At 44.9% G+C, this 218,642-nt stretch overlaps 8 protein-coding genes across 28 annotated transcripts; 3 read left to right on the forward strand and 5 right to left on the reverse strand.

The window, feature by feature from the left end:
* Positions 1-39,916: 39,916 nt before the first annotated feature.
* tfb1m (transcription factor B1, mitochondrial) lies at positions 39,917-64,585 on the forward strand. Of its 2 annotated transcripts, none has more exons than XM_076978940.1 (8): positions 39,917-40,048; positions 40,838-40,973; positions 41,100-41,251; positions 42,046-42,154; positions 42,543-42,694; positions 45,963-46,082; positions 63,113-63,240; positions 63,465-64,585. In XM_076978940.1, exons 2-8 carry the CDS (start codon positions 40,841-40,843, stop codon positions 63,724-63,726), a joined length of 1,056 nt encoding a protein of 351 aa, XP_076835055.1. In that variant the 5' UTR covers positions 39,917-40,048; positions 40,838-40,840; the 3' UTR covers positions 63,727-64,585. The 2 variants fall into 2 exon arrangements, with proteins under 2 accessions (XP_076835055.1, XP_076835054.1); XM_076978939.1 differs by having other exon boundaries at positions 40,023-40,113.
* Positions 54,457-62,625, reverse strand: LOC143481017 (claudin-20). 3 transcript variants are annotated; one of them, XM_076978941.1, is made up of 2 exons: positions 62,088-62,625; positions 54,457-57,177 (listed from the first exon to the last, which is right to left on the reverse strand). In XM_076978941.1, exon 2 carries the CDS (start codon positions 57,065-57,067, stop codon positions 56,336-56,338), a length of 732 nt encoding a protein of 243 aa, XP_076835056.1. In that variant the 5' UTR covers positions 57,068-57,177; positions 62,088-62,625; the 3' UTR covers positions 54,457-56,335. The 3 variants fall into 3 exon arrangements, with proteins under 3 accessions (XP_076835056.1, XP_076835058.1, XP_076835057.1); XM_076978943.1 differs by lacking the exon at positions 62,088-62,625 and adding an exon at positions 58,642-59,928; XM_076978942.1 differs by lacking the exon at positions 62,088-62,625 and adding an exon at positions 57,706-58,107.
* Positions 64,586-64,619: 34 nt separating the features above from the next.
* tiam2a (TIAM Rac1 associated GEF 2a) lies at positions 64,620-132,049 on the reverse strand. 7 transcript variants are annotated; one of them, XM_076978920.1, is made up of 28 exons: positions 132,030-132,049; positions 100,532-100,624; positions 99,100-100,208; positions 96,426-96,906; positions 96,056-96,228; positions 95,035-95,259; positions 92,695-92,880; positions 92,451-92,597; positions 91,725-91,769; positions 90,562-90,615; positions 88,287-88,448; positions 87,278-87,382; positions 87,086-87,164; positions 86,757-86,846; positions 86,323-86,550; positions 83,862-83,950; positions 71,229-71,414; positions 70,784-70,852; positions 70,129-70,254; positions 69,608-69,716; positions 68,048-68,227; positions 67,647-67,765; positions 67,382-67,490; positions 66,974-67,032; positions 66,748-66,850; positions 66,562-66,643; positions 66,312-66,469; positions 64,620-66,204 (listed from the first exon to the last, which is right to left on the reverse strand). In XM_076978920.1, the coding sequence occupies exons 3-28, from the start codon at positions 100,204-100,206 to the stop codon at positions 65,564-65,566; spliced, it is 5,112 nt and encodes a 1,703-aa protein (XP_076835035.1). In that variant the 5' UTR covers positions 100,207-100,208; positions 100,532-100,624; positions 132,030-132,049; the 3' UTR covers positions 64,620-65,563. The 7 variants fall into 7 exon arrangements, with proteins under 7 accessions (XP_076835035.1, XP_076835036.1, XP_076835034.1 ...); XM_076978921.1 differs by lacking the exon at positions 132,030-132,049 and adding an exon at positions 118,620-118,830 and having other exon boundaries at positions 96,426-96,903; XM_076978919.1 differs by lacking the exon at positions 132,030-132,049 and adding an exon at positions 118,620-118,830.
* Positions 131,281-161,046, reverse strand: scaf8 (SR-related CTD-associated factor 8). 5 transcript variants are annotated; one of them, XM_076978927.1, is made up of 22 exons: positions 160,815-161,045; positions 159,233-159,316; positions 142,439-142,483; positions 142,176-142,337; positions 141,693-141,849; positions 141,129-141,256; positions 139,811-139,990; positions 139,592-139,671; positions 139,070-139,190; positions 137,561-137,692; positions 136,989-137,098; positions 136,691-136,884; positions 136,375-136,475; positions 136,022-136,135; positions 135,698-135,854; positions 135,259-135,389; positions 134,454-134,592; positions 134,298-134,363; positions 133,928-134,152; positions 132,026-133,605; positions 131,867-131,892; positions 131,281-131,391 (listed from the first exon to the last, which is right to left on the reverse strand). In XM_076978927.1, exons 1-20 carry the CDS (start codon positions 160,842-160,844, stop codon positions 132,041-132,043), a joined length of 3,921 nt encoding a protein of 1,306 aa, XP_076835042.1. In that variant the 5' UTR covers positions 160,845-161,045; the 3' UTR covers positions 131,281-131,391; positions 131,867-131,892; positions 132,026-132,040. The 5 variants fall into 5 exon arrangements, with proteins under 5 accessions (XP_076835042.1, XP_076835044.1, XP_076835045.1 ...); XM_076978929.1 differs by lacking the exon at positions 131,281-131,391 and adding an exon at positions 155,435-155,626 and having other exon boundaries at positions 131,426-133,605; positions 160,815-161,046; XM_076978930.1 differs by lacking the exon at positions 131,281-131,391 and adding an exon at positions 155,435-155,629 and having other exon boundaries at positions 131,426-133,605; positions 160,815-161,046.
* Positions 161,047-161,889: 843 nt separating this feature from the next.
* On the reverse strand, positions 161,890-188,021 carry map7a (microtubule-associated protein 7a). 5 transcript variants are annotated; one of them, XM_076978931.1, is made up of 15 exons: positions 187,913-188,021; positions 168,369-168,604; positions 166,819-166,929; positions 166,527-166,601; positions 166,230-166,393; positions 165,948-166,059; positions 164,892-165,841; positions 164,616-164,752; positions 164,275-164,507; positions 163,861-164,011; positions 163,529-163,703; positions 163,302-163,406; positions 163,124-163,174; positions 162,784-163,030; positions 161,890-162,687 (listed from the first exon to the last, which is right to left on the reverse strand). In XM_076978931.1, exons 2-15 carry the CDS (start codon positions 168,493-168,495, stop codon positions 162,677-162,679), a joined length of 2,649 nt encoding a protein of 882 aa, XP_076835046.1. In that variant the 5' UTR covers positions 168,496-168,604; positions 187,913-188,021; the 3' UTR covers positions 161,890-162,676. The 5 variants fall into 5 exon arrangements, with proteins under 5 accessions (XP_076835046.1, XP_076835047.1, XP_076835049.1 ...); XM_076978932.1 differs by lacking the exon at positions 187,913-188,021 and adding an exon at positions 168,826-168,847; XM_076978934.1 differs by lacking the exon at positions 187,913-188,021 and having other exon boundaries at positions 164,892-165,511; positions 165,728-165,841.
* LOC143481019 (uncharacterized) lies at positions 180,647-187,170 on the forward strand. 2 transcript variants are annotated; one of them, XM_076978946.1, is made up of 6 exons: positions 180,647-180,695; positions 181,538-181,704; positions 183,160-183,288; positions 184,372-184,432; positions 184,605-184,671; positions 185,326-187,170. In XM_076978946.1, the coding sequence occupies exons 3-6, from the start codon at positions 183,170-183,172 to the stop codon at positions 185,766-185,768; spliced, it is 690 nt and encodes a 229-aa protein (XP_076835061.1). In that variant the 5' UTR covers positions 180,647-180,695; positions 181,538-181,704; positions 183,160-183,169; the 3' UTR covers positions 185,769-187,170. The 2 variants fall into 2 exon arrangements, with proteins under 2 accessions (XP_076835061.1, XP_076835060.1); XM_076978945.1 differs by lacking the exon at positions 180,647-180,695 and having other exon boundaries at positions 181,364-181,704.
* A 179-nt stretch (positions 188,022-188,200) lies between the features above and the next one.
* On the forward strand, positions 188,201-195,222 carry znf395a (zinc finger protein 395a). 3 transcript variants are annotated; one of them, XM_076978936.1, is made up of 10 exons: positions 188,201-188,352; positions 190,250-190,491; positions 190,608-190,810; positions 190,909-191,012; positions 191,098-191,294; positions 191,431-191,531; positions 191,772-192,018; positions 192,219-192,314; positions 193,208-193,326; positions 193,431-195,222. In XM_076978936.1, the coding sequence occupies exons 2-10, from the start codon at positions 190,330-190,332 to the stop codon at positions 193,540-193,542; spliced, it is 1,341 nt and encodes a 446-aa protein (XP_076835051.1). In that variant the 5' UTR covers positions 188,201-188,352; positions 190,250-190,329; the 3' UTR covers positions 193,543-195,222. The 3 variants fall into 3 exon arrangements, with proteins under 3 accessions (XP_076835051.1, XP_076835053.1, XP_076835052.1); XM_076978938.1 differs by having other exon boundaries at positions 191,775-192,018; XM_076978937.1 differs by lacking the exon at positions 188,201-188,352 and adding an exon at positions 188,359-188,708.
* A 700-nt stretch (positions 195,223-195,922) lies between these two features.
* pnoca (prepronociceptin a) lies at positions 195,923-202,358 on the reverse strand. The gene is made up of 3 exons (XM_076978944.1): positions 202,253-202,358; positions 197,755-197,894; positions 195,923-196,980 (listed from the first exon to the last, which is right to left on the reverse strand). The coding sequence occupies exons 2-3, from the start codon at positions 197,875-197,877 to the stop codon at positions 196,381-196,383; spliced, it is 723 nt and encodes a 240-aa protein (XP_076835059.1). The 5' UTR covers positions 197,878-197,894; positions 202,253-202,358; the 3' UTR covers positions 195,923-196,380.
* Between the last annotated feature and the right edge of the window lie 16,284 nt (positions 202,359-218,642).

Genomic DNA, 218,642 nt, shown 5'->3' on the forward strand with positions numbered 1-218,642 from the left:
TTCACATCTGAAATATGAATGTTATTTGATTCAGATTATAATTCTGTCAAGTTGCCTGGTTTTATCATAAGTGAGAAAGTGGTTATTACACAATGCTCAAATGGAAGTGAAACAGGGCTCATCATCTGTCCCTGTGTCTATTCTGTCAACATGTCTAGTAAAAAAACATTATGCACTACAATGTTTCCATTAAAGTGTTACAGGGAATACTTTAAGGTTTCAGGAATTCTTATTTCTAGGTTTCTCACTTCAGGTTTTAAGAGTCATAAGCAAACAGCACCAGCACTGGTGCACTAGTTTGTGTTCAACAGAAAATATAGTTTATTACAATGCACTTTATGTCCAAAGATATACAAACCAGACACATGTCTATAGAGACATACATGTTACATTAAGACTAAGTGCATTCTGGGTTTTAGTGGACATTAGGAAATACTTTCATAGACAAAACATGTATGCCCGAAACACTGGGACCATCTTCTGACCTTGGCCACTACCCATAATGCAGCTTTGAGCTCAAGCCTGATGTGTTAGACTCTGAGCCACTCAAACTGTCTTTCAGTCCACATATTTTAAAATGGACCTTCACTGAACACCCCCCCCCCATCAAATAGCAAATGAACAGGCAAAATGTTAGCCTGTCATTTTTCCCAACAAAGACTTCTTGGCATGATAAATGTTCTTTCTCTACTAATAAGCTTGAATAGTCTCAGAAATAATGGGAGAGAAGTCTATGGTTTTAATGACATTTGCTAGCTATAATCCAAAGAAAGAAATTCCTAATCTTTTTTTATTAAGTAAAAATTATATAAAGTAAATATAATTTTATATATTTTATATTTTCATTTTGCTGGTGTGTGTAGCTTACCATCTCACAAAATGGCAGAAATTATGAAGTGATATTAGTATTACTCCTTTAAACCATGCAAAACAAAAGTGTAGTTTTATTTTTCAAACATTTCTCAAATAAGAACAATAACATTATGCAAAATCACTCAATCCTACAGGCATAATATACATGTAGGGCTGAATGGTCCTGCTCAGCTTCACTGGAGTTGTTTTACATTTACATGAGTTGGCAGATTACATATCCACAACAACTTGTATATTTATCATATGGGTTTGCTGAGAACCGGTCACATGACCTTGGTGTTACAGAACCATTACTCTCTCTGCATTACAGTAGTTTCATTGGTGTTACAGAACCCTCACTTTACATTACAGTAGTTTCATTGGTGTTACAGAACCATTACTCTCTCTGCATTACAGTAGTTTCATTGGTGTTACAGAACCATTACTCTCTCTGCATTACAGTAGTTTCATTGGTGTTACAGAACCCTTACTCTACATTACAGTAGTTTCATTGGTGTTACAGAACCATTACTCTCTCTGCATTACAGTAGTTTCATTGGTGTTACAGAACCCTTACTCTACATTACAGTAGTTTCATTGGTGTTACAGAACCCTTACTCTACATTACAGTAGTTTCATTGGTGTTACTGAACCCTTACTCTGCATTACTGTAATTTCATTCAGCTCACTTCAACTCATTTTGGTGTAGAAGCACTGGTGCACAATAGTAATTATTTTTATACTGTATTATCATATCTGCCTAAAAGTGACTCAAACCTGAGGAGCAACATCTTTTTTCATACATTTCCTGGTATCCCACATTAATACCACCATAAATATTTATTCAGGAGTTTTGAATGTGGAGCAGTGTTTTCATTAATATTTACACTGGCCATTTTGCTGCCTGCCACTTCACACGTTTTGAGGTGATTTATTTTGAGATGACATGCTTTGACTCACTGTATTGAAATGAGCTGCATGTGATGAAGGAAGGTAACAATGCAGCATAACAGGCAGTGTGAAAAGATGGAGGTGGAGAAAGTGATGTGGAGGTGGAGGTGGTGAAGGCTGTATGGAGGTGAGGTGGAGGAGGCTGTATGGAGGTGGAGGTGGAGAAGGCTGTATGGAGGTGGAGGTGGGGGTGGAGGAGGCTGTATGGAGGTGAGGTGGAGGAGGCTGTAAGGAGGTGGAGGTGGGGGTGGAGGAGGCTGTATGGAGGTGGAGGTGGAGAAGGCTGTATGGAGGTGGAGGTGGAGAAGGCTGTATGGAGGTGGAGGTGGAGGAGGCTGTATGGAGGTGGAGGTGGAGAAGGCTGTATGGAGGTGGAGGTGGGGGTGGAGGAGGCTGTATGGAGGTGGAGGTGGAGAAGGCTGTATGGAGGTGGAGGTGGAGAAGGCTGTATGGAGGTGGAGGTGGAGGAGGCTGTATGGAGGTGGAGGTGGAGAAGGCTGTATGGAGGTGGAGGTGGGGGTGGAGGAGGCTGTATGGAGGTGAGGTGGAGGAGGCTGTATGGAGGTGGAGGTGGGGGTGGAGGAGGCTGTATGGAGGTGGAGGTGGAGAAGGCTGTATGGAGGTGGAGGTGGAGAAGGCTGTATGGAGGTGGAGGTGGAGGAGGCTGTATGGAGGTGAGGTGGAGAAGGCTGTAAGGAGGTGGAGGTGGGGGTGGAGGAGGCTGTATGGAGGTGGAGGTGGAGAAGGCTGTATGGAGGTGGAGGTGGAGAAGGCTGTATGGAGGTGGAGGTGGAGGAGGCTGTATGGAGGTGGAGGTGGAGAAGGCTGTATGGAGGTGGAGGTGGGGGTGGAGGAGGCTGTATGGAGGTGAGGTGGGGGTGGAGGAGGCTGTATGGAGGTGAGGTGGGGGTGGAGGAGGCTGTATGGAGGTGGAGGTGGAGAAGGCTGTATGGAGGTGGGGGTGGAGGAGGCTGTGTGGAGGTGAGGTGGAGGAGGCTGTGTGGAGGTGAGGTGGAGGAGGCTGTATGGAGGTGAGGTGGAGGAGGCTGTATGGAGGTGAGGTGGAGGAGGCTGTATGGAGGTGGAGGTGGGGGTGGAGGAGGCTGTATGGAGGTGAGGTGGAGGAGGCTGTAAGGAGGTGGAGGTGGAGAAGGCTGTATGGAGGTGGGGGTGGAGGAGGCTGTAAGAAGGTGGAGGTGGAGAAGGTTGCTCCGGATCCTTGAAAGAGCCACGCTGAATCTTTGTGCAGCAGGTGCTGTAGCTCTAAGCCAGTGATGCCCTCACAGGTCCTGTTTAAGCCAGGACACAAGGTCTTCTAGGAGAAGAATACAGAAGTCCTTGCATGTTAACATTTACCCCTAAACAGTCTTCAAGGATTTTTTCCTTTTTTCTTGCTTTTTTCCTGCTGGTGCCTTTTCTTTCCTTGTGGGTAAGAATGCCATTGGGGAACTTTAACAGAAACAGTCAATCACATAAGAATGTGCTATTAATGTAACACAGGGGCTAACCCTTCCAGCTGCCTTACCATGACATTTCCACCGAAATGGCTTTACCCAGAGCAGCAGAGTCCATTAGCTGCCTAATAGCTAGCAGCTTAGCTGCCGCTGCAGCCGTGTGGACACTTGCTTTTGTGTTTGTATGTCATGGCTGATTGAGTGGGATACGTCTGGTGTGAGGGGTAAAGCTCCCACATATCTGACCTCGCTCAGTTTGTGACGGGGGTCAAACATTTCTCATTAGAGATGAACCCTGTGAACATACGTTCCAGAGTATCAGAATCATACATCGTAAAGGTCACCGGCTGCATAATGAACTGTAAAATGCCAATTCTATTACTCCACATTTAAATATTGTACTTTTTTGCCAGGGGGAACATAAGTGATATTTACTCCTTTCCTGAAAAGCCTAAAGCAAAGATTGTTCTCCGTCTGGCCTTAGGAGTGAAATTAGGACGTGGTAAAAGTTCCTATTCCTGGGTACAGAAATGACTTTAAAATGACACCTGTACATTTCCACAACCATGGCCCTAACTATATTTTAAGGCCAGTTACTTTAAATCCCCATCATCCAAACTTGAACATTAAATATTAAGCTACCATATTTAGCATAAGCTGAAATGCCAACATTCTCTTTTTTTAACAGCGATGGGAAATGGGAAAAACCTGGTAATTGTCAGTATAATAATTTATATTTGCTCATGCAAAGAGGCCTGCGTATCTTCCCTCCCAGAAGGAATGTCTACATGAACAGGGAGTTTGGAGAAGGAGGGGGGGGGGGGAGCGTGGAAGTCACAGCTTTATATCAAAAGGGCATCCAAAGGAGAATGTTAATAATGATCCCTCTAAAACAATTTCCATTAATTTTCGACCGCGTCACCGGGGAGTAATATCTACATGCCCGAGGCAGGTTTAAATTGCCCAGACAGCCTGTGAAGAGCGTGTAGCCTCCCCAGCGTCTGCTGGCGGCGGAGCACGAGCGAAGCCTCTGGAGAGCGCGCGCCATGCGAGCCTATTACCACCCGGCAATGACACCGAGGAGACGGCATGGAGGAGACACCCGGCGGAGGACCGCCGTTGTTTGTCAATGAAGAACAGAGGCCAATTAAGGTGAAAGTACCAGGCGCAGAGCGAACTCGCGGGGACGGACGGGAGTCGGTGTGTCTCCGCGAGCGTCCTACATTTAGCGTAAGCGCTTTTCGAATTAGCAAGAGATCATAAAACCGTACGCCACATTATGGAGATGAACATTTGAATGTTCTATCTTTTTTAATAACCAATATGGCAAAGGAGACAGTTTAGGTATGAAATTGCATCGCGGCAAAAGTGCTATGGGAAGGGAAGGGGAAAAAAAAATCTCGGTAGCATTTCCTTCAGAGATCAAAATTACTTCTGCCCAAACTACTGCTGGACAGTAGCAGGAACAATTCCTCCCCCAAGCAAAGAGAAACACCGCTCACCCACAATGTCAAATATATGGCCGATAGGATATAGGCGTTTAATATTCTGAAACGCTGCCAAAGTGCAGCTACCAAAGACAACAGGTCACCTACTTAGTGTGAAGGAAAGCTGGCCCGGCAATAGGGGCTGTGTGTCGAGAGAGAGGCAGGAACGCCAGCCAGCGAATGTCATCAATCAGCAGGGGAATCTTCACGGAGGGCGCGGCGTTGAGGAGTCTTTCCCGGCTGCGTCCGCGCTTCTTCCGTGGAGCCCGGGGTCACGGAGGCTGGCCGGTCAGCGTGGCGCACATCTCCTGGGCATCAGCACACCTGCTGGCCTGTCTGCAGGCTCTGGTTAACACGCGTACATATTCTTGGAGTGTTTGTCCTTGTGCTCGGATAGAGATGCCAGCACAGATCAAAACACCTGAGACGGTGCCGTCCTGCGACAGTTACTAATAACTAAATTCAAATGAGCCGATGCGATGTAACGTACTGTGGTCCAGCCATGCGTTCGGATATGACTGTAATTATGTTACTGTAATGCGGTGATTGTGGAACATTTTTGCTATGGAGGAAAAAAGGATTGTAGCTTTCATAGATTAACATTCACTCCGTTGCATCCTGGAATGTGGGACTATCTTTGAGCACAGTTTCCTGGGAGATTGGAGCTGATAGGAGGAGGTCTGGGTCCAGTGCTTCTGAGCAGGGTGGTACAGGCACGGAGGGGAGGGGGTTGTCCAGGTTGTCTGTGGAGAGGACAGGCGACGAGTCTTTATGGCTGTCCGGGGAGCAGCCTGTCCGTGGTGGGGGGAGTAATGATGCAGAACGGTGTTGGAGTGGAGGAGGGCCCAAGGACAACACCAGCTTGTGGATACTGCACACAGAGCGCTCCGCCTCACTCCCGTCTCACTCCCGTCTCACTCCTGCCATCTCTCTTTACTGCGGCGTCTCCTCAGCCAAATCACTCCGTGTCTCCGGGCGTCCACCGCCTCTCCGCCTCGCGACCGCTCGCCAAACGGAGGGACCGGCGTGTCCCGCCTTTTGTCATTCGGACAGTCTCTGTCGTTTAGCATAATGCAGAACTATAAGTCTCCCAAACCAACAGCCATCACCCCCTTCCCCCCGTGTGCCGTGAGGTGACGGGTGGCTGTGCCCGGCAGAGCGCCTTCGTGACCACCTCGCCCGCGGCATGACTGCCCCATCCCTGCTGCCCCGCTGGGCATCCGGAGCCACGGAGTGGGGGGGGTGGGGGGGGCGGGGAGGTCTGAGACGGCTGTCTGAGCTGGGGGAACAGGAGGTGAGGAGGTGTGGCTTAGCAAGGCCCGGCCCCCAGCGCTGGGAGGGCCGGAGCGAACCAGCGCCTGAGAAGATGACCCTGCAATGAATTTAGAGTACTGCCCCGACGACCCCGCCGTCTCGGGAAGGGATTTGACTCCGGCTGTCAGGGACAGCGGACGCGTCCATACAGACCTGATGAGGGTGAATAAGAGGAAGCATTCAAGCAATTCTGCAAATGTAAAGGAAAAACTGTGTCCTCTGCAATCCAGGATGAAGCGGAACGACAACAGAGAGCGGCCGCACGAGGCGACGGAGAGAATAAAAGACCAGGATGCAGAAGAGAGAGAGAGAGACAAAGCAGGAGGAACACACGGAGATATTTCTTACCAGCAGAGCCGTGTCCTATTTACCGCCGAGAGGCTCCGCCTCACATCTGATTACATCCTGCCCAGAGAGACAATAAAATCCCTCTGTCAAAGTTATTTAACAGGAATGTGACACTGAGCCATTGCTCGTTTCTGTCATGGCTAACCTCAGGCAAGCGTGCAGCAGGACAAATGCCTCCTGATGGCTCCAGAATATGTTATCAATCAAAATCTCTTAGAGAATTCGAGGTGCACTGGAATGAACACGGACTGGGGACAGTCAAATGTAATCTATTCAAATGTTATGGAAAATAAATTGGCATAATTTCTCTGACAACCCCTAATAAATTATTATTATTATTCCAAAATGATTTCAAATGATAAAATACTTCCAAGTAATATTGCAGTCATGATAAAAAACGCTAAACAAAGGACATATTTATCATTCAGTAATTCAAAATGCTTTGAAATGTTCAAAAATATACTGTCTGCAGATTAATTTCCTCTTCATCCACAATGAATCTACAAATCCCACAGACAACATGTGAAGGGGAATTATCCACAATAAGGCTGTGTGTGGAGTGTCAGCTACCTCCATAGGAACAACACGGCAACCATAAGTCAGGGAGGGGGGCTGCCTCCACCGTTCAGACGCCCGAATCCCCCAGTCATATCTGCCTGCCGTGATGAATGGCTGGGCCCTGTGAGGGAGAGCGGGACTTGGACAGCTTCAGCCAATCGATACGCACCGGAGGAAACACCTCGCATTTTAAACAGGAACCTGTCTCGTGTCTCTAGACACCCCCCCTCCACCACCACCACCACCAGGGCCCCCGGACGCACGCTTGAAGGACCGAATGTCAGAGACTGGGCTTGTGGTGGGGCCTAGGGGCCTCAGCAAAAAAATCAGGGATGGCCCAGCCTGAGCGGGCAGGGCCCGGGCGATCCGCCCTTCAGAGGCACGTCGCCTGAGGATCGGAATCCACTCTTCCACCAGTCACGTCAGTAGCACACAAGCTTAGGGAGGAAACGATGTGGCGAATAATGAGGGCTGTAATGGAGGTATTGAATGAGGGGGCCTGCATTGTGTCCTGTGGGCTAAGACATTCATTAGGAGTCGGCGTGGAGGGTTCGGTCTGAGCTGAGCTGAACTGCGAGGAAAAGGGTTGAGCGGTCCAGCCAAATCAATAGAACTGGACGGATTTGCCTCATTGGATTGGTGATTCACAAAAATCCCCGAGCTTCCCCTTAGCATAAATAAAACATGAAAATGCAACAAATTCTTAAGGCAAATAAGACGAGCTTCATTTTCAACAGAATTCTACACTTGCCCCCTTTTGGAGTGAAAAGGGAATTGCCGACGTATCCAGTTTGAGAATCGAAACCAAAATGTAATTCAGGTTTGTTGTGCATTTAATGAATTAATCAAAGCATCAGAGATAGTAAGAAATAACCCAAAGAGGACACCAGCACAGGCTAATGGCTGTGAAAGGAATTACAGTCCAATTGCAATGTCTTATCCATCCCTGTTAATCTAACTGAGGCCTTTCGCAGGCCTGGACAGCTCCCAGATTTAATCTGATTCCTCTCTGAGAGGCTCATTTAGCTCTTGGTCCTGCGTGTTTAAAACTCCAACAAGCAGTCCTGATCAACAGAGGACTGGAGACGAGGTGGACCATGGAGGTAGCTTCATGCAACCAAGGTCGAGACGAAGGAAGCTCACTCGTGCATTTCTGTACCCAAACGGCCCTTTTTCTTAGCACAAATGGAGTGCCGTCACTCTGGCTTTATTTTATGGTGCTGGGTCTTGGCAGAGACCCAGGTGACAGGCCAGTGTGAGGGAGGCGACACCGATTGTGTTTCTGCTAATTAAACCCTGTCTGACCTTGGTGTTGGGAAACTGTTAGTTTCCAGATGTAATCATCACACCACACCAATTACATCCTATTTTGCCTCATTTGCATTCGTGAGATTGGCCTGACCAATCAGCAAGTGCACATGAGGAAACTGGAAGAAAGCGATAGGTGGGCACCGAACTGTGGTAAACCAATCCGCTCCGTGCCAGCCAGGAAGCCCCGCCCAGGAGGTGCTGCAGAGGAAGGGGCCAGGAGGGCTTTATTGGCTTCACAGGATATGGATGGGATATTGGAGCAGGGGATCTGGAGAGGGGGTTCTGGAGAGGGGGGATCTGGAGAGGGGGTTCTGGAGAGGGAGTTCTGGAGAGGGGGTTCTGGAGAGGGGGGATCTGGGGAGGGGGTTCTGGAGAGGGGGGATCTGGAGAGGGGGTTCTGGAGAGGGGGTTCTGGAGAGGGGGGATCTGGAGAGGGGGGTTCTGGAGAGGGGGTTCTGGAGAGGGGGTTCTGGAGAGGGGGATCTCGAGAGGGGGTTAGCACCCCAAAAATCACATTACGCAAGCATATCTCTGGGCCGAGACCACCTGAGTGTCTCCCGGCTCTCCTCACTGTCTGATGTTTGCTCTGAGCCGTAGACTGCAGGAAACTTTCCCGCCAAAAACAGCTCCCCGCCAGGTCCTGAGAATCATTAGAGATAATAGCTGCATGTTATGGAGGCGATAAAACCTGAGGCTCAGCACTTCAGCGCAGGCTTTCCAAAATACAGTAACAGGATCCCACCTCAGAGCCTGACTGCTAATCTGAGCTCTCTCTCTATGTCTCTCTGTCTCTCTCTCTCTCTCTCCCTCTCCCTTTCTCTCTCCCCTCTCTCTCTCCCTCTCTCTCGCTCTCTCCCTCTCTCCCTCTCTCTCCCTGCTCCTGTGCCAGGGAAGCTGCCTCTACCGGTTAATGAGGGATACTCCATCATTCCTAAGCAGGTGATAATGGGTGTCATTTACTAGCCCGAGTGTTTGCACACTCTGGGGTTTAACAGTCCCACACCAGAAAGGGCCTCACAGGTAGAGGCTTCTGTTCTATGAGTTCAATCAGCAGAAGTGAATTGCGTTTGTGGTGTTCTGGAGAGGGAGCACGGCACATGCCAGCTCTGTCACTAAGCACTGAACATTCACAGAGTTCATGTAAGCACAAAACACAACACATCACACTTCATTTAAAACCTGCACACAATGGGCAGATTGTTAGCAAATTGTTGATAATTAATGAAAATGACTTAAACCTTTCCTCAGACTCTTTGTAGGAAAATTCAAGCTTAATTCCTCAAATTAACAAAAAAGACTTCCGATGGTGTTACATAAAATATTTTTTTGTTAAAATAAAATATTAAAAGTTGCCTCATGTTTTAAATAAATTAGCGTTGCCTGGTCTGACCTCTAGATGGTTTAGCATTAGAGTTAATCACACAATTAATTCAAAACTCCTTGTAATTATACAAAAAAGAAAGGTTGAACCCATTAAAGTGACCTCTCTCGGCTCCTAATTTGAGGGGCCTTATTGCAGAGCAGGAATGGGATAAATGAATATTGCTTTGCAGCTTATTGCACTGCATATATTCTTATCATCTGCATTTCAACCCTGATATGAGCAATTCACACACGAACAACTAACATGATAGAACTGACCACACGGTTAAACAGCAAGATGGATAACATGTCTACCATATACCTGACAATAAATATTACATACTTTTGCTTATACAGGGTTACAATGGCAAGAATCATCTATGTAACCACGACTACACCACAATAACACCATATCCATGCCTACATTACAATAACACCGTATCCATGCCTACACTACAGTAATATCATATCCATGCCTACACCACAGTTACATCATAGCCATGCCCACGCCACACCTATGGCTACAGTTGTGACATTTCTCACTCTTCTAATTCATTGAAAGGGTTTGTCATCACTAAGAGAAGCCCATAGCATCTAAGGTATAAAAATCATACTCAAGCCCTCATGTTATCAGTGGTGAATGAAGAATGGTACGTATTGGAGCTGGAAGGGGAGGCCTGGCTCTCAGCCAACACACTATTATCAAGTCCCATCTCCAGAGAAGTACAGGGGGGGGTGAAGCCTCTCACATAAACCTGCAGATTCTTACTCTGACTCTGCACTCAGAGGAGGGACAAAACGGAACATTTGACCTTAATCTGCCCAAATATGAGCTTCTAAGAAATGACACACAACCTCAGAGGTAAAAGACGCCCCCTCCACCCCCACTACTCTCTCTCTCTCTCTCTCTCTCTCTCTCTCTCTCTCTCTCTCTCTCTCTCTCTCTCTCTCTCTCTCTCTCTCTCTCTCTCTCTTTCTGAAAGCCAATTTACAGCCCCTGGGGAATTTTTCAATGGAGACCTCTTTCTTCTGTGCCACCCTGTAGTCTTTAGTCTTCCACATGGATGAGGAATGGATAGTGTGGATAGAGAGATGAATGGATAGTGTGGATAGAGAGATGAATGGATAGTGGCCTTCATCACGACGGCACTCTGCAGGCTCCGCCCTCTTCAGAGCTCTGCTGACTGTCCTCCTGGATCATCTAAGAGGAGCTCGGAGTCACATGGAGATCGCTCACGTTTGGAGCACGATGCACCTCTGAGATCTGCAATGCGGGCCACGTCTCATAGTCACTGCGTGGCGCACAGCCTGACATGAGCTTAAATGAGAACATCTCGAGACGTTCAGCCACACGCGGCGGGCTTTTGAACATGGAGTTGTCACAGGGCAGGAGCTCGCCTGCCCAACATCACTGGTCCTGCAGTAGTTCTGGGAGTGAAATGGTCAGGTTTGTGAGTAGTGTCATGATATTGCATAGCATTCTCCCAATGACAGTAAACAACAAGTAAACATTGTTTAGTCTTAAGCAGTCTGATCTGCTTACAAAACTAGAGTTCGGGAGGCTTGACTTATTATACATCATCCATAATGATATGGTCCAGATATGGTTACACGATAGTCAAGAGGACATGCATTTTTTAACATGGTTTAAAACTGCACAAATTAACCTCAAGTCAAATTCAGCACAGTGCACTGAACATAAATAAATGATTTTATATTAGGTTATTTGTTAACAATAAATATTCAGGGTGAGTCTCTGGAAGCATGATTTTTTTATACTTCAGATGTTTAAACTTTAATGCTCCAATCGTCTCTGAAAACAATGGTGCTTAACTTTAATTGATTCCTCAGGATAAGATAATTAGAGTGTGTGCAGAGCGCCGTGTAGCTCTTGCCGTTCGGCCTGGGGTCAGCAGCACTTAGCTGGCCAATCGGTGCCTCCCGGCCGCCGTCCAATGGCAGCCGCGGCAGCTGATGGCCGTGCACACTCGACCACATGCCGTAAGACAAGTCCTGCTACGGCTTCTGTTTAAAGGAACCAGCAGACTAAAGGCATCATATACACAAGCTGCTATGGAGCTTCGGCTCCGCCTTGTTCACGCCCACCATCGTGAGTGACAGGTGCTTTTTTCCCCCCCTTTGCCCTCGAGGAGCAAATTATCAAACATTCAGTTGACATTGACAAGCCCACATTCTCCTTCTCCGTGAAACTAATGAAAGGAGCATACATGAAAAAATAATGATATATAAGCTAATGTCCATTTGCTGAGGTACAAGTAAACACACACATACACACACACACACACACACACACACAAAGAAAGGCATGGACAGGAAATGAGAGGTTTTCAGGTGGGCAGGCATTATAGTCTGTCAGCTCACATGGTGCTGAGGTTACACTTTAATGGAGGCCCAGCGAGGCCACTGGATGGTGCTTTTGTTCCGCAGCTGTCTAGACTCCAGACGCTGCAGCTGACCGCCACGGCCGGCTCCCTTTATCCCGCCGTTCCTGCAATTGCTTCCATTTATCCTGTCAGAGCACCAGGGCGGCGCTGCGTTCCTCATTTGGTTAAGACGGAGTGTCGCGTTAGCGTCGCCCAGATCAAGGAGCGCCGAACACGGAGATGCTGTTAGCGCGTTGCCGGGTGATATGGCAAGCAGCTCACCAGGAGGTGTTTCGTCCTGCTCATCGGGCCCAGCAGGAGGGCGGTCACACCGGGCCGGTGTTCTGTCGAATTGTCCTACCTTATCAATATTTCCCACCGTGTCCAAGGGCATCGCGTAAACATATCTCTGTAGAGTTTGTTTACCTTATGGAAACGTCATAATGTAGCGCAAATTAGCGTTTAAAAGGATAATCTTTAAATTAAAAGTTTTATTTTGCGTATTCATGTATTGTTAATCATGATGTAATAGTGACTAGCCTAGGTAGGAATTTTCGATGGGTAGGAAAATTCGACTGAACACCGGCTGGCCGGGATCATGCAGGCTGAGGCCATGATTTCACCCCAGCTATCTTTCATGCATTCAACGTGACATTGACACAGGAGATGCAGGTCTATTCCACCACCAAGACGCATGCAAGAAGTCGTCCAGAATGCATGTGCAACCCATATGCACACGCAACATAAGTTCACCGATGAACTGCAGGAACGGCTGAATCAAGCCAGGCGCTGCTATTTCCATACATGATTATGTATTATACACGCAAAATGAAGGACGTGTCCAGACTAGTGTATACTTAATAGCGTAACGCACAATTAAATGTAACCTTTTTTTTTATTTTTAAAGAATTTTAAATAACGTCTTGTCTACTTCCAGAAAGGGTTGACGAGGTAAAGTTTCTCACCTCACTTTACAAAAGGTAAATTGCAAAGTAATTAAACAGCACAAACTTCAATACCTCAGCTAATAACGTTTCACAACTTCGACAGAACACCGCAGCCTAATTAGGAGGCTGTCACATGTGTGCTTTGAGCAGAATGTAGCCAGTGTGTAACAGTGGGACTGATGATATCATTAGAGAGGACTGTCCCTTTGAGCTGCTGGCTCTTTTAAGTTATTTCTCTTCCACTGCTCGCCAGCCAACAGGTGTTTTCAAGAGATTGTTTAAACTTCATTAAAATCAAACGAACGTCTGCGTTTCTCCAGTCACCCTAAAACCCACGGAACTAATGAACACCTCCAGACGGAACAGGCGGGCGTCGGGCTGAGCTTTCATTCCCAGCCGTGCCGAGGACAGGCGGCCGAGCTCTAACGAGGCCTGATTGGCCGAGCATGCGTCGGGAGAATCGCATTGATCTGATTCGCTGAAAGCCTGATCCTACAGATGCTAGGCCAACCTGCCGCTGCACCAGGGGCTCGGAGGAGGGGAGGGGTTTATATGACGTCACTGTAAACACTGACCCATAGACGTGAAGACAAACAGGACAGGTTTTGAAATATGTCAGATCTGTCCATTATGTGCATTATCGGTGTCTAGGAATGTAGCACAGATGTTCTGGGCTATTTCTGAAGAGTAGATGCAAATAAGCAAATGCATCCTGTTTAGGTAAAACTATAACAACGATGATCACATATATGAGGACAGAACTATACACAGATGTGGAATGATGAATCTAACAATGAATCTACTTTATGGATCTACTGAGGAACCTGCTGATGCATCTGCTGATGAATCTGCTAATGAATCTACTTATGGATCTACTGATGAATCTACTTATGGATCTACTGATGATCTGCTGATGAATCTGCTATGTGCAGTTTTTTCCAGTTATCACAAGGAAGGCTGTCCCTGTTAGTCCAGTGTCCTGAAGCAATGGTCCTCACATTGGCAATAACCTCTAACCTTGTTAGTAACATCAAATAGTTGTATTTCCATTATTTACATTTGTACATGGTACTAAGGTACTTGTGCATTAGTGAGCCAAACCCCACCAAAACACCAAAACACTGCCAGACTGTCCCTCCTGCTGTCCAGAAGGACTAAACTGACCCTCTGAGCCTCGTGATTACTATGGGCACTTATCCAGACACACTGGACACAGCATGGTATCTGACACAGCAGAGTATCTAACACAGCAAGAATGTTAAGGTAAAATGAATATGGGGTTCTCAGTGCAGTCCATGGGGATCCCTGGCCAGATTGTTTTTCTGTTCTCCTCCGTTTCCAAATACACCTGCACCAGGTAATCAAGGGTTTGCCCAGCTCACAATTACCTGGCCAGAGAGTGCTGGGAGCTGGAAGAGACCGTCTGGGAGCTGGTAGAGACCGTCTGGGAGCTGGAAGAGACGGTCTGGGAGCTGGTAGAGACCATCTGGGAGCTGGTAGAGACCGTCTGGGAGCTGGAAGAGACCATCTGGGAGCTGGAAGAGACCGTCTGGGAGCTGGTAGAGACCGTCTGGGAGCTGGTAGAGACCGTCTGGGAGCTGGAAGAGACCTTCTGGGAGCTGGTAGAGGCCGTCTGGGAGCTGGTAGAGACCGTCTGGGAGCTGGAAGAGACCATCTGGGAGCTGGTAGAGACCGTCTGGGAGCTGGAAGAGACCGTCTGGGAGCTGGTAGAAACCATCTGGGAGCTGGAAGAGACTGTCTGGGAGCTGGAAGAGACCGTCTGGGAGCTGGAAGAGACCATCTGGGAGCTGGTAGAGACCGTCTGGGAGCTGGAAGAGACCGTCTGGGAGCTGGTAGAGACCATCTGGGAACTGGAAGAGACCGTCTGAGAGCTGCACACCCCACCCCCTCGGATTAATGTGTTAGAAACGGAAACAATCTAATCCCAGCCAAAACAAGCAGACGTGAAGTCCGAGCTGGGACAGAGATGTTCAAGAAACCTGGTGTCTATGCTCCCCAAGAACCAGACTTTTGTTCATAAGCTTAGTGATGGAAAGCTACCACAGAAAGACTCTTGAGTGCAGGATATGGAGAAGTTGTAGCAATATGTATTATGTGAAGGAGACGAGAGGATCTGGCAGTACTGATATCTAACGTAGGGAGGTCTGAGATCGTCATGGTTAATTAATTAAGGAGTGGGCTCTTTGAAAGAATCCAAGACATTTATGAATTTGCATGATTAAGTGAAAAATATACCATATACACAACATATTCATTTCAGATGCCAAGCCCTGGTTTCAAACCTGTTTCTCCTTATTCATTCAGATTGGATCTGAACTTCTATCTCAGGGAATCATTGCTCGCATAGAGGCATTGGAGGCCGGACACGGTCGTATACAGTGTGATTCCAGCAAGTAGAATTCTGAGGAGATCTTAATGAGGGACAGTAGATTATGTAAAAACTGTATAAAGATTAATGAAGTCAGTTTAGAGAACTAGTCATTGAAGAGGGTCGTTTTCTCCTATGCAAATAAGTGCAGATATACGAGTAGATGAGGAGGCGGCGTTTGTTGTATTTAATCTCAGCACTGCACCAGTTCCGAGTGTTACGCACAAGTTGCAAGGGAAGTTGTACCGAACCGAGCCGTCGCTGCAGACCACGCAACTGTTGGGTAAGTCAGGGCTACCACGGATAAGAACGGAGGGGGCATCTTCCAAACAGCAGATGTGAAAACCTTAATATATTCCCGTGTTTAATTATTTCTTAATATTGGCATTTCTAATTAAGCTGTGTAATTGGAAAGCCAGTACCAGCAGCTACCATTATAGCTCTGAATGATTAATTCATACAAAAATTATTAATGAATGCAGCCTGTTTTAATTGGTATGTAACCGTGGTTATAATTGCCCGCACCTCCTCCCTGAAATGACACGATGACAAATATAAGTGTCATGTCAATGTTTGAGCTCCTCTCCACACACCCTTCCGTCAAAGAAAATCCATCTCACTGAAACCATGCTCAGAAAGACAAATTAAACGGGCATTTCATTTTACTATCTTAATTAATGCATCTGTTCTCAAGGTTATCGTTTACTGGGCTGACACAAACAAACTCAGGATACAAAACAGTATCTGCTGAGAATAATGATAAAAAATACATAGTAAACCTTATCATGTGTCATTAATAAAACATGGAGGAAACATGACTTAAGTATTCAAACCTTGTGGGAACGGGGTGTGGATGAGAAACATGCAGATGTTACAATAATGCGCTTTATGTCGCATGTAAGACTGTGTACAGTACAACTACAAATAAAAGCCAATTTATTATATTAATTGCACTTAGAGCAAGTGGACCCAGTTGTCATCGAATCTGGTCTGTAATCACCGCTTAAGTTTTACATTCTCGGAACCTTTCATCTTTTAAAGCGCTAATGCATCTTTTGAAAGTTGCACAAGTTCAGAGAGGTTGTCTGAAGGAGACTGTAATTAATGCTTTCAGTGAGTGCGAAAAACGCAGACTCCCAGAGTACACTTCAACCTCTGCAGTAATCTAAGTGCAACTCAAGCTGAGACCACAAGTGATGGCTGATGTCAACCACTGCAGAAGGGTCTCCTGTTTTACCTCCTGCTTTACCTTCACCCCCCTCGACATCTTCCACCTAATGTACGGAAACGTTTGCAAGAGCTGGGTTTTTTTATCGGAGAACAGAAAGCTAAGGAAAAGAGAAACTGTTCAACACAGTGGTAAATTTCAATAGACGTCTATAGCACAAACACAGATTCATTGAATAGATAACAACACCACAGGAGAATACAGTAACGCACAAATTCAGTGTTGTACAGGAATGAGCAAATACATGTTGATTTGCTGTTTATAGTCAGATGGGTCACACACTTTCCCCCCACAATAGCCCAAATATTCTCTACTGAGCTTAAATACCAGCTAGTCACAATGTGAATGAAAGGAGGAGAAAAGAGAGAAGATCTGGGATTCAGTCAGCTCTCCCTCCCACTGATGCTAAAAATGTAAATATAACCTAAATGTAATGCTAATTGCGTGACTATTTCTTTTTAACATAACATGTTAAACACTGCCTGTGGTGGAATATAGAATAGTAAGCATGTAATGAAACTTTGGTTGGGCAAATGTCACATTTGAAACACACACTGAGCTTTCTTCTGGCTCTGGTTAAAAAAAAAACGAAAATAAAGGCAGTGAAAACCTGCAGCTAGGACAGAAAATGATGAGCTTTCAGACTCGCCTATTTTGCATGCAAATCATATCTGAATTTCTCATTAGCATAAATGCATGAGCAACTCTAAATGCTTTTAATTTCCAATCTCGGTGAGCGGAGGAGTAATTTGTCACTGTCAGGGCGAAAATCTAAAAGGGGGAGAGAAGGAAAAGGCAGCCAAGGACTCCACATCAAATTGGAATCATAGGCAAATTTCTGATTTGTTAATTGACTGATGTGCAGTTCAAGCAAGCTGCCTTGAAGGTGTAAATAATCACACAAACTTTCAGATCTGAAATTGCTAGGTGGATATGCTTCCACGCATTGTGATGCTGTTACTTCAGGACATACTTTGCACAGCTTTTCATAAACTCTGATGTTCTAAAATCCCTCGTTTCAAATATACACATGTGCTTTAGAGGTCTTCAGTAGCTACATGCTTGTCAGCACTACATTGGCTTCAGTGTGATTCCTTTTTTAACATTACAATTATACTCATGATCAATGTAATGTTGTGCAATAAAACACTGACAATTTTCTACAACATTAAGACACTTGAACCAATTCAAGTGGGTTAGATTACAGCCAAAGTGTGTTAGGTCATTTGCATTTACTATGTAATTGTATTTTTTAAACCTCCTGAAGCAGGCTGTGCTTTAATGCAGGACCAGGGTTAGGTTTAACAATCTGACAAACACTTGACTATGTTACATACCACTGAACACTAAATCACACACACAATTTGAGCTTATAGAAGGATATTTAAAATATTTTCTAAATTCTAGGTCTTTAGTTCTAGGTCAACCTGCAAGAATTTACATCCAGAAATCCCAAATTTAGTCAATGGGACTAATGGCATAATCCTGATTACATTTGTCACTCATCTTGGGGCCTTCATCAGTTCAGAACACCTTAATTAACTACTGACTACTGGACAATTAAATGACCTGGATGATAACAGCCTGGATTTAGGAGCACGTCCATCAGAGTGTGTTTAGTACTCTGATAGTGCTCCTCTCTCTGGGGCCTCGTGCTCCTCTCTCTGGGGCCACGTGCTCCTCTCTCTGGGGCCACGTGCTCCTCTCTCCGGGGCCTCGTGCTCCTCTCTCTGGGGCCACGTGCTCCTCTCTCTGGGACCACATGCTCCTCTCTCTGGGAGGTCCACGTGGCCCCCCCAGGGTCTCTCCACTGCTGATTGACACTCTCACAGCACCTCCAGCTGCCCACCGATACAAAGAGAGTCAACGCCTTTGAAAATAGGCAAAGTTTGAGATAAGACTTGAAATGTTGTATCTGATCATTTCAAATGGAGATTAGGAAAGAAAGCACATTACTGATAAGCACTAATGTTTAAAATGTCATGAAATAACATCCCAGTCATCACGTCCACCCGCATTGAAGCGCTTAGAGCTGAAGTACAGTACTTGAAATCAAATATGCAGTTACTGCATCTTAAACACGCTTAATCAACAAATCGATTGCCATACCTGAGGGACTCGGATAGTTTTGTTAAAACAGCTTTTCCATCAAACCATTTTCTCTAGAATCTGTTTTATAGATGGAAGGTGATTTTGGGTCTTGATGTGCTGGGGAGTCAGGTGTGATTCAGAAACTCCTTCATTCCATTACTCTACAGAAACTAGGAGCATTAATCACAGCTCAAGTCACCTACACCATCGAAGCTCTGGCAGTCACAAGATACTCTTGTGCATGTATGTACTGCAGTCCATTAAATACACACACACACACACACACACACACACACACACACACACACACACACACACACACACATACACACACACATACACACACACACACAATGACCATTTTATTTAGAGATCACAACAAATGCCTTCTATGTTAGTAACGCTGCAGTTTTGGCACCATAGAATAAGGTAAGAGCGTTTACAACGGGCAAATACTGCCCTCCAGTGGACACATGAAAATTACATACTCCTAAAAAATAGAAGCATGCTTCGCTAAACGATAAAAAATATCTATATCCGCTTAACATGAGCTGATTAGTGATGGGGTTTGATTGCAAACGCACCTTCTTACCTTATTATCATATATGGGTTCGATCTGGAGTTGGTGGTCAGTGCAGTTACGTGTACTGAGACCCAAACATACATTTGTCTTTCTGCCACAATGCTAACGAGGACCAACACTAAATATCTATTACTGATCACCTGCTTGTTTTTCTCCAGCCACTAATCACAAAAAATAACATCTTTTTTATATCACTGTATCTGCTTTAAATGTTTAATGTTTTTTGCACTTTTGCCAAATCAGTAACAGATTGCTCCTGGATTTACTGCTGTAAATAATTCACCCGTTTGAATGAATCCCATTTTGTTAGTGTGCTGGCAGATGCCGCCACATTTTGCAGTAAAATATCCATATTGCTAGTCCCATCCTAAGACGGTGCACAAGTGCTCGTTTTTATTTGCTTATTTATTTGTTTATCTATAAATCTTGCCTTCATCTGACTCCAGAACCCAGTCTCAACGAAAGCTCTAGCGATGTAGAGCAAATTCCGGGTTCTTACGTTTGAGTATTAGAAGATTTGCTATGATTGAAATGGGTGCCACACACATGCTGATAGCTTTTAATCGTTTTTTGTTTGTTTTGTTTTGTTTTTTTGTGGCGGTGGTGGTTGGAATACTGAATGTGGGACTTCACAACATTACCACCCACAAGAAATGATTTCTGTTCTCACAGTACTGTAGGCATCAGTGGGTCAGTTCCATCAACAGTTCACAGCCCACATTTGAACATATTTCTGTTCCAGCCATTTTTTTGTAAATTGGCATTTCCACTTCTCGTCATGAATGTGTGAGTCTGTTTACAAATAATAAGTACATAAAATATATTATTTGTTTAACAAACACTAGCAAAGCTAGCGTGGCAAGGATACCGCACCATGCGCCCTCTTCTGGACAGTGTATGCTATTGCTCCGCCCATATTGTTCGGTTCACAACCTCCACGAGAAGCCTCTCGCTGCAGCCTGCAGGAAGGCGGAGTTGGACATCCAACCCCACCCTCTTCTCAAGTCCGAAGCCACGCCCATGATACGTTCGAAACTCGGACTGTTTTTGCTCCCAGTAAACAGAACTGCCAGAACTATTTACGTGTGTTTTATAAGTGTTTTAAGTGCAGAAGTGCATTTTAGGTGCATTTTCAAGTACATTCAGGTAAATGTTCCTTCACCTGTGTTTGAGGGGTGTTTCTTTATACTACCACATATCGTTTCAGGAGGACACTGCAAAGAATGTGACGCGCGCGAGGTGTGCGGAGTCGCGCGGAGTCGCGCACTACGGTCACTCACGAAAGTATAACTAGCTTTATAGGGGAGACACGCAAAGGCATCGCTAAAAAGGAGAGCTCTTATGTGATTTAGGAATGTGGATCTTGTATTTGTCTTTTATAGAATTATTTGTTCAATTAATTGGTTCAACGCAGACAGATTTCTTCATAACTTATAATTAGTAGGCTTGAAAGTTACCGGATCGAGGCAGACAGTTCCCGGAACGCACCCTTGAAAGAGTTCCCGGATCCTGTTCCGGCAGGATCCAGCTCAAATTAAGCCCTGATTACACCTCTTCTCCATTACCAACATTACTAACACACCCCTTCTCTATCACCAACATTATCAGTAAACAGTAAACATTACCATTTTAATTGTGTACTTATAGTAGCAGAGTTGCCAACTCTCACGCATTGAGCATGAGACACACGCATTTGACCGTCTTCACACGCTCTCACGCCACACATCCGATTTCTCACGCCGAAAAAAATCTAGTTTATTTACCTCTGATCTACATCTATGATTCAATGAGTTACTAGTTCGCTCTGGCGCCAACCACCGGCGATCGATCTATCGCGACGTAATACTTAATTTGTGTCCATTTTACATCCCCCCGTCAACATTTTACGTTCGCCACCCAATAAATAAAAATAATGAATAACATACGTGGAACGATACACAAAGTAAACGAGGTATGTGTAAATTAAGCGCAACAACGTGTCTCTTGAACACTTGTGAGTTATTATGCATATTTTCAAGTGCCACACAGTTATTCTCGAATGAAGAAGTAGTGGGTTGGCGCACGAGAGCGCATTAGAGGGTGGAGTTGGATGTGGGCGGGGTTGGATGTCCAACTCCGCCTTCCTGCAGGCTGCGGCGAGACATACTTGACCTCCACTCTGAACTGACAATATCCAGTCTGACACTAAGAAATACAAGAACGTGAGATAGAGGTTGCTGTTTACCTCAGCACACAAGCAAAACAGAGACACGTGGACCTGGCCAGACACACTAGGAGTGAGGCTTAGCCAGTATACCGCTCCCACTTCAAATACAGTTGACATGGCTTTGATTTACTGGAGTGGGGAGTCCACCTCCCGTATGCACAGATCGAGTCGTGTATGTAAATATATATAAATAAAAACAGGATGTTGAATAGGCTAAAAGTGTAGCTACTTACTCAGCTGACCTTCTCATCACTTGTTTTTCTAAATGATTGAACCAAATGATTTAGTTAAAATGGATAAGAAACAACGCATTGGTATTCTTTGCCAAAATATTCACTAAATAAACCCAGATGCCAGTGTGGTTGTCATTTACAGATGCAGAATCATTTTGGGCCCTGGTAAGTTTGTTAAAACAATAGTTTTAGAACTACCAAACAGTAATGTAGTGCAGGATTCTGGCTCCCCACTGCAAGAGGCAGGGAAGAGACCCTTGACCCTTGTTTCAAATCATAATTTTTTTTATTTACGCACCCGCCCCGCCCCCAGTGGGTGTATGCTTGATGCTCCTCCCCTTACACCAGTGCTACCAAATAATAGGGCAAGATGTGATATGATTTGCAGGATGAAGCTTCTATATTTGAAGGGTACATGATGTGGCATGAAGGTATAATGAAGTGTTGCCATTTAGATGAACACACAAATCATGAAAACAAAATTCATTTACATATGCAAGAATGTCTGAAACATTTTGTACATTAGTGCGTTTAATGAGAAATGTAAACTGCAGTGTTGCGCTACAGTGCTGCTAAGGTTAGTTCTACACTTACGGCTAATGTTTAGGCTGTGAACTGAAGATAAAAGACCTGTACAGACACAATAAATGGTGAAAATGAAGAGGGTCAGAAGGTTTACAGGTGTTTCACCAGTGGGAGGAATTGCCTTCTGAGTCTCTACAGAGCAGGTCAACAAAGGTCAAAATATAAAAAAATTATAAGAAAGAAGAAGGAAGCAAATAATGAACAGAACACACAAACTGTCAGATGAAAGGAATGCAGACCTACATTTATTTATATATTTATTAGTGCTGTCAATTCCAGGTGCCGCGATTAAAAGTCCTCACCAGGATTTTGCTCAGTCTTCCTGGATTGTGTTGATTCCACTAATTTTACCTGGATTGCTAATCCTGGTGAGGACTTTTAAACGCGGCACCTGGAATTGACAGCACTAATATTTACATATAGGTAGACCTATATTTATTTATATATTTATATATAGGTAGACCTATATTTATTTATATATTTATATTTATATATAGGTAGACCTATATTTATTTATATATTTATGTCACGGTGAGGCGGCCCCCTACCGGCCGCCTCTGTCCACAGCGGCTGTTGTTGTTGTTGTTTGGTGACGTCATGCGCGGCGTCCCTCAGGTGGGCGGAGCCCGTGATCCGTCTCACCTGAGGGTCGTTTGTTTGCCTATATATGTCTTGTCTTTGTACCAGTTGACCGCTGGTCATTATATCCTTAATTTGGAGATATAGCACGGGTTTTAGGTTTGCACACTTTCTATTAAACCAACCTTTTTCCCTGAGACTTGGCGTGATCGCTTCCTTTTTGTTGCTCACCCTGCCCGTCACAATTTATATATAGGTAGACCTATATTTATTTATATATTTATATTTATATAGGTAGGTATTTATGTAGGTAGACCTATATTTCTTGATGATTGTATTGTACTGTATTATAATTCAATGTAACAACATGAATGTATTTTGAGAAGCTAAACTATTTTTGTTCACAGAATTTGCAGACTAAAAATAATTGTAAGGGGAAGACCCTTGTCAAGAGAAGAAATTACCATGTGGTGTGCTCAGTCCATAAACCAATATAATCCACTTTATTAACATTCAAATGCAAATTAGATTAGAAAATGTTAATTCAATTATGCATTTCACTATTCATAATTTGAGACACAGTTCATATTCGGTTGCGAAACATGTAGAGTACCTATATACCTATAGAAAACATGTAGAGTACCTAAACCTATATACCTATAGAAAACATATAGAGTACTTATATACCTATACCTATAGAAAACATGTAGAGTACCTATACCTATATACCTATAGAAAATATGTAGAGTACCTATATACCTATAGAAAACATGTAGAGCAGGGGTGCCCATTACGTTGATCGCGAAGGAATGTGCGTAGATCGCATGACTTTAAAAAGTAGTGGATGAATCGCCCATCTGCACTGAAGATTGTATTTTGATTGACATTCATGGTAGCCAATCTGACGTCTAGGGTTTGACACACGCAAATCCCCCCCGTTCGCCACCTCACCACCCCCCACCCCCCGGTAGATCTTTCTGACTTGGTCAGAGATAATGTAAAGAACAGGGGTGGAAAGTAACAAATTACATTTACTCACATTACTGTAATTGAGTACTTTTTATGAGTAATTTGTAATTTTCTGAGTAGTTTTTGAAACATGTAATTTTTACTTTTACTCGAGTAAATTTTGACCTAAGTAGTTTTACTTCACTACATTTGAACTCCCTCACGTTACTGAGCAAAAAAAATATTGATGGTGATCCGTTTTAGCTGTCTCTATGGCAAGGGTGGCCAACCCATCATAGACCAAGAGCCACTTTTCTTACTGTGTTACGGCAAAGAGCCACATCATACATGGGCGAGTGTATGATGTATACTTGTATGTATGTATACTTGGGGTTCCGGGGTCCGGCTTGGCTCCCCGGCTGGGGGGCGGTTGGCCCGCTCTCCTGGGCGGTTGTGGTTCGGGGCGGCCGGGTGCTCCTCGGCGGGAGGTGGGCCCTGCCGGGTGGTGGGTGGCATTCCGGGCGAGTGGCGCCGTGGCTTTGCCGCTGGCCCATGACGGGGGGGCATCCTGGGGGGGGGGGGGGGGGGGGGTTCTGTTCCCTCTGGTTCCCCCGGATCTGCGCTCCTTGACTGGTGGGGCGCTGTCCAGGGTCTCTCTCTCCCGCCTGTGGGGGCGGGCATGTGAGGGTTTCTGGGAAGTGCAGCTCTGGTACTCCACCGCTCCTTGGGGGGCCGTGGGCGGGTGGGATTCCCGGGTCTTTCTCTGCCCGCCTCTGGCCTCTGGGGGAATGTTGTCGCAGCTATCCACCCTGGCTGGTAAGTACATTCCATACATCTATCCTATGTTGCACTTTTAGGTTGCACATAAATACACACACTCACACAGACCCATACATCGCACTCATTTGTACTATATGTATTTGGTTTACTTTCTGTTCTTCTTTGCAGTGGTCATTTGAGCTGGTTGCGTGTTTTATTTTATTATTACCATTATTATTTTTATTTTTTATCATTATTATTATTATTTTTTCTCTTCTTCTTTCTTTTCCTGCCTCTTTGTCTTTTCCCTTTTTATTCTTTCTCTCCCCCTCTTTTCTTGGTCCACCTAACCCCAATATCACTTTGCATATTGTTATCACTATATTATATATTGTTATCACTATACTATATATTATACAGAATTGTTATAATTGCCATTTAATCTGTACATAAAAACAAAGTTGTCCTCCAAAGATGGGGGGGTGGAGGTGGGCCAAAAAAAAAAAAAAATACATGGGCGAGTGTAGATTGTTGAGCGGGTGGGGGGGTTGGGGTGGCGAGTGTAATTTGTTGAGCGGGGGGGTGGTGGGTGTAAATTATTAGCTGTGAAGACAGTCAAATGCGTGTTTTCCACTACGCCGGTTTTAAAAGTATTAGCGGCTGGCTAGGCTTGTAAACAAACCGCGCACCACGAAAATGTAACAGTGTGTCGCCCCGTTTGTGCAGGTGAGCCCGCGGACCGGCTGGGGAGTCACATGAAACCAGGCAAAGAGCCGCATGCGGCTTGCGAGCCGCGGGTTGGCCACTCCTTCTCTATGGCTTCTTAAGGAAGCTTGGTGAAACGGATTGCTGCTGAATAGTTTTGGCTCGCCTTCACGTCCTCAGCCCTTTCTCTGTGATCTCTGGTTGCTTTTCTTGTGTTTAGGTGTCTTGCCACCTTATGCTCTCTCTTATCTCTCTTGCTTTTCTATGTTACTTATTAGAGTAACTATCTCCTGCGCTGCTTACTAGCCTACCTCAAGTTTTCCCCCTACTTTATCTCTTCCTATCTGTTCTTCGTTTATTTTGGCAAGGGTTTTTGTTTTGACGCAGTGTTCTGCCTGCTGCCAGTTACTTCCCCTGGCGTCCTAAGTTTCGTTTTCTCGCGTTAGGTTTTCTCCGTGTCTTTTCTGTTGCATTTCTCTCCCGTGTGTTTTGCGATTGAGTTTATTTTCTACGTGTTGAGTTTATTCTGCGTCTCGTGTGATTGGTTTTGCTGCTTGTGTGTGTGTGTGTGTGTGTGTGTGTGTGTGTGTGTGTGTGTGTGTGTGGACGCATGCACACATTTTGCTCTTTGCGTTTTGTAGGCACTTGGGTCTCCTACTCTCTTGGTTTTGGTGTGGTATGTTCTTGGCCTTGCCTTGCGCGCGCCCTTTCCATTGTCTCATAATCAGGTCGTAATCCGGTGCACTTGTTTCCAAAAGGATGAGATTGTTTTATCTTTAAATCTTCTATCTATCAGGATCTCTGGGATCCTGTGGACATTTTATTGTGAAAAGTGGAATCCTGTGGGCACTGTATTTTGAGTTAGTTGGATCCTGTGAACGTTTTAAATAGTGGAAGCCTGTTCGCATTTTGTTTGATTTTGAGTTGTGGGATCCTGTGGCATTTTATTGTGAGTAGTGGAATCCTGTTGCATTTTAGTTTGATTTGTGGGCATTTAATTTTGTGTGCATTTTGTTTTTCGAATAATTTGTAATTTAAATTTCGTTATTCTTATCATAGTGTTGTGATTGTCCTTGTGCTGTAAGGAAGTATGTTCCTGAGCCCAGCTGATCTTTTGCAAGTGTGGATGTGCACTTAAATATGCGTTGAAATCAATTAAAGCAACTTGTGCTGAATTTGATTCATGACATCCTTTTTTGCATTAAATAACTGAAAGTAACTAAGTAACTTTTACTCAAATTACATTTAAAATGAAGTAATTTTGTACTTTTACTCAAGTAAATTTTGAGATGGGTAATTTTACTTTTACTCTGAGTAGAATTTAGGCAAAGTAAAGATACTTTTACTCAATTACAATTTTTCAGTACTCTTTCCACCTCTGGTAGAGAAAATGTAAATAAAATCAGAATGTAAAGATTACATATCATGTAAACACTATAGTTTATTGACAACAATACAAAACAGCAGATCAAATGAAATCAACTTTCATATTTTTTTAATATAAGCCCATTTTGAATTTGATGTCAGAAACATGTTTCCAGATGGCGGGGACAGGGCAGGGGGCTCGTTCACCACTGTGTTGCCTCGCCCTTTCTGTGAACAACCCTCTGTAAGCATTTGGAAACAGAGGTTAGCAGTTGCTGTAATGTTGAACTGAAACATTTTCCCCTTCTTGCTTGATATAAGGTTTCAACTGCTCAACTGTTCAGGATTTGTCATAGTTTTTGTTCCCTAATGTAGCAAATGTTTTCAGTGGGTGACAGATCTGGTCTGCAGACCAGGGCAGCACTGGGACTCTTTTACTGTGCAGCCCTGCTGTTGTGATGCTGGTATTTGTACTGTGCACTGATAAACAATCTTCATGGTCCGTGGCCTCTTTAACCTGAAGGGCTGTGACTGTCAGGCCTGCCTCCCTCCTGTCGGTCATGTCTTCTGTTTGTCTTTTATTTTGAAATTTCCTAGTTGTGTCTGTCTTCACTCCCCTGCCCCCTCGTTATTGCTTTCTGCTGTGTCTTGTTGAGTCCCTTGGTTGGTTAGTGTATTTAAGTCTTGTGTTTAGTCTCTTGTGTTGTCGGTTATTGTAGGTACCTCTTGTTTGTATGCGATTTGGTATCTTGGTCTTTTGTGTATGTAATACTAGTCTGTATGTACTCCTTGTATTTTGTATTCCCTATTAGATGTACTTTGTGTGACTTTGGTTTCTCTAGTGATTTTGCTTGTTGATGTCTTTGCTTTTATTTAGCCTTGTCCACCCAGTTATTTCTGTTAGTGTTGTTTGGTTCATATGTTAGGTGTTTGATTATTCTTGGTGTATGTTTTGTGTGCTTTGTGTATTTGTATCAGTTTTGTCATTAAATTCATTGTTCAGTCCGCACTTGCGTTCAGCCCTCTCTCCTAGTAGTTACAGAGACAGCCATGAATTCCTACAAGAATTTTTGAATTTTTTGATTCATTAGAGCACAGGACAGTCTTCCACTTCATCTCAGTCCTTCGTAAATGAGCTCAGGATCAGAGGGTGGCAGTGTAATCTCGTTAAGATCCCAGAATAGGAATCAGAAAGAGAATCAGACTTTATTGGCACATTTGCACATACAAGGAATTTGTCCTTGATCTCAGCGTCTCCTAGTACAAAGTACACAGTATACAGAAGCTGCCAATACACACTAGTGCTGTAATGTAGACGTCCATTCCAGAGTTCTACAACACACACACACACACTGATGAAAAGAAGAGTATTTTAAGTGCCTGTGTGGGATGGCACAATCCTATAAAATATTTAAGAAAATAAAACTGAATATAATATATTTTTGCCAAAGCAGCAAAGAATCTGGAGTTTCAAGTGCAGAATGGTGTCAGGTGACATAATCAGGCTTTTGTATTGTGGGTATTCATGAGTGTGATGGTGTGTAGAGAAGAATCGCTGCAGTCTGACCCTCCTCTACCTGAAGGGCCTGTCTGAGGGTGAGAAGCAGACGAAGACGATGGCCCGGGCTGCGGGGGGTCAGTGGTGATGTTCACTCTTTGCTTCCTGGTTCTGGAGGAGAGCAGGTCCAGCAGGGTGGGCTGCTTGGCACCTGCAGTTCGTGAATGTCATGAATGGTGGCAGAGTTGAACCAGACTGACAATGACAGACGCTGTGATGGCTGTGTAGAACTGAACTAGACCGTCAAAGAGGTGATGGTGACGGACTCTGTGATGGCTCTTGAGATTGATTCACTTCAGATCTCTGATGTTGTTGATCCACTTCAGATCTCTGATGATGTTGATCCATTTCAGATCTCTGATGATGTTGATCCACTTCAGATCTCTGATGATGTTGATCCACTTCAGATCTCTGATGTTGATCCACTTCAGATCTCTGATGTTGATCCACTTCAGATCCCTGATGATGTTGATCCACTTCAGATCTCTGATGATGTTGATCCACTTCAGATCTCTGATGTTGATCCACTTCAGATCTCTGATGTTGATCCACTTCAGATCTCTGATGTTGTTGATCCACTTCAGATCTCTGATGTTGATCCACTTCAGATCTCTGATGTTGATCCACTTCAGATCCCTGATGATGTTGATCCACTTCAGATCTCTGATGTTGATCCACTTCAGATCTCTGATGTTGATCCACTTCAGATCCCTGATGATGTTGATCCACTTCAGATCCCTGATGATGTTGATCCAATTCAGATCTCTGATGTTGTTGATCCACTTCAGATCTCTGATGATGTTGATCCACTTCAGATCCCTGATGATGTTGATCCAATTCAGATCTCTGATGTTGATCCACTTCAGATCCCTGATGATGTTGATCCACTTCAGATCCCTGATGATGTTGATCCAATTCAGATCTCTGATGTTGTTGATCCACTTCAGATCTCTGATGTTGATCCACTTCAGATCTCTGATGTTGATCCACTTCAGATCCCTGATGATGTTGATCCACTTCAGATCCCTGATGATGTTGATCCAATTCAGATCTCTGATGTTGTTGATCCACTTCAGATCTCTGATGATGTTGATCCACTTCAGATCCCTGATGATGTTGATCCACTTCAGATCCCTGATGATGTTGATCCAATTCAGATCTCTGATGTTGTTGATCCACTTCAGATCTCTGATGATGTTGATTCACTTCAGATCTCTGATGATGTTGATCCACTTCAGATCTCTGATGATGTTGATTCACTTCAGATCCCTGATAATGTTGATCCAATTCAGATCTCTGATATTGTTGATCCACTTCAGATCTCTGATGATGTTGATCCACTTCAGATCTCTGATGATGTTGATCCATTTTATCCATCCGTTTCCTGATGACTGTTGTTCCCAGGAAGCTGAACTTTAATTTGCGTTCATGAAGGCAGTGACGAACACAGACAGAGGGTTTCAGAAGAGCTCCTGAGCCTATGTAATGATTTCCACACACAGTCATGTCTGTTTCTACCACAGCGCCGCCTGAGGGCCTAATGTTTTGCATTCGGAGTTTTCTGTGGGTCCTCTGAATGGTTAAAGGACATCATGTAATGTAGATTACAAACTCCCCTCATTTACACATGGGTGACCCCTCCTCCTCTTCTGAGCCTCTGGGATGTTCACCATGACTCTGGGATGTTCACCATGACTCTGGGATGTTCACTGTGACTCTGGGATGTTCACCATGACTCTGGGATGTTCACCATGACGTGTTCCTCTTTAGCATTACACAGTGCTTGCAGTCTGTTGTTTTACCCGTCCCGACTGAAACATGTCGCAGGCATCAAATATTCTTCAATAAAGAATTCAGTCCCTCAGTTTCAGCTCTTGATATGCTGTGCTGGTATTGTTGTGAATTAAATGATTTGCACATAATTGCATTCTGTTTTTCTTTTTTTACAATATATACAATGTCGCTGCTTTTTGGACACAGGGCGGTAGTGTCACACTTTCATTTAACTCTCTTGCCATGGAAACGTTTTAACAACCACAGCTGTTAGGGGCCAGTGGGACAGCTGTATTCAGATCAACCACAGCTGTTAGGGGCCAGTGGGACAGCTGTATTCAGATCAACCACAGCTGTTAGGGGCCAGTGGGACAGCTGTATTCAGATCAACCACAGCTGTTAGGGGCCAGTGGGACAGCTGTATTCAGATCAACCACAGCTGTTAGGGGCCAGTGGGACAGCTGTATTCAGATCAACCACAACTGTTAGGGGCCAGTGGGACAGCTGTATTCAGATCAACCACAGCTGTTAGGGGCCAGTGGGACAGCTGTATTCAGATCAACCACAGCTGTTAGGGGCCAGTGGGACAGCTGTATTCAGATCAACCACAACTGTTAGGGGCCAGTGGGACAGCTGTATTCAGATCAACCACAGCTGTTAGGGGCCAGTGGGACAGCTGTATTCAGATCAACCACAGCTGTTAGGGGCCAGTGGGACAGCTGTATTCAGATCAACCACAACTGTTAGGGGCCAGTGGGACAGCTGTATTCAGATCAACCACAGCTGTTAGGGGCCAGTGGGACAGCTGTATTCAGATCAACCACAGCTGTTAGGGGCCAGTGGGACAGCTGTATTCAGATTACTGTAACCTGTTCTACTGCAGCCTCTCTGATCTGAGAGACATCTGTGAACACAAACCACGTATTCTCTGTCTCATCTGTTCCCTGTGTTTTCACAGAAAACACACTGATCATGAACTTTGTTAATGTAATGTATTATCTGGTGCTTGGACCACTGATACATTGAAGCCTGGATGCAGCAGACTGTGAGGCCATATTGAGATTTGAGTTTTGGGGGGACTGTGCATCACCTTTATAAAGACGAGGTGATGTAGATGTGGAGAGGATGCAACTACAACAGATCAGAAAATAATCTGATATCAGAAGACATCTGAAAGCTTATCTTGTCTGCTGGTGAACGTTTTTGACTCCCAAAGCCATGAGTCTAGAGACCAGCGCTTGGTGTTGTGTTGAATACATAAATGTTGTTATGTACAATAAACTCTAGCTGAGCCTGAAGACCAAAACATAGGAACACTGATAGATGTACGTAGGATGCTGTTAAGTAATGAAGAGACAGGTCAGAAAATCAATCAGAATATACTGATGCACGCACATGTACAGAATACTCCGATCCTAAATATCTTGACACTCTGAATTATAGTTTTCGACACACTGTCTGAAACTGTCTTTGCCTGGGAGGTTTGTTTCCATAAGCAACCTCCTTCATCTCCAGGACACAGCCTTTAAAATGCAAGAGGGGTAAAGTGGTGATCACATTTCAGTCATATCTTACAGCAGTAAACAAACGGAAGAGTATATTGGAGAGAGCATTAGTGGAGCTCACAATGTGCTGAAAAAATCCACATCCTGCTAATGAGTAAAGATGATATGATACTGACAGAACTCAAGAGGTTTCTCCAGTCACACCTGAAATGCCTGAACAGTTTCTCCAGCAAAAAAAGGAGCTAAAACAGAAATCCCTCTTCGCATCACAGAAGGCTGACAGTGATGTCAAGTATAATTCAGAGACAATGCGAAGCGTCTTTTTTTACGAACCGGGTACCAAGGCTTTCGTCTGTATGCTCAACAACATCCACTAGGAAATAAAGCCTCTTAAGCCTGACAAAAATATGACAAATATAACTATCCTGAGGCAGGTCATTAAAATCACATCCAATAAGGTAGGCAGCGTGGTGTAGGAGTGGCACCCTGAGTAATAATCCCTACGCTCCCTTCAGGAAGGAGCTGCCTGGATATGTAGCATTCTTGGGGAATATTTGGGCACTGCCAAGAAACGCCATCCCATCTGAAGGGCAGCACGAGACCTTTCTAGGGTTCCTTATTTTTGCCTTGCTGCCCGCAATGGCTATGAAACGAGCTCGGAGAGAGAGAGAGAGAGAGAGCACCAGCCAGGAGAGTGCTGAGCGCGTGAAGCAGAAAGACGTTGTTAATCTGTTTACAGCTAGAAGACCACAAGGCACTTAGCAGCTTCCGTTTCAACCACATCGGAGCGTGTTATCAATAACAAACCTATTGCAGAACTCCCGGGGAGAAAGGGGTTATCAGGTAACAGTTGGGTACAGTGGGGAGTGTGTAAGGTCCAAACATGAATGATTGTTTGAAACGACTCAGGTATTTGTTAACACTAGACCACCTCCATGCCTCTTGTAAGGTGACCAAGAGTTGAATGTGTATGTAGTGAATGGTTACCCTGTCAACACTAACCCATTCTTGGCAAATCACTTGAATTAATCCAAATACAGACTGAGCCCGTGATGACTATGTTCAGTGGCCTGAGGGTACGTGGACACACTTCAGTCCCAAGCAGTAAAGCAATGGTCCACGTTCATTTTATATGGATCAGGTGAATACATGACATGCATGTCTGAGCATTGGCCAGTGAGATTTAGTTATCCCAGCTGGTCAAGTGACTGGGCCACTTGTAAAGTTCCATCCAATTAGGACTGATTCCCTGGGGAGCTACTATGTCACTGACTGGATTGAAGAGGTTAGAAATCCACAAAATGCAAAATCCATATGTGACACAGGCAGCGGGAAAGATCGCAAAGAATGACACTACTCTCAAGAACCAGTTGTTGTGATGTCTCTCATTGCAGGCCAGTTTGGGAGTGATTACTGGTAACTATGCCAGTGGAAATGGTAGGCACTGCTTTGGATGTGGTGAACTGTTTTAAAAACTGATGTGAACTTGGGAATGTTTATTTTTATATGATTTCCTTTGCAGAGATTTGAGGCCAGTACATATCAAAGCACAATGGGACAGTGATCTGAGGGCATTGATCAGGGGACAGTGATCTGAGGACAGTGATCTGACTACTGCTTCATGTGTTCTTCAGAATTGCCTCAGGTTTGTCTTTTGCCATTACGATCTATAAACCATATAATTTAGATCAGTGTAAAGGAGTAAAAGAAAATATTTGTTGAACATTTGTATACTCCCTTATTTACTGGGGGCCTCACTGAACCTCTCCTTCCTTATGTTGTAGGATTATAACAGACAGTATTCAGCCATCTGGCAAGATCATTCACAATGACTCACTTGGGAAGCAAAGGTGTTAAATAACACTTCACAGTTCAGCAGCTGATGGGAAAAAAATCTCGTCTTTCCTGTGGTGTCCCCTGTTGACACCAAAGTGAGAAAGAGCAAGAGATTAGAGCCAGATGTTGTGTAAATTCTTACCAGGGATGATGGGGATTTGAATGTCTTTGAATGGCTATAAACCTCAACGAACACAAACAGGTGTAGCACATTCATTTGTCCCCAAACCACTTTAAACAGGTGAATGAACAAATACAGGCCCTTCTGGCAAAAAAAGGGGAAATCCTTTCAAGTGACTCCTTAAAGCAGATCTGATGTCCAGATTTGCAGATATAGGAGAGGAGAGGGTAAGATGAACTAGTGGGTTAGTTGTCCCACCACCCATATCTGGACATTCATACACAATTGTTAGCATTTGATGTCATATTACTCTACATCTAGCCTGCCTTCTACATCTTTTTGTACAGTAGGTGAAGTATCAAATAGACTCAGAAGACCCCATGTTTTGTTCTCTATTTGAGTTAGGTACTCTGCTAAAGTTTCAATCACTGACGCACATCTTGAACATTTTTGTTGTATTGTGTTGTCTTGTGTTCATTGTGTTGAACACCACAGCCTTTCTGTTTTGCTCAAAGTCTTCAACAATATCTATTTGTATTTGTAGCTTTATGGAAGCTGTTCTGTTCAACACAGTTTGATCATAGACAAAATAACAACCGCCATTTTTATTTATGTGTGTGAGAGCACAAAACACACGGTGGGCACTACATTATGTCTACATATTAAACATGAGAGATTTAATTCGAGATTTCTTTGCTAATTAGCCAATGGACTGCAAGTTCTTTAATTGCAAGAATTTTATTTATTTTAATTTCTTTGATTTTTTTTCTGGAGTTGAAATGTACAGAGTATAACAAAGAACTACAGTGCCACCTTGTGGTGAAATCAAGCAAGAATACCTAATTTTCTGGAAAAAAAATCTGAGCAGGAGAAACAGATGCTCTCACACTTGACAAAGTACAACATGTTCTACGGCAGTGTTTTTCAAACTTTTTTTCTAACGACCCATATTTTGTCCATGATTTTTCCCGCGACCCAGCCTACTAAGAAATATATATACAGTATACTCGGTCGCGAGCGTAAGATGTTGACGGGGGTGGCGAACGCATGTTGTTGCCCGGGGGGGGGGTGGCGAAAGTAAGTTGTTGACTGGGGGGGGCGGCGAACGTAAGTTGTTGACGGAGTTTAACTATTATATCGCGATCGATCGCCAAGTATTAACGCCTCCGCCGTTCGCGCAGTCGCGCGCTATAAATATAATTTATTAAATATATTAACATTTATTTTTTAGCGACCCTTTTTTTTTGCCTCGCGACCCATTTTAGGGTCGCGACCCATAGTTTGAAAAACCCTGTTCTACGGGGCAAAATAACTGTCATCACCATCAACATTATCATTACAAACATCCCCATAATGTGATTTAGCTAAAATGTTTATCCAATAAAGCCCCAAGCTAACAATCAGGGGAAAAAAATCATTCATGGATTTAAGTTAATCCACTTCTTACCTAATAGGGTGTTGAAAACTTTTCTGTGTTTAACTGCTAACTTAGAGAGCTAAAGACATTTTAAAAGGTCACAGAGAAACAAGTATGGAACAACAGACATAACATAAAACAAATGCTACAATTAAAAGATCCATATGGAAAAAATAATGTATATTTTTTAATGAAAAAAAACATATATACATTTTAAAGTTTCAAATTACAGTGAATGAAAGTAAGCTGCAGACATAGCATATATTTGTGACGTCACAACCACAAAGGCACTCGACCCTAAGCAGTTCAGAGTCTGTAATGAGTCACTGCTACAGTAAAGAGTCACTGTTACTGTAAAGATTCACTGTTACTGTGAAGATTCACTATTACTGTAAAGGTTTGAGTGAAACCAGTAAATGGACAGGACACAGCGAGTGTGTGAAATACAGCACGCTGGAGGCCTTTGTCACCATAGTTTTTTTTGGAACAGCCAAAACCATATTTTTGTGTGTTTTTTATTTGTTTTTTGAAAGGACATATTGTAGGTTTCACAGGGAATAAAAAAAGAATAGATGGGAATCTGTCATTTTAATGTTTATTTTTTTACTTATTTTTTGTTATTGTGTGTCATCATACTATTTTATATTTGGCCATTTCTATTTTAGTTAAAAGTGAAGTGAAAATATATTAAATGACATGTCACCTGTTCATATCAGCCCACTTATATAAACATCAGCTAATAGACAGATCAAAGCATATCAAGGTTAAAAAATAAAAATAGAAAATTTAACACATCATTCCAGGAAGACAGGTACTGACATCAAAGTCATGGTTTCACATCCCATGGAGACTTGTATCTACAAATATTACACGTTGCTCTGGATAAAGCCCAATGCAGCAGGCAGTGTGTGGTTAATGATACATGTGCAGGATACCAGTGTAACTTGTTCTTAGTCGGTTGCCTTTTAATGTTTTATCTGCTCGTATTTTTGCTTACACTTTAGCCAACAGCTCTGAAGCTTCAGTCTTACTGAGAAATATTGCAGACAGACAGGAGAAGGGCTCATTGCAGACAGACAGGAGAAGGGCTCATTGCAGACAGACAGGAGAAGGGCTCATTGCAGACAGACAGGAGAAGGCATGAAGGTTTATTTATGTATCATCCAGCACATCCATGTACTGCTGCTTGATGCTGATTTCACTGCACCAAAACAAACAAAATATAGATTTTCTTATATATATAGAAAATCTATATTTTACTGTTTGTGTTGGTGGAGCAGAATCAATACAGCCAGGGGGTGACGGAGGAAGTTTGGGAGGCTGTGGACAGGTCATGCGGCTGCATTCTGATGGCACTAACGGACCTGCCAGGAGTCTCAGAAGTCCAATCTGGAGATAATAACAGACTGATTACACAGCAGAATGGCTTCCATGGAAAGAGATGGCCAAGAGAATGGCAGTTGGTTGTCGAGAATGATGCCAAGATTGCACGCGCTGTCGACTGGCGTGATCCGAGAGCTGTCTGTGAGATCTTGGCGTAGGGACACGTGTCTGGTGGTATATAACAGCATAGTGTTTAGATTCAAGGATTCGAGTGATGAGCTCCCAGCTATAAAGAGACATCTGAATGCTGGGACATAAACACAAACCTTAAGAGTTGGAGGGAGGAAAGAAGAGAATGTATGTCATTACCATAGCGGTGGTATGAGAAACCACACGAACATGTGACCCAACAAAGAGAGCAAATGTAGAGGGAGAAGGAGAGAGGACCCAGCACAGAACCTTCTGGAACACCAGTGGAAGGAGAAGGGGAAAGGACCCAGGACAGAACCTTCTGAAACACCAGTGGAAGGAGAAGGAAAGAGGACCCAGCATGGAACCTTCTGGAACACCAGTGGAAAGAGAAGGGGAGAGGACCCAGCATGGAACCTTCTGGAACACCAGTGGAAAGAGAAGGGGAAAGGACCCAGGACAGAACCTTCTGGAACACCAGTGGAAGGAGAAGGGGAGAGGACCCAGCATGGAACCTTCTGGAACACCAGTGGAAGGAGAAGGAGAGAGGACCCAGCACGGAACCTTCTGGAACACCAGTGGAAGGAAAAGGAGAGAGGACCCAGCACAGAACCTTCTGGAACACCAGTGAAGAATTTATAAGGAACAGATGTACACTCACCGGCCACTTTATTAGGTACACCTTGCCAGTACAGGGTTGGACCCCCTTTTGCTTTCAGAATTGCCTTAATTATTCATGGCATAGATTCAACAAGGTACTGGAAACATTCCTCAGAGAGTCTGGTCTATATTGACATGATAGCATCACACAGTTGCTGCAGGTTTGTTGGCTGCACATCCATGATGTGAATCTCCCATTCCACCACATCCCAAAGGTGCTCTATTAGATTGAGATCTGGTGACTGTGGAGGCCATTTGAGTACAGTTAACTCATTGTCATGAATCCAGTCTGAGATGATTTGCGCTTTATGACATGGCACTTTATCCTGCTGGGAGTAGCCAGCAGAACATGGTTACACTGTGGTCATAAAGGGATGGACATGGTCAGCAACAATACTCAAGTACTGGTACTAATGGGCTCAAAGCATGCCAGGAAAATATCCCCCACACCATTGCACCACCATCACCAGCTTGAACCGTTGATACAAGGCAGGATGGATCTATGCTTTCATGCTTTCATGTTGTTTCATGTTGTTGACACCAAGTTCTGACCCTACCATCTGAATGTCGCAGCAGAAATTGAGACTCATCAGACCAGGCAACATTTTTCCAATCTTCTATTGCCCAATTTTGGTGAACCTGTGCAAATTGTAGCCTCAGTTTCCTGTTCTTAGCTGACAGGAGTGGCACCTGGTGTGGTCTTCTGCTGCTGTAGCCCATCCGCCTCAAGGTTCAACATGTTGTGCATAATAATAAGTCTTAAACTCACACTGGTTATGATCTTGTAATTCATTCTGCACAGGAAAGTGAGACAGTTGATTGTAAATGCATGTTCAAGAATTTTAGAATGGTGTCAAGAAAGCATTTTTCAGGACATTTGACCTTTGACGTTTGACCTTTGCTATTTTGAAGGCTCCCTGTACATTACCAGATGACATCTAATCATTCACATATTTGACTCAAGCACAATCCCTGTCATATATTTCCAGTCCTGTCATTTTCCATGTGTAGTCTAATATTGGTCATTTTGACCTTTGACAGAGAGACTTAACATGCTTAAAATCGTTTTAACACAATTCACTCACACAATCTTTGTTTTGATGCTAACATTAATTTTAATTAATGGATAAAGCAAATACATAATTGCTGTTGTTTGTCCCTTCTTTTTCTCCCTGAGTATTGATCATGACGTACATGCAGATAAACAAAGCTGTAGTATGTCTTTATTTGTGCGTTTGCCCATACATAGACTACACAAACACATTCAGAATGCAAACAGTTCGACACTCACTCCTGCGTAATTGCATAATGGGGTTTTTATTTTTTTTGCAGAGTGAACTCCCACAGAGGTCGCCTTTCACCCAAGACAAGAACACAACAGATGCAAGGATATCCCTTCAAAGCATGTGATCTCTTGTTGCCATGACAGCAGTATTTGCATTGTGCTTGGTGGACCGAGCTTCTCAAGGTCAACCACATGATGTGCAAGTGCGGCTCTCTCACTGCCCAAGAGGAACACAGTTCCATTTCAGCATTACAAGCTTCTGATAACCAGACCGTTCAACACCTCAGAGCATGCAGCCACGCGTGTGCCTGTGGGCTCCTCACGCTCTAAGCAATTTTAAGGACAAACAGGGATATCTGAAATAGCTTTGAGTTAGACTCATATTTATCTCAGTGAAATAAAGTCTGTGGGTCCTGTATTCAGGTCAGAAGTGTTGTGGTCGAAGATGCTGTTATTAGCTGTTATTTGTCTTTTTTGCAAGAAAACAATCACCAAAAGGATCCTACGACATCCTAAAATATTTTATTGGAAATAATTCTGGATCATTTCTGTTGGTCCAGTTTTCATGAAATATTGCCACAAAATAAAGGGACGTTGATGTGTAATGGGGTAAAACATGGATAAAGTGATGTGTGCTGTGTGGGGCAGGCTGTAGATGCTCAATAATGCGATGTAAAGATCTAAGCAATACTGAACTCCACAAAGTCATTCTCATCTGCTCGAGGTCCAGCTGCATAGTTAGTCCCACCTGACATGACTCGGTTCTTTCTGCTACAACACACAGCCGAACACTGAACTATACCAGCTACGCTTCCAAAGTGTTTCAGTAAACACCACCACTGACAAACGTCTGATTTAAATGAACGATTGACCCACAATAACGACCAGTTGACTAATGAATTACGGGTAAAGGGGCAGTTAGTATTTTTTAATTACTCCATGCTAACTGGCACCCGTGGATTCCTTAGCTATAAATGTCTTCTAGAGGCTTTCTATAGCTTATATATCAGGATCGGAACAGCCTACAATAAATAAAAATCTAGAGTAAATCTTAATTTGCCTTCGGATTTATGCATGAGCACCGAAATGTATCCTTGACAATAATAATGAACACAATATAGTGCAGCTGTACAGGGCAATGTGCAGAGCGCACCCAGTTATGAAGGGCCACTCTAGTGTTCGGGGCCACAGCTGAACGTGCCACTGCCAGGATGCACCTCTGCTTGGAGCATTCGCACTCTTAGCGGGTTATTAAGTTACATTTATGCAAATAAAGCATAATTGCACAATGATACTATAAGTATAATAATTATGCTTAAATATTTCGTAAACATGCGACATTAAAAGCGTTAGAAGTCTGCATCATGAAATGTGAAATAGCCTAAAGGAGGATATTAAACTGGAAGTAAATCAAAAACTATAATTAGATTACAGTCGTTGCGTAATGCTAAATATCACATTAGTAGTGCATGTAATCTACACCCGATTACATTTTAAGTAATCCGCCCAGCGCTAGATGCATTCATTATTAGATGAACAGTGACTCGTACGACGGCACTGCAGGCTGCACGCGCCACGCTCTCGCGTCCTAGTCAGCCCGCGCGACGCAGTGGTCAAGGGCAAAAGAAGCCCCGCCCCACATCTCTGATTGGTCACTGCGGGAATACTCGCAATTTCATTGGGCGAGATGTCGTCATTCCTCGGTTAAACCTTCACAACAGGAAGCGCAGATCACGGCACTGGTGAGGACAACGTGTCACACATCAGCTCACTGATCTCACGGCTGTTTTATTTTATAAACTTATGTGTACGTATCTCTTCGGCTGCAGTTAACATTAAAGACTCAAGCACGGATAACCGTTCACAGATGCACATTTGCGTAATAACTTATCTAGCTTGTTAGCACACTGGTTAGCCTAGCCTGCTGCCATATGTCCTATAATAATAATAATAATAATGGTGTGACTGTTATTTTGGGTAATCAAACGCGAAATATTACAGTTTCCAGCTGTTTTTGTTGAAAAGTTGGTTAAATAACCTCATTTAAACCTCATGCCTGTTGTTGCTAAAACTAATAGAGATTTTATGGGCATTTTGTAGGGCATGTTTCATAAGCTGAACTGTTTTTGATTCATTACTGAGATTTGGCATGTTTACGAAGTGTTAGACGAAAACACCTCCTAAAATAATAGCTGGAGTTTCATTAGCGATGGAGAGTGGTCTCCCAGTTTAGATTGGCATTTCTTTTTGTTTTAACCACAAGGTGTCGTATCCCACCGTGCTTTATCATGAAGAACTATAAACTTAGTATTTAGGAAAAGTGCTCTTGGGTATGAACTCGAATATATAAACATGTATTAAATGCTACATTTCTTAAATCGATTATGTTATAATTGAATAATATTCTATATGTGTGGCGATGGCTTTCTGTCTGGTATAAAATAACGCTTTAGTGGTGGACTAAAATGAGTTTTTGCTGCACGAATTGCAGTATGTAAAAGCAGTTCACTTTGCCACTGTTCCTTGTGTAGGAGATGGTGGGATCTAGGACTCTGGCATCCTTCCGCCTGCCTCCTCTCCCCACCATAGGTGAGATCTTAAAGCTGTATAACCTCAGAGCGGAGAAGCAGCTCTCTCAGAACTTCCTGCTCGACCTGAGACTAACAGGTGAGACGGCCTAGTCCACCGGACGGTGAAGTGGCACCAGGCACGGTCCAAAACATCTAGATCTTCACTAGATCTTCACTGGATTATGAAGGCTGACCAGTTGGGTACAATGTCGTCGTGTTGCAGATAAAATAATCCGCCAGGCTGGGAACCTGAGGAACGCAACTGTGTGTGAAGTGGGCCCTGGGCCGGGTGGGCTTACCAGGTCCATCCTCAACGCTGGAGCAGCTGATGTACTGGTTGTGGAGAAAGACAGTCGTTTCATACCTGGATTACAGGTTCGCAGATTATCATATATTGCACATGCACACTGTAGTGTGACAATCTCAATGTCTACATAGTCACAAATAGTGATTATAAGTGTGTGCGTGTTTGTGTGTGTGTCTATACACTCACTGGCCACTTTATTAGGCACACCTTGCTAGTACCGTGTTGGACCCCCTTTTGCCTTAGCTGAAAGGAGTGGCACCCGGTGTAGTCTTCTGCTGCTGTAACCCATCCACCACAAGGTTTGACGTGTTGTGCGTTCAGAGATGCTCTTCTGAATGTCTCGGTTGTAAAGACTGGTTGTTTGAGTTACTTTTGCCATTCTATCAGCTCAAACCAGTCTGGCCATTCTCCTGATCTCTGGCATCAACAAGGCATTAGAGCCCACAGAACTGCTTCTCACTAGAAATTTTCTGTTTTTCAGACCATTCTCTGTAAACCATTCTCTGTAAATGGTTGTGCGTGAAAATCCCAGTAGATCGGCAGTTTTTGAAATACTCAGACCAGCCCGTCTGGCACCAACAACCATGTCACGTTCAAAGTCACCTAAATCACCTTTCTTCCTCATTCTGATCCTCGGTTTGAACTGCTGCAGATCGTCTTGGCCATGTCTACATGCCTAAATGCATTGAGTTGCTGCCATGTGATTGGCTGATTCGACATTTGCGTTAATGAGCAGTTGGACAGGTGTAGCTAATAAAGTGGTTGGTGAGTGTATATATTACTGACATGCCTGAGTTCTCCTATATAAATAGTATATTTACATTACTACATATAACACTGAGGTTCCCCTGTGTTGGAGCAGCTCTTATCTGAAGCTGTACCAGGCCGGGTCAGGATCGTCCATGGCGATATTCTCACATACAGAATGGACAGAGGCTTCCCGGGACTCGTAAGAAAACAATGGGAGGATGGTGAGAGATGTTCTTTACATCTTGGTACACCTTAATGCTTCAGTGGTTGAATGCAGAAAGCATAATTATCATAGCACTGCAGGAGGAACAGTTCTTTAACACTGAACATGTCTTTTTTTTTCCTCAAAGAAATTGGCGAACAAAGCATGCTTAGGCTGCTAACAATGGACAGCAGCTAACAGCCAGCATATGTGATTCTGCTTATGCTAATCAGTGGCTATTCTTTGTGGGAAACATTAATATTATTTTTTAAACTACTTCTTTGAGTTCAAAGCTTTTCACCCAGATGACTTTTCTGTTTATAGTCGTGAAGTTGCCCTCAGAATGTAACTTGGTGAGTTGGTCAAATGTCACATTGAAGAAATTCCCGTCTTTTACACGCTGTTAGAACCTCCTGATCTGCACATCATCGGCAACCTCCCCTTCAGCGTCTCCACTCCGCTTATCATCAAATGGCTGGAGCAGATGGACAGCAGAACCGGCCCGTTTGCGTTCGGACGCACGAGACTCACCCTCACCTTTCAGAAAGAGGTGGCAGAGGTGAGCGTGGGGCGACACACACGCGCCGCTTTAGCCGCACCGCCTGCGAGTTCGGGATGCTTTCAGCACGAGAATCTGCTGTTAAAGACACAGCTCGCAGGGTCCCGTCGCACAGCTCGCAGGGTCCCGTCGCACAGCTCGCAGGGTCCCGTCGCACAGCTCGCAGGGTCCCGTCGCACAGCTCACAGTGTCCCGTCGCACAGCTCACAAATCCCGTCGCACAGCTCACAAGTCCCGTCGCACAGCTCGCAGGGTCCTGTCGCACAGCTCACAGGTCCCGTCTCACAGGTCCCATTGCACAGCTCGCAGGGTCCCGTCGCACAGCTCGCAGGGCCCCGTCGCACAGGTCCCGTCGCACAGCTCGCAGGGTCCCGTCGCACAGCTCACAGTGTCCCGTCGCACAGCTCACAAATCCCGTCGCACAGCTCACAAGTCCCGTCGCACAGCTCGCAGGGTCCTGTCGCACAGCTCACAGGTCTCGTCTCACAGGTCCCATTGCACAGCTCGCAGGGTCCCGTCGCACAGCTCGCAGGGCCCCGTCGCACAGGTCCCGTCGCACAGCTCGCAGGGTCCCGTCGCACAGCTCGCAGAGTCCCGTCGCACAGCTCACAGGGTCCCGTCACACAGGTCCTGTCGCACGGCTCGCAGTGTCCTGTCGCACGGCTCACAGGGTCCCGTTGCACAGGTCTCGTCGCACAGCTCACAGGGTCCCGTTACACAGGTCCCGTCGCACAGCTTGCAGGGTCCCGTCGCACAGCTCACAGGGTCCCGTCACACAGGTCCCGTCGCACAGCTCACAGGGTCTCGTCGCACAGCTCGCAGGGTCCCGTCGCACAGCTCACAGGGTCCCGTCACACAGGTCCCGTCGCACAGGTCCCGTCGCACGGCTCGCAGTGTCCCATCACACAGCTCACAGGGTCCCGTCGCACGGGTCCCGTCGCACAGGTCCTGTCACACAGCTCACAGGTCCCGTCACACAGGTCCCGTCGCACAGCTCGCAGGGTCCCGTCGCACAGGTCCCGTCGCACAGCTCGCAGGGTCCTGTCGCACAGCTCACAGGTCCCGTCTCACAGGTCCCATCGCACAGCTCGCAGGGTCCCGTCGCACAGCTCGCAGGGCCCCGTCGCACAGGTCCCGTCGCACAGCTCGCAGGGTCCCGTCGCACAGCTCGCAGAGTCCCGTCGCACAGCTCACAGGTCCCGTCACACAGGTCCCGTCGCACAGCTCGCAGGGTCCCGTCGCACAGGTCCCGTCGCACAGCTCGCAGGGTCCTGTCGCACAGCTCACAGGTCCCGTCTCACAGGTCCCATCGCACAGCTCGCAGGGTCCCGTCGCACAGCTCGCAGGGCCCCGTCGCACAGGTCCCGTCGCACAGCTCGCAGGGTCCCGTCGCACAGCTCGCAGGGTCCCGTCGCACAGCTCGCAGGGTCCCGTCACACAGGTCCTGTCGCACGGCTTGCAGTGTCCTGTCGCATGGCTCGCAGTGTCCTGTCGCACGGCTCACAGGGTCCCGTCGCACAGGTCTCGTCGCACAGCTCACAGGGTCCCGTTACACAGGTCCCGTCGCACAGCTTGCAGGGTCCCGTCGCACAGCTCACAGGGTCCCATCACACAGGTCCCGTCGCACAGCTCACAGGGTCTCGTCGCACAGCTCGCAGGACCCCGTCGCACAGCTCGCAGGACCCCGTCGCACAGCTTGCAGGGTCCCGTCGCACAGCTCACAGGGTCCCGTCACACGGGTCCCGTTGCACAGGTCTCGTCGCACAGCTCACAGGGTCCCGTTACACAGGTCCCGTCGCACAGCTTGCAGGGTCCCGTCGCACAGCTCACAGGGTCCCGTCACACAGGTCCCGTCGCACAGCTCACAGGGTCTCGTCGCACAGCTCGCAGGGTCCCGTCGCACAGCTCACAGGGTCCCGTCACACAGGTCCCGTCGCACAGGTCCCGTCGCACGGCTCGCAGTGTCCCATCACACAGCTCACAGGGTCCCGTCGCACGGGTCCCTTCGCACAGGTCCTGTCACACAGCTCACAGGTCCCGTCACACAGGTCCCGTCGCACAGCTCGCAGGGTCCCGTCGCACAGGTCCCGTCGCACAGCTCGCAGGGTCCTGTCGCACAGCTCACAGGTCCCGTCTCACAGGTCCCATCGCACAGCTCGCAGGGTCCCGTCGCACAGCTCGCAGGGCCCCGTCGCACAGGTCCCGTCGCACAGCTCGCAGGGTCCCGTCGCACAGCTCGCAGAGTCCCGTCGCACAGCTCACAGGTCCCGTCACACAGGTCCCGTCGCACAGCTCGCAGGGTCCCGTCGCACAGGTCCCGTCGCACAGCTCGCAGGGTCCTGTCGCACAGCTCACAGGTCCCGTCTCACAGGTCCCATCGCACAGCTCGCAGGGTCCCGTCGCACAGCTCGCAGGGCCCCGTCGCACAGGTCCCGTTGCACAGCTCGCAGGGTCCCGTCGCACAGCTCGCAGAGTCCCGTCGCACAGCTCGCAGGGTCCCGTCACACAGGTCCTGTCGCACGGCTTGCAGTGTCCTGTCGCATGGCTCGCAGTGTCCTGTCGCACGGCTCACAGGGTCCCGTCGCACAGGTCTCGTCGCACAGCTCACAGGGTCCCGTTACACAGGTCCCGTCGCACAGCTTGCAGGGTCCCGTCGCACAGCTCACAGGGTCCCATCACACAGGTCCCGTCGCACAGCTCACAGGGTCTCGTCGCACAGCTCGCAGGACCCCGTCGCACAGCTCGCAGGACCCCGTCGCACAGCTTGCAGGGTCCCGTCGCACAGCTCACAGGGTCCCGTCACACGGGTCCCGTCACACAGGTCCCGTCGCACGGCTCGCAGTGTCCCATCACACAGCTCACAGGGTCCCGTCGCACAGGTCCTGTCACACAGCTCACAGGTCCCGTCACACAGGTCCCGTCGCACAGCTCGCAGGGTCCCGTCGCACAGGTCCCGTCGCACAGCTCGCAGGGTCCCGTCGCACAGCTCACAGGGTCCCGTCACACAGGTCCCGTCGCACGGCTCGCAGGGTCCCGTCACACAGCTAATGACTGCGTAGCTGTTGATCTTTCTCCCCTAGCTAGGTAGTCATGGATACCAAGAATTAAAACTGACATTACGAGTCTTGATTTGCCGTGAATTATTAATTAACGTGTAATTTACCGTCCTCCCTATAAGGCGTGTGTAAGTGTGTCAGACATTGAGACCATCTGTGGGTTCTGCCTTCCATTCACGGACTGGCGGTGACTCTGTGCGTTTCTGTTACAGCGGTTAACAGCCAGCACCGGCAGCAGACAGCGTAGCCGCCTCTCCGTCATGGCACAGTACCTCAGCACAGTTAAGAACTGCTTCACCATTCCCGGACGGGCCTTCGTCCCCAAGCCAGACGTAAGTTTTTCCTTGTCTCTCATCCCAGACCACTCTTCTAAATCTCCCCGCCCCCTCGCCCCGCCCCCCGTCACATGTTTAGTCGTGGACGGAGCCTCACCAGGGCTGTGTTGTGTCAGATGTCTGAGATGTGACATCAGGACTGTTGTGTAGTAACACATGTTGTGTATAATGATACCTGCAGGGCGTCACGCATGCGCTGCTCCCGTGCGCCATGCTAATAAAAGTCACGCCGGTATTGTTGTATTTGCAATTACAGGCTGGGTCGTCTGATTTGAGGGAGAATCTCATGCACGCGGGTAACCGCAGTAGATTGATGAGAAACATTCAAGGGCTTGTGGGTAAGAGGAGTTCCCTGAAAGTGGAATCCCCCCCCCTCCCCGCTCAAACACGGCTCTCATTTGTAAATATTTAATCTGAGCAGAGTGTGTTGGAAACAGAGAGATGGCAAGAGTGAAAGTGGGTTGTGTGCTCTCTCAGATGAAACAGTTCGGATGATTATTTCATCACACACTTGGGTTTTTTGTTGCGTGTGAACAAGCAGTGGCCGGCATGAATTTGCTTGGCAATGTACACAGGAGCTGTTACACATCTGTAATGACACTGCAAACTTTACATACTCACGATCTCTCAATTAACACATCTTAAAGGATTCATATTGACTGAATGGTATTGAAACATTTAGAAAATGTGAAAGGTAATAATTATTGGTCCATTTCTTTGGTTCATGATTTAGTTTTCTTTGACCTTTTCCAGCAAGCCATAATGATCACATTACTCGCGGAACATGTAGTGATTGGTTTCAGAGGGGCTGCATCTAGTGTGAATAAGATGTATGCAGCTTTGATGCTCATGCATTATATGTAACTGTTGTCAGGGCTGGATGTGTACATGCAGAGGATGAAGGGACATTATGGGTCTGGCTAGTCGTTTTGTGTAACAGGCGCCACCTTAATCTCACAGAATGAATGCTTTATTTTATTGCTTTGTGCTATGCACAATCTCACAGGTCTGCAGTGTCGATATTGCATGTTGATCCAAAACCGTCTCGCAGAACGCATGCGACTGTGTTTAGCCGAGACAGAACGCCACTTTTAGATCGGAGCGTGTTCTATTTTCATCCTCCGAAAGAGTCCAGAATCTCCTCTGATATTGACTTGGCTCTCTGATATTGATTTGGCTCTCGCAGATGTTCACCGCGATGTATTTGTTGCAGAAGTGTTAGGCTGTGCTTGTGTAAACACTTCCGTTCTGATCCCGACGGACGTCGGTGGCCGCACTCGTAACATCGCCGTGTTCTGCTGCGTCTTCATCTGCGAGACCCCCGCGGTTCTCATTAGACAGACCGTATCATCTTTGAGCGGTTAATTGTTTCTTTATACTGTGTAATTTACAAAGGTGAGTCATTTCTTTGTCATTGTCCTCCCTATGGCAAATTACAGCGTGTAACCACTTGTGCTATTGTGGCACAGTGATGTTTTAGCCAGAAATAGGCAGGTGTGGATTGGTACAATGGCCCCCCGGCGCTGTAGAGCACAGAGAGTGTGTGTTGAGGGGATTTAGAGAAAATCTGTGCCAGGTCTGAGTTTCCAAACAGTGCGCATTGCATACAGTCTCATGTCATACTTTGTTCCCGGATTAACGCTTGTGGTGCAATTACTCTGAATTACGTTCCATGTCATTGTGCGTCGTGATGCATTTTGATGAATTACTGTGCTCCAACGGCTTAATTTCATATTCAGCCCTTTTGTAAGGTTAAAAGGAACTGGCAGTAATATTTGAGTTCAGACCAGCGCTGGTCTATTTATATTCATGGGCATTAACTGATATTGACGTGCCACTAGGAGGGGTTTTAATGCGGCCCGCTTTACGCCTGGCAGTGGCGTTTGGCCCCTGAGAGGCACCGTGTCCTGTCACCGTGAGTGACGGTGGACGTCCTTGAAGGAACGTGTCCAGTGTGAGGCGCTGTGTGCCGCAGGCCCTCCTCTACTCCTCCACTCCGTGGCCCCCGCTGTCAGACTCCGAGCCCCCCACCTGGCCGCCGCACCGCTATCAGACTCAGACTCCACCTACGACTCCACCTGCTTGTCGCTCACGTGTCTTCAACCGCAAATGTGACTTACCCAATTACTGCTGATGACTGAACTCCGTCTTTGGGATAAAAATCCATCTTTGGAACTCCATCAGCAGTAAGCAAGAAGGAGAACGTGAGTCTGGAACGGTGGCCAATCAGAATCAGAAACACCTTATTCACTTGCACAGGTAGGACACACCTGCGCCAAATTAATTGTTCCTTACATTCTGCAGTACAAATTAATTTCAAGCAAATGTTTAAAATATGCAGGTTTGCATAATATAACGTTTAGAGAAGATGTGTGTCACGTTAATCCTGATGGCAGAATCAAAAGCCCGTAAGGTAGTTCCTTAACATCCGCCTTGAAGGCTGAGATGCAGTTTCATAGCAATGACGGTCCTTTGCTCTCTCTGACCTACTGAGCATGTACAGGCAGACCTGAAATGGGAGGAGTAGAACTGCTGCTACACACACACACACACACACACACACCTACACACACCTACACACACACCTACACACACACACACACACACACACACACACCCACACACACACACACACACACACACACTGGAGCCAGATTAATGACAGAGATTGATCAGGAAGAAGTGTGAAGACTACCTCAAGCAGATGGTTGTCTGGGTGTGCTGAGTAATGCACGATTTAGCCCCGCCCCCTTGCTTCTTAGGGAAGAATCACACAGATGCCGCAGCCCACTCCCCCCGCCCCCCCCCCCCCCCCCCCCGCCCCCCCACCTGTCTACAGCCTCTAATCAGAAGAACACAACCAAATCTATACTGATCCAGCGATTTGCAAGGCACTGCTTATTAGACGTTAAATCTAATAGTCTGATACCAGATAAAATCACAATGATAAAGGCTCGAGCTTCTCTGGATTTTTAGCCTCGTAAGAGATACTTTTTTTGCAAAATATAGGAAATTTCATTTACATTTGTAAGATCACCATGATTTCCACTTTCACCATGTAAAATAATGAGTACTAAAATAGAACAGAACTATAATCAGGACAATACCTGCAATGTAGAACCAGCCAGTGAATTACGGACCTGTTTCCTGATAAATGGGGTCAGATTCGGTATCAAAAGGGTTCAGTTCAAATAAATGGGGTCAAATGAGGTATCTGGAGAATATCAAAGTTATTCCAATGTCTCTGAAACCCGTGGCACCATTCTCTCAATATATTATAGTCCCAAGGTTAAATCTAAAAATACTTCTTTAAACAGAATGCTGGCTGTTGGCCACTTCTCATTAGTAGTTTGGGAACCATCGTGCTGAATTACTGCTTTAAACTAGTTTTGTTTTTGTTTTGTTTACTTAAAATGTATTGTTTATTTTAAGACTTTGTTAAATCAGATGACATTTTAATTGATTTATTATTTAGTAATAAATACGGCATGTTTCATAATCATACCTGGATTCTGGTGCGTTTTACAGTCGATGGGATGAATCTGTCCACACATGAATCAAAAAGCTAATAAATGGTGCCTCTGCGTGACTCTGGGATTGATTGATCCGCAATTATTGTCATGCCTGGCAAGTTGAATAAAAAGCATTATCAGAAATTCACCACCTCATACTGAAAAATATTTTTTAAATCCCTCATAGAGAAAAAAATTCCCTCATAAAGAAATAATTTAGAACTAAATCACATGTCACAGTTACTGGCATCCCTGCCTGTAATGCTTCGTACAACCTTCTTTTTCCAATAAAAAAAGCACTTTGTCTTCCCCTATAACATTTTATAAGACTAGAGAATACTGAACAGGGAATGTGAGCTCGTTCCTCTTTCTAGGATCTCCATTCTGGGTCCTAGGTCCTGCCTTGTGCTGTCCCCTCTTTAGCGCACCCTACAGGTGAAATATGGGATTCAGATCAGGGGACCGATGTGTTTTGGACCACGGTCCTGCTCGAAGAGCCCATTTTTAGTTTCTTGGCAGTGGCAGTCAGATTTCTATTTAAGATGTCCTGGTATTTCATGGAGTGCCATCATGCCTTGTAGTCTAACGGGCTTCCTGGAGAACCAGCCCGGCAGCATCACAGAACCTCCAGCATACTCTTGGGTACCAGATTCAGGTCCATATAATCATCCTTTTTATGCTGAATCCTCTTTGAATGGATGTTGCCAAAAAGCTTGATGATCATTTCATCTGACCATAGAATATGGTTCCAAAGTCCCAGAAGTGTTTAGCAAACTTCAGGTGCTTTTGTTTGTGGTTTAATGACCGTGAAGGATTTTTCCTGCTGTGCCATCCAAATAATTTGTTGACGTGTAAGAGGCATCTGTTTGCTGTTTGGGAGACTTGGTCATCCCAAGATGCCACTTTCCCCATAACTCTAACTTCACATATTTTTGCCTCTCTTACCATAATAATATATATATATTACCATATATATATATAGTGTGTACACCACATATACACCATGTTGTTCACCACATATATATGCATATATAACCCTTTTACTCATCTTTACCGGGGTGCCAATAATTGTGGAGGGGACTATATTTAACCATGCTGTCATTTCCCCTAGAGTCTACTGCCATCCGCAGACACTAGACTACACAGTTGTGCAGCAGTATCTAATTCAAGGCATCTTAGCTTGTATGTAGCTTGTATGTAGCTTGTATGTAGTAATATGTAGTAATCGATGTGTATATTATTACCATTGCTTGGCTAATTTTACAGTGACACACATTGAGCTCAAAGCAGATGGCGCTGTATGTGTGTTATGTTATGCTACAACACCTCCCACTCAATGTTCTTGTTATGGAGGTTCTAGCACTGGCAAACAAAAGCTCTTTTGTCTTAGACTACAGAACCGTCTCTTGCTCGTAACCAGGAGTGTGTGTTCTTATATATACTGTGCACAAGCAACCCAAGCACATTTCTTTTAAAAGTTATTTTTTGCCGATGAACAACAGCCAGCCGTGAAAGTGGGCTGTAAATATCCGGCCACCCGTCTATTTACCGCAGCCTTAATCAGAGATGAAGGACTACAAGACCGTTTTGAAAGCACGGAGCTGAACTTCAGTCTGGAGTGTTAAAAGCTGGGAATCGTCAGAGAGCATTATTGTCTTGTGGGCACTTTAATCTCTGCAGCCCTTCCTGCCTGTCTCAGCAGTTTACAGCCCACCAGGCAAGGGCAGTATCATCACTCCTCCGCACCACGCTTGGTGGGGCCGGGAGACGCAGGAGTCTTGATCAGGGCAAGGTCATTCGCTTGGTGCGTGTGCTTGACACAACCATGTTGGATCGCCCATGTACCAGAGAAGGGTTCTGATTGAGGGCACAGTGCTGCCTTTTTATGGTGAACAATAGGGTTCACTATAGCCGCGTCTCCCCGGCGAGTAATTACAGAGCACCATCCCTCCTGATGGAGTCTGGGTGGTGCGAGTTCAGTCCTGATCATTTCTATTAGTCATACACTTATAAAGGTGGCGGAAGGAACACAGGCCGTTTTTCATACTTAGATAGAGAGAAATGAACATGTATCAGTACGCCAGTGTGTGTGACAAACGACTTGGTCGCCGCTACGTGGCACCGACTCAGATACCACTCACATGGAAGTTTATGTAATCTCGCAGTATCTAGAATTAGCGTCTATGCTAAACAGCCCGAAGGGAGACTCCCGATCCACAGTTATGACTGGAGGACAGGACGGAGCCCGTTGGAGCAAATGTAGGTTAAATACATTCTCATCTTATTACAGTTCTTATTACAGTCCCTTGTGAGGTGTTTTTTTTGTTTGTTTCATAACCAGGACAGTCACCCTTGAATAATCAGGGCTGAATAGTTGAGACCAAAGAGAAAACGTCTCCATGAAAAAGCCTCCATGCAAACCTCGACGTAATTGACCATGATGACCACAAACTGATGTCGGCCATCTGAGGCGTGAAGACTCGCTCGCAGGTACCTGAACACGCAGACAGATACAAAGGGAGCGTTTATGAAGCAGTTTGCCAACCCTGCCGGAAACGCCTGTGGGCTTCTGGTGCTGGAAGCAGCTGGTACGAGATGGCGGCCCCCGTGACGCAGAGCTCGGAGAGCCAATTTCGGCACCGTCTCCGCTCTGTGGAGCGCGTTCAGATTGGCTGCACTGCGTCGCAACCTGGATGACTAACCTTCTGCAGCTCCACAGCCCACGAAGCCCGTTGTGCATTCGTTTCAGGATATTCGTGGGAACCGATGGAGACGGCACCGCAGAAACCGCCACAGCCCCTGCGTGTTGTAGCAGCAGCCGACTGAAGTCATGACTATCGACAGCAGCGGGTTTTCATTTGAGGAGCTGACAGCTCATGTCATAATGAAGAGACAGTTCCTGATCCAGCAGAGTCTTAGTATACGGCTCTACTTTTAGCCATTTAGATCTATAACTGAAGAGAAGAGGGGGAGGGAGGGAGGGAGGGAGAGAGAGAGAGAGAGAGAGAGAGAGAGGAGGTGGAGAGATGAGGGTGAGAGTGCACATGCACATACAGTCACGATACATGAATGACATAACAGCCCATACTGTACAGAACAGGAGGGTCTCACGCCAAAAAAAAAGAAGAAAAAGCGCTTTTGGTAGCACAGCGCCTTTTTGAACATTAAAAACCTGCACGGCGTTCACAGTTTGATCAAATGAGACTCGGGCTTCCTGACATGATGCTTCCACAAAATAGTTTTATTAATAAAAATAGAACTACTTGCACAAGCAGACTGAAACAACAGCAGAGGAACATCTGAACTTTAATTCTCTGCAAAAAATTAGGAAATGCTGAAGCATCCACAAAATAAATAAGCAGCGTGTTTCCAAATGGGAGACGTTAACCGTGGGCCACTCGCTTCGGATTACACCACTTTAAGTCCTTGTGTTAGTGCGCTAACGAACAAAATACAGTGGAAAACAATTTCAGTTTCGACTGGCATTCTTCACCAGGCCAACGGGCATTTACACACGGACCTTTACTATATACAATAAATCTGGATTTCAATTTGCATTTTTAGCCATGTATCGCAAACGAAGCAATAAACTGGGATTACACAAGTAAAGGTGTAAAACGTGTTGTCTTCTTATAAAGAAGAGTCACTATAAACATGCCTGGGCGTTAGAACTGAAGTGCACATTCTCTCAAGCGAAAGGGTTTGACACAAACTCAAATAAGCTACCACAGTGCTTATATACTGCTCTGCAGAACTTCACTGGCAACAGAATCCCAAAGCATGAAAGACATTTATGTATTAATATTTTTTTTTTTTAATAACCTGACACTTTAAAGCCTGTCGAGGTAAAACCCAAAATGGCTTATGATAGTGAAGCGATTGCTTTGGAATAGAAAGAAAAACCTGAAACGGATGTTGGCGCTGTGTAAACTTTCATCTCATTCTCTGACATAGCGTTTTTCTTTCAAATAATCAAATAACCTTCATAACTTCAGTCATCTGCAAGCAGGACATGGAACATGGATGTACAGTTGCAAAAATGATGATGGGTTTGGCACACTGGCAGTAGGGGTAGGGCAGGAGGGGCGTGAGGAGGGGCAGGAGGGCGTGAGGAGGGGCAGGAGGGCGTGAGGAGGGGCAGGAGGGGCGTGAGGAGGGGCAGGAGGGCGTGAGGAGGGGCAGGAGGGGCGCGAGGAGGGGCAGGAGGGGCGCGAGGAGGGGCAGGAGGGCGCGAGGAGGGGCAGGAGGGGCGCGAGGAGGGGCAGGAGGGGCGCGAGGAGGGGCAGGAGGGGCGCCAGGAGGGGCAGGAGGGGCGCCAGGAGGGGCAGGAGGGGCGCCAGGAGGGGCAGGAGGGCGCGAGGAGGGGCAGGAGGGCGCGAGGAGGGGCAGGAGGGCGCGAGGAGGGTGCGATGAGGGGCAGGAGGGCGCGAGGAGGGTACTTATTGCATTACGTAGTAGCGGCGCATGGGTAGTCATTATGGTCCAGGTGCCAGCACTCTGGGCTGAGGGGTGGGATAATCCGCCCCAGAAGGGCAGGGCTGTGCCCACTCAGCATGCCCAGGGCTGCCTGCAGGGGGAGGGCCGGGCCGGACCATCTGTTCGCCCGTGGGAACCTGCCTGATAGGAAGAATGCGCTGTGACATCCATCACTGCCAAAGGCAGCTTAGCCAAGGCAGAACAACATGGAAGATACACATTCCTCCCCAACAGCAGAGCAGAGAGGCAGGACCACAGAGAAGCAGCAACACGGAACCCAACACACACACACACACACACACACACACACACACGCTGTGTTTATGCGCATGGAAGTTGGGAGGTTGTGAAAGTTCTGTGTTGGGTTTTTATTTTTGTGCATATGCACCAGCAAACCTGCTCACGACATGAACACTCCTGGACTCACTGCCTGGCAGCACCCACATGCACACTGCCAACAAGGAACGGGAGGCTGAGGGGCTGTGGGACTGGAGGGCTGTGGGTTGAGGGGCTGGAGGGGCTGGAGGGCTGTGGGTTGAGAGGCTGTAGGGGCTGGAGGGCTGTGGGTTGAGGGGCTGGAGGGCTGTGGGACTGGAGGGCTGTGGGACTGGAGGGCTGTGGGACTGGAGGGCTGTGGGACTGGAGGGCTGTGGGACTGGAGGGCTGTGGGACTGGAGGGCTGTGGGTTGAGGGGCTGTGGGGCTGGAGGGCTGTGGGTTGAGGGGCTGTGGGACTGGAGGGCTGTGGGACTGGAGGGCTGTGGGTTGAGGGGCTGTGGGACTGGGTGAAGAGGGGCACGGAGACATCACTGAGGCACTGCTGACATATTTGGACACGAAAATGGGAAACTGGCTCAAATTTTAGTGGAACAAAGAATGTAGTTTGGTACAAAGTAGACAGTGGACAGTTGTCAGGCGGAGTATGGAGCCATGCTGCCCAGAACCCTCGTCTGAAGGACCTACGCTTCAGCGTTTGCAGAAATCAAATTGTTTGGCAGATGATTCCTGCTGGTAATATCCAAGTAGAGACTGGACTACCGGGACAGATGTTGGACACATTGTGATGTATGTCGGACACACTGGCCCAGATGGGCTAAAGTGACTCAGTACAGCCTCCAGAGAGACAGCAGCTACGCTGTCCTCCATAACCAATGAACTGAACGGCACAGACCCCCAGACAATGTACACAGACGTATTTGGGTGCCAGATTCTGTTTCCATGGCAGTGAGAAGCGACACGAGTAAAAAAGCACACATGTGCAGCAGTGTGTGTGTGTGTGTGTGTGTGTGTGTGCGTGCGTGCGTGTGTGTGTGTGTGGGTGATGGAGCAGCACGCACTCAGCCGGTATGGTTGTGTGTGGGATGAAATGAGAAAGCACTGAACAGCAACACGTCAGGATTGTCTGCTCATCACATACAGGCATCACGTCCTGTTTTCTGTGTGCCGACCAAAGGACGCGTTCCTCAAACCTGACCTAGCAACCCCTGCTGCCTCTCCTCTCCTCTCCTCTCCTCCAAAACAATCTGGCTGGTGTAATGCTATATTGTTTTTTTTTTAGTTTTTCTTTTCTTATATAGGCACAGGCAATGTGGCTACGACTCCGTCTCTACCAGGCATTCCACTGCATTATGCGCAGGCTTCAGACAGCATGCTTAGGCAGAATATCAATCATTCTATCAGCTACCAAAATAAGACAAGATTTCATTAGATCTACTATTTCTCAAATGGACAGGTCCAGAAAACCCACAAAGCCTTGCAAACTGGCTTCCCTACACTATTGCCTCCAAGAGACATATTGCCAACTTACTTTGAACAGAGGTAACCAAACGATTGTTAGCAGCTAAATGATTGCTTTTCATTTCTAATCTTTGGGGGGGGGGGGGGGGGGGGGGGCGCACGAAGGGACAGAGAGGGGAAAAAAATATCCTTATAGTTAATCCACTCCCCGAGGAACTCCTAATGTGATCTACTTGGGTGCAGGATAGCTGCGTTTGGTTCAGCGTCCGCTCTGTCCGTCTCAGTCAGTGATCCAAGCTGCCGTCAAAGCGCTCTTTCACGACGAACGTCGGTATTCACCAGACGTCCACTCCCGAGATACTGCAATACCTCCACTGCTTGTGCTTGCTGATAGGAAGAAAACAAAAAACGGGGGCGGGGGGGGCGAGTGGGGTGAGCGCCCGGGGCAGGCAACAGAGCGGCAGCCCCACGATCCCCCCCCCCCCCCCGCCCGTCCGTCCGTCCGTCCGAGCTGCCCGACCCTGGGCTAGACGTAGTCCTGCAGGCTGTAGCCGGTCTTGTTGTCCAGGGGCGAGAGGGAGCAGTATTGGTGCTGGAGGGGGTCTTGTGGGGGGGGCGGTTGGAGCAGCTGCTGCTGCTGTTGGAGGAGGAGCTTGTCCGGGGGCAGCAGGATCAGGTCCTGCGGCCCGTGCCGCTTGCCCGAGCAGGACAGGCAGAAGATGGCTCCGCCCACGAAGAGGAAGCCCGCCGAGATGAAGGCCACGTAGACGGCGCCGCCCGGCTCGAACTTGTTGCTCTCGGGCACGTTAGCGTCCAGGAAGGTGACGATGACCTCGTTCGTGTACCAGGACGCGGGAACGAGGCAGAGGAAGCCGGCGGCCAGGAAGCAGGTGCCGGCGGCCAGGGCGGCGTGACGCTTGGCCCGCCGTCCCCCGCCCCAACGGGTGCACTTCAGGCCCAGCGAGGCCAGGCAGAGGCCCAGCGCGGCCAGTACGCACGACAGGACCATGGTGGTGCGGGCCGTCTGCAGGTAGGCGGGCAGCGCCAGCACGGAGTACTTGAGCGTGCAGCTGAACATGCCGGTGCTGTACCAGGTGCAGTCCATCCACAGGCCCTGCATCTGGGAGATGGCGGTGATGATGTTGGAGCCCACATCCGCGCTCACCTTCCAGTTGGGGAGCAGCGTGGCCACCGTGGCACCCAGGATGCCCAGAAGTGCCAGAACGAAGGCGAAGATCTGCGTGCCCGTGGACGCCATCCTGCCGCGGCCGTCCGCCCGGACACCATTCACCCGGGCTCGCCCCCGCGTCCGCACCCACGCCCGCCGCAGCTCACCGCAGCCCGAACCTCCTCAGAACCGCCGTCCGCCTGAGGGAAACAGAGAGAGAAGAAGTGAACGGGTCTCCTGCTGCCTTAACCGGGCACTTTCCCCTCGCTGGCAACAAAGGGCAGACTGACGAGAGCTGCTTCCTGCTGATTATTGGAGAGGGAGACCCTGATTTTTGATGGTGCTGTGCTTTTCCTCCCTGGCTGTGTGCGCATCATGCCGGCTGTTTCTGAAGCTGTTACGAGAGAGGAAAGCTGAGTTTCTGGCTAAGCTTCACTATGCACTTAAAGCTGCAGTACGACCAACAGGAAAAAGCTCAAAGTAAAAACATACACAACATACAGTGTGCCATGCAGGTAATGCAAAGTGGCTACCGCATACGTTTTCACTGACATTTCATTTGATTGTCAGACACGTCTTTCGTCTCGCCGCAGAGACGAGAATAATAAAATCACCGTGCCAATGTCAGGGTTTAAAAAAAAAACCAAAACCTCCGACATGCAGAAGCATCCTCGTGTCTTATTCATCGCGAGTCCGAGGAGGAGAGAGATGCAGAAACCCCCCCTTACCTGGGTTGCTGCAGAGCGCGCGGTGGCGCGTGAGGGTCTTCGCAGTGCTCGCCGAACACAAACACACACAAACAGCGGAGCAGCGCGTGAGGAGGAGGTGAGGAGCGGAGGAGGGGAGAGGTGGGGGGCGCCAATTTAGCCGCGAGGATCCATTGAAATCCTTTTTTTTTATTTCCGTAGCAACAGCATGCGGGTGGACACCCCCGGTCCCGGAGCACGCGCGCTCTGGGCTCTGCGCGAGGAGCTAGATCAAAGCTGCCGACGGGCTCCTACGTCACGGGCTGACCGACGCGTCGTTTGCCGCTTTGACTCAAGTTCTCACAGAAAGTGCCGCGTCCGGCGAGCTAATGTCGGACTTGTTATCACTTCTCAGTCGCATTCGCCTCTGTCACCCCCCCCCCCCCCCCCCCCCCCCGCAATACTTAACCGGACTGCCGTATTCTCCTCCTCCCCTGGCAGCTAGCTCGCCTTAGCATAACAACCAAGCCTTTATGGTTTATGCTAATTAGTCAATCAAATTTACTAACGGCGAAGTCCCCTTTAGCCACCATTAACACACACACACACACACACACACCAAGATATTGCAGTTGCCTGTCTTGTAATTCTTCCCAGAATAGTACACTAAAAACTGAGAAAAGTTGTTAAGCTCTGTCCGTTTTGCTCTCTTATAACAATAACGACCTTTAAAAATTACCGCGCTTTTTATTTTAATCCACTGCAACGCTAGGATTTATTTATGCGAAGGACGACTGGTGTTATTCGATCTTGATGGGTTTTTTTTCCTTACATTTGCGTTTAATGCAATGGTATTATGGTATTATTAATATAATTATTTTATACTGCACCACATGTGTGCTTCATATCTAATTTCTCCAACTGTTTGAGATGCTCAGTGTGTCAGAGGACTTATCTGGTAACCTGCAGCTTATTCACCTGTGTCGCCTTAAAGAGGAGGTATCTGCATATACTTCACAGAAGGGAACGTTCACAGCTGCTGCCTCGAGCCTCCTCTCACCTCCCCCTTTACTCCTCTCCTCTGCGGAGGAGAGGAAGGGGAGTGGCTATTCGGCCTTGATTCATGAATGACAAAGAGGGCAGAGAAGGATAAAACCAAGAACGGGCGTATTTTATAAGGACGTTATGTCACAACAAATATAATGTGTTTAGCTTCGCTGATAAAGCTGGACCCAGTGGAAGATGTCCACAGCCCCGTCCACGAACAAGACGGGGACGTAGCGCGTGTGTGTGTCAGACCCACAGATCAGCGGTTGTTTTGCTTTTTCTCATTGCAGCCCCCTTCTCTCGATCAATACTTACACACAGGGAACCGAACGCGAACCTTAGCAACAGCCCACGCGCCTACATTTGGTGATACTGACCTTCAGTCAGCATGTTCGCTGGGCCTGCTGGGTTGGAGGGATGAAAAATGGTGTGTGTGTGTGTGTGTGTTTCTTTAGTGGTATTTGTCACCAAGGAGCACCTAAGTGCTTATGCTGGGATCACACTACAAAGAACGGGGAGAAAAAAGTCGTCAACGACATGGGGACGGGCCGTTAACATGTGCCTAGGGAGAGCGGCTGTGCGGGGTGCTGATGTGTGAAGGCACTGGAAGCTATTATAAGTATGGTGCCTCAATTTTATCACCTTGCCGGTGTTCACTGAGGACTGACCGGACATGTAGATCGTCCTTTCTCTAGACGAGAGATTTTTATATCCAATTTGCATTCACTTCTCCGTGTGATTGCTTTTTTTGTTCAGGATCGCACCAAAGCCCTTCATGTTTGACAGCCGTGCGTGACGTTGTCATTGGATTGCTACCCTAGTTGCCAAAAAGCCTTGTTTTAAAAATGTTGAGTTTGTACTAAATGTGGCGTTCTTCCTGATAGCAGATTAAATATTCTGTTGTGAAAATGCCTTGAGCACCTTGATTTGTTTGCCTTTATCATGCAGTCGAGTACTTCACTCTGCTGACAGGTATTCAAAAATAACGGGACATTCTGCTCTTTTTTTTTCTTTCAGAAAGCTCTAAAATGTCTCCCTGCCTGTCCGTCGTCTTGTCACTCGCGTGGTTCAAGGGCTCGTATCCTAGAGAGCCTCACTCGGGGCGAGCGTCAGAGCCCAAATGTACATTGATCACGCTGCACTTCCTGTCCATGCCTTGGGCTGATGCTGGTGTGCGGGATGTACCTTCCTAACAGCTGCAGCAAACATACCCCCCCCTCCTCCTCCCCACACCCCCCCCCAACCCCAGCAGCAGACACAAGCCTACATGCTTTCCTCCATTCTCCGCCTACTACAGAACCTCATCGTAGCTCCTGAAGTGATTGTTCATCTCTTTTGAACGTGCCCTCATGATTAATGCATCTCTCTATGCAAGATGATTTTTTTTTTTCGGCTGGCACAATTGCTAGCTGCAGTTCTCATTGTTCCTTGGCTGTTACGTTAGGGGAGATGGTGACTAAAATCCAAGAAGGGTTGCCACCTCTGTGATAAATCAGCATAAGAAATTACTGTCCACACCCCCCTGTGGGTGGAGCAGTGACACACAGGTGAAAATGGGTAATGGGACTTTGAGAATTCAGGTGACAACGTAGTGGGTTTGTCCATGTCCTGGGAGGAAGTGGGGAAAGGCAGATGGGTTTTAGACATCGCCAAAAGAGAGAAGGGTGGGGAATTTGTACGTCCATAACACCAATAATAAAAGTAGTGTAACGATGAATAAGAACCATAATTCAGATATTTGTTTTATATTATGTATATAATTTTTTTTGTTTGTTTTTTGGAAAGTAAATAAATTCTGCTATCTTGCAATAAGTATATTTCAGATTAGCATATCAGATGACATAAAAAGCTAACACTTTCTATGTGGTGGGATGGTCAGATATATACGCCAGATGCTTGTTTATGAGGCGTGCCTAGTATCCGAGATTTCCCAGCGCTATTGCTTCACATTACATATACTTTGAGGGTTCTGGAGCAAAGGGAGAGAAGATTGCTGGTCACTGTGCCTTAATTTATGCACACAGAACACAAGCACAGTGACTGCTGAGTCTGCACAAGTGTCTCTGTGTAGGAGGGGAGAGATACAGTTGAATTGCCTAAAGAAATGGAGGCTTTTTTATGACATTGAACGTAGAGTCTTATGTGATGAGACACTTTGCAGGGCAGAATGAGCCTGGAGCTCGTTAGGGGTCGGGATTTGATTGGCTTCCCGTTCCCTGAATGCCACGATGAAGCCGAGAGAACCTGCCACAGATACAGCTCGGATCCTCAAAGTTCCTACCTCCCCCCTAAAGGAGGCACGCTAAACGGGTGCCGTGAGGAGAGAGAGCGAAAGCTTGGGGAAGGTTACCGAGTCGTTTGCAGGCTGCATGTCTAGAGCTCCATTTAAACAGGAAGCGTGAGATGGGGGGGGGGGGGCAGCAGACAGGGTGAGGAGCAGCTGTACAGGACCTGATTTAAGATGGAAGTTCCTCGTGCGTTGAGGTTATCAGAGAAGGATTAATGGCGGGAGGTGGATATACTACGACCGAGTGAGGCCATGTATCCGCCGTCCCATAAATCACAGTCTGGAACGACAGGGCAGCTCTGCTGACTGAAAGGCTGCGGCCCATACATCGACTTCGCCCGACCACCCAGCTAAATCACAAGGTGCGGAATATAAATGGCCTAATCACGTCAGGACAGGGGACAAAATTAAAGGCATATTCTCTCTCCGCGGCCGCTCTGCAGACAACTAGAGCGTCTCCATAAGGTGGCGCACTCGCGCGGGCCAAACCAGGAACACGCCGTCTTCAAAAGCGTCGTCTGCGCCTGGGTGAGTGACGGGTGGCCAAATTGATGTCTCATCTCCTCCGGCCCGACTGACGTTGACGTGTCGACGGCTCCCGATAGTTGCCGTCACGGTTACCCTTTCCCATCATTCCGGGAGTAACGCATCGGTCTCCGCCGCCCCCACGAGCAGAGGTGGCGTTCTGCGGCTTCGTGTCTTGTCCTTAATTGATATGATGAAGATGAGGAGGAGGAGGAGGACACAGCTCGCTGGGCTATGAGGAGCCCTCTCTTGTGCCTGAGGGTTGTCCTGCTTCAATGCAGTACCAACAGCTCACACAAAACCAAACAGCACCCAGAACCGGAACAGAGACAAGCCAGGCGCAGTGTGGAAGAATTCAAGAGCAAGTCCGATAGGATGTTTTTTTGCCCCCCCCCCCCTTACTTTCTCTCCTTGGACTAATTAAGTTTTCTCCCTCCCTCCAAATCTTCCGCCAGCCCCTTTCCCAGCCCCACGAAACAAACTACAGCGGAAAAGACGGAAACAGCAATTCGACGATCTCGCCATTGATGCTAAAGAGTGACAGCAGTTGACACTTCAGACGTACCTGTTTGTGGTGTAGTCAGTGACTGCTGTCCGCCCGTAACCATTCCCGCGTCCTCCAGCCCGAGCCCTACGTTCCCCTTAGTCCGCTTAATCTCCGGTACAATACATGGGGCTGTGCGCTCCCCCCCTCCGCTCCTCGGCTCTCTCACTGAGGGCGTCCCTCCAGCCGCCTCCGCTGTAGGTCGCCCGCTGGCGTTGGGGGCTCTGGGCAAAACCAAGACTCCCTTTGAAGCTCCATGCAAGTCCCTCCCCGCACCCTCAGCCCTCCCACGGTACGCCGGGATCAGGGAGGGGAGCTTCGGCTCTGGCCACCGTGCGCTTTCTCCCCCCGCGAGAGCTCCGTCGTGGTGTCTCCGCACGCAATCTTTACCGTTTTATTTGTAATTGTTCTTTTTCGTAAAAGGAAGAGGTGTCCTTCAGCGGGGGAAGAACGGCGAGTGAGGGAGGGAGGGAGGGAGATGTGAGGACGAGCAGGGCTCTGCTAGCTCTGGCACGATTACTTCAACAGTTTGTCATATCAGCTTAGAGCTGACTGGGGGATTGGAGAGGCAGCAGGGAGACGGAGCTGCAAAGGCCAGCCATCAGATCCATCCGCCCACCCCCACCTACTCCACCTCAATCCCAGCATCCCCCTGCAATTTCCATCCTTCAGTCGGGTTACTAAAACCAGGGGCTGCAAATTTTATCTGTATCGTGTATACGTACTTAGCCGTGTAAGGGATTTGGCAAGCTGCCGAGTAACTTAGAAAGGCTTAGTTAGTATTCGTACTGGAGAGGCTTGTTTTCGTGGTCTTCGAACAGGTGTTACTGTGGCAACGGGAGCTAGGTTGCCATCACATGCCGCGTCATCCCCCTACTTTCCCGTGCCTGCCTCTTCCGTCCACCCGTCTGGCAGGTTCTGTGTACGCGTCTGGGTCTGTGTACGTGTACGTGTCTAGTTCTTCCTGAAGGGTTTGATTTCTCCCCGTGACACACAGGTCTCCCTTCACACGTGTGCGTATCGGTTCTGTTTCCTGTGGCGTGCAGGTGGACGTGGGCGTGGTGCACTTCACCCCTCTGCCTCAGCCGCAGATCCGACAGCCCTTCAAGCTCGTGGAGAAGTTGGTCCGCAACGTCTTCCAGTTCCGCAGGAAGTACTGCCACAGAGGACTGGAGTAAGTACGCTTTCCCTTACCTGCTCCGCCCCTTCACCTCTCCTGCTCCGCCCCTTCACCTCTCCTGCTCCGCCCCTTCACCTCCTCTGACCTTTGATGGGTGTGTATGTGGTGTGTATCAAGAGCTACTTGGTGACTTGGGGCCAAGGTGAAGGACCTCGTGGTGTTGGGTGGAGGCTGATGGAGTCAGTGCGGTGATGGTCCATCCCCTTTGCCTTCTGCAGGATGCTGTTCCCCGTAGCCCAGCGGCTGGAGCTGACGGAGGAACTGCTGCGTCGCGCCGACGTGGACCCCACCCTCCGGCCCGTCGAGCTCTCCATCGGCCATTTCCGGGCGCTGGCGGACGCCTACGCCAGCCTCTGCGGGGAGTGCGACGGCATGGCGGGCTACGAGTTCAGAGAAGAGCTCCGGCAAACACGTCAGAGCCGCAGGCAACGCGGCAGAGAGCCTCGGGCTGGAGAACCGGTACAGGAAGAGAAATGTTAATGGCTGGTTCTCGCACACTCTCACCATGTTTGTGGCACAGGTTTTTCTAACTGTTCCTTGCAGTCTTTCACTGGGTGGGGTGTCATCATGGCAAACCGACAGGGGCAGCAGGAGGAGTTCTACTCCCACTGGCTTGGTTAGGGGACACTGGGGTACAGAGCAGCCACGTCAGGACTGCCCTTCAACAAGCACTCTGTATAAAAGCACCAAACGATATAGTGGGACTGCGGAGGGAAGAGCATCGCTGAAGCACTCGGCCTGGTCTTAAACGGTCTTTTATGAGGCAAGGAGTCACAGCAAAGCCAATCTACAACTCAGATGGAAAAATAAAGAGGAGGTGTTTCAGTAATTGAGGCCATTTTACTTTTCTCTGCATGATCACTAGGGAATTAAATCTTGCAGGAGAGTGCAGGTACTCTAAATGCTGTCATATTCCAAAATTATAGCAATGCTTTAATCAGTTCACAGCACACCGCGGTTCCATTATGTCAAGGTTCCCAGAGAAAAATGTTTTTCTATCCGTCAAACACTTCTGAAAGAAAACCTTCGAAGCAAAACCTGAGGCATGAATGCCAACATAAAAAACTACTTCAGTCGAAAATATTCTTGTTCATGTTTTTTTTTTTTTAAGTGAAAATTTAAATCTGTAATGTACATTTACGATGAGTCATGGATTGTTGGTGGCTTGTCATATTGAGAGTAAAATTTTCTTAGCTAAACAATAAAATGGTTTAACAATTGCCTTAACAAGCATGAAGAAGGCTTAACACATTAATATTCATGTATTTGTCTACATACTGCTTGACACTCATTAAATCCTGTTAGTACTACAGTCAGAAATAAAAGCCAAGAGAAATTTTTTGAGGTGTTCAAAAAAATGTTTGCAACACTGCTGCTTTCTCACACAGTTTATTACATTTACAGCACTTTTTAAATCCTACAAATGTCAAATGAATATACAACATTTAAAATTAAGATAAATAGTTAATCATGGAAAAAATACTATACATATTTGGACATTTAAAAAAAATGAACTGTCTTAAGTACTCAGCATTGGCACATTTGAGTTAAACGCTACTGACAGTTCCTGACAGCTCGACTACTTTGTACATTGGTTGCAAAACATTTTGGCAGCCATCTTTATTAAGACCAGACCAATCACATGATGATCCACGTCCATTTTAGCCACCCAACTTCTGTGGTCATGATTCAAATGTTAATCTGTTTTGGTTTCCTATTAAAAAGATATAAACCTGTCAATAAATAAAATGCTTTAAAAAACTCATGTTAAAAGCTAAAAAGGCAAAAAAAACGGGTATGCAGTTTGCCAACCACAGCAAGGCAGAGTTGAGAGGGACGGTTATTCTTGTAGCTCTTTCAGAAACTTCTGCTTCTCTTACACTTGGAGACGTGTGTGTGTGTGTGTGTGTGTGTGTGTGTGTGTGTGTGGGTAAGCTCACTCACTGACTGCACAAGTGTAAAAGGTTCAAATGAAGAGGAAAGTCACATGAATTCCTTAAAAATGTAAATGCCTAAAAATGACTACCACACCCAAGGGACTACTAAATGAAGTAAAACAGATTTTTTAATTACCTTTAATAAAGGCATCTTGGCCCTACAAAAAATAGACAGATAAATACAGATTTTAATTGATCTGACTTTGATCTGAGGGACTGTTTTGAGTATATTAAAGCATCGCGGTGACCAGGCGTTCAGTGTGTATTCCACTCTTTCTTTGTTGTCTTCAAACACAGATCAGTCCTCACAGGACTGCAGTGTTTGCTCACAGAAAGGTCAGAGGTCATCTTGGGTCAGACAGTAGATTGAAAGCGGGCTGCTACGTGGCCCCACTCTCCGGCCCCTTGGTGGCAGTGTCAAAAAAGCAGTTCTGGTTCACGGTCGAGGTCGGACTCTGCACGCTGAACTCCCTCTCTACCAATGCACTGAGATCCACGCCAACCACAACCGAGTCCGACTGGCTGTCCAGAGAACGGCTGTGTTGACGCATGCTCACCAGCGCCCCCTGGCGGCGCCGTAAACTGCCGCCACCCCCGCTGGCTTTCCGTCGCACGGGGCAGAAGTGAGCCCGACGGAGCGGAGGCTGCTGGTCGCCGTCCTCGGACTCCGAGCGGGCCGCCATTTCTTGCGACGACTCTCCGGCCACGCGGAGCTGACGGAACCGGGCTTCCATCGCATCGGGGGCGGTCTCGCGCCGGCCCGGCCGCTCGCTGAAGCCGCCGTCGTCGTCGTCGTCGCTGAGGATGTCGGATTCTTTCGCGCTGCTCCGTCTGAGGTCGGGGTGGGCGCGGCCGGTGGGCGTGTTGGAGGGCGGGTCAGGGGGAGGGGCTCCGCCGCTAGGCGCACCGCTACTCTCGCTGGCCGAGTCCCAGTCGAGTGGGGGGGGCTTCAGTAGGCCGCCTTTGGCCAAGGACTGGACATCTGTGGTCTTGTTGCAAAGCCAGGAAGCTCGCGAGGAACCTGCAACAACACACGCATGCATGGGCTCGTGGAGTGAAACCGCAACCATCTGGTCCTGCTATTACGTCAGGCCAGGCCCTGCGGGGGGTTCGGGGGGGGGGACTAACCGAGCCGGGCTGAGGACGGAAGGACGTTCCTCACAGGGGTCAAACGGTCTCTGCTGGACTTCTCAGCGGGACGATCAGCTCCGCGCATGCCCCGCCGGGCCGTCTCCCGCAGAAGTGAGCGGATCACCTTGACGATGTTGACTTTGCACTCCGGCTTGCTGAACGAGAGTGTGAATTATTGTTCGTTTTTTTCCCCCTCATATCAGGTATAAACGAACTTTTATCTAAGAAAGGTCAAATGGTGGCCCACCTGCTGCACAGATGGAACACCATCTCTGGTCTGCCTTCTACTTCAGACTTGGTGTGGATCAGCTCCCAAATACAGTTGGTTTCTGTGTTCGGAATGAAACGGGGGGCATTAGTCTCAGTGAACCCGCCCGGCCTGGCTATCTGTGCGGGGTGTCTGGTGGCGACTCGAAGGAAGAGAGACTCTTACCCGCCGTGCTGGCCAGTCTGACCTGCAGAGCTGACAGGGGGATCAGCCAGCGAAACTTAAAGGGGTCCTGATCTCCCTGAGAATGGGATGAGCGTGGAACATTCTGATACACACACACACACACACACACACACACGCAAACGAATGAACATGAGAAAAAAGTATGATTACTTTGCTTCTTATACCCATTGCACAGGTGGGTTGAGTGTGAGTTATGGGCACTCACCATTTTCTTTTTGAGTTTGTTGTTTTCTCTGTAGACCAGTATCACCGCCTTCTTAAAGACTGATGAGACAAGAAAGATGATGTGCTATGAGCTTGGGGAGGAGGAGGAGTGTGTGTGTGTGTGTGTGTGTGTGTGCGGATTCAGGAATGTGCAGGGGACACGGCGGGATCTTTAGTTCCGGAAGGACACTTCTGACACACATGACAAATGCTTCACATTTTCATATAGCAGCTAGGACCTATTCAGGGTTCCTGTAATGACTCCTGGAGTCAACAGTGTAACTACGGGGCGCTAGTTGCAACGGGGCGCCATCATGCAGAGGGTCACGGTGCACCGTCAGGCGATAACCGCTCAGGGCGGTTCTCCCGTGACCTTTAAGAGAAGAAGCGTGAGAGCTTGTACACTGACCAAACACAGTGAGCTCGGGCTCCTTCTTCAGACGGCCCAGAGCGGGGGAGGGGTTGAGCCACATCACAGAGGAATGCATGAGAAACTCGCCCATGGAAATCTCTGTGACCTAAGAGACAGGAAGACAGATGTGGAACGTTTTTGTCTTGTTTTTGTTTTTTTATGTCGTGCTTCTATAGGAAAATGCTACCCAGGACTTGTTGGACATGTGACATAAGACATGTGGGAGGTGTCAGAAGACCAGGCGTGTGCTGGGGGGTAATACCTCTCTTTCTGGGCCACTTTGTTCGGATACCACCTGGTCAAACACCGTGCCATAATCGTCGTATATCTTCTGCATCTCGTTTATGTGACTGGCGACTTTTTCCATTGCTTTCAAGGCCTCTGTAACAAGAATGAATCACCATTCTGTCAATTTAAGATCATCATTTAATACAAAGAGCTGAGATGACTGAACAGACACCGGGCAAGTACATAATTCTACCTTAAAATAATGAGATTTCAGCAGCAATGTTTCAAAATTCATATACGGGATCACCGTACTGAATCCCATGAGCAAAATATAAACATAAAAAGAGAGTTTTGGAGAACATTTTCAGCAATGCTGCAGTGTGTGTGCACGAGTGTGTGTGAGAGAGAATGTCTGCCGTGCGCACGTGTGTATACCTGTGAGGTGATAGTGCTCCTCGCTGTCTGTGTCGGTCAGGGACACCAGCTCCCGCAGCAGTAGGGGGTATTTCAGCACTCTCTGCACTGGTTTGATCAGATAGGACTCCAGCGTGGACGAGTGCTGCTTGGTTAGATTCCTCGCGTCGAGAAACTCCTTAAAGGCTCGGTCCGTTTTAGCTGTGTGAACATATATATTAATATATATTATATATATGACCCCAGGGGACTGCGCTACAGCCACACACACACACACACACACACACACACGGCCTCAGGCACTGTCCACCGCCCATGCCGCATTGCACATCCACAAGGAGGCAGCACAGGCTCCTCCAGCCACCCACCCACCCCTCCACCCACCCACCCCCGCCTTTATGATCACTGCAGCAAAATTGCAGTGCTGTAGCTGCCACAGAGCAGCGTGCAGGAGGCCCGTCCCGCAGGGACCTGGCCCCGTCTCTGCCGCAGCTGTGGACAGGACGGTGGCGTCGCCGTGGTGAAGGACCATCAGAGGGCTCGTGGCGGAGGACACGCGTGGCACCTCCTCTCTGGCGTGGGGGAGATACTGGTAGTGTACGCATGCGATTCAGGACGAGACGTTAGCGCAATTATTCAGGCACTCCACACCACAACCGCACCGACACTTCAGATAGTAATTGGCAGGCAATTAACAAGTACACACACACACACACACACACACACACACACACACACACACACACACACACACACACACACACTATTGCTGCATGAGCAGGACTCTTGGCACAACAGATGCAGTATGTGAGAATGTGTAATTATGAAGACTGCTGACAGCAGTCACCCACACACTCGCTGCCTGAGTTAACTGCATGAGGAGGACCACAGCCCCACCCTAAGGCGTTCCTCTAACGCCAGAGCTCTGCTGGCCAGCAGGTCTGCTCCGGGCCCATTAAAGTGTCATTTCTGCATCTCCAAGGACTGTTGCTCTGATCTTGTAACGGGACACATTAAAGAGCCACTGGGGTTCACCCCTCCCTCCATATTAGCCAGCGAGACGACTCTCATTCATTCTGCACTGGGCAGTTTGCCCAGTACGCAAAACCAGGCCAACGTTGCAAGTATAAATCAAGTTCAGCATTTATATTCAGACACACTCAAAAACTCTCAAAATTACTGTACTGTAAGCTTTTAATGATTCTGTGCTTATTATAGTGCAGGCATTCCTCTGGGAGGCTAAAAACCCCCCATTTTGACCTTGTATTAAAATTCGTGGACCTGCTCAGTTTTTTGGGCATGATCGCACGTCAACACGCATGTATAATCCCCTCGTACGCATCTGACAGCTACTAATGTTGTCATAGTCACATGTAAATACATTCAATAACGCACACAAACACACTCAACAGCCCACAGCAGCATTCAGCTGGAGCTGTGCCAGCATATCCGCACATATTTTGTGGCCTTAACCAAGATTAATTGTTTTTAAGGCACAGCGATATTCTGTTTTGCTCCCTCACACACATAAAATATGACTGCAGTGAACATCACTGTGTGGGGGAGTGTGGTGTGCGCTACCTCGTTCCAGAACCTTCTGGACCTTGATATGGTTTGCACAGAAGCCACTGTAGAGTTTGAAGTGATCGGCATAGTAGAGAAACGATCCACCCAGTGAAAAAAGCAGCTTCTAAAATGAGAGAGAGAGAGAGTTATATCACAAGCGCTGAATCATTAGGTTCAGAGAGGATGTTAAAAATAAAACAGGCCATTGTTCAGCCATTCCAACCACAGTGAGAGATGTTGTGATCATCCAGAGCGCTGAGCCATGCTGTGTGCGACGGGGAGCAGCTGTATGGAGATCCCTCTCCCGTCCTAACCTCCGTGATCTCCCCCACTACCGACAACACTACTGACAGCCCACAAGCAGCCCTAACCCACTAAAACATCACACTGCGCTTTATTCTTACACTAATACTGAACTTCACTGCTGCCACTCATTATTCTTGCTAATTGTTATGCTGAAATTCATGCAAGACTTTTAAACGTGTACTAATGTTGTATGAACAGTTGGGTGCTTGTGTGTTTGCGGTGTCTCTTGCCTTGAACTGTAAGGGGGTCTCCAGGGTGCTAAAGTCTGGTGAGGAAGCGATTCCCTCTTCCAAGGTTTGCAGGAAAACCTTCTGGAAATCCAACATCTCCGGAAGGCTACCAAATAAACTCTCCATCTGAAATTGGACACCAACCAATCTCGTCATTCCAGTCATTCCAATACAATTAGGCTTTATTCACTCACACACGCACACATCCCCATTAAACCTCAGAGGACTCCTAACCAGAACCTCTGGATTGAATTTTAAAAGCGCGTGAATGGAAATGTAAACGAAATGGATTCATCTAGAACAGTGACTCTTTAAATTTAAAGAGCTGCACTTAATGCTTGCGAGAGCGTCACCATTATCAAAAGCATCAGTATTAAGCAACTTGTTTCCTGAGCTTGTGCTCTCTGTGCAAGGACACCCTTCGCTGTGTTAATGGTGCTTTAATAAGGCCCACTCCTCTCTCTCTATTGATTATTATCAGGGTCAGAGCTAGCTCAGCGCAGAGACCACGGAGGCTAACATGCTAGTCATTAGCTGAAGTGACACACGAGGGCTTCCCTGGGAGGACGTAAAGGAGGAAGATTAAGGACTTTGAATTCCCATTTTGTAACCTGCTCTCAGCTCCGTTAGAGGTAACGTTAGTGTGTGGGCTTACCTCATCCAGCGTAAGAAACGTCTCCTTCTGCAGAGGCTTTAGGTAGATCTCAAACAGGCAGCTCAGGTCCTGATGGAGAAGGATAAACAGTCAGGCACCTGTACGTGGGTAATTCCACTCACCAAGATTGTAGTTGTAGCCCCTGGCTGTAATGAGGCTAGCACATAGGTAATCCTCTAACCAAAAACCACAGTTTTTCTCCTTCTGTCTATTTGAAACATACAGAACAGAAACATTCACTTGATTCAGCATCTCTCTCGTCTTCCACACGGGCTGCCGTAGCTGTGAGGTTGAGTGGTAGCAAGCCCCCCCCCCCAACCCCCAAAGTGGGCTTAGCCCCGCCCATTTGCATTTCTTTTACCCTGACTGATTTTTTTCAATCTTAACCCATCTGCTCATGTAGCCATGCTAACAGTGGGCCGCCGGGTTCATGGACGCTCGTTACCTTGACGTAGGACTTCTCGGTGTCCACCAACTCCTGGATGACCTTGCGCAGGTGCTCCGTGGCGGTCATGTGACGTGGGCAGGGCCTCAGCAGGCCGGCCTCCATCTCCGCTCCACCCTTACGATTCTCCATCAGTCCCGCTGGATCCTGGGAGGAGCGGTACAGTGTGCACACCGCCTCCACACTCTGGGACACGAGAAAGAACCGACTCAGCACACGTGTGTGCGGCAGGGACTTGCTCACAGGCAAACGGTGCGGAAGATATTCGAACCATTAGATTAGGCAAGCCAGATGATGCAGCACACACTCACTGACCAGTATGAATAAAAGTGTCTTACTAAGAATTTAAATTCAAAACCAGGAAGTGAGTGTGTAGAAAGTCTTGTGAAAACCCCACATCTAAACCCCACGTCTCCTTTCTCTTCTCGTATCGGTAAACATCAAATGTAAAAAAACAAAAAAAACGCTATGTAGCTAGTTTGTTTTTGTTCCGTTTTTAATGGAATTCTGCTTCGTGCACTTACATGTCTGTATAGTGCTGCCAAATGTGTCCTCATCACTTTCATCTTCATTAAATGTAAATGGCAGTAAATGCTCACAAGAGCGTTCAGCTTATTATCCCCGAGTTTGCATAGTCAAATACTGGGAAAGGTTTGGCAAAGAGGCGACCCACAAACACAGCAGCATCACTCCCTACATATACGCCAGGGCTAATCAACTATATTTTTCTGCGGGCCAAATTTGGCAGATGGGGGGGGGGGGGGGGGAGCACGACCATAACACTCGTGACGGGGTGTCACTCCCTGCATGTACGTCACTCCCTGCATGTACGTCACCAGGGTATCTGCACATTTTAAAATCTCAAATTCAATGACTTTTAAGACCTTTTTAATACCTCTCACAAGAAAAAATAATACTATTACTGGGGATGCAGGTGTGTTCCACATCATTGACGGGGGGGGGGGGGGGGGGGGGGGGTGTGGCGACCGAGAATTGTTGACCGGGGGGGGGCTTGGCGAACGAAAATTGTTGACGTTGTTGAGGCCGTATACTCCAAAGCTAGGAATCTAGCACTAGGACCCTGGAGCGGTTATTTTCTGCATTAGCGCTAGATTCGGCAAAGTTCACATCGCGCCAGAACAACTGAACAACACACACTTATAATAATTTAATGCCTCCCCTCATAAAATTCCAGACATTTTAAGACATTTTTAGGCCTTGAATATGGAAAACTAAATTTAAGACATTTTAAGACTTTTTAAGGACCCGCGGGTACCCTGGTCACTGGAGGGCTCTGCTTGGCTAGCTGCAACTCCAGAGAAGGAGCCTGCATGGGGTGCTATCACTGTTGCCGTGACCCTGTCGCCGTGACCCTGTCACCGTGACACTTTCTTCTGTCTTGTGGTGAGATTACCTCTGGATCCAAGGGTTCAGAATAAAAACTAGAGGGTAAAAATGTTCAGCACATTAACTTAAACTAAGTCACTTCAGGACACCCAATGTGATAGCTAGATAAGATAGCTGACTTTTATACTTGTACGGCAAAAGAGTTGGTCCCAGTGTTTTAATTTTGGCCATAAAATATTTCAAGCCAAATGAAAAAATGGACACACTAATGAATAAGCTCACCAAATGTCCAAAAACTGGAGAAAACATTAATATTTCATATACTGGACAAAATTATTCATTTGCAGAGAATCTTCGTACATCATGTACAAAACATGGGAGAATGTGCGGAGCCAAAATGGAGGGAGAGATAGAGAGGAACAGGCTGAGCTGACCACTGAGAACCACAGAGCCAAAATGGAGGGAGAGATACAGAGGAACAGGCTGAGCTGACCACTGAGAACCACAGAGCCAAAATGGAGGGAGAGATACAGAGGAACAGGCTGAGCTGACCACTGAGAACCACAGAGCCAAAATGGAGGGAGAGATACAGAGGAACAGGCTGAGCTGACCACTGAGAACCACAGAGCCAAAATGGAAGGAGAGATAGAGAGGAACAGACTGAGCTGACCACTGAGAACCACAGAGCCAAAATGGAAGGAGAGATAGAGAGGAACAGGCTGAGCTGACCACTGAGAACCACAGAGCCAAAATGGAAGGAGAGATAGAGAGGAACAGGCTGAGCTGACCACTGAGAACCACAGAGCCAAAATGGAAGGAGAGATAGAGAGGAACAGACTGAGCTGACCACTGAGAACCACAGAGCCAAAATGGAGGGAGAGATACAGAGGAACAGACTGAGCTGACCACTGAGAACCACAGAGCCAAAATGGAGGGAGAGATACAGAGGAACAGGCTGAGCTGACCACTGAGAACCACAGAGCCAAAATGGAGGGAGAGATACAGAGGAACAGGCTGAGCTGACCACTGAGAACCACAGAGCCAAAATGGAGGGAGAGATACAGAGGAACAGACTGAGCTGACCACTGAGAACCACACCAGCAACGCGCACAGCCCCAACCAATCATGACTTCAGTGGTACGTGAGGTCGAGTCCACGCAAGCTTCATACCATGGCTCGATAATTACGTAGTTTAAAATTGTGTTTTAAAATAATTTAGTTTAAAATAACTTAATAATAGTTAACTTAGTTTCTAATAGTTTATTCTACAGTCCATGTGTACAATTTATTGTCACTTGTTTAATTCATCTGACATTACAAAGCAGCAAGGTTTAACATGACAGCTGTCAGGAACAGACTTTCCTTGCACTCTTTACAAACCAATCCCTGAAATAGTAAAAGTATTGACTACAGGCACCGTTGATGTTCACAACTGGGTCGGTTTAGCACAGCAGAACGGCGGCCTCAAAAGACACGTGAGAGTCTGCATGACAACAACGTGAGAACAACGCGAGTTTGAATATGGGTACTCGTAGAAATGCTGACAGCTTCTGCTGCTCAGATCCTGTATCTGGCACTTGGAGAGCAGAGAAAATGAGAGTGAATCTTAAAGCTTAAGCAACCCAGGACAGTCAGAGCCACCCAGAGGTTCTGAGCCACCGATGCCAAACTCCTTAGGCTGCAGTGAGCAAAGAATCAAGAAGCCGAATGTGTGTGTGCGTGTGTGTGTGTGTGTCACACGCGTGTGTGTGCGTAAGCAGGGATGAGTGGGTGAGCATGGGGGTGGGCAGTGTGGGAGATATCCCTGTATGAGTCAGTGGCTTAGCTGTGAGAGAAGAGAGAAGGAGGATGGAGCCAGCTGCTCGCTTTGGGTGAACTGTTGACTAATTACGGCATGGTTACTCAAGAGACTGAGGGGGAGAGAGCGAGAGAGAGAGAGAGAGAGAGAGAGAGAGAGAGGAGAGAGAGGGGAGAGAGAGAGTGTGTGAGAGAGAGAGAGAGAGAGAGGGAGAGAGAGAGTGTGTGAGAGAGAGAGAGTGAGAGAGAGAGAGAGAGTGTGTGTGAGAGAGAGAGAGAGTGTGAGAGAGAGAGAGAGAGAGAGAGAGAGAGAGAGAGAGTGAGAGAGAGAGAGAGAGAGAGAGAGAGAGAGAACCAGAGAGAGCAAAGCGCTCTGGATTGGAAGCTGCACGCAGTGTGGGCAGAGACCCAGAGTGAAGACAGGACCACCCACATCAACACTGGAGCGCCAAGAACCCTGTGTGCTCATTAATTAAAGAGAGATTAGAAGCCCTCACAAAGTTCTAGGCTTCACTATAGTGAAATATCAAACATCGCGAACTACACAGATTTAATGTTTACTGCGTATTCTTGACAGGTCAGATAAACAACATAAATATTGTATGCATGAGCTGCAAAAAAAATATGATGAAAAACATCTTCAGAGAAACTAACCCAAGTAAAAACTTGCAAGTCCTTACTTTTTGTTTTTAAGCCACTTAAAAGAAAAAAGTGCACGTGAAAATGCCTCATGTGGTACACACATATAGCATGGTAGCAACACGGTAGCAACACGGTAGCAGCATGCTACTATAAAATGTTATTACCATTACCACAGTGTATTTCAAAGAAATTCATAGAGGACTGTAATATGCATTACACATGACAGACCCATTACCTAGTACAGGTATGCAAACTAAGGGCAGTGTTGGCTGATGAGGTTAATATCACTACACCACACCTGCTCTCGTGCGCCACGTTGACCTGTTCTCCGAGATGCTGAGATTCCAACTGTTACTAGACAACTGTTACTAGACAGCTTTGTGGTTGCATGGCACTATTGTCTGTAAAATGCCCTCTCTCTCTCTCTCTCATGCTCTAACACACACACACACACACACACACACACACACACACACACACACACACACACACACACACACACACACACACACACACACACACACACACACACAGAGCTACAGCTAGAACAAGAGTGGCCCGAGCCGTACCATGCTGACATATTAATCGAACAGGACCCCTTGCTTGGTTGACCAGCCAGGCACAATCTACATTTTGCTAGTCACCAAAGGGGTGAAGACCATTGCAGCATCACCATTAAACCTTGTACTGCTAGAAGGCTACAGCTAGGCCGAGAAGCACCTCAACACCACAAAGCACTTCTTCCCCTGCGATTCTGGATGTTCTAGCAAGCTGCCCGTGAAGACCTGACCAGCAGGGCAGACACAGCAGTGTCCTCTAATCTAAGGCTCTGCAACACACCCCCGAGAAACAGAAACGCAATAAAATGGCCGTGTTTGCGTAGCGGGTGACCCAGATAACCAATTAAGAGCTGAAAATTAGAACGTGTGGAGGCGGAGGGGACGAACACACAACACTGTCGTGCAGAGCTGACGGCCATTGTCCTGCTTTTCTTCTTTTTAATATGAATGCAACATCTCCGACTCGTCTCTCTGTGTATCTACACGCTTGGGCTCTCTCAGCCATCACATCACACAGTCATAAAAAACCCTGAGTAAACCAGAACTGTAAATAGATGTGACGAGTCACTCAGTGTTGTTCTATACCACTGGCCCAGTGCCACCTGCCCCAAAAGCCCACTCACCAGCACAGCGGAGTGTGCTGGATGCTCCAGGCTCCCAGGGTCACTTGTTGGTCCTCGCTGGTTCGGGTTTTTGGACAACCCAAGATCAACTTCCTTCCCCCTGTTCCATTCTCCTCGGAATGTCGGAGAAAGCCAACGATCACACCTACCACCAAGGGCCGCTTGACAGGACCCAAGCTGTCCAAGCTCACGGCAGCGTACAGAAGCTTCTGTGGTTGCTTCACTGACAGCCTGGCAGTAGTCGGGGATTTCCCAAATCACAATAATCTGGCTCTCACATTAATAACCAGTCTGGCTCTCCATCAGTGGCCTGGTCCGCACCGGTGGACGTGGGATCACCACTGCACGTGCACCTTCACTCCGGATCATCAGCGCTGCTCGATGTTCACACCTCTTGTGCCACCATCCATGGCAACCAAACACTTTGAGCTGGGGTTGCACCGCAGGACAAAGCCGTTTCTCCCACACAGTAATTGAGGAATGAAACCGACCCCAGTATAAACGCACACTGATTGCACAGTCAAACATCATGGAGCCGGTTCATCAATTAAGAGGAACTTTTGCTGAGACAGGATGACAGATGGAGAAGACTGTAGCATGTAGCAGCAAGGTGAATTTAGCATGATCACCACAACATTGACAAGGAGATTCATTTTCAGTGCTTCCAAGACGACCATCTTGGGACTGATGTCATTTTCTTGCTTGCTGAGAGACTGAGATTGGCCAGTGAACGAGATTCGTCTGGGTTCTTGATCAGACTAGCACCTTCATTCTCGGCCCTTAAAAGTGGCCCCGGCGTGACGCGCATCACGTCCGTGTACACAGAAGGTGTGAACCGGGCACAAGACTCCAGCTGATTCCACCGTTTGAAGCCCTACACACACCGTGAAGAAGCTCAAATCTGCAGGCTGGTCTCACACCGCCCACCAAACAAAGGGGATTTGCCACCCGTTAGGGGGTTAGGGGGTGTCTGACAGGGGTGTCAAACAGGACCTGCTTGGAGGCCATTAGGCATGTGAGACGGGCTTTGTTTATTCCAAACGTGGGTCTCCCAACTCGTCTTGGCAGGTGCAGCGGAACACTGGGTGTGCATGTGCCCCCCCCCAGAACATTCAGCTACATGTGGACATATTCCTTACCAATTCAGTGCGCTACGCCTGACAGTGCATCTCAGTAGAAAGTCCTGCATTTGCACATGCAGAGTTCAAAAAGGTTATAAACCAAGAATAATTTACAAAGTGCTGCTTGTGGAGATTTCATTTGCCACTGAAGCATATTTATTGCTGAATCAGTATGCTCGGTACACACACACACATAGTGAAAAAAATTGAAAATCTTTTATATAAACTGTGATATAAAGCTGATATGAACTGTACACTTCACTGAGAACAGAATGATGCAACAACGGTCAATGGAGACCAGAATCATCAGTATGCCAAGGGCTGGATTCAAAAGCTGAAGTTCATGACTCAGCCGACCCCCCCGTGTGTCTGATGAGACGATGAATGGTGTCCTGGGGGGGTGGGGGTCCTCTCAGACCTCTCAGGAAAACCCTAGACAGTCTATGGCGCTACCCGGTGGTGTCGGATGCACCGATACAGAACGTCCCTGGATTCAGGTCTGGGGAGAGTCAGTCCATGGCATCAAGTCACCCAGAATCTGCCTACACACTCTGGCCACAGGAGGAGTGCACTACACACTCTGGTCACAGGAGGAGTGCACTACACACTCTGGCCACAGAGTGCACTACAGCAGCGGAGGGTCTGACAACGGCTCTGAGGAGTTTGTACATTTCAAAACAGTATGAGACAAGCAAGATGGTTGTGCGATATTACCACTGCACTTAAATCTGCCTCAGTTTAACAGGGGCAATTTCCACTGCTGCAAGCAGCATATTAATAAATTATGTAGATCTCAGGACCACTATTGTGATTTATTAAATATTATATATTAGTTATTAACCATGTAAGAGAGTAAAATCAGGCAGTGTTGTTAATAAGGTCGTAGGAGGCGGTGTGGAGGGTTAGGAGATTACGGCTTGTATACATCTTATAAGAAGAGGATTAGCTGTAGTTGCAGTTTTCCACGAGTAGTGGGCTAAGCTCTCTCACCTCACCCTCTTCATACTAGCCTTCAACTAAACGCCTTAAGTATTTCAAACATTCAAACAAGAAGCGATTATTTTGAAAGCCAACAATTTACTCAAAGGAAAACTCAAATGATTTTTTTTTTTACCATAGACAACCAAAAAAAGACTTATGGCAGACACGAACTGTGTCAGCATGTTTTGGGTGTCGATAAGCATTCCCATTACCGTACACACCATAGCGTTGGGCCGCTAACAGCAGAATTCTAATTTCTAAATAAACCCCTAGTGAAGCACGACCCTGGGTGCATTAAAACACCTGGGTAAAAGACCCTGACAGAGCAGCCCAGGTGAAATATGGGCCGTCCCTGGTCTGAATCGTGACCATTGCTCAGTGGAAAGTGTCCCGTCGAGCGGTGGTAAACCTCAGACGGGTCATGATTCATCTCCGAGGTGAGGGCTACTTTACCACGCTGCCACCCTCTTTTTAAAGCTCAATAAATAAAAGGCACAAGCACATAAATCAACGCGGGAGCGCGCTAGCGTGGGGCCGCGCCTCCTATTATACGCGCTCCTGCTCGCTTTTCGGCCAATATTATTCTTCTGGCCCTCGGAGGAGTTGACGCACACGTTTTGGTAATGGTGCCCGCTCGGCAGTCCCCAAGGCAAAGACTTCATAATGGTAAGACTGTGGGAGTGAATGGTAAGACTGTGGGAGTGAACGGTAAGACTGTGGGAGTGAACGGTAAGACTGTGGGAGTGAACGGTAAGACTGTGGGAGTGAACGGTAAGACTGTGGGAGTGAACGGTAAGACTGTGGGAGTGAACGGTAAGACTGTGGGAGTGAACGGTAAGACTGTGGGAGTGAACGGTAAGACTGTGGGAGTGAACGGTAAGACTGTGGGAGTGAACGGTAAGACTGTGGGAGTGAACGGTAAGACTGTGGGAGTGAACGGTAAGACTGTGGGAGTGAACGGTAAGACTGTGGGAGTGAACGGTAAGACTGTGGGAGTGAACGGTAAGACTGTGGGAGTGAACGGTAAGACTGTGGGAGTGAACGGTAAGACTGTGGGAGTGAACGGTAAGACTGTGGGAGTGAATGGTAAGACTATGGGAGTGAATGGGGAAAACCCAGTAAAGCATGCAGGGACGAGACATAATCGCATCCGTCAGGAGACAGATGGATAAATTCACAATTGCACCAACACACACAAAATGTTCATATTCAGCAGAAGGAAGACCAACCAGACATGGAAACATGAGTCGCACACATGAAGATACTGGTAGATCAGATAAAGTAGGTTACCAGGAGCACTGATCCCTTCCACACCTTCGGGCAGCCGCCCGTGTCCTCCAGCAAGGGGGGCCAGCTTGACTCGGACCGGGCGGTGCAACACATTCATGGTCAGGAGCGGAGAGATGCCCAGAGAGATGCCTAGAGAGATGACTCTGCGTAGGGCTCGGTCCGCTCAGCCTCCGGGTCGGGGGCACTGATCGCTACAGACCTCCCGCCACCCTGCGTCTGGCTGACGGCACCATGGCTCCAGCTACGAGACGGATCCAGCAGGCAAGCCCAGATTATTGTTAAACCGCTCAAAGTCCGTATGCTGACTGACCGGATTAGCGGATTCCTTCCCCACAGGTCTACAGTGAAGGGGTGCTAGGAGACTGATGGCTGTAGTTTTGAAAATTCAGGGCTTTTCTGACAACCAGTAGCGGCTGTTGGAACATACCTGGCTGTGTGCCTTAACTCACAGCTGAAATACACCTGCATTATAAATGAAGATTTGATTAGGCATCGTGTGGCCACTTGCTCAGCTTTGGTCACATGGAATCCGGAAGAATGCAGTGTGGTACAGATGCGTATACATTCCTAAACTGTTTTACTTATGTAATGGACTTATTTTTCGTGCTCATAATTAATCTGCGTTCAGTATTATGGGAACGTTCACGCTCGGGCTGTGTGTGAACAAGGACGTCTGTTCCAGCGCTCTCGAGAGCACACGCTAGAACGATGTGCCTGACCTTCACGGCCCAGGAACAGAGAGGAGGAAGCTTCAACTACCCATTTTTACTGCGCAGAAATTGAGCGATAGAAATGGAGACATCTTGTAGTGGTCAGAGTCTTCCGGGTCTCAGACGACCAAAGAAAGTTGACGACGTGAAGAACTGTAAAAGTGTGAAGTGCCATTTCTGGAGATGCTGACCAAATGCACGTGTGTCTATCCACCGCAACAGCTACGTGTCGTGGGAGACTCCAGTGGTTAAGGTATGGACAGAGGCAAAGATCTTTACTTTCTTCCAACAAGTAGAACACGGAGGATAAACTCAAACTGGAGAACATTTGACTCCAATTAAAAGTGAAACTGAAATGAGGCTACCTCATCACCCCAGTAACAGTTCCTTAAACACACAGATGCAAATGGGGTCAGGAATGGTGGATTGGGGACACGCAAGCATAAGGGTAAAGGACTAAGGGTGAAGATGGTCTATGTCTTATTATAAACAAGCATAAGGGTAAAGGACTAAGGGTGAAGATGGTCTATGTCTTATTATAAACAAGCATAAGGGTAAAGGACTAAGGGTGAAGATGGTCTATGTCTTATTATAAACAAGCATAAGGGTAAAGGACTAAGGGTGAAGGTGGTCTATGTCTTATTATAAACAAGCATAAGGGTAAAGGACTAAGGGTGAAGGTGGTCTATGTCTTATTATAAACAAGCATAAGGGTAAAGGACTAAGGGTGAAGATGGTCTATGTCTTATTATAAACAAGCATAAGGGTAAAGGACTAAGGGTGAAGGTGGTCTATGTCTTATTATAAACAAGCATAAGGGTAAAGGACTAAGGGTGAAGATGGTCTATGTCTTATTATAAACAAGCATAAGGGTAAAGGACTAAGGGTGAAGGTGGTCTATGTCTTATTATAAACAAGCATAAGGGTAAAGGACTAAGGGTGAAGGTGGTCTATGTCTTATTATAAACAAGCATAAGGGTAAAGGACTAAGGGTGAAGATGGTCTATGTCTTATTATAAACAAGCATAAGGGTAAAGGACTAAGGGTGAAGATGGTCTATGTCTTATTATAAACAAGCATAAGGGTAAAGGACTAAGGGTGAAGATGGTCTATGTCTTATTATAAACAAGCATAAGGGTAAAGGACTAAGGGTGAAGATGGTCTATGTCTTATTATAAACAAGCATAAGGGTAAAGGACTAAGGGTGAAGATGGTCTATGTCTTATTATAAACAAGCATAAGGGTAAAGGACTAAGGGTGAAGATGGTCTATGTCTTATTATAAACAAGCATAAGGGTAAAGGACTAAGGGTGAAGATGGTCTATGTCTTATTATAAACAAGCATAAGGGTAAAGGACTAAGGGTAAAGGTGGTCTATGTCTTATTATAAACAAGCATAAGGGTAAAGGACTAAGGGTGAAGATGGTCTATGTCTTATTATAAACAAGCATAAAGTAAAGGATGAAAGCAAGGATGAAACGGTCCATGCCTTTGTCAACGCTTCAGGCGAAAGAAATGGGGCCACAAAGCGGATCCCCCAACTCCCCTAAACGGATTTTCAACTTTCTTTATTCTGAGAACAAACTAATGACCTTGGGAATCAGCGCTTGGTGGTGGATGCTGGTGTAACAGACGATTACTGCTCGCACACTGGATCACTCGCATTAACTCGATAAATATGAACTGCACTCTGGTCCAGACGGAGTCTATATTAGGAGGTGACCAGCAGCATCAGTTAAGATGGCGCAGCACACCCGTTAAGACGGCACAAGACCCTGTTTTACATTCATCTCTCAAACAGATGCCTTTTTTTTGCCAAACTGCAGTAGTTACCACTCAGAACTGGTGTTAACACGCTCGAGCGCTGCTCTGTAGGAATAAATCTCCAACCTGCATCGTAACCAACAACCCTTACAGGACCCTATAGTATCTGCTTTCGCTCATAGCACAGCTGCCTTGTTTTTTTTCAGCAATTTTGCTCTGAGGCCCAAACATTTCAAGACACAAACACCGATAGCGGAGATAATAATCAGAACATGTCTTATCGCAGGTGGAGAAGAAGCCCTGAAGACCCACGTCACCATGTCTCTGCTAGAACAAGCGAGACCTGCTGTAGTCCAGCCCGTAACTCGCTACCACACGGAGGGACCCGTCCTTGCCAACAGGCAAACAGAGAGGGCAGATAGATTAAATTCTGTCTAATCCACCTACCCGGTTCAGGATCCCACATAGACAGGCAACGCTCTGATACAGACCTGATACAGACACACTAGAGGTGAACTACTAGATTTAACCATCACCACAGAGCTTTGACTAAAGGTCTGAATGGAAAATGATAATCTATAATAGCAAACAGGATATTATAGCATCTATAAGAGCAAATAGGAACAGTATTCTTTTCAAACACAACCCCCCCTACACACCCGGCACTGACCACAACACATGGGTTCTCTGGGGGAGCTACACATCACTAGTCTGCATGGGACTGTAGGTGAACTGTAGGTGAACTGTAGCTTCCGCGTGTTGTGCTGTAATAATGTAACGTAGTGCCACAGCCAGAGTGACGGTACTTGATTAAGATGTTTTACTGATTGTGTGATTACCTTCTGCCTCTCCTGCTGGGTCAAGTGCGCTGCGAGGTGACTCTGAAATTCAGAGTAGCACCTTCATTTAATCACCACACTGCTCAGTCGTACTTCTGAACCATCAACACCAGTGTAGGAAGATTCAGAAAGAGAACCAACACTTCTCAAAATCATCAGTTACCGACTGCACAGCCTAAAATGCGAGTGAAATGCCAAAAAAAGCAGAAAAGGATTATGGGCTATTATCATTTCCTTGCAAGTACAAAAGGACCCATCAAGGTTGCTCCACTGAAAACAAAACCCATCTACACTCTGCCTGTAATTCTGTTTCAGAGCTCAGCCTTCTCTCTCACTCTTTCTCACTCCCTCTCTCTTTCTGATCTGTCTGGTTCTCTGCAGTCTGCCTGCTTTTCATCGGGGTTGAGGATTTCATCCCAGCATGCAAGACCAGCACCGGTGCGAATTGCCCATATCTGCCCGGGTGCTGTAACAGAGGTGGGGGGTGGGGGGGGAAGGTGTCTGAAGCAGCCCCGCCCCATCCTGGCACTCGCTCGTCTGCAGGTGGTGTGCAGGTGGAGGAGAGACCACAGTCAGCGAGTTAACGATGGTGATCAGAGCTGCGCACTGCAGCTCCACATGCCCCCCGTGTATCGAAACACAAACGTCACGGTGAGTTGTTTTCAACATAATGGAAAAAGATGCTGCTAATGTAGGGGGGGGGGGGTGTCTGCCTGGACACCACGAGTCTTTTAGACATTTTTTTCTCCTTTCAAATCAACTTCGCCTAGTTATCTAAATGTGTAATCAACGGTTATGTCACACATGGCCAGAGTCGAAATAACTCCGGAACATTTAGTTACATGCATGACGGCGTGATGGAGACGGCGTTCACATCACGCATTAGGGTGTGTGTGTGTGTGTGTGTGTGTGTGTGTGAGGATGGCCCTGTTCTGGTGTGGAGCTGGGTTAACCCTTACCTTGCTGTGCTGGGCTGCCTGATGACTCTGAGACCGCTGCAGGTCATTCTCTAGTGCTGGGGCCGTGGCCTCCGTCAAACGGGACACATCTGTAGAGACAAAGGGAGGGAGACGGGTCACTGGCTTACACCCGCATGGCTGGACACGCCCGTGGTGATGGGCTGGTGTGCGTTGAGGGTGGCGGTGGGGGTGTTAACATGCCGTCCTGGGTCCGAGCCACTAAGAGCCCTCTGTATGTCTCAAGATGGCTCACACGTGCGCTGCAGACGGGGGGAGGGGCGAGGCGTAATGCCTAGTCATGCCTACGCTCGTTCACCACGAGTGCAGGAAGGTTTGGGAGGAATTTACATACATTTCACACACTTGTTTGCTTAAGGCATTGTGAATTTGCATAAATATGGAGGGGAGCTCCGAACCCTCACTGCAACCGTTATTAAGCTCAAGACGTTTACAGACGTGAATATTATGTGAAATGAGGCATTAAGACTTTTTTTAATTCAGCTCCCATTGCTGTACTCCTCTAACTTTCTACAAAAGAATCAAAGCTCTCCGACAGTCGCTCTCGCTCAAACACAGCGCACCTGAACAGAAAGAACGCCGGTTTGACTTGAGCTGTATATAAATAGACATCTCCCCATGGAGATGCCTCTGAGAGTGTGGAACATCCCACACGTTGTTAGGTGTATTATAAGGAGCCTCGGCATGAGTGATTTCATTAAGTGGAGTGTCAGGTAGTCGGGGTTTGTGATCTGCCATCACTAGCCACATCAGCACAGCAGTCCTGTACTGGGAACTCAGCGCCCCTACAGGCACAGGCGTGCAACTGCACCTACTGGCTCATGGCTCACTAAGGCAGAAACCTACGCTTAAGGAGACTGCTGCATATACGAAATTAAGGGAAATATTAAATTAAAGCCATTCAGTGAACGGAAGATTAAAATACTGCGTGACGTAAAGGCCGTTTTTAAACCAGGCCCACCCATTAATATGAATCGGGTCTTAAAAGCGTAAAATCGCCGATAGTCGTGCCGTCTGCTCACAGCGCTGTGTAACATGAAACGCCCAACTTGCTAATCAAAGTTTAGCTTGTTCATAAAGCTCATGGGCATTATGACAAAGACCGTGTGACAGCAGGACAATTCAGAACCGCGACTTTAACGGCTGAACCTCTTTCTCAGCACGTACGCGTTTGTCCTCGTCCGGTCAGGGGAGGTGTTAAGGCCCGCCACAGTCTGACCCAAACACATAAACTGCGCCTGCGCGACACAGGCCCGGCCACGAGCGTCTGTGGCTGCGCGCGTGTCCGGCTCCCAGCTGAGCTGCGACTGGTGAGTGGTGTGAACCGAGTGTTACTCTTGCCAGCAGGAACACTTCTCACACTCTACGCACAGCACACTGTAGCCATTTCAGAAATGTCAGAGTAAACCTACAAATGCAATCTGGGACAATTTTGCTTCCCACCTGAAGCCGTGCTGAGCAGCAGAAGCTGTTGGGAGTCCAGCAGTGATGGGGAGGGAAAGAAAACGAAGAAATACTAGAGATAAACTAGTGTTTCTTTAGGATGTTATTTTGCATCTAGCTTGATTGTCATGTGACAAAAGTCTTGCAGGAAATTGTGGATTACACATTAAAAATAAAGACTGATTAAGACGATTAAGTGGTTCATTTTTTCATCTTGAACATCTTGATGTATCCTTGTCAGATGCTCAACTAACAGGCAACTCTCTTTGTCCTCTACATCACTAACATATAAACGGTGTCACTGAAATGCAATTAATATCAGAAACGTCATTAAACATAAACAGCGTTCTTGAAATTACCGACAGTTGCCGGCAGGATCTCAACATGCAGATGAACCAATGACCAAACATATTTACAACAGGCTGCTATGTAGGTTTGTTACCACAGGACATTTGTCACCTACCAGAGGTGTCTCAAAGATTCTTCCACACATACCTTAATCCTAGAGCATACAGGCCCAGGCCTTACACCATCCACGCTATAAACGCACTGTTGCTCATCAGCTCTTATGTGAATAGCCGATTGAGAAAAGATGATTCCAGTAAGAGGAAGAAGGCGACTCGCGACAGGAAGTGTGTGTGGCGAGGTGTGGTCAAACGTCAACTGTGTGACATCCGCAATGTGGACATGTGTGACTTCAAAAGAACAGCATCATATGCTGATGAAATTTTACACATTTTACATAACTTGTATAATTTGTTGAATAAGCCGGTACTTTGGTTATTGAACCACATAACCATTTAATTCATTCTACACAGCCAATAGGCAAACAGAAACAAGCACATGCATACACACGTGCACACATACACGTGCACACGCATACGCACACACAGCGTTTGCAAAATAGACATCTGCAGGATAATGCTCGAGTGCGTCTGTGGGGGCGTGTGCGGGAGAACGCGTGAACAGGTCTGTGGGCGTGTGCGGGACCGTTGGCTACCTGTGGCAGACTTGGCCCTGTGGTGGGTGTACAGGACGTCCTTCCGTAGCGGGCGCTGGCTGCCGTGAGCTTGGGCGTGCGGCAGGTCGCTCAGACCGCGCGAGGGGGGACGGCGTCTCACGGTGAGACGTAGCGTCTGCTGTCCGAAGCGCGTCTGAATGTGAGTCAGGTCTAGCGTGGACACCTCACAGCCGTTCAGGACCAGGATCTCATCGCCCGCCTTCAGACCTGACAACCACGACAACGCAGCAGCGCTGGTGAGAACAGCCCTGCGGCTTCTTTAAACACAGCTTGGGGAACACCAAATGACACATGCAGACAGCTCACAAAAACTCTGCAGAATTTTTTATTCTATGGAAATAAAAACGGAATAAGCAGGAGTTTCCGTAGTGTTCTCTCCAGTATTCATGGCAACGCAGTGTACATGGCAACACCTTCACTGAAGGCAACTCCATCGGGGAGAACCTCGCTGACGAAGACACGGCTGCTCTGACAACTGTCCACGTGGCCTGTGACGGCAAACCCTGAAAGGCAGGAGAGTGAGATGTGAGAGGGCGTAAACCTGGCAGGAGAAAAGCAGTTTGTACACACACACACACACACACACACACACACACACACACACACACACACACACACACACACACACACACACACACACACACACACACACACACACACACACACACACACACACACACACACACACACACACACACACACACACACACCACTGTGCCCTGTAAAAGTGCCAGCCACTTACCGAAGTCCCCCGTGTCGGCGGCCCGGGTCATGTGGAGTGTGTAGACGTCCATGGGTCTGACCTCCAGTTGAGCGTATGGCTGGGGGAAAGGGCACAACACTGTTAGCCCCACACGGGCACGCCAAGGACATTTAGCTCGGGGCGAAACGCAGAGACGTAGCTCTGACAGGTTTGGCGCTCGGAAGGGCGTACCAGGTCCTGCAGGAGCTCGTGGCCCGCGGGACTGCGCACCTCCGTCCCGTCATCGGTACATCGGCGGAGCTGCAGACAGTGCTGAGCGGGATCCAGGTCCCTGACCTGAGAGGCACGACATCATCGTCAAGACATGACGAAACAACAAGCTACATTACTACATTACTCTGTGTGCATTGTCTGTACCTTTTCTCCATTTTGCGCTCAGCTGTGTGTGTGTGTGTGTGTGTGTGTGTGTGTGTGTGTGACTCACACCTGCGCCATTTCATCAAAGTTACATCGATTAAAGTTCCTTTACATTTTGCAACCTCCTGTGATGTGTTGTAATTCTTAATATTGCAATAACAGTTACACACAGACATTGTACTATATATAGATAATAATATGGGCGAGATATAGGTATAGAACACATCCCTAATAATGAACCAGATAAAAAACGTCAGTGCAATACTGACAGTCATCAGATGGTGGCATCACACCCCAATCAGATGGTGTGTTGCTGTGTACTCTGGGTTAAAATAAACTGCTTGTTAGTCACACTGCTGTCACACCCTCCAGTAGGGAGAAGTAGCCCTGCTGTCAAACTAAGCTCACTCATGTCATCTTTTTAATGATCATGCCCATATGCCCTGTGTCCATGATTCTGTTACCCCACCGTCTCGTGTGCACACACACACACACACACACACAGCTGAGCGCAAAATGGAGAAAAGGTACAGACAATGCACACAGAGTAATGTAGTACAGCTCAATAGTGCCACCAGTGTGGAAGACCCTGTTCTTTGTACTCTACTATTAATGAGATTACTGCTCCTTATACATCTGAGAGATGAGGTTTCACACACATTCTGGACAGCTTTGATTGTAAAATCCCATCATCCACAGAATAATCTAAATCCTGTTAGCGTCTGCCACGTGAACGTCTCCTCTCTGTAACGCTGACACTAGCCTACATCGCTCCCTTTAAAAGCACAATCTGTAAACAAACACTTTGATGAACACTTTCTACCTTGCAGACCATAGTGAGGACATCCATGACTGTGTGGTGGTCTTTCACAAGCACTGGAACCACCTGGCTGTCAGGCATGTACACACAGGTCTCCAATCTGCTATCCCAGTGGTGGCCTTCGGGTGGTGCCATTGAGTAAACATCAGTAAAACCATCCAGTCTCTGAGTGGAGAAGAAAGGACAGGGGAATTAAAGTCAGTGCATTTCATCAGAGCAAATGCTAAACTTGGCAGAGTTTCGTCTCATTGAACAAGAGGCCACAAATCAAACCGTTTAGACATTATAACACGCTGTGATCCGAGCTCATTATAGATCATTCTGATTATAATGATTGTGTCGCTGCTAAATTACTGTTTGGATATTAGCATCGTTTATGTCTGTGGACCACTTTGAAACATCTGCATAGATGCAGTGGAGCTTTTATCCCAACTGGACCAGAATGCATGTGGATGTAAACAGGGATTTTACCGATTTCTTGAAAAAAAAAATATGTACAATAAAAATCTAAAAATCATCCAAAACTACCCCACAAAGCTAAACAGAACTGCAAAGGGGCAAAATATGAAAATGAAAAGAGTTTAAAAGATGATTCACATGTCCCCCAAACACCACCTATAAACAGCAGAAGGAACATAACTAAACTTTTTGAGCTAATCGGCTAACGTCTCATTGCAGTTATCCAACCATCAGCTGAAATGAAACATACTGTGGTGATTTTGGTCGGGTTCATGTCTTTGGTAACTGAAATGAACACACTGTGGTGATTTTGGTCGGGTTCATGTCTTTGGTATCTGAAATGAACACACTGTGGTGATTTTGGTCGGGTTCATGTCTTTGGTATCTGAAATGAGTACAAGCGTCCTCAGTCACTGAGCAGAACAAACAGCAGCATGTTACCCCGGCTGGGAAGTTAAGTCTGACACAGACGAGTATTCATCCGACTCTCCGGAACCTTCCCCAATGCCACCTTCAACCAGGAGCAGAGACCAAAGGACCAGTGTTCTGACAAACATGTCACCAGCCAGCAAGACCACTCGAGTCTCAACATAGCCAGTCCTGTCAGCGTCGATATTTAAAGCAAGGGTCAAACTTTCCAGAAAGGGAACTCCAGGTCAACTTAGGGAACACTTGCTGGTCCCCTCAGTCCAGTGGTTGTGAGAGCCGTGAGTTTGTGCACTGCCCAACACTGCCCTGACCAACATGACTGAGCGTACATTCATTCATTCCACACTGCCCACAGTGTCCCAACTGTCAGATTTCCATGAGTCGCCAAGACCAAATTACCCAACACTGTGTGTGTGTGTGTGTGTGTGTGTGTGTGTGTGTGTGTGTGTGTGTGTGTGTGTGTGTGCGTGTCTGTGCGTGTGTGTGCGTGTCTGTGCGTGTGTGTGCGTGTGTGTGCGTGTCTGTGCGTGTGTGTGCGTGTCCCGTAGTTCAGACTTTCCTCTCCAAAATGGTGGGTGATCATTTAAAGGACTAACCTCCATCATTTTTAGAACTAACCTCCATCATTTATAGAACTATCCTCCAACCGCTTCTTTTTAAAGATCTAGCAAAGCGGAACAGAAGCTTCATGTCTGAAGTAAGTGCCATACTAAAACAGTCCTCTACCGGCGCAACTTAGCAACCGGAAAATATTATGCCTACAATTTTTATACATAAATAAGGAATCAGGATGCAAATGAATAAATACATATTCAACATAGCTACATAAGAGAGAGAAGAGTGTAGTGCATAAGGTTTTCAGAGTAACAGCACAGAGCACTCCCCTTAGCTTCAGTCTAGGAGTTTGAAACTACAAAACATGATGTATTTACTCAAATACAGCATGTAATCATAAAATAAGAAAAAATTATTAATACATTTTACACACTTTTAAATCGTGTTTAACAACGTGTGTCCCCATCCACACAGCCGGGGGAATTAAACACAGGAAATGAACACATCTCCGACATGGGCTTCTGTGAAAGGATGTCTTTGTACATGTGCTGTTTAGGGCTGGATTTAACCCTTAATGGAACAAAACTGAATGTGGAGCATTGTATCTGCACAGATCAGAAGTGCTTCTGTATGAAATGAGACGCAGCACCAAACAATCAAAAATAATGTGTTCTTCTGTGAGTCGGAGACACACCAGACGGGGAGGATGTCCCCTTTTCCGAGCATGCGTTAAATCAAAGCTTGTGCCGAAAGTCAAACGTAGCTAACGTTTAACACAAATTACAGAGGAGAAACGGGAATGTAAACTGTAGCAGTGTTGCTGGCGGTGTCTCACCTCACTGCTATGAGGGGGCTGACCGAGCTGTGATCCTCCATCGCTGTCAAAGATCTGAAGAGAGAGGTCAAAGGTCCATCAGCACGTCTCAACACTCTCAGCCACTCCATCAGATGGAGGTGACCGACAAACGTGACCGCAGGAGACCCGTTTGGAGTTGCAAGCCGGTCACGGCGAGCCTGCCGCGTTCGATACTGCTTCGACGAAGAGCAGAAGCCCGTAGGCCTGGCTGGGAGAAATAAGCAGCACTGTGGCATTGTGGGAATTCCGGGGGAAGCCAGACGCGCGAACGGTGCCGAGAGCAAGACACGGCGGATTCGGATGCGGCGGCTCGACCTGTTAATAACGTCCCCGTGGGCGATGCTTTCTGGGACGAGCCCGTGCGGATTATGAGGCCTCGGCGAGGCGACCGGTGAATACTTCGTGGGCTAATGCGGGGGCGTTTAACAGAGACGTTTGACGGATCGCTCAGAAACACCTTGCAGATCAGCAGGTCGCAGGTAACTGGGGCGGATATATCACCCTCTTTAGTGCTACGTTAAACATCTGTGGTAGCTACCACTTTCTGTCTGTTCAGGTGTTTCTGAGATGAGCGGTGTTCTCATACAACCGTGACCTCACTTCCCCCCCCCCCCCCCTCCACCCGGGAGGAATTAAACAGCATTCTGGCAGTTTTTGACACCACAAAGGAGGCAGAGGGAAAAAAAAAACACATTTTGACTTCAGGGCTGATGCAGAAGCCTTCATATCAGGGAGGCCTGGTTAATACTCAGCTTCTAGCGCATGGCTCTTACACAAACCATCTGTTTGTCGCTGCAGGGCATTGTAGAGCAGGCTGCAATTTACCACATATGGCTTTTAATAATTTATGATCCGTATCTCTCTCTCTCTCTCTCTCTCTCTCTCTCTCTCTCTCTGCAGTGCGAAATGTCTTTGGAACTCATTAGCCAAGCCGGCTGGATCTTCCATCACACAACACGTGTCAGCAAGTGGCAGGCCACTCCCTAAACCCTGACGGCAGGTTGGGTTGTTGAGAGTTAACGTAACCGGGCCAGGCTACAGGGTGACAGTGGGGACGGGCGTTAGGCAGGGACGCACCGCAACGATCATCATGGACCAGGGTTACTACAGCGCCATGCACAAACTCAGTCGGCCAGTCTTACCTGAGCAAGGCTGCTGTGTGAACAGTAACTGATGTCAATGCAGTCCTTGTTATGGAGATAAAGAGGAGAGGATGGGATTTTACCAAAAATACATGGGACGTGCTTTATGGTCTGATCTGATTTAGCAAGGCATGATGAAACAAATACTGAATGAAACTAAAATGAAGTGGAACAGAGTTTAATAGTTTCAGCACAGAGATGAGGTGTGTGCATTAAACATCATCAAAATCTCCAGGTATTAAATATTTTAAAATAGATATTTGCTGCAGCCCAAACAGACCAGCATGCATTTCTCAGCAAGGAGGTGGAGTTGGGAGATTGAACAACATGAATAAATTATGTCTCTCTAGAGGCAACAATTAGCAAACAATATTTTGACAAAATTCACAATAATGGCTTATTTCCACCTGCATGAGGAGTGTCTCTACCAACATGAGGTATAAATACAGAATTTAACTCCACAAGCACACATGAACACAATTATTTGGACCACTTGGACCCAATAAAGCTGTAAATCTGTAAACTTGCCAATCTGGACTCAATAAACCCGCAAACACGTTAAATTAAGGGACTCGAAAACAAACAGACTAGGCTAAACTATACTCAGTGGACAGATATTTTCACATGTGTATTTCCAATTACTGTAAAACATCTGGGACACATTTGTCTCATTGCAGCATGGGATAAATGCTGTTTAGTGGTGACTCAGCGTTAGTCTGAAGGTACCTGGGAAGCAGAGGGTCTCTTCTCCCGCCCACGCTTTGTAAGGCTGTCCAGGCCCTTGAGGGAGGAGAAGACTCCTCTCCTACTGCGTCCTTGCTGGGACAGGGACAGAGAGCGCTTCCGCATCGTAGCCTCGTCTCTCGAGCAGATCTGAGAAGTGAGAAAAGGCGAGTGACTATCTACCTCGCATGACGGAGCAGACCTCTGCAGGCTTCAGGACCACAATCTTCTCACGTGGGGAACTGACCAGTGCGTGGAAGGAGGAGACCGAGAAGATCCCCAGACGTCCCAGGGTGGCCTTGGATGGGCGGCTGGCGGTGGCCAGGAGACTCTTGGGGTTGGGGAGCTCCCCGCCCTGCAGGCTGGCCAGGTAGCAGCGCATGCGGAACAGGTCTACGTTGAAGCTCTCCAGATTCTGCTCCCACTGCTGGATCTGTTAATACCAAAGAACCAGCATGAGGCACAGTCTCTGAGGAACACTGTGTGTGTGTGTGTGAGAGAGAGAGAGAGAGAGAGAGAGAGAGAGAGAGAGAGAGAGAGAGAGAGAGAGAGAGAGAGAGAGAGATAAAGAACTAAAGCTAGAGAAGAAGTGAATCAGCGGAGAAGTAATTGCTCTCCGATGTAGCCCATGACTGGGCGAAGGGGTTACTGGTAGGCCTACTGATGCTACAGGGGTAGATCCCCACTTAATCCACAGATTGCTTTTATCCGCCATAATAAAAGTCCCGTGAAGTGGAGGGCAGGACAAACACTTCACTGCCCCCCTTTAGTCCAAAAGGAAAAAAAGCATGTAAAAGCATTCTTAATATTTTCAATGATAAAAACAGGGGATTAACAGAATTAGAGATTCATTGTTAAGATGAATCTCAATAGAAAACAGTATGATGCCTCCAGATATACATGTACTCAGTTCATTTAGATAGCATTAATAAATCATACTGAAATAATTCTGTTACTAGGGCAATGGGGAAATGTTGATTGAATCCAGACCTAAAACCAATAGGGTGTCTTTTTGTGTTACCAGTGCCTGTTTGTGCTTGTCAAGTGCCTGTTTGTGTTACCAGCATTGATAAAATCCCATTTTAATCAACATCCCATTTGTGACACAAAAGATTGCTTTCGCTTGTTGACCGAGTGGTTGGCAACACAGAGCCGTGGGTTTTACGAGAAGACAGGCCTCATTAAATTTAATTCAAGCCGTATGGTACTTTAAATCCTATCAGCTCACACGTCCAAGTCACAAAGGCAGAACGGGAAGGGCTGGTCAGGGGTCAGAGGTCAGGCATTACACGCTCAGCCTGGCTCAGCCCCATCATCATCATACACTTCACTGCTGGCCACTTCAGGCTTCAGAGGTTCGCTGGCATACCGCAGATAACACCTTGACATCTAAATGTCTAGGAATTTAAGATTTTGTAGTTTACAAGTCAGTATTTGGCTCTAAAACTCAAAACTGTCCTGGGCCCGACTAAGAATTTTGTTACACCAGAGTCGTTCATCATGATTTCATAATGACAGTAGTTACAGTTTAGTAAAAGTTCTCTTCAATTTTCATTATTTACTTTAGATTTCTGTCTAGCAGCGTGTTCAGAAATTTCCCCCAAACACTCTTTGCAAGTGGATTTAGCAGGACGCGTCTGGCCCCAGTGCACTGCTCCTCAGTCATGACTCCAGTGCGATTAAAACTAATTTTGGATGTGTATTTTCTGTACACGTCATCTCCTGTGTATTCCATGCCTCTGGTATAAACAGCGATTGCTGCAAAAGGCAGGAACTGATTGAAATGCAACACAATTATAATTCTGTTTCGGGGGGAGAGACTAACAAAAGAAAACACCCAGCTGGCAATCATTTACGGAGACAAGACTTCAAAGAGGTCCAGAGAATGTTAACCTCTTACCCCTCTCCAAATCCCTCAAACCCCGCCTGGCACCCCCTATCTGGGGCTCAGGCCCTAGAACAGTGTCCTCTGCCCTCTTTCTGACCCTTTTCACCGGCTTCAGTTGCCATGGAGAATAAGCACGACTTAACATGAACCAGCAGTACTGACGTAGAGGTGGGGAGGCCTGTTCATCCAGCTGATTTAGAACCTCTGAGCTTCTGAAGTTTATTGGACGGGATACATAATTTCACAACTCGCAGTTATGAGGGGCTGAGAAGCAAAAAGGACCAGGGTCCTACAGAGAGTGATGGTAAAGCACTGGGGTTTAGACTAATAACTACATATGCTTTATATTTCTTGGTCTTCGGGCTCATTTTTATATAAAACTAAATGAACAAACTAACGCTATGAACAGATGCATGTGTAGTTTGTATATATCAAAAATAGTTAATTAACGTCTTGTGAAGTCCCTTCCAAAAACAGCACCAAAATGATTCATTCCACAAAATGCACACATTCACAGTATATAAGACTATGCATTATTAACTAACAAGTCTCAGTAAATTCGATAAAAGTATAATCAGAACTGATCAGGGTCAACAAACCCAGGTCAACGTAAGCGCTGTACTGTTTGCATTCCTTCTGACCGACGACGCCATGGCGAAAAATAATTTCAGACACGGAAGCACATTTAGGTGACCTCACCTGGTTCTCGATGGCTTTCCTATTTTTTGGGTCGTTAACAACAGACAGCTGGAGCTCGGCCATCTTCTTCATCTTTCCATCCATGTCGATCTTCTGCAGCAGAGCGCGGATCTGCCCACGGAGCAGGCGCAGGGTGTCCTCCTTACCGTGACGCTTAGCAATCAGGGAGGCGCTGGCGGAGTGGAGCGCGGTCACCCAGTTCTCCAGGTCTGTCTGACAGGAGGCCTGTGGTGAGAGGACAGAAGGACGGGGCTGACCGTCTGTTCTTCGGCTGGATGTCGGAGACGACGACTGACCTACCTAACGCGGCGTCCGTCATTCTCAAACAGGGGGCTACGATAAACGACAGAACACGTTACTCCGAACAACCGACAGATTCACGTAACTCCGCTGAACAACAGACAGATTCCGTGACTTCGTTTAATCAAAGACTGAGCGTCTGATTGTTAATGTGGCGTGCCCTTAAAAACGAGCACAGGATCAGGCAATGGTAAACAACTTCTTGAACCGTTTCCAATCCTGCCTCAAACCCCAGAGCAAGAGCGTGCGGCCCAAGAAGCGTCCCCAGCGTTCATCAGGCTGAGTTTAAAATGTTAACAAAGCTGTTATCAAAACTAACAAGCACAAGCACATGAAGAAGCTGCCACTCCTGACAGGAGGAGGGAGAGACAGGAGGAGAGAGAGACAGGAGGAGGGAGAGACAGGCCACACTCTGGAAAAGGAACTTCTGCTCCTTATTTGTGAGCTGGAGAGCAAACCAGCCTCTAACTTAGGCGGAACCTTGGCTAGTGTTACTTGGCTACTCTCTTGGCATTAGAGAGTACAGACAAACAAAGTCACAGAATTGGTCAGTTCAGCAGAGTTACATGAATTGGTCAGTTGTTCAGCAGAGTTACATTCTCTGTCACTAGTCCATGTTTCGCTAGTCCATGCCCACTATATACCGCCCCAAACACCTTCTTATCCCTCAGGTGTCTGTTTTGGGTAATATTTTGGTTTTGCTGGAGGCGGCACGACTGACCTGAAAGAGGTAGACGTCACCATAGGCATTGCTGAGGCAGAACACATTCTCTTTCTTGGGATGTTCAGGGACAGCCTGAACGATGCTGTCCTCGGCCAGCAGAGCGTGGGATGGTACCATCTCCTGCTCTGGAGAACCCTTTCCATAGGTGTCATAAAACAGGAGTGTACAGCCTGGAAGAAGAGAAGGTTCAACACATCCAAAAAGGCAATTAAACACCATTTGGTGACAGTTTAAAACTGGAGAAGAGTGTGGTCCTTTATTTAGCTAGCAGGAGTAAAAAACGACTCCTATTGTAATAAATACTTTTTTTCAGTATGGGAAAGTGTACATTTTGCTCTGTGTGACCTCTTTTGACCCATGAGCTTACCTTTGAGAGTTACCCAGTATTGCTTCCACTTTCGTCGACCAACTAGTTCCAGTTTGCGGTCCTTGTGCAAAGTAAGTAAGGGCTTGAAGGACAACCACCCAGCTCTCCTCACCACACCCTGCTCTTTCTCAAACAGCAAGTCCAGCTGCTCCAAAGAGCCAAGTGTCTCCTGACTGCTACTCTCAGAATCTTCTGCAGAGTTCTCCCCTCTCTCCTCCCCTCCGCTTCCTGCCCCCGTCCGGCCGGTCTCCAGCTCCCTCATGAAGTTCTCATAGATGTTCTGCCTTAGAGCACCCATGTCCGGGTGGAGAGCACCTGCCGAATCTCTTCGGGAAGGCAGCGCCTGAGACTTGGAGCGGGCCCGGCATTGACCTTTGGGGTACCCCAGCAGACTGGAGACCTGCGAGGGAGAGCTTGTGTCAGCAGTGAGACCGTCCACTCCACTGTCAAAGCAATCGATGGGCTCTTTGCATCTTGACTCCTAAAAGAAAGCGTGGACAAAGCAATATTGAGGCTGAGGATTTATTGATGACTTAAAAAAACCTAAAAGTAAATTTCCAGGTAACTGCAGCTATTACATGATACACATGTTCCTAATTCATATCCACATACATATATTTGATACATATTTAATCCCTCCTTACAACCTGGAAAGCTGTGACAGAGAAAGCTAAAATACTCAGAGTGCCTATTAATTACATGAAGAACATGAAGGCGATTTCAGCTGTGTAGTATTCTTCACAAGATTATTCTCTTTCATGGGAATGAAAGGCGTCCTACACTCCACCACATAAGAGCATCGATTCCCCACTGCACACACAGAGGAGTGCACTTCAAAGGCAACCTGGGCACAAGGGCCCTTCCCCAGAACCCTCCTTTAAAGTCTGCATCTCTTCTCCAGCTGGCTCTGATTGCAAAAGGGGGTGGGGGTGTGGGGGGGTGCTAACATGCACCTCTGGAAGGCTCTGATTGACCCTCGAGCCACAATCAAGGTTTGTGCACCAGGTGGGGGATTATGAAAGCAAGATTAGGTAAGACATCATTTCTCCACACAGGTATAAACTGCATCAAGAAGGAGACGTGCTGAATGATCGTGAGAGGAGTGTGGAGAGGGAGTAGATGGCAGTAAACATGACATCCTGTGACATGAGGAAGGTCAAATCAGCTCTCTTATCGGCAGGTAAACAGTGATTTATGTAAAAGTTCTGTTTAAATAAATATAATAATATATTGTTAACAATAAAACCACTGTTAAATTACTATTAAGAAAATACGAATCCTGTAAACATTTGTAAGTTAGCATGTTTCAATAATATCAAAACAATAGCTAACAACACAGTACTGTGTAGTAGCAAGCAAAGGTTCACAAACAGCCCAGGGTATTCAAACTATTCTAAGCATACTTCAAATTAAAACAAAACTAGGTTAGGGCTTTAATGGAAAAGCATTAGGTAATGGGAATGCAAAACTGAGTGTGATACCACTCCTGCTGTTTATAAACACCCACGCAGACACTGAGTCACTGTCACACACTGCCATCCCAGACTCAAACTCTGATGTCCACCAGGCAATAGCAAACGGGTGTCCTCTTACAGAAAGAGGACACTGGCTCCTTGTGATATGCATTTCGACGCCAAGTAGCTCACGCCACAGAATCTGAACCACAGAGATGTCTCGCACGGCTCGAGCAGAAGTAACACCTGACGGTTCTCAAGCAGGCGTAGAATGTCATAAACATTTCTGACAGCGGCCACAGCCTGGCTAAAACAAAGCCGGGCAGGATCGTTTTTAGAAACACGAAAAGGAGCCCTTCGAGGGTGAGGAAAATAGACTACAAAGTTACAGTCACATATGACTTTAAAACCCACAAAAAAAAAATCAGCGGAACAGATAGTATTAACTTGAGTTACTCTTGGAATACCAGATTCATACAAAAAGTTATGTTGTTTACACAAAAGCCTGTGCTAGAAAAATAGCGATATCATGGTAAACAACAGGGGCGGTCCGTGCAGTGTTCAAATACGCACCCGCATATGAACACGGGCTTCGCTAAGAATTCCTCGAATTTTCATCCTTACAAAGCAAATTCCATGCATGCTCCAGGCACATCTCCGCGCACATGCGACAGAGGTCTGCACTGGTGGGTCACGAATCTCATTTGGTAATGCCCTGTGGCTCCCCTCTCCGACACCTGGCACAGTGTGGCGAGCAATATTGTTCTCTACATGGGACAGTGTTCCACTCCTGAAAAAACGACCACAGTGGCCCCTTGCCCAGGTAGTGACAGCCAGGAAACCAACAGTCCATCTTTGATGGTAAGCTCAAAACACAAGGAATCTATAGCTGGAGGAGACACTTAAGGAAAAGGAGGACTTCATAGCTAGCGCAGTGGTATTGAGGAGGAAGCCTTGTGCCTGACATGAAACCTTAGTAATCACATCTTACTGGCCAGACAATTACTGTTTTCAAAAAAGCTTCAATATACTGAAGGATTCAAAACTCGAGAGAAGCAGTTCTGCACAAAATTGGGAACACCCCTGAATTAAACTTGTTCCCAATATTTAATATGCACATATCCAAAGGCTACTGCAGCTGTAGGAGGAAGTGACCGTGCTTGCCTTCACGATCCCGACCTCAACGGGTATGTTAGCTATTCTATGATGCGCATCCTTACCTTCTTCTTCTTCTTCTTCTTCCGGGTCAGGCTTCCGGTCCAATCGCTGAGCCGCCTCATTGGGTTCCTGATGGATTCTTTCCTTCCAGTGTTCTCCGTGATGGGTTTGGACTTGCGGCAGGGCAGCGTAAAGGAGGAATACTGCTTGGCCCCTGGACATTCCTCCACAGCAGGTTCCTCCAGCACAGACAGGAAGGAGGCTCTGTGCTTGAACGCCACATCGTCAGGAAGATGCAGGTTATTGTCAACAGGGAAGGTGGCGGCGGTGCTGCGGTCTCTGTAAAGATCGGTTATTGTAATACTAGGCAGCTGTGGATCCATAAACTTCATGTGCACGGTGGGAGGAGTTCCTGAATGCCCGTTAGGGGACGTTCCGTCGCCGTCGTTCGGCTCCGTTCCGACACCCCAGGGCGAGTCGTACCAGGAGCCTTCCGAGCTCAGCGAGCTGCCCTTGCTGTTCCGGGCATCTTCACGATCGGACTCGTGGGTCACGGCTGATGGGGCGGCTACGGAGTCCAGCGTGGGTGAGAACTTGAGCAGCTGGACAGGCCCCGCTCTCTCGTCTGGAAGCATGGAGGTGCTGGAGAAGGTGTTGAACTCTACTCGCACGGTCCCATCACTCTTGATCACAACCCTGGGGCTGCTCTGCTCCTCTGGGTTCTCCGGTCTGGACTTCCTCTCGGGGGTCCTGTGCACATCTACTGAAAGTCCACTGCAATCACTTCTCTCATAGGTGGCGTCTCCATTTTGTCTGAGATTCTTATAACAACCGTTATAGGGCACTGCGTGTCCTTTCGATCGCAAGCGTTCGGATAACCCATTCCGCAGACCACCGACACTTCTCTTCCCTTCCCGTCCTTTAGGGACAAGATCATAATGACGCGACATATAGGACTGATCGCTCTTCGGCTGGGAAAAACAGCCGCGACTCATCGCTCTGCTTTTGAAACCAGAAACTGCTGATCCCGCCCTCCACCAGCCATGGGGTGATAAAACTTCCTCTTTGGCCGAGCGAAGCTTCAGTGAATAGGGCTTCTGTCTGCCAGGATGCACAAAGCCATTGCTCCTAGACTCTTGAACACTGTACTGGCTCTCCGAGTTTCCCATCCCTGCAACGCCCAAAACAATCTTATCATTAATATTCACGGAAGATATCTGCAGTTTTTTTTTTTTTCAATAGAAATCCCTAGCTCTGATCCTACCGAGTCATGTGACTCACCCAAGATCTCTTATTGATCATTGAGGAGCTGATACATTTTAAATTAAGGGGTATAACAAATGAGTTCATATGAGCTCCTACTTGGTGGTGTTTTGTGTAGGAGGAAATTAAACATGACAGTCACAGAGTACCATGAGGAGACGGGCTCAGCCAGTAACCCAAGAGAAGGACATTATGGCTACAAAGCGCTTGATGGTCAACATTCAGACTCACCTGTTCAGTTCAACTCCTACTGCCCTGCGGTCAGCATGGTCGTCAGCTCTGTGTGCGTCAGCTGGCTGTACGGCCCCGTCAAAACTCGGTCACCTGGGGATGTTGAAGAGCATAAAGGGGACAATTAAAAGTGACGATAAAGCCACGATCATACATGTAACATTTGTTAATCAATATTAAAATTACCCCTTCTTATACTGCTCACATATGAAGTATTGCAAAACCTCACTGACATGAAACCATCATATTATTTTGTTAGTTGAAATCATATACAACATGGCTTTGTTAAATAGAAAAATTCAATTACATAATAGGAGGTAAAAAATAATAATAATCTGTGAACCGCTACAAACATATACTATTAACAACACTGTACACCATACTCAAAAATACATTTTGTGTTAATACTCAAGTACTCAATACAAATTTGTCAATCAAAGTTCAGCACTACAGAGCTAGCGATACAGAGGAGGGTTGTTATTACCCTCAAAAAAGAAGCTCCATTTCTTATTCAAAATGTTCACATTACTTGCATTTTTCCCCAGTAGCAGACCTAAATGACGCTTTGCTCAAATGGTAGGGAATGTTTCTCAAAGCAGCCTTTATTCCGCCTGCTGTTTATTTTTAAACACACAAATTCCACTGCACTTTTTCTCCTGCTCTGCACTGCCAAGCAAGTTGGGTGCAGGACGGTAGATGAAGAGTCCAGAGAGTCCTGGAGAAGAGGTGCTCGCTCTGCCCTAGAGACACCACGTGACCGTGCCACACACCCCACACTTCATACTGTACGCACTCCTCCGGGACCAGAAACAAGCACGCTGTCTATATTACAAATGAATGTCAGCTTTGCAGCGCTACATGCTTCAAATAGTAACTAACTCCCACCTTCTGTTGAAAGTGCAGTAATCTAAAATCACTGTTCATTTGATGCTATATAGAATCAGACAAGAGTAGCAGGACCTTCTGAAGTCATAGCATCAAGAAGATCATCCCTCACAATGGATGTCAGATACAAATGCTCAGCCTCAACACCTACGTGATGTCTTGCACATGGTGTTGTATTGCCAGTAAAAAATATAAATAAAAGCTTAGTCCATGGTCTTGATTTTAAACATGAAGCCTTTTTAGCTATACTCATCTCCACTCAACACTACAGCAATACTAGACATGAGAGCAATATTAGACACAACACTAGAACAGCACACGACAGTAGAGCAACACTAGAACAGCACACGACAGAGCAACACTACACTAGAGCAACACTAGAACAGCACACAACAGTAGAGCAACACTACACTAGAGCAACACTAGAACAGCACACGACAGTAGAGCAACACTAGAACAGCACACGACAGAGCAACACTACACTAGAGCAACACTAGAACAGCACACAACAGTAGAGCAACACTACACTAGAGCAACACTAGAACAGCACACAACAGTAGAGCAACACGACAGTAGAGCAACACTAGAACACTAGAACAGCACACAACAGTAGAGCCACACTACACTAGAGCAACACTAGAACAGCACACAACAGAGCAACACTACACTAGAGCAACACTAGAACAGCACACAACAGTAGAGCAACACTACACTAGAGCAACACTAGAACAGCACACAACAGAGCAACACTACACTAGAGCAACACTAGAACAGCACACAACAGTAGAGCAACACTACACTAGAGCAACACTAGAACAGCACACGACAGTAGAGCAACACTAGAACAGCACACGACAGTAGATCCACACTACACTAGAGCAACACTAGAACAGCACACAACAGAGCAACACTACACTAGAGCAACACTAGAACAGCATACAACAGAGCAACACTAAACTAGAGCAACACTAGAACAGCACATGACAGTAGAGCAACACTACACCAGAGCAACACTAGAACAGCACACAACAGTAGAGCAACACTACACTAGAGCAACACTAGAACAGCACACGACAGAGCAACACTAGAATAGCACTAGACATTAGAGCAACACTAAACTAGAGCAACACTAGAACAGCACACGACAGTAGAGCAACACTACACTAGAGCAACACTAGAACAGCATTGGACAGTAGAGCATCACTACACTAGAGCAACACTAGAACAGCACTAGACAGTAGAGCAACACTACACTAGTGCAACACTAGAACAGCACTAGACAGTAGAGCAACACTACACTAGTGCAACACTAGAACAGCACTAGACAGTAGAGCAACACTACACTAGTGCAACACTAGAACAGCACTAGACAGTAGAGCAACACTAGAACAGCGCATTAGACAGTATAGCAACACTACACTAGTGCAACACTAGAACAGCACTAGACAGTAGAGCAACACTAGAACAGCGCATTAGACAGTAGAGCAACACTAGAACAGCGCATTAGACAGTATAGCAACACTACACTAGTGCAACACTAGAACAGCACTAGATAGTAGAGCAACACTAGAGGAGCAGAAGACAAAAAAAGGGGAAACGTGTAAAACCACGTCTTTAAAATGTAATTTAAAATATCCCCACGTCAGTCTAAAGTCATTCTGGTCTATCACGCTCACAACACCTCAGCCAGGTTTCTCCTGCTGGTGGCTTTATGGGAGTACTGGAGGAGCATTAGAACATCTGCTCCTCACACTACAGCCCTTCCCATCTGACCTCCTGACACCCTGATTAGCATCAACATTGATCTTCCCCTTCCAGGTTGAGCTAGGGGAAAGCCTGGTGCATTCATAAGTTAGGGGGTACACAAAAACACATTTTAGACCAGACAAACGAGCCTGAGGCACAGAGGCAACGCGGGAATCGGCACAAAGGATCACACAACACTCTCGGAAACACCGAGAGAAACTGCAACACAGTAGCCATTCAGAAAGGGGGAACATCTATATGAGTGAAAGGGCTCGGAGAAACACACAGAGAGGGCTTTCAGGCTCCAGGCCTCAACCATGGGCTGCAACACTCTATTGTAAAAGAGCAGCAAAACAGCTGCCTCAGAGGGTCCCCTAGCGCACCTCTGGGGGTGTGTGTGTGAGCATGGGCAGAGTTCACGGTGTCTCCATATGACATCTGGGCTTGGGCAGAGTTCACGGTGTCTCCATATGACATCTGCCTGCTGCTTGTGCATGGGCCATTCACATCTGCCCACAAAACCCAAAAGGCGACTGTAGTCACTAATGCATTTATCCACTGGAAGCTTTGAGGTCACTCACACAACAATTTAAAATACATCCATTATTGTTTTGGTGGGTTTTTTTTGTATGTTTGTATTTTGTCATAGGGATGAAAAGTTTCCATCAAGGAGACTGATTTTAGCTATGACATCAGTGATGTAATCATAGGCTGTGTCATGAGTATTCCGATGGTGTCAGTGTGTGTATTTCCTTAAAGACAACAAAATCTCCATCACCCGTTTGTCCTCGAGACTCAATGAGACATCAACTTGATGACCTTCAAAGGAAACTTGATACAAGCTTAATTTTAACATGTAATTCAGAAAAAGAGTAATTACCCTTTGAAATATCAACCTAAACTCTGGTTAGGTGCCAGCCTGTTATGTCACAGGACACTGTTGTTATTATTAGCGAAGCAGTTCCCAGAATCACTTCCTCTACACTCTGAGCAGGACAAAAGACACATTACCCTGCAGCAGGAGCCCGGAGACACTTTTACTCAAGTAAACAGGAGACAAAAGACACATCACCCTGCAGCAGGAGCCTGGAGACACTTTTACTCAAGTAAACAGGAGACAAAGGACACCCTCACTGAAGGGGACATAACTGAGGAGCAATTAAAGTGAAATATCGCTAAATGATCAGTAGCAGGAAGCTATTAGAGACATCAGGGATGTTCTCGCTCTATCACACACACACACAAACACAGAGAGAGAGAGAGAGACACACACACACACACACAGGCACACAGAGAATAACACATTTCTAGTAGCGTACCAGCTCAATATAATGGTAGACTGTATTCTTACATTCCTGACAATACTTTTCCACAACTTGGTTGGGGATTCATTGTCCCAGCAAAGAGTCAGAATGGCCGTGAGTCAGTCTGGTGTCTGACAGAAGCATAATAATTTTCAGAATATTTCAAAGCAATAACCCAAACAGCAGCATCAATTCTCCCTTACACACGTCTGCCATGAGAACTTCAGTATTTTAAATGTTGGCTGTGCCTGCCCGACATGACTTATTTCACAGTAACTGGACATAAATATCAGGCAGCATCCAGTCAATCCTTATGAAGGTTCTACAAATGACGATCAAAACTTTGAGTGCTACCTAAGTGACACAGGTCTGGACATGAGCGGGACCTTACACAACAGAGGTCTGGACACGAGCAGGACCTTACACAACACAGAGGTCTGGAGACGAACGGGACCTTAAACAACACAGAGGTCTGGAGACGAGCGGGACCTTTCACAACACGCACAGGACTGGAGTCAAGCAGGACCTTTCACATCACACAGGACTGGAGACAAGCGGGACCTTACACAACACAGAGGTCCGGACATGAGCGGGATCGTACACAACACACAGGCTGAATGTAGCAAACAGCCTCCTGTAATGACAACATTCACAGCACATCAATAGCAGCAGCAAAGTCCACTCAATCAGAAAGAACAGCACAGACCACACACCTGTATCCCAGAGAGAAAGAGAAGAGTTCTTTTCTTCACATCCACCCAACAATAATTAATACAGAGAACAAACACAAGCGCAGGTAAGAGAAAGAAAACAGAAATCACCATAACCGCTTCCCCCTCTGAAGGCTTCAACCCCTCATCCTCCGAAGAGCAACACGGTGGCCCTGATCTCAGTTGATTTGAATAGAAATGCTTGCTGTCTCAGTGACAGGCTCCTAGACTTCTTGACTGACTCACACACACCCACACTCCACCCACACCTATCTAAACAACCATCCACCCTAAACAACCCCCCTAAACACACCCCCACCCCACCCTTTACACACACAAGCTTCCTTTAAGCTGCGAGGCCGGGCAGCTCTCAAAATGCTTCTCCACAACACCACTGCACAGGGGGAAAATGTGAGGAGATCCCCCTCCTTGTTTGAGTCACTGCTCTTTGGCTTATTTAGTTGTGGCAACTCTATAAAAAAAAAGGCCGTTGACATGTTTTTCCCTGTTTCTCTTTCCTTTGGTCAGAATGGAGGACATGGCTGCACACCACGTAGTCGCTCCATCAGCTACGCCCATAGTAACCTGTCTGGACCCACAGAACCAGACAGACCCACCCTATGAAAAGCACAAGCGGAGAGAGAAAGACAGGAGGGAAAGAAGTTAAGGGGGTCTATAAATCTATAGTAAATAGGGCTTATGGAGTGAAATTATATTATGAATGATAAGAAATATGATTATAATAGAAAAGGGCCATGGTTGCGTGACCTCTTTAAATGCTTTGGATCCGGTTGAGAGGTAGGGGCGGGAGAGGAGGCAAAAGCTGTGAGAACCACAGCAGAAGAGATAAAAGGAGGAACGTGAGCATGGCAGAACGTCCTGAAGCTTCCTCCTGACTTCACACGCCCTGAAGCTTCCTTTGCTCCTTAGCAGGACATTACTGTTAGGAGCCCAAAGCTAAGGAATCATCACAAAGTTAACAAGTGAAGGTAACACACAGTCCAAAAAAAAACCCACCACATCTAAACCCTGTTCATAGGTGGCATGATCACACAGTGTTTGTAGACAGGATTACACAGGGAGTCTTAGCAGTGTCCCAAACACAGGCACAGTACAAGGATCAGCGACAATTATGTATTTATTTCAAGACTCTGTACTGTAATGGGGAATGAATGACAAAGAAGTTCAATAAAATTACATGTTGCTAGAAAGTTCCATTTTGCATTTCAACCGCACTGTTCGTGTTACTACCCACCCATTGATTCTAAGTGGATTGATCAGGTATTAAGTGATTGAATTTGGAGCTCTGTGGCTGCCTTAACAATGCAGGATACCACAGTGCACAGTGACTAAGAGGATCATGGCCTCAATGGGCCCTGATTAAGAAGCATTGTAAGGATGGAGCTGGTGGCTTTAAAATGTGAATGGATTTAGTGGGATTAGCGGGATGTGTGTGGGGGGGGGGGGGGGGGGGGGGGGTGTTGACGTCACACACATTCACCGAAGGCAGAAAGCCTAGCACACAGAGGCCATTACCCTCAGGACCCAATTACTCTACAAAGTATCTATTACACCCAGTAGATGTGATTAATAGTCAATTACCAGCACCACTTGTGTCTTTTGATAGATCATTCAATTCTCTAAAGATAAATACGAACCTAGCTGTCATTTTTGCCAAGGAACTAAATCAATGAACTTTTAATTTCACATTTAATTTCATAGTAAAGGCTGCAGTTTGCTAATAGAAAGAGGAGTTCATCATGATGGGGTCACAAACCAACAAAAGATGAACACTCAGACACACTGATAACCTCACGTGACCCGTGTGACTTCCCACCTCAGGAAAGAGTTTCCAACCAAACGTGAAGGGTCAGTGGTCTACACAAACATGAACCGTGTGATGCCTGCTACGCCCAGCACAAAGCATTACAGACATTTTCAATTCCTCCCTGTTGTTGGGATTTTGATGGCAAGTGCCATAACCACAAAACTTGTGTCATTTTGCAGACACTAATTTGGCTTGCCAACTTCAGCATTTTGTCTTTAGAAATAAACAAACAGATAAACAAAAATATGATGAGTCATCATCATCATCATCACACAGCAGGGGATGTACCTAGTTTTAAGCCTAAGGTTTGAGTTGAAAACTCTTCTGTAATGAATCGTCAGTGAACTGTACTACTGTAAGCAGCTCCAAAAGACGGCCGCTTGGGTCTGTCCTTTCACAAATTAATTCTAGAGGCAGACAAAAGAGGAGACTGTTGGAATCCAGTCACAACAGGATATAGGGTCAGAGGTCACCATCACTTGGGCACCCCCACCCCACCTCCCTTAACTGCCCGAACTCTCCCACCTGTCAGAGAACAGTGTCTCAGTGAGATTTATGTCCATGCTGATTTATGGCTCTGACCTCAACTACAGTCTTTTCAGGTCCCAAATGGCAGATAAAGAGAGTTCCCACTTATGAAGAAAGCAACCCAGAAGATCAAACTTGCATATAAACATGAGCGAGTACAACGTGTGCAATTTCCTTGACAGTTTCATGGTGTAGCCATGAGGAATGAAATGATGGCTGTGAGGTTAATGTGCAGGATGTCAGTTGTTATTCCAGTACACACTTCTACTGAGTGGGACCACTGCCCTTTAAAACCCAGTGTCTTCAGTCGTTTTATATAATTGACCATGAACATAAGGGGTCTAGGGGTTAAAGGACTGTGATCACTATAAGGTTTATTCAATAGAAATTTTAATTGTAACCAACATTCTGTGCTTTTGGGGAAAACCACAAAAATCAACCACACTGTTAATGTTTAATAACTCAGAGTGCATCAGGTCTTCCCTGGTTTTCCAACAAAACAAACTCCTTCCCCACTGACCCCAACGTGATGTGCTTCTAACCTGCTCCTGTCAGTTCTCTTGTCAGACTGTAGAGTTCCAAAGCCCACGAGAGCTGGCAGAGAACCTTGTAGATGGACAGAGAAGCTTCGCCAGCTCAGCCGATCCCCTCGTCAGAAGCCTCTTTAGAAAAGCAAAGGGGCCCGGCGTCACCGTCACTCCCCTGAGCAACCCACTCTCCCCACTGATGGAGATATTCTAGTCACCAGTGACGTCCGGAAGTTGTAAGCATCACTTCATGTCTTGTTAAGCAAGGAACGGTTTTTAGCCTCTGGAGTGTGCCACCTTTCGTTTAAGATGGGGTTTTTATCCAAAGTGTGTGTGTGTTATCTGTGGCAGCACGATTGTGCTTTCACTGAGAGTTAAAGGTACGTCGGTCACTGCAGCTTTAAAGGTGAGTATGTGGGCATGTTATGGTCTCCACCATTAATGTATTCCATACGTAGTATCTGTCCAACGCGGGCCTTGTGTCTCGGGTTGAGGAAATTCTGTGTGCGTGTTTTCTGGGAGCTGACGACAGCCGGTGCAGACGATTCAGATAAAGACTCATTGTGCCTCTCATCTCCTTCTTTGCTTAATGTAAATTTCCACAACATTCTATTTTATTGTGGTTGTAAACCGTACGCGCAGATAGCAGACCATGTCCTCGGTCCAGCTGTAACGCGGCCCAAGCCGCACATGGAGGCCTAAACTAGATTATCTAGTCGTAAATCGAATAAGCTTGGCTCAACCCGTCCCACTTCTGCTGCAGACAAATCTGTCACCTCACAATGTGCTAGTGCCAAGATTAATAAAATCAACTCTGGGTTTGTTACCGGAAAGCTCTGTCCTGCACACAAGGGGCTGGAGGAGGGGGCACAAGCCTCATCCATCAGAGAAATTGACCAGTGGTTAACAATGTGGCCACACTACGCTAGTCGCCAGAGGTTAGACCAATCAAAAGCGGCACTCACAACCAAGACAGATTGCATTTGCACGCGCAGCACGCAAACACCCACATGGACACAATGGGATGCACACAGACACAGAACGATCGATTTTTCATACAACTAAGAAGATGTTTCTTGATGTTTCATGGTTCTTGTGGTCTGACTCCTATAGAGGCGACCACTCCGTTTATGTAGGACTCAAGGAAAGAAGCCAATCACTTATGTTAACTTATGTTACTCCTAAACTAGTTTTATATTTAACCTTTTACCTGATTTGTATCTTCTGTACAGCACTTTGGCATGGCCGTAGCTGTTTTTAAAGTGCTATATAAATAACGTTGAGTTAAAGTCCAGATTTGAGTCCCTCCATAAAAAAATTAATAAATAAATAAATAAATAAAGCAGAAATCAATCAAAGGTTATGTATAAAGGTTATGTCTGAAAAGAACCACTACAGTTTAAATTAAGAGGAAGCCTAAATGAGTTGTTGATCAGTCGTGTAATAGTGGGGAAGACCACACCACGACTACATAGGTCAACACCTCAGATCAAGCCAGACGGCACGTGAGACGTCGGGCCGTGAGACGTCGGGCCGTGAGACGTCGGGCCGTGAGACGCCAGCCTGTGTTCCAAGAACGAATCCCTTGACTTTAGTGGAAATGAGCTCTGTGCATTTTTAAAGGCTCACCTAGACCTTCTATAAGAGTGGCCAGTAAATTTGCGATCCTACATGAAACGCGGTCCTTTTGTAAAGTTCCTCCTTTCTGAAAACAGGCGTTAAATCGGAACGAATGCTTGTGCTAGTTCAGACCCATCAAAGCTCGGTTTAGACATCCTAGTGTGATACGAGTCTTTAGGAACAAATGCGTAAACGCACCAGCACACGCTGCCTGCTGTAAACACAACTTAATGACCTCCACCCCAAAAGGTCAGGCGTTACTCTAATGATGCACAGGAAATACAGCCAGCTAGCCAAACATTTATTATTTAATTATTTACCTTTTAATCTCAGCTAACAGACTTTAATAAAGCAATAATGATCTACTGCAATGTTATCTTTGCTCTATTAGTGAGCAGCAATACACCGGAAGCTCAACTTAAACTCCAGACCAGTGGAGCTTATCTGAAACCAGAACACCACCACCGGGAAAAACAGGAATCCTCCTCATTCCGTCTGGTCAGTCGTCTGAATACATTTAAGGCAAGCAGCGAGCCAACAGCATATGGGCGAAATACCGCTGACAGCTCACTTTTCCCATGTGCAAGGTTACCCTGACAAAGCTCTCAACACTAACATGTGCACGAGGGTTCACCCACCTCCCCACACGGACATGCATACCAGCGGGACTCTCAGGTGAATATGCAGGACCAAGCTCTTCATTACACACGTTTCACGTGTCCGAGCTAAACCAGAATACTAATTCTTAGAACACCTTTCACCTTTAAATACTGACAACACTCCATGAAAGTATTTAAAAGCTCATTTGACACCATATGTTGCGGTGCCCTGATCTTCCCAGGTAGCCAGGTAACGTGGCCGGCCATACCCGGAGGAGTGCACGTGGCCACACTCCAGCAGATGGTTGCAAAGGAACTCTGGTACCACCACTCTAGCACACAATGGAGTACACCCCCCTTACCCAAGTAAATGTAAATTAAGTCCTGGTTTGCTCGGTGAAAGAAATGTGGGTTTGAAGGCTGATGTAGTGTAGAGAAAAGAGAGCAAAACTAGAAATAGAACGTTATGTAGTTATAATGTGAAAATGTCATTAACGTAGGTGCATCAATGAACCTTATATCAGAATTACACATGCTCATAAATGCTTGGGAGTATTTGGCGTAGCGTAGGATACACCTCATAAAGAATTACGAGTTCTTATATGACACAGGCCTGAGAGATATGAAGCTGCACTACATGTTAAGTGGTTTTATAGCCATGACGGGAGTACAGTGGCTTTCAAGCCAGTGGTATGGAGGGGAGCACTGAATCCAAGTTCCAAACATGCTGAGGTAAAAATACAGGAGTTCCTCTTCAGCACATTTAAAGCCTCACCAGAGATCACGCTAGGTTGCTAAAAACGTCGCGAACCGGATCCCTAGAGGGAGCGAGCCGCGGCAGAAAAATTAAAAGTCAAAGGTTAAAGTTCGTGGAGTTAAAAATGAAGGTGAGAAGTTCCGAGACGATCACAGAGTGCTGTTCAACTCCTTGAGCTTCCCCGAGTAGCTCTGGTCCCACACAACAGGCGCTCCTTCAGCACGGCGCATTCATGGTGCACCTTGAGCAGAAGCACTGGGGCCGCGGCGTACGAGGAGAAGCGTGAGCCAGTGGAGCAGATGCTCGGGGTCGGGGGGGGTCGCGGCCGGTCGGGTTCTTCTTACAGCAAAGAGAAGGTTTTATCCTCTCTGTGTCTCAGTTCTTCATACAATAGAACAGGGCAGAGAGCTGGAGTGAGAGCGAGAGCACGAGAGAGAGAGAGAAAGAGAGAGAAAAAGACAGAAAGACGCTCTCTATTTCACCCTGGAGGCAGGGTTTAAACAAAACGAGCTCTGTTTTGACCTCGATCCAACCAGAAGCGTTGAGCGCAGGTTTCAGCAGCTCAATGGGAACGTGGCCACATCCAGTTCGGATCTCGGGGATGGGGGAGAAGCGTCTTTGTGATACGGCTCTCATGAAGTGGATTCAGCCCAGAGAGGCTCTCTGGCCCCTGAACACAGACAGGAGCCGGAGCGTTGGAACCAGACGCGGGCGGTCCTATACCACGCTGCGCCACGCGCCAGCTCAAACCGTCGGACACGCCGTCTGAAGGAGCCAGTCACCGAGCTGCAGGCCTCCTTCCAACAATAATAACAGGGAAGAAGAATAGGAAAGAAATACTTTAACAATACAGCCGGAGATCCAAGGAAAAGTAAACACTCCCAAAAGGCGCACGCACGTAAACAAGGCCTAATTACGTTTTTTTTGGTGTGCTTTCCGACCACAGATGTGTGTGCCACTAACACAAAGTACCGTTGCTGGCCAAACAGCAGGGCTTCTGGACGCAGCGTGCATGCGAGTTCGGTGTAACGGTCCCCGCGGTGGAATCGAATTAAACGTGCTGGCGTGTTCGGTGCACGAGGGCGCGTTTAACGTGCATGTGCCGTGCGACCGTCCTACAGAACGTGGAACCGAGAAGGAGGCGGGGCTCAGCGGCCAGCGCACACGCTGCAGGTGGTGGGGGGAGGGGAGGACGCCGGGGGCAACGGAGCTCGTTAAACCTCGTTAAACCTGGCCAGAGGCAGGAGGGGAGCTCCAGCAGCAATTAGAAAAGCAGACAAACCTGCATGCTCCCCCCCACCGAGCTCACCCAGCACCTCAGACAACATGCCGTATCTGGAGACGCTTCGGCTCTGAATAGATGATTACAGAAACCACGAGAAAGGAAAAAACCATGAGAAAGGGATTTACCCAGCCCCAAGTAGGATTAGGATTACAGAAATTAACATAATGGGGCGAACTAATAAACCTGGTCATACAAGTTCTACCCAAAGATCAAGGTAGAGCGACACAGACGAAACGATGTGACTCAACGTTCCCTGTGAGAAAACATCACACACACACACACACTCTGAACTTAGCCACAACAAAATATCGTTTTGAAACAGAAATAACAGTGGCTTTAATGGAGTGTTCTCGAGATTTCCTTGAAGACATGATGGTATAAAATCTGTCACAACTAAGCATTTTACACCAATGGGTCGCACCAATAACGTGCTGCAAAGCAAATCAGCGTCAAAGCATGCGACTACTAAGCAGTGTTTGGGTACACCAGAAGCATTCATACGGACTCTGTCTGTCTGCTGATAAATGTCTTGTCAAGTGGTGGGGAAAATATTCTCCCCCGAAACAATACGTCTAATGTCTATTAAGAGACAAACTGGATGATTCAAATGGGTGACTCATTAACATAACATGACCAAGAATGTCTGAGCAATGAAGTGGAACAAGACAGTTACAAGCAGTTAAACTTGTTGCAATTATACCTTTCAATAGCGCAGTTGTAGTGTTGCTCACACCAACGCTAAAGTTCTTCAGAAGAGCTAAACGCCTCCAAACATGTTCAGCATAATGAACTAGCGCTACAAATAGCAGCATACACATAATTTGTGCTAACAAGCTCTGGAGTTTCCTCAGTGTCTGCGACACGTGCACTGCTCCGAGACCCTGATAACATTCCCCAATCTGATCATTTCCACCTTTTTCATGTAGATGTTTCTGCTGCATTGTTAACTAAAATAACTGCAAAGAATTTAGTTAATGCACTTCATGAAACACTACAAACTGCAAAAGCTATCTGCACTTGTCAAAATGTGTCAGATTTAAAGTGGATACAATACTTGGAAGAGAAGTTAATACGTAACACGTAATAGTACGTACTTCAGACAAAATATATTAAAATCCCCCCACCCCAAAATATGTGGTCCTATGCACCTACAGTATGCAATCCAGTAGAAGTCCAACAAAAGGTCTTTTTAGAGTGAAGCATGCAGGGATAGCAATGACCCGTGGCCACTAATCCTTCGGGGGGCATATACCCACGGCCAGAGCATCGCCTGAGGCTTTACATCAGCAGCTAGAAAAGGCAAGTGTAGTATGGGCCAGTTCCACAGAAAACACCACTCGACCAATGGCATCGCTTGAAACATGTCTCTCTCGGGCATGCAGTCAACGCCATCGATGCCCACGCAGAGACGGATTAGTAGAAAACTTCTCAAACGGCACGGGTGTCGGTTTTCAGGAACACCTAATCACAACGTGCAGCCTCACTGTTGAGAGTGTCTGCTGGTCATTTGTCTTATTTTAGAGCGATCGGAGTGAAAACAGACATGAAACAGGAGGTTCTGATATTCAGCAGTACACAAAAAGCCAGCGGCCATCTTGGATCCACTGACTTACCCTATAGCCTCCTTGAGTGTGTACATAAGTACATAATGCTGACCAATGAGAAAGCAGACGTGTTCACAGGAACAGGCCGGCATGCAATAGCAGCACTGTGAAACACACCGTGAAGTGAAACACAAGGTCAGAACAACAAGACGGTGAACAAACTTTCCTGGCTAGAATTCTTAGACACTGCATTTCATTCTTGGTCACAGGACTTTAGTAGTCAGATCAGAGAATTAAGTATATTTTTAGCCTAACAAATATTTTGCATAAATTGCAGAAATAGTTTTTTCATTACCTAATCCCGCAGACTTTAATTCATGTAGCCTACATGTGCAGTGACACCTGGATCATGTTTGACACATAAAAGATTTAAAAATCTCTTCATTCACAGAAGATCTGACATCCATCCACAGCTTAAGACATTTAACTCCAAAATCTTTTTACATCTGAGAAGCTTAGAGTACAGCAAATATGAAGATAAGTTTAAATAAATAAATAAATGGGTCTGCATCAATGGGTCCCCAGATCATTTCCAGGGAGATGGAAAAAGTAGCTAGCACACATTCCATGCAAGAATGATTTTTCAAGATCATTCAAACCTGGAAAGTACATAACAATGATAAATCAGACATGTGGGTGGTGTAACAATAACATGTTTCCAAAGGCAGATCTTCCTAAAGCAAGCCAGGTGTTGCATCTAAACCACGTCATACCTTGGCACTCTAAATTCAGCCTGATAAAACCTTCTTAAGAGAAGAAATCTGGATGACATCCATGTGTAGTATCACAACTGTACAGAGGAGCAGGCACTTGAGGTGATGAGCTGATATTGTGCCCAATATCCTGTGACCTTTTTTATAGACCACAGGGCCTGTGGGAGCAGGCAGAGCTACGTGCAGAGGGAGAGTCTGAAACAGCTCCCATAACCTCCTATACTGAACATGAGTTAAACACACTTCTGTGGACCCAAAAGAATCTCCATTCTGAACGGAGACCTACCACTGTAAGACTAATTAGGAAACAAACCTGCAACTTCACATAGCAATAAGAGGTCAGATAAAGAGAACCGGTTGTTTCAGTAAACAAATATTATCACTAGTGTGTATATCATATATTTACTGATCAATTCAAAAACATATGCTGGTTGAACTAATAGCTGACCGATTAACACAGTTAATTTCCTTGTATGACTGAAGAATATTTTTTTCCAAATAGCCAAATGATCCATGTGTTTTTATTGTTCTCAACATCACCAACTTTAAATCTGCCCAACAAACACACAATGCAAACGTGAACGCATTACCAAACACCTAAGAGGAAGAGCGGCACTCATTCCTCCCAACATCTATCTTCCTGAAACAAAAAGCCCCCAAGAAGACAGAGTCCTCGAGAAGTGCCCATTCTGTTTTTGTGTCTTCTGTCCCAGCTGTGTTTGCACTCCTGATTAGCAAGATGGAGACCGTCTGTCGCTGCCCGGTGACGCTGGACCCAACCGGTCTAGAAGGTTTCAATTAGCGACTGGCCCAGACACGTTAGCCAGTGAGGATCCTTATCCAAGATGCCAGTTGGTGTACGTTACTCTAGGCCCAAAACACCAGGCTCTGCACACAAATCGTAGGTCTGTATCTGAAGGTAAACAACCCCTTGGTGCCCCGACCAAACTATATTTAGGTTTATGAATATCTGAGTGGAGACAGAGAGAGTGTTTGGGGGGGGACGGACATGGCTATGAGGTCTTCATGGTCCCATTCAAGGATAACATCTTATCTAAGCAGCATGGAGCCTCCCACTCATAGCATTAATGTAAATTTGCATGTACACAGTACCGATGTTTCTCTGTTATGAATGTTGAAAGTCAATGAGGAAAAAGCAGAACTCTGACCATGCTAAGAGGCAAATATCTCACCAACAATAACCCGTGTATTACCCTGAAGAGCAGCCAACTGTCCCTCACAAAGCAGGATGATGAACGGCACCCAATCACACACAGGTTGCCCGTGTCTGCATTAGCAGCAGCTCGAGGCGTGGAGTGCACACCACTCGTTGTGTTTAGCAGGGTTCCAAGCGTAAGGACGGCTGGATAATGAATGAGAGGTTTTGAATAGACGCAGAAGCACTTCAGCTGGAACACAACATACATAATTACAGGGCTGTGTGTGCATGGGCAGGAAAGCCGATGGAAAACTGGACCGGAGTGGGTCGGAAGGGGATTCTGAGCCACACAAGACCGAACGTGATATCGAGCTTACAAAAGAATGTTTGCCATGCCACTCATATACTACAAATGCCGTGTGGTGAGGTGGCTGGCCACGACCTCTCCTTATGTTTAGCACAACAGCCCTACTTTGACGGCTCGTTTCAAACATCAAATTATCAAAGATCTTGCTGATGTCAAATCTCCATTTACGTTCTGAAGCGCACCAGCCGAAGCTCAGGTGTGATGTCCAAAAACACAACTGAATTCAATTCGTGGCATTAATCTTAGAATGGGTTTCTTTTTCCTCACCATCTAAGGGGCTACGCCATGATCAGAAGTGAGCCAGATGCTTCCATCTGTTCGGCCGGGTGAGTCTCCTTTGAACGGGCAGTTAGCATGTAACACTGGTGCCTGTTCCACTGTATATAGTCATTCTAACATTTTCAACTACTGCGTGTCGGAATTTAGCAAATCGCTGGTCAAAGGTAAAAGGCAACGCAGACAAAACAATCTCAACCCTCCCGGCGTTGTGGCTGGACACGACGGGGGTGTTGAGCAGACGTGCGGTGGGGAGGTCTGGCTTTGTGCCGTCAGGAAGGGCAGGCCGAGAGAAACCTGCTCACAGCACTCGTTTGCTGGCTGCCTGGTTGCTGGACGGTGGTTCACAGTCCCTCCATGAAGCTTTCGACACCCATCTTGGCTCACCTGCTTTTAATAGCCACCTAGTTAAACACAGCCGTTCACGTGCCGAGAAGTGAGACTTCTGACGCTGCGCTACAACCAAATATAATCTTTACCACGGGAGCGATAAATATCACCGCCGTGGTCAAGACCTCCTGCTAAATACCACAACTCAAAAGACGAGTGTTACAGCACGACCTCCTATTTTAACTCACTAACTGAAATAAGAACTTAAAGAAAGGAACGGGCATAAAAGTTCAAAGAGCTGGAAACAGGGTAACGTGCCCACCACGTAGTGGGGGGGGGGTGTATCTGAGCTTCATTACTTTGTGTAAAGTCCTATACAGACATTAAAGTAATGCCCCGTCACTAATGATCCTTTATTGTGTGTGTGTGTGTGTGTGTGTGTGGGGGGGGGGGGGGGGGGGGGGGGGATAAAGTAAACCACTAAAATGGTAACTAACAGAACTAAAACTGTTGATGTCTAGACATTATAGCTTTTGGACAAATGCTTGACAGATCTAAACCATGTGAGTCAGCTATACAAACGTGACTTAGATTTGGTGATAAAATTCAAAGAAGGAAAAACAACACAGTCTGGGAAGCAATATCTGAATAAGCAAGAAAATGCTGAACCTACTGTCACATAGATAGATAGATACACACACACACACACAGGACTGTAATATTCCTTGTGGGAGAACATTCCTCACAGGAGAACATTTTTAAGAAATTAAGGTCTTTATCTCTCTCATGTCACTGAATTAAAGCCACCCAATAGCAACATTGCAGCCACAAATTTGCTCACAGTTCGTGAGAGAAAGAACAGCATTTACATAAATTGAAATACATCGTTTTACTTGCAAATATGAAGGTCAAAGCCCTCTTCTTTTGGCTTAAGACTGGTTATGGTAATTATACAATTAAATATCTGACAGAAGCAGCTTTTTTGTGAATTTATGTTGCAGCTCTAAGAATGTGAACACTATTCTGAACACGTGACCAAGCCGAAGTTTGCTGTCATTTACAAACAGGAACTTTCTAATTAATCATCAACCTTGCCGTTTTGTTACCATGACACAAACCCCAGTGCCAAATGGCATGTCTGGGCCATCCACCGGCAGCTTGTTTGTTCTGGCTTCTGACACACAACAGGCTTGCGTTGCCCCCCCCCCCCCCCCCCCCCTCCCATCATTATTCTTGAACCTGACACCGCACCCTACCCTTACACCCCACCCAAAAAACTAAAGGTTGTAGCTGTACATCAACAATATGGGCACTCAAGGGCCCACCATATGGACCGGTGTCGTGTTTGGATTGGTGCGTTTGATCACCCCAGGAGTGTTTTTGGTGAAGTCGTGGGTGAAGAGAGCACAAACACATTCAAAGAAACAGCAAAAGGTGCGTGGATCTTCTGAATAGAGACCAGACGGTCCACTAAACCGCCCTGTCCCTTTAAGAGTCCATCATTACTAGAGGACACCCAGGCTCCATATAATAAATAAGTTTAAGTGCCAAGGTAAAAATGACAAACCACTTTAAAACATCTAAGCAGTGATGGAATATAAAGTTAGCTCTAGTTTGGGTTCATGACCACTATGAGGAGTGTTTGTCCAACACGGCTGCGCTGCAAAGCTCTGCTGAAACGCCTCAGCAGCTGCGCCGAAAAGAAGAACTAGCAGTGAAAAGTCCGCAGAAAGGACGCAAATCGCACACAGAAGCTGCTTCATCTCCACAATCATCATCATCATCACTTCATCTCAAACACACCTCCTACACACACACACAGACACCAGTGCAATCGTAACTTTACTCACCGATTCTTAACCGGTTCAGTCACCACGCTGCTCGGGTCTCTACTTTAGCCTTTTGTTCCTGGGTTATGCTTTTTTTGTTTCGGAAACATTCAAGCTACATCCGATAACAACACCAGTTTTATTCCTAAAGTCGTGTGATTCCTATTTACGTTTCGCTGCAGGAAAAACGGAACTCACGCGCGACGTAAAACTGCACGCGCCTAACTGGGATTCCCTACCAGCAGTCCACGCCGCTTAGACACACCCTAAAATGATAGACAGCGCCGTCAGCCAATCAGAATAAAACGCAGCCGTACACCTTATTAGAAGGGGACGGCACAGAGGCCGGACAAGAACACGTGAAGAGGTGTGAACTGTAGAAGACAAAGATGTTTAACTTCAGGTCGACCAAAGATTTTAGATTTTTAAATAAGCGCATGAATTGTGTTGACATTTTGATCCCATTTGTTCCGTTTCCATACTTATAAATGAACTTGTAAATTTAAATGTAAAATTATTACCGTAAATTTCTGGTAATTGTAAAAAGTATTAAATAATTTAGTCCACTATAAACTACATAGTATCTTTTACGTCTTCCCAACCAAATGTTTCAGGTTATATGTGACAAATGTCAGGACAGCACTGACCAACTGGAAAAGGGGGCTACACTGTTAGTCAACCGTCCCTTTCCGGAAGATTACATTGTGTTAACGCTGTCAAATGGGCAAGGATAACTATGTACTTAATCATCCATGCGGCTAGCTGAACCCATTTTATTGTGTGACCAGTGTCTGTGTGTCCTGCTGTGGATTCTGCCCAGATGAGTGTACACGGCTTGTTTATTACCACGTAATAAAGCCCTGTGTATTAAACACACACCATGCCTGCCATTTTCCAACCCAATCCCTCACCATGCACTATCCATTATTCTAAACTCTCGTCCGTGTGCTATTTGATATTATACCAAATAAAACAGGGTTGTGATGCAGGGAAACAACGGTTCACATTTGCAACAGACCTGCATTACGAATGGCCTTGCAGCTCTGGTGTGTTTTAAGGACACGACTGCCGGCTCCCAAGGAGCCTGCTTGGTCTGTACCCAATTATGTGTAATTGACTTTGAATGACAACCTGTCGCCCCCCCTCCCTCCCCAAACAAAGCAGCCTGGCTGGAAGAGAGACAGGCATGTCCCAGACATGTTTATCTCACCGGAACACTGTTAGCTTGATCAGAGGCAGCGCTTTGGGGCTCAAAAGGAGCTCTGGGTCCTGATTAACAGTTGTGACAATTTTCCAATGAGAAAGCGCCCCACAGAAACAGACGTGCTAGCAGCTCGCCTGAGTTCAAGTCACTGCCCGTCTTGGTAGAGTTCATACATCACATTTAACAGGCTCTAACAGCCATGGAAATAAGGTCGTCATAGCAATTGTGTCACAGGCACAGTAAAGTGATTTTTTTTTTCTTCACACAGTACTCGCTGACTGGCTTTTATACAGCACAATTCAACCATTATCACCCTCCCCTGTTCCCATGGTAATGCTAATTGGCCACGGTAATTCACATTGGGCATAAAGCAGAAGTTACTGGGGAGAAGTTTTCTAGATTACTAGACTATGGGTGTGTGTGCTAGAAGAAGAGATTACCAGAAAATGGGTGTGTGTGTGTGTGTGTGTGTGTGTGTGTGTGTGTTAGAAGAAGAGATTACCAGAAAATGGGTGGGTGTGTGTGTCTGCTAGAAGAATAGATTATGAGAAGATGGGTTTGTGTGCTAGAAGTAGAGATTACGAGGACAAACTCTTCACATGTGGTGAAGTCTGAAGGCAACCACACTACCCAGGACTCAACCCAACAGAAAGGGGAGCTCTGACCACCAGCTAACCGGTACAGCGGTCGTATAACCTTCCTAAATGATTATCTCCATCACACCAGCCTCCACACTGGAGAGTGAAGGTCTCTGTCTCACAACAACTAACTTGAAAGGAAAAAGTTTATATCTCAGTTTCTCAAGATCCTGTTACTTCTGTTACAGTCTCTCCTCACTCTATTGCCGTGACGCCTTGTACTGCATTTTAATGGAAGTTAATTGTGTTAATAATGCAAATAGTTCTTTTGACATTAATACATTTTAGTCTCATTGGGCGTGTTTGATGAGAGGAAACACGTCTTTAATGGTTTTTAAGTGATGACTACCATGCTCCCAATGAACTGGCCAATGGAAAAATCAATGGGATTAATAGTGCCCTTACTGCTACCAAATCTGCAGGAAGGGTATTAATCGCACCACAGGCTACTTGGGCTTGGGGGGGCAATGATACATGGGTTCATCATGATATACGGGGCTAAATACGACTGTGGCACACATCCAGGGACACATACTCTCAGTGCAAGCAGTGCTAAAGCCCATAAAAACATGGCGCTAATTTACTGCGAGCATGAAAAAATGTGAGTGTTCAAACACAAGCAGAAGTCAAACATTACGTTGGATCAACTTAGAGTAACTGCTTGAAAATTAAGCATATCGTGACTGTTTGTCCTTATGGTTGTTCTTAAACGATCATTGTAACCGAGGCTCAGTTGACTCATATGTAACAGAGAAGGACATGCACAAGATATACGTACAAGAAAGTGGCTACTTTATGCAACCGTTGTATATTTTGTGAGACAGAGTATATTTTGGCTTTACCATAAAAAGCCTCTATTTACAATAATGTACAACCAAAAGGAAAATGATAATCTACTGTTTAACATTTAGTATAGTGGCCAGCAGGTTTAGGAGACTAATTACAGAATTCTGTTTGCAACATTTTCTACGCGCTTCTCTGTACAATTACATCCTTAATTTGGAAAAAGTGTTTAATAAGCACAAAACAGACTGATCTATCTGGCACTGGGTTATAGCCTTGCTTAATTAAACACACAGAGCCTCTGTACACCAGACTCAAGTCACCTGCATTCAGGCCATCCCCTGGGAGAGATTTTAAATCTGTATCTCCTCTAGTGGTTTAATGGGGTTTTGCAAAATGCACCACCAATAACTACCAACCTCACAGAGGAACACCGAAGTCAAAAAGCTGTATTCACAAACTGTCTTAAAAGCAAGAGCCTTCATCTGGGATGATTTCTCCCTTTTCAAAGGGCCTACACGTACTCATCAGAACGGAAGGAGCAGGTGATCAGCCCAGGTTGCTCTGTTTGTGCACAGCTGCCTCAGACACTATTTGAAAGCCTTGGAGAAACACGCCATCATGGGTATTTAAGGGCAGAAGATCATTTTAGTCATATGGAGTGATGATGACTTGAAATTCTTTTTAAATTCTTAAATTCTTTTCACTGGCTGTGAGTGTAGCGCAAGCAAAGCGGAACCTGTTTAGGGTGCTCCGTCTCCTGGAGATACCAGGCGGTACATTTACATTTTATGGCATTTGGCAGACGCCCTTATTCAGAGCGACTTACGTTTTTATCTCATTTTTTATACAAGTGAGCAATTGAGGGTTAAGGGCCTTGCTCAGGGGCACCTCAGTCATGGCCTCAGGTCTAGGAATCGAACCCACGACCCTCCGGTCACAAGACCAGTTCCCTAACCGCCAGGCCACGACTGCGGTACATGACTGGAGGCACCAGGAGGTTAATGACTGAAGGCACCAGGAGGTTCATGACTGAAGGCACCAGGAGGTTCATGACTGAAGGTACCAGGAGGTTCATGACTGAAGGTACCAGCTCTGGGAAGACCTGCACTGAAGTCATGCCGCACTTCACCTTCAGACCCGTTAACACCTGTGACTTCCTGGGCAGCCCCATTGGAACTGATAATTTTGTGACTCCAGTTAATGGTTTGTGATAAGTGAACAACTACGTTTTTCTCACCTTCAAAGGTAGAGTGTTGTGTTGACATTGGTGTGTCGACACATCGATATTTGTTTGACTCAACAGTGTGTTTGTGTGTATTAAGTCATGTATGTTCGAGGTTAAAACGATTAAAATTTCATCTGTTGCCATGTTTAGCTTGTACTATTCAAAGCCATTTAGCCAGAGAGACCATCGAATGCAGAAGTAATTACTGTGAGAGACAGATACTCAAATGTGTTTTTTACTGCTGCCAATATGGGTGCTTTGATGGACCTAAAAGGCCTTTAATTTTCTGTATGGTTTGAATATTGATGAGTGAACAGTTTATATGGTGGAAGGTGCATGTACTCCCTCTTATAATGATATGTCTTTTGTCAGTCTCCAAGTTTAAATGCGCTTAGAAATTGCATGAGCTCAGAAATTGAATGCATGTGATCTTTTAGGAGGGATTTCAAATGCCACAAAGAGTTAAAAGTCATACTTCATCTGTATAATGCATTACATTTTCCTGTCAAGCTTCCAGCATTAAATCAAAATGATAAAAATTAATTCCACACCCACCGAGTATGGCAAACATTAAGCGCTTCTTCTGATTGGAGAAGCCAGGTACGTAGTCAAAACCTTTTTGTGAATCCTTAGCATACTCCAAAATAAATAAAATTTATACAAAACATACCACTCCGCTCTTATCTGAGGCAAATTACTGTTTAAGGTAATAATTTAAGACATTCTCAGGAGAACAGTACTATAACGATCATTAAAGTTACTACAAAATTCAGCCAATTTATTATTGTTCATTTAAAAGCTGTCGTTATTTATTTTTTTTACTCATATAGAAGGAGCGTTTATTACTTTATCAGGGAGCTTTGATTTTCGGCTGTTGGTAACAACACGAAGGGCTTGTGTTGGAGCTGTAGCTATAAATAGGTCCTTCCTTAACTGTAATGAGAAAGCATGGCGGTATTTGATTGGCTGACGTATTTGACCAGTGAGAGTATTGGGAGTCTGCAGTCTTAAGATGATGTTTGTTTTGCCATTACACCATGACAGCGTGGCACGTGGTGGGAGGGCAGAATAAACCAAAAATGGAATGGATTAAAAAAACAAGAATGCCGACACTCCTAGCAGAGATGGGGGCCATACGTTTTTTTTTTCATCGTGTCATCCTTTACATCTCAAATACTTCATTAATATTTGTATTCATATTTACTGGCATCAATGAAAAAATGCTAGCATCCAAAAGGTATGAAGCCAGTAAGCAAAAATACATGAATCTGCTGGAAACTCTAATTCTGTTGCTCACAAATCTAACAGGTGCGTAACAATGCCTTCCCCTATTCTCCAAATCCAGACTCGTGAGAAGTGTCGTGTTTCAGTGAGCGATGAGTGAGCCATGAGTAATCCATGCATGCTTGCAACTGAATGTAATGAATCTACAAACATCACAGAGCAACTTACTGTATTTTAAAAAGTCTGATTTTAACTGCAGCTTAATACGCGTGATTAATCTTTTATTTATACAGAAGTCGCATAAAACTTTATATATAAAATGTATATATTGTGAAATGTTACATTGCTGTGTCATTCCTTGGGTACTAAATCAGATTATAATTTAATTAAATTAAAAGGGCTTCATTTCCCCCAAAGAATTAGATCACAAAATTAACTATATCCCCTCAAACATGCCGTCGAATAGTTAAGCGGATTTTAACACTACAGTGAAACTGGGCCCAGATCCATTCACTAGGCCTCTGTGTTTCATATGAGGATCATGCCTATTAAGCAATGAGCCTGCTGAGAGGTTCTGGGGTACCAATATAAAATAAATAAGGTGAATTCCTTTTAAGATCTTCTAATTAAAGTAATAGACCGTAGCCCTGTGAATGTTCTAATTAGGGCCAGGTGTCCCACTGGTGTCAGAAACAGAGCTTCTGTAGAGGTTATTTGAATTATAACATATCAAATCCCCGCTAACGATTCAGTTTGTCCACTTCTCCTGTCCCAGTATGAAGTCGGATCTACCAGACTGAAGGAGAAAATATTAGCAAGAAAGAACTGGAAACAGTTTTTGTCCCCGAGTTCATGGTGGTCTCCAGTCAATTTGGATATATCCAATAATGTTTAAAGCTATTATTATGGTCAGTGGAACAAGTTTTATGCGCACTGTCAACATCAGAAAGAGGCAGTCTAAACATGGGATGTTCACAGGAAGATTTACGACCCCGAGACTGCCATGGCCAGTACGCTGTAGGACGCAAAGGGAAAATAAAATAAAATACAACGAATCCTGCCTGCAGTTCCAAAGTGAAAGTGCACGGCCTGTGCAAAGGAACGCCTGGCACGGACGTTTCACTTCGTTTAACTGTGCTGGTACTTCTGTTGGTGCGAGCCGTGGCACGGCTCAGACACGAGGTAAAGGCGGTTCTATTGCTGGTGCTCCGAAATGTAAACAGTGTCTGGAGACATAGTCTCACTCAGCGAAGAGGAAGACCACGCCCAGCTGGGTGGGAATGCTCGCACGTGTGCTGCCCTGATCCGTGCAGTACCCATCAACCATTCATGACCATCTCGAAGCTCTGGTTGGGTTTCTCTATGGGAGCAGAACACGAGCGCAGGGCTCTTATTTGAGACAAAGGGACCCGATGGCCATACCCCCGGTGGGCGGGGACGGCTCCCTGGGAACGCAGGTAAACGTGCAGAGTGGGGAAAGGCATGCAGGTGTGGAGAAGCATGCTCGCTCATCCAGGAACCTCCCCCAGCAGCACCCAATCAATAGAGCGTAGAGTCCCGGGGCTCCGTCCGCACTGGGGTGGGGGTTACAGCCTCATAAATCTCCATCAGGGCTGGGTGGAGAGGGAGGGATCTCTGCTGAGGGGACAGTAGCCGAGACACCTCATTGTCCCCCGATGGGACTTTGTCCCCCCTGCGCACCGCGAGTCGCCGGGGCTTTTTACCCAGAACGCAGAACCACGGTAGAAGCAGGACGAGAACTAAACATGAAAGGGGAATGTGGCTATTTTTTTTTAATGATTAGGGAGGCCAAGAAGTTAAATGTAGCAGATGGAGGAATTGCGTGGCGATTTTACATCCAGAACTGTGACGCCAGGTCGCACTGAAACCCTGGAAACTCCTGTCCTTTCACTGTGTGTCAGTCCCTCTTCAGAGCTCTTAGCAGAAAGGTCCTGCTCCTCCCCCGAGCTGACAGGACACAACGGCCCTCCTCTACACTGCCGCCCAGCATTTGTGCAGTCGGTACGCTGAGGTAGCTCTCCTCCCTCAGGCCAGATGCTGTGTCAGTGCTCATGAGCTCAGAGAGAGTTCTAATGCCCCAGAGAGTCTGGAGATCCAGTCCCTGCCCTCACAGGGCTGGTTCAAACAGGAAAAAGGGCTCATCTTTCTATTTTATGCACGAGTGGGCCCATAACCTTGCTGAATGAAGATGAAACTCACTCTTCAGTCTTTAATCTTGTCTCTTGTTTGACTGGAGCGGTGGGGTGGGGCGGGAGGTGGAGTGCAGATGCCTGCTGTCGTTACGGTCATTAATAAACATGATCATGAATAATTAATTCACATAAGTGGCAGAATATTGATGAGGTAAACTGACTGAACAGATTGAAGCAACCACAAGGGAGGAGGTGACTGGAGTTCTGCAAAACGTCCAAAATGTTAGATTCTTGTGATTGTACTACCATGTATGGGGGACCATCATAAACCATAACTTGGATGTTGGTATTTAATGGTGGAATGTTTTACTGTGTGTGTGTGTGTGTATAATTAGAAATAAAAAGAAAAACTAATAAAAAGAGCACTAATTCATATATAATTGAATATGAACTACATATATTTAACTAAACATAAACGTCAATGTAATATGAGGACATAAGTGTGTGTGCTTGGGCCTCTCAATTTCAGACTGCAGTGTGTGTGTGTGTGTGTGTGGCCAGCATGTTTAGATTATATACTTGATGAAGGAATTTGGGGGTTCGTTGTTTGAGAACAAACAGGAAATCAAGACGAGCCCAGAGGGCAGAGGAGACGTTCTGTACATCTGTTCTTAACCAGCTCTGTGGAAAGGGGCTGTTCTTCTGCGGGACTCCCAGAACTATTCCCCAGTGGAAACAATGAGGGTTTTTTTGTCGTCAGTTTGTAGAACCAGGTGTCGAGGCCCGAGGCAGCGTGTCAATGCGAACCGTGATGAGCTGCAGCACCAGGCTTCTTAAAACACTGCGAGCCTCTGACACAAAACTTTCATCGTGACGGGTGTTGTGTGCTGATGTAATCTCTCATTCGCTCTGCAGGGGAAAAAAAAGGAATTCAGACGCAGTGACTAATTAGACCTCGGTGGCCGCAGGGTGTTTTTGCTGCAGTCCTTCTTTCTCCAGGACTGTATGCGTTTCAAGGTTCAGACGCTGGCTCTGTTCCCGGATGTTGCTGTGAGGTCCTGCGAGCTGTGCGATCAAGGACACGTGCAGCATCTTTTCGTCCACTATAATAACGGGCCCTGTGGCCTGCCCGCCTGCCTGCCCCCATAATGCCCAGCTCCTTACAAAACTCTGACCTCCCGGCCCATCGCCGCCTCGCAGGGACCTCTGTCCAAGCTGAACCCCCGAAAGGCGGATGAACTCTGACCCCTGCTGATCCCCACTGCCGGACTACCAGACACGGAGCAAAGACAGATCTATTTGGGAACCTGGCTGAGGTAAAAAAGCTAACAGAAATGTGCGATTTTCTGTTCTACCTGAGGTATAACTGTTTAAAAGTTTCAGGTTATGAGGTATTCTATTCAGAAAAGAGACATTAGGAGAATCGAAATATTCTGTTGTTTGTGGTTCAATGATAGGTGAACATTTTACACAAATATTAAAAGGTGATCAACGTAACTGATATTAGTTCAGAAAGCCTCCTTGCTAATGGACCGTCTTCTTCATTTCCATACAGTAAACCTGCCATCACACCAAAGTTGGAAGGTGCTCTGGGTCAGCACAGCGGACTTACTGGAAAACTGGAACCATGTAATTTCTCCTGTCTGGCTCTCAGTAAGTGTCGAGCGTCAATGAGGTGGGGGGGGGGGGAAGGGGGGGTTGTTAATGCTGTCTGTCTTTTTTTTCTCTTCCACCTAATCAGAGATCAAGGCCGCAGACCTTGGTGGTTAAATGGTTTGACTGAGACTGTAACAAGTGGAGTATTGTGATAACTCTCTGGTATCCAGATTCTAAAGCAATCACACGCAGAGCAGACGGAGAAAGGGCCTGAACAGAGACTGCTGATGGTGAAACTGGGTGTGAATCCCAGTGCTCAGATAACACGTCTAGACGCTACAGACAAAGGCTGCAATGCCAGGAAGACATTACATGGTCATTTTAAGAAGAACAAATCTATAATTCACATAGTGTTTTATGTGATGGGGACATGATAGGATTTTAACATATGAATGTCAGCTATTATGGTCAAAAGGGAGGTAGTCCCATTCGATGTTGCTGTACATATTTTGCTGTTGTTGCTCGTTTCAAGCTTGCAGAGGGGTCAGTGCGACATCTAGTGGGCAAGCTCAGCATCTGCATTCATGTTCAGTTAGGACTGTTGCTATATTAGCAACTCAAACTGCACAAGAATTTTCTAGTTTACTTTTAAGTTTTCACTCAAGTAAAATATGCACCCTCATAATATATCCAATGATTATTGCCTTGTTTCTTTGGGCATCTAGTCATAGGCATACTAAAATCAGCTTAGTGTCAACCACAAATTCAGATCTGTTAACACTGTGAAAGATTAACTATAAAAGTACAGTTTATTAAATCTACAACCGTCAGGGAGCCAATGCAGGCAGGTGTGTGGTAGGCAGACACAAGAGACCCTTTACACCACTCTGCCCAAGAGCATCATGGGCACCAGTGAAAGGTCACTAATTACAAATTAAAAGTCCCCTACAGGAGGTGTCCGTTAGAGTAGGTCTGGAGCGTAGCCAGCACAAGTGTCTGACGTGCTCAAAGGTCACATCTCTGGAGCAAAGACAAATTACCCCTAGATTGAGGACCCTAAAAGGTCTGCTGTGTGCTGATGAATCAGGAAGAGATGAAATGTCAGCTACAAACTGGTGGCAGCTGCTAGAGGCTCATGTCTAGGAAGTGGACCTCAGCTCAGCCAGCAAGACCTTAACTGGATGCCAAACCACATAACACAGAGCAACTGTGCTGGTCTGAGACTGTATGTTGCCAGTATTTCTGTACTGGTTGTGTGTGTGTGTGTGTGTGTGTGTGTGTGTGTGTGTGTGTGTGTGTGTATCAAGTTTGCTCTTCCAGGTGTGTGGAACAGCTCAAATTAAAACCAAAATCGCAGTGTACCAAGTATCCTATAGCTGCTTGTTGAGAACAGGTGGTGAAGGCCCTTCTAACACTTCTCATCTTCACACCTTCTGGTGCTCTAGTGAGTCTGAGCCTCTAGTGAGTAGTTTTGGTGTAGAGGCCTTGTCTGCATCATTTCCTTTGCATTGAAAGCAGAGGTACAAACTGCTCACCCAAACACCCTCCAGCCAGCAATCTTCAGACACCATCAAAACAGGGCGTAAAGGACACCGCCCCCTGGTGGAAAAGGGGAGCAGGCTTGGTAGCAGCCCATCAGCTCTCTGGTCCACCTCTGCACCACCCATGCCTTCCTTTAGCTCCACCTCTCTACCACCCATGACCTCCTTTAGCTCCACCTCTACACCACCCATGCCCTCCTTTAGCTCCACCCCCACACTACACATGCCCTCCTTTAGCTCCACCTCTACACCACCCATGCCCTCCTTTAGCTCCACCTCTGCACCACCCATGTCCTCCTTTAGCTCCACCTCTCCACCACCCATGCCCTCCTTTAGCTCCACCTCTACACCACCCATGCCCTCCTTTAGCTCCACCTCTGCACCACCCATGCCCTCCTTTAGCTCCACCTCTGCACCACCCATGCCCTCCTTTAGTTCCACCTCTGCACCACCCATGCCCTCCTTTAGCTCCACCTCTACACCACCCATGCCCTCCTTTAGCTCCACCTCTCAACCTCTACACCACCCATGCCCTCCTTTAGCTCCACCTCTACACCACCCATTCCTTCCTTTAGCTCCACCTCCGCACCACCCATGCCCTCCTTTAGCTCCACCCCCACACTACACATGCCCTCCTTTAGCTCCACCCCCACACTACACATGCCCTCCTTTAGCTCCACCTCTACACCATGCCTGGCAGATGCAGGACTGGCAGATGCATTAATGGCCATTACAATATTAGCCTTTCATAGTCTGGGTATTGTAGAAGGCTAAATTCTTCAAATGAGCTTTTCTCTTCATTGGGTTGTACTCATCCTCACCAGCTTCAGTTCCACACAGGAGTTTTCTGATTAGTTCGATGAATCATGGCATTTACATGATTCAACAAAGTCAAAAATATGTTTTTTGGTAAAAAATAAAGCAGGCCAATCTTTATCCACGTCACATTCCAGGGTTGATCAGTGTTTTTAATATACAGAAGGGCATTATCACAATTGCACATCAGATCACAATCAGATCCAATTCCTAGTCCACAGAAAAGAAGTGTGCACATGCTACACGTACCAGAGTGAGTCTGATGCCCCCCTCGCCCCACCCCGCCCGTAAAGTTAACAAATGGTACAAAATAAGTGGTGAGGAAAGTCAGGGCCTTAATACTTTAGAAGGTCCAGGTTCACACGGAGTATAAATCATGGGGTTGATCATCTGAATGAGATTTATGGGTCTGCAACAGGTAGTGAAACCTACATTGCAAGGGCTGCCTTCGATTGCTTATGTTGGACTTTTGTTGACACCCCCCGCCCCCTGGTCTATTTAGGCCGGTTTTTCCAGTTCTACGGTCTTCCCCATCTAAGGTGTGGTCTGGTTAGGATGTTCATGATGGGCGGTCCTATGTCTCAGGGGGAGGGGCCCCAGTGCACTCTCACGCCCACGTTGGTCAGGGCTGATGCAACAAAGGTCTGTTAGGGATGAACAGACCAACGCATGCACAGTCACCGCTGACTTCTGGTTAAACTCCTGTTCATTTTTCTGATTCTGTAATAATATTAGTGCTCTACACATCTTACATTGATTAAAGGTACATTCTAGAGAAGAAGAAAAATATATATCACCTGATTATTTCATGCCTTTCCCACGTTGCGACATCAAACGCATGTTTTTAATCCTTTGAAACACCGTGTGCTCACCGGTTCTTATTTTAAGGAGTCTGATACGTCTCCAGTTCCACGAGAAATTCCTACTTGATTATTTAAATGAGGACTTTGGTACTGATAATGTATTCTAGTCCTGCATAACTAAAGGCATTTTTATATATTGCATATTTTTTAACTGTAGGCGTTCTACTGACATCTAGAGTCAGGAATGAAAAGATTAAAGAGGAAACCAAACAGTATGTTCTCGTATTATGGGTCGACATTTACGCGTGTGACATCAAAAGGAAAAGTGATCTGCTCCAGGTAAGGCCAATCACAGCGAGGACATTATAGATACGTTATAGATGTTTGTACACAATTAGCCTTCAATCCACTGTGTGTGTGTGTGTGTGTGTGTGTGTGTGTGTATATGCATGTGCATTGGGTGCATTACAATGTGCTAAAACGCAAAGCTGATCAGTCTTACAGAATAACAGACGGAGAAACCAGGTATACGTGTTTAGACGGACATCGTCCGGTGCGCCTCACACGCTAGCAGGCACCCGCGCTAATCCAGCACGCTAGGAAAAGCCCACACATGCTAACCGCTCAACCCCGTTTGGCGAATTATGGTGAATTAATGGTCTGTGTGCAGATGGTTTCAAGCCTTTGCAGAAAATACAGTCCTAAAGCATTTTTAACAAACAAAGCATGTTTATTTCAAACTAAAACAGAGCGCTCCCAACATCCGTTTGTCTTCCGTAACCTTTTCTGGCTGAACTGTTGTATTCACTGCAGTATGATGAAGAAAAATCAGACATTTAACATGGGGATAGTACATCATATTTTAATCTTTTTTTTTTTGTTTGTTTTTTGTTACTTTTCAAAGCAACTAAAACGCATTACTGTTCTCACTGCATTGGTTGCACGTATATTTTGCTTAAAAGACAACAAGCATAGGACACCACAAAGGCATTCATTTCAAACGTTGCAGCTGCGGTTTTGAAAAGAAAAGACAGAACAGGCCAGTGACTGCTGTTTTCAAGTATTCGGCAATCAATCCGTAAGAAAAAGCCAGGATCCTTAAACTCTTCCACAGGAAGGTTGAAGCACCACCAGCACACAACCCCCCCTCCCCCCAGCATTTACAATTAGGCTACACAATATTTTGGCAAGCAATTTCCATCAAGTCACCTGTCTTAAAACAGTGGGGTTGCATTAAAACTAAAAACATGAAACAACTAAAAATATTAAAAATATCACCTACCATTGAAATCCTCTATTGCCAGCCTTCTATGGTGTACATCATTAGCATGAAAGGTAAAATCGTTTGTTAGGGTGTCAGGCAATATAACGAACTGAGCATGTCCTGTGGAAGCCTTTGAAATAAGTACAGAGATGACAACTATACGAAATGATCTTTTACCTACTGAGTTGACGATTATGATTCCTCAGTGTCTGTTTTCACTAGCTCAGGATCGGTCATGGCTTCTCCCTTCGGCCCAGTCTGTCTACTGTTAATGACCACAGTTGGGGAGCCGGGCCTCTCCAGGGGCTCCTCTCTCGGGGGTGCGGGAGTGGGAGAGGTGGGGGGAACGAGTGAGGAGGAAGGCGGCTCTGGATCAGATTGCCTGCGGTCCGCTTCGGGCTTAGAGTCCTTCTCCTGAGCAGTGAAACTAAAGGCTTCCTGCTGCTCCTGGCCACCTGCAGTCTGTTGTGGGGGGGCGGGCGACGGGGGCGTTGGGCCCCGCGAGAGGGGCTTGACCTCCGGCTGCGACTCCGCTAGCCGGGCCTCTGCGTGCTGGGGGTCCGGCTGGGGCGGGTGCTGGAGCAGGGCTTTGGGCAGCGGTTCTGGCTGGGCGGGGGGCAGGCCCAGCAGGGGCGTGGGCAGGGGCAGGAGGGGCTGAGACTGGGGCTTGGGGAGAGGGAGGAGGGGCTGAGACTGTGGGAGGAGGGGCGTCCAGCCGCCCGTACGCTCCCGCTCTCTGTCCTTCTCCTTGTCGTTGTCCCGCTCCCGCTCTCTGTCCCGCTCCCTCTCCCGTTCTCTCTCGCGCTCCCGGTTCCGGTCCCGGCCGCGGTCTCGTTCCCGCTCCCTGTCGCGGTCGTGGTCTCGGCCGTGCCGGTTGCCGTTCACCTCCCTGCGGAAGTCTCTGTCGTCGCGGTCCTTCTGTCTCTCCCAGGGCCGACGGCGGTCGTCGAAGTCCTGGTGCATGTTGGCGCCGAACAGGGCCCCCCCGCCTCCTCCGCGGCTCCAGCCTGCACCTCCTCCTCCTCCCCCCCCTGAGGCTCCTCCGCCACGCATGTCGAAGCGGTTCTGAAAGCTGGGATTGGACCGCTCCTCCTGGAAGCCCTTGGGGCCTCCGGCGGACATGCCTCTGGTGTCGCGCTCGTCAAAGTCCCCGCGGGGAGGACCCCAGCGAGACTCCGCCCTGAAGCCGCCTTGCAGGGGATCCCTCCTCGAGACGTTTTCTCTGGCCTCCGGCTGCATGGGCGCCCGCGGTGGCCTCTCCAGGAGCGGAGGCCTGACCGGTACCGAGGCCGGGGCGGGCTCCGTGCGCATCTCCAGGGGAGGGGTCTTGAGCAGGCCCGTGCTCTGTTTCTCCGGAGGCGGAAAGCGGTAGTCCTGGTCTCCCTCCTGCTGGCCTGTGGCGTCTGAGCCGGGCGGCGTCTCCTCGTTGCCCTTGTCCAGGCTGTCGGCGGCCGCGGCGGTGGGGTTGGGGGTGCGGGCGAAGGCGCCGTCCGTGCGGTTGAAGTGCTCCATCTGGGAGAACGGCGCCCGAGCGCGGGCCTGGGCCTGGAGGGAGGCGTCCAGGAGGCTGTTGGCCTGCTGCGCCAGGCCCTGCTGCATGAGGAGGGGGAATCGGGCGGCGGTTCCCTGCAGGAGGCTCGGCCGCAGGTCCAGGGACAGCAGGCCGGACATCCTCTGGCCGGAGAGGGGGTGGGACAGAGACGCAGACGGGTGCATGCCCAGGAGACCCATCCCGCTGCGCACGGCGTTCTGCATCCCTGTAGGGAGAGCACACGGGCCGGGTTAGCGCCCAGGATGATGAGACTGAGGATCTACGTCTTCCCTCAAGTTCTGCACTTCTCCGAGACGCAGCCAGAACATACCATCTGCCGTTATAATTTCACACGACATCGCATTTAATTAAACGCGTAATTATACTAAATGAAGGTCTGTCTGCTGCACACCACTTAACCGACAAGAATTAAACGATATAATTTAGGAAATTAAGATTCGTGAGGTTTTTAATATATGCAAAGAGTAATCAAAGCAATTTGCGCGGGAGGTAGGGATCGCTGCAGTGTCGCTGCTGTAAAGACTCACCCTGCAGTGTGATTTCTGCGGGCGTGTCGACGCTCTCCGCGGGGGGCGTGGTCTTGTCAGCGCCGGCCTGCTGCGACTGGGCTCCCACGGCGTTGAAGACTCCGCCCCCAGGCATGGCTGATGGGAGGAAGCTGGCTGGGATGGCGCTCGCTGAAGGGATCATGGCCGCGAACGCCGAGTCCTTGTTGCCCTCCTGAGTCACCGACATCGAAGGCTGCACCAGAGCTGCTCCGACGGCGGGAAACAAAAGGATCCGTTTCAGATTTGGAAGGATGACGGGGATGGAGTGACAGGATTCATGTTCCCGCCACCACCAGCGTCACCACCGGCTGGGCCGGGGAGCTGAGGTTTCAGGAGATGTTTGACCTACGCGTTTGGGCGGAGGTCAGAGCCGCGCCGACGGCCGACTGCGCTACACCGGGAGCGGACATGAAACCTGAGGACGGAGAACACGGCGATTAATAAAATGTCCAAATATAAACCCTTAACAGGTTGCGTGCTGGGGAACCGTGAAATTGGCTCCTACCCGGCGGGGGCTGTGAGGCGTTGAACCCAGCCCTCAGGAAGGGAGGCGGAGGCCCAAATCCTGGTGGAGGCATCGCCATGGTGACGGGGTAGGTGGGCGGCACCAGGCCTACGGCAGGCACAGTCTGTGCCACGGGGATCTTACAAGCAGAAACACAGGACACGGACACTGGAGCACGCAGGCAGCAAAACGTAGCATTTTAAAATTCACTAGTCAAGGCTGCAGAAACACTGAAACTTTTAAAAAGCTCCCACTGCATAAAACTTTGTGTTGCATAACTACTGTTCTACATGGTCTCCAGCGCTCTCGTTTCCACATGTATGACCATCATAGCAGGTCTCTCTCCAGTTCTACAACCAACTCTGTAATCTAGAAGGCTGAGGCTAAGGACATGCCTCTTCCAACATGCATCAAGACCTGTCCCTCCACCTTTTCAACCAAAAATATGTAGGAAACAAAATAAAAAATAAAAAACAAAGTAAGTAAACTACAAAGCTGACAGTATCTGAAGTAAACTACAAAGCTGACACAGTCTCTGATGACAAAATCAGAGTTGAACAGGAAACACAGAGAAGACGAGAGCGTGTGAGGAGACGATGCTGGCTGGGTTGAACAGGAAACACAGAGAAGACGAGAGTGTGTGAGGAGACGATGCTGTCAGAGTTGAACAGGAAACACAGAGAAGACGAGAGCGTGTGAGGAGACGATGCTGGCTAGGTTGAACAGGAAACACAGAGAAGACGAGAGCGTGTGAGGAGACGATGCTGGCTGGGTTCTCCTGTGTGGGCGTGAGAGGCTGCTGTACCTGCACGGGCATCATGGTGACCTGCTGCGTGAAGGTTTCACTCTGGGAGCTGCTCGCCGCTGGCGTCTCCACAGGGGCCGGCTGCGTCTGCACCTCCTTGGCTGCCTCCGTGTTGCGCTGGGCCTCCCACTCTGTCAGAGGAGACACAGAGACTCTCACCGGGCCCTCGCCGGGTCACCTACGCTACAGGTGACCTGCGTGCACCGAGGAAACACACACCGGGCCCTCGCCGGGTCACCTACGCTACAGGTGACCTGCGTGCACCGAGGAAACACACACCGGGCCCTCGCCGGGTCACCTACGCTACAGGTGACCTGCGTGCACCGAGGAAACACACACCGGGCCCTCGCCGGGTCACCTACGCTACAGGTGACCTGCGTGCACCGAGGAAACACACTGCAGGATCTGACAGACAGAAGAAGTGGTCAAGTTTCCTCACCACTGTTGACCGTTTCCTGGTCAATCATGCCTCCTTCTGCAAAACCATCTAGGTCGTCCAGTTTGACCTTTTCCCAGGGGATGTAGGTCACACCAAGGTCCATATCCCAGAACTGCTTATACTCCTGTTTTACGCCCTTATTCAGGGCCCAGGCGATCTGCAGACATGAGAGTGTCAGGTGAGGCCATGCAATCAGACTAGTTACCATGATTGTTATCAAAGTCTCTCCTTATGGTCAGAAAAAAGAAAAAAAAAACTAATCTTTTGGTAGTTTCGCACGACAAGAACTGAGAGCAAATGTCAGTTTAGCAAGAGAAGACTAACCTTAATAACCTTGGAGCCAATTTTATATGAGCCAGTGCTCAATTTCTGTCGGGCACGAAAGGCATCCTGTCTGTGTACCATACATATGTAAGCACATCCTCTTGGAGGAATCATCTACACACACACACACACACACACACACACACACACACGGTTATCCAACAATACATTTGACTTCTACTTCAGTTTAAGCAATTTCAATGTAAGCGGATAACACCGTACAAAAAAGTCTGTCAAGCAGTTCTAAGGCTATGTCTTACGTGCCTTACAATGATTAATGTTATCTTTCTAAAAGACAGCGTGAAGATAACTAGAACAGATCACAAAAGACAAAGTCTCGAGTGCACACTCACATTGATGGACTCTATCTGTCCGAACTCCTCAAAGAGGTTGGTCAGGTCCTGCTGGGTGGCCTTCTTGTCCACCTGGCCCACCCACAGCGTAGTGCTGCAGACTGAAGGGGTCATGACGAGGAAAGTGAGAGACGTGGACACAGGTACACATAGTCCTACCACAAACTATTTACCTTCCGTCCATACATTTCATTCTTTGAGGAAACGGTCACACTACTATTTCTGTACAGATACTGTCACGTGCTTACGAATTCTGTACAGATATAGCGAAAGACTGCTGGATTGACTTCAGTGGTGGCGATGCGTCTGCTCGTACCGCTGAGGAACTTGGAGCGGATGGGAGGAAGGCCTTTCTTCTGTCGCTCCTTCTCCCTCTCCCTCGCCCGCCTCTCGCTGGAATAGGACCGGGAGGACTTCCTCTTCCTGTCCCGAGACCGAGACCGAGAACGCTTGCGGTGTTTGCGCTTCCGGGATCCCGAGCGCGACCTGGAGCGCCTCCTCTTGGGGGACCTGGAGGGAGGAGCCAGAGGGGCGTGAACGCTCGGCGCCAACTCCGCCCCGCTGCTCGCGGCGGGGCCGCGCGTCTCCTCGGACCACGGACGACGACGGCTCACCTGGAGCGAGACCGCGAGTGCGTTCTTGAGCGAGTGCCGCTGGTTTTCTTCTCCTCCGACTCGAACAACTCCTCGTCTACGGTGTCTTGACCTTCATCGAGTTCCATGTCCTGTACAAACCACGTAAACATAAACAAAAGAATTCAAATTAATTTTCTTGTATGCCAATCTTGTATGCATCTGTTGCTGTTTTCAATCTGGAAAGGGAATGAGGCTGAAGGGAGCTAGAAAGCGTGTTGGATCATATGTAATAAGTATGTAAATACATGCAAATTATAAATAATACACTCATCTTCATGTGATAACAGCTGAATGTGGATATTGATATTGAGACAACCCCTTCAGTAGCAAAGAGCTTGCGTACAGCATTGGGACATTTAATGGCTTAGGTTTGTAACAAGTCAAAGTCAATTACTTATCAGTGATAAAATATCCCAACATGAAAAACACTGCAACGAAATAAATCTGTTTTGAACATTAATTAAAGCCAGGAAGGAACCTGTAGCAGAGATAATAGCAACTTTGCCGTTGAATGTTTATCTCGTTTCAGAAGATTTGATTTTTGATCTTGCCTGCTGTTGGTTGTCAATGGAGTCATCGAGCTTGGCATCCTGTTCGGGAAGCTGTGGGGGGGCACTGCTCTGTGCTGGAGGGGCCGAGCTCTCTGCTCCGAATATACTCTCCTGGCTCTCCATGGCTATGGACTAAAGACGAAGAAAAACGTCAAATAGATCTAAATTAATTCTAAAGGGTTTTTTTTTTAAACATAAACACAGATGTAGAGAAAGTCAAAATTGCAGTGAGGTATAGGTGGTGGTCCTTCATCTGCTGTGCAAGCAAAGGGCACTTGTGTGCTCCCCTACAACCAGGGCTGGACAATATGGGCAAAATTTACATTGCGATATATTTATTAATTTCGGTCAATGTGATATAATCCCGATATTGATATGAACAATATAAACCCCACAGAAAACGGCCAAGAATGCCCACAACGGATCTGTACATACAAATGTCTAAAAAATTAATGTCCAGTATATGAAGCCTCCTCCTATAAAACTATATTTACTTTAGAAAGAAAAAAGTACAAATAAATCTGTCAATCTTTTATTTGTATTCAGCCTTGATATATGAACATGAAGCACGACATCACCGTCAAAATAAACAAACTCATCAGCTTGGTCAATATTAATATGTTCGATAGCCGAACCACTTCCACACCACAGAATTACTCTTTCCCCTTTTATCAACTATTTCTTCTGCTTTATTATCGCTCGTTGAAGCTCGTTCAGTCCAGGGTATCTGCACATTTTTAAATCTCAAATTCAATGACTTTTAAGACCTTTTTAATACCTCTCACAAGAAAAAATAATACTATTACTGGGGATGCAGGTGTGTTCCACATCGTTGACCGGGGGGGGGGCGAACGAAAATTGTTGACGTTGTTGAGGCCGTATACTCCAACGCTAGGAATCTAGCACTAGGACCCTGGAGCGGTTATTTTCTGCATTAGCGCTAGATTCGGCAAAGTTCACATCGCGCCAGAACAACTGAACAACACACACTTATAATAATTTAATGCCTCCCCTCATAAAATTCCAGACATTTTAAGACATTTTTAGGCCTTGAATATGGAAAACTAAATGTAAGACATTTTAAGACTTTTTAAGGACCCGCGGGTACTCTGGTTCAGTCACATTTGTATTGCGGTCAGCGGTGCTCGTTTTGCAGCTAGTACGTGTCACATTGGAGCCAAACCAAAACTCGCATAGCCTGCTGTTGATGAACACTGGCTGCGTGCACGTGGTGGACGTCATCAATCACTGAACGCAATGAACTAACAGCAGCGCCCTGTTACGAACATTGTAATGTTGTTAATAGCGTTTATCGAAATACTGAAAATGTCTTAAAAAAAAAACCTATCACCATTATTGAAACATTTTCATACATGTTTTAATATGTTTTGTATCAAAAAACAATTGTCCAGCCCTACCTAAAACACATACGTCTGTACTCAGGGGAGGAGAGGAGACCTGTGGCAGGTAAACGTCTGGTTTATGTAAACAAGCCTGTGTGACTAGTACCTTCTGTTGATGTTGCTGATGCTCCAGGATTTGCTTCTGAAACTGTTCAAGGTTCTGCTGTTGGAGCTGTTCAGCCAACTGATGGAAAAGGGAACTATTGATGGACTCGGAAACCATGGGCCTGAAGAAACAGACGTAGCAGAGTAAAGGATCATTATCCACTAACTCCTTCCTCCTTCTCAATCACAGACGCCAACACATGATTCACTTCTAATACAGTGGGTCTTCTGAACATGACGAGGACAATTAATTCCCCAGTTTCTTCATTTACTAAAACTACAAAGTGTACTATGCACCTTAATGAGCATTTCCATGGCTCTGATGTTACGCTTGTGTAACTAATGAATCAGTATGACTGCACTGAAGCCCTGAGGTTGCCTGACGAACCATGTAGCTGCAGTGTATTTATTGAAGTGAATAGTATTTATTTTGAAAGAGCGCTATCTATCAGAAGAGACATATCTATAAAAAAAGGTTAAAAATATATAAAAGTAGAGATAAAAGTAACACAAAAGTACATACAACTGAGACTGTGCAGCGTCGCTTTTAGAATCCTCTGCGGGTTCTGGCTCGCTGCCAAAATCAAACTGACCCAGGAGTTTCTGCGGGAAAAGAGCACGTCATCAGAACAACAAGCCACATTATAAACATAAATAACAACCCATACGCCGTCCCCTTGACGTTCTGCCGCTGATAACGCCCTCAAAGTGGCGTGCGGCGCTATGGCTTTGTGAGCGTCACCTTGTTGAAGGAGGAGACCCTCTGCTCCAGCGGGTTGAGCGTGTTAGCGGCGGTGGCGGCCGCGGTCAGCTGGGCGGTCAGGGCCTGTAGCTGCACCACCAGGCCTGCGTCTAGCGCCTGCAGCAGGGACGGCTGGGGCTTCTGCTGCTGTAGCTGCAGACTCTGTACCAGCTGCTGCAACTGCAACGCAAACACCAACCAACAGGTCAGTGGCTCGGGTTGGAGCTCCGAGCCTTCTCAATGTGGAATGTGGCATATGAACGGAGGACAGAAAACGATTATTTTAAAGGACTCAAAATAATGGGCATAATTTTTATTGACCCTTCAACTGAATGCATTACGGGCAAAATTATGCTTTTCTTGTAAATACTAATCATTACATTCATTTTACGGTGCATAAAGTGACATTTTAGCAATTTCACTCAGACATTTGGAAACTACAGCAGAAATTCCCTGTCTGGAGCCAATCAGTTTTAATCGCATAGTGAAAGCAAAGCAGCAGAAAGACTATAATTCCATCCCAGGATGGACTAAACCTGCATGTCCTTGGTAGTGTAGATAGACTGACTGGAGTTAGAATGAATAAGGTACAGTGTAGACCTGCTGTCCTTGGTAGTGTAGACAGAATGACTGTTAGTATGAATAAGGGACAGTGTTGACCTGCTGTCCTTGGTAGTGTAGACAGAATGACTGTTAGTATGAATAAGGGACAGTGTAGACCTGCTGTCCTTGGTAGTGTAGACAGAATGACTGTTAGTATGAATAAGGGACAGTGTTGACCTGCTGTCCTTGGTAGTGTAGACAGAATGACTGTTAGTATGAATAAGGGACAGTGTTGACCTGCTGTCCTTGGTAGTGTAGACAGAATGACTGTTAGTATGAATAAGGGACAGTGTAGACCTGCTGTCCTTGGTAGTGTAGACAGAATGACTGTTAGTATGAATAAGGGACAGTGTTGACCTGCTGTCCTTGGTAGCGTAGACAGAATGACTGTTAGTATGAATAAGGGACAGTGTAGACCTGCTGTCCTTGGTAGTGCAGACAGAATGACTGTTAGTATGAATAAGGGACAGTGTAGACCTGCTGTCCTTGGTAATGCAGACAGAATGACTTAGTATAAATAAGGGACAGTGTAGACCTGCTGTCCTTGGTAGTGTAGACAGAATGACTGTTAGTATGAATAAGGGACAGTGTAGACCTGCTGTCCTTGGTAGTGCAGACAGAATGACTGTTAGTATGAATAATGGACAGTGTAGACCTGCTGTCCTTGGTAGTGCAGACAGAATGACTGTTAGTATGAATAAGGGACAGTGTAGACCTGCTGTCCTTGCGGGCTCTGAAGGATCTGGGCTACAGCTGCCATTGTGTCCGAGTTGGAGATCTGAGAGGCCCAGTCCGGTAAACTGGGCACTATGTTGGCTGGGGTGGCTGGAGTTGCTGGGGTACCTGTTACAGAGAAAGTGACAGAAGTATAAATGTTGATATATTTACATAGATAAATACAGGTAACACCTAATGCCCAAGGGCGGGGCACTCCAAAACAAAGACGAAAAGGCTTTAAAACGATGAGCGGTTTAACTTTTTAAACCGTTTTAGCTTTTTAACTACCGTATTTTCCGGACTAAAAGCCAAATCCGTCGCACATGAAATGCTACAGGCACCGTTCAGAAACTGATCAGTTCAGTTAAACGTATTCAGTTCAGTAGAAATATGCGGCTTTTAGCCCAGTGCGGCTAAAAACTTTGTAGGTGCGGCTTATATTGAGGTGCGCTCTATAGTCCAGAAAATATGGTTGTCAGCATTCAAGAATCACTCAACGTTCTGACTGGTGGCATCTGTGTGTTAACAGAAGTACCGCCCACTCTGGGAGGGACTAACTAACCAGGGGTGGCGTTGTTAACGGCGACAGCACTACTGGCAGAGACGGGCGTGGCACTCGGGGGTGGCAGCCCTGCGGCCATGTCCAGCAGGGGCTGGATGATGTCACTTTTGAACACACTGTTCTTCTGCCATAGATTGAGGACACGGACGATCTTGCTCTGTAAAGGGAACACGGCGTGTAAGCATGGACCTCATTAATTGGTTCAGTCTAGGAAAGAAGTTTAAAAAAATCTAAAACAAGGAATGATGGCAATTAAACAGGAAATTCAGCTCCAATGCTCATGACTTAAGATTCAACTCATTAGGTAAATAAGAAGCCTGTATGACGTCAGGAGAATTGTACACGTATGGCATAGCCAAAAAAAAAAAACTCGACAGGATACTGGAGGAACTAAATTCTGTGTCTTGACTTTTAACCACTTTCACCAGAACACAACGGCCGTTTTTTGTAACAGTCAACCAAGAAGTAAAAGAGAAGACCAGCCTTGTCATCGGAGGGGCAGCGGTAGAGGTTCTGGAAGGTGCTGATGATATTCTTGCTGAAGCGTGGAGCGAACACATCCTTCTCCTGGCCAAACTGGTGGCGAGACTGCCGGACGATGGAGTCGATGACGTACAGGCCGGGAACCTTGTACTCTGGTTTGCACTGCACAGAGATACAGTAGAATTCAAAAGAGACGCATTCCAAAAATGCAGACCACACGAGACTTCGTTTGACCTGAATAAGTCCTCAAGCAATTAACTAACCTTCTGAATGAACTTCTCCACACTTTGGACCACATGTTTATAGAACTGGAAGAGAAACAAAACAAGACTAATTATTTCATACACCAGCACAAAATCTGACAAGCTCCCAGTAAATCCAAGGGGCAGGTCATGAAGATGAGGGGCACAGCACAAAACAGTTGCGTCTTCCTAGTTCCAAGTTGATTCAAGTTAACACCAAGATGTAGAGTTCAATGAAGATGAGCCAGAATTGTCAGCTTGAGTAGTCATCTCTCACTAAAATAAATAACTCAAATGTCATATTACCAGGATCTAAGATTCAGTGTTTTAGTGATACTGAGGTCATTCCATCAACTTGATGTACAATTAAAGGAGCATTTATTTTCCACTCTTCGTGTTATCAGTCATTATACTGACACCTAGCAGCCTGGATGTATCAGACATTCTGCACTAAATCTATTTGAAACATGGCTGCCCTCATTTGGGGCACCTGCTCTATGAAGCAACAACTCATTGATTGTGGGACTGAATACTGTTCACTTCTTTTTGCTGGTAAGATTTACTTATTCACGGATGCACCCCAAATTAAAAGGCAAAAAAGTTAGAATAAGAACATGTATGATGCAGTGGGGGTAGGCAGTGCACCAAACCTAAGGCACTATGCAAACATGGCTAAACGTAAAATAACTAGCTTCATCATACTTGCATTAAACATAAAGATATTTACTAGAGTGGATTAGAGCACCCTTAGAAAATCTAGAAAATATAAAATGAAAAGCGTCTGGTTTTGTTATTAAAGGTTTGAAACCACAGTGTGCAATATAGAGTTAATGGAGCCCATTTTAAGACAGATATGATTACTACTTTAATTCAACATTTTGATCTTCAGTATTTCAGTCCATCTAGATAGGTCCATAGGGTTAAATTTGTAGGTGCACTTTCAGCATTGACACACATTCACAAGTGCCTCCTTGCCCTAATGGCATTTCACAAAAACAGTACAGAACGTACTACTGAATATTCAGAAATGCATGGAATCTGAGCAATTATATCTGCAATGGACATGGTGATATTTTAGTAGAATACAAATGTTTTTGAAAGAACCCATTGTCACATGTATGCAAAACTTTTCCTACAGCATTGAATGTGACATTAACCGCAATTAAAAGTTGTACATAGGTAATTGTTAATTTGTGAACACTGTCTAAAGATGCTGAAAGCAGCCAAAACATATACGCACTGCAATTGGGTGAATCCGATTCATTTGAGTAAAACGACACATACACTATGTGCCACAGACTTGTAACAGTAGTACTGTGATACAAACTGTTGACATGCAGAAAATCTGGCAGGTGAATCTGCAGTTGAACATTCCCACAACATAAGAGTTTCTGATATAACAAACAGACAAATGTAAATAACGTCATGTACTACTGTTACATGCATTCACTGACTTAGGAACGATACCATATTTGGAAGAGCCATTTAAACTATGCAGCCAACAACACCGACATACCAATACAAAGCATACAGATGCGTCAGAAGCAGACGTATGGAATGTGGCACATCACACATGTAGGACATGTAGCTGCACAAATTCCTACATACGCAACAATGTGAGCAAGGGCCGTTATTAACAATGGCAGTAATTTTTTATTTAAACAAGTTAAATTCAATTATACATTGCAATATGTTAATTTAGTACTGAAACCTTTTTTGGGGAGGTTGGACTTAACTCACTGATTAAGAGGAAGTAAAAGTACTGCATGCTCAAGAACGTGCACATGAACCGATACAGCTATCGGCTAGTAAGATGTTCATGACTCTCTTCTACAAAATCAACCCATTTTCTCATTGTCTTTGTATTGGTCATGTTAAAACATCTGCTCAAATGCTACACTGCAACTTCCTTTTGTACCTTTATTCAACTCTAAACGAAGGACTTGAAGTTGTCTGCTCCTTCATAATGCATTACATCCGTTCTACAGTCACAATGCTTTTGCAGTCACATACACCACCAGTCAAAAAGTGTGGACACACCTGATAAGAACATGCGTTAATAGTTCTTGTTTCTAATAAATATACTCCAGACACCTACAGACTCATCAAATCAAATATATTTATATAGACTCATCTACTCGTACAACCTACCGTGATAACACGTACGAATGGTATAGTAACACGTACAAATACAAAAGTATTATAAACATGTCATTCAGAAAATCCTTTGTAGAATGTTCTAATCTCTAAATATTTACTTCTCCCAAGAAAAGGCAAGTTATACAAGTTTTTCTACAAATTCTGCAAGTTCTTCTAGCATTCAATGAACTTGTCAAAACATGCAATCATAAAACTATTGAAAGAAGGAAAAAAAGAAAGAAAGAAAAAGTTTAGTCACACAGAAAATGTTCAGATATTCTGGAGTATTTGTGAACTGGGGAAGCCATTATGAAAATATATTCTTGAACTGTATAAACAAACAAATTAAAGATGCACAGATCAATCAGCCTGTGACCGGAATTGGCCAGTTTCAGAGAGATAGATGGGTCCAACAGAACCCTTTCTGTGTCACTCACATTTTCACTTGGGCACTGCATGAGGACAGCAAACACACATGAAGAGCGCAGTGCTTTTACTAGCTTTAGATCAGTTCAAGTGTATACGAGCTTTAAACATGGTTCAGCCACTTGTGGTTGTTTACAAGAACACATGCTTAAGTGCTTGATTTCACAAAAAAGTGCTACTTAGTGAAAATTTGTGTTTATTAATATTACACCTGCACTCCACTCACTGCACTGGTTACCTGTTAGCTTTAGAATAGATTTTAAGGTTCTAATCATGGTTTTTAAATGTCTTGCTCCTCTTTACCTCAGTGAAATGATGGTTAGATATGTTCCAGTCAGGTCTCTCAGGTCTTCAAACAGTAATCTACTGGTGATTCCTAGAAGCCGATTAAATATTGGAGAGGGTGTTTTTAGCCACTATAGCCCAAAGCTCTGGAACTCTCTTCCTGAAGAGCTCAGAGACATTTCATCCCTGCACAGCTTTAAGAAGAGTCTCAAAACCTTCCTGTTTAGATCTGCTTTTAGTTAAGCAACCCTAACTCTGTTCCAATTTATTTACATTATTCACTTTGTTACATTATTTTAATGTTTGTGTCCTTTTTATTCGTAATTTCTTAATATTTTCCTTTTATCTTCTTATCTTTGCTTCCTTTTAAATGTTTCTTTTTTATTTATTCTGTAAAGCACTTTGAGTTGCATGTATGTATGAAAGGTGCTATACAAAAATATTATTATTATTACTTATTATTATAAGTATTAGTGTAATTCCTGTGACAGTAAGACATTCGTAAACAGATAAAACTGGAATTGGTCAGTCATATGTTAAAAGATTCAGGAACTGGAACTGACCAATGAAATTGCAATCAGTGCATCTACAAAAAATATCAGACATTATTGCACTTTTTCACGAGACTGTACTTATATTGTAAAAAAAAAAAAAAAAAAAAACTATGAGCCTAATGTGAAGATTTCTTTGTCTCATAAATAGCTAACACAGTGCTACATTTCAGATGAACAGCAACTCCACTGCAGCCTCTTGTGTATATCTTTGTGACTGCTGGATAACACACAACACTGTCTTCCATAACCCTGCACCAGGTCCTCCCCCCACGCCCCAAACACACGATCAGTAATCACTCAGTGAAGAGAAATATATTTAGTTTATCAGTTACACAGGTCAGGATCCTGATATGGAAAAATAGCCAAAGACAAGGAGAGAAAACAGAAAAGGGGGAAAGACAAGATATTAAAGAAATAAAGCGTGCTATGCCATGGCCATGCTACTAACAGCATTCAAATCTAGTCACAATATTTGTAGAACTTACCAATTAAATATTTAGACATCTGTATTGGTCTACCACAGATACCCAACACATCGAGAATTGAGAATAGATTTTCGACCCTGCCTAATGGCGCAATTCCACACGGGCCTGCTTGGCGCGGTACGGTTCGATACGGATCGATTCGCAACGGAGCGGTACGGTCGCGTTGTATTTCCATTACAATGGTGGACCACCACAATGTGGGTGGAGTCGCTGTTGGCACGCGGGTTGTAGTGTCGTGACATCACTTGTATGCGTCCACAACACCGTACAACAATGGACGAGATGACGATAGCGGAGGAGTGGCTCTCCTGTGACGCAACCTGTGACGACACTCGGTGGCCAATCAGTGTCCTGCTGTTCCTCCACGTCACTGAAGTTTTCCGCTTTGGAACGGTTAGAACCTCGAGCGAGTAGGTACGAAAAAAGTACCTGAAGGTATCGGCAAACTTGTACCTGGTACTAATGGAAACACTCACAAACCGTCGCGAATCGAACCGTACCGCGCCAAGCAGGCCCGTAGGGAAATGCGCCATAAGTGTGAGCTGGGAGGACAGAGTGACAAACTGTATCAATATCAGAACACTGCAAACTGCATTCAAACAAAATCACTTGATCTGGCTGATTATGAGAAGGCCTGAATCTTTGGACAGGCCAAAACGTAATGAAAGCTCCCGGCGCAAACTGTGTGATCAAAGGGCACTTTGACACAACAGGGGGCCACAGGATACACAGAACAAACCTCACTGGATGGCACCAGCACGGCCGACGTGCTGTTGGATTTACATTAGATGGAGTGTGGCTGTGATGAGGGGGAGCAGGCCGTGGCATTTAAAAATAAATGGTGTAGCCAAAATGCATTTGTTATTGTTTTTGCATAGTGACAGGCTAAAAGAAACTGGTTATTTTAGACTCTCAAACTTGAAACAGACAAACCCAACTATGCCTTTGAATATGTACTACTTGCTACTATGCACCTGATAAACTTGTTTTTGTTAGATATCAGTTACAGGCACTGATGAACTGAAATGGCTTCCTAGACCAGTATACAATGTGAAATAACAGCTTTAAATGGTCTTTGAACCTAGAAGCAAGATGAAAAGTTATGCTATGTTTTAAGGTGGGCCCATCTCTACCAATATGTGAAATCAAAACCATTTCTTTTCATCTTTACACCATTTGTCTGCTAAATGACGTAAAGATGAACAGTAATGGAGATGAACTTGTCAGTGGAGGTTCTAGGCCATCTGAACTCGGGGGGCCAGACTGGGACCAGTAGGTCTGTTAGGTCTGAATGCTAGTACTAGGTCAGTACTAGGCTTACCTAGGTCACTAGGTAAGCACCATGGTGAAGGTGTCAGGTAGTGTGTTTAAGCTAGTTCGGTGTTCACACCATCTTACCTCTTCACCATGGTGTGGGTAAAGACAAAATGAACTGGGTAGCTAGCTTCAAGATCACGTGAAGCAACATCTTGTCCAACTGCCAAGCATTTCCTATAAAACTGTGGCTGATGGCTGTACTACGCCTGGTTTACATGGTGTCATATGTAGAAGAAGCCCACAAACATCGTCTCTACACTTAAGCACAAGTATGGTCTGTTCATGGTGAACCAATAGGCGAGTACTTGGTACAAACCAATAGGTGATTTACACCCCAATTGGAATTTGTCTGGCATTTATCCGTCTGTGCAGTGAGCACACACTAGTGATCACTAGAGCGGCGGGCAGCACTAGAGCCGAACAGCAGTTGGGGTTAGGTGCCTTGCTCAAGTGCACCTCAGTCATGGTGTAGCTGGGAATGGAACCCACGACCCACGACAAGACAATTGGAAAATGACATTGTTCCTTTAATTCAGCAATCCAAATCCACAAAAACTAATTTCAATAATGAGTTCCAAACAATAACTAGAACTTAAATTTCACCACAAATATAAGTGCTTTCTGCTTCAGTGGCCGCTAGTTTATGGAATCCGAGGAACAAAAATCTGACCAGGTACAAACGGGTTTCACTGTCCTCCGTGTACACAAACTCTGACATACTCCATCGTTGGGGTACCAACTGCTTGCTTGGGAGACACTAGCTGCATCTTCTATGAATACGACAGGTTAAACGCAACATCAACCCAAGTTTAACTTTTCAGTCTCGTGGGTAAAGTATGATAAGAGAATGCTTAAAGGAAGCTTATCTGGATAGTTAGCAAGTTAAATGTTTAAATGCAAGGACCCTAAATGCCTAGGGTAAGTGTTAAGGACCCTAAATGCCTAGGGTAAGTGTTAAGTGCTAAACCATTGCAGCAACTAAAAATCACTTAATAAAAACGGTCACTTTAAATAATAAAAATAAAAGAAAAACCCAACAGAAGTTGATATATTCACTGAAGGTATAATAAGAAGCTAATCATGAAATTTTGTAGTGGACTTTAATAAACTGAGCTGCCCGTTTAGATTAGCCACTATAAGTTATTAGTTACTTGCCAAAGTTAGCTAACAAAGACCATTTTCCTAAGTTTACAGACATCTAGAGTGCTATTTAAATCCAATTTTAAAATTGAACTGAACTTTTTTTTGCAGAAAGTTGACCATTTATTAACAGCATTACATTAAATACAATCTGCGATTTCTGGAAGCATTTGTCCAGTCTTGAGCAAGCTGTATTTAAATGAGCAAGCTGTATTTGTGACGGTACTGATCAATGATTGGCCAGTAGAGGTTTGCTGATGTGCTTTTATAATGTTATAGAAATACAGATACGGATTAAATATGGACGTCACTGCTAACATTCCTAGGCTGCTTTAATATTGGCTGTCAGCCACTGGGGGCCACGATTCTTCAAGCCAAGTGAGCACGGTACAGCTGGAAACCTTGAGCTGAAAACACAGGACTGAAAAAGCTGACAAAGAAACTTCCATAATCAACCATCACAGTCTATATCTCTGAAACTTTGTCTACCTTTATGAATGTCTCATAACTTACATTCGTCAATGACAACACCTCTGACTCAACTTTTTACAGCAAAAGTGTTTTCCTCAAAGGAATAATTCAATATTATATTAGTATGCCTTTGCATTACACTTGAAGGAGTTAAGTATTTTGTTTAGAACTATATAGATGAAGTTAATGTAATATGCATCAAAGAGCATTGGTTCTCATACAATAAACCTCGATTGCCCTGCCTGACAAATTTGTCCTTTTCTGATCAATTTACTGGGTCTGGTAAAGTTTAGACAGTAATAGCCACTATCATTAAGCCACTGAAATCATTTCTATTCATCAATGCAGTCATCCTAGCTGTAGTAGATTAAATTAGTGTGGCATTCAGGATTCTGCTGTATTCTAGTCCAACACAATACTAGGGTTTGCGCACGCATGCACACACGCACGCACACACACACGCAGGGTTCAGACTGAGAAACACATCAAAACAATATACCAGACAGATAACCATATGGGCCTGACAAATTGTCACCTTGCGTTATAAAACGATAAAACAAAAAATTAAAAATGAGAACATTTTCTAACAACCAGGAAGACACGTCATTTTACTGGCCCTGGTGTCTCAAGAGTCCTCTTTTAATATTGTCTATATGTACGTCTCCGTTATCTGAGCATGCACACTAACTGACACCACTACATTAGGAACATACTCTTCAAAAATGTTTAATTGCTTTTAATGACTTGCTCTTTATGGAAACCATGATTAAACCTGAAGCACAAAAAGCAATCAGGACACCTGTACGACACCCTCACCATGTGATCAATGTAGCTATGGTTAGTGAGAATACCATCAAATATAAAGATCTAGAAAAATGCAAAACACTGCATTCTACATATTGGTACCAATGTAAAACTGTATTCTACATATCAGTACGGCTGCTGAATACTCGTGTTTACTGCCATACAGCTGCAGTACAACAAAAATTAAATTATTTAAAAGGGGAAGTTTGGGGGAATGTTCTAGGGTGTTTTGTATCAATATATGTAGTTTTAAAATCATTTATCTAAATTAAAATAAATAATTAAACTAAATTAAAGTTTATCATTATCTGAGGAGAAATGTGAGGAGAAATGTCTGACAGCTTAGGTGTTTGTATAGATTGTGTAATATGTGGATAGAGGGGTAATTGATGTAGACTACCAATGTGTATTATTGACAAAAAATTTTTTAAACTGCTAATCATTAGAGCCAAGGGGCTTTTGACTGATTTTCAGGAAACAAATGTATGTTTCTTTAATATATATATCTCATGGTAGTCAATGGCCTGGAAAAGAAAATCAAAGAAGCCTTTATGTATATTCAGGCATGCTCTCAGTACATGCTCTCAACATATATAGCAGTCATCAGTCCTGTTACCTGATGTAGAACGTGTCTGTTCACTCTTATGCTAAGTCAGAGTCAGAGAGACGTGCTGAATTATTTTAGCATTTCATTTACATTTACGGCATTTGGCAGACGCCCTTATCTATAGCGACTTACATTTTTATCTCATTTTTTATACAAGTGAGCAGTTGAGGGTTAAGGGCCTTGCTCAGGGGCACCTCAGTCATGGCCTCAGGTCTGGGGATCGAACCCTCGATCCTCCGGTCACAAGACCTGGGGTGGGTTTCCCGAAACGTTCGTAGCGCTAAGTACTTCGTAACCTCGTATGAAACGTATGAGGTTAAGAAGTACTTAGCGCTAAGAACGTTTCGGGAAACTCACCCCAGTTCCCTAACCACCAGGCCATGACTGCCACATTTCACCTTTTCCTACAAGGCTTTGAGTAACTAACTTAGGAAAACGTAGACTGCCAGCTTATAGATCAGGACTGACATGTCTGAGATTCATATAATCAGTAAACAATCATCAAACAACATGTAGCAGCTTCAGTGATTCAGTGAATAATTTCTATAAGGAGCTTCTCATCAAAACTGCAAATGAAACAAAAAGCCACTAACCAAGCTCATTTCGCACTTAACATAAATTTGTAACAGATGCAGTTTTCTGCACAAGCAAAACATAACTGACAATCTGTAACACAGAATACAAGACTGAGAGCACGTCAGGTAATGACATACTGCAACACTAATGATGGTTAATGAGGACATACTTCACATACTTCCGTGACCAGCTATAACAGGCTACATCATCATCTATGAAGGAAACAGCTGGACCATCCAGGTTAGCACAGATCTCAGCCCAACCTATAAACCAATAGCTTGACCTAAAAGTCAATAGCCCATCCTGGCTTATTCACCAGGCCAATTTAAAAAAGCATTTAATCTCATGAGCAGTTGAAGTTCATTTTATCTTTTGAAATGCTTGTTTGTATGTATTATGCTTGATGAAAATATAAAGCTAAGAAAGTAGAATATTTTAAATTTTCTTGCATAAGTGAACACCAAGAAAAAAATAAGATAAGATCGGGTGAATTCTGAGTGACCAAAATTTTTCCTAGTTAATGCATAAATATATATTATAGAAAATGTCAGAACAAAGCTTAGTAGATAGAATATGGGTTACAGTATGGGCAGGGAGCCATACAGTGCAATTTCACAGCCTTCTCCTGCAAAATATCCAATATACTGTAAATCACAAGAATTTTCCATTTCTTTTGATACAACTTTTAACTGGACAATGCAGAATTAAATGCCAGAGCAACATTTTTCTGTTGCTCTGGAGAGTTAAATGAGATCCTCATGCAGAGCATTTCACTACAATATTGAGTCTCTCTCTGATTTCTGATATGGACTTAAATTTATTGATACACTGACCTTCCCAAAGTTTGACAAAAACTCTAAACTGAATTTACATCTCTGACTATCATACTGTTTGAGGCTCCATCATCTTGCTAAACCAACATTAGCATAGCATTAACTTAACTCTGTGACAGAGAGCCAAATGTCAGTGCACTTTCATCAGATGAACCCCAACAGTCTCCTGATGTTCAGGGCTTACCATACAGTCATTAACATAAACTATTAGCTTGGTACGGCAGGCTAGTCTGGTGAGGTCAAGGTACTCTGAAGGTATATGTTATTTAAGAAGAAGTGAAATAGCATTAATGTTCTAAAAATCCATGAAAAACTAATTTCACACCGTTTTGGAGAAACTATGACTGTAAAGTTTTTCATGCATTCAGTAGAGCCCTATTCACAAGGCTCTAGTATAAAACAATAACTCAAAGAGCCAGTGGCTCCTAAATAAAAATCATCAGGAACCAACTTAATAGATGCCACATAATAATAATATGACTTATAATGTGTAAGAAATAATATGACTTATTATAATATGACTTATAATGTGTAAGAAATAATATGACTTATTATAATATGACTTATAATGTGTAAGAAATAATATGACTTATTATAATATGACTTATAATGTGTAAGAAATGCCTTTCTGTGGTTGTACATCTGCTTGAAGTGGACGGCTGTTAAACCGCATTCTCATCTTCGTCTTCCAGTAGTCCACTCAGACTGTCCAAGACAGCCTGTCTGTGGCTGCGATTGAGCAGATGGCCTCTTAAAGTCCCACAGAAATGTAGACTGTGAAAAAAAATCAGCTATTTTTCGCTTTGCCATTTTCAACAAGTTAACGCTTATTGCTAAAGGCTCGGCTCGGCTATGCGGCTTTGCGAGTAACATAGGTTGAATTCCCGCGAACATGCATGCATTTTTTGAAGGCAGACGTGTCCATGTGATTGGGCACCAATGTCGCCCAATCGGTTAACTTGTAAAATACAAACTCAAAAGAAAATGGGGAATGATCAGTCTTTCCAAAGACAAATAATCATCAGCCAAAAAAATAATATTGCAGTTTTATCACCTGTTGCCACTGGCGAGTAAATGAATCATATTACTCGCAAATAAATTTTTACGGTCACAATTGTGACTATTTTAGTCACCGTCTGGAGCCCTGCATGCATAAGTATAGAGTAGAATACACTCCCTTTAGCTTAAACACGCAAGACCTCTACACTCAAATACAAAATGGCCAATCAGGAACCTTCGCAACAAAACGAGTCTACATTTCAATCCCACACCATCCAGTCAACTTTTTTCGACAGCCCCTTTATCCAAAGACGTACATTATTAGCATTTAGGCTACTCTTCTATATGCTGTGTGCACAGTCAAAATATCTGAGCAACAGGATGGATATCCTTGTAGAGAAGGTAGAGAATTTCCTTGAAGAGAAATTTCCTATATGATTAATACAGATGGAAATTTCTGATATGTTTCTCTGTGCAATTACTTTAGTGATAGATATCACTAAATTATAAGTAGACCTACTGGCAGTTTACCTACAGTATACTTAAAATAAAAGCCGTACATCAGTTTTAATTGTTCAGTGACCGCAAACCCCAGGTTTGGATTTGGCAGTAAGGTTCAAGTGTCAATGCTCTACGGGAGCAGGCTAACAGAAGCTGGAAGTCGTCAAAGTCAATAAATTAAGTGACGCAGGACTGCGGATGGCTGCCAACCTCCATGGGCAGTACCAACTCTAACGGCTCTTCTAGGCTGGGCTAATGTGGGCTTCACAAGTTTGGACCAGTCACCCACGTACCATCGAGTGTGGCAGAAACTTATTTTATCGGCAACAGAACGGGTGCAACATAATCAATACTGTTTATGACGGATATATTTTGATAATGCTGCACGTGGAACCTTAACTCATAGCACAGTGAATTACTGGGAATGGAACAGCTCGCTACAAATTATATTTTGTAATAACGCACAGACCTACGAGGTTCACCTTGTGATTCTAAACATTAGCACTGGACTGGCACTGCAACAATCACGATCAATTGGAAAATCAATATTCTGATGCAGCACTATGCTACACTGCACAGTACTGCAAGACCCTGTGGAAGTTCTGGTAAGATCTGTCTGATACAGTTGCTCCTCCCTGCTGTAGGCAGCTGGAGGTTCCTCTTCACTGCAGAAAACATCTCCTCTCTGTAGCTGAAGATGAAAGGTTTGTAGTGTATGCCATCAAGGTGCTAAGATTTCAACATGGCCCGTTTCTGCTAAGCATAAAATATTCTTCCAATAAGCTGCGTTTCGTCTAACACATCATCAATGCTGCCAAAAGCCTGATTTTATCCATTCACACATTTAACAATCTGAATTTTGCACAGACTGCTCAAGGGGATGCCACCTTGTGTGGACTCAATTCAAGAATCTAACTACAGATCAACACATTTTAACAAACGTTCTTTTCGCAGTGTGGAGCAGAAAAAGATTTTGAACAGTTGTTCAAAAGGGAACAAGTCAAGCTACTAGACCCTAGTCCTAGAGCAGCCAATGAGAACGAGACCCTTGTCCTAGAGCAGCCAATGAGAACGCCTTCAAAGGAAACATAAAAATTCAAACGCTTGAAGCGATTTCTTAAATTCAGAGCAAAGTCAACTAATTAATGGTTCAAAGGAGAATAATTATAATTATGGTTTACAACATATAAAAGCTTTTGAGGGTGAGACTGTCACCATATTTCCAATTATCAGTAGCAACCAGTAAGACCTTAAATCTGAAGGCTTTTTTCAATAAATCCTTTTTTTAAAATTATTACAGCACAGTAATATACGCACAAAACGTACAAAAGACAATCTATATCAGCATTATCAAGCTCCATCATCTATCTGAGAAGTCAGGAGCTTACACTGACACAGAATACATTTGGCTAAATGCCGGCCAATTCAGTTAGTGTTCCAAAACGCTTTCTTGTTTTAATTAAATAAATAACAATTGTCTGAGGAATTGTTCTTACTAAAACTACACCCAAAGGGGAATCAAATATAAAATTTAAAATGCATCTACAGTTGTGCATTAATACATGCACCTTCATTTAAGAAACTACAGTAGTAGAATTACACTTGGACTGGGTCATTTCAAACCTTCTGCCTAATTGACAAAGCTGGTCAAAGCATTTAGCCAATTACGACGTGAAAAGATAATCTTTTCAGCAATATGCCATGCTCAACTAGTGAGCAAAGCAAGAAAAATAGCTAAACACAGCCTCTATACCTCTTTATAGAACACCAAATATTCCAGCCAACACCAAACTACAGCAGTAAAACAGTAGACATTTGCGCAGGGGGAAAAAACTTAAATGAGCACAAGTTCAAAGTTGCCGCAATAAAGCCTCTCTTACATTAACCAAAAGGTGCTGCACTTCTGCCTGTGAGATCTCTTGAGTAATGGTCTTATTTGGCTTCTTCCATCCTGTTTTTTTAAAACAGCCCATCTCCTACCTAAGCTGGTTAGGGGTTCCCTTATCTCTTTGAAACTCTCCCACGCCCCATCCTCCTGCTTCACTTTCAGTGCTTTGGGGGAGCTGGGGGAGCTGCTGAGGGAAGGGGAGAGAGGCGTTATTCACACAAAACAGTCACACGGCAGGACAAAAAGGAAACAGTCACACTGCAGGACAAAGGGAATCGGCTAACAATGCAATCAACATTGCTACTCAGAGATCTGCTTTATAGGTCTGTGACAAGAAAGAACAGGTGTGGAATACACGTGGCTTTGACACAAATGAACCAGAATGTGATTTCTTCTGGCTTACGGTGCAGGTGTGGGTTCTATGTGAAAGGAAACTGCATGAGCTTGTGGTGCAGTCTGTTTTCTGTCTCAAAAAGCTTTGACTTTAAGCAATAAGCAGATTATTTATCTATTTCATGTATTTCTACTCAACATTGCATTTTTGCTTTCAAAAAAATCCAAAGCATTCAATTCCAAACAAGATATTTTTGGCTCACATCTGAGTGTTTTAAAACCAAAAACACCACACTTGTTAGCAGTAGACAACGCCAACACTTGATTCTTTTGATAAAAAAGGTAAAGGGCCACAATATCTCACAATGCACTGAAAACCAACTACTCATTGGAGACAAGAAATTCACTGGCAAAATAAGAACTGGATGAGAAAGTCTGACCACTAGTTCATGCTACATATTGTACTAGGGGGTCTGATTATTCCTAACCACTCCTAGACTTTGTCACGTACTTAGGACAGGCACATACTAAAAGTGTCATTCTAATTACCCATAAGCCAACATTATAGGTTTCAAAACTAAATGACTTGTACTGTTATGAACTAAAATAAGTAATGTAGTCCTTTAGGCACTGACTGAAATAGTACTTTAGTGTGATTATGTGGAAACTGAAATAAAATCCACCCTGTTGCTGTAACCCAATCTCCACGTTAAGATGAAAACTGAAATGTGGATCCAACTTATGCGACTTCTTATAGAGATTAGCAAAAAATAACAGCCTGCATGTCAGAAAATGTAAAATTTGCTGTTACTTTTATCACACCACATAAAAATAATACTTTGCTTCACCATTTGATACAAATAAACAGTAGATGAAAAGCCCCATTTCGGAGTCAGCCATGTATTACGCTCAAACACACACCAACCAGTGCAGACACAGTTCTGCTTCACAGCTATTTCACAATAATAATAACGATGTAAATATGCTACATGAAGGAGGGCTACTTATGTTGTGACATGGAAGTTACTAAACAAATTAAAATACGGAGTGGGACCACCTGTCGTTTCCTGTAGTTCACCTGGTAAAGCTGGTACATCATGATGCTAACACCAATATCATGAGTACCAGGGAACACATTCTCACATACTGATTAAACACATAAGTGACTCTGGAGGTGACAATTGCTTTAAACATTCCAGCTCCTTTTCGTTTAACAGTACAAAGACCCACCGAAAATAATAATACCAAGATAGAGTTCCAGTTTGACTTCTAACATGTGACCTGTGAAACAGGTCCTGTCATCCCCGCCCACCCCACGTTCAACACACATCTCATGTTGTTTAATGGTCACAATTTTCTCAATGCATGACCAAAAAAAACGGAACATCCACTAAATTTTGTAACACACACAGGAACACTTCATAACGCACTTCCGCCAAACAAACATGCCACCATTCTCACTAGCTGCACAAAACCTTGCCATCACACCTTAAACTGTATTGCATAGGAGTCCGAGAAGTACGATTCACCATCAAAACCATCAGTGTAAAAGATCACAAGCCTTTAATCCAAGTTCTGGCGGCACGTGGGTAACGTCCCAAACAATCAAGCCCTTCACAAGCTGATTTAGGCATTTTACAGAAGAGAAAACCGACAAAGAACCAAGGGCTTGGACTACACACAGATTTTTGTTGGTTGAATTATCTATATCTCGTCTTATTTTCTGATATCATATTGGCTTCCGTAGGCTTACAGAAGCTCCAGATTCCTAACTCTCATCACACCTAAAGGTTAACTGAAGGTTAAAAGATTACAACCACAGTAAAACAGGGAAACGATTTTTATTCACACTTCTATATGAATTAATGTAATGATTTCACCAGTTGCTCGAGGAGCAACTTGACAACTTGCCCTCTTAGGCATGTCATAGCCACCAGATATCTGGAGTAATTCTGACTGATCAAAAGACATAGGAGTTGTTTTGGTGGTGGCATCTTTATAATTTCAATCTTATATCAAACGATTCACAACATTACTGCTTATTTTCATATGTTTTCTAAAGCCATAGTTTCCATGTTTCCATGACGAAAAGCTCTCGGACAGGTCGTCATTCTCTCTGTTGGTCTGGGCTGGTTTTAGACGGGATTTAGAGATTCCTTACTACATCTTTAACAAAAAATTAAATCTGGGCAAACTCCAGTGACGAAGCTTCTACCACTCTAGAGTAACTGCTGCTCATTCATTCACTCCAGCCCAAGGTTTTGCCTTCCAGTAATGCAAAGCAGCATTCTCACAGAAATAGTCTGCTGCCTTAAAAATATAATAATAGAAATTATTATTAGCAGTTAATTTAAGCTCTTGGTGAAATTCAACTTGCAAAAGCTTAGCTGGGTTAACCTCAGGCTGCAAAGGTGCAAACATAAAAGGCTTAATGACACTTAAAAAGGAAAGCTGCTTTAGACTCTGGCCTCATTCTTACAATAAATAGTGAAAACACAATTTCAGGTCCATGCGTGAGTTTCAGGAAGTACAGTAAAAACTTCTGTGCAAAAGAAGTTTGAATTCCATGAGTGGTTTTGCTAACAATGTCCTGACAAAGGATAATTTACAGTTATATTTGAACACTACTATTAAGGATAGATATTTTTGGTTCATTTGTTTCCCTAAAGCCACAGATTCAGAGTTGATGTATGGTAATGACACCTCAAGGACCACAAAAAGCCACTGGTACCAAAGATTGAACAGTGTGCGATCTGGTTCACTCAACAAATGTACGTCAGCATAAAGTTCTGCCTAACTCTTATGACCCCACGGATTGTGAGGCTCTCAAACAAGCCTAGGCAGAAAATTGCGTTAGCAAGCTAACCACGTCTTCTTGTTTACACTGTAGACACTGAACATCTAAATAATGAATTTAAAGAATGAGCCTACCCAGTGCAAGACAGGACATAATTATTTGAAGAACTCAACAAAAGCAATTTAGCAGCAGTTTATGCTGTCAAAGGATATGGTAAAAGGCTGGTCAGACATTGCCCATGCTGTGTGATGATGAACTACTCCCCCAATGAGCTGTTTATTAAATGTACAAGTGAAGGATAACTGGTTCATTTTTCACTTACACCTTATGGGAGTCTCTGCCTTTCTTAAAAAGAAATACTTTAATTAAAAAAAGGATGATTCCACAGTGGTGGTTCCACAGTGGTGTTTGTGTGTATTATAAGTCTGTTTTCTATGGTTTGGCATTACAGTATTGTAAATATCCTATACAATGTCCTGGCCATAGTGACTGCTGTCATGATTCTGAATCTTAATTTGCATAATTAATAATACATTAATGTTTACCTGTATTTATCAGTTACAAAGACACATGAAGCCAAGCCAAGAAAAGGTGAATTGTACATAACTTCTAATCCCTAACTCCCTTTCCTTATTCACTTGTGTTTATTTGAATACTTGCCTTTATAGCTTTAATTGCTGATTTGGTAATCTGGGTCATCTTCGCTTTTGAGATTGGAGGCTTGTATTCATTCAGAGAGTACAGCTGAAAAACAAAAAGAGAAACTTAATTTCAAATGTAAATTCATGAAATCTCTGCCTACGTTAATAAAACATTTATATTTTAACAATTGCATAGTCATTTGGGGTGGGTAAATAAAAGAAAGGTTCAAATTATACAACTGCAGGGCAAAGAAATTATATAAGAGTAGACCTACTACATGATGAATGAAACGAACAGGTTCTCGTGAATAGGCGGGAGAATGTTTTCCACTAAACATATGCTATGCATATCCATGTACAAAGACACACATCACATGATAAACGTCATTCATTTTAAAGTACTAACCCTGTGGGTTTAATGCATTCTTCCAGTATTATGGTGCCCACAATGGAGCTGTATCATCCAAACTACATTTAATTTAATCATAAAAAACCCAACAAGTTATGACCTTGAAACAATGCAGGAATAGCCTAATGACTTAAGTTCTCTGTGTTGCTTTGCTTTTATCCATTAACCCCACAATGCAAATATTTAACATTACTGTTTCCTGCCCTGTAAAATGACTTGGCATTTTCCCCAGTGCCAAGAAGGATGTTGCCTGGTACCTAAACTCTAAAAGCCAAGCTGTTCTTCACACAACACCTACTAGATCTCTCCGTGTCCTCTCCCCCCACCCTCCCCATCCGCTCTTAAATCATGTGTGCTTCTCATGCACAACTATAGGAGAAAAAATGCAAACTATGTAGTCATCTAGTATTACTGCAGTAATGTCCATTACTGCCCCACACAAGCTCTGCTGTCTGCGAGATGAACGCCTGAGCCGTGCTGTGAATGCTGCATTCAGGTGGGCAGCACAGCGCAGCACGATGGTCGCCAAATATTGCAAATGACCCTAATGTTAGCCAATATCATAGAACCTAGCTCTTTAGAAGGACCATCTATAATAATATAATATATATTAATCCATCTATACGTCTAAATGAAACACACAGGCCTGTTAATCTCGACACTGCTGGCTGTCTAGTGTCGCTCAAGGCTAACCTGGCTAGCCAAATATCATTAGCTGTGTGGCTAACTAATAAATAAATAAACAAGGCGGCGAGGCGAGCTACTGGATTATATATGTGATTTAAGGGCCGGGGACCCATATTATATGTACACGCAGACATTTAAAAGGTAAATACACGGCTACACGACCCCGTACCGAGTTTATCGAGAAGGTTCCATGAAGTGAAAATGAGACGCTAACCGAGTTAGCATACCCGCCTGTTAGCCGGCCGAGCTAACCTGCGTGTGTGAGGCGTTCACGGCGCAAATACAGGCCGAATATATAGAAATAAAACAACCTCAGCCCCGCCGAACCGTCACAATTAGGTCCGGTTCGCTTTTATTAAACATTTTAGAGAGTAATACTCGGTTTTTGGTGCGTTTATCACTGGCTTGGCCGGCTAAGCAGGTACATCACGGCCTATAGCGACAGAGCGCAACACCGGGCAGCGGAACCCCAGCGACGGTCAACGGGAGCAGATAGCGGACAAACCTCGCCGTTGAACGCTTTAACGGCCTCCATGGCGTGCGTGGTTAAGTCTTCTCTGTGCCGGAGTGGACGTCTAGGAGCGTGTCGCCTTCACAGCGGGCCTGTCGTTCGCATGTCCCGAGGTTAAGAGCGGGGTGAGATGGAGGAGGCTGCCGCTAATATGGCTGACACACACACAACATGGGACGCGGCGGGAGGGGGTCCGGTGCTGGGTGAGCCGATTCACCGAAGAGTCGGATCCAAAAACACAACATGGGACGCGGCGGGAGGGAGTCCGGTGCTGGATGAGCCAATTCACAGAAGAGTCGGATCCAAAAACATATTTGATTCATTTGATTCATATAAGTGCTCAACTGTAATTCTTTAATAAAAAAAACACCCATTAGGCATGGGTCCACGGGTCGATGTGTAAATTACACATTGCATAGATCATCCGATATTCCTGTCATTATTCCTGGGGAAAGTGCGTGTGTGTGTGTGTAATTAGTAGGATCACTGAGTCTAAACAAAATATGTTAAAACAACGACTGTCCTTGATGCAACCCAAGTGGATTTTCTTTGCTCTTCTTTTAAACAAACCTGCGTTCCCATTTGCATATTGGATTTGAGGGTTATACGAAGAGGCACAGGGAACGCAGACGTGCTGTAATACCACCTTGTGGACATTATTGGAACAACTGGGTTTTAAGATAGTAGCTAGGAATACTTTACCTACAGTGTAAAGGTCAAATCAATTTTATGCTTTGATATGTACAACTAAATTCATGTCATTACATTTATATGTAGTGCTAAATTTGCTTGTGCTACATTTTATTAAAACTAACCACAATTTTATTATGGCAAAATGTCACTTTAACATCCCTGAAATGTTGCAAATGAAATGATCCCTGAAATGTGATTTTTTTTTATGTGACGTCACTTCAGCGTACGTCACAAAGCCTGTAAAGCCGGCCCAGGAAATGATATTTAAACTCCTTAAAATGTATCAGTATACAAATATCAACTTATTCTTCACGTCAATCAGACAAAACCAATAATACATGTTATAGTATCATTAATTTTATAACACTCCCACGATTTGGTTTCAAAGCATGTTTATTTACACTGATAAAATATTTAGATTGTGTACATCTACACTTCATATTTGCATTTATGCACAAGTTTAAATAATTGCACAAGCCCATTAAAAGACCATACCGATACCTTTAGACAAAGGGTGGGGAGTACAGTCTTCGGATAACCAATGATTAGGCAATGATTTGTTTGTTTGTTTGTTTGTTTGTTTCCATTTGGAATAGCTAAGTAGCAGCAGTGCAAAACTGAAGAAAGCCGGACAAAATAGCTGAGCTCAGCTCTGGTGTCCCAGCAGAAGACTGGGTGTCCCAGCAGAGCTCAGCACAGACGACTGGTATAAACGAACAAAGTAGCAGCATTACAAAGGAGTCAAAGATATTCATAAGGTTTTGCATTTTAAAAAATCTTATGTTTCTGTTTAGTGGTCTCTATCCTGCTCATAGACGAAACACGTAGCATTTCTCATGCCGACACCTCAAGAATCATGTAGGAAATCTAAACCTATGAAGTATTGAAGTATTAGATGGAGAGATATTGTACTATAAAACACAGTGAAGCTGTTACTTTGAAGTGTAGCACATACCGCCAGTTTGAACTGAGCATGCATTGTCTTCTCAAAACACACCAGGAATAATCTGTTTTGCAGCAGGGCAGCAGGGAGCACAGACGTCTTACTTCACAGGCGTGATTGTCTAACAGGATGCTCCTTAAAGTGCAGAAGAAGCAAGCGATTCTTTCCTACATAAAGAAAGCACAGGCTTGCAGGTTGCTAGGAGATGGTGTTCAGATCTTCAGATGACTTCTGAAATAATGAGGAAATTGTATTTGGTATGTACATTTTGTTACAGAAGGTTTTTTTTGTGTTAGGTTTGGATGGCTGCAGGAACGTTTCCTTCACCTGCTCGCTGATGTGCCTGGATCTCCTCCAGGCCCGTCAGGCTCCGGAGAGACCTGCGCTCCTTGAAGGCCACTGCAGGAAGTAGATCCTCCCCAGCAGGAAGTAGATCCTCCCCACTCCCCAGACCCATCTTCGACACCTTTGGCGGGCCGGGCAACCTGATAACGTCTTCTAAGTGCAGACTGGGAACGAGCTTCACATTCTCGTTAGGCAGGATGTCTTTTGTGGCACTGGTTGAAGCAGGTTGCTAAGTAAGTAAAAAATATAGAAATGTCTCTGGTTTGTACAGTGGAACAGGAGGGAGAAGCATCAATGATGAAAAACATAGTCTTGTAATTACTTTTTCAGCAGGATCCGTTTTCCTCGTTCTTTTCATAATCTCTTCTAGTCGCTGTGGGGATAAATGCAGTATGTTGTCTCAAGAATTAAAATATGAAGTCACGTGGTCAGTGCGGGTCGGTACCATTACCATTCTCAGAGCTCAGTGCTGACCTAGAGTGACCGATGTGCTGTCATACCTTCTTCCTCTCTTGGCGTTCAGTCTCTTCTCTTTGGAATCGGCTCTCTCTCTCCAACCGCTGCTGGTCTGCTACGGTCTTCCCATGAGCCTCCTCCTCTTCCTTCTACGAGCAGATGACAGGACGCAATGGGACCCAACATCTTTAGGTGAACATACCAGTGTTCTCCTAAATTCCAGGAGGAATGAGGGGGAACCAGGTGAACTCTGGTGAGCTTGTTCCTTCACCTGTAGCTGAAGTGTTCGCTCCTGTGTGCTCCTCCTGCGAGCGTCCTCCTCTTCCTCAGCCGTCTTTTGGTGGTCTTCCTCCTTCCTCTTTCTCTCGTCCTGCAGACAGTAGGCCCCTCCCTCCATCTTCACTCTGTCCACAGCTATCTGAGGGGCTAGCTCTTCTCTCCTTTGCCTAAAGTCACACACACACACACACACACACACACACACACACACACTTCATACTCGGCACATACTTCACCTCAGTATATGACAGCACATACAACTCCGTCCCCGGTAACATTTACACATAATACTTATAAAAGCCAGAGTATAATGCTCCTCCTCACCTCTCTGACTCCTCCTTCTGCCTGCGCTCCTCTTCCTCTCTCTCCCTCTGCTGCCGGGCCTGTCTCCTCCTCTCTGCCAGTAGACGGGAGGCCTGCTCTGGGTCCGTGGTACCTGCCATGGGCCTGACCTGGGTCCTAGCACCAGTCATCTCTGAAACCAAAGACGTTTAGGTTGGTTGATATACGCAGACATTAGGTTACTGTTCTTGGCTTTGAAGTGAGTAAGAACTTCCTTATATTGACAGTCCCTTTTACTCCATGAAGTTACATTCATCCCACATCTTAGCATCTGACTGACACTAAATCAAGACGCTGTAGCTTGCCACTTAAAGCATCCAGGTTTAAGCACTCAGACTTTTGGATTTTAATGTTGTTTGCACAATAGGGCAAAAACACAAAAAGTCTTTCCCTCACCGCTGGTAGTCTGAGGGCGTGCTGGAAGCAGCGGAGGCTCAGTAGAACCTGGTTCTGACTGGACCGGGCCCTTCTGCCCAGAATCTTCATGTAAACGCGGAGCAGCCGTCTGGTCAGGTTGAAGCTGAGAAGAGTTTGGAGAACATTCCGGTTCAGGATCTTCCTCCTCGAGGAGGGGGGGCAAACCCTCAGGTCTGGGCGGAGCTTGTCTCAGAGGGGCTCTAATCAGAGACCTTAAGTAGCAATACAGGGAGAATTCATTTGATGCATTTAATATTTATCTGTCGTGGAAATAAGTGTAGTCATTCTAACGAGGTATTAATGTTAGTTGAATTTATTACTTCTCTATTATGTATCCTGTTGATGAGGGAATTGTTCTATCCTGCATGATTGTGCCTGAGGGGCAGATGACTCCCGCAGTCGCTGTATGAGACTGTGGCTTTGTTCGTCCTACTTCTTTAGGGTTTGACCCCGGAAACTCATTATAGAAAAGAGAGGTGAACTTGCCTTTAGGACAGTTATACAACAACAGATATTCGAGTTATTACCATATCATGAACAGATCTGTGATATTTCATTCCCATTGTTGTCCTTGTAAGAAGGAGAACAAAGCTTACCTGGTCCATGCTGGAGGCTATTTGAATGGTGCTGTTCACCCCAGGGCTGGCCATGTTGGGGTGGTTTACCACAGCGCCTGTGATGCTAGGACTGTTCAACCCAGGGCTGGCCATGTTGGGTTCGATAACTTCAGGGCCCACGTTGCAGGTGCTGTCCACTCCAGGGGTTGCGTTGCTAAGGTTGTTTACCATGGGGCCCGTAATGACGGGACTGTTTGCCTCATGGCTTTCAAAGCTAGGGTCAGTCACCCTAAGGCCCCTGATTCTGGAGTTGTTCACCTTTGGGTTCACGATGCTGGGCTTGGTTACCCTAGGGCTCACGATGCTAGGACTGTTCACCCCAGAACTAGCAATGTTGGGGTTGGTCGCAATACTGGGGTTGGTCACCCTAGGGCCCGATACGCAGGAGTTGTTCACCTCAGGCCTTGTGACGCTGGGACTGTTTAACCCAGGACTCATGATACTGGGCTTGGTCACCCTAGGGCTCGCGATGCTGGGATTGTTCGCCCCTGGGCGGGCGACGCCCCTGAAGGGAGGGGCACCACATCTCTGCTGGAGCTTCTGAGGGGGTCTGGAGCTCACAGAATGGCATGAAGCTGAACGTCGACACACATGAACAGCTGAACCAAGGGGCCAGTGGAATTGTGGTTTAAAATATATATGAAACATGGCGGGCGTGAGTGAATTGGGACGAAAGCATGAAAAATCATGGGTGAAAACAGGAAGAGAGAAAAGCAAGCAGACCGCCATTAAAACCGTCACTTCACTGCACCGAACCTCTGGACAAATAGTATTTTCTCTAACAAGCTCACTTTCCTGAAGGGTTAAGGTGTTACCTTCTCTTTTTGACAGACATATAGCACTCCTGCTCCTGGCTAAGTAAGAGATGGTGGGAGTCTGGAGGCGGCTAACCAGGTCCATCTCCCACTGGCTCAGCGAGCGGCGCTTAGCTACGGGAGGACAAAGCACATCCGCCGACAGCACAAGAGCACAAAGGAGGGTGGCGAGAGCCCAGGAGAGAGTTTTCATCTGCTGAAATATGCATTAGATATTTACCATTGGTGCTGCTCCTGGCCCCGCCCCCTCTCCTCTGAGAGCAGCTGGCCGCCCTCGCTTTGGGTTTTTGGCTCTTCTCCATGGTCCTCCGTACCACGGACTCATAGCGTTCCTTAGCCAATCAGAAAACACCTGCCGTTTAGCATTTCACAGATAGACCAGCAAGATTAAAAAACGACATGAATGACATATTTATAGTTATATGTAATTATTTGATATATAGTTTCATAAGTATAGCGCCGTTCAGGACGCTGGAGCACGTGCACTGGCCTCTGCACCCACTCGATCCTCCACGAGTCTCCGCCGACGTTTGTCCTCCACAGCCGCACGTCTCCTCTCCTCCCTCTGCCTCTGCTCCTCCAGCTTCCTGCGACGGTCCTCCAGGTGCTGCTCGTAGCACCTCCGGGCCCTCTCCTCACGGGCCAGCCAGCCGCGCTCCCGGGACGCTACACACAGGCCGCACACAGACCACACACAGGCCACACACAGGCCGCTTTCACCAGGGTGCACACGGTGCTAACCGCTAATTGTTGTGGTTTCTCGTGGTGGGGTTAAGGAGGTGGAGGTGGAGGTGAGTACCGAGCTGTTTGAGATGCTCCTCTCTCCTCTTGCGAGCCAGACGCAGCCTCTCGTCCACCTTGAGAGTGTGAGGCTCTGAAAAACGGAGTGACATTTTGTGACTTTCACCAAGACAGGAACGTAATTGTTGATGGGAGATTATAAGGTGCAGTCATCAAGTGTGGGGTAGCTGTCCGCACACCCCCGACAAACAGTAACTAACAAGTGTAACAACCATCGCCCCAACGGACACGCAATACTTAGATAAGCAAAGGTGGCCTGCGTTGCCGATGTCGACCACGTGGTTACGGACCTGCGGCGTTCCCGTTTCTCTCATGGTTCCCCATCCGTGCTGGCGTGGCCACAGGCAGACCCGAGGTTGCTCGCACGTTCTCCACCCGGGCCTCCACAGCAAGGCGGGGCCCTGAAACACACCATCATATCAGCCTCTGTGCCCACGGTCATTTCTGTGACTGTTCGAATGAAAAGGCCCAAAGATACAGCTCGGGTTATCAGATGGAGGGTTACGGCAGCTATAAAAGACGTTTTATAGGCAGTAAGCTCATATCCACTTTGAATAAATACATATGACGTCAAACAGCAATGTAGCATAACTTAGTTGTTGTCTGCTACAGCACCACTGTGTTGTATATGATGTTAACATCACTTCCTATGTCCATCAATCATAATCTGTTTTATTGGCCAAGTATATGTACATACACAAGGGATTCTGTGGAAATCTGTGGATGCTTTGCATTATTGTGAATATCCGTATTCTTCCGTTCGAGATGTTCTAGCGAGGTGTTCAACGCCATCCAAGTAGCTGCTGTGTGTATCTCTGTTCATGACACAAAGCACAAGTCCATATCTAACCAACGCAACCCAAGCCAAGAATGATTGCAAGCGTGCCTCTGCTATATTCGCCTCTCAAAACACGACATCTGCACACGACACGTAGCAGTCGGGACACAGAGTTCCTCCAGACCGTGCAGCTTTACGGAGTTACAGTGATCATTACAGCCTGCATGGCCTTAAGGTAAATGAATGAATAAATTAGGGAATTAGTCACATGACCCTTCAAAACAGACCTACATTTGCAGTATTGTGTTTTTCACTCACATCTTTGGACACTGAGCCGAGGTCAGTTTGGCCCAAAGCCAGCCAATCACAAGAGCAGCCTAAGGTGAGGGGTGTCCCATGCCGGCTCTGTGTCTCCCTCATGAATCAACACGGCCCGAGGTTGCAGGGTCCCACAAAGACACGGTTTGTTACACGAACGTTGTGAGGAACGGCACATCAAGAGCGCATGACTTCAGCCTTATCTGAGACCGCAGGGCCTCGTGTCGGCACAGCTAACAACAACAACAACAACAAGGGACGACTGATCACCAGTGCTTTCGTTGGTAAACAACAGAAACCAGTACGATGCGTGTGTTTTGAGCTGTGTGGAGTCAGACTGCATGAATACACCTATCTGTGGCACACGTATTACGTAAGAGACCGGCATGTGACTGAAAACACTCTGGGGAACTGGCAGTTTCACCAAAGCCAGGAGAACTAGCATCAGTTGTCATAATGGACGCAGCAAGGAAAATCAAGACAAACAAAACAGAATTACACAGCAAATACACATATATATGTATTTATATAGCATATATTATATAAATATAGATGGTGCCCATATGCACAAGCTATGCTAGGCCTGTATATCAGCACAAATATGTAATTTATCCACATAATAGGAGTGCAGGTAATGCCACATCAAAGTCTGTTTATCAGACCTTCCAGATGTAAGCTGCTACAGCATTTAAAGAGCTAATGGCAGATTGTGTTTCATCAATGCATCAGGCCCTGGCCACCAACCTGTCTGTCTCCTGGCCATGCCGTCCGTCTTCTTGCCCTCCACTGGACGTGTGAAGGAGGTACCGGTCCTGCCAGTCGGTCTCCACTCTCGCTGCTGCCCTGCCGGGTTGGTGCACGGAGCTGGCATGGTGGCACCACGCCCGACTGAAGAGCGTTCCCTGTGCCTGCTGCAGGCTCTCGGTGGGTTTGTGGTGCTGTGGGTCCCCTGATCCAGCTGACTGCTCCTCTGGGCTCGTCTGACAGCATGGAGGTTTGTCATAGAGCGAGAGAGAGAGAGAGAGATCCTGTTCAGGAGGGGGGGGGGGGGGCAGCTGATTCGCTCCAGCCCTGTCTGCCTCCCACTCCTACTCAGAGGGGAGGGCTCAACAACTGCTCGCACATATGTGTGACACATGCAAGGCAGGAGGCACTGCGCGAGCTCCCGCACTCTCCCCTGTCCCGTGCGCGTTCACCGGACCTTTAAGAACGTCGCGCTCGCCAGAATGACGTCACGTCAGCGCGTCACGTCACGCTCGCAGGGCTGCCGCAGCCACGCGCCGCCTTCAGAGCGCGACAAATATGGTGTGATTTTTGTTTCAATAGTTCCACAAAAGCAAAAGTAAATCCAAGAGCAGAAAGTATATGTTATGAATGCAAAACAGAAAAAATATATCAAAAGTATATATTTTTTATATAATTGGTTATTTGAAACTTATTTTCGTTTGCATTTTGACAAGTTTTTGGTTCCATTGTTTTTGTTTTTTTGGATTTTCCCAGTAAGGTCTTTTGCTTCTGGAATCTCTCTTTGCTTCTGCTTCGTTTTTTGCTTCTGACTTTTGGAACACATTTCACGTGTGGGAGGGTCTTAGATGAAGGCGTTCCTCTGCAATCTCCATTGGTCACTGATTCCGGACTGACACAGAGCTCTGAGACCGCCTCTGGGACCAAGCCACGCCCACCCCACCAGCTTCCCAGCGTTTTCAAACATGGCGGAACGCGGTGGTTCTTGTTTCACAGCAGCATGTAAACTGAGTTTTACCATTAAAGTTTATACGAAGTTTATAATTAATTGCTAAATTGTCTGTAGATATTGCAAATGTACACTGTATAATAACTACATTAAGCATGCTCACCAGCACGAGCTTTTTAAAATTTTAGTGAACTGGATGGAGAGAACATTGATGTGTGGAAGAAATATGAGTATTTGCAATATCTGGTATGGCGACGGACGGGGGGTGGGGGGCAGCTGGTGTACGAGAGGTGATGCCAAATATAGTAAAATCCATAATAGTAAAAAATACCAAAATTAAAGCCAAATACCAAAATTAAAGCAATACTGAAAAGTGGCCACCCTATATACAACCAGCTTTGTTCACTCACAGTTTTTCAGTGTTCTGCAGGTACCACACATCACATGCATCTTGTGCTGTCCATATTTTATTAAGAAGTGAACAATATTCATTGAACCATTGAACATAGAGATACTAAACATAATACATGTCAGACATGACATTCAGACACTGTCCGACTCAGAGATAAAAACAAAAAGATTTTAACTTGGAGGGGTGGGAGTAAGAAGAGTAGTCCATTGAAACGCAGAGTGCGGATTAGTTTCCTTCTCACTTTAGACCCGCGGGGACGCTAGCGAATGATCCAGGAGGAGCGAGTAACTAGTCGCTACTATTGTGAATGTAGAAAAACTGTGACAGAAGCTACAGCAGCGATTAAATTAAAAATAATTTAAAGGCTAGCTTTAAACACGCTCTTCCCTGTTGACTTCTCTCACGGTAATGTCGCGCTGAAAAATATTGACCTGTCTTGTCAATATATGGAGCCAGATCCGTAAACGCGAGCCGCTTTCGCCATTCCAGATGGCTCAGTCAAAACCATTACATCTTAATGAACCAATAAATAACATCAGCGGCAAAAATGAGTGTAAAAAATACCAGGGTATTCATTTAGAACTACAAAAAAATCTTGTTTCTTATTTTACTATCTACCTATTTTTCATAAGAGTTTGTTTTACCGCAAAATATGAAAACTTCAAAACGGCGAATTTCGCCGCAAGGTGACAGATTTTCATGCCTGCATCCAGTTCACTAAAATTTTAAAAAGCTCGCGCTGGTGAAGTGTGCTAAATATTAACTGCCATGCTTATACAGTGTACATTTGCAATATCTACAGACCATTTAGCAATTAACTAAAACCTTTGTATAAACTTTTATGGTAAAACTTAGTTTACATGCTACTGTGAAACAGAACCACCGCGTTCCGCCATGTTTGAAAACGCTGGGAAGCTGGTGGGGTGGGCGTGGCTTGGTCCCAGAGGCGGTCTCAGAGCTCTGTGTCAGTCCGGAATCAGTGACCAATGGAGATTGCAGAGGAACGCCTTCATCTAAGACCCTCCCTCACGTGAAATGTGTTCCAAAAGTCAGAAGCAAAAAACGAAGCAGAAGCAAAGAGAGATTCCAGAAGCAAAAGACCTTACTGGGAAAATCCAAAAAAACAAAAACAATGGAACCAAAAACTTATCAAAATGCAAACGAAAATAAGTTTCAAAATATAGCCGCAAGCGGCAATTACGGGGTCCAAGCTGAGGTTTGGCAAGATTTGCGCACCCACTGGTACATCATGTAAAGGTTTTTGAAATGTATATGAAAGTATATGAAGCACGTTCGTGAATGAAGTGCCTGCTAAAAAAACAGAATCTAAATTGCAGCTTTTAAAACTTATGATGGTGTGCTGCCCGGCGCGGGATTCGAACCACCATTGTCCACATGCATTGTGGCCGGGAGCACCTTGCTCTACCCATTGAGCTAATGGGCCTGACCCGATTACAGGCTCAACTCTAGCTCTTTTGAGGAAAAGAATGACCTTTGCATCAGCATGCATGTTCAGCATGGAAAATGAAAATATTCACAGTACAACCATTTGTGGTGGTTTGTAACAAGTTTAGAGTTATTTGGGCAATCGGTGTGGGCAGGAGAGTTTTTTGGCCGTTATAGCGCCACCTAGGTGTGCATGTCTGCCAAAATGTATGTGCAGGTCTAGACACCCAATAGGTACATGTGTGTGAAATTTGGAGTGAATACGTGAAAGCATGCCTGAGATACAGCAGAATATGTGGATTTTTGGCGAAGAATTTTTTTACCTTTGACTTGTGAGGCATGTGGCCACGCCCATGTGTGGAAATGTGCACTTTTGCTCTGCTAGAATCAAAGTTCAGAGTCTTCTGAACATTTTGATACCACATATGTGCATGTATGTGAAAAATCCAGGTACTAGTTCGCGCTCAAAAATGTGTGTGTATTTGCATATTATGCAAATTAGCTCGAAATGTAAGGGGCGGAGCTAATAGCTTCAAATTTATTTTTTGTAGAATGGAAGATGACTGATCAGATGCAATTGGAATTTTTTGTTTATGACATACGGTGTAGGCGTGACAATTTTTTGCGCTCTATAGCGCCACCTATGGGCGGATCGAGCTGGCGTGTTGCGCCTGAGTAGCAGAGAGGAGTACTACAAGTTGGCCAAAGGAGAAATCTGTAGGTGTTACGGATTAGGCTGCACGATGCATTTTAGCGGACTGAAAGCTGATTGGTCGATAGCGGCGGCCATATTGGACATATGATGGTGCAGGTCAAGGACCTGTGCCGTAGGTGCATATAGATGATGTGTACCAAGTTTGGAGTTATTTGGCCAATCGGTGTGGGCAGGAGAGTTTTTTGGCCGTTATAGCGCCACCTAGGTGTGCATGTCTGCCAAAATGTATGTGCAGGTCTAGACACCCAATAGGTGCATGTATGTGAAATTTGGTGTGAATACGTGAAAGCATGCCTGAGATATAACAGAATATGTGTATTTTTGGCGAAGGATTTTTTGACCTTTGACTTTTGAGGTATGTGGCCACGCCCATGTGCAGAAATGTGAACTTTTGCTCTGCTAGAATTAAAGTTCAGAGTCTTGTGAGCGCCTGGATACCACATATGTGCATGTATGTGAAAAATCCAGGGACTAGTTCGCGCTCAAAAATGTGTGCGTATTTGCATGTTATGCAAATTAGCTCGACATGTAAGGGGCGGAGCATATGGCTTCAATGAAACTTTTTTTAGATGAGCACATGCCTGATCAGATGAAGTTTACATTTTGTCTCTAGGACATACGGTTTAGGAGAAACACCTGTTTAAACTTTTTCATGCGTTTGTGTGCGCTATAGCGCCACCTATGGTCGGATCGGGCTGGCGTGTTGCGCCTGAGTAGCGGAGAGGAGTACTACAAGTTGGCCAAAGGAGAAGTCTGTAGGTCTTACGGTTTAGGCTGCACAACGCGTTTTAGCGGAGAAAAAGAATAATAATAATAATAATAAATATAGCCGCAAGCGGCAATTACGGGGTCCAAGCTGAGGTTTGGCAAGATTTGCGCACCCACTGGTACATCATGTAAAGGTATTTGAAATGTATATGAAAGTATATGAAGCACGTTCGTGAATGAAGTGCCTGCTAAAAAAACAGAGTCTAAATTGCAGCTTTTAAAACTTAGGGTGGTGTGCTGCCCAGCGCGGGATTCGAACCGCCATTGTCCACATGCATTGTGGCCGGGAGCACCTTGCTCTACCCATTGAGCTAATGGGCCTGACCCGATTACAGGCTCAACTCTAGCTCTTTTGAGGAAAAGAATGACCTTTGCATCAGCATGCATGTTCAGCATGGAAAATGAAAATATTCACAGTACAACCATTTCTGGTGGTTTGTAACAAGTTTGGAGTTATTTGGGCAATCGGTGTGGGCAGGAGAGTTTTTTGGCCGTTATAGCGCCACCTAGGTGTGCATGTCTGCCAAAATGTATGTGCAGGTCTAGACACCCAATAGGTACATGTGTGTGAAATTTGGAGTGAATACGTGAAAGCATGCCTGAGATACAGCAGAATATGTGGATTTTTGGCGAAGAATTTTTTTACCTTTGACTTGTGAGGCATGTGGCCACGCCCATGTGTGGAAATGTGCACGTTTGCTCTGCTAGAATCAAAGTTCAGACTCTTCTGAACATTTTGATACCACATATGTGCATGTATGTGAAAAATCCAGGGACTAGTTCGCGCTCAAAAATGTGTGTGTATTTGCATATTATGCAAATTAGCTCGAAATGTAAGGGGCGGAGCTAATAGCTTCAAATTTATTTTTTGTAGAATGGAAGATGACTGATCAGATGCAATTGGAATTTTTTGTTTATGACATACGGTGTAGGCGTGACAATTTTTTGCGCTCTATAGCGCCACCTATGGGCGGATCGAGCTGGCATGTTGCGCCTGAGTAGCAGAGAGGAGTACTACAAGTTGGCCAAAGGAGAAGTCTGTAGGTGTTACGGATTAGGCTGCACGATGCATTTTAGCGGACTGAAAGCTGATTGGTCGATAGCGGCGGCCATATTGGACATATGATGGTGCAGGTCAAGGACCTGTGCCGTAGGTGCATATAGATGATGCGTACCAAGTTTGGAGTTATTTGGCCAATCGGTGTGGGCAGGAGAGTTTTTTGGCCGTTATAGCGCCACCTAGGTGTGCATGTCTGCCAAAATGTATGTGCAGGTCTAGACACCCAATAGGTGCATGTATGTGAAATTTGGTGTGAATACGTGAAAGCATGCCTGAGATATAACAGAAAATGTGTATTTTTGGCGAAGGATTTTTTGACCTTTGACTTTTGAGGTATGTGGCCACGCCCATGTGCAGAAATGTGCACTTTTGCTCTGCTAGAATCAAAGTTCAGAGTCTTGTGAGCGCCTGGATACAACATATGTGCATGTATGTGAAAAATCCAGGGACTAGTTCGCGCTCAAAAATGTGTGCGTATTTGCATGTTATGCAAATTAGCTCGACATGTAAGGGGCGGAGCATATGGCTTCAATGAAACTTTTTTTAGATGAGCACATGCCTGATCAGATGAAGTTTACATTTTGTCTCTAGGACATACGGTTTAGGAGAAACACCTGTTTAAACTTTTTCATGCGTTTGTGTGCGCTATAGCGCCACCTATGGTCGGATCGGGCTGGCGTGTTGCGCCTGAGTAGCGGAGAGGAGTACTACAAGTTGGCCAAAGGAGAAGTCTGTAGGACTTACGGTTTAGGCTGCACGACGCGTTTTAAGGCAGAAAAAGAAGAATAATAATAATAAATATAGCCGCAAGCGGCAATTACGGGGTCCAAGCACAGGGTATGGGCAGCATCTGGCACGCCTGAGATGCGTAAGCATGTGTGTGTAATCACTGGGTAGGTATGGGTGAAGCAATGTGTATATGATACCTATAGGTAGGCCATTGCATGTGTGTGCATGTGTAAGAAAGATGTAGGGGTAATTCAGGAAATTCTAGTATAGCGCCACCTAGTGGTGCAATTCCCGTCATACTTGAGTATGTCTTAGAGGGTGTGTAGATGAACATAATATGTGAGTTTCATGTTGATTGGCATATGATAAGCTTGTGAAATGTGAACTGAAAGCTGATTGGTCGATAGCGGCGGCCATATTGGACATATGATGGTGCAGGTCAAGGACCTGTGTCATAGGTGCATATAAATGATGCGTACCAAGTTTGGAGTTATTTGGCCAATCGGTGTGGGCAGGAGAGTTTTTTGGCCGTTATAGCGCCACCTAGGTGTGCATGTCTGCCAAAATGTATGTACCGGTCTAGACACCCAATAGGTACATGTGTGTGAAATTTGGAGTGAATACATGAAAGTATGCCTGAGATACAGCAGAATATGTGGATTTTTGGCGAAGGAATTTTCTACGCTTGACTTGTGATGCATGTGGCCACGCCCATGTGCAGAAATGTGCACTTTGGCTCCATAACAATTAAAGTTCAGACTCTTGTGAGCGCCTGGATACCACATATGTGCATGTATGTGAAAAATCCAGGGACTAGTACGCGCTCAAAAATTTGTGCAAATTTGCATATTATGCAAATTAGCTCGACATGTAAGGGGCGGAGCATATGGCTTCAATGGAACTTTTTTTAGATGAGCACATGCCTGATCAGGTGAAGTTTACATTTTGTCTCTAGGACATACGGTTTAGGAGAAACACCAGTTTAAACTTTTTCATGCGTTTTTGTGCGCTATAGCGCCACCTATGGTCGGATCGGGCTGGCGCGTTGCGCCTGAGTAGCGGAGAGGAGTACTACAAGTTGGCCAAAGGAGAAGTCTGTAGGTCTTACGGTTTAGGCTGCACAACGCGTTTTAAGGCAGAAAAAAAATTGGCATATGAAAAGCTTGTGAAAGGTGTACTGAAAGCTGATTGGTCGATAGCGGCGGCCATATTGGACATATGATGGTGCAGATCAAGGACCTGTGTCATAGGTGCATATAGATGATGCGTACCAAGTTTGGAGTTATTTGGCCAATCGGTGTGGGCAGGAGAGTTTTTTGGCCGTTATAGCGCCACCTAGGTGTGCATGTCTGCCAAAATGCATGTGCAGGTCTAGACACCCAATAGGTACATGTGTGTGAAATTTGGAGTGAATACATGAAAGTATGCCTGAGATACAGCAGAATATGTGGATTTTTGGCGAAGGAATTTTCGACGCTTGACTTGTGATGCATGTGGCCACGCCCATGTGCAGAAATGTGCACTTTGGCTCCATAACTTTTAAAGTTCAGACTCTTCTGAACGTTTTGATACCACATATGTGCATGTATGTGAAAAATCCAGGGACTAGTACGCACTCAAAAATGTGTGCAAATTTGCATATTATGCAAATTAGCTCGACATGTAAGGGGCGGAGCTTATGGGTTCAAATGTATTTTTTGTAGAATGGAAGATGACTGATCAGATGCAATTGGAATTTTTTGTTTATGACATACGGTGTAGGCGTGACAATTTTTTGCGCTCTATAGCGCCACCTATGGTCGGATCGGGCTGGCGTGTTGCGCCTGAGTAGCGGAGAGGAGTACTACAAGTTGGCCAAAGGAGAAGTCTGTAGGTGTTACGGTTTGGTCTGCACAACGCGTTTTAGGGCAGAAAAAGAAGAATAATAATAAATATAGCCGCAAGCGGCGATTGGCGGGTTCACACAAAAAAAGGCAAAAAAGCCCAAAGGGTCTTTTAGACCAACAAATTGGCCTCTTGGCCTCAATAGGCAAAAAGAAGCCCAATAGGTCATTTAGACCCAAAAGTGAATAGAAGCTGTTTGAGTGGAAAAAATGCATAAGTAAATCAATATGACAAAACATTCAATTCAACTGAGGCACTAAAGGCCCAAAAGGATCAAAATAATGTGTATTGGCAAAATGATTCAGATCACAGAACTAAATCACATGCTGAGATCAGCTTTGTGTGCGTTTGTGTGGTGTTTCATGTGAGCAATTGTTTTCAGTCAGTTTCGGTGTTTGGCCACTAGATGGAGCCCAAGTACTATGATACTGATATCTCATTAATCTCAGTAATGCAATGACATTTTGGTGAATTAAAAGGTTCATTTCTGGTCAGGCAGTGCACTTTTTGTTATGAGATGTAATTGCAATGTTATAGATCTCATTGATCTGAATCATACAAGCCCCATTACTTGTCTGTATTCTGCATAACAAGATTGCTGCGTGAGTTTTTATGATTTCTCAGGTTTTTGGGTACTGTAGCGCCTCCGACAGGCCAATTTGAACCAAACTTGGCCTACCTCACAAGGACCTCAGTGTATAAAAGCCTTTCAAATTGGGAGTTGATCACTTACATGGTTTATGAGTTATAGCAATAAAGGTCATTTATGGCATGGCCAGAAGGATATAATGGAAAAATTGATCAATCAGACAAATAAAAATGCAACATTTTTTCCTTATTTAGTTAACTACAGTGTCTACAGATTATGCCTATGCCATTTTTGCCATCATTGGATCAAATTCCTAGGACTAGTTCTTAAAGAGCTATTTTCAAACAATTGATGAATGTGACAAAAGTATGCATTTTTTAATAGGACTTGTAATTGCAAAGTTGTCAGGTCTACTGCATGGTATAAAAAGAAACAAGTTGCATGTTCCTAAGTGAAAATTTGGAGGAGTTATGCATGATTTTCACAAATAGCGCCACCTAGTGGCCAAATGTTTCAACACTGCACAGTATGACACATAGTCCTGGGATATGCACAGTGATGAGGTTTCATGTTGATTGGCCAATGGTAAGTCTGTCAAATGGCCAATTAATTCAAATAAAAATTAATTGGCTCATGGCGGCCATGTTTTTTGAGTGATGAGGTCATCATTGTGTGCCTTGATACTACTTGGGCCCCTGATGATGCCTGTAAAGTTTGGGCTTGATGTGACTAATGGTTTCTGAGAAACAAATTTCCCCATGTTATAGCGCCCCCTATTGGACAATCGTGGCCAGCTTTGACCTGTGACCTCTGAGTCATGTGCCCTAACAACTGATAAATTTTCATAAAGATAGGTCAAAGCATTGCTGAGATATAGCTGCTGAAGTAAATTTGGCCACGCCTCAGAGCTATTGATTGACATGTCACAACGACACTGTATGCAAATGTAACAATTTTGTTCAAATTTATTGATAATGAGATTCTTCTGAATATTTTGACACCAAGATTGAACAAATCCGATGAAAAACCAGGGACTAGTATAAAAAAGTAGGTTTTGCATATTATGCAAATTAGCAAAAAATCTAAGTAGGCGGAGCTTAATGGTTCTTGAGGCTTTTTTGTTTGTCTGGAGCCAAGGAATGCACCTGAAGTGGAATTTTGTTTCTAGGACCTACGGGGTGGGAGATATGGACCAAAACGCAAAATGCTGCGCTATAGCGCCACCATCAGGCCAATGTGGGTCTCTGTACTTTAGCACGGTCCCGCAAACAGACTACACCAGTCTGCCAAGTTTGGTCTCCCTGGGCCTTACGGTCTAGGCTGCAGTATGCGTTTTATGCGGAGAAAAATAATAATAATAAATATAGCCGCAAGCGGCGATTGGCGGGTTCACACAAAAAAAGGCAAAAAAGCCCAAAGGGTCTTTTAGACCAACAAATTGGCCTCTTGGCCTCAATAGGCAAAAAGAAGCCCAATAGGTCCTTTAGACCCAAAAGTGAATAGAAGCTGTTTGAGTGGAAAAAATGCATAAGTAAATCAATGTGACAAAACATTCAATTCAACTGAGGCACTAAAGGCCCAAAAGGATCAAAATAATGTGTATTGGCAAAATGATTCAGATCACAGAACTAAATCACATGCTGAGATCAGCTTTGTGTGCGTTTGTGTGGTGTTTCATGTGAGCAATTGTTTTCAGTCAGTTTCGGTGTTTGGCCACTAGATGGAGCCCAAGTACTATCATACTGATATCTCATTAATCTCAGTAATGCAATGACATTTTGGTGAATTAAAAGGTTCATTTCTGGTCAGGCAGTGCACTTTTTGTTATGAGATGTAATTGCAATGTTATAGACCTCATTGATCTGAATCATACAAGCCCCATTACTTGTCTGTATTCTGCATAACAAGATTCCTGCGTGAGTTTTTATGATTTCTCAGGTTTTTGGGTACTGTAGCGCCTCCGACAGGCCAATTTGAACCAAACTTGGCCTACCTCACAAGGACCTCAGTGTATAAAAGCCTTTCAAATTGGGAGTTGATCACTTACATGGTTTATGAGTTATAGCAATAAAGGTCATTTATGGCATGGCCAGAAGGATATAATGGAAAAATTGACCAATCAGACAAATAAAAATGCAACATTTTTTCCATATTTAGTTAACTACAGTGTCTACAGATTATGCCTATGCCATTTTTGCCATCATTGGATCAAATTCCTAGGACTAGTTCTTAAAGAGCTATTTTCAAACAATTGATGAATGTGACAAAAGTATGCATTTTTTAATAGGACTTGTAATTGCAAAGTTGTCAGGTCTACTGCAAGGTATAAAAAGAAACAAGTTGCATGTTCCTAAGTGAAAATTTGGAGGAGTTATGCATGATTTTCACAAATAGCGCCACCTAGTGGCCAAATGTTTCAACACTGCACAGTATGACACATAGTCCTGGGATATGCACAGTGATGAGGTTTCATGTTGATTGGCCAATGGTAAGTCTGTCAAATGGCCAATTAATTCAAATAAAAATTAATTGGCTCATGGCGGCCATGTTTTTTGAGTGATGAGGTCATCATTGTGTGCCTTGATACCACTTGGGCCCCTGATGATGCCTGTAAAGTTTGGGCTTGATGTGACTAATGGTTTCTGAGAAACAAATTTCCCCATGTTATAGCGCCCCCTATTGGACAATCGTGGCCAGCTTTGACCTGTGACCTCTGAGTCATGTGCCCTAACAACTGATAAATTTTCATAAAGATAGGTCAAAGCATTGCTGAGATATAGCTGCTGAAGTCAATTTGGCCACGCCTCAGAGCTATTGATTGACATGTGACAACCAGACTGTATACCAATGTCACAGTTTTGTTGATGTTCCTTGATAATGAGATTCTTGTGAATATTTTGACACCAAGATTGTGGTGATCAGATGAAAAACCAGGGACTAGTATGAAAAAGTAGGTTTTGCATATTATGCAAATTAGCAAAAATCTAAGTAGGCGGAGCTTAATGGTTCTTGAGGCTTTTTTGTTTGGCTTGAGCCAAGGAATCCATCAGAAGTGGAATTTTGTTTCTAGGCCCTACGGTTTGGGAGATATGGACCAAAACACAAAATGGTGCGCTATAGCGCCACCATCAGGCCAATGTGGGTCTCTGTGCTTAAGCACGGTCCCGCAAACAGACTACACCAGTCTGCCAAGTTTGGTCTCCCTGGGCCTTACGGTTTAGGCTGCAGTATGCGTTTTATGCGGAGAAAAATAATAATAATAATAAGAAAGAAGAAAAAACCTAACAATAACAATAGGTTTCCCACACTACGTGTGTGAACCCTAATAATAAGAAAGAAAAATCCGAGCAATAACAATAGGTTTCCCACACTATGTGTGTGAACCCTAATAATCGGAACAATTACAATAGGGTTCCAGCACCTTCAGTGCTTGGACCCCTAATAATAATAATAATAATAATAATAATCGGAACAAAACCAATAGGGTTCCAGCACCGCTGGTGCTTGGACCCCTAATAATAATAATAATAATAATAATAATAATAATAATCGGAACAAATACAATAGGGTTCCAGCACCTTCAGTGCTTGGACCCCTAATAACCAATTATATAAAAAATATATACTTTTGATATATTTTTTTCTGTTTTGCATTCATAACATATACTTTCTGCTCTTGGATTTACTTTTGCTTTTGTGGAACTATTGAAACAAAAATCACACCATAGACAAAGGGCGAGTCGTGCCTCGAGTCTCCGGTGGTTGCTGCGACAACGGTAAAATGCAAAGGGAATGCAAAAGGCAAAATGCAAAAATTGGCTAAACCAATAAAACGGAGACGGTTCGCAGGTTCAGCATCTTGCATGCTCCTAGCACAAGCGTGTTAATACATCCAATAGATTCTCCAAGCATGGCGAGATTATACATATTTGAATAACACTGTTTTCGTCTTTTAAATTTTATTTGGTTATAAAATTACAGAGTAAAAGCTGCCTAAGCATTAAAATAGGTTTTTTTTAAATAGAAAATAACATTATCAAACATGGGAAAACATGATCAAGGTAACATTTCATTTATGAAATAACAGTTTCCTAGAATGCCAGGTATTTCAGTGAGTGACAGTAATAATGTGCCACCTAGTGGTTGAAATTGTTTGTTGTTTTGTTACTTTTTAGGTCTTTTAACAAAAATATGTGAATATCTCCTCTCTGAGGTAATATAAATAAACAGTTGTAAGAAAGCAGCACAAATGTTTGGGGTGTGAGCTACATGTCCTGGTCAATCACCCCACACGCTCACTCTTTCATCTCTAATTATTCAGATGTGCAGTACATTATGCACAGTATACTGACACAACCTATTTGTGTATATACAAATGTCCCCATGGAATGACAATAGGATTCTTGTAACTAAACAGAAAGTTGATAAGGAGAGGCCGAAAGGTAGGAACAGAGGGAGTGATAGACAAAAGGAGAGGGGAAGAAGGGGAGAGAGAGAGAGAGAGAGAGAGAGAGAGAAAGAAAAGAGTGGGAGGGAAATAATGAAAGAAAGATAGAGTGAGAATGAGGAAGTGATTGTGGTCAAAGTTTGTGTTAAAGGTGTACCTCTGCTGTGTCAGACCACAATGACCACAACCACCACAGCATGGCAAGATTCAGCTAAAATGGACTGAGACCACACGCTATTATTGGACCACAACAACATGCAGAATACCAGTGCGATATTCTAGGACTGCTTCAGCTCCTAAGAGAAAGGTCAAGAGGTCAAGCGGAATACAGTAACACTGTAAGTAACACAGTACGATCACAGCAATGAGCATGTATGTGACTTTGACTCTGTTTTGTGTTAAATTAACATATTTTTATGAACATCATAAAAAGAGGGATCATATTACACCTGCACTCCACTCACTGCACTGGTTACCTGTCAGCTTTAGAATAGATTTGAAGGTTCTAGTCATGGTTTTTAAATGTCGTCATGGTCTTGCTCCTCTTTACCTCAGTGAAATGATGGTTAGATATGTTCCAGTCAGGTCCCTCAGGTCTTCAAACAGTAATCTACTGGTGATTCCTAAAGGCCGATTAAATATTATTATTTTATGCTATAATGTTACATTATGCTTTGCCACTGAGTACATACATCTCTCTGTAACAGCGTAGATGTAAGACCAACAAATATTGCTTCATACTTACATTTTCTATGCTTCTATAATCACTCATTTTCTCTTCCTTCAAAGGAGTGTTATTTGATCTACACTTTGTGTACTTACTGAGTGATAAGAAGTGGGTGAGGTGGTTTTGAAGCAATATAAATGTAGCTGTATTGTGTGCATTTCTAAGACCCAGTCATTGTAAATTCATAACGCCACATAAAATGTAACTTTTTTCAAACCTAGCAATATTATTGCACTCAAAATGTTTATAGTAATTTCCTTCATCTCAGCAAACACCGTAAGCATGTTTTGATTAGATGTTACATATATGCATAATCATTATTTAGATTAATATATGTTTAGTGAATCACATATCTATGCAGTTTTAGATGCAATGTTTATTTTTGTTTTTGAATATTCTGCGTATTAAATGTAAACCGTGAGCAATGTCTTTAATAATACTCCAAACAATGGCACAGTGCCAATGAAACCTGAGAATCACCATCCTAGACTAGATTATGTAAGTACATCGATTTGTGGTGAGTTCTGTCGGGCCTTCCGAGTCTGCTTGTCTTGAGTATATGACCTTTGCTCCATCGTGGCATGAGTCATTCAGTAAATATCAACCAGCCTCCTCCCTGTCGGAGTGATTTGTTGCACATGTAACCGATTATTATTTCATGCACCAAGGTATTTCAGTGTTTGATGATCAGTCAACCGCTAGCACCATGCCTAATACTGCATATCAAAGAAACCTTTCAGCTGTCTTTGTTTGCAGACGAGACCTTGCAAAACTCTTTTTTTGGTTTGTCGAGCTTATGTCCCTGGAGCGTTTTAATGATTGCATTCTTATACATTTGTGATGCTGCAGGGGGGAGTCTGTCACAGCACAGAAAATAACTGCTTGACAGTTTAAATGATTCCTGGTTTGAGCTTTACCTTATCAGCCCCTGTCATCACATGGTCGTAATGTTTCAGCACCGGCATTTGTGTGGTCTTTGATTTCTGTGTGTCTGCAAAATCCAATCCAAATTCGTATGTTCTGGAAAAGCAAATTATATCTCATGCTGTTTTGCTTTGAATTGTAGAAAGAGTGTTATGGCAGCGATCGTGGCTGGAGGGGTCTGGGGAGCGGTGGGCGGAGTTACAGCCCTGTCTGTGGTCGTGTTCTTCATCCTCACCATCACACTCCTCTCTCTCTGCACAAGCTGTAAGGGGTGGGTCCTGCAACGTAACGCCTCCACACATCTTGTGCTGCGGGTTTGTGACTAGTGATGAACTCTCAGATGGCCCCATCCTGCCCACAGGGCTGTGTTGTAACCCTCTCAATCAGTGGGGACTGTTCATTCCTGCTCACTTCAGAACACCACAGGACAGTACGGTCAAGTTTGTCCACTCCAGGAATTTGTCAGGAATTAGGTGTGACCCATTCATACCCGCAGGAACCCAGGCATAGAGATATGATCAGACTGATTATATACTCTTGTTGCACAGGGAAAAAAATCCAGATTACATACATTTGAAATTTGTTTCAAATGTTAACAGGACTTCTCATTCATTTGCGATACTTCCTCACAATTAAGCAAAATTAGCCTATAGTTAATCAGGTCATCAATAAACCTGCAACAGCTCTAGATTTTATTTTAATATTTTTAACCCACCCTGTAATTGTCTATTTCAGTTTAAAGTTAACTGTCAGTGTCTGTCCATAAAACAAGAGTTTTACCAATTGCAAGCTTTCTTCATACTAAATAATCTGCATCTGTATTAGATCTGTTTTGAATAGAAGAACAGTGCATAGTGGCAGAGTCCTGTATTAAAATTAGATTAACAAATGGTACATTACAACAGCCTAGCAAACAAGGAGATGCTAGAAGCTCTCACTGCAAGAAATAAATGTAGATTTATTTATTTTGGACATTTGATTTCTAAATTGATAAATGTATCTTCTTAAACTCTAAAGTAAATACACGATTGTTTGAAAAAATGTAGTTATAATTGTAGCCAGCAGAGTGCAGTCAAGAATTTTCATGAATGTGACCTTTGCCCCACTTTGGATAAATTTATTTTTTTATTTGTTGGAAATTGTATTTATAATCTAAACCAACAGAGGGCAGTCGTTGACGGTAGCTTTTGAACTTTAGTAACCTTTGCACTACAGTAACATACTTAATTGAATAGGATGACTGATAACATATAGATAATGAAATCAAGTGATACAATAAGTTATGGCAGACAAACGCCAGATTTATGTCTCAATTAACCAATAATTCACATCAGTTTCATATGGTGTTTTGCAGAGAGTCATTTGATCTTCAGCACAACACTTCTGAAGAAAGAACTTCAACACTTGTTCGAGTTGTAAGCAAAGTCATCTTACATGTCCAATATGATCTAATGTAACTTTTATGTTTAGATAAATTTTTCAGACTTCCCAATCAATAGAATATTTCAGATGGTTTGTTTTTAGTGACCATACAAATGGGGCACAACGGGCCCGATGTCCTTTAAAACGGAAATCTGTTCCCTCTAGGTCTCTCTGGAACATACGGCTCTGGCCATGAGTAACCCTGCTTCTGTCATGGAGAAAGGAGAACAGGGTAAATGATGTGACCTCCCCACGTAACGGGTCTGGCCACTCGCTTTATTACTCCATCAGCATTTAATGGCCCAGCTCACCAACAACTGCATTATCTTGTAAGACCCGTGTCCATCGCCTGAGGACAGGGCCACAGAATCCATTCAAGGGCAAAGTGGCAAACCTTGGAGAAATCACAGGCCAGGCAGGTTTCCTTTCACTGTCATCAAATAAAAGAGAGAAAGTTAGAGTGAAGTTAGTTATCCTGAGTGGACATACGACACGTGACTTGAAGGAATGTCACTCTAAACAGAACCACCTGATTTAGTCTGTCCTTTTAAGTGAGTTTTTCTGAGACGTGCAAACAGGTAGAACGCTCCACTCTGTAAGCTAATGTGATGCGTATGATTCGTGATACATGACATCATTTTATGATGCATTTGTGTCCTGCAGATGACGGTAGCTAAGGGACGCCAAGTTCTGCAGGTGTTTATGAGGACGCACATTAGAGAAACTCGTACATCTCTCCTTTATGATCGGCACAGACGACCAGACTTCAGAAACCTTGTGTCTTTCATATAACGTCATAACTGTTTGACTCGGTTTTATAAGTTTTAATCTACAAGATGCCAAAACAATTCACAATTTTTTTCAAATGCTGTTATTCACAAAACAGGTGACAGAAATGACATCCGCAATCTCAATCCTCAAAGACTCAACTCCACCCCACCTGCAGTTAGACCTCCAGTTAAGGACTCAAACCAGCAGTCTGTGGGCCAGACGGTATCTACAAACACTGAAAATACTCCTTCTACACACTCCTCGCATTCACAGTTGCCTTACTCCCACGTTTCCTTTGAACATCAGACCAAAGATGGTCTTGGTGCCTCGTCCAACACTGGGCACACCTATGAAAGTATAAGAGAGAAGAAAGTCGATGACCAAACTGGCACACTGCTGAATCCATATGCTACGCACAACTCCTCCATGACCCATGGCCCACCAGGGAACGGGCCAAGCCCTCCGGCCGCACCACCGCTAGCCGAGGACTTTGCTGGGGGCAGCGGTCGTACCGATTTTCCTTGTTATGCCACTGTAAACAAAAATGGCAGGTGTTGAGCTGCCACTGGACACAGAGGTGAAAAATCCAGCTTTGCCTTTGCCAGAGAGACGCTAAATAAGTCACATATCGTTGTGTGGTGTAAATGTAACTCCAGAGAACCACTGCTACACAGAGTTCAGTCCTAACTGTAAACTAGCACAGTGCATATTATAGCTAGGTACAGTGCGGTTGGACTAAAACTCATCACTAAGGACTAAAACTTGTCACTAAGTATCAGCATGTATAGTTGTAACCTGCTATAAGTCATAAAATGCCAACACCTGTTTTTTACGTATTCATTATGCTATACAGAAATACACTATTCACATTAACCATTTTTCTCAGAATGTCTTATTGTGCATGATACTTCTTACTTCATGGCACTGAAGGCATATAGCAGTAGTAGAATAGGCCAGGTGTTACATACAACTACATAGTATAAAATTAATAAGAAAATAAAGTTTACTTCATATAGCACCTTTCTCATACTCAATAACTCTATTAAAAGTCTCTATTGTCAACGTTTGTCCTAGAATAGGGTTTAGTAAGATTCCACAGAAGGAAATATAGCACAGTTCACTGAAAATTGTTTGTTTTTAGCTCAATTCACTGAAAAAAAAAGTATTTTAAGTGGATCTCACACAAGCTCCAACCACATGAACTGAAGCTTTACTTTTTAAGCTTGTAGTGTAATAATTACAGCGCGTAATAACAATGCTGCCGAGCACTTTAGATGGTGTAAACATAACCAGTAGCTTTACTGACGCTACTTCTATTGGCCTAAAACTAACAAACTAAATCTTACACAGGCGGCGCTACAATCCTGACAACTGTTGCATTAAGCATGTACCTGTATTTGCTTGCAACTGCTGTTCTGCGTGCCAACACTTGACATACAAGTTACTGACACTTTTCATAAGGTTTCGAGAGCACCTTCGAAATATCTGTACCTATATAAAACGCATGCTTTGATCAATAAATCAGCAATCAATAAATGTACTTACTGTACTAGAGTTAGACAAGTCAACCAAGACCACCGTCTGCCTCTATGCGACTGATCAAATCTTAACCCAGACCTCTTTAACGCATGCAGTGTGTACAAATCCCAACAATCAATAAACTTTAAACGTGTGATCTATGATGTTTTTCCCTCCTTAATATCAATCAACTTCCGCTTAGGCTATAAGGCATATTAACAATCACGGTCTTCTCATGCATAGTACGTTTAGGTCACACACACACACACACACACACACACACACACACACACACACACAATCAAAAAAAATGAACCGATCTTTCTTCTCTGGCGAGCCGGTCCCAAGCCAGTCGACAGAGACACAAGTGTAAATGAAAAATATTGAAGGATACGTATTTTTTCTCACGAGGGCTCATAATTGATCACAACGACGTTCAGAACCGGTAGGAAAATACTAATTTGTGACTAATCTCTTAATAAGACATCGGATATAACGCCGTGTGCCGTTTGCAGCCTGCGAGATCCAACTTTTGGAGTTTCGTTCGCCTGCAATCGCCGCTTTAAGGTGGTTGGTAGCACCACGTGTGCTGCGCAAAGTCCACCAAGCGCGAGACGTGCAGCACGAGCTGGGAGGCGAAGCTCGCGCCACATGCGCTACCGCACGTACGCTCTTCACGAGCCTCCCTGGAACGCGAGAACCGCGCATGCGCGACGAGCCGCCGGGGCTATAAAGCGTGTTATGTAATCGCCCGTTCCCTCGTCTCCAGAACACACGTCCGCTGCGTTTCACGGCGTTGTACGTGTGAAAGCGACATGCTCGATGTCATCGCAACGAATCTAGGGTTTTGAAAGCGTGTTTTAAATAATTTGGGATATTTTAAAGCAAATGTGATTATAACCGAGGATCTACATTGCAATATATGTGGTTATACTCTGGAATCGCCTTTATAGAGCTGGAAGAGTGGAGGAGAGGTCCTTCATCATAGAAATATATATGCATGCACATACATACACATATATATGTATGTATATGCGTGCATGCGTGTGTGTGGGAGGTAATATTCAAAATGCAATAAAAAAACAATAACACAGTGACAAAAATGCACAGCAAGAAACTAAAAATGTTCAGAAATGCCTATTTTTGCACATTTGAAATGTGTTGATTGTGTTTGCTGGATGTACCTTCTTCAAGTCCAGCGTAAACAAGTTGGAGTCGTAGGGCGTGTGTGTTGAGAGACACTGCGCAGCCAATGAGCGCCAACACTCCTACCACATGGTTGGCTTGTTTACTACAAGAGTCCAAACCCGCTGGAAGGAGGCGGACGGGAAACGTGGCACTGGATCAACCGGACCGGAACATCAGATGAGCCGCGATGGACGAGATGCGAACTTAATCGCGTCCTAATATCACCTTCTCTTTCCAAAGTGATCCGGATCGCGTTACACATTCGCGTGTTTGGTGAACGTTTTCTGTAGGACGAGTGGTACCGGTTCTGGTAGATGAGTCCAGTCCGGGTTTTCCAGCGTCCACCGACTTACACTGGAGCTGTGAAAGGAGCGTTTTGGAGCCGCAGCCGGTCAGATCTGCTCGGTGCACGGGGGGTGTGTTGATGAGGGAGAAGGTCGGTACACGATGTTCATTCAAAGTTCTGCTGCTGTTTCGTTGCAAATCGGCGCGCCGGTCGCACGGTGTCGGCTCGGCGGTCCAGATCGCATGAGTCTCGGGTGGAGTTTCGGTTGTTTTTGTGTTAGTTTTAGAAACAAACTGATTGAAAGTAACGAACGTGACCGAGAGGGAGTCTGATACGCGCTCGGCTGCAGGAGATCCGATAACTGATCCAAACGGACCGCACGCTGCTAGATCACACACGGACCATCATAGATCCACAGGATTATTACATGCTTGTTTAAAAAAAGAAAACCGGGCAGCCGGATAATTAAATCGGTTTGGGTAAACACGATCCAAACGGATGGAAATGTAAGAAAATGAAACGGCCGCGTGTTGATGTGTTAATGTGTTGATGATCTTTATTAGTGTAAATAAGACGACGCGCGCGTCAGTGATCGGAGGTCCGACAGCAACTTCTGACCGCCGAACCCGTCTCGGTCGGGGCCAGCGGGCCATGCCCTGCCGCTCGGGTCGCTCTAGTTTACTACATCTTTACTCAACTACATCTTTTGTAGTTTTAACTACAGCTTTAAAGTTTCCAGAGCGGGTGACGTCATGGCCCAGTACTCCCAGCGTGTCTGGTACTGGTACCGGTATCGCCGTGTCGGTGGACTGGTAAATCACCGCCGTGTCGGTGCGCCGCTGTTGGTCCGTTTGGAGATCAAAATGGATGTTCGCTGGAGAGGCGCATGCGGTTTGGTTATGGCCTCCTTGTTGGGGGTTTTGGGAAGTATTTCTAGTGCATTTGCTTTACCTTCATGGCCTGCCGTTCCCAATGGGACTATCCACTGGGAGTTGTGGGTGTTTGTTACATTTCTGACAAACATGTAATGCATTTGTTATTGATCATTGTTAATATAGGCTAGTATCCTAAGAAAATGGCATGAGAAATTATATATTTTTGCTTTGCAAGTAACAATGGAGTGTACATTCCTGATGGACTCAGAATAGCTACTTGGGTGTATCTTTTGATGATAAGACCTCAGAATAATTGCAACCCAGATAAATTTTGCTATTGCTTATTCTGTATTTGTAAATCAGTGAATCACTCATTTTCTGGAGTAGAGGAAACTCAAAACCAGTTTTGTATGGTTCTGTAACACATACTAATCCCCCTGAGCGTAATGGGTTTCATGGGGGAAAGTTCTGCCACTTCTGTGCCCATGACTAGAGTCCCCAAACTACAAGAGTCAGGCCATCCTTCTGTTGTCATCGTCAGGCGGTTTTGGGTGGTTTCATGTGATGGCTCGATGAGTCAGTCTTGCACTGTCTTTCAGAATTTTGCATCATTTAGTATAGTCATTTAGTAAGTTGCACCCGCAAAACACATCTCTTGTGTACGTCACACGCGTGTCGAAATAAAGTTGCTTTGATCCCGATCACGGTTCCCAGACGTAGCAGGTCGTGTTGATGGACAAGATGCAGTAATCTGCGATAGCTGTACATGTTTAGACTCGGAATAGTAAAGTTTTCTATTTTAAATGGCTCTGCATTTAGGAACCCGGCAGAAATGTTTGACTTTGTACAGTAGAACTCAATGGCACTTGAAGTCATGCATAAATACTCAATATTAATATCATAACATTTCAACAGACCAAGGCACAGTCTCTGCTTGTGACATGCTGTTTGATGAACACCAAAAACGTGATCTTGGCCCTTAAAATCGATCAAGAAATGTTTAAAAGTGTCTATCTGTGAGTGTTTGTCAGACAGTGACGATCTACTGAATTCAAGGGACCTTGTTTTGAGTCTATTGGGCATAGAAGCCGTTCCTCTTCCTCTGATTAATAATGTGAGTGTATTGGCTCGTTGGTACAAGTGGCTGATCTCTCTTGTTTTGCTCTTCCCAGTCTTCCTGTCCGTCCTCGGTCCTTGATTGGTGCAGCTGGTCTTCCTGCGTGAGGAAGGGTGTAAAGCGCTAGCAGCCACGATGATCCCCAAAAGCCGACTGGGCAAGCGCTCTCCTCTGGGAGCCTTGGTCTGCAGTTCGTCCACGGAGGGCCTGGTGGACGTGGGAGACGACGGAGGTCGCGTGGCGTCTGGGGTTGGAGCACACGGCCTTCACAGGGTCAAACTCTATCCAGGACAGAGGGTGGGTATGGGCCAGGAACCCGCCTTGTGCCGAACTCTAGAATAGTGTCCGTAGTGCGCGTCTCGATGATGATGATGATGATGGGTTTTGGGCTGTGGTCCCCTGGTTTGTCTCAGGTGTATGTGCATTGCGGTGGTCAGGAGTGCGGTGGTGTCGTGGAGCAGCACAACCACGTGGACGACGAGGTCTCCGTCTTCCTGCCGCAGCTCGACAAGCACGTTCACCGCAAGCTGGAGGACGTGTGGATGACCCCCGCCACGTCTCCTCCACCAGCCAACACCCCCCACTCCGTCTCCTCCTCCATCAACGTGCCAAAGAGGTCGGCTGTCTCCGCTGCTGTCCGTGTCCTACAGTTATGGCCAATAAGGGTTGGTGAATTTGATAAGTAACATCTTCCATTTTTACCTCTATCTTCAGGAGCCCAGAGATGGACATGGATGAAATCATGGCTGCCATGGTCCTCACCAGCCTGTCCTGTAGCCCCATGATCCAGAGCCCCATTCGAGAGGAACCGGTACCAGGCAAGCACTGTGTTCCACCCTGTTCAGCATTATGTGTAGTCTGCCTATTGAGCGGGACTCATTTTGGACTCTGCTCTGCCGACAGCTTCGGGCGGGTTGGACTGTGGTGGTAGCGAAGTGTCTGATGGTGGATACTGGAGCTGTGACCATGGCAACAGCAGCCCTACCCCGTCCCCACCTATCGCGGAGGCCGACAGACCCCTGGTCCCTCCCATCGATGAGGGTTTGGACATGGAGATGGAGCAAGTACTTTTTGATGAACCAGCGCCAAGGAGACGCAAGGTGGGCTTGAACTTCGTCCAGAACCTGAAGCTTTCTGCGATGGTCTTTTTTTTTCCCCCACTTACATTGGCTGGTGTTGTAATGTAGTTTCTCGGGGGAGCTAAATGGCCCGTCTGCATGCTTTGCTTTCGTGCAGAACTCCGTGAAGGTGGCCTACAGATGTCTGTGGCCAAACTGTGGAAAAATACTGACGTCCATCGTTGGCATCAAACGGCACGTTCGCACCCTTCACCTGGGGTAAGTGAGCAGTTGGCACAGCGGTGACTGACAGCCAGAGGTTCAAAGCTCAGGCCTGGAAAGTAAATGACCCCTCCAAGGTCTTCCAAACACTTCGGTTTGCCAGCGAGCACAAGCCAGAATGTTTATATCACCCGAGTGAAATAAATAAAAACCGGGTGTTGCAAAATCGTCGAACTAAGACATCTCCGCTAACCGTAGTGCAGTTCATCATCTCGCTGCTCGCCCTGTCTTGGTTAGCAGACAAAATGGTGAGCAGGACCACTCCCAGAGGGAAGAAGATTTCTACTACACGGAGATCTACCAGGACCTGGAGCAGACGGCTGGACCGGCTCCCTGCGGAGCTCCACGGGCCGTCTGTGGTTCACCCTCCAGCCCCACCCTGCTGAGGTGCTCTCCACCCACACCAGACGCTAACCAGCCCAGCCCGCTCAGCCAGTCGGCCCCCGGGAGCGTCTGGCAGGTTCACTACGAACACTCGTACCAGGTAGGACGCCTGAATATTATTCTGTTCCTTTAATGATAATCGCCAGTGCTCTTGTGCATTTTTATAGTGGTGATGTCTCGTTGTTTTTAATTGTGGCTGTGAATGTGATTCGTCGTAATCGGTTCTCGCTTGGTGAGATAGTTACGAGACGTGGTTGAGATGTGGTTGACCCTTGGTTTCTCGATCTGCTGTTTGTCCAGGCTCTGCCGCCCGCACGGTTATCTCAGTGTAAAGCCGTGCCCGTGCCCACCGCCGCCCGCTGGACTCCTCCCCTCACAGGGCACCAGAGCAAACAGGTTAGTCTCTCCCCCATCGTGGTCTGGGTGTGCAGGCCGACGACTGCAGGTCCTGCTGTCACATGAATGTATTCGTAGTTCACAAATAGCCCCTGTACTTGAATTTTATTTGCTTATTTCAGAATTAAGAAGGTTTAAATAAATTAAAGGTTAAAATTGGAGTGGTTTGTTTTTAGAGTGTATGTTTGCCCAAGGATCTACATCTCAAGAAAAAAACATTAGACCGACATTCTTTCATTGGAAATAGCAACAGAAATGTTTTTGTTGTGGCTGTTGAAGGCAACAGTGCCATCTAGTGGCTGATGTGAATTTCAGGACTCTTTGTTTAAATACAGAGTACTGCTGATGGCTGTAGGGTACATGATGTACCATGCAGGATTTTTTGATCTCCACTTTCATTTAAAGTCTGCAAATAGAGTTCGTGATCAGATTTCATACAACTGTTCATTAAAACAATAGTGTGGTATTGCAAAATATTGTTGGTTATCAGTATCATATTTCTGACCTTCTGCAATACTGATAATACAAAAGGTTGCCAGTGATCCCTTTACAAATCACAGAAGGAATTTTGTGTGCTTTCAGTATTTTCACAAATCCAGATGAGTATTCTGTAGGGATTTGAATTAAACATGGTCTTCACTAACTGGGTATCAATGCGGTAAAAATACAGTGTGTTAACCAGCATGTTTGAATATGTCTGGTGGAGTTTAGTATAATTGCAGCTGTGTGTGTGTGTGTGTGTGTGTGTGTTCAACATCCTCTTAAAATGTATTCATTAACCAATACTGTCACAGTGTGTAATTTTATGGACATTCTGCGAGTGCTGGATCATTTTAAGGCCTCGTCGTGGGTGCAGTGCAGGAACTAAGAGGTATTCCTCTCTTCTTCTTCAGGGCACACCCTTCCGTCGCCGCTCTGTCAGCGTGGGAGAGCAGTGGTTACAGAACCACAGCGCCCCCCCCAGGCCTCACCCCGCCAGCGTCTCCCCCCCCAGGAGCCACTGCGTCACACGGTTAGTGCTTCTGCTCCTCTTCACGCTCCTTTAGGTTTCTCTCTCTTATTTACGTCCGTGTTCAGGGAATTTCAACGCTCTGTTCTCTCTGGTCCCACTGGCAGAAGGTTTCGTGGGGAGGCTAAGAAGTGTCGGAAGGTGTACGGTATCGAGCACCGGGACCAGTGGTGCACGGCCTGCCGGTGGAAGAAAGCATGCCAGAGGTTCTTGGACTAAAACCCCAGCAGAGCCGAAGGCAAAGCAGAAAACCTAAAACCACAGAGCAAAGACTCCCGTGTTTATCCAGGTGGAACCGAGATGGAGGGGGACACCAGATAAGCACCATTTTAATTTTGTGTTTGGGTTTAAAAATTTTTTTATTTTATTTTATTTTTTACGAAAAATATCTTTGCACTGCAAGGCGATGTGGTGGTCTCTCAACATCTCACGAAACCTCGTCGGTGCTGTCAGATTTAAAGTTTGGAGACACCGGTTCTGCCCTCTGTGTCTCCTCTGGTCTTCCTGGGTCGTTCATCAAATGACCTTTTTTGTTTGTTTGTTTTTCCCAGCTGGTGCTGATTTCTGACGAGCAATAGCCATATGTTTTGTAAAGTCTCTGATTTATCCAGACACTCCAGAGGACTGGCCTGAAACTCTCCCGTTGTTTACCATCCACAGAAGACAAGGTGTCCGCTGTCATTCCAGAAAACCTGAGTGAGATTTTCTGAGATTAGAAAAGTGTGCTTTAAGGAAAACATGTTTTTTCAGAGGAGAAAATGGCAGCTTAAAAGTGAAAAGTTATTATGTAAATGCTTTAACAGGACACATTCATGTTTACGTATGCCATGTAAAGCAGTGGTTAAACGTGGTTATGTACGTTTTGTGTAATGAAAACTTTGAAAACAGAGCAAATCTTTTTTGTATTAAGATTTTTGCAACTTATCTTGCAACTATCGAGTATGCATCATGTCATGACCAGTGTATTTCTCATATAATCTCATGTCTTATTTCTGTATGACAATGCATTCATCTTCCTTTTCTTAAAACTGAGGTATTAAACAAAAAATACGAAAAAAAAGCCTGTAGCATTCAGATTGAAAAGAATATTAAAATGAGCGGTTTTAGAAAACGGGACCAGTGCTTGTGTTGCAGCAATGTCAGGACCTTTTGGGGGGAACCAATTGGGGACGTTTTTGTTGATTTCGTAGACAAGTATTACAAGTATTGCATTCTTTCTTTTAAAATCAAATACCTAATTTTCCTTCAAAACCATCTTTCTGAATGCTCCCTTATTATCGCTGAGCTATACTACGTTACTCAAATAGAGAGACAGCCCTACAAGCATTGGCTTGTGTAGGTTTATGTATCTATTCATCGTAGGACCACTTTGTTATATTTGAGGAGGAGAATTCTTCCATAGCTCTTGTTTGTTTATTAGGTTCTTAAGGTTGGGGTCCAAATATGTGATGTATTTTTGTAATCTTTTCTAAGTCATCGTAGTGTAATGGCTTTTTAGTAAGCCATTAAGTGATTTGGCATACTCGTTTGTTAAACTGCAGGAAATGAGCTCTGGAACACACAGTCCCTCTGTATGACATTGATTATCCTTTTATGTGCTGAACTGTCAGCCATTTTCATATGGTATTTAAGTAGACTACCATACAGTCAGAATAGAGGAGCATTGAACATTTAGAAGTGAACCATGGACCCCCCCCCCAAAAGAGAGAACAGAATCGGGAAGAGTTTAGTGAGAACAACTTTCTTGTAAATTTGCCTGTACAGTATTTTCAGCTGCATGAAATTACTGTGGAATTCAAGTTGCAATCATTTTCATTTTGTTTCCTGAAATGCGTTTCACATATGGTTTGAAATATGAGTGTCAGTCTGATGTTTTAATACACCTCGTGTGTAAGGCAACACGCACCTTTTTCTGTGTGGTTCCTTCTCAGTTTCGTGGGGAAAAGGGAGAGGTACCCAGCCAATCTGAATGTGATTCGGTTTTTTAAAAAGTAGTTTATGGAAGAATGCAGATTTTGTTTGTAACAAACTGCATGTGAGCAAATGATCTAATGAGCAAATTATTTGATAATTTTAGAAGTAACTAAAATTAAGTGATATTTTATTAAAATTCATGTTTTGTTATTGAAGACAAATTGAACTAATGCGAATGAATTCTTACCATCACATCTTATGCCAAATGTCCACGACATCCTTAAAATTTCAGTACAGGTAGATTTAATTGTGAGATCACATCTGTAACATTTAAATCATGAAATGTACGCACCAACAAAATACATCAAGACACAATTATCTGCTGTATGACAAGTCGCAAAAGAAATAGGAAACTATTTTATTGACAAATTACTCTCTATGTACAGTCAATACGGTGAGCAATATGGTTACCACATAAATTAAAAAATGACATAGAAGACATTGTTTACATAAATACATTGTCAATTTCCTCAGCTATTGTTTTCTGACGGAATGGCCTGGTTTTGGTTTGTTGAATGAGATAAGGACACACAGGCCTAGCGCGTTCTCCTGTCAAGGTCTCGTCTCTGACATTAGAGCGGGGCTGAAACATCTCATTTTTCACTACGATGTTTTCTCATTGACATCCCGCTGCAGTTGTTTTTTTTTTTTTCCTTTTTTTTTTTTTGGAGGATTGTCATTTGTCATTTCTTGACCTCTAGATGGCAGTGTGGTATAGAGGAAACCCATTTTGGCTGTGGGAATGTTGGCCTCAGCAATGAAAATGTGGAAATCATTTAAATCAGTGTACATTAATAAATAAATGCCATAGGGACATTTGAGAATTTTGCTAGTGTTATAATAACATGCCATTTATTTTCAGAGTCTCTGTTGGCAACATATTATGGGATTTTATATATATATAAATAGTCTATATATATATATATATATATATATATATATAAAACATAGTCTGTATGTTATGTATATATATCCATATGGCATTCCACATTCCATCGTCACATTTTCATTAGGGTATAGAAAGATGTGTGTAGTTTTTCTTGAGCAGGACACATGAACACAAGTCGTAACACTCAAACTGTCTTACACCTCATTCTGCTGGGTGATATCAGTAGACATGCTATTGAACTCACTAGCTCTAGATGTCATGCCCAAGTACTGCTTTAAAAATTCGCTGAAACGCTTCTGGTTGTTCCACTTGCGGGCAGACTTGCGGACGCCTATGAAGCCCCCGTACCTCTTCTGTAAGGACCTCCCAGGGTCCATGAACTTTCGGTAGCCGTACTTGCTTTTCAGGAAGCCTCCAAAGCGTTTGGTTAGACTCAAGGGCGTGGCCTCCTGATCACTGTCCAGATCTTGGTCTCCTGGCTCTCCCTCGTCTCCGCCCTCAGACCGAGGCTGGGAGTTGTAGTTGGCACTGATCTGGGCGCTGTGGCTCTCCTGATCCAGTTCGTCCAGATCCAAGGCCCGTGACACATGGTCAAACCTCTGGAGGGCTTTGGAATACAACGGGCCTCCGTCACCTTGGTCCAGAGGCAGTACGGCTTCCACCTTCTCCTCGGCCCTTTTGAGCATGGCGCCCCCTAGTGACAGGGAGGCCTGCGGTCCTTCCTCCAAGGCCGCACGGCACATCTCCCAGGTGAGGCCCAGCGAGAGCTGACCACGACATTCCACCAGGCAGACCTGAGATTGTACACATACAAGCAAATTTCGAAGTTAAGCTTCTCAGTAGAATACACGACTGATAACATTGTATTCCACGAGGTGTTTGTTTCATGGAGGAGTTTTGACAGCATAGCAGATAAGTCCGTTTCAAATAAGAGGGAGCAGAAGGTGTCACTTTAAAGAACCAGGGTGAGGGCCAGGAAGGTCCCACGTCAAAGGTTGCGAAGGGTGGATGTTTGAAAATGTGAACTTGAGAAAGTCTTGTGGTCTTTCTCGTCATTCATTTAGCCGAATGATCAAAAAGACCCCAGAGAGATCCCAGCGAACACGACACGAGCTGGTTCTGTTCCCCTGCTCTCTGTCCCCCCAGACGCTCCTGCTGTTTCAACTTAATTATGGGAAGAGAGATTGTCACAGCTGTTTAAAGTCGGCAGACAGATGAACGCTTCTGCCCTAAAGAATGCTTGAGCGTCTGCATTCAGAACAGATACCCGGACATGTGGCCAAACACGGCAACACATCCGTCAGAGAGCAAACGATGGAAATCGGCATGTTTGATAAACTCCAATAAAATGCAGCCATATGTTGGATGTAATGACTGACCTCTAAAGCTCACCAGTCGTTAATAAGTCCAGATTGTATTACTACAGTGATAAAAATGATAATAGCTCTTACTGAAGGTTTACAGAACAAAATTAAGTGTTTATAGATGTTAGATTGCTGTTGTTAGATAGATGTATAGATATAGATGTTAGATGTTAGATGTTAGACTGTTAGAGTGGGGACTCTTACCAGTGTGTTGAAGACGTGGTCTTTGGGCAACATTTGGCTGCAGGAGAGACAGTCTCTCTGACAGTCACTGTGTCCAGGGACACACAGCCCCAGAAGTAGCAGACCCCATAGAGGTGTCTTCATCGTGGAGTGAGGTGAGGCTGTAATGTGGAATATATGGGTTAAGACTGTCAAATGACGATGGCAGTGAAAGAATGCAGAAAATAATAACACGACAGGAATCATTATGGAATGTAGTTTCACACCTGCTCAGTGATTAGTGTAATTTCAGATCTTGTTTTGATAAATAAGACCTATGAATCTCTAAAAGGATCCCAGCCCATTGACCTTAGATTATCATCAGAAACACCTGAAATGCTTGCGTGTGTGTGTGTGTGTGTGTGTGTGTGTGTGTGTGTGTGTTTGCACGGAGATGTGTGTGACAAACCCCTGCATCTACAAGCACTTTAATTAGCAGAGATCATCACCAGGTGTAACTGAGGCTTAAATTAGTGCCTGTGGCTTCATGAGACTTGAATGGAAAAGAGAAGGCTGATATAAGACTGCTTCACATGACCCATTGTCCAATGACAAAAGAGACACCATCCATAAGACACAACAGCACACTTGTAGAAAAGCAAAAAAAAAAACCCATAGATTTATCATGTCAGATAGGCCCAGTAATAAATGTGCTGACAGATACTTTGTCTGCTTGCCTGACATTTTGGCAAAAAGACTTTTGCTGCAGACGTTTGTGAAGTTTAGAGGAAGCTTTGAGGTCAGACTGTTTCCAAATAATTAGACTTTGCCTTGAATGTTTCAGTAAAAGCAAAACCAAAGATGTAACTCACCGAGAATCAATACTACCCTGAGATTTTAATAGTTGGAGCAACCCCCAAAGAAGAGATAGGGAGAGCCATTATAAGGAGTAAGTGAATAATATAATGCCACTTCTAGAAGGTGAAATGAACTGCTTATTGATGCTCTGCATTTAGTCACCTTATTAAGTTATATTGATTTTCAAGGAGATACATTCATACATTCATACTTGTATACTTGTAGCTTATGTGCTTATACAAGCCTTCTTAATTAGCTTCTGTCTTAAATAAATGGTTCTCAGTGTTTGAAGGCAAAATGGCAAATTGGAAGAAAACTACCAAAGCCATCTTTCCTTTTTCCTTCCAGGACTTTGTGGGAGAGAAGGACCACTACCCAGGCATGGTCGGCCATTTTGATCATCCAAACAGTATTTTACAGTGGTTCTTTTTACATCATCTTTCACCATTAAATTCTGCCCTCTTTCCCACAATGCCCCCATCATTTGCCCTCGACTTGCCCACACCACTGTGAGTGGGGCAGTATTGTTTTGCAGCTGCGTGTAAGTGCATGTGGTTGAAATCTTCTGAGATTTCCAAGAGAAATGCAACGCTGATCAGACATCAAGATTTTATTAGCAAATGAAATTATGTATGAAAAAAAAAGATCCAAGATTAACCAGCAAGCCCACAATAACTGAACCGCTGACCTTTGGAATGATTTCGTATTGTCAGAAGAGACCAGGAGACCAGCCTCTGCCACTACTCACTTAAGTGAGGAAATAATTGGGTTGCTAAGCACTGTTGCTTCTGATGGGTCTGACATTAAACAAAGAGCCATAGACCTCTGATCACAGAACTGGTGAGTACTGGTGTATTCCTTTCGTGTGCTTTCTAAAACTCAAATTGACTTGATTTCAGGATTTACACAGGAAAATCCCATCATCACAATGGAAGAAGACACAGTAGACACTAAGGGAGTTTGGATCAGGGCTTTTGGCAGGGCTGATTTAAACCACTGTAGCAGAATCATTGTTGAACAGTTCGATGTTCAATGTTTTTGGGATGGCATTTTTTAGATACATAACTTCCAACATTATTCAAACGATAGGTGGAATTGCTCAGATGCAGAAATTACTCTACATGGACACCCCAGTAAATTATAGTAGTGTAAAAAATTCTACTGAACGGTTTAGCAGACAAATGAAGCTAATGAAGCATTTCTGATTTCAGCTTCACTGATCCCAGGAGGATTCTCAACGGTGGACAATGGCACATTAGCTCAGTCTGCTGTGTATGCACTAGCACACATCAAGAGAGAAATTACAGACCTAAACAGCTTTGGGATACAGCGTGAGGTTCTACAAGTGTAGACTTTTGCACCAGTTTGCTCCCTCATTGGGTTCTCAGGTCAAGTGTAGGTACCACTATGAATGGAACTGGGAACATTCGGTTCATTATAGCACAAAGCAATGACATACAAAAACACATCTGGGTTCTGATGGATCCAATCTGATGAAGAATATTTTGTCGTTTTCTCGTGCATGGAAAACAATTCAACATTTCCATTCATCACACGGCAGGATAAAAATGTAACACATTCTTTTTCTTCATTGTATGATTCTTACTAACGGACAAAATCTTAAACAGTTTGAAATGAAAGAATATATATGTTAAGGTGCAGGATGTGACACCTCCACTACCCCCCCCACCCGCCCAATAACCTCCATCCCACCCCCCCACCCCCGTACCCTCGACCTCCACACACCCCCTACGTCACTACACACTCCAGCCCCCTGCTGCATCACGTATACCACCCCACCCCGTCAAGACTGCTTTTGACATTCACTGGTTATCTAAGATTTCCATTAGCATTGGTTGTAAACATTCTGAAAGAATTCAATTGAAGACCTGCCCAAAATCAATGAAGAGGTCATAGTGCTGTGTGATATTATTTACACACTATCTTGTGTAATGTGTAAATTACTGATGACTCTTAACAGAAAGACTCATTATATTGACAGATATCGGGGATCCAGTTAGGAGAGGGTCTGTGTGTCGGGCTCAGCTCAGCTGCAGATCCCAGAACCACGTCACACTGCAGTCCAGGAAGGTCACGCGAACACTCACACACACCCCTACAAACCAAGAGTACACCCACAACCCCACAAACAAACATCTACATACCAAGCACACACACACACACACACACACACACACACACACACACACACACACACACAAAATGCCTCAATAATGCTTTAAATATTAGGCTATAGTGACCAGTAGAAATGAGAAACGTAGCACTCTGAACTGTAGCCAGAGTGTGTGAGCTCTGACACCAGCGACCTCATCAGAAAGGCTTGTGACAGGATACACAGAAGTACAGATAAGATATTTCATTACTAATATTAATGATGCGCATTAACCTTAAGAACCAGTTCAGCATTGCGGAATACTCCGGACGTTTTTTACCATAAGCATAAACAACATTTACTTATCAGAACCAGTGTGAAGGGTTACGAACACTAATACTAATACTGGCACTTTCACCAAAAAATCTTTGTAACTAATATTTATGAATTAAAACAAATTCTATTTCATCAAGGCAAATGCACATACCTACATCAACCTAAGTAGATCCATGAACTTCCGAGCTGTTGTTCTAGTTTACTAAATTTAGTTTTAAAGCATATTGTCTAATGGGGAATTTTGCTGTGCAGTGAGATTCCCTTTTAATCAAAGTAAGCATGTTAGCATGATTATACAAACTGACAAATTTCAGAGAATCAGTGTTTCGTGCACATGTCAAACTAAAGCGATTCACCATTTGGAATATGGATGAAAACACTGATATATATAATCAACAGCATGAAGCATATTAATAGCATGAAGTAGCACAGCATAAAGTTGTCAAGTGCATGCACACCAAAAACAGCCTACGTTTGGCTGTTTTTATCAGCACTTAAGTTGTGTTAGAATTACTACAACAGAGGAGAGCACTCACAATTTATAGGACCCATTTCAAGAAAAATTGTAGACATGTATGCTCACTAGTACCAGACAAAAGCAAATTAAATGGTGATGGCCTGTGTATGTGTGTGTGTGTGTGTGTGTGTATGTGTGTGTGTGTGTGTGTGTGTGTGTCTTATGAAGATGATTCACAAGTATGTCAATATTTTCTTCTACTTTCAAAGGGCAGCCTTAATGCTCCACAGTACCGTACATTTTCCTGTGAAGTAACCTGGGGTTTGTAATGAGCTGAGACTGTGTCTTCTAAAGGTGTGCATTGATCTCAGTATGAACCTGAGTACTAATCAATGAAATAATAATGAGAGTATCGTGGGTATAAAATGTGTGCCCCTCATTTTGAAGGAACAGGAGCCACTTCAGTTACAATGGAGGCGATGTCTACCAACCCAGTTCTGCACAGAGCCGGGCATACACAATCTCCAGGGATTACACTGCTGCAGCCTTTTCTATGATTATTGGTCATTTACACTCTCAGTGAAGATAGAAATATAACCCCAAACATTGCAATTCATGCAATTAATTGAGGAAAACAGTGTCTAGCATTTGTAAGCAATTGCAAAATTGTTAAAACTCATCTCTAAAACTATATTGTAAATAAGATGCCAGAGTTAAGCAGGTGATATCTCCTCTCCCCCTCCCCCAACTCCCCACCCGCCCGAGACTGAACATACCTGAGTTGAGTGTAGACACCTGTCCTGATCTGAAGACCTGAAAGGCAGCGGTAGTCTCCTATTCTGTGCTCCTGTTTGTATTGGAGCAGAGACTGCTGCTCAGTCTCTCTTATAGAGACACTCCTCTCTCCGTGGTCCAACCCCCACCCCCCCCAGCAGCACCCCCCCCCCCCCCCCACCCACCACCACCACCTCCTCCACCACCTCCACCACCACCTCACAGGAGTGCAGGAGGAAAGCCTCTTACGCACAGACGCAACACCGACACACCTCGCGCACGTCACACACGTCAGACACTTGCGCTGCGTTCTCCGCAGCCGGTTACTCTCGCTGACATCAGACTGCACGTGCAGAAGGTCCAGGTGAAACATGTCTCACACTAGAGACTCATTTCACAATCTGTCCTTCAATTTTCATCCGTTCCTTCATGTCTAGGAAGTTTGTCACATTTTTTTTTTTTTTGCATTTCTCCAAAGCTGACACGAATGTCAGATATTAAACAGGAGTAATCCTGGCTTTATTTCTTGGGTTTAATATCTATCCAAACGTGATGACATATGATGTCAGGTGATGTCAAGTGATGTTGTAAGAATTACTTTATGTCACTTTACTATCTAAAAGCTATCATAAATACTGCACATATTTAATCATTATTAAGATCTTACTTTTTATATGAATTATATTAATAATGCATAGTATAATTATGAAGCTAAGCAAAAAGTACAATAAAAAATAACCACGTAGCAGAAATAAACCCTTAGACTTGGAAGCCCAGTGTTATTAAAGTATGTATGTGTGCACCAGCACTGTTAATCCCGTCTGCAGTGAGGCACTTCAGCTTCTCTGAGCATGAAGCACTTATTTTCTGTGGTTCCTGTGCTGCTTGGTTGTGTGAAGGGCGACAGTGCGAGTGTTACGTCAGCCGCAGACCAAAGAGAAGAGACTCCGACGGACATGTTTCTGTTTGAGGGTTCAGATGTCGAAGCTCCTATATGTGTGTGAGAAGTGCTTCTTCTGTACTCCTGGAGTTTCTGGGCATCTTGAAGGGAAGTTGCTGTTACTGTAGTCAACCAGAATTTACAGAAAAAGTCCATTCACAGCTCTCCCGTTGTAACAAATTAAGTATGCAATGTAGCTACTAAATGTAAATGTGCCATATTTTGTCAATTGTGATTTTTCACCGCAATCAAAATTTGTCCTCCGCTTTTTACCCATCTGTGCAGTTAAAAAACACACACACGCTAGTGATTACTAGGGGGCTGTGGTGCACACGTGCCCAGAGCGGTGGGCAGCCCTAGCCCAGCGCCCGGGGAGCAGTTGGGGTTAGGTGCCTTGCTCAAGGGCACCTCAATCATGGCCTCAGGTCTGGGAATCGAACCCATGACCCTCCGGTCACAAGACCAGTTCCCTACCACCAGGACATGACTGCCCGGAATACTATAGGATAGACATAATAGATATATAATATGCATGACATTAGATGTGTAAAAGACATGATTAAAGATATAAAATATACATGCTAATAGATATTTAATAAGCATTATAGGAGCACAAGCAGAAAAGCTTATTTAAGTACATGTGTGGTGATCTCAAAGTCCCAGAAACACCATGATACATCAATCATTATCAAACAGTGGATTAACACTCATGAATCCATGACATAGTCGTAGATGAAAAATCTAGACTTACGTCAGATCAGGTAATTCAATAAAGTAAAAGACAAACGCACAGCAGTTTGGAGATAAAAACAATTTCACGGTGTCCTCGCAAAATCCAAAACCCAACGCAGCCGCACAAAACTTTGGAGACAATTTTTACTTCCTGTGGGAAACCTGTGAATTGAAACAACGTCTTTCCTGGCAAGCCTGGGCTAGCTAAATAAGAACGCAACCAGACTGTGACTGTGACAAGGCAGCCAGAAAATTGGGCGCCTCTACCAGGGTGTCCGGCAGACAAACACGAGTTTTCTGAACACGAGCGAAGCAAACAAACATGAACCCACAGCCCCAGAGAGGCCTCATGTATGTCTCTGAATAAGAAGAACCAGCCTGACTATGATGATAACAATAACAAGCTTCTGACTGTGCCGACCATTTTTCCAGGCAGCCGGGACCCGCTGGCCGAGATGAGGATTCATTGTGTCTCTCAGCTGGGTTGCTTAGGCCGAAGGCAATTTGATAACAGTGTTAGATGATGAGCTGTGCCCATTGAGCTGACTTCAGCATGAGACCGCACTGGGGAAACAGGACAGTGAGAAGCTTCACACGGCGAGAGCATTAGGAACCTAGGTTGATTGGCTCAGGATCAGATCAAGAGTGATACCGTTATTGACAGCCTTATCGGATCCACGAGTTCAGTGTGACTGCTATTACTGGTGCTTGTAGAAAGCAGTGAAGGGTGTGATTATACCAGTGTAAATTGCTTCAGAGAGGTCACCGTAAGGTTCTGCAGGACAAAGCATTAAGTAATGGCGTCCTTTACAAGGAATTCCTTGTCAGCACAATCTTTGAAGAATTTGCTCAGAACCACAGAAATAGTAGCAACTGAGCTACTGCAGATTCCCTTATTTCAACCAAAGAAAGAGCCTTGTTAGCTGTTTGACAGTGCAGTGGTGTATTTATCATTTGAGACACTTTGAAAATGTATTTCTTAAGCATACCTGAATATGGTGCTTGCGTGAGGCTCTGTCTTGTTTGAGGTTTCTGCGTTTCTGTCCATTTAAATAGTATTTCTCTAAACCACTGGGGCCTTGCTTAATCCTTTTGCATTTTAATATCTCATGCAGTATTTTATCACACACTTGCTTGCTGAAAGCTCTAGTCTGTGTTTGTTTGCTTATCTATATTTATTGTGCTGATTTATGGCATGAGGTTTACCAAATGCTACTGGAGTGATTTTGATGTTGAATGTTCACCAAGAAATCACATTATAATGTAACATATAGAAAAAAATACAGATAAATATGAAGTGTTTAATGGATGTTCCAAGGGCAGACCAATTCACCTAATCAGTCTGACAACACAAGAACAAGTGACAGCCATGGCATATGCCTGCATGTTTGTGAGTCTAAACCAAAGGCCAAAACCAACGAGATAAGACAGACACTAGAATAATGTGACAAAGGGGGCATGAAGTCCACTCATCAACGAAAACCCAAAGAGCTCTAATATGTGATATTAAGGGATTGGACTGTCCCTATTGTGAATGTAAATGATGGCATGTATATGTAGTCAGTTGACTTAGCCATCAGTTAACCTTAACATTCTGTTATTGATTATATGTAAATTATTGTTGAGAATAAGGGGCCATTACACCAATAACCTATGGAGTGAATTATAACCTTTTGTTATTATAATGTTATATTATAATAATGTTAATAATTATAATATTAATAATGTTATATTATAATGTCAATTATAATGTTATGTAGCATTTTACAGTAGTACTGAGAAACTTACCACTCGTCAAAAGCTCCTAACTGGGTTCCTATCCCACCAGTTTTCTATCCCACCAGGTTCCTATCCCACCAGTTTTCTATCCCACCAGGTTCCTATCCCACTGGGTTCCTATCCCACCAGGTTCCTATCCCACCGGGTTCCTATCCCACCGAGTACCTATCCCACCGGGTTCCTATCCGACTGGCTTTATATTCCACTGGGTTCCTATCACGCTGGGTTTCTATTCCACTGTTTACCTATCCCACTGTGTTCCTATACCACTGAGTACTTATCCCACTGGGTACCTACCCCAAGATTTTTTTTCCTCTTAAATTTTGTAATTCATTCTTTTTTATCAAAGAAGAAAAAGCATGACTCATTTTTGTTGAACTTTTTTTGGTGTTTGGCTTTTGATTCAAGATAAACACATGAACATTTGTGAGAATGAAAATATATGGTGAAGGTTACAAGTGGACTGAAAGAGAAATCTGTCCTTGTCAATTACTATTGGCAAAGTATCACAGTGAATAATAAATTTCTCTTGCCAAGGGCAAATTGTAAAGCAGTAAAATGGCAATGAAGTAGGTGTCAATCAAAGTGAAACACCATATTGAAATATAATTGAAAAAGTTTTGCTTCATAATATCTCTACTTGACATTGCCAAAGGGCATTCATAATGTATCTGATATAGAATTGCTCAGGAATTATAAATTAATATTTAAAGACTATAGTGAGTTAAAATGTTTATATAGCAAGTTTTGTTTGTTTTTGTTAGTGTCTGGTTTTTTGTTTGTTTTACAGATAAATAGAAGTTGGATAGAGTAAATAATTAAGTACTTTTGCTGTACTTAAGAACTATTTTAAATTACTGTACTTTTGCTTTCTTTAGTTTGGAATGGAATCGTATTATTTTTGCATTTATGTAAGTGCCACAAGGGTTTGTTCAGGCGTTGAACACAATGGATGATATTAAATTAAGACTGTGATACAAAGGTTTACATTAACTTCCTTACAGGTGCGTACTAAAAGATGCCACAATGCTGGCCGGGGCACTTGACAGACTCTTCCAACTCTGATTAAATGAGTGAATTATTTTGCTCACTGCACGATAGTGGATCATTTCTCGTCTGAGGTTTTGTTAAGTCACCTGGCGACTGCGGTTCCCTCAGCCGTGGATGCGTCTGGAGAGGTTTTGTTCTCAAACAAGAAATGAAAGCACATCGGGACACTCCACTGTCTGGACCGTCTAACTGTTTTTTATTTAATCCATGTTTTAAAGATTTTGCTTAGGGTTAAACATTAAAATATCATAAAGTGGTGAATACTGAACCACCATTAAAGCAGATGCCACTATGGCTCTGTGTGCTGGTGTGTGGACGCAGGAGCCAAGCATGTGTCCGCCAGCCTTCTGGACCCAGCACACGTGCTGCATCTAAACCCATTAACCAATACTATTGTAACCATGATAATACACGTAGGCTACATCAGGTGTAGTCATATGATATGTATGTGTTAAAGAGGCATAAGTTTATCATGTCCAGTTTGTTTTGTGCGCTACGAAGCTTCGGCAGTACAAACTCACCAGAGTCCAGTGCAAAGTTGTGTGTTATATTCACTAACCTATTACTCAGAATTGCTGTAATTACTCAGGAGTGAATTAGTTGCCCAGTGAAGAAGCTTGTTTCCTTACACTTTCATTTGCTTATACATCAGTTATCTTATTTGGTTCATCAGTTCAACAGAGATCAGAACTCATTTACATGGGTCAGCTTATGGACCGGTTCTGGGCCTCCAACCCGACCCGTCATTCAAACAGTGAGTCATTCAAACACGCAGTGTTTCCCTTTCACCTTCTCTAATACAAGCGTTTATATAACGCTTTATTCTGACGATAAGGCTACTACCTTCCCCGGCTCTGTGGTAGTGTAATCATGGCAGTGAAAGTGCAATTACGGGTGCGTTTAGGTGTTTGTCTTCTTCCCGATTGCGGGGAGCGGGATGTGATGCGAAATGAGGTGGAAAACTGCGCAGCTTCCGCACATGCCCCAGATAAGCAGCTTATCTCTGGTTCTGCAGGGTGTCACACTCGCTGATCCAATCGGGGAACTCTTCAATGAGTTCACCGACTGGATGAAGTATTTCTGAAGAACATAAATGGTGTTTTTATCTTCTAACTTTTTTACTTACTGGGAATCGGACGGTGGTCTTTTTCACTTTTTTGCGTGTGTGTCAACACTAAGATAACAACAAAGAACATTTGCATGCGTTTAATATTTTAGAACTGTATTTAGAATTCATATTTCAATTGGGAACTATAGCAAAACCTTTAACAAGGGCCAAATCTCTGTACATATTTGACAAGATATTTGTACTGTTTTAAAAAACAAGGTAGAATTTTGTCATTTTTATTTTATAAGATTTATATAACACATAAAATCCTTAAATAAACCAATTGTAAACTTATATTTCAATAAGCTATTTTTATTATCAGATGGAATATTAAACAATAAATAAAATATATGGATAGCTGCTCAAAAAGATGGTGTAACAGAACTGCATAGGATTGCTATTTGCGTTGCTCAGTATTGATTGTTGACTGCTGGTTGCTTGATTTATTAGTGCGTATTACTGAAATAGGTAACCATGGGTAGTCGGATCACATCAGAGCTCCTTCATAGGATCATGACTTCAGCAAGGTGAAGAAACAAAAGTTGAAGGTTCTGCACGGTGGTCAGCAGCTAAAGGGCCAGAAGGAGCTTCTCTTTGGTGCTGATTGTCCAACTGTGAAATTCACTCTACCTCCTTCTCACTGTCACATGCTCTGCTATAAGAAATCCCCTCCTTTAAGGTCTTTGGCGTTATCTGGTCCAAACGCAGAACACAATTTAGACCTAATTTCCAAAGCAGCAATTGCTGTAAGTTCAGCCAAGCGCAGGATTGTATGTTGTGCTTCACGTCGATGCGACCAGCATGGACTCTGAAGTCGACTGAGTAATTAAGTGTCAGGAGGATCAGTCTGCACAGGCCCATGAGTATGAATCACAGGCCAACACGGAAACACCGATAAACACGCTGTTAATTACATTTTGAAAACTTTAAACCCGATATGTGAACAGTGTTAATTAATATGTGTTATTCAGTTTTGTGTGCAGTCCTGTCATTTGTCAAAGCAATAACTATATTGCAATGAAAGATAAAAGATTGATATGCTTAGTGCTTCTGCCTATGTAAAGCTTTAAGCAGCATTAACATTGTAAAATTGCTGCTGTTTAAAATGGATTTTGTTAACAAATATTTCACTCCAATTCCACTTCACACAAAATGCTCCTAACTATAGGCCCTTATGAAACATTTTGACCACAGACACGAGTTGCACATGAAGCTCTTCTGCTGATGGTGGTGGAGCAGAACTTCTTCTAGGATGAAAGCGTGATGAGGAGGAATGGGGTGAACCGCACCTGTTCCTGGAGGCAGGAGGCCTGCATCTTGACTGAAGAGCCCGGGGAAAGGGCAAGACTCTCAGAAGATCCACCATTACGAATGCCACTCATTTAAGAACTGCTCGAGTGTGTCATCTCATTCCAATAAAGAAGCCCAAAAAGGTTATTGTCCCTGCCTCCTCCTGTCTCTCTCAGACATTTTCCATCTATTTTTGTTCGTTCTTTTCTCACAATGACCCACAGTCCATTAAGTTAATGGAGCAACTCTGACAGACCACACGCCCACGATTCCTAGTCAGGACTGAGAATGACCAGGATGACGGTCGCATGAGTGTAAAGGGTCTTCTAGATAATTCTATACATAAATGCATAGAATTTTGCAGAGACTCATTCATGTCACTTATACATTTCAAGTTAATTAACAGACAGGAATAAAAAAAACACAGAAAAGTGTTCTGTGTCTTTGCAATGTGTGGATCACACAATTCAACTTACATTTACACAGGACTTAGAAGCATGGTGTTTCCAAAGACAACATCTGGAGAAGCTTATCTCAAAAAAGTTTTCATAATTGATTTTTCTAACAATGGGCAAATATTATCTGCAGTATGCATTATTAACATATGTTCTTCTCACTCATAAATCAGGAAACTCATCTGGGAACAAACTCAAATGAGGACAAAGCTTCATTAGTCTGGGGTTTAATTGATAATTAACACGTGTGTGTAAATAGATCTCAGGGGCATGTGGAAATATTTTATCTGCTGTCTTAAAAAGGAGGAAATGTCCACATTCAGGATACTGATAAAGCCCATGAGGTGAAAGGTTTCAACTCAAGCAATATGTGTAATATGTATAAAGCAATAAAAAAGACACTTACAACAAAGTGACTGTAGAGCATACTAACTAAATGGTAACTTCATGTTTAACTGTGTAACTGTGAAATAAAAATAGATAATTGCAAATTTTCTGAAAACAACCACGACCCAGGAGTGTTTGTGTTTTAGAATAGTGCTGCTTTTTGTGTGATAGTCACCGAGGTTCCTTATGAAGAGTGAATCTCAGGCTGGGTGGGACTCACCCGCATAAACATTTATCTTCACACACAAACACATAAAGACTCACTACAACCTGGAGAACGACTTCAATACAAGAATTATAAAGTGTACGTGTTTTGTCATGAGATATTTTAAGGTTGTAAGTCCTCTGTCTCTTCTGTTTTTAATGGCTGTAAGTTATTGTATGTGTAGCATGAGATGCAACAGAAACCATCCTGGAAGCATAATTGGATATTACTGTGCCAAATGGACCAAAGCAATCCCATGATGAGATTTGACGATGAAATATTACATATATTTAGCTAATTTGCTTGGCCTCCACGAATATATAACCTTTGTAAATGATGGAGGCATATGTGGAATCAGTGATCCAGATAATTCAATATCTTCTCTAATAAAAACAAAATTAGAGAAAAAATAGAGAATAATAAATATTCTCTAAGTAAATCATCCCTGTAAAGATTATGTGGTGCAAGAAAAAAAATCTTGGTTTGTTTCATTGCTGTCCAAGCTATGAAATGGGTTGTTTCATATAAGCCTGTCCCCTCTGGCTAAATCAGGCACTTGAATTATACCACAGGCTCTTTCATGGGTGCAGAGCCTTCTCCACCCACTTCCACTCACCTCCACCCACCTGCCTGCTACTTGTCCTGAAGTGCAGACATGTGTAGACACCCGGACTGCTAGAGCATTCGTGCCGCACCCTCTGATGCCCTGACACACCTTCTAAAGTTAGAATGAACCTGATTAGAATACATACCCAAACTACTCAATTTCGTCCTTGCTAAGGGATCCCAGGAGTATTGTCTAGGGATTGATAGATCCCAGGAGTATTGTCTAGGGATTGATTGATCCCAGGAGTATATTCTCTAGGGATTGATTGATCCCAGGAGTATTGTCTAGGGATTGATAGATCCCAGGAGTATTGTCTAGGGATTGATTGATCCCAGTAGTATTGTCTAGGGATTGATGGATCCCAGGAGTATTGTCTAGGGATTGATGGATCCCAGGAGTATTGTCTAGGGATTGATGGATCCCCGGAGTATTGTCTAGGGATTTTGCATTACTGCAGTACAGAAGTTGCATGCAGCCAAAGGAGAGCTAGTGGGACCACGTTTCAGGAGATGGTGGTGATTGTGTAGGAGCTTCAACCCACCCAGCTAATCATCCCCTTGACAAAATCAGTAAAAAAATAACAAGAGTGCTCACAATGATTGTTGTGTCTATCTACTAATTAAAGAATAAGGTAAAAGTAATTTCAGTTAATTGCAATTAATGCTCTTTCAACTGTATACAATTCCTCAAACTGAAACAGCCCTATCTTGTGAACAGAAGAGCCAATTTGATTGTGTAGGTATAGCAACAAATAACAAGGTGCCGTCAAGCTACGATCACCCTATTGTAACAGCATTTACATAATTCACATTAATAGTTTCAAAATAAATTCGATTGAAATGTATTACGGTGACAGGAAAGCAGCGCGCGCCCTGACTGAAGTTGCCATTTTGGCTTCGTCTCACGTGGCGTGACGTTACAGTGTGGTGAAGTGGGAGTGGTGTGTCCGTGATGCCATGGAAACAAACAGCACTTTACCAATCAGTTGACCTGGCTTACAAATCTCTAATGGAGCCCAAAAACCTTGGGCGTACGTACAGTGTGGCCTGTCTCAGGAAATAACATGCCTTCTAGTAGCAGTGCTGGGCTATATATATAGTGGATTTGCAGAAATTGCTTAAAAGCAGCACCAGACATGTCCCTCTCCGGCTGCAGAGCAGACAGGACTGTCAGTGAGGTGATGGCCGGGGAAAAGAGAGCTAATTGGGGTCAAAAGCATTTCTGTGGGCTTTAAAGATGGCTGCAGTCTGGGCCTTGTGGGACTGAAGCATCATGAAGAGAGTTAAACTCAAGGAAACGGCATTGAGCTGCTGCCCTGTCTGTGATTCTGCCTCAAGGACATGTGGTTAAGGTAACCGTAGTCTTATGTTCTTATATATGAGGCATATACATCTTGTCACAATGTATCACACACACACACACACACACACACACACACACACACACACACACACACACACACACACACACACACACAAAATCTGTTCCACATTCCGCCACAAACCATCCCTTAAACCATGCAAATGCTCCATTTGTATTGTTTTTTTTTTCAGTACAGATTCAGCACATATTTGTAGAGTTAAAACAGGAGTTTTCAAGGAGGCTTCTGACAGCAAAGATGAGAGACAGCAGTGGGACAGAAACCACAGAGCTGATCATCGCATCACTTCCCCCTGGTGCCCTCCTGTCCTTATCTGTCGGGCCGCGCGACCGGCGCAGAGGGGCAGGCGGCGCGTGGCCGTTACGGGTCTGCCTGGCTCCGCTCAGCACCAGCTGTCTGGTCCTCATGCCCCCATCCGCCACGTCGTTCAGAACTTTATGAGAATTTTGATCAAAAATGATGGAGATGAATCCTGATAATCAAACAGCAACAATAATAGTAATGAATGGGGCACAGACTTAAGGGAAAACACAACTGAGAACAATGGCAGTTTGTTTCATTTTGATGCCGTGCCAGATTAGCGTGATGCAGATGAAAGCTGAGCATTGATTTTATGTCGTTTTGCATAATTATCAATGACCTTTTTCCTCTTAATTGAGCTGCAACTTGAGCAAAGACATTAATCAACCTCCCACTTCCCCTGTGGCTCTTAGTAGTGATAGAATCACATAGGGAGAAAGAGAGAGAGAGAGAGAGAGAGAGAGAGAGAAGAGTTCTCCCAGTGTGTCTGACGCACAAGATGACTGTTGCATCAATGACTGAATCAATGAGACGTCAGTTTGTCTCAGGGTGGTCTGGTACGGCGTGACTGCAGTCTCTCTCCGGCTGGTGGAGGTCAGGCCGGCCACCTGTGTGTGCCCCCCCGTGCTCCTGAAGTTTTTATTATGTTCCCAGTATGAGGTCAGAAACTGAATGAGTAAATGACTTTGCCTCATGCTAGTGATTCAAAAATGTATTTTGTCTTTTTTGTGTGTCAGAATAGGCTCGCTGTAAACATCATGGACTGTGTCAGACCTTCGTCCTACTAACCAAAAGGGTGTTTTAGATGATTACCATGGAGCAAGGACTGGTGAAGACTGGTGAAGACTGGTGAGGACTATTTGAGGACTGGTGAGAACTATTTGAGGACTGGTGAGGACTATTTGAGGACTGGTGAGGACTATTTGAGGACTGGTGAAGACTGGTGAGGACTATTTGAGGACTGGTGAGGACTGGTGAGGACTATTTGAGGATATTATTTGAGGACTATTTGAGGACTATTTGAAGACTGGTGAGGACTATTTGAGGACTGGTGAGGACTATTTAATGACTATTTGAGGACTGGTGAGGACTATTTGAGGACTTGTGAGGACTATTTGACGACTGGTGAGGACTGGTGAGGACTGATGAGCACTAGCGAGCATTAATGGGGTCATCTTTCACTACTGAGTTTTACTAGCATGCTATGCTGCCAGTGCTGTCTCAGTACACCAGACCTACAGCAGCCCAACAGCACGGGGGCCTTGGGCAGCGTATTACTCTGGAGCCACTGGATAGGGGTACTGTTAACGTTGAAGGAGACATGTCATTGTATTGGTGTGACAGAGATACAGTTATATCTGTAAAATTTCTATTTTCCATCAATAATGTTTGTTTTAGCCACCATTTTAGCTTATATTATTTGGTACTACAAATATATTGCTATATTTATAATAATATTTTAACTTATTAAAAACATTACTATAAACATAGTTATAACTGACAAAGACTTTGACTACCAAGTCTTTGCTCATTTTGCAGCTCAATAACAGAAGAGGTCACTCATAATTACGGGAAGGTTTTAACTTAAGTTAAATTATTGTTTTGTCTTTGCTTTGTTTTTTCTTTGTTGTGTCAACTGCCGTTGAGCTGAGACGCTCCAGACGTCTGTTTAGTTTCAGCTCACATCAGCCACATTGCAACTTAAGGAGACTGTGGTCATAGTAAAGCCACAGATGAGATTCTCCACCAGAAGTAATGATGCCCACCCATAAACCCATTCAATTTATTTGACCTGATAGAATCTTCTGTATCCCTGGAACAATATTCTAATAGTGCATATGAATTAAGACCACAAAACCCACATGCACTTCTGATAAGAAGAAATTGTTCACTCTCCCTCGTCTGGCCACACATCACTGCCAAACCACTTTTAGAGTTTTGCTGGTGATGAAAATTATTATTAGTACCTAATATTGGTCTAAATTATAGCGCTGGTGAAGAAACATATCTAACATGACAAATTGATGTAAATTATATACACTGGTGAAGAAATTGTGCACATTATCATATTATCATCTACACTTATATTGTGGGTAGTTAATACATTTCCAGTTAACTATACACTGAAATAGGAGTTAATTGTAACTCTAAGACCTTTTTACTGTAAGGGCATTCTCACAGATTTTTTGTAATCTGTAATATGCACATTAAAACCTAAAGTAATTTCATTGATTAGCATTCTTAGTTTCAAACATATTCTAACACCAGACATGCCAGTGCAGCTGGCGTTTCCAGGACACCTATAAATGTGGGTCTTTCTGCACTGCTGGATACTTATTGCACCTTCTCATTAACAACAGATCCAGCAAACCTTGTAAGACATATAATCTTCTTGTTGATTGGCAAGATCTACTGCATGGAAAGAGCAACAGCAAGACCTTCTGTTTAACAGAGAGCGCACAGCAACGCAAAGGAATTACAGCATCAATTTTTGACCATGGCTATCAATAATACGACCATATCACAGGTCTGATTTATTTGTATTTCAGGCTATGTGAATGATTTTTTGGTTAGTGTACAAGGTTTCTGTGGAGTGTTGCCCATGCAATGTTCTAAGCTCGAACACCAGTAAACAGGTACTGTTCTCACTGGGTAATGGTAGTGTATCAACTGTTATGTGCGTCAGACATATCTGATAGGATGTACGGTGAAGCATTGCACTGCAATGCTGAGGTTATTTCTTCTGCTGTGAGGCTGCGGTCATTACTTTTCTGAGAGATGGAAAGACCTGTTTTGAAGATTCCACATGCTAGGCTATATTCAAAATAAAATGAACACATGTCCAGTGGGGAACTGTTTCTGCCACTTGAGAATCAGAAAGCTCCTCAAGGAAAGATGGACATTTGTGTTTGAGTCTTTCTCTTTTTTTCCTTCTCTGCAATCCACTAATCCTCCTTTTTGGACAGTGTGACTCATTCCAGGCACACACACACACACACACACACACACACACACACACACACACACACACACACACACACGGCTCCTCTCTCTTGGCACTCTCTATGGAGCAAAAAGGCCGGCAACTGTAAAGCTTTTCAGTAAAATATTGCTCATGTCCAATTCCCATTCCACATCCATACCCCATAAATTTAGATTTGTTTCTGGGCACTCAGAACTGATGATGCTCAGTTATATATATCTATTCAATATGTATACATATCTACAGGTTGGCATTAGAGACATATGCTATGGAATGGTAACACGTATGGTGACATAGTTTCTCAATCCCAGTGAGAGATTTGTCAGATATGTGACAAAAATATTGAATTCGACACAAATGTAATTATGATTACAGTTCCTTTCTTCATAGCCTAGTGGAACAGTCAGTAGATTACCCAAGTTACACGCCCAACACCAGCACGTCACACACACACACACACACACACACACACACACACACACACACACACACACACACACAGGAAAGATAAGGGTCATCCCTGAAAACGACCCCTCTGCCTGCCCCTGTCTGATTAGCGACCGGAACAATTACTCTAATCGTGTCATCTTAACGAACCCCTACGATAAGAACCACCGGGTCCAGTAATCCACAAGACCTTCGCCCACACAGAATATTTCTCCTTATCACCCAGTAAAATAGAGATGAATCACTCCTAAAACAAGGCAAAGGCCTAATCAAAGCCTAATTGTGTTTACACATCCTGCTTTGATTAGGCTTTTGTTTATTTGTACAGTTAACTTGCATTAGTCTGCTTATTGGTTATTTATATGTATTAAGTCCTGTTCTTTAATATACAAAAAAGGTCTAAATGATAAAAACAGCAGTTAAGAAATGATTAAGAGAGAAAATTAAAATTATTGCCACATTGCCTCCCTACTTTCACTGACATTTAAGCATTTTAAACACTGTGTTTTTATTGTGTTTATTGGTACATTCACATGACTATCACTTCTGCAGTTGTTCTAACCTTAGGATCGGTGGGGAACCAATGAGCGACCACTTCTTGGTGATGTTTGTTTGGGCTGCTGGGAGCCCAAAGCAGGAACAGTGGGAAGGAGACTTGAAGCATGGCGTGTTCAAAGCAAATGCCCTTTGCCCACGATGCTAAATACATCACAGCGGCTCCATCTAAAGCCCAGTGAGAGCCCAAACACTCTAACATTTACACTAAATTATAAAGAGAGGAGAGAGGTCTGTATCATAAAACAAACGATTAAAACCCATCCCTCAATATGCACGCAGTGTGAAGACCTATATTAGAATGATTGACAATTCAAGTTATAAATAGTAGATAAACTGTAAAGGTCAATTGGCTAAAATATAAAGCGAGTGGATCTGTTGCACCAGCCAGGACGGAATGACAGCATGGAAAAATGAGTGGAGCTAAACTGCTGTTGTTTTGCCACATGTTCAAAGGTCATTGTTCAAATTAAATTGTTCAAAAGTAATTGTTCCAAATGTAGTGTTCAAAAGTAATTGCTCATTTGTTTTAAATCAGTTGGAGTTGGATCTGGTGGATGAGCTCCTGAGCTTGCTCTGCCCATACCATATATTAACACACACACAAAAAAACACAAAATGGTTGTAATTACAAATTCATATTTTTCCAGTACACATTGTTTAATAATGATGATTTTTTTCCTATTTAATCAGTGCCAAATACTATACATTGGAAATTAGATACGTATTGACAACCAAGGCGTACATGATCTGGAAGTTAGCGCCCTCTAGTGTAAAACCTTATATTACACACACTGTTTGGATTTCTCATGCAAAGGACCTTCTACGATAAGAAGCATGTCACACATACACATGGGCGTGGTAGTGGGGGTAAAAGTGGACTTGACTACCCAGGGCCCGAGTAGGGAGAGGGGCCCATTTTGCTCATGTGCCTCGTTTACTGGCATTTATAGGGGCCAACATTGAGAGTGTACAGGGCCCAGAATTTGCTGCAACGATCCTGCATATACACAAACACACACATACACGCACAATTCTGCTGATGTGTCATTTTTTGCTCTTGTGGCTATTATTTTGCTTCTGATTTTTGATAAATGTAGAGGCGGGTAGGCCTGAGTCAATTCTACAAAACAAGTATTAACAACAAGACAAAACAAGTCTAACTAACAAGACACGTGACGGATGTTGATAGAATTTGTGACAGTTATTGGTGTAATCCAACGTGTTTAACGTGAAGTAGCCTATTAAACAAGGATAGATACTAAGAAACAAAACACACACAGAGAACACACACACACACACACACACACACACACACATACACAGAGAGAGAGAGAGAGAGAGAGAGAGAGAGAGAGGGAGCAAAAACACAATATGATTAGGTATTTAATCCTCAATTAGAAAATAATATTTATTTTTCTTTTACTTAGCAACATTCTTGTTTTTTTTTTTTTTTTTTTTTTTTTTTTTACTGAAGATCAATCAAAAAAGTTTTTAGGTCTATATTAGCTTACATTGTGTGTGTTAGTGTAGTCCGTTTTAAAACTTTATTAAGTCTATAGCTATACCAGGTCATGCGTCTCTCTTGAAGTATTTAAATGCAGCTAATTTACCCAGTTATTGATTTATCAAATCTTTCAAATAGTCCTATATAATACTTCAGTACTTATCATCGGTCTGTATTCCATTCTTATACAACGTCCTCACACTTCTCTCATACAGCATGAGAAACGAGATGTCATCTAGTCTCACTACAGATAATTTCATGACCAAGAGTCGTAATAAGACGTATTTCAGAGATATTTATATTGCTTGTTCCTTTTTGATGTCTTTTCTGTTTACCTCGTTGCTATTTAAAACACAGCTAACACACGTGAAACGTTAAATAGCCTAAACATTCGCTATTGTATAAATTCAAATAGATATATTCAGGCCTGTATACAAAACAACTGCTTTTGTACAACAAACCACCAACGGATAATAAATTATTGTTTTATATTGTTCATATAAAAGAACCGATTCATCATTATAGATATTTTCAGATTGTCCAGTATCAATTATGATTTCATGCCTCAGTAAACGGCAGAATCCATTTATATAAATGGTCCCTGCAGTATGGACACTGAAACGTTACAGATACTGTGTGCTTGCTGTATGGCAAATAAATTAAATA

This window comes from Brachyhypopomus gauderio, chromosome 17 (genome assembly GCF_052324685.1).
Source record: "Brachyhypopomus gauderio isolate BG-103 chromosome 17, BGAUD_0.2, whole genome shotgun sequence".
Lineage (NCBI taxonomy): Eukaryota > Metazoa > Chordata > Actinopteri > Gymnotiformes > Hypopomidae > Brachyhypopomus > Brachyhypopomus gauderio.

Excerpts from the sequence above, each read along its gene's own strand:
- tfb1m (XM_076978940.1), top strand. The coding sequence starts at position 40,841 with ATGGTGGGATCTAGGACTCTGGCATCCTTCCGCCTGCCTCCTCTCCCC. Across the intron at positions 42,155-42,542 it reads AAGAAAACAATGGGAGGATG|AACCTCCTGATCTGCACATC; the intron begins GTGAGAGATGTT and ends ACACGCTGTTAG. Across the intron at positions 46,083-63,112 it reads CCTTCGTCCCCAAGCCAGAC|GTGGACGTGGGCGTGGTGCA; the intron begins GTAAGTTTTTCC and ends TGTGGCGTGCAG.
- LOC143481017 (XM_076978941.1), bottom strand. The coding sequence starts at position 57,067 with ATGGCGTCCACGGGCACGCAGATCTTCGCCTTCGTTCTGGCACTTCTG.
- tiam2a (XM_076978920.1), bottom strand. The coding sequence starts at position 100,206 with ATGGGAAACTCGGAGAGCCAGTACAGTGTTCAAGAGTCTAGGAGCAAT. Across the intron at positions 91,770-92,450 it reads AGAGACCCTCTGCTTCCCAG|GACTGCATTGACATCAGTTA; the intron begins GTACCTTCAGAC and ends CTCCATAACAAG. Across the intron at positions 90,616-91,724 it reads CACACAGCAGCCTTGCTCAG|ATCTTTGACAGCGATGGAGG; the intron begins GTAAGACTGGCC and ends CTCTCTCTTCAG.
- scaf8 (XM_076978927.1), bottom strand. The coding sequence starts at position 160,844 with ATGGAGGCCGTTAAAGCGTTCAACGGCGAG. Across the intron at positions 141,257-141,692 it reads CGTTAACAACGCCACCCCTG|GTACCCCAGCAACTCCAGCC; the intron begins GTTAGTTAGTCC and ends TCTCTGTAACAG. Across the intron at positions 139,672-139,810 it reads GGGTCTCCTCCTTCAACAAG|AAACTCCTGGGTCAGTTTGA; the intron begins GTGACGCTCACA and ends CTTTTCCCGCAG.
- map7a (XM_076978931.1), bottom strand. The coding sequence starts at position 168,495 with ATGCCAGCTCCGTGCACCAACCCGGCAGGGCAGCAGCGAGAGTGGAGA. Across the intron at positions 166,930-168,368 it reads CATGGCCAGGAGACAGACAG|GGCCCCGCCTTGCTGTGGAG; the intron begins GTTGGTGGCCAG and ends GGTGTGTTTCAG. Across the intron at positions 165,842-165,947 it reads GGCCAGGAGCAGCACCAATG|CTAAGCGCCGCTCGCTGAGC; the intron begins GTAAATATCTAA and ends GTCCTCCCGTAG.
- LOC143481019 (XM_076978946.1), top strand. The coding sequence starts at position 183,170 with ATGGCAGCGATCGTGGCTGGAGGGGTCTGGGGAGCGGTGGGCGGAGTT. Across the intron at positions 183,289-184,371 it reads CTCTGCACAAGCTGTAAGGG|AGAGTCATTTGATCTTCAGC; the intron begins GTGGGTCCTGCA and ends GGTGTTTTGCAG. Across the intron at positions 184,672-185,325 it reads CATGGAGAAAGGAGAACAGG|GTGACAGAAATGACATCCGC; the intron begins GTAAATGATGTG and ends TTCACAAAACAG.
- znf395a (XM_076978936.1), top strand. The coding sequence starts at position 190,330 with ATGATCCCCAAAAGCCGACTGGGCAAGCGCTCTCCTCTGGGAGCCTTG. Across the intron at positions 192,019-192,218 it reads ACTACGAACACTCGTACCAG|GCTCTGCCGCCCGCACGGTT; the intron begins GTAGGACGCCTG and ends CTGTTTGTCCAG. Across the intron at positions 192,315-193,207 it reads CAGGGCACCAGAGCAAACAG|GGCACACCCTTCCGTCGCCG; the intron begins GTTAGTCTCTCC and ends CTTCTTCTTCAG.
- pnoca (XM_076978944.1), bottom strand. The coding sequence starts at position 197,877 with ATGAAGACACCTCTATGGGGTCTGCTACTTCTGGGGCTGTGTGTCCCT. Across the intron at positions 196,981-197,754 it reads ACCACGTCTTCAACACACTG|GTCTGCCTGGTGGAATGTCG; the intron begins GTAAGAGTCCCC and ends GTACAATCTCAG.